At 37.9% G+C, this 288358-nt stretch overlaps 1 protein-coding gene and 1 pseudogene across 1 annotated transcript; both read right to left on the bottom strand.

Moving 5' to 3' along the window:
* Window positions 1–165462: 165462 nt before the first annotated feature.
* CD109 (CD109 molecule) lies at window positions 165463–287818 on the bottom strand. Its single transcript, XM_045843407.1, has 33 exons — window positions 287574–287818; window positions 286286–286458; window positions 263056–263084; window positions 258377–258607; window positions 252687–252812; window positions 229521–229560; window positions 226577–226661; window positions 218003–218099; window positions 217598–217739; window positions 216811–216920; window positions 214352–214576; window positions 213397–213498; window positions 213246–213308; window positions 211403–211579; window positions 210237–210389; window positions 205581–205655; window positions 205019–205079; window positions 200938–201079; window positions 199932–200049; window positions 198027–198140; window positions 196384–196602; window positions 195473–195617; window positions 193164–193340; window positions 186034–186115; window positions 184037–184265; window positions 182876–183041; window positions 181050–181240; window positions 180449–180604; window positions 179331–179396; window positions 176582–176724; window positions 174772–174919; window positions 172765–172867; window positions 165463–170384 (listed from the first exon to the last, which is right to left on the bottom strand). The coding sequence occupies exons 1-33, from the start codon at window positions 287645–287647 to the stop codon at window positions 170209–170211; spliced, it is 4338 nt and encodes a 1445-aa protein (XP_045699363.1). The 5' UTR covers window positions 287648–287818; the 3' UTR covers window positions 165463–170208.
* On the bottom strand, window positions 265139–265653 carry LOC123821716 (annotated as a pseudogene).
* Window positions 287819–288358: the final 540 nt, after the last annotated feature.

Here is a 288358-nt window from a genome sequence, read left to right as displayed (position 1 = left end):
ATGACCACCATATCTAAGTCAGATGTGCTATATAAACCATTCTCCTTCTCAAAGATATAATGAACTAAAACCTTTAGGTTATAGAGAAAGATTCTAAGAGTATGGATTGTATAGTACTAATGAACTTTTGTTAAAAGTGTAGTCAAGTTCTCTTTATTTGAAGTCATCAAGAAATGGTTCCTCTGGCTAAGCAAGTGTGAGGTTAAATCTTACACATGGTTGTGACATGTGATATATGTGCATTAGGCCTTTAGAATGGCAAAGCTGGGCCAGAAGAAGGGCTTCAGATATAGGTAAAAGCCATCTTATAGAATTGGGCAAGACTGCCTGAGTCCCTTGCCTATCTGGACCAAGGACTGGCCCATGCATTCTGCCTCCGTACTTTTCTTGCTTATAGTTCAGCATTTCTTAGTCACCATTCCTATCCTGATCTCTGACACTTAGACACCTTTTACCAAAGCTGCAACCCTCTCACTCAAGCTCCATTGGTTGTTTGACCTTCTAACTTGCATTTGTGACACCCCAACCATTTTCTACTTTGTTATCCCATAACAGGAGTGACAACTTTTACCACCACCCCCTGCCACTAGCTCTCAGACAGGAAAGAAGCTCTCTATGGAACATGTTTCTAGTCAATGTTTTAAACATTCTAAGTCAATGCATTTTTCAGCTAGCAATTCTTAAGAGTCTACTGTATGCCAGGCACTACAAATGAACAAGGAAATAGTAGGTAGGAACAGGTAACAAGATGAAAATGTTATTAGGTGATATAAGAATGTTAAAGAGTACTTCAGGTTGGGGGGCTGGGAAAAATCTCTCTGAGGTGGAGACATTTAAGCTAAATCCTGAATGATAGGAAGGAGGTAGCCACACAAAGGACTGGGGAGAGGGAAAGGGACATTCATGGCAAAGGGAACTGCTATGGCAAAGTCCTTAAGACAGGAAATGAGCTTGGTGAATTGAAGAACAGAAAGAGCAATGTGACCAGAACACAAGAAGCTGGTTGGAGAGAAGACAAGATAAAACTAGAAAGTTCAGGCAAGGTAAGGAAAGGAGATTGTTGTTGGCTGGAGTTAAGGATATTGGGTTTTACTCTAAGAGCCAGGGAGGGTTTTAAGCATTGAAGTGACATACGATCTACATTTCAAAACATTGTAGGGAGACAACAGTGGAATATAGAAGGTCTATTATAAGCCCATTGAAATGGTCCAAGCAAGATGTACAGGCAACTTAGACAAGAGCAGTTAACTGTGGAGATAGAAAAAAGTGGATGTGATTTGTTGGTAGATGTGGCAGGATTAGACAATTGATTAGATATAGGCCATAAGGGAAAGAGGAATCAAAGATGATCATTAGATTTTTAGCAACTGGATGCATACTACTTATTGAGATGGGAAAAATCTGTGAGAGCAGTGGTTATGCAGGTAAATGTTAACAATAAACTCTCAGGAAAATTCCTGATTTGTGTTTGACTTCAATATGTAAATACTGACATCATTTCCTAATTCATTCTACAGACATGACATCAGTGAGTGAGACATGGTCCCTCATTGACTTTCAGGAGCTGGGAGAAGTCAGCTCCAGCATGTCATTGTCAGTAACAAGTTCTGAAGAGGGGATTAAGTCAAGAATTTGACTGTGGACTGGACTGAAGTTAAAACCCCTATTAGATACCCAAGAGTTGGGAAATCAATTGTACTGATATATGAGAACTAAGCTGAATATTTGTAGTCAAGGTACCTGGACTGAATTATCTTAATTCCCTATAGAAATATTTTGACTGATCCCTTTGCACTTTATTCTCTCTCCTCTTCTGCTCTTCTCTGTTTTATTTGTGTGTATAAATTTCTGTTGGGAAAGGGTGGGGAGGATATTAGTTTTCTACTTCCATTAAAACAAATTACCACAAACTTAGTAGCTTCATACAAATTTATTCTTTTTCAGTTGAGCAGGTCAGAAGGCTAACACAGGTCTAAGGGGCTAAAATCAAGGTATTGGCAGGACTATGTTCCATTCTAGAAGTTCTAGGGAAGTTCCATTCCCTTGCCTGTCCCAGTTTCTAGAGACTGCCTGCATTCTTTGGCTCATGGTCACCTTTCTCCATCTTCAAAGCCACAACAGTGGATTGAGTCCTTCTCACATTTTATTTCTCTGGCCTCCTCTTCTGCCTCCCTCTTCTGTTTTTAAGGATCCTGGTTTTTACACAAGCCAATCCAGACAATCCAGGATAAAATCCTTATTCTAAAGTCAGATAATTAGCAACCTTAATTCTATCTGCAAAATCCTCCTAATCTAACGTTTTTACAAATTTCAGGGAATAACATGTGGACATCTTGGGCTAACCATTAGTCTGACTATTATGTTTTGTACATATGTGTGTGTGTGCACCCAGGGATTAATACATGTGTTTATGCTTGTGTATCTGTGTATGTGTATACATGAAAATGTGAATCTATTTCCTCATAAATTTCTATAACATACAAATTTACACATTTCTTCTACTAGAAGTTTGGTCCAAAAAGAATTCTCTTTTACAAGAACAGTTTGAATACTTCCTTTATTTCAGTTCAAAAAGACTGAAAATCCATCAGGTCATCCTTACATTGTTTACCAAGAAGCTCAAAGTTAAGTTTTAATCTCAAATGTAGTAATTTACTCATCCCAGATAATCACTGCATTTATTTATCACCATGTACTTAACTTCAGATCCATATTTGAATGCTTGTTTATAATTGTACTGTATTATGTTTATTGTATATTGGAAACCACCTCAAATACATTTTTGCAAATATAGTAAGTTAAAAAGTATAAACAATAGCAGTTCTGAAGAAAATCCCAGGAAAACAAAATGATAGCACTATATGTTCTTTAGCTTCATGTAGACCGTGACATTAAAAAGCAAATCACGGAAAGCAAAAACCATAGAGGAATATGACTCCAAATCCCTGAGAAAGGAAAGAACATTCACACTAGCTTTCCATTTTCCACCAATCTCTGAGGCATCCAAGAAAATCACAATGTGATAATCCCAGTCAGACAGTGTCCAAAAGGAAAAAAAAAGAAAACTTTCCAAAAAGAAATGGAGCCTGGGTTGCTGGATGTTCTCACTACAGGGATTGCTTTGAATTGCCCCAAGCCTCGCCACTCCCTAAACATTCATCCTTTTCTAACAGTTTACCTCAGAGACTCGCAGGAGTTTCAAAAGATTTTAGGTGAGCCATTGAACATGAAATACTTCACACTCATTAAAAGCTCCCTGCACTCTTGGAACAGGCCGACTCTCCTGCATGGGGGTGGGGATCCTGCTCTTCTGAATGACTTAGACAAGCATCAAGGAAAGGCTCTTAACCAGAGGTCAGGACAGCGGTTGAAAATGGTACAGGGAGAAGCTCCAACTGCCACACTGCCCACCTGAGAGACCAGCTCATCCCCTTGAAAATACCTCCTTTCAAACATGGAGGCAGAACTGAGCACAAAACCTGACACACAAGTTTACCAGAATGTGGCCTTGGGCAAGTCACATAGGTCTGAGAACCTTGATATCTTTGTTTCTAAAACAGAATTAATAATAGTCCTCACCTCACAGATGTGCTATGAGAATGAAATGCCACAGTGTGTGTAAGCTCCCTCACATACTGTCCGACATGGCAAATGCCCTACAAATGTTAGCTATAGGTACTGATGAAAATAATAATAAAAATTAACAATGCCCCATCTAGTATGCCAAAAACAATTTGATTATTGGGTAGGCAACAAGAGCTATCTGTACACATTCTCCAAACCAATACCCTAGAAAGAAATTCGGTTCATAGAAAACAAAATAGCAAGCATTCAGTCTGTGAATAATCTGCAATAATCACACCCATCATCTATTGCCAGTATACTGTGTACCTGTTACTGAACTAAGCAGTTTTTATAAAGAATTCAATATAATCTTTACAACTATCCCAGACTTATTCACTTTAAACCTGAAATTAATCAGTTATACAAAAGTAAGAGGCATAGAAAAGTCAAGTACTTTCCAAAGCCACATGCAACTAGTGAGTTGCATCTTTACCCCAGACCTGAGGCCAAAGCTGATAATACTGATTATATACTTTATATAAGTTTATGACATGAGAGAAAAATTGAGAACCCTGCCATTTCTCAATCTTCTAAATGCTTCTTCATATAGTGGCCACAGGGTCTCTCCCCAGGCTAGGCCTCCCCTCACTAAGGCCCATTCCCCTTACCTCGCTTCTCAAATTGTACAGCCTTTGCCAGATGTTCAACTGACTGCTCTGGGACCCAGCCCCAAAGGGTCTTCCTCTGCACGTTCTGTTCTCTTGATTTTCTGAGGTCAGTGTTGGCAAACGGCCCAACTTGTGAATGGTGGGAGCATAATCTTTTCAGTTCCTTCCCATGATGGCACAAGTTTTTGTTCTCCACCTCTCTCCTAGATACAAGAGCGCATACTTTAACATTGGCTAAGAACTTCGGGTTGGAGGTTAAGTAAACTTAGTTTCAAATCCTGGCTCCAACACTTATTAAATGTGTAACCTTGGGCAAGTTATTGTGTTAACACCCAATTTCTCATTGTGTAGAATGGAAGTGGTAACAATATTTATCACATTGGTTTATTGAAAATATTATAAATTTAAATGAAGATTAAATGTATAGCTTTAAACATAATACCTGGCACAAAGCTAGCAGTCAATATATGTGAGATATTACTAAATTATTCATCACAGTTTTGATGTCTGATGCCCACATTCCTGATAGACTATAAATTCATTCACTTTAAAAGCCCTAGTCCCTGTCACAGTGCCCAGTTCTTAGATGGGGCTTAGTGGACACTTGTTGATTGAATGAAAGAATCCCATGAATGAAGCTTTATCAGACATATCACTAACTACTCTCACATTCCTTCCCCTTCCCTCCTGTGGTGATCTAATGAGGTCCCCTACTTAAGGATTCCTGACATTTGCCTCAGATGAGATTCTTGAGGAAAGAGATGTAGACATTTTTTAGAAAGCTTTCTACACAAAGTGCTGTATGAAACCGCTGCACTACACTCTTTCAAAACACTCAAAGATCAACGCTGTTTGTCTTGGCTTCTAGAGTCAGGCTGCTGTTTTCTTCGACAGTGACATGACACAGACCCAATACTACACAATACTGTGTAGTATTTACACACAAATACTATATAAAGGTACCCTATTATTGTTATAACTGGGATTTTTCAGCCCATAGCTTAGTCTTCATGTGTTGGGATGAGCAATATTCCTTCTTCCCCCTGTTTTCTTGAAGATAATCTTACCTCAATTCAAAGGTACATGCTTTAAATAAAAATTCTTTAATGTCTCTAAAGTCATGGTGTATATTACAATAAGTAGAGTGTCCTACTTAAATTAGGTAGGATTTTTTCCTCTTACTGGCACATAAAATAATGATGTCTTAGAGTGGCAGTAGCATCAGAGATTTGATGAAATATGCTATGTGTTTTTCTCTCCTTCCCATAATCAATTTGACTACAAAATTGACACCTTAGGTAAAGTACTTCACTTCCCTTTGCCTTAGCATCTTCCTTTACTAAACAACATAATTCTTAGGAGTATTATTATGAAGAAAGTAAATAGTACAGAGCCTGGCATATGAGTATACTAATTGTAAATTCCATGGTTTCCTTTGGACCTCTAAGTTAAATTCAAAATTCTCTGGCTACATTTAAAACACTGGTCACATCATTACAAATCAAATACTCTGTCCTTCAGCCGACCAGTACCACCTGCTATTCCCCAATTCTGCCTTGTACTTCCCCAGACCTTTCCCCTCACCAATATGTATCTATCAAAATAAATAACACTCATCTCCATAGTAATACACACAGAATTTTATCTCACATTCTTGGTGCAGATGTGATCTCTTCCATCTTTAAGTCTACATAACACCTTATTGTTTGGTCACATTTTCTTTTATTTTTATCTTATCTTCCTGTTATTATTCCCCTTCCTGTTAAAAATTCCACCCAGAACAGATGAGTTCTTCTTCACCTGTGTACACCATACAACAGTAAATAATGTTTACATTAAATGAAACAACAACACTAATGTCTGTGGTTACAAGGCAATGCTCCCAAGAACAGTACCATTTTCAATATGTTAAAACTTACATAGTTTCAACTTGAACTTTTATTAGTCTGGAAATATATTTAAAAGTAGCTTATAGACAAATATTCTCTAAATTCCTTCAAAGACTAATTTTAGGAAAGTGATTTTTATACCCAGTTTATTTTATTTATTCTGAAAAACAAATACATAAGTTTTTCCACATGTAGAATGAGAAAAAGGGAAATCAATTCACCAGTTATAGTCAGTGCTTTGTCACTTTTCTGAAGACAAAGCTGCTTGAATAATCTCGGCTGTGGATCTCCATCTAATCTCATTGACACACAATTGACCAATGACCACAGATCTTGCCCTATTTAAACTAAAACCATGAATGTAACACCTAGAAACTACATATATTTTCTAGTTATTAAAAGTGGACACAAAGCCCACCAGCCTTCCTTATTTAGTACCATTCACTTTTTAATGGCTCTTTTTATAAATGATGACACACGCTCATCTTGCTAAAATTGTACAGAGGAACAGAGACCTCCAGTGGCTGACTTTACACAGAGAACTGCAAAATGTGAACAGCACAAAGCAGATGGAAAAGACATAATGGATTATTCACCCAAGGGCTCTTCAGTCTAGCCTTTCTTTCCTGCCATGTATTTTAGTACTTCATCAATTCCTGTCCAAATGTCTGAGAAGAACTATGTTCTCACCATCACACTAGGAAAATCACTTCCCCATCCAATAGAACTTATTGCTAGAAAGTTCACTTACTATTTACTTTTAATTATCTGTATTAAATTATTTATATAAGTTAATTTAAGTTGTTATGTTTCCCAAACATTTTCTATGACATTTACTAGTAAGTTTTGCTACTTACAAATATTGGTACTTAAATATATAAAAACAGTTTTCAATTGATTGCTGTTAAATAAACTAGACTGACTACATATATGTCAGAAGAAAAGTAAACATGTAGACGAATGCAAGAAAACAAAATTAAACCATGGAATATATTTTCTAAAACAAAATTTACTTATTTGATTATATCATTCCATTTAAGCTTGAAAAGTATTTCAAAAGGGTGGTTAATTATTTATGTGTATTAATAAAGTCAAAAGCATAAATATTGCTTGAATAAAAATGAAAGAGATTCTTTTTGAAAAGTCTGGAATCTTTAAAGGCAATAGATACTAACTAAAATGTTAAATGTTTCTCCTGAAGGATTAAAAAATATATTAGTTGATTAATCTTTGTCTTATTTATAATATTAGATGACCATATAGCTCCACTCATTTAATAAATAAGAGCTTTTCTAGATGTTGAAGATATAAAAATAAATTTATTAATTTTTTTAAATGTTCAGAATCAGTTTCACTAAATACTAAGTACAAATTGAGCTCCTTCAATTACTCAACAAAATGGACCACTATAGGACAAATGCATATTAAACCAAGTTCTAGCTGAAATGTTATCTATAAGCCTGACTTTTTAAAATAAGTTTAGAGAGAATGATAAAAAATGCATTCAAAAACACTTTCCTCACAAATATTCACACAATTTCCATTTCCCAAATCCCTATGTAATGGAGGTCTCCTCTCTCTCTAAATACAGCTCTGAGGCCAAATCCACAAGAAAAAATTAAGAGAAGCTTGGCTAATGTAAAATATTAACATGAGCACAGAATTACATATTCATTTGTATTTGTACTTAAGGTTAGCATACTAAGGTCAAAATTACTCAAGACAGGAGCCATGTCTTTAAATTCACAGTGACAGACAAATGGCAATCACTCAATAAATTTTCTGTCAGTGAGTGACTAGAATAAAATTGTATCACCCGTCTCTATCTCTTCCGAATTTATCAAAAGGATAAGTCTGTAATCCTACTCTCAAACAACAGAAACATAAGTTTTATCAAGTGAAAAATCACATAGTGTAAATCTGCATTGCAGATGGTGTCAACTCAATGAGATACTTGGTACAGGTGGACACTGTCAAAGCATTAGAACAGCCAATTCTTGAATCGATTCTGAAAAGGAGAGTGATTGAAAGTTTTTGAACCCTCTACTTGAAGGATAATGACCAAATCAAGATTGCTCTCCAACCTTCCAAAATTTTCCTCTTGGTTTTGTCCTCTGATACAAATGCTAAATGAAAGCACTGAAGAAAAGGGGAATCAGCATAGTAGAGAGAATGGGTGGGATAGAGATATGAGAGACCAGGATAATTCATATTCTGCATAATCTATTTCCAGATGGGTAATGAAATATGCCCAAATAACCAAACAATTCAGCAGACAAAATGGTCAAGTCCATTGTCACAGTGATAGGGAAGCAGATTTTTTTATAAATGAAAAACCATCGTAAGATTCAAATAACTCTCTATTCATAAGTGAGTTATCACTAAAGAGTCAATCAAAATGTACTATTTTCTAAAGATATTTTATTGCTTTTAAAGATAGGAAATTATTTATACTCTTATATTGCTTTCTACTTCATACTAAAGTTCTTCATGGCCATACACAACTGCCGTTTTCTTAGCTATTTTGAACTGAATATGAATATTTCTACCCTTTAATATGAGCCCACAGTGTCAGATTTCAGGGATTTCTAGATTATGAACAAGAACTTGATGTCACATTTCTGAAAGACCAAGGTAAGAACATTTGGTTCATATGACATGAATGAGGGAAAATGAAGGAAGGCTGAAAAAGAAGATACATTTATAAGAAAATACAGATAAAACATCATCAATGAAGGAATTCAACCTTCTAAAACACCTTGACAAAAATGCTCTGTCTACCAATGTCACAAATACACATTTTTCAAGTTGTTGGCACTTTTGTGTATGTGAAAGCACATGAAAATAGGGAAGTGAGTATAGTGGTTGAGGGTAAGCAGCAGGAGATGGAGAGACTGATTATGATCTTGGACTGTTTATTTAATCTTTCCAAGCTCATCTGTCTAATGGCAGAATCAAGTTACACACTTTGTTATGAAGATTAAATTAAGGTAATGCATACAAAGAGTTCAGTATCATGCTTTTCCATTAAGAATTAACATTTAGCCCTGGTCAGTGCAATTTAGTTGGTTGGAGCATCATCCTACATACAAAAATGCTGGGAGTTTGATCCCCAATCCAGGTACATACGTAGGTTATGGGTTCAAGTCCTAGTCAGGGCACATTTAGGAGGCAACCAATTGATGTGTTTCTCACATTGATGTGTCTCTCTCTCACTCTCCCTTCCTCTCTCTCTAAATGAATAAACATTTTAAAAGTTAACATTGTTATTATTTATTAATAAATAAATTGAAAATGAAGTTTTAGACATTAAACTGTGTCTTTTAGGGCAAATTTTTTTTGTTGTTTTTTGAAGTTCTATTTTATTTTATTGTTTATGCTTTTACAGTTGTCCCAATTTTGCCCTTCTGCCCATCCACCCAGACAACCCCTTTTAGGGCAAATTTTAAAGCAAGCTGCCTACTTTAAGACTAACCTAATGTACATTAAGAATAATTAGGGACTTCCAGTCAAGATGGTAGTATAGGCAGATATGACTCACCTCTTCACACAACCTCATCAAAATTACAACTAAAATATAGAAAACTGTCACTCAGAACCATCAGAAATTTGGTTGAATGAAAGTCTGACAAATACAAAATTAAAGAAACCACCTCCATTCAGACTGCTAGAAAGGGCGCAGACATGGAACAGGCTGGTCCCTCACCCATGTGCGGTGGATAAAAATTCAGGAGGAATATCTCAGGAGTGAGGAGTCTCAGTCCCATTCCAGACCCCTCAGCCCAGGGTTCCAGTGACAGGAATATAAGTCCCCACAACTTCTGGCTGCAAAAAACAGCAGGGATTGAGTCAGTGGAAGAAACTTCTGCAGTCCCAAGCAGTTCCTCTTAAAGATACCAAACACAGACTTACCTACTCAGACTCAATCCCTCTGAGCTCCAGCACCAGGGTACCAGCTAGAAAAGCACCAGTGGCATACAGTGAGGAACTGAATCGTCGGGCATCAAGATGACCAGAGGCTATTGTCCCTCTTCTAAATTTACCCACCACAGAGCCAGCAAGCTGGTGCCATATCTGAGACTCCATCAACCTAACACTATTTGACCAACCTTGGAGATCCCCAGAAACTCCACCCCACCCAATTTATGGGCCCACCCAATCTGCTTTTTCCATATGAATGGCTAGTCTTGGTTCATGCTTCACAACTTCCTAAATTCTCTCAGACAAGCAACAGCTGGCCTCAGTGAGCCCTAGGCCCAGCACTGGCACCAGCTAGCCTAGATTCACAACTTGTCTTCACCTTGGAATCTCCAAGCCCAGCCCAAGTAGCAGCCATCTCAGGTTGCTTTATAGAGCAGGCAGGGTAGCTCTGGGCAAAATGCTGGTGGGGGCTGAGTTTGGTCTGTACCACCTGGGAAACCCCAGGGCCAGTGCACCCAGTGGACAGCTACAGACCACACTGGAGCACCATCGTCCTACCCCTGCACAACTGATCCTCCACAGAGGGCAGAGGTTGGTGGTTAGTGGTTACAGTCAATCTTTCCAGCTGAATGGCCTGGATAAATCCCTCCCATTGATCTGCCAACAGCAACCAAGGCTAAACTACAAGAAGAGGGTGTACTTAGCCCACACAAAGAGCACACCTCGAGAATCCAGCTTGAGTGATAGGAGAAGCTGTGCCACTGGACCTCACAGGACACCTATTACATTAGGCCACACATATTCAAAGCAGCTCTACCTAATACATAGAAACAAACATAAGGAGGCTGCCAAAATGAGGAGACAAAGAAACATGGCCCAAATGAAACAACATATCAAAACTCCAGAATAAAAGCTAAACAAAATGGAGATAAGCAATCTATCAGATGCAGAGTTCAAAACACTGTTTATAATGATGCTCAAGGACCTTAGTGAGGACTTCAATGACATAAAAAAGATCCAGTCAAAAACAGAGGATACACTAATTGCAATGAAGAATAATTTACAGAGAAACAACAGTAGAGTGGATAAAGCCAAGATTCAAATCAATGATTTGGAACAAAAAGAAACAAAAAACAACCAATTAGAATAATAAGAAGAAAAAAAAATCTGTGAAAATTAGGATAGTATAAGCAACCTCTGGGACAACTTCAAGAAGTCCAACATTCACATCATAGGGATGCCAGGAGGAGAAGAGAAAGAGCAAGAAATTGGAAATCTATTTGAAAAAATAATGAAAGAAAACTTCCCTAATTTGCAGAAGAAAATAGACACGTAAGTCCAGGAAGCACAGAGAGTCCCAAACAAGATGGATGCAAAGAGGCCTACTCCAAGGCACATAATATTAAAACACCAAAAGTTAAAGATAAAGAGAAAATCCTAAAAGTAGAAAGAGAAAAGAAGTTAGTTATCTACAGGGTAGTTCCCATAAAACTATCAGCTGATTTCTCAAAATAAACTTAGCAAGCTGGAAAGGATTGGCAAGAAATATTCAAAGTCATGAAAAGCAGGGACCTACAGCCAAGACTGGTCTACCCAGCAAAGCTATCATTTAGAACTGAAGGGCAGATAAAGAGCTTCCCAGACAAGAAAAAACTAATGGAGTTCATCATCACCAGACAATTATTATATGAAATGTTAAAGGGATTTATTTAAGAAAAAGATCAAAGCTATGAACAATAAAATGATAAAAATATATATCTTTCAACAACTAAATCTAAAAAACAAATTACACAAACAAGAACAGAGACAGAATCATGGATACAGAGAGTGTTTTGATGGTTGCCAGATGAGGTATAGGGGAATGGGTGAAGAAGTGAGGGGATTAAGAAGTACAAATAGGTAGTTGCAGAATGGCCATGGGGATGTGAAGTACAGCATGTGAAATGGAGCAGCCAAAGAACTTATATACATGGCCCATGAACATGAACAAGGGTGGAGGTATTCCTGAGGGAGTGGGGAGTGCTGGGCAGAGGGATCAAAGGGGGAAAAATCAGGACAATTGTAATAGCATAATATATAAAATATAATAAAAATTAAAAAGGAATAATAAGGCCAAAAATTTTTTTTCAAATGAAAAATTTAAAAGACTTGAAACCTACAATGGACAAATACCACAATGCAATGGTCTTTTCTCCATTCTCCCATTCTTATCTATTGATCAGCTTCTTTTTGGTTTCTTTTCCCTTGGAGACCAAAGAGAGACCATTCTCTAGATCTCCTCCCACACCTCTGATGATTTCTCTCTTATTTCCTTCTTCAGCTCCTACAATATAGGCCTTTATGATCCAAGTTTTATTCCATTTTTACCTCTCTTTCGACGTCTTCCCCTTGAACAATTTATTCAATCCCCTTTCTTCAGTTAACACTTCTCTATATACCTTCCCCAAATCTGAAATCCAAGTCATGTTCTCTCTTCTAAGTTCTGTATTTCTGACTGCCTCCTGAAACTCTCTACCTGTCCCACCTGCACTTCCCACCCAGTCTGTTTGATCCCTTCTCCACCAAGCTAGTTCTTCCTTCTGATCTCTCTGTTCCTGCTAGTAGCATGGACATCTTCCCAGGCATCAGGATTTACAATTTTGGCATCATCTCTCACTCTTTTTTCTCTTATCCTTCATACCCAAGTTTTAGCTAAATTCTATAAATTCTACATTTGTAATATATTTCTAAATTATTCTCTCATCTCTGCTGGCACTTTCACTTTGTTAAATTAATCCTTATAGCCTATATTTTATGATATTGAAAGCCCTCCTACAAGTCTCTCAGCCCTGAGAATCTCTCCAAATTCTAATCCATTTTACAATATGCTCTTCCTGATCACAATTCTCATTAAGTTACTTACCTGTTCAAAACATTAAGTGGCTCACCATTATCTAGACCAGCCCACCTTCCCTGGTGTCCTCAGGCCCCAATGAAACAGCCCATATGTATGCTATGTTTCCAGCATTATTTCCCACCTGCTCTTCTTAATTACTACTTTCCTCCAGCCAAGATAGGCTATTTGTGCATTCTGATACACATTCTAGTATTTCTGTTATCATAATTTTTTCATATTTTCCTCTGCTTTGATTCCTTTCCTTTATCTCTAATGAAATCTTCACTTCCACCACACATGCCACTAATTTCTCACCTCTTCTGAACTCAAAGCATCCACAATATTTTTGCAATGCTTTTAATTTTATACATTAAAATCTAATCATTTGGAATCCATATGAACAGCAAGTGACTAAGGGCAGGATCTATAAACAATGCTATTTGTATCCACCATTACCCAGCTCATGGTTTTACATATGCTACTCATCATCAATAACTTATTGTAAGTGTCAAAGTAGTTGTGAAATGTCCTACTTGTCTTTGATCCTATAAGCATCACTTGAATTGCCAGTTCAGGATCTTCTTCACCTAGACAACAATGTAGCATTATTGGAATATTACAGTATCTTTGCACGGTCTACTGAAAATTTCTTAAAAATAAGTAGAGAGATGTTGCCAGCCAAATGCAGTCAACAAAACTAGCATACAAAAGCACAAACTCAGGAGCAGGACAACACAAGAATCAAAGAAATCCCAGATTATCTTGGCAAAAATCACCTTTTTCACAGCTCTCAGCTCTAAATGCAGCTTTCTTAATGGGTGGCATAAGCAAAAAGAATTTGGCAAAAGCCTATGAAACTTAGTTTCTTTTTAATTAAACTTATCAGGGTGACCATTTATGTTCTGTGCATTAAATTATTTTCATTTTTGTTTAACGTTCTGTTTACATAGGTTTTGTTCCACCACCACATCAAATTCTAGGGGGATCATAAAGCAGAGAATAAAGTAGATTATATTTTCTCTGCCTTTCCAGTTGCACTTGCAGAGTGTGAGGTCTATTTAAAAATTTCCAAATTGGGAAGTTAAAATGCAGTTCTTCCTGGACACCTCCCCATACCTGCAGAGCTGAACTCTCAGGTCTTGCATTCGGATACATTACCTTGCAAATTAGTCCGACCATCTCATCACCATGTTTGCAGGTTTAATTCCTTCTTTGGAACTTAGATTAAAAATAAATTTTAGTTTTTTCCAATATAGTTACCAAATTCACTGCTCTTCTTTCCTTCACATCTGACTCTAAACCAAGCCAAAGGCAGAGCACTCCCTCCCTGCTGATGTTCCCCATCATCCATCACGCTTTGCTGATGCAATCCAGTGCCATAAGCTGTCTTCAGGGAGCATGGGTGGCAAACAGACATGAGTCTATGAGTGAATGGAAGAATTGTGTAAGCCTGCATCTTGTGTAAGGAACGTGCAAGGGCATGTTTGCCAGATCTCCTGGATGCTTTATGTGGATGGTTTTAGTCTCCTCTTCAGGAAAAAGAATTCAAGTTCTGTTTTCACTCTTCCTTTCAACATTTATTTTGAAGGATTTTCTTTTTTGTGTGCACATAAGTTTAATTTACATGTGCTTTTTGAGATCATGGTTATAAGTCCCTCCAAAAAAGCTGTCTGTAGCAGGGAGAGAAATTATAGTCAACTGGGCTAACTTCTTTTCTCCAAATTCACAAAGACATTTTGTCCTTAGGAAAAAAAAATTAAGCAAAACTCAAAATAAGCTTCTGTTTGATTTACTTCAATAATTGTTCCATTTCTGTTTTAATTTTCCTAGTAAAAACTTAGCCCTAATGTGACTCTTCTTGAATTTCCTACATGCTAGCACATCTATGTTATTTGCTTACAAATCTCACTCCCAAATTTTACACTTCAATAACAAAAATTAAATGCTACTTATAAAGGGTATTTTATAATATAAGGTTTTATTTGCACATTTGGTATGTGTTAGTGTTATTTCAGTTGTGGGGTTACTTATAACAGGCTGTTAGCTACACAGCTAAGAGCCATATCAGGGTCACTTGTGTCCTTCATGGAAGGAACAGAGCAGCTAGATATTCTATGCAGGCATGCAAAAAGTCATTCAAAGCATGTGACCGCTATTCGTTTCACAGATTTTTGTCACACTGAACCTCATCCTTGGAAATAAGGAATAAGGGACTTTTGTTTTATTTATTAAAGCAATCATCCCTCTGTTATGCAGAGTTCTGGGAAGGAGTGGGCAAATTTGTGTAAAGAGCCAATGCTTTTCTGAAATAGAAAGGGCCACGGTTCCCTTCCCGGCCCCCAACTTCCTCTCCATAAAAGTCAAGGTAGATTTGGGTGACTTTGAGGAACAGTGATGAACAGATTTTTAGAACGGGGTTAAAACGAGGGTAGACAGTGAAGGGAGAGCAAGCGAGGCCAGGGCTGAATCACAGTCTCATCAGCACCTCTGAGCTGCAAGATGCAGTGGTCGTGAAAACGTGCCTGGTGGACACACTACACCTTCAGGAGTGTAATCAACTGAGGCCCCACCAACCCAGACTCTGAAACCCATCCCTGCATTTGTGCAAAGCCTACACCTTCACTGCTAGCTGCTAATTACCTGTTTCTGGGAAACAGCGGACTTCTTTTTTGGCTGATTTTGGCTCAAGCACTCCCCTCAATCTTTGCCAAACTTTCCTTAGAACATACAGCCATCTAGAGGACTTGAACCCAATCTTATTTCCTCTCTCCTGTTCTTGCTATCTGACTAGCCTCAAATTCTGGTGACTCTCCCAGCTCTCTCCCATTTCCCTTCCTACAGGCACTGCCCCCTAATAAAATCCCTGCATGTTTAATTCTATCTTGGCATCTGCCTCTTGAGAGACCCAGATTAACAACATAGAGGCCTAATCCCATCATGACCTACCCGTCTGGGAACCACTGTGTCCCAAGAGCTATTAGATTGAACTTTATGAAACAATTTGTGACCTACAAAAATGTCAATCTTATGTGATCCAACCTAACAGTAGTACAAAATGTTGATGGAGCTGAAACATTGGAGATTCAGCCTTCCCAAGCATAATGATTCTTCCAGCTTGAAATAGGGCTCAGCACTCCATTCTATTTGAGATGGCTGGAGCCAAGGAAGCTACCACAATCCTTGGGCTCAGGACAACTTTGTTCCTTCCTGTTGGCCATGTTTCCCTCAGAAAACAATGTGGCTGCTCTTAATCAGCCTTAGCCATTGGTCCATTTCCTTTGCAGGCCATCTTTCCATCATTGCTCGCCTGTAAGATGATGAGCACCAAAACTTGTTCTGATTCAGCTCCCCTGCTGCAGCCTTTACCCATGAAAATGCTCTGGCTCCAGAACTGATAGAATTTTGACCCTAAAGGCACCAGTAAGCTTGTGGAGAACTCTTTTATAAAATCAGAGATACCTTTGGAAGTGGGAGGTCTACCTTTCCAGAACCCAGCAGGACACCATTTTAGAACTTAGAATGATTGCTGCATAGGGAACTTTACCCCATCTTCTGCATTTCCAGTGCAGTCCACTGAGGCAGCTTCCACCCAGGAAGTAGGGATTCTCTAACAGAGTCAGCACGCTGAGCTAGGATTGAATCAGAGAACTTTCTTCTTCTCCTTATACCACTAAAAAATGGACAGGGGCTCTCAGAAGTAGAAAAGAGTAATAATGGGGCCTTGGAGGGGAATGAACTGGACTCCCTGCTCATATTGGTGATGGTAGACCACACTAGCCTAATAATGGCATGCAATTTGCCCCTCAAATTCAATACTCCAGCTATACACAATAAAAATGTTAATAAAAAATTGCTTTTGATGGAGAAGCTAATTTTCACAATGATTAAACATAACTCAAATTATATCTTAAAGTATGAAGACTTGAGAGAGAAAAGGAGAAAAATGGGATAACTGTAATAACATAATCAATAAAATATACTTAAAAATATATAAATTTTTTCTAAACTATATAGCAATATAACTTTTATTCTTAAATACTACAATAAGAGTCTTGTTTACCCCTAATAATTTTCCTTTTTATTAAAGAAGAAAATTAACTTTACATGCAATTGATTTGATAGCTTTAATATGAATAATATTCTCCTCTTATTGAGTACTTACACTATGTAAAAATAAAGTCAGGAACTATTGGATAGTAGAGTTCTGCCACTGATACTGACTCAAAGCTGTGGAATGGATGGAATAAAATCATTGTTGCTTTTTGTATAATGTGTTTTTCTATGCAATTTAAAAAGCTGATATCATAATATTTTATATTTCACTCTACATAACCATTTCTCTAATAATCATAAATATTTTATCAACATCATTTTGAATACTGTACAACTTTACATTGTATGGATATTATAATATATTTAAACCTTTCTAATTTTTTAACACAAATTGTTGCATAAGTTTTTCCCCTTTAAACATATAAGATTGTGTGTGTGCATATGTGTTTTGTTTAAATTTATTCTTAAGAGTAAAGCTACTGAATTAAAATTATTAACATTTTTAAACTTTCGATAGGCATTTTAAAATTTATTTTACTTTTCTAATAGCAATACATGAAAGTCCCCATTGCAAACCTTGAATAATATTGAAGAAAGATATGGAAGATCACAAGATATTCTTAGTTTAAACATCTTTTGACGTGAACTGAAAAATGTTATCACTTAAATTTGTATTCTCATACTAATGATATTAAACATTTTCATGAAGTTATTAAATAATCTGTATCTCTGTGCTTTAGTGTAACTTCAAAGTTCTTATTTTTAAAGCCTCAAAGTCATCTCTATAATCTTTCTAAAATTTTTCTTCAGTTACTTAAATGGACAGATTTTAAATAGGGCTTTTAACCATTCGATATTGCTCAACTCATTTGCTTCAGCCTAAGTTCTGTAATAAACTTTACATTAATATGTAAACAGATATATTTATATAGCTATATGTGTTTGTGTGTGTTTACATATTTATACATGTATTGTTGATGAACCTCAGCAAGCTAATCTTCAGTCTCAAATCATGAGAATAACTGATTTAACACAATCATAAACTAACTCATGACTAAATTCCTTTTTCTTCAAATTACTATTATTCTTGTTACATCTCACATTTTCCAGTTAGTTTCAAGAGTTTCTTACATCATTATTACCAACTATGGTAAAAAAAATATCCCTTAGTATAAGAATTAATAGACCATTTGATTCAAGTGGGTTTCTTAATATTTTCTCCATGATGATATATGTCTTGGTGTAGAGAATTTGATACAGTACTTCTTTTTCTTTTAGATTAACTAGCATAGTTCAGTCTCCCCAGACTGTGGATTGGAAGTTGGATGAAACACTATAAATTAGTGTGGAAAATAATTTTGCCAAATTTTATTCCCAATCAGTCTCCATCAAAACTTATCCTTTTGCTTTTTCAATATATTTATGTGACTTTTTTAAAGTTTTTAAAAGTTTATTTATTTTAAAGCTTCAATGGGTTTCTTGGATGCCAAATCACTTTTTAAAAATTTTGATATGAACTAAAATGAATTAAAAACACATGGAATCAATGTTCTCTAAAATATGTGTGTTTTTAAAGTTTGGAGAAAGGGGGTGAGAAGAGGTGCTTGGCAGATTGTTTGGGTTTTAGTAAATCCAAAATTTTTGAAAAATTGTTCCAGATGTTTGATGAACAGCCTGGTGCCCCTAAGTTTCACCCAAACCTGCCATAAATAAAGATAATTATAAACAGCAATAAACTAAGATTAAGGCAGCATGTAATGTGATGCCATAGGAATCAGAATTAACTGAACTGAATTAAATCACAGATAATAGTGGATGTGGATGTGTTGTAAACACCATAGAGAATAGTATTACTGTATGTCTACACAAAGGAATAGGAAAATAAAAACAGAACTATTTCACATACAAAAACCTGATGACATTCTGGCATTTTATCCTGGTGTTCAGAAGCTCTCATTATCTTCCCAATGGTTCTTAATGCAGAATGATAAATCACTCATCAAGGACATTTGGAAACTTGTGGGACAGTTTTTGTTGTCACATGACTGGAAAGAGCTACTGACTTTATTACCCAGTGGCCAAGGATAATTAATATCTTGTAACTTCCATAAAATAAGGACTGTTCACACAAGTAACCATCTTGTCCCTCCAGTATCACCCTCTGATCTCTGAGTTCCAGTCTCACTAACCTTCCTACACCCTCGCAAGTCACAGCCATCTTGCCTTTGTGTCTTTCTTCTACTGTTTCTCCACTTATGATTTGTTATCTCTCTTCCTCACTAACCCACATTTACTATTTTCTTCAAAAAAGATTCTTGTCTACCTCAGGTCTTTCCCTAAGGACCAACTTCCATGGTGAACTTTTATCTTTTCTTGATGAATTTTGATAGCTTCATTATTTTATATTTATTTCCCCAATTACATCTACTACAGCATAATTTGTATACACAGAAGCTAATTAATTAACCACTGCTGAACTTTTTTATTAAGATGTTTGTGGTCATGTAGACTCATCCATAGCTGAACTTCCTTAGTTGGCTCCATTGAGAGAATCTTGTCATGTGTGTATACATGCACATACATGTGTATGAACAATAACATGGCTACAAATTAGATGTGTGTGTGTGTGTGTGTGTGTGTGTGTATATATATATATATATATATATATATATATATATATATTAGATACATTCCTAATGTTTCTATCAACATACATAACATTGTCTTCTCATTTAAGGCTGACACTGTTTGGGTCCTTTGGCTGAAAAAAATTCGGTGAAAATTTGACCTGTTGATTCTGTTTCTTAATCACTCACCCACGATTCTGCTAGTTTCCCATTTTAGTTGCACTATAGCACTGAGGAATCATTAAAGGCTTAAAGTGTAGCCAGAAAGAGTCAACTTGGAAAAATATAATCTAATATTTCTGGGAGGAAATAATTCCCACAGACATTATTGGAAGATATAAACTATACATCTGGACTGTGGTAATGCCTCAAGATGACTAAGGAGAGTTTCATCTTTCAAGCCAGTGGGAAATGTATTCAGTGCTTCAGAATAGCCCTTCACTGGCTTCATATAAGAATACTTAGGGGCTCAGATTTTTTTAAAAAAAGAATAGCTTCTACTTTATTTAGAGTTGATATCACTTTATGGTGATATTTAACACAAGCAAACTTTGTCTTGTGAATGTATGACAGTAAACTGACCTTTTCCCAAGCCCTAGAGGCTTCCCTTCCCTCTGGATGCCTGCCAAAGTGTCTCCTGGACACTGTGGTAGCTGTCACCAAGAACAGCCCCCCAGTCCCTTGCATCTTCAACCCACCTATATATAGCCCTACAGTGGCACAGGATTAAGAGGTCAAAAGAGTCAAGGTTTAATTTCACAATGCAATGGGATGAAGGGTACATTTTGTGGACAAAAGAAAGTTTTACCACTAATACTTTCTCCATTCTCTGTGTGAAATAATCAACTATGGAAACTGGTAAAATAATCTTTTATTAACAAAAATTCCAAAAATGATGCCATTGCTTTTTCTTGACTATGAAAGCAGTATATCCAACAATACATTAAAAAGATAATACACCATGACCAAGTGGGATTGATTCCAGGGATGCAAGGATGGTACAATATTCGCAAATCAGTAAATGTAATACATCACATAAACAAAAGCGAAGAAAAAAACCACATGATCATATCAATAGATGCAGAAAAAGCATTTGATAAGGTACAGCACCCATTTATGATAAAAACACTCAGCAAAGTGGGAATAGAGGGAGCATTCCTCAACATAATAAAGGCCATATATGAGAGACCTACAGCCAACATCATTCTCAATGGGCAAAAATTAAAATCTTTTCCACTAAGATCAGGAACAAGACAAGGCTGCCCACTTTCACCACTTCTATTCAATATAGTACTGGAAGTTTTAGCCACAGCGATCAGACAAAAAAGAAATAAAAGGCATCCAAATTGGAAAGGAGGAAACAAAACTGTCACTGTTTGCAGATGACATGATAACATACATAGAAAACCCTATAGACTCCACCAAAAAACTGCTTGACCTAATAAATGAATTTGGCAAAACAGTGGGATACAAAGTCAATATCCAGAAATCAAAGACATTTCTGTACACCAACAATGAAACAGCAGAAGCAGAGATCAAGGAAAAAAATCCCATTTGAAATAGCAAAAAGAAAAATAAAATATCTAGGAATAAACCTAACCAAAGAGGTAAAAGACCTGTATTCAGAAAACTACATAACACTGAGGAAAGAAATCAAGGAAGACACAAACAAATGGAAACATATACTGTGTTCATGGATTGGAAGAATTAATATCATCAAAATGTCCATACTACCCAAAGCAATTTACACATTCAATGCAACTCCTATTAAAGTACCAATGGCATATTTCACAGACATAGAACAAACACTTCAAAAAATTTATATGGAATCATAACGACCCCAAATAGCTGCTGCAATTTTGAGAAAGAAGAGTAAAGTAGGAGGGATCACAATACCTGACACTAAACTATATACTACAAGGCCACTGTAATCAAAACAGCCTGGTACTGGCATAAAAACAGGCACATGGACCAATGGAACAGAACAGAGAGCCCAGAAATAAGCCCAAGTCTCTATGGTCAATTAATATTTGACAAAGGAGGCAGCAACATAAAATGGAGTAAAAATAGCCTCTTCAACAAATGGTGTTGGGAGAACTGGACAGCCACGTGCAAAAAAGTGAAACTTGAGCACCAACTTACACCTTATACAAAAATAAATTCAAGGTGGATAAAAGACTTAAATATAAAACGTGATGCCATTAAAATCCTAGAGGAGAACATAGGTAGGAAAATCTCGGATATTTCACACAGAAACTTTTTTACTGACTTGTCCCCTAAAGCAAGGGACATAAAGGAAAGAATAAACAAATGGGACCTCATCAAAATTAAAAGCTTCTGCACAGCTAAACAAAACAGTATCAAAATTAAAAGAGAACCAACTGTATGGGAAAACATATTTGCCAATGATACCTCAGACAAGGGTTTAATCTCCAAAATATATAAAGAACTTACATGACTACACTCTAAGAAGACAAGGAATCCAATTAAAAAATGGGCAAAGGACTTGAACAGACACTTCTCCAAGGAGGACATACAAAAAATCCAAAGACACATGAAATGATGTTCTATATCGCTAGCTATCAGAGAGATGCAAATTAAAACCACAATGAGATACCACTTCACACCAGTCAGAATGGCCATCATAAACAAAGCAACAAACAACAAGTGTTGGAGAGGTTGTGGAGAAAAGGGGACCCTAGTGCACTGTTGGTGGGACTGAAAACTCGTACAACCACTATGGAAAGCAGTATGGAACATCCTCAGAAAACTACAAATGGATCTGCCTTTTGACTGCGATTCCACTGCTGGGACTCTATCCTAAGAATACTAAAACACCAATTCAAAAGAACCTATGCATCCCAATGTTCATAGCAGCACAATTTACAATAGCTAGATGCTGGAAGCAACCAAGATGCCCATCAGTAAATGAATGGATCAAAAAACTATGGTACATTTACACAATGGAATTCTACTCAGCAGAAAGAAAGAAGGAGCCCCTACCCTTTGCAACAGCTTGGATGGAACTGGAAAACATTATGCTAAGCGAAACAAGCCAGGCAGTGAAAGGCAAATACCATATGATCTCACCTTTAACAGGAACCTAAACAACAAAACAAGCAAAATATAACCAAAGACACTGAAATAGAGGACTGGCTGACAGTGACCACAGGGGAGAGAAGAGGGAATTTCAGGGGACAATGGGAAGGGTTCACAGGAACAAATTTAAAGGACACATGGACAAAAACTAGGGGGAGGGTGGTAATGGGAGGGAAGAGGGGAGGGTTGGGAGAGGGGTGCTGGATTGAGAGTAAAAGGGAGAAAACTGTATTTAAACAATGATTAAAATAAAAGAAAAAAAGAAAAAAGAAAGCAGCACATTCATTATTTTAAAATAAGAACTGTGTAAAGATTAAAAACAACCAGAAAACTATTTCTAATTCTATCATGTAGAAATTACCAGTTAAATTTTGATGAACATTTGTCTAGATTTTATATTTGTATATATGCATACACATGGTCAGGTATGCTCCAAAGTGAGATTTTAAAACATACATACTGTCTTTAATACTGTTACTTAATATATTGACATGTTTCCATGCCAAACACAAAGAAGATATAACTATGTAAGTGTTTTTAAAGTTGCTACAATTCCCCTGTATTGACACATTGTGGTTTATGGAGCATTTCACTATTATGTGCAGCAGCATGATTAACATAGTTATACACACATTTTGAACATTTTTCTGATCACTTATTTTCAAAACATAAATTTTAGAAGTGGAATTGCTGAACCTTATTACAGTAGAGAAATAAGTTTAATTTACATTGCCAAATTCTCCACTTTCCCCAAAATACCATACCAATTTAGATTCTGAGTTTAAAATAAATAATTTATTTCTTTTGGATTATGACCCACTCCCAATTTTGAAGCTGCCCATACAACAATTTTAGTTGTTTAAAACTGCATGATTTTTCAATGGTGTTCTGATTTGTTGTCTCAAGTACCAAGGACCTCAAGAGGAGGTGGTGGGTGGGTGCAGGGATCACTTTTCTCTTTTTTAAGATTTGAACTAATACAGAGCTTTAGCTTTTACAGATTTACAAAAGATTGCTTCTGAGCAGAGCTTAATAAAAAAGTTCAAAGACCTTTGGTTAAAAACACCTTTTCTCACAGTGCCAAGGGGAAAAAGTAGTTATTGTTCTATATCACTGTCTGACAAAGAGCTCCCAAAAGAATAACACTTCACCATATTTTTAGGGTAAAAGAAAAATTGCTCTAAAGGTGTCTGTACATTTGAACTGTCAGTCTTTAATAAACAGTCACTTTTAGAGACAGTTGGATGTATTTAACTAAATTTTAACCCATAATTAAGTTGACTCAGGATATTAAGAGAAAAAAACTCATGGGGTTTATGCACTAAATGAGATAGGTTAGCCATTCTCATTAATGTAGTTTTAATAATATTAACAAGATAATGGAAATGTGAGATCCGATTGTTTCATTGCAAAACATTAAAAAGTCTATCATGCTGATGAATTTTAAAGTATAACTTTTCACAGAGATCAAGACAAGACAACAAGGGAAGCATACATTTGCTTTCCCAGCCACAGGGAACAGGACCGAGGCTTCTGAGTGGAACAGGAAAAGGGAGCAGAGCCAAATGCAAAGGAACCCAGGCCATAAGACATGAGGTCACTCCTAAGGTCTGATAGAAAAGCGGAGGCTCAGAGTATTTGACGCAGCACCAGGAACTGGAACAAAATCACACCACCACTCAGACTGCAATTTGCATGAGAGTCCAGCTGGGGGACAGTCTCCGGGGAGACTTAAGTGGGCACTCAAAAACATGTACCAGTAGGGCTAGGGAGAGCCATATGTTTAGGGTTCATAGGAAACACTCTGCTTCTCGTTCCAGCTCTACTTAATGTTTAGAGCCATGATGAATTTGGGAAAAGAAAAGAAGAAAGTACATGATCCCATTGTCGAGAAAGGAGTTGCTGAATAGCCTGTGGACTCTGGAATGAGAAAATAATCCTAGAAATATTTCATTTGCATTTCACAATAAAACATTCAACAAAGCATAAAACATAGTGTGATAATGTAACATAACATAGAACCAAAATCCCTATACTTCCCAAACTGACTCTCACTGAGTAAAATTATTCAAACATCAACAGAGACAAAATCATCACTCCTACAGCAAACCAGCTCCTTAGTCTGACAATTCCTCACCCTTTCTGGATGCTAATTTTCTCACCTCTGAAACTAGGGAGTTGAGTGTCTAAGGAATCTTTCAATTACATCATTGTCTAATTGTATAATTCTTAAAATTATTCAAATAAAATAAAATTGGAAAATTTTTTTCCTCACAAAATTACTTCAAATCCCGTAAGTGGAAATGTAATTCCCGTATAGCTTCTGGAACTAGAATCAGTCCCAGCTCCGCCCTCTGCCCCTAAGACTCAACCACCAACAGCTGTCAAAGCTATAGAAAGTGGCCTGGCTCCAAGGGGCTTTTTTTCTAGCACAGGAGTGAGAATATTTAAAAGCATCTGGTTAGTGTTGCAGTCACTTCCCAGAGTCTCGTGCCGCTTCCTCACAGCAGTTAATGATAGCAACAGAATAAGCATCCAGGATATTCCCCCCACACACACACTATCCCCCAAACCCCAACCCCAACCCCCCACCAATCTCCACTCCACCAGCCCCCATCACATCCTGGGCTTCACCAGCTCTAGTGGTCTGAGCAGGAAATCTTTGCTTCAGGACTCAGTGGCAGGTGACAAGTGGTGATGCTGTTTACCACATATACATTTTAATAACTAAAAGAATTTTTTTAGTCCCTGGCTGGCATAGCTCAGTGGATTGAGCATGGGCTGGGAACCAAAGTGTCCCAGGTTCAACTCCCAGCCAGGGTACATGCCTGGGTTGCAGGCCATAACCTCCAGCAACTGCACATTGATGTTTCTCTCTCTCTCTCTCTATCTCCCTCCCTTCCCTCTCTGAAAATAAATAAATAAAATCTTAAAAAAAAAGAATTTTTTTAATACTTAAGTCTAATCCAGGAAGAAATGTTCAATGTTAATACTTCAGGAAATCAGCAAATATTTGATTACCAGTTGAATTACGAATGTATCTCTCAGTCTGCATTCATGTGCTTAGCGACTTATGTCATTTAGTTAAAGTCAATATCATAATCTTTGTGTAGACTACTGAAGAGATTCATTTCCCTGGAAAATGAAAGTCATTGACTTAAAAATGATTTAGTCATTATACAGCCAAAGGGAATCAAAAAGCAAGACCCTGGAGTGTTTGAGAAACACATTTTACTGGTTTAGAAAGAAGTTAAATCAACACTGTCCCAAACGTTATTTAAAGAGACTTTAAATCTATCTGGAAAAATGAGGCCTAGGTTATATCCCGAAAGTTCTTCCTACTGACTTTCTCATTATGTCTGCAAAGCTGGCTATTAACACATATGATCATTTCTTCCCAAGGTTAGGAAGTAGAAGGACAATGTAATATAGCCCTTCTGTATCCTCCTTTCACTGGGTTCCCTCGCTCTCTCCACCAGACTCTACCCATGTCAGATCCATGTCCTTCTCTCATTTCTTTGAAGCCTAAGAAAGGGTACAATGGGGGAGTTTAGGGGAAGGCTGACCAAGGAGCATGTACAAAGGATACATGGACAAAGCCAAAGGGGGTAGGTTCGAGGGTGGGAGGTGGGGATAAGTTGGGGGGGGGGGGATGTGGTAGGGTGAAAATGGAGACAATTGTACTTTAACAACAATAAAAAAATAAATAAAAAAAGAAAAGTTCAAAGAAAATATGAAGTGAAAAATAGCCAAAAAGAGAGGGAGGTAACTTAAATTTTCAAGTGGAAAATAAATATAGAGAAATTTTTAAAAAAAAACATAAGAAAGGATTATATCAACTCATTCATAGTGAGGTAGAAATGATAAATGATGTACATGTGTTCTCTACTCCTTGTCTCTCAATAAGAAACCAAGTGATAACAATAGGGATGAAAGAGGAATGGTAGAATGGAAGGCATCAGCCAATCAAAAACAGAGGAAATCTGGGAAGAAGTGAACATTCTCCCAAGTCTACACATTTTAATCATATAAGTAATCAACTACCTGTCCTAAGTACAAAATATTCTTGTTTATGATATCAATAATGTTTTGTTTTTACCAACCTACAAGAAAAATCAGTGACAGTGGCAGAACCAACTTTGAAACCTATGAGTTACCATTTCACTGCTAATGTTCAAAAAGTTTTGACCACAATACATCTTAAAGCAAAAATGTTAAAAGGAAAAGAGAAATTTAAGTTCCCCCACTTTACCTACCAGCCATAGGGAAATCTACTGATTTTAGTAAATTTCCTTAAACATCCAAAGTAATAATAAAATATAAAGAATGTAGTGATAATTAAATTGCATTTGTCATCTATATGACTCATATAAGAATTTGTATTTTTATCAAAAATTTTAATTGAATACAAAGACCAAAAAGTTATTTTAGCACAAGAATTTTCAGAATGACTCAGGGAAGCAACTCCCATGTACCTCTCTATCACTCTGGTGTCAGATCTGGTCTCCACTGAGAAGCACATAAACAATATAAATAAACACGACTGCCTAGTCACATGTCAACATTTATTCTCTAAGGAAAATATTTAATTACATTGGACAGTCTTAAGCAGTAGCTTAAGTTTTTGTTACAGTTTTCCTTGAGTCATGTTTTTAATTATTCTCAAATATTTTAGAGTGCTTAATGATTTTTAGTGCATTGAAGTTAGAAAAATAATATAACTACTTAATAAAGAAATATAGAAAATACCAAATATAATCTTTTTCATTTATGCGTTTTATCTAAGTATTTTATCTTATTTTCATAACCACTTATACAACCATTTGCCCCTTTGCCAACTCTCACACAGCTGAATTTATTCTTTTCAAGCAGTGCTTTTATCACTTAAAATCTGTACAAGAAGGTGGCTTATCTTGATAGTATTTAATTTTGATTTTCCTTTTTAAAAAGTCATAAGAAGTTGACAACTTAATTTTTATATATTGATAGCATTGCTTCATCATATTAGAAATGCTTTCCCACAGGGGAAAGGAAACAACCTTGAACCCAAGTCACCTAAAATATTTTAGATCAAGAAACATATTTTCTAAAGAATGTGTCAAACCATTATTATTTCATAGAAAAACAAAACAATTTTTCTCACCTAATATTTTAATTCCAATACTGTACAGCAACTCATTTCAATAATGGAAATTGCAGTAATTGTCAAGGATGTTTGGGAAAAGAAAGGCTTAGTTTAAACAAAACAGAGGAATCTTGAGTGCTAAAAACACTTTTATACAGTTTCCAACAACTATCTTTTTTTACTCACTGGCCTCCTTCCATACAGCTTTACTACATATGGTGAGGCCATCAGGAAAATGCAGGGTTTGGGTTTTGCATTCATAAGAGAAACGTACCTAAGATAAGTTAAACCTTTTGGCTCTTCTGCTGTGTTACCCAAAGTGGTTTCATCTTGATATTATAGTTAATTCAAAAGTCCATAAGAGGGAGAAAAAAAGCCAAATATTTTAAAATGTAATAGAGTGGAATAGAAAAAAAATGAATAGAGAGGGAGATGCAACCGGCATGGCTGGTAGAAATGATGATCACCTGACTACTGACTAGCACATCTAACATCTAGTGTTACAAATTGAAATTTTTAATGTACAAGTCACATCCCAGATTGTAATTTTAACATGAAAAAACTGCTTATTTAACACATGATCTATACTGGACATAATTATTTGCATTTCCAAAAGAAATTTGAAATCGTACAAATTCTGGATGAATTAATTCATTTATTTAAAATATGAAATCAAGGGAAAAAATCAAAAGATACCTTGAAACAAATGCAAATGAGAACATGACAACCCAAAATCCATGAGATACAGCAAAAGCAGTCCTAAACAGGAAAATTCATAGCATTACAGGCCTACCTCAAGAAACAAAAAAAAAAATCTCAAATAAACAATCTAACTGTACACCTAATGGTACCAGAATATGAACAAACAAAACAAAACAAAAAGTAATAAGAAAAAAGGATATAATAAAGATGAGAGCACAAAGAAACAAAATAGAGTCTAAAAAAAAGGAATATAAAAGATCAATGAAACCAAGAGCTGCTTCTTTGGAAAGATAGCCAAGGTTGACAGACCCTCAACCAGATTCATTAAGAATAAAAGAGAGAGAACTCAAGTAAATAAAATCAGTATAAACAGGTAGCTACAGAACAGTCATGGGGATATACAGTACAGCATAGGGAATAGAGTAGCCAAAGAACATAAATGCATGATCCATGGACATGAACAATTGTGTGGGGATTGCCTGAGGGATTGGAGGAGGGGCTGAGTGGAGGGCAGCAAAGGGGGAAAATTTCAGATAACCGTAATAGAATAAAGAAAAAATATAATTTAAAAAAAAGAAATGAAAGAGGACAAGTAAAAACTGACACCAAAGAAACACAAAGGATTGTAAGAAAATATTATGAACAACTATATGCAAACAAATTGGACAATCTGGATGAAATGGATAAATTTTTAGAAATGTACCAACTTCCAAAACTGAATTAGGAAAGATCAGAGAATCTGAACAGACCAATTTCAACTAATGAAATTGAAGCAATAATCAAAACACTCCCAAGAAATGAGAGTCCTGGACTGGATGGCTACACAGGTGAATCTTGCCAAACATTGAAAGAAGATCTAATACCTATCCTTATCAAAATATTTCAAAAATATCAAGAAGAGGAAAGATTCGTAAGTTCATTTTATGAGGTCAGTATTATCCTAATTCCAAAAGCAGATAAAGGCACTACAAAGAAAATTATAGAAAAAAAAATCTCTGATAAACATAGATGCTTAAAACCTTAACAAACTATTAGCAAACCAGATCCAGCAATACATTAAAAAGATCATATACCACAAGCAAGTGAGATTTATATGGGGCATGTAAGATTGGTACAATATCTGCAAATCAATAAGCATGGTTCACCCCAGAAAATGAAGGATGAAAACCACATGATTATATTTATCAATAGATGCAAAAAAAGCATTTGATGAAATCCAGCATCCATTTATAATAAAACTCTCAGCAAAGTGGGAATAGAGGAATCATATGTCAACATAATAAAGGCCATATATGACAAAACCACAGCCAACATCATACCCAGGCAAAAACTACAAGCATTTCTCTTAAAATCAGGAACAAGTCAGGGATGCTCACTTTCACCACTTTTATTGAACATAGCACTGTAAGTCCTAAACACAGCAATCAGATAAGAAGAAGAAATAAAAGGCATCCAATTTAGAAAGTAAGAAGTGAAACTGTCATAATTTGCGGATGACATGATATGGTACATAGAGAACCCTAAAGGTGTCACCAAAAAACTACTAGAACTGATAAATAAATTCAGTAAAGTAGCAGGATAAAAAATACCCAGAAATCAGTTGTGATTTTATACACCAACAATAAACTATTAGAAGATAGTTCATTATTGGTAAATTGGTTAAGAAAATGATCCCATTTGTAATTGCATCAAAAAATACCTAGGAATAAATTTAATCAAGGATGTAAAAGACCTAAATTCAGGAAATTATAAAACACTGAAGAAACTGAAGAAGCCACAAATAAATGGAAGCATATACCATGTTCATGGATAGGAAGAATTAACATCATTAAAATGTTCATGCTACCCAAAGCAATCTACAGATTCAATAAAATTCCTAACAAGATATCAATGGCATATTTCATAGAAATAAAACAAACATTCCAAAAATTTATATGGAACCATAAAAGATCCCAAATAGCCACAGGCATCTTGAGAAAGAAGAATAAAGTTGGAGGGCATGTTACCTGATATCAAACTATACTACAAGACCATCGTAATCAAAACAGTATGGTACTGGCATAAAGACAAACATATGGATGAATAAAATAGAATAGAGAGACCAAAAATAAACCCATGTCTTTACAGTCATTTAACATTTGACAAATGAGGCAAGAACATACAATGAGGCAAAGCATGTCTAGTCAATAAATGGTATTAGGACAATTGATCAGATATGTGCAATGAAATGAAACTAGACCACTTCTTACACTATATACAGGAATTAATCCAAATGATTTAAAGGCATAAATGTTAGACTTGAAACCATAAATATCCTGGAAGAAAACACAGGCAGTAAAATCTCAAATGTTTCTTACAGTAATTTTTTAAATATGTTTTCTTGGGAAAGGGAAACTAAAGAAAAATTAAACAAATGGGACCACACCAAACTAAAAAGTTTTTGCACAGTAAAGGAAAACATCAACAAAATGAAAAGACAACCCACTGAATGTCAGAACATACTTTCCAGTGATACATCTAATAATGGATTAATTCCCAAAATCTATAAAGAACTCAGATAATGCAATACCAAGAGAAAAAAAATCCAATTTAGAAATGGCCAGATGACCTAAATAGACACTTCTCCAAAAAGGACATACAGATGGCCAATAGACATATGAAAAGATGCTCAGTGTCATGAATCATCAGAGAAATGCAAATTAAAACCACAATGAGATATCACCTCATATTTTTCAGAATGGTTGTCATCAATGAATCAACAAACAAGTGGTCAAGATGTGGAGAAAAAGAAATCCTTTTGCACTGTTGGTGGGAATGCAGATTGGTGCAGCTATTGTGGAATGCAGTATGGAGATAGCTCAAAAAATTAAATATGCAACTACTTTATGACCCAGTGGTTACACTTCTGAGAATATATCCAAAGAAACATAAAACATTAATTTGAAAGAATATATGCACCCCTATTTCATTGCAGCTGTTTACAATAGCCAAGATTTGGAAGCAGCCCAAGTGCCCATCAGTAGATGAGTGGATAAAAAACCTGTGGTACATTTACACAATGGAATACTAATAGAGCACAAAAAAGGATATCTTACCTTTTGCAACAGCATGGATGGATGTGAAAAGTATTACATGAAGTGAAATAAGTCAATCAGAGAAAGACAAATACTAAATAATTTCACATATATGTGGAATCTAATGAACAAAATAAACTAACAAAATAGAAACAGACTCATAGATACAGAGAACATACTGACAGCTATCAGAGGGGAGGGGGTAAAATAAGTAAAGGAATTAATTAAAAAACAATAAAAAATCTCATTGACACAGACAACAGTATGGCAATTACCACAGGGAAAAAGGAATTGGGGAGGTAGAATTGGATAGAGTGGCAGGCAAATGGTGACACAAGGAGACCTCATTTTGAGTGGTGAATACACAATACAATATACAGATGATGTATTATAGAATTGTATACCTTAAACTTATAATTTTACTAATCAGTGTTACCCCAATAAATTCAATGAAAACTTAAAAAGTTAAAATGAAACAGGTTAGGTATTGTAATAGACATTATACTGTTCACTGATCTCTAGTTCCCTCTACTTCTGTGGTTGTACTTCCTGCCCTTTTGAAGTTTAGCAGGTCATATGACTAGCTCTGTTGTTAATATAAGTAATTCTCCAGCTTTTCCAACCTGCGAAGATAGAAATTCCTTCAGTTGGAACTCTTGACTGACTCAAATAAGCCTCCCCTCCCTTAGCCTTCATTGGACATAGAGCATGAAGAAGAAATAAACCTTTGTTGTTTTAATATGCTCATGTTTGAAGGCTGTTTCTTACTATATTGTCATTTCACCTCTACTAATACAGAAAAGTAAAAACAAAATGAGAAAACTTGCTCTGTAACATATCAGTACCTCCTTCCTGAAACGTAGTAGTAATAATTGTTTTGCTATTGCTATCTGCTAAGACTAATTCTCTGTTAAAACTAATTGGTACTCACTATGCAAAGAAGTTTCTGTTACAGAATATTCAAGAATCAATAATCATTTTTAATAATAATTGGCTTGCATATAGTAGATACTCAGTAAGTATGTAGTAAGTGAATTTAGAAAGTTGTCTAACCAAAGAACAGATATTTATTTGGGCAAATATGTCCAGGTTCATGGGTACACTGAGTCTTTAATTATAACATAGAGTTTAACTTATATTCAAATTGACTTGATCTCTAAGAAAATCAATCATACATTTCTATTTTAGCTACAATAATTAAAGTAGATGTGAATTATTTTCTGCAGCAATAAATCAACTTTGGAAGTGGACTACCCTGATTTAAATCCTGATTTTACCTCTTACTCTGTGCATGTCCTTGGGCAATTACCTCATCAAGCTAAATCTCAGCTATTTTATGAAATCAGAGGGATATAAAAATAATACACTTTTAAATTATGTGTAAAGTATTGAGCCTATCACCTGACATATCATGTGCTCCTGATAATATTAGTTACATGCTCTTTTATGTGTCAAAGTGGAATCTGACATGGGACTTGCAGTTTAAAATTTATAAAAAATTATGTGAATCTTTATGATTATATTCACAATTGCCAAGTCCCAACTATTATTACCACTAATGAAATGCTCTCTAACTTCAGACAGTAAGTACAATTGATTACTTCTGGAATAATAAGAAATTCACTTTTTATTCTAATAAAATAATCTGTCATCCATAGTTGCATGATTATCAATAAAATAAATCTCTGTATTTGAATTCACCTACCAAAGAAAAAATATGGTCCAGTTTAACAAGGGAAAAGAAGACATAATTTCCTGGCTGGCGTAGCTCAGTGGATTGAGCACGGGCTGGGAACTAAAAGTGTCCCAGGTTCGATTCCTAGCCAGGGTACATTCCTGGTTTGCAGGCCATAACCCCCAGCAATCGCACATTGATGTTTCTCTCTCTTTCTCTCTCTCTCTCTCTCTCTCTCTCTCTCTCCCTCTCTTTCTCTCTCTCTCTCTATCCCCCTTCCCTCCCTAAAAATGGATGAATAAAATCTTTAAAAAAAATTTAAAAAAAAAGAAGACATAATTTAAAAAAAAAACTCATTTTTAAACACACTAAGAGACCATTTGGATGCAATATAATTCTTACAAAACAGAATTTTTGTAAGAAAATTGACATAGCCAAATGAGTCTAAAACATGTGAATTAAACTTCTCTTAAAAATACATATGATTAAAAAGTAAATAAATATCTCATTGTGGTTTTAATTTGCATCTCTCTGATGACTACTAATGTTGAGCATTTTTTCATATGTCTATGGGCCCTCTATATGTCCTCCTTGGAAAAGTATCTATTCAGATCCTTTGCCCATTTTTTAATTGGATTGTCTTCCTGGTGTTGAGTCACAGGAATTCTTTATATATTTTGCCAATGATATGTATCACTGGCAAGTATGTTCTCCCATACAGTCAGTTTCCTTTCATTTTGATGATGGTTTCTTTAGCTGTGCAGAAGCTTTTTAGTTTTACGTAGTCCCATTTGTTTATTTTTTCCTTTATTTCCCTTGCCCTAGGAGATTTTTTGGCAAAAATATTGCTATGTGGGATATCTGAAACTTTCCTGCCTATGTTTTCCTCTCTAGGACTTTTGTGGTGTTGTGACTTAAATAAGCCTTTCATCCATTTTGAGTGTATTCTGGTGTGTGGTGTAAGTTGGCGATCTAGTTTCATTTTTTCACATGTACCAGTCCAGTGGTTATAGTATATTGATACTCTTTAAATAGAAAGAACCGTTTTTCCTCTTTATTTAGCAATGTATTCTTTCAAATGAGAAAACATATTCTTACTAAGAAATGCAATGCCAAGTTTTATATGACATGTAGTCTAACATTTCTAAAACCTACAAGAGGAGTAAGTGAGGAAATGTATGCTTTCAGTCTTCAATCATGTTTCCATTGTAAAACTGTCAGTGCACTGTTTGTTAGTCAAGTATAATTTGTACCAAGCAGGATTTTTTCAAGCACTAATCATAGGAGGAATAATCCTGAAATTCAAACTCTTCTCATGATGTAATGAATGAATGTGATTTCAGACATTTTTTTAAAAAGTAAATAAATCAAGGGTAAAATACTGGATACAATGAACTCAAAGTTCATTAAATGTCAAATATTTTTAAATAATTTGTTACCTTTGTAAACTCAGAAGATTGTGTGCTCATTAAATATTACCCTGGTGTCCACATACATGTTTAAATTACTTTTGTTTACCTCAATCTCAATTTTATAAATTTATAGTTCACGGCTGTTTTCAAATTTGGTTGTACAGCTATGAAAGGAAATTTAAAGCTCTATTTTTTCTCAGTTTAGTAGTTAAAATTGAGAAAACTTATCATAGTAGAAAGTGCTACAAAATAAAACTAAATGACACCCAACAGAAAGAGTGCTTTGGCTTATGCAGTTTTGACTAAATCAAAGAATTCAAATACATAGCCTGGAATCATGGCTGATTTTATGGCATCAAGGTATTTCTTGTAGTTAACCTGAGCTTTACAATATGTCTATCCCCTACCCTCTGCCCTCAACAGTCTCATAGTAATTGGCAATTTTTCAAATATGAACAGTTTTAGCCACACAATACTGCTATTCCAAAACAATACGAACCAACTTGGGAAGTATTAGGCAGGATGTACACACAAGCCTTATATTCAAATAGCTTTCTGAAGATAGCATGATCTGTACAGAGTTAAGTTTCAATTATGATTTTGTTTCTTTAATTGGTTCTGAGAGGATAAACTCATTTATAATGTTTCATGTCATTAATATATAGAAGAGATTAGCATATTGCATAAATAGCTCTAATAACAATTGTTATTTCTTGGCTCAGAAATGGATATCAATCTCCCACCAGGGAACATAATACGATGCTGTAATTTTTCTTATTTTCCTGGGACAAAGGTCAAGCTGAGGACATAGCTAAGGACAGTAAGTACTGGCTATCCCCATTCAAGGATCTGCAAACCTCTGATCTCCCTATAGGGCTCACTAGGAGAAACTAATTCAGAAATACGTCTTTACAACAAATCCCTACTTCTCACACACACTTACCATGAAATATAAGAAGACAACTAAGAGGTAATGGACACCACCTTGGCAGGGAGCATGAAGACTAGAGAGGCCTATATTTTTTGGATACCATCCCTTCTGTCCTGTGACTGAGGGAAAACAAGTGTATCCCTCACCCAAAGGCAAAGCAAGGATTTCAGATGTACGGACAGGAGCCCCAGTTGAATGCTTGGCCAAAAATCTTGCCAAACAAGGGAAAGACAACATGAAAAGACAAAATGGGAGAAGAATGGGGATACCTCAACTCTCAGTTCCAAACAGGTATGTTCAAGGGATCCCCATATGCCCTCAAGCATGAACACTGGCCTAGAAGGGTAGGTAAGCTTGAAGGCTACAGTCCTGTCAAGACTATGGTGCTGTACAGGCAAAGAAAGATACCCATTACCATCTGCTGGGGGTAATCCAGAAGATGGGAACAAATCCCACTAGGAATCACCAATGCCTAGTGGTGTTTTCTCAAAGGGGCACACTGGAACCATCATGTAACTAGGTCAGGTCTTTGGGCAGTAAATCCAACAGTCAGGGGAGAGCTCAACCTCACCAAGTCAGAAGATATTTGCCTTTTCCTGTTTCTCCTCCAGCTCTCTTCCTTCCTAGCCCCACCTGAGCCTACAATGGGTTCAGGAACAGAAGATGTTTTAAGCAGGTAATCCATCCAAGTATTTAAATAAAAAGGTATAAACAGTAGACACCATGACAAGATCATTCTAATAGTGTCTAAAAGGGGCATGAGAGGTTACAGAACATGGCTTAAACTGTCTTAAGAGTTTCTAGTAGGTGGGAAGCAATCAACATATATGGGGAGAAGGATGCTTCGTTTTCTGAAGATTTGGGAACTACCTGTTGAGAAATAAACTGAACTGTATTCATGTGGCAGACTCCAGCCAGCAGAGTCCACCTGTTGTGACTGAAGACAAGAATAAATGCACAGGTTACAGAAATCCCATGGAGAAAAAGGGAGCAGCACAGCTACTCTCTCAAGGGGAGAGCACCTCTGAGTGCCTCTACCACTCTCTCAAGAGGAGAGCACCCCGACCCTTGCCTAGACAAGCTTTTATTATTTTTCTCGGGTCTTACATCAGAGAAGGATTTATTATCTATTATATAGAATTTTATTGTCTACATTTTAGGTACAATCAAGGAAATGAAAATAACATATGCAGAAGGGAAAGGCAGCGAGCTGATTAGCTCTGTCCTTGGGGAAATTCACACAGGCTTTGGAAATTACCTTGAATATAGACAATACACATTTGTTGTTTTACACCGGGGTGATGGAGTTTTAGCAAGAGCAAGCTATAAAAGTCTGTATGCATTTTCTAGGCCTGATACCCACAGAAAAACTCTGCTTGAAGGTCTGAGGTCTGGCTCCTGACTGCCACCTCACTTCTGTAGGTTTTCCACACAGAGCTGAGTCACATTGGCCAGACCAAAACAAGCCAGTCCCCGACATTATCATATATATACTTTCTCTTCCAGGGATGTAATATAGTTGAAAAAACACCAGAAGAAAGTCAATAGACATAAAAAATAGAAAGAATCTTATTTATTAGTCAATTAGAAAAATGCATTATTCATGGAATAAAGTGTTAAAATTGAACTTTTCCTTTTCTCAACTTCTGTGGAAGACCCAAAACTGAACATACAGCATGGAGATTAGTTAAACTATCTATAACAAGAATTGACAAATTTTTCTATAAAGGGACAGATAGAAAATATCTTAGGCTTTGCAAGTCACACACTGTCCCCATCTCTAATTATTATTATTATTTATTATTATTATTATTCCACAAATCTTTAAAAATGATACCTCAGCTCAAGGACCATATAAGAATAGTCTATAGGCCGACCTGTAGAACTCTTCTCGAATCTCAGAGCCCAGCAGACTTGAATCTGAAGTAAAGAACTGCCTCCTCCCATCTCCACCCCCACTTTGGATAACATGTTAGTGCATGTATCTGGCTGAGAGAAGAATTATCACAATTTCCCACTTGATCACCATTAGACACCTGGCTTTCTGCAGAGAGGGGCAAGAGAAGGTGAGGAGGCCCTCCCAGAGCATTCACCACCTGATTTATAAGACTGTTTATTGTTACTGACTATCTCCTATTCCAAGATAAAGGACACTCTGGGGTATACCAGTGGAGACAATATACAAAAGACAGGAAAATTTTAACAAGAAGTTTTACATCTGAGTGCCTATTTTCCAGAAATGACTGGTAAATTTAAGGGAAGTGGAATTATGGGAGCAGGGGAAAGAAATGTAACCTGGAGCTATAATGGATAATTTTATAAATATATATTGGTCATTGTGGTGTACTGATGGCAAAAGCTCCAGCGACATCTTAGACCATGGGGACAAGAGCCACACTGGAGATAGGTGACCCAAGAACCTGAAATGAACTTGGGTTTCAGAATTCAGAACATGGTGGAGCTGCAACAGCAATGGTCATTTTGCTGCCTCCGGGCCTGATTTTCTTAAATTCAAGACAAGATTGTTTTGCAATCTATGACACACACAGCTGAAACTAATCCTGAAAAATACAACTCTCAGAATCTATAGTATCCAGCCAAGGAACAAGCACAATATCTTCATTTCTACAAAAAAAAAAAAAGTTTGGAGGTATAACACAGTTGTTCACAAAATTTCTCAGTAATAACTTGCATTAATTATTTTATTTTATTGTTGTTCAAGTACAGTTGTCTGCCTTTTCTTCTCACCTCTTCCCCAAACCCAGCCATCCCCACCTCCCTCCTCTGATTCCACCCCACTTTGGCTTTGTCCATGTGTCCTTTATAGTTGTTCCTGAAAACCCTTCCCCCTCTTCTCCCCATTGTCCCCTCCCATCTCCCCTCTGGTTACTGTCCGTTTGTTCTTAATTTCAATGTCTCTGGTTATATTTTGCTTGCTTGTGCCTTAATTTTTTTAATATGTTTTATTGATTATGCTATTACAGCTATCCCAATTTTCCCCCTTTCTCCCCCTCTTCCCGATACCTGCTTCCTTCCAGCAATCTCCCTCTTAGTTCATGTCCATGGGTTGTACATATAAGTTATTTGGCTTCTCCATTTCCTATACTGTTCTTAACATCTCCCTATCTATTCTTTAAGTACCAATTTTTACTTCTTAATCCCTGCACCTTTTCCTCCATTCTCTCCCTTCCCCCTCTCCACTGATAACCCTCCGAATGATCTTCATATCTATGATTCTGTTCCTGTTGTAGTTGTTTTCTTAGTTTGATTTTGTTTTGTATTTTAGATTCAGTTGCTGATAGTTGTGAGTTTGTTTTCATTTACTGTTCATAGTTTTAATCTTCTTTTTCCTAAATAAGTCCCTTTAACATTTTGTATAATAATGGCTTGGTGATGATGAACTCCTTTAGCTTTACCTTGTCTGGGATTACTTTATCTGCCCTTTCATTCTAAATGACAGCTTTGCTGGATACAGTAATCTTTGTAGTAGGTCCTTGCCTTTCATCACTTTGAACACTTCTTGTCATTCCCTTCTTGTCTGCAAAGTGTCTTTTGAGAGATCAGCTGACAGTTTTATGGGAATGCTTTTGTAGGTAACTGTCTCCTTTTCTCTTGATGCTTTTAAGATTCTCTCTTCCTCTCTAATCGTTGGTATTTTAATTATGATGTGTCTTGGTGTGGTCCTCTTTGGGTCAAACTTGTTTGAGAATCTCTGTGCTTCCTGGCTCATATGTCTATTTCCTTCAGCAAATGAGGGAAGTTTTTTTTTCAAATAAGCTTTCAATTTCTTGCTCTTCCTCTTCTCCTTCTGGCATCACTATGATTCTGATGTTGGGAATTTTGGAGATGTCCTAGAGTCTTCTTATTCTCTCCTCATTTTTTTGAATTCTTATTTCTTCCTTCTGTTCTGGCTGACTGTTTATTTCTTCTTTATGTTCCAAATCATTGATCTGAATGAACCCTGGCTTCCTCCCCTTCACTGTTGGTTCCCTGTGGATTTTTCTTTATTTCACTTAGTGTAGCCTTCATTTCTTCCCTTATGCATTTGCCATACTCAAGTTGTTCTCTGAGCATCCCTATCACCAGTGTTTTCAACTCTGCACCTGATAGGTTGGCAATCTCCATTTCCTTTAGTTCTTTTTCTGCCGTTTTGTTCTGCTCTTTAATTTGGGCCATATTTCTTTGTCTCCTCAATTTGGTAGCCTCCCTATGTTTCTTTATGTGTATTAGGTAGAGCTCCTTTGACTCCCTTTCTTAGCATACCTGTTAAGTTTTATAGAGCAGGGCCTAAGGTATTTGCCAGAGCAGGACAAACTGCTTCACTGCTTTGTGGCTCTGTATGTGGAGGGAGGGTTGGAAGGGGGACAATGCCACTGCCTGGCTACTAAAGGCATACTCATAGCTCACCCTGCTTCTAGTCACTTGGCCCACTTCCTGTATGTGAGTGGAGCCTCTCTAGCTGTTGCCCTAGTGTTGATCCCCAGAGTGGGTAGGTTTGCATAAATTCTAAAATTTCTGTCCCGTTGTTTTTTACAGCCAGAATTTAGGCTTTATTTTCCTGGCACTGGAACCCTAGGCTGCCCATTCTGGCCTGGGACTGGGTTCACTCACTCCCAAGTATCCTTCCAGATTTTTATCCACCACACATAAATGTGGGATCACCCATTCCACCAGCTGCCACCATCTTGCTGCTGTCTCACCACATCCGCTTTGCCTCAGCTCCCCTTCTCCACCCCTCCTACCCATCTGAATGAATATGGCTTCTTTAAATCCTTTGTTGTCACACTTCTACACAGTTTGATTTTCTGGCAGTTCTGCATGTTTTTTGTTTTGAAGTTACTCATGATACTTCTTATGGTTGCACAAGGAAGCAAAGTGTGTCTACCTGTGTCTCCATCTTGACCAGAAGTCCATGCCTTAAAATTTTAACAAGTTTTTTTCTAGAAATATATTAGTGTTATTATTATATTTAGAGAATGTTGTAGTAAACATAGTGAGCTAAGAAGTCAAAAAACCTTGCCTTTAATTCAGCTCAGACTCTTAGTAGCTGTGTGAACTTTAACAGTTCTGTTTCTTCTATAATTGAGGCTGGTACACTAAATAGTCTGTCTTTGATGTGAATGATTGTGAGCATCTCATTTGATCATCACCAAAGACTTGAAAATAGAAGGACATGTAATACAGTAAAGCACAGAACAAACAGAAATGAGTGTTCTAAAACAATATTGTTGACAAGATGTCACTTTATCTGTGTCTTAATCTGAATATATACAATTTTACTACAGTGGTCAAATTGCTTTACAGAGTCCAGGAAATTATGAAAATGGCAAAAAAATTAAAAGAACTTAAGTGCAGCTGAACCTACTCTACAGAATATGAACTGTGCACATTGTATTATAAAATAGTTTATTCCTGATTACAAGCAAAAGATGTGAAGAGTATACAGCAGACTCTGACATCCACCTCCAAACTCCCTCTGAGGAAGAGGAAGGAGCTCCTCAGTGTGGGAAGGGTCTGACTTCTGTTCTGACCCAGCTGGATTCTTCCTTCAGGCTGTATCTAGCTGTTCCTCTAGGTTTGCTTTGTTCTCATTCCATGTGGCCTGCACTAATCAGGTCTTTTCTTAACTGCCTTGATTGATTACTATTTGCAAGTCTTTAGTGCACATCTGCAAATTCTTAACTTTCACTTTAAATACCAAGTGCCTATCAAGTAATTGTTTCCTTGAGTGTAATCTACATCATTCTGATACTGCTTTTCTTTAACTACCAATAGTCTCCTTTGTGTGTATCTCTGCCTCTCTCTCTTTCACCCCAAGTACTCTTCACCTCTGCATCTGCGACCACTAACACAATCAGTGGTCTTTCCACAGCATTTGCTCTTGAGTTTCCATGATGGGAAGAATTATAAAGTCCACTTGTTTGTGTGTGAGCAGTTACTGATAGTGGTGTGAACACACTGCATTCCCTTCACTGCCTTCCAACACAGCACTCTCTGTATAACCTCAGGGAGTGTTCGCCTAGGAGCAATGTTACAAAGGTATTACTAATTAACTGCTTGTGAGAATCATCATAGGACCCTATCAGCACTGGACAACCAAGGATCATACATTTGTATCCTAAGCCAAATCTCACCATTACCTTCTTTCCCTAGCTGAACGTCCAGGTGGGTCCCATTCACCTTCCTAGCTAAAGTAACGAAAGCCCCACTATGGCAGGAGAAAGGAGAAAAGTCAAGCCACTTGTGCTCCACACCTGCTGCCATTTTTCTCTGATTTCTCTAAGTAGATAAATTTCTTTCTAGCCTTATAGTATTAAAAAGTCAAAATTGATAAATTGAGAGTATATTCCACACTGTGGAACTCAAAATTGAATCATGATGGCCAAGGTTTTTTCCCCTGAATCGAACATGTAATTTATTCTAAGAACTCATTTCACAACAAGAAAATGATTAATCATCTCATTTTTAAAAAAAGGTAAATGATGTAATCATTTAAAGTGTGTTTCACTCATACAAAACAACAAATGTTAAATATGATCTTTCGGGATAAATAAATGTCACAAATATCCCTCTTTATTATTTGATGGCTATGGGAATTTCTGAAGTATAGAATACACTGTATTACTCTTAATCCAACATGTATGCTGAACTATCACCATTTGCCAAATGAACTATAGTTATTTATATTAAATGAGTTGCAATAATGCATTAAGTTTCAAAATGCAATTTTCTAAACACTATAAAAACTGTAAAATTAGACATAGTCTCTGTTTCACAGGGTGTGACTCCAGTTTCTTTTAATTTCTGCAAAGATAGAAGTATAAATATAAATAAGAGTAAAATAAAATTAAACTGGGTAGTTGTATTTCCTATGTAGCCTGCTGAGCTTAACACCCATCAGAAGAGAGTTAGTTTTACCTAAAAGATAGAAAGAAAATGAAAGGAGTAAAATTTTCTTTCATTTGTACTATTGAATTATCCTATTCACTGGGGACCCTTACTATAATTATCATGTAATGTGCAGTGCAATCAGGTTGACTGCACGTAAGAAACTGTGCAGATATTGCACAAAATATTGCATGCAGCAACATCTCCAGTTGCCTGAACACTTAAATTATTTATTGCCTTAAATTACCTGAAAACAAAGTAAAATCTTATATATTCAAATTTCAGTTAGTTGCATAATTAATAGAGTATATATACTATACCTGGATTCCTATTGTTCAAATACTGTTTCTCAAATGAATAGAATTCTAGAACTATATTTAACTTAATATTTGATGATGTTCCTAGTGGCAATTTGGAGTCCTAAAGCTGCTTCAACATCATCATTGTGAACATTGATTATTATTTGATAGTATTCCAGAAAACACTGTGATGCCCTCAACACTATGTTCAAAGTGTTAACCTGTATCTCTGATAAATGAAAGTTTACCATATCTCCTCATAAAGAGTAACCATTTATTCCAGTTAAGCATTGAAACCTAATTTTTTATTCTGCTTCAAACTAGGGAGTAGAAACCTGAAAAGAAGGGCACTCATTGCCTAACAGTGAAAAAAGAGCTACATAAACCACAGAATCACTTTATTTGACCCCATCAGAGAGCTGGCATTGCAGGACAACCAAGCAACCTAAAGTCCCAGGACAGAGAGGCCACCCCAAGGAGAGGTGGGAGCAAGGATGGTCTCACCTGTGGTCTCTATTCCATGGGGTACAGAGAAATCAGGCAGCCTGCAGTATGAAAACAATTTCTGGGGATCTGATGCACAGCATTGTGATTATAGTTAACAATACTATTATATGTACTTGAAAGTTGCTGAGGGTAGATCTTAAATGTTTTCACCACAGAAAAGAAATGGTAGTTATGAGACACATGGTAGGTATTAGCTAATGCTGTAGTGGTAATTATATTACAATATATAAACATAACAAATCAAGACATTGTAACACCTTACATTTTCACAATGTTATATGTTGATTATATTTTAATAAAGATGGAAAAATTTTTTAAAGCTTACATGAACAACATCAAAAAAAATCAGCCAACTATGAGTGTGAGCTATTATGATAACCCAGGGAACAGCAAACACAAGGGAGTTCATACACAACTCACAAGTGTTTCCTTTTTTTCTTTTTTTCCTTTCTTTCTTTTTTTTTCTTTCTTTTTTAACAGACATTCAATGGGTACTTATAAGAAGTATTGATAGAAGAGGCAGGGTAAGAGTGTGGAGAGTCTCCCTCTGTGAGGCATAGCAGGGAGAACCAGCCACCACTGTTGGAAGGCATGCAGTCCTGCTCCTCTGCTTGAACCTTTGTCTCAAAAGGCTTAAGTTTCTGAGCAGGGACAGTTAACACTATCACTTCCAGCAGAACAGACCTATTATTTTCTGAAATAAAAGAAGATACTTCAGTTGATAGGAGAGGACGAAGCAGAAAACATAACTGAGCCCAGGATCCTTTGCCAGTACTACCAGAGGTCTCCTGCCTCTGAACCAGAGCAAGAACATCTACACCCCTGCCACAGACAGGCAGAAAAGTGGCTGCTTGCCATAGGAAGTTGGATCACTGAGAAAACTCTACCCTCAGAGGTTCTGGCACAAGTGGCCTACCTAAGCTTCAGTTGGGCCAAAAGGATAGAGGATCCTCCTGCTCCTGCCAGTCTAGGAAAGCCACAGCACTCTACTACTTGTGAGAGGGCAGAACTGTGGAGAAAACCCTGTCTATGGTGCAGGGAGAGATGGACAGATAAAAGCTAAGGGTAGAAGGCAAACAATGAGATAAAGCTTCAGGCACTAGATCTTCACCCTAAGCATAAGACATCATTAGAGAAATTTGAAGACTGTGGCATGCTTAAGATAACCACACAACTATAAAATCCAAACCCAGTTTTTTGACATTAACACTTACAATGAAATTAATAGAAACTAATAACAAATATATATGGAAGATGCCTGAATACATGAAATTCAAACAACAAATTTCTAAATAACCCACAAGTCAAAAAGAGGGTTACAAAGAAAACCAGAGAGTACTTGGTATTGAATGAAAATGAAAATATGTGTAAAAATTTGTGAGGTCCGGCTAAAAAATATGAACAGTTGCCCTGGCTGGGTAGCTCAGTTGGTTGGAGCCTCATCCTGTACACCAAAATGTTGTGGGTTCAATTTCTAGTCAGGGTATATACCTTGGTTGCAGTTTCAATCCATGGTTGGCATGTATACAGGAGACAACCAATCAATCTCTCTCTCTCTCCTCCTCCTTCCCTCCCTTTCTCTCTCTCTAAAACCAATAAACATATCTTCAAGTGAGAATTAAAACAAAAAGATGTCCAGTCAAAAATCAACATTTAAGCTTCCACCTTTAAAAAAAATGTTAAGGACAAATGTAAGCTATAACAAGCATAAGGAATAAAATAATAAAAATAAAAGTGGATATCAATGAAATTAGGAACAGAAAAACCATAGAAAAAATAAATGAAATCAAAACTGTTTCCTTGAAAAAAAATCAATAAAATTTATAAACGTCTCACCAGAATGACCAGGTTAAAAGAGAGAAGGCCAATAACAAATATCATGAGTGAAAGACGACACATTATGACAGACTCCACAGACATTTAAAGGATAATAAGAAATATTATTTTTAAAACTCTCTGCTCATAAACTTAGCAACTTACACAAAATGGAGAAATTCCTTGGAAGACACAAACTGCCAAAATTTACTACAAAAGAACACAATACTTTGATTAGTGCTAGATCTACTAAAGAATTTGAGTTCATACATAAAAATCTTTAAACAAAGAAAACTCCTGGCCTAGATGCTTTCATTGTTAAATGCATTTGAGGAAGAAATATAGTTCTTTTTAAAAGCTATTCCAGATTAAAGAAGAGGAGGAACTATTTCTCAACTCATTTTATGAGGCTAACATTACCCCAATAATAACACTAGAAAAAAAATGTTACAAGAAAAGATGGCTATCTCTCATGAACATAGACAAAAGATTCTCAACAAAATACTAGCAAATCAAATCCAGCAAAATTTTTAAACAAAAAAAAATTATTATCAAGTGAACCTTTTCTAGCGATCGCAAGACTGGCTCAACATTCAAAACGTCAAATCAGCCAACATAATTCACCATATCAACAGACTAAAGAAGAAAAACTATACAGTCATCTAAATTGTTACAGAAAAGGTACTTGACAAAATCCAACTAGGAACAGAAACTTCCTTAACATGATAAAGAGCATATATAAAAATATCTACTATAATATCATACTTAATGGTAAAGGACAACATTTCCTTCCAAATATCAGGAACAAGGTAAAGATATCTGTTCTTAACAATTATATTCAATGTCACACTACAGGCACTAATCAATGCAAATAAGACAAGAAAAAAAATGAAAGTCCAATAAACAGGAAAGGAAGGAATAAAGTCATTTCTATTAATAGGCTACACATTGCCTTAATCAATTCAAGTGGCAATGGCAAAATACCACAGACTGGATGGCTAATAAATTTTTTAAAATACCACAGTTTTGGAGGCTGGAATTCCAAGATTGGGTGCCAGCGTGGTCAGGTGAGGTCCCTCTATGAATAGAGTAGTAGACTCCTCACTGTACCCTCAGAGGGTGAGAGGGGCTACAGATCTCTCTGGAGCCCCTTTTACAAAAGTAGTAATCTCATTAATGAGGATTCTTCCTTTGTGACTTAAGCACCTCCCAAAAGCCCCACATCCTAATACCATCAGCTTTGGGAGATAGGATTCCAACATATAAATTGGGGTGAGGGTGGCACAACCATTCAAATCATAACAATTATCAACAAAGAACATCCCAAAGAATCTCCAAAAACTACCAAAAGTAGTAAGTGAGTTTAGGAAAGTTATAGGATATAAGGCCAGTATACAAAAATTCAACTGTATTTTTATAAACTAGGAAAAAACAATTGGAAAGTAAAATTTTTAAAAAGTATCCTTTATAATAGCACCAAAAAAATAAGACATTGAGGTATAAACTAACAAAATAAGTTCAAGATCTATATGCTAAAGGCTGCAAACACTGATAAAGTTGAAGAAGACAAGTGACTAGAGAGAGATACTGGGTTCACAGTTCGCATGACTCAGTATTCTCCCTAAACTGATATAGAGTTTCAAAGCAATTCCAATCAAATCCACTAGGATATTTTTATACCAATTGACAATCTGATTTAAAAATGTATATGGAAAGGCAAATAGATGTAGGAAAGACTTACATATACAGTCAGGTTTTTCTTTTACATAGGCACAAAGGCAATTCAATGCAGAAAGTCCTTTCAACAAATAGTACTTGTACAAATAGAATATCCATATGCAAAGAAAAAATCTCTGACTCACACTTCACATCAAAAATATTAACTCAAGCCAGATCATAGACTTACATGTAAAACCTAAACTCATAAAACAATAGGAGAAAAATTTTGTGACATCAGGCAAAGTTTCCCTAGATATACCAAAAGCACAAGGAAAAGTTGATAAATCAGACTTCATCCAAATTAAAAATATCTGCTCTGCAAAGACACCATTAAAAAAATAAAATTGTAGAACAGTAAATAGACAATGCTCACCAAGGGCTGAGCTAGGGAGAAATATTGGCTACAAGGGCCTGAGGGGATTTTGAGGTGCTGGAAATGTTCTATATCTTATTTATGATGATGGATATATGGCTTCATGCATTTGTCAAAGTCATAGAACTTTACTGCTAAGAAGAGTGAATTTTACTATCTATAAATATACCTCAATAAGTGACAAATATAACATTAACACATTTTACTACCCTTGTGTTTTCCTCAAAGTGAATCCAGAAAAGCACTTTTTTCTTTTCAAGAAAATTAATAACAACAGCATTGTTTTGCCAAAGTTTTAACAAGTAAATCAAAACAGAATAGAGAGTTATGATAAAGACCCACACATATTTGTAAATGTAAGTAATGATAAAGCTGGCATTGTAGAGCAGTACATAAAGCGTTTTCAATGAATAATATAGTGGAAATCTGATATCCACAAGGAAATCACAGCATACACAATAATCATGCCTCAATAATACACAATAATCAATTCCAGATGCATTATGCATCTAAATGTGAAAGCAACAATAAAGTTTCTAAGAGATAACATAAGAGATTATTTTTGTGACCTGTGTGTCAGTAATTACCTCCTAAACAGGATATAAAATATAATAATCATGAAGGAAAAGATGGATTAATTGGGCAGTATTAAAATTAGTAAATTTTGTTTATCAAAAGACACCATAAAGAGAGTGAAATAGTATGCCACACCCTGTTAGAAAACCCTCACCACACAGACAAGCAACAAAGGGCTTGCTACCATAATATACAAAAATTTCTTATAAAGTAAATGATAAGACAGACAACCTAATAGAAAAATGGGCAAGAGATTTCAAAGACATTTCACAAAGAACATATCCAAATGTCCAAAAAGCTCAAAAAAATGCATTCAAGCTCACTAATCATCAAGAAATGCAACCATAGACACAGAGAACAAACTGATGGCTGTTAGGTTGGAGGCTTGCTGGGGGGTTGGGCATAAAAGGTAAAGGGATTAAGGAGTACAAATTGGAGTTTCAAAGTAGTCATGGGGATGTAAAGTACAGTATAGAGAATACAGTCAATAATAGTGTATTAACTATGTGTGGTGTCAAGGGATATTAGATTTATCGGCAATCACTTATAAGTTATATAAATGTCTAACCATTATGCGATACACCTGAAACTAATACTGAATGTCAACTAAATTAAAATTTTTTAAATATTTTTTAAAAGATAAAAGAAATTCAAGTTAAAATCACAATGAGACACTGTTTCACACCTACCTAAATGGCTAAAATAAAGTGAAAAAAAATCATGTTTTATCTAAATGGTGAAACATGAAGAGAACCTGGAGGCTGTTGTAACAATCTCCACAAGAGATGCAAGTTAAGGAGCAACTGGCCTAAACAGGCAACCGCAGTGGAGACAAAAAAAAAAGGAATGTATGTAAGAGAGCATGCAAGAGAATTGCCAGAAACTATTAACTGATTAAATGCAAGGGGAAAGAAAAAATAACTGAGACAACAATGTCTCAAACAAGTAAGGGAAGCTTAACCACCACATACTTCAGAGAATTTTTATCTTCTTTTGTAGTGAGAAAAAACACCGTTCATTATAATCAATAATTTGTTGCATCTTTTTTACACCTAGTATTTATATTGTACATGCCAGACATAATGCTAGAATGGAGCACATTAGAAATGCTGCATCCACATATACACCTATTATAGATTACAAAATTATATTGTATATGAGGTCGGTTCAGAAAGTATCCAGCCATATACTATGAAAAATAGAGACATTTATTTAAGAAGATACAAGATACAAGAAACATTGTACATAGGACAATGGCACCTCAGTTTCCTTCAAAGTAGGCAACTTGGGACCCCACACAGTTCTCCCAGCATCTCTTCCACTGTTCAAAACACTCTGTATAATCATTTGTTGGAATTGCCATCAGCTGACCCTTCACATTTTCCTGAATCTCAACCAACAGTCTAAAATCTCTTCCCTTTCACACTTTTGAAAGTGAAACTTTCCCTTGCCACACTTTTACTTGTGCTACACTCATTGTATCATCCCTGAAGCCTTCTGAATCATCTGAATAGTCTCCTCAGAAGAATGTTCAAGCTAACACAAAAGTTAATGGAGATTCATTCCTCTACTTGCTCAGTCATTTTGAATGCAACAGCCACACAGTACACATGCTCACTTAGCAGCATCTACCACCCCACTGACTAGTACAGTGAAGTCGTCATTGTTCATACATGCACATTTCAGTCCACTCTCCTTGGCTGCCAGGTTATATTAATGTTGTGCAAACTATTCTTGTTATATTAACAATGGCTGGACTTTTTCCAGACAACCTTTGGTATATAATTACATTATATTATATGTTGTTTTTTATCTCCATTTCTTCATAGTATTTCTGCATATAAATGCAAATACTGACATTGTTGTCTTGTAAATCTTTCAATTCTGCCACCAAAAAGTTCATGTTTTATAAAGTTTTCTAATTATGCAGATGAATAAACCACAATTATGAATAACTCATCTTCAGAGTACTTTTCTCTGTTGGACTGACATCAGTTGCCCAAGACCTTATGTCAGAGAGCTTATTAGAACCCATTCACTTAAATATTTTCCAGGCTAAATTACGCTGGATCTTATTTATTTTACAGTAAGCTCTGTTTAGCTGTTTATCATTTAAAATTCCCAGGCCACCAAGCTTCCAAACAGGAGACTCAGACACTTTATGCCATGAGTGGTCACTGGTCAATTGGCATGTTTTAGAGGTCAAAGGCTGAGTCCAAGTCAGGCTGAGTCTGCCCTGGGCAAAATTTGAAAGACAAAACATGCCTTTCATTACTCTGGTTCATTCTGATTTGTTTTGTTTTGAGGAATCCCTCTGTCCCACATACAAATTTTACCTCACTGTCCCAGTCTCCCAGTCTCCTTATGTTGCCCCCTAATCACCTTCCTTCCGGCTGTGCCTTCACATTTGTTCTGATGCCGAATGTTCTCATGTCTGAATCTCACTCTCTTCACAATTATCATTCCCCCATACTCCCGTCAGGTAACAAGTTAAATAATGCATAGGTGTCACTGGTGACAATATCATTGAACACTACTATTCAGAAAATATTTTGTTTTATTACATCTTAAACAAAAGTCATTGATGTAAAAAATCAGGGTAAAAGGTCTATTTTTCAGACAAAAATGTCCCTTTTAAAGTCCCTTTTAAACTCCCTTTTAAATAATGGAATGTAAACCTCTTTATTTAAACAATATCAGTGATTGGCAGTATTTGTTTTATGGAGAATTTCTAAGTTCAGTAATTACAATATACAAGGGATAAAGAAAAGAAAGAAAAGGGAATAAAATATATTTCAATAACAGGCATAAGAAAGATAACATACCAGATCATGCTTGAAATGGCAATAGGCTGAAGATAGTTGACTAAAGAATTATGAATCTAGAGAAATAAAGTAGAAAAGGGAAAAGAGAAGATCTTCAAAATTAAAGAACTAGGGCTGGGGGATGGGGGGCTGCGGAAACCTTAGAGCTACAAATTTATTATTTCTAACAAAGAACTCTAATTATATGTATACAGGAATGGAATTGTAAATGTAGACCTTCAGCTTTATATAAATAATAAAATTAATAAGACAGTAATTAGACATTAAATTTTCTAAGAAAGTAAATCACTTGGAAAGGTGTTATAAACCTCATCGATGACAGAAAAGTTAAGCAGACCTTCAAGAAAACTTATTTTGTCACAACTTTAGAAATTCCTCTGAATTATCTCAGACAATCAATAAGAGATAACATATTTCAACATCTTTTCTTGATGTTTATGTGATGGTTCATTTTCCTGAGTTCCCCTGATGAAACAGGACTCATATTAGAAAACATGAGTTCAGAGTACAAATTCTGTGTGCTCTTTAACAACACATGGATTTCAATTGAAAATTATAAGGGAAATTTTCTAAATTATCTATTACAAATAATTGCTCAAAACTTTCCTCAGCGCCCTGTCTGGCATAGCTCAGTGGATTTAGCACCAAAGCATCGCAGGTTCGATTCCCAGTCAGGTCACATTTCTGGGTTGCAGGCCACGGCCCCCAGCAACCACACATTGCTGTTTCTTTCTCTCTCTTTCTCCCTCCCTTCCCTCTCTAAAAATAAATAAATAAAATCTTAAAAAAAAACTTTTCTCCAAAAAAATAACCCAAGAACTGCATTCTGTAACACAAGTTGAATTTGAATTATAATACCAATATTTCTACAGAATTAACACATATGAATTACATTTATAGTTTGAACTTGGTATTCTTCAGTCCTCTGCTGTGGGGATAAGGGTATTCATAGGACAAACTAGCCATGGGTCCTCAAAGGGGAAGTCCAGCAGAGGAGACAGGGCTGAGGATTTCAGACTCAGAGTCCGGAGTTCCTGGACCCAACTCACTAAGGAAGCCAGCACTGACAAAGATGCACCAAAATCTCTGTTGAAATGAAATAAGTTAACACAACCTCACAGTTTCACTCCTTCAGTCCAGGCCCTGCAGGAAATGTGTGGCCCTTTCTAGGTCTTAAGAGTTTTACTGTCTCCTTGTAGCAATAGAAACATCAAATGGGGGGAGAGGGAGGGAGAATGTTTTTGGTTGTTGCTTTTTTTTTTGTTTGACCCATTAGGGGACACAAAATTACCAAAGCTTCATCTTTGAGTTTAGCAAAGGGTTTATAGGAGTGTCTCTTATTTGTTATTTATTAATGAGAAATTTGAGGATTAATTAATTGGTATTCTTAAAAATACTTTTGGACTAATTTTTTAAATCCTTCAGCTACCTCTTTGGAAACTTTTAGAGTTTTCCACAAATGAAGTCTCCTGTTTTCATCACTAATATTTTTTCAAAAAAAAAAAGGAGTGAAATAAGTTCAAATTACATCTTTACAATGGACAAATATCTTCAGCTCAGCCCTATTCATTCAATGAGACATTTATCATCTTTAAAGCAATCAATCCCTCAATAACAATCTTGTCATTGTTAAACTTAGAAAAGCAAATTCTGAAATGCTTTAATCCTCTTCCTATTTTTGTATGAGTTTATTAAATAATGTGATTTAAAATTTTTAACATGATTCTGAATTATGCATTGATGTATATACATAAAAATTTCTGGAGGCATACATTAGAAATTGTTGAAAACATTACCTCTGGTAAATGGAACTGTGGGTAAAGGGCCAAATATTCACTATTAGCGAGATATACTTTTCTATTATTTGAATTTTTTTACTATGTGTGTCCATCATTTCATAATATGAAAATAAAATTCGATTATTTACTTAACTACTTTTGAAGGTTTGTGTTTCTTCAGATCACATGCAAGTTACATCAACAAGGAATACAAAAATAAATTAAAATAAGGCTCAACCATGGGAAATTAATTCAAAATCCTGTCCTTAAACTGTCTCCTTTCCCTGCAAAGTCTCTGAGAGATGCATATATGCAGAAGGGAATCTATATACAGAAGGCAAAGACCATCAGGTAAATCCTTTATTGCTCTGAGTCAGTGGCCCTGAACAGAAAGTCATGGCAGACCACCTGAAGACTCCTCATACCTACATTATGTAAGCCCACATAACCGATAATTTGCACTTCCCTTCCCATGCCTTCAACCAAATCAGAGGTACTCCCACTCCAAAGCAAGAAAGGCTGATACAGAACACACCAGGAAGAAGAAAAGTCAAGGCAATAGGGCATTTGCCCATGCCCAGAACCATGAGAGATGGTCTGAAGCCAAATTACTGTTGGGAAATGGGTTATCAACCAGGTGGTTATCAGTGGGAAGCTACCAAGAGAGGTTAACCTTAGGACATGGGCAGACCATACCCAGTGCTATTGCCCTAGTCACCACCATTGACACTGTGGAGGGGCCTCCACTTTGAAGAGGGCTCAAGTGCACTGTCCTGAGTCATCCTTGGTCAAAAAATAAGAAAGATGATCTACTTATATTAGGAGCCAATTACAAGTTAAGTTTATATAGAGTATTTCTTCAATATCCAGCTATTGGCATGGAGACACCATCTGGTTAGTGAAGTCACTTTTGAAAATGTATTCTCAAATGGTCATCAATGTATTTACCTTTATTAAATGTGTCATCTTTCATTTCAGAATCAATTTGAATTAAATTTGGCTAGTATTCTAGAGGATGACAGATTATTTCAGTCTGGTAGAGACATTAACGTTAAGAAGCTAACTGACAAAAAGCATAACATCAAATAGAACTCTGAGGACTACTTCACTGAAATAACAACAACATCATCTTTAAGTGTTTTTCCACACAAGATAATACTTTAAGGTCCAACCCCCAACATCATCTCACCACCAAAACACACACACACACATACACACACACACATACACACACACACACACACACACACACACACACACACACGAGCCAGAGGTCCAGACTGTGGCAGATGTTTCAAATGTTCGTTGGACTAATTAATATGTGAAATCCTTGTAATAGGTATTTATTCATAATACCTTTAACATCCATACATTCCAGAATTTCCAACAGTGCCTAGAAAATAGCAGGCAAGCAATATATATTCATGAAATGAGTGACTGAGTACTCAAAAGTTAAAAAGTCTTAAACCGAGAGAATATTTTTCCTATTCTCTGAGCCCTGTTTATCAATATTTTAATTCAATTATGTCAGTCTTTTATTGTAACTCTGCTAATTACATGTGGTTTTAATCATCTTTAGAACTGAAAATGTCTCAGTAAAAATAGCATTAATAATACATATGTGCTATGTTATTCCAATTCTTTTAAATTTGTTGAGAAATTTAATGAATATGTCCAATAACTTAGAATTGAAAATGTGTGTGAAAACTATCAGTATGATCCTTCCACACAGCCTGTATATATGGATGTTTCACATGTCCATTTTCTGATAGCAATTAATTGATTAAACATAGGTATCTCTGGTTATTAAGATTGGGAATTAGGATTCAGACTTCACGGCAATACCTGTAGAACCAAAGACCTGATCCTAGGCCAGGGTCAGCCATAGCAGACATTAGTTGGAAGGACAAGAAAATCAGGCCCACTGAAGATTGCAAGCTCCTGTGTGGGTAGGTAACCCGCCCAAGTGATATACTGAAGGACTGTTTGGGATGCACGTAGTAAAAAACAATGGCAGAATGATAGACTGGGGACAGGTTATTAAGTGTACTGTATACCAGGCTACATATATCGAATTTTATTCTGTTGCAATGGGAAACTATGAAGAGATTTTAAGTAAATCATTGACACAATTAGGACCAAGAGTCAGCAAACAAACTGCCCAAGGCTTAATGAAACTGGGCCTGCTGCTTATTCTTCTAAATAAACTGTTATCGGCAGAACATAGCCACACCCATCCTTTATTAATTATCTATGGCTGCTTTTGATCTACAATGGGAGAATTGAGTAGTTGCAATAGACACAAAGACCATGTGACCCCTAAAATCTAAAATACTGACCCCTACTATAGACTAGTATTTTAGAAAGAATTCTAGTGGCAGATGAGAAAAGGTTAGACAGAGGGCAAGGAGACAACTTATGAAGTTTATCACTTATGAATGTTTTCAGCATTTTCAGTGAATGAAAGGTGGAACTAGGAAAAGAGTTCTTTGAGAATAAAACCTACATTCTCACTGAACACTGCCAGCACCTTGTAAAATCTAGGGTCAAAAGAACTCTGAGTAACCTTATAAATTATCTTCCCAAACTCTGTAGTCCTTAGACTATTAGAAGAATTAAAACTTCATCAAAATGACTAGTTTCAATGTAACATCATTAAAAATCCCCATGCTTCTTTCAAGTACTTATAATCAGGCCTATTTTTTAAAAATTTAATCTTTATTATATATTTTTTCCATTACCATTTAGTGCCCTTACACTTCCCCCCAGCATCCCCACACTACGGTCTCTGTACATGAGTCCTTTTTCCTTTTTGCTCAATCCCTCCACCCTTCAACCTCCCCACCTCCACTAGCTGTCATCCTGCTCTCCCTCCATGAGTCTATTCCCACTTCCCTTGGAAGTTCAGTTTGTTCATTAGATTCCACATATGAGTGAAATTGTGTGGTATTTGTCTTTCTCAAACTGGCTTATTTCACTTGGTATAATGTTCTCTATCCATACTGTCCCAAAGGGTAAGATTTTCTTCTTTATTATAGCCAAATAGTATTCCATTGTGTAAAAATCCCACAGTTGTTTTATCCACTCATCTGCTGATGGACGCTTGAGCTGTTTCCATATCTTGGTAACTGAAAATAATGCTGCAATGAACATAGATAGGGGTTTTATGTTCTTTCAAATTAGTGTTTTGGGTTCCTTCAGATATATTCTCAGAAGGGGGATTGCTGGGTCAAAAGGCAGATCAATTTTTCATTTTTTTGAAGTATTTAGATACTGCTTTCCACAGTGGCTGCACCAGTCTGCATTCCTACCAACAGTGCAATTGGGTTCCCCTTTCTCCACGTCCTCTCCAACATTTGTTGTTTGTTGATTTATTGATGATAGCCATTCTGACATATGTGAGATGGTATCTCACTGTGGTTTTAATTTATGTTTATCTAATGATTAGTGACATTGAGCATCTTTTCATATATCTATTGGCCATCTGTATATCCTTTTTGGAGAAGTGTCTATTCAGATTCTTTGCCCATTTTTTAATTGGGTTGTTTGTTTTTTTGGCATTGAGTTTTATAAATATTTTATAAATTTTGGATATTAACTCCTTATCAGATGAATCAGTGAGTATGTTCTCCCATTCTGTGGGTTGCCTTTTTATTTTGTTGTTGTTTTCCTTTTCTGTGCAAACACTTTTTAGTTTAATGTAGTCCCATTTGTTTATTTTTTTGTTTGTTTCCATTGCCTGGGGAGTTATATCTGATAAAATATTGCTACCAGCAATTTCCAAGACTTTGCTGCCTATGTTTTCTTCTATGATTTTTATGGTTTCAGGTCTAACATTTAAGTCTTTGACCCTATTTGAATTTATTCTTGTGTGTGGTATACAAAGATGGTCTAGTTTCATTTTTCTGCATGCATCTGTCCAGTTTTCCTAACACCATTTATTGAATAAATTATATTTAGCCCTTTGCATGTGCTTACTTCCTCTGTCAAATATTAATTGACTATAAAGGTGTAGGTTTATTTCTGTACTCTCTATTCTGTTCCATTGATCTACGTGTCTGTTTTTATGCCAGTACCATGCTGTTTTGGTTACTATGGCCTTATAGTACAGCTTCATATTGTGTAGCATGATTCCTCCAACCACAATGAAGCAGGATTTATTCCAGGAATGCAAGGTTAGCACAACATGCACTAATCAATAAATGTAATTCACCACATAAATAAACAAAATGAAGGATAAAAACCACATGACCATATCAATAGATGCAGAATAGCATTTGATAAAATCCAGCACCCACTTATGATGAAAACTCTCAACAACATGAATAGAAGCAACATACCTAAACATAATAAAGCCCATATGTGACAAACCCACTGCCAGCATCATACTCAATGGGCAAAGACTACAAGCATTCCCCTTAATATTGGGAACAAGACCAGAATGTCTGCTTTCACCTCTTTTATTCTACATAGTACTGGAAGTCTTAGCCACAGCAATCAGACAAGGAGAAGAAATAAAAGGCATCTAAACTGGAAAGGAAGAAGTAAAACTGTCATTATTTGCAGATGACATAATACTGTACACAGAGAACCCCAAAGATTTCACCAAGAAACTGACAACTGAATTTAGTAAAGTAGCAGGATACAAAATTAATGCCCAGAAATCTGCTGCATTTTTATATGCCAATAACAAACTAAAAGAAAGGGAAATTAAGAAAACAATCCCATTCACAATTGCTACAAAAAGAATAAAATAGCTAGGAATAAACCTAACCAAGGATATAGAAGACCTGTACTCCAAAAATTGTAAGATACTGAAGAAAGAAATAGCAGAAGATACAAATAAGTGGAAGCACATACCATGTTCATGGATAGGAAGAATTAATATCATTAAAATGTCCATACTACCCAAAACAATCTATAGATTCAATGCAATGGCTATCAAGATTACAATTTCACATATTTCACAGAACTAGAACAAATATTTCAAAAATTTATATGGGACCACAGAAGACCCAGCATAGCAGCAGCAATCCTGAGAAAGAAAAACAAAGTTGGAGGCCTTTTCTATTTTTTAATGATTTAAACCCTATGAAGTACAGATTCTGGGAGCATAATCATCAGTTACTATCCTTAAAGGATTTGAAATCTATTGGAATAAGTCATAAAAGTATATTCTCAGTTTCCAAGTAAAGTTATAACAGTGGCCTAAGAATCAAGGAAATTTTGATAATTTCTTTGTAGAAATATCAATTAGCCAACCTAATCTATTTCAACCCAAACTATGGGTCAAAACTACATTAGTATGTCCCAAACTGATTTATAAAGATATGGTTCAATTTCAAAAAAATTATGCAAGATTTCATTTATCTCAAAAGAATCCCAAAACACATTAGAAATGAAAAATTCTAGAAGATCTAAGAACTTAAAAAGAAATTCTTAGTCATTTATAAAACTCCATTGTCCATGAAAGATTTTTCTACCTTAACACCTATTAACACTCCAAGATTTCCCATGACTGGGAGATGATAATTACATAATTCCGAGCAGAAGAATTTAAATTTAACAATTATCTGCAGGTATTTATATGTCTGTCTGTCTGGGTGTTTGATACTTTGTAGCAGCTTGCTGGCCTGAATTTTTTACTGTTTGAGGGTGTCTAGGCCCAACTGTAATCCAATCACCCTCAGAAAGAAAGTAGGATTGGCCTTTGTTTAAAAAAACAGATAACCATATGCAAACAAGATTGGCTAAGTACAGCCAGTTTAAAGAATTGTTCAAGTGAGACATGTGGCTTTATCAAGAATCTATTTGTGAGTGCTGTTCTGTGCACTTTATTGATACCTATCATACAACCAGAAAAGTATACAAATTAAGTGTACAGGTGAATTGTCACAAAATGAACACACTTTCAGAAGACCCATGGAATGTGGACAATGGTATGTCCATTAACAGGTGAAGAAATGAAAACTTAGAAGCTCTCTGGACTCCAGAGAAGCTATTTGGGAACTTCCAGGTCCATTTGGAAAGTAAAGGACGCACACCTGGGGTGCTTTGCTGCTGGCACAAGTGCCCATCTCATGGCACTACTGACATTATCCTGACCTGACAGCACCGCAGATGATGACGTGTGAAGGGTTTTCCATGATCAACAATTTCTGACTCTTTTGAACATTGCTTTAAGACATTGGGCCTGAAACATTCAGTGACTTGTCCAGGAAAATAAAGGACAAGAGGACAACTTGTTTAGTTAAAAAAAGGACAAGAAGAAATTAAAGCTTACCGATATTCCTTGGGCACACAGCAGGTCAGTAAACGAGCAGGAATTTGGAACAGACCACATTGCTCTAGTCTCCTGGGGTTATTATATTTAGTGAAATAATACCCAGCCCAACCCTGCCAGACAAAGGAGTACAAAAGACCCTAAATGGCTTGTATATTTGCTGGTTTGATTCTTACATGTGTTCTGCTTGCTTGTGCTATTCCAGATCTGCAAGGTATCTGAACTTCTGAACCTCTGATTCTTCCACACTTCACCTTTTAGACTTCCCTGACCCTGTCTAATATCCTGGCTTCCTGCCCTCCATCTTGTTCTTGGCCACATTCAACTGCTGACTCCCTAGTCCTCATCTTCTGGCTCCTAAATCCCTGGCTTAATTCAGACCCTGACATCTGTCTGGCTGTCTCCCGACCCCCTGCCAGCCTACCCGAAGCCTGCTGTTTCCCACACAACTGCATCACAGACACCCAAGGGAGGGGCTGACATTTTTTTGTGAAACCATCTCAATCATCCAGAACATTTGCCAGTTAGGCAATTGTTCTGCCGCTGATTTTAAGAGCCATTCCAGGATTAAGCAACATATTATATTTGTTAATAGAGTAGGTTCACATGCCAGTTCTAACTTAGCCATGTCAGCAGTGACTACTTTCAACACAACCTATTTAATTTGCTTAATTTAAGACAAGATACAGGTGGGGTTTTTTGGGAGGAGGGGTGGATTGTGGTGTCATTTTCCTCTCTGTCTTCTCCTTTGAATTCTCAACTGTCTTTAATTAATGAAATGTGTTAATATCGTGAGTTTAGGTTCTGAAGCTACTTAAATTTCTTGAAGCAAAGTGAACTGAGCAAATCCTGATATCAATAATCTACAGAGCTGTGGAGGGCATGTGTTTTTGTGCCATTTGAATATTCTTAACCCTAACATCAAAAGTCAAATGAAAATGTACTCAGGGTCCTCTGCTCTGTCAGGACTGGCCACTTCTGAGACAAGGTCAACACTGACCTCAGTACACCCAGGGTGAGTCCCAGGATGGTGCAACTGCAGCCTAAGGACTAGTGGTTACTGAGTAAATCTGCTGCCATTCTCTTAGTCCAGGTTCATTTCCAATAGCTGTATGCAGTGAACCCAAAATCCAATGACCATTATTAGACACATTCAAAATAATCTCAAAATTTAAAACATAAGATATGCTAACGAGAAGAGAAACATATATTAAATATATGTTAAACACAGAAAAGGGGCAAAGAGATTTTAAGAACACACAGATTTTAGAGAGGAGAGTAAATCACAGGGAAATCACGATAAATATACACTAAACCTGTTTGTCTGGAAATTTTTAAAGGTTTACGAATCAGAGTGTCATGTTCCAAACTGATTCTTTCATCCTCATTGCCATTGGTGACCGTTATAACTTCTCTACAGTGTGTCTGCTTATTGTCCTAAGTGTCTGAGCACTTGGACTGCAAGTCTCCCCACTGAAGGCTCATTCGATTAAGCAGCGGCCATTTGTCCAGCTTCACTTTGGTTAGCCATTGTGCCAAGCACCTTACACTACTTCCCCCATGTTTTTCTCATAACTCTTATTTAGAAATACTTTTAAAAACTGAGACACAGAGAGGTTAAGTAACCTGCATACAATCATACAGAGGGTGAGCAAAAGAGAAAAGAGAAGAAGAAGAAAAGGAGAGGAATGGGAAGGACACCTAAGGAGGAAACTATAAAACCCAAGTAGGGCCTTCGTGATCAGTAGGGTGCACGAGCATGGCCTTGCGGCCCCTCACACAGGCTGTGGGTATAGGTAATGATAACTCATAGTTAGACAAGAGGGACGACAGATATGATGCCATAAGATATGATAGCATAAGGCATATAAATCAAGAAGGATAGATTCCAAACTAAATGGAATATGTAACTGTCTTTGTGTAGACTAGAGTATGAGGACATTTTAGGCTGGTTTTGGTTGTCTGTGTTTTTCAGCTTTTATGTAATGAGCATGTAAGACACTGAAGAACTTTTAAAACAAAAAGGATTTTCATTATAAAGGACACTTGTCCCATTCCCCTATTATCACAACCCAAGCCAGTGTTGACAGATACATTTTAAGAGATATATTTTCCATCTTCCAAGATAAATCAAAAGGTCCAGTATTTATCCTTACAACAAAGGCAGATTTACAAGCCGAATGTCATAAATACTTATCTAAACAACTCAGACTCATTTCTTCCCTAAGCCTATGTGTTAGATTTATTGGTTTGAAATCTCCCCACTACCACAGTAAAAAGTCAGTAAATAGTCTGAGAATAAGCTTCCTAGTCTGAGTTTTTCATTTCAAGTTAGACTTCTGAGTGTTTCAGTAAATTACAATCAGCAGTTCCCCCATAAATCTTGAGAGCAGAGCTTCACTGCTAAGAGAGTGCCAGCTTCTCGGGCATTACCATGAGGTTTTATTTCATGTCCTTTATTATGCAAAAAGAATTTGTTTATAAGAGGAAGGATTCAGGCCACCAGAGGCAATGAACAAATGCCCCGCATGGCTGAATCTAGCAGTTATCGATTCGATTCATGAATCATTTGGAAAATTTTGAAGATCCTCAGGCACCACAAATTTGGTTCAGTTCTGCTTTGCTTTTTGCACCAGCAATCATAGTTTCAAAAATGGAAAATGAAGAAAATGTTCTCTGGACTGTTTAAAACACATGCAATGAACCCATGTGGTGAGACTGACATAATAGGGGCCATGTTTTTGTGATGGGTTGAGAGCTCCAACTCTCTTTCTTAGGTTTATATATTTTATAATTGCCATAGCACAACACCACTGATTCAGAAGATGTTAAATAACATGAAACCATAACAACTAGCAGCTTTGTGTGAGAATGAAACCTCTAAAGAGACTGTAAGTGATAAAATTATTGCTTACATCTCCAACCATCTGGATTAGAATTTGTCATCAATTCTTCACTGAACAACTTCATATATTTTATGATGTGGCCTCTAATCACGATTCATTGGAGAATTCAAACTCTTTCCAAAGAAAGGTGAGCATGTGTGGTTTGGAACCATTTGAGATGTTTTCAACACATTTCAGGGAGAATGCTTTCATAGACATTTTTAACGTGCATCTCACTGGCTGAAGGCTGGTGTCTGGAACCCTCTCCAGCACTAGAGATAGCCCCCAGGGGGGCACAGTAAGGGTGGCCCAGGTCTCCACAACCCCTCCCCAGAGACCCATGGCAACTGGGGTAGAGTCATATTCAAATGGTGGGCTTCTTCCTGCTAGTAATCTAGCATTTCCTTCTGCTAAAGAAGGAAAAAAGAAAAACCCTTTTGATTATCAAGCAGAAAGAAAAAGGTTTTCAGTCTCATGATTTATTCACTCATAATTTGAAGTTATCAATTCAGTATATAGTATAAAACTTAATTTTTTTAAATTACAGAATCCATTGGATCTACTCACCCTTCTAGAATAAAAAGAAGCCTTCAAGTTATATGTGCCTCCCTAAAAGATCACCCTTCCACTAAAAATGAAAATTATGCCTACCAATTGGTGCCTATCAAAAACAAATTTAAGGTTTTCATGGTCTGGGTTTAAAAAGCCAACCTTTGCTGATTGTCATATGACAGATTTGTTGTCAACTTCTTTTCCTTACTCCTGTGTCCATCAGGATTTTAGTCCATCTGTTTCATCAAAGTCAATTTAAATTTCTAGTCCTCCTAGAGCCATTCTGTGAAGGGCTTCATCTCTGTAACCTGTTCCAATGCTCCCTGAATGTATGGATTCTTCCCTTACCAGCTTCTGAAATACACTCCAGAACCTTGTAAAGGTCTTCACTCTCTATTTTCTCCCCAGATTTCACCTCCCTTCCTGCTTCACTTCATAGAGTTACTCAATCATTCAATCATTCTTTTGCCACTATCTGCAAGCCCCTTAACCTGCTGCCCCAACCTCAAAGCAAAACACCAACCCTGGGAAACCCAACTGCCCATTTCCCTGCACTCACACATAGGCCACTCAGTACTTCCAGAGAAGAATGGGAGTACTTTCTCCCATTCATACCGAACTATTTAAAATTCTCTGTCATGTTTTCAGGCCTCTATAATTTGCTACACATCATTCCTCCTACCTCAGATGCATTTATCTTTCCTTATTCTCTGCTAATCTTACTCCTAAATCAATACTTGTTCAAGAATACAACCTCTTAGAACTGCTTTCTAAGAAGCAGTTCTTTACTCTGCTCCACCTACTAACTTCCTCACTTATGTGTTCTTCTTCTGTCCTTCAAACTACCCTGTGCATGACTCTAACACAGCATTTATGTAACTCAGTAATAATGACTGGTTTACCAATTTCCCCACTAGACTGGAAATTCCCGAGACAAAGAATCTTAGAGAAATAAATTTGAGCCTGATACATTATCATAATTTCCAGAGGTGTTTTTAAAGTACACACTCCCAGATATTACCTATGTTTCCTGTATCTGACTGCCTAGAGGTGAGACCCAAGAGTCTGTGTTTGTTAAATCTTCTTTGGATAATTTTGGTAATCAACAAGATTTTATTATACTTTCCTAGAGTACATTCTATAGCACCTAGTACAAAACAGTTTCTCAATATATATTGTATAATAGGACAAAAGGGAAAAGTGGACAGGAGTAGGTGGGAAAGATAGCTTTTAAGATGGTTTTCAATGATCTTCACCCCGTAGTACCCACATCCCCTGTGTAATCCCCTCTCCTCTATAGGTTGGACCTGGTGACTTCCTTCCAGTGACTACAGTAAAACAAAAATGATAAGATGAGATTTCTAAGATTAAGGTTTTTAATAAATCAACCATATGCATTAAATAAAGTATCCTTAAACAGAACCACACACACACAACAAGGTTATGTATGGATCAGGTAGTGAAAATATGACCAGAGGCTAACCTCCCCTAAATACAGGAATTAACCCTGAGAGCAACAATTCAGTATATGCTAATTGTGCAATGAATATATAGAACATGACTATCACAAATAACAAGGACAAACTGCACTAGAAATTTTGCTTTAAAACATCTGTTTATTTATTACAATACCATTTAAATGGGGAGATGGTAAGAGCTGTCTTAGTAGAATGTGGTATAAATGAAAGGATGGAGAAATGAGTGTGAACTATTCCTTCTATAAGCTCAGGTAAAGAGAAGGCAAGATAGGATGTTATGTTGAAAAAAGATGCAGTTCAGTTAGATTTTAAATACAGAGGAAAAAAGATAATCATGGCTCAAGTCCTAGACAACATGGGAAAAAGTAGGATCTATAGTTAGATGGTAGATTGTCTTTGAAATTAGGGATACTGCTACCTTGGAAATGGAGGGGAATTGGATAAGGGGAAATGAGTGCCTAGACAACATTGCAGCCCCTGCTAGTGTGGCTCAATTGGTTGGACATCGTCCTACAAAGCAAAATGTCACCAGTTCGGTTCCTCAACAGGGCACATACCTGGGTTGTGGGTTTGGTCCCCAGTTGGGGACTGTATGAAAGGCAACCAATCAATGTTTTGCTCTCTCATCACTGTCTCTTTTCCTCTCTTTCTCCCTTCTTTCCCCGCTCTCTAAAATAAATAATAAAATAATAACATGTAAAAAGAGAATAGAAAGTTGAGAAGTTGATGGCTGTTATACTTGATTTTATTGAATATTATTTCCTAGGGGAAAAAAAGGAGGAAGATTAGAGGAATGTATCAGATTGGCAAATTCTTAAATGATAAGAAGGAATTGTGTTTGGTCAAAGATAACATTATTTGCTGATCTTCCACAAGGCAGGGTATTTGCTTTTCCTAAATAAAGTTTGACTTCTAGTAACAGTTTCTTCTTTACAAAGTGCATCTCTTAAGTTTCTTTCCTATGGATTGGTTTATCTATTCTGCATGTATTCTCTAAGACTTACTGTGTCTGTGACAAATCTGTGAAGTCACATCTGCCTATACAAACAGAAGGAAGAGCAGAGCCCAGCAGCCCATTGTTAAAACTTCCAGTGGGTACCAATTATTTGGGAATTAATTTCTGTAGATATTCCCTTAACATAGTATCATTTTAAATAAACATATTAGCAATCATTCAATAGCAAGAATTATTCCAAATTTATAAACTGATTTTTAAAACTATGCCTTGGTATGATAACAAAATGAATTAATGAATACTTATTCAATAGCTATATATGCACGGCATATTTTAATAGCAACAATAATAGAAAATGCATAGACTATCTTTAGATCACAGTTTGTAGAGGAATTTTAATCCAGTTGAGGATGTAAGACATATACACACACAAAAGATAATCCACACTTCAAGAAGACATATGGACAATAAAAAAAATTGATGAATTTAATAATAATAGTCACAGGAACTTCAGAGGAGGGGCCATAGCTATGTATAGAGAAGTTGAGGAAGATGATATTCAAATGGGGTTTTGAAAGATGTAAATAATGTTCAACAGTAGAGGGGGAGAGCCTGTGGTATTCAAATCAAAGGAAATGGCTTTGGAAATGGCTTTAAAAATGCCCATAACTTGACCAACTGGGCTTCAATACAGGTCCATTCAATTTGTAAAAAGTGCCTTGGAGCACCTACAGCAGCGCCACCCTGAGGTGGTCACTGGAGTGTCACAGTGAAGAGGGCGTAGATGACAGAGGAGGCTTCACTCCGCAGGGAGCTCATAATCCACTGGCAAGAGGCAGACATAAGTAGGTAAACAAAAAAATAATAATTTCAGATAGTGATAAGCCTGCAAAAGTATAAACTAAGAAAATGGAATAGAAAGGGTACAGAACTCTAGTTTAGATTGGATGGTCTGGAAAGACCTCTCTGGAAAGACAGCATTTGAGCCAAAATCTATGACCAGGAGTCAGCCATGTGAAGCTCTGGGGAACCAACACCCTGGTCAGGAGTGACAGGAAAAGGAAGAACAAAGGCCATGGGGAGGGAACAGGCTGGCCTGCTAGGGATAAAAACATGACCAGTGTGATGGCACAGAGTGAGCAATGGGGAGAATGGTGGCAGAAATAGAAATCAAGTCATGCAGGACCTTCAGGCCAGAGCAACAGATGATACGGGGAGTAATTGAAGGGCTTTAGAAGGGGAGTTATAAAGCAGATATGTATGTTTTAAATATTCCTTTTTATGTGTGGAAGTTGAGATTTAAAAGGGAAAGTATGGAAACAGAAGAATATTTAGGAGCTATTAAAGTCATCTAGTAAGAGAAGATGGCAGTTCAGACTAGAGGAAAGCAGTGGGTGTGATAGGAAATAGTCCCACTTGGATTATCTAGCAGGTAATACAGATGGAACATGGCAATGGCTTGGCTGTGACGGGGTCATGAGGGAAGCGTAGGAATCCAGGATGATTTCTAACCTTCTGACCTGATGGTGGATGGTGATGCCAGATACTGAGATGGGGAAGCCTAGGAGAGGAACCGTGGAAGGAAATGGGAATCACAAGTCCTTGTTTTAGGCATATAACATATGAGATGTTTCTAAACTGAGGTGTCAAGTAGCCTGTTGGGTTTAAAAATTAAGTGTTAACATGGTTGGATTACAAATTAGTTAAGCAGTGTTATAATGTATAGGAAAGTTGATGTAAACCTTGAATAAATGTTAGGAATTTGGCCTTTAATTTTCAAGAATAAGAGTCTGTTAAGTGTTTCTGTGCAGATTGTGACATAGGTGTTTTATGAAAGTTTATAGGAATGCAGAGTGCAAGGTTGAGAGGTCCTAACAGTCCGGGGGTGAGACAGCCTGCCCACGAAGGGGTAACAGAGGCCATCCACACTCACAGTAGTTGAAGTTATTTTCCATAGAAACATAATTTAAACTGAGAACACTAGCAAAAGAATGAAAGACTTTTTTTCTATGACTTTTCAGAGACTATGAAGTTCAAATGTTTTCTCACAACTTTTGTGTCATATGCCACTGTTTTTCATCAAGTGAACTATAAAAATGACAGTTTCTGCATGCACAGCTGATTTTGCCATTATGGTGGTCAAAACCCCTATAAAACCTGCTAACTCTGTCAAACAACCCATCGTCTCCAATCTGTTTTACCTAATTTTTACAACTGACCTGAGCAGGGTAGTATTTCCATGTGCACCAGCCTGACCTTTGTAAAAGTGGATGGAGCAGTTAGCCCTCACCCAGCTGACCAGGACTGACACAGTGGCTTTTCCAGGGCAGTTAAACCCCGAGTGCACAGCTGGAAATCAGCATGTGGTTGCCCTGTGTTCTGTCTGCCCTGAACCTTTCATCCTTCCCTTCTACTTCCTTTCTTTCTGCCCATCTTCAAACCAGGGCCTCTATTCTCTCAGTTTCTAAAATGAGCAGAAAAAGAATACAGAAGATGCCTTTCTGATTGGATCAAAGAATCATGCCAGTGGAAAAAAAGGATCATAAAAATTTTTCAGTCATGTGCAAGTAGAAACAAGATCCAAGCTTGGTTATTTCCTAAACTTTCACAGTAGAAATATTCCCCAATCCTTTGCAACTCAACTCCAGGGCTAGTGTCATTAGGAAAGATTAAAGGCATTGAAAATAACACAATTCTGTTTCATTTTTTAGTTTTTGCATATACACATGTTGTTTGATGCTCACACAAATAAATGAGCAAAAATAGTAAAAAGAAAAATTAGCACTTTTTCCTTAAATGTGTACAGAATTTTTTGGACAAAATATTCCCCATAAGTTATGCATTAAAAATAATTTTGAAAGCCATGTTTAGAGTTGTATACTATGACAAAAGTCCACTTGTCTCTCTGAAGGACACCTCTAGCACCTGTCAAATTACTGTATTAATTCCTCCTTGACAGAGTTTTTGAAAATATTTCTGTGCGGAAAAGTGGTAAAATATTATGCAAATATCACTTAATATTATACCACGAAACAGTAAAGGAAAATAATTCAATAAGTATGGAATTTCCTATATATTTCCTCTGAGATAAACCACTTTTTAACAGGTAGTAACACAGTTCAAATTATTCAATTAAAACATAGTTAACCTAACAAAATCTATCATCAAGGTATGTGGTAAGCAGCCTCTAAAATGGCTCCCAGTGATGCCTATCTCCTGGTATTCCCATCCTGTGTAGCCCCTTCCCTTATAAGTGGGTTGGACCTGGTAACTCACTTTAACAACCAATATATGACAAAAGTGAGGGAATGTCACTTCCAAGATTAGGTTACAGAAAGATTCATTTCTGTGTTTACTTTCTCCTGTTCTCTCAAGTGCTGGCTCAGCTTCCATGTTGCAAATTGCCTATGGAGAGCTCCATGTGGAAAGGAACGAGGGAGGTCTGTGGCCAAAAGCCAGCAAAGAATTGAGTCTTGCCAATGGCCATGAGTGAGCTCATGGGTGAGCTTGGAGGTAGATCCTTCCACAGCCAGCACCTTGACTGCAGCCAGACAAGACCCTGAGTTGCACCCAGCTTCTTGATCCACCAAAGCTGAGATATAGTAAAAGTTTGTTGGTTTAAGCCATGAAGTTTTGGAGTAATTTGTTACACAGCTACAAGTAACTAATGCAATCCATAATTAGCTGTGTCCAAGGAATAAAACTGTGAGTAATTCAAAGGATTTTAATATTTGCAATTGATATTTTATAATTAATTATCAATTTCCAAGTGATTTTGATTGAGAGTCCATGTCCCCTAGAAGCACACAAGCAAACAGAGCATCATGGAATGGAAAATGGAAACAGACCCTAAAAGGGCTATTGTGCTCTTTTTTCTTTTGTAAACAATAAGAAGCCTTTTTTAAGCAAAAGAAGCTGTAGCCCAAGTAACACAGATTCAGTTAGTGACATAAACTGAGTTCCCTGAGCTATCCTGCTTTTGTCCAAGGAAATTTATCCCATCAATTTATTTTATACATGGCAATTCACAAATCTATGCCTAGTTTGTATAACAGTATCTAGAGGATCTTCTTAGAATACAGTCTTCTGCAAAACGTTGTCCAAGGCTCCTGCCAATCTAGTGTATGTAAGGCCTTCCCAGTAAACAAAGGCTGGTTACTTAATCCTCTCTGGATAAAATTGTATGCTTCCTTTTGCTAAAACAAAAAAAATTATAATCATGATATTTTCCTTTGCCTTTACTGCTAGGAAATTTAGATTCCAGTCTAGTATGGAAAAAATAATAAAACTTTACATTTCTGTAGAATTTTACTCTAATAGAATTTTACTTTAATAGAAAACTCTAATATAGAATAAGTAGTAGATGATCTATACCCTGTCTTGGGTTAATGAAAACCATTTTTAAACCACCTAGTCGGTTTTATCAAGAGGGCATGAAAACACTGTCCACCTTTATTCCCTCTTCTGATAATTAGATTACTGTTTGTTAAAAAAAATATTTTGACACAAGTATGTTTCCTATTTAGTGCCAAAAAGATATAATGCTAATCTTCTGTTCCCCAAATATAAGGAAAGAAACTTCCTGAAAACGTATCTCAAGATCAAAAGCAAAGTTGAGGAGTCAATTAAAACAAGAGAGATGGTGCACATGCCTGGGATTTGAATCTCCTGGCACGCTAACTTTAGTCTCCCATGTAAAAGTTATCTCGGCACTGAGTGACCAACACCCAATGGTGAACATAAGGACCCAAATAGTACAGAAAACAAAGAATGTAACTGAGAGAGTAAAGAGTCTGCTTCGGAGAGCATCGTAAAACACTGAACAATATAAAGGGTTATTAAATTTTAAAGAAAGATGAATTATATTACCCCTGCATGGGTGCATTCTTCCTTCTGAATTTATCACATGTCCCAAGTTATGCAAAAATTGTTGTCATTCTGAATAACGCAGTAATATTGACTTTGGTGGAGTACAATGCTGGAGGCAGGACTATCATTGTGATTTCCCAGCCATCCAGGAAACATCACATTCCACATATTCCAATGACTTTATTGAATTCCCATTCAGATTATGAGTTTGTTAGAGCTGCCATAACAAAGCACTACCAATGGAGCAGCTTAGACAACATAAGTTTACTGTCTCACAGTTCTGAGTCTGAAAGTCCAAGATCAAAGCATCAGCAGGACCATGCTCATGCTCAAGACACAAAGGAAGGATTTATTCCCAGTGTTTCCCTGGCCTCTGGTAGTTCTTTGGTTTATAGCAGCATAACTCTAATCTTCACATGGCATTTTCCCTGCATGCCTATCTATAACCACATTTCCCTCTTTTTTTTAAGGACACTTGGCATATGGGATTAGGAGTCCATTCTACTCCAGTGTGACTTCATCCTAACTTAACAAATTACATCTGAAACTTCCATATTTCTGAGTAAAGTCACATTCTGAGGTGCTCTGAGGAACTTCATATAAAGCGGGATGGGAGGGCACATTTCAATTTATAACAGGGGTCATTAAGCTTTTTTGCTAAAAAGCAGTTTCTATGAGTCTTGGTAGACCACAGTGGCTACTTTGGGAGGTGATACTGCAAGAAACATCCCTGGAAGAGAAGCCTGACCTTTTAGCCAAGACGGGTGAGATTGATGTCCCCAGATCACATCCTGATATCTCTGTAAAAGTCAGAGGTAAGCCCTGGGATAAAATTGAGTATTGCATGGGGCAGAAAAGAACCAGCTGACTCCTAGATTCTAAAGAAGAAATATTAGAATCACTTAATTTTTCAGATGAGGGAACTGAATTAATTAGCAATAGAACTAGGACTAGATCCCAGATCTGCTAATACTCTCAGTCTTGTGTCCTTTTCTCTGCACTTCAAAGATTAGAACTTCAAAATGAGTCCAGGATATCCAGGCTCGAAAAAAGTACCAAAACATAATGACTTATCCTTGCATGTCTAGAACTACAGAAAAAGCCAATGTCCAAGATATTCGGTACTGTTTATTTCATTTGGCCTCAGACATCCTAGGGTTTCAGCGCTGATTTGAAAGTTAACACTGCCCTCTAGAGGTCTGACACCAGTTGCTCCTTGCCTGTCTGCCATCATCAGGCCTCTAACGTAGCCTCAACTCAGTATCAAGGCCTGCGTTTCTCCCAGCAGCACATTCTGTGCATAATTAAATACACACAGTTCCCAGACAAAAAGGCAAAAGCACGTTTTCTCAACAAGTTATCCCTCACTTCACAGAAACTTTGCATAATTCATCTGAGATCATTTATCTGGTCTTAATTTCACACAGACAGAAAACAAAAGCCAACCCCCTACATCCACAGGAAAAAATCCATTTTAAGTACATACAAAATTAAAAGAAGTTCAAAGTATTAAACTCGGGAAGAAAACAGGTTGCCATAATAAGGGGGTTAAATGCTAATGGGAAAAATACAATAAAAACTTTTTTTAAAGAATACAAAACAAATAAAATAGAATCATTCAATTTAGGCATATTTAAAAAAAGAAGAAGAAAACAGGTTACAATAGACACATCACAGAGAAGAGAATAAGCTGAAATGGGCTGAGTAGAAACCCCTTTAAATGTTATACATCTCAGCTTCCTCACCAGAAAGCCATTAAAAACACTTAAAAAAGCAATATCTTAACTATTGTTTTTCTCATTTAGTTCAAATCCTCTTCAACACATGGAAAAGGAGAACTAGACCAGGAAGCAGGAGTCCTGGATTCTACATTTCTTCTGCTGGAAAGATGGGTAACCTTGATCACCTCCTTTCACATCCTGAGCCTGAATGCCTTCAACTTTAAAACAGGGGGCAGGTTTAAATGATCTCCAAGGACATCTGCAGCTTTAACCCCCTAGAAGTCCCTAACATCAGTTCTGCTGGTTACCAAGTCCTGAAGTCTAGCAAACCCCATCCATGGTCTGGAGCATTCCTACTTGCACACTAATATAGGGGACTCCATTACAAATGCAGTTGCCTTGTCTTGGCAGTGAGCCAAAAAGCTACAGCAATCATGAATAATGATGGCTAAATAATCATTTCTAATACCAAAAACATTTCTTTTTTTAAAATGTATACCATTTGGACCAAGAATCATTTCCCCAGGAATTGACAAACACTCACAAACACCTTGTGATGTTCCCAAACCTTTTGACCTGACAAATGCAGTTAGACAGCAACTTCTTCAACGTAGCAAACTTCCCACATTCACAGTGAACAGCTGTGACCACCAATGGGATCCAAAGTTCCTACTCATCAAACTCATAAATACTATCTCCCCCCCCCCAAAAAAAATCTGAGCTCATAAAGCAGAATCAAATGCCTTTATTTCCACTCAACTATTCCCAAGTTGTTTCTAAATTATTAAATTAGTGACCGCTTCCCACAGTAGCATCTGAAAGCTACAAAATTATAGGTAATAAATCTAATGTGCAATTCATCTTTGGGGTTAGTTTTGGACAAATGAATAGAGGCCACTCAGGAATGACTCCATGTGTTATAAACAAGCAATTAATTAAATTCTCCACTAGCTCTGGCAGGGCAATTTGCTATGTACTTATTACCTATTAAAAACAAGAAAAATATGTTGATGTGGTCAACTCCAGTTCTAAAATGCTTTGCTTCTAGAATGCTTATATTCTCAGATTTCCCGAGGAAATATATGCCAAACAAATAGAGCCCTTCAGAGACTTCACTCCACAACCCCAGAATGTCAGTAACATGAGAGCTCCTTCTCCTGTTTGTCAAACAACAGTTCCTCGTGGTTCACCTGGCAGAAAATCTAAGGTTACAATGGTTTTCCATAGGAAAAAGTGAGCTGAAGGATGGGGCTAGGAGCCTGAGTTACGGGTCAAAGGTGATTGGAGGTCCCAGTTGTGAAGAAAGGGACATATAAATCTTGTGCTCAGTCAAAACCGATGTCCAAATCCCAAGGATCATGGTGAGAAGGCTACAGTAGAAGCCCGTGGGGTACATCCCTACTTTCAGTGTGGTGAGTGGAAGCATCCTGGTCCATGAAAGCCCATTCCCTGGGAAGTCAGACATCACACAGTGATGTGGGAGCCTTAATCAGTATCTGTTGTAGATAGAGAAGTAGGGAGCTTATAGTAGCTAGGTTGTAGGTAAGTGGAAGCAGTCTGGCTTCCTCACCCAGGTGTCCGGGTAACTAAGGAGAGCAGAATTTCCATAGCCTTGAAGGGGCTGATAACCAGTGTTCTCATAGCCTTGAAACTAGGTCTGATAAACTGTTCCCATAACATGAGGTGGGCTGGCATGTTCAGAATTATGTTATGTTATGTAATGTTCTGGCAGTTTTCTGGCTTTGTTCCCCTCTAGTATTTAAACAGGGATGGACTCCCTGCTGGGGGCAATGATGATGACAGACATGCAAGGGGATAGGTGCCACGATGGGTGCCACACTTGGGAGCAGGGGCCATGACATGAGACATGCAGATAGACATGCAGCTTGCAGCATGCATGGCTCACGCACCCATGAATAAAGGCATGCCAGACATCCCAACGACTCCATGAATATTTTTCCATCTGCAGGAATAACATGAACCTGCCTGGCCTTGAAAGGTGGCAACACATAGGTCTGAGGTCAAGTTCTTTTTGTTCTAGGGAACTGGGGCATCCTCAAGAAATAGAGAAGCCTAGGAATTGACATTTGTATATCAGTAAATCCAGAGCCTTCCATAAGACCACAAGATTCTGGAATTTGGGAGAATAATGCAGAAACCTCTCACCCACATACCCACCCATCCTCACCCCCAGGATGGTGGGGATGGAGCTCTTGATAGGTTCAGGCTTCTACTGTCTCAAGAATTCCAACGAACTGATGCTAGAAGATAAATCTCTTGACACTAAAGCTCAAGGTGGTGCTGGAACAAGCAGGAACTGACACTGCTCATGAATAACCTATTAACAACTTCCTCCTTTCTCTCTAACCTGTCATCTGCCTTTTCCCCTCTGTCAAGTTCCTCTGATGAGGTAGGGGAAGAGCTCAAGTGAAGGACAGAGCAAGTAGAAACGAAATTCATAATTAACAGTCATTCAATAGCACTACTAAGATTCCTAGACCATTTAAGCTGAAAGGTTTTAAAATTAAAGTGTTCCATCCATTTGTTTCTAAATGAGGAAACCAAAGCACAGACAGGGACTTGTCTCACTCATAGCCACACAGCCTGTGGGTCACAGGACTATAATCAAGGTCTCCTGCCTCTTAATCCAATATACATCCAACCACAAGACATTGTCATCTTAGCAGATGGTACCAAAATAAAGTTCTGGGAAAGAAGCATCCCAGGGACCATGGTTATTAGTCTCACTTGACAACTAATTTATTTGGAGCCAACTGTATTGTTTTCTAATTATGGCTATGCCAGGATACTTATAATTTTTTAAAAAATATATATCAGTCTTAACACTGCATTTCTTGAAACCTAGAAACAAACAAAATAACAGATGGATTTGTATCTGATGCCTACAGACCACTCAGGAGGAAAATGACAGAATCCTCAAATGAAATGGCAGGCCATCAGCCTAAGAAGCCCCAGGGAGCCCAGACATATGTGTCAGACATAACATGCTGCCAGACACACCCTTAGAACATGTCAGGAGCTTGAAGGGGCCTATTTGAAACCCAGTCATCTAAATGCATTGTTCATGTAGAGCATTTATAAAGCTTGGTTCCTAGAGCAAGCTCACATTTTTCTAATTCCCAAATGTGACGCCAAGACTTGAGGGGAAAAAAAATAGATGGCAGTAACACATTTTGGAAGGGACATAGCATATTCAGGTCAAAGAAGTAGGATCCCAGATGATTCCTCTCACGAATCCTGACATAAGTGGTTAGATGAAGGAGAACTGGGTTTCCAGATAAAGCCCCAGTTTTAGAAGCGAAACTGATTCTATATCCCAGGTGGGATATGACGGGACACTGTAGGCAACGGGTGGGAAAGCGATCTGTTTCCCCTTCTCCTGCCAGGTCACTGTGGCCATGTCAGGGCGCCCACTGCATGTTCTCAGCCACCTCCTGCTGCCTTAGAGGAGTTTCTGTCTTGCATCAACTACTTGAGCAGGGCAGGACTTAAGCTAACCACTATGTGAAATATATACCAGTTATCGCCAACTAAAAGTTCTTGGCAAAGCACAGCAATGCTGAGTCTGTCCCCTGGATTAATGATAACCCATTGCTCCACAGAGATTATGGAAACACAGCATGTTAAGAATATTACTAGCTAGAAGGTAAATATTAGGTTGAAGCCCTAACATAGCAATGTTGTTGCTATTGTTGTTTTTTGAGAGAAGCTTCCCTGAGAAACCCGGTGCCCTTGCTTAGAGAAAAAAAATGGTAATACCAAGTAGCATTTTAACTGTTGGCTGTACATTCCTGAAATCCTGAGAAATGGCTTCCTGTGAATTCTTTTGATCTCCACTCTGGAACACAGAGCACCTGTAAGGCAGACCCAGCCACAAATGAAAGCCGCATAAATGAAAGGAAAATATGGATAGAATTAGTACTCACAACTTGCAACATATGTTTAGTAAAGGCCTCTCTGTGACTGGGGCCAGCTCTACACTCCATTCTAAGGAGTGCCCAACCCCTGTCCACTCATAGTTTTTGCTCAGATCTGGGGGGGAGGGGGAGAATTTTTTCTTTTTTTTCTTTTTTCCTGGCTGCAACTCAACAAGTTTAAGGGAAGTTTAATTTATTCACTAGTTCAAAGATTGTAATCTGCCTCCTTCAATTTACTTCATTCCTTCCAAATCTACTAGCAATGGAAAAATGATTAGTAGGCACACAGAAACAGAGGTAAAGTTTTAGTCATTACTATTTAATGTTCTACCTGTCAACATAGCACTTGATTGTTGAATACAATCAACTTTCTATATATTTTTCTAAAATGAAGATGATTCTCCTAAAACAGCAGTTCTCAAGCTTTAAAGTCTTCAGACTTCCATGAAGAGCTTGCTAAAACATGGATTGTTGGGGTGTAACACATGAATTTGCATTTCTAGTAAGTTCTCACATGAAGTTGTTGCTACTTACCCAAGGACCACGCTTGGAGATCTACTGTTCTAGAATATCATACCAGGTTCTGCATGTTGTATAAATAAGTTCGAAAAAGTTCACATCTAATATTAGACCATGTTCAACAATTACTTGTAATCTTTTTGTGCAAATTATGATTATGGCATAATAAGAACTATTCTGTTTTTAAATGCAGTGGGTGAACTTGGGCAGGATTTCTCTCCTATATATTGTATGTGCGAACACTTAAGCACATGTGCTAAGGGGCTGGCTTGATGAACTAGCACCCCAGATTTCAGACCAGAGCAGAACTAACACCTTGAACTGGGCATGTTAGTATAATCCAGTGGTACCCCAAGCTGTCCTTTGCCAGCAGTCTACACCTTTGCTGTGGATTTTATCTCAGATTAGGAACCAAGTTTAAGAGGAAGATCCTCAGCAAGGGAAGTTAAGTAAGAAAAAAAAAGAGTTGATATTTGCCTTAGACTGAGTAAGATATCCAAAGTAAATATTTTCCAGATGCTAAGAAAACATGATAAAACTCAGGGCTTCCCTATGAACAGACAGGGAACTTGGAAGGAAGCGGTTCAGATATAGGCAAACATATGGCAGCCTATCTGGAGTTAGAATATAGTGATTACCTTAGGATAAGGGAATGAGGGGATGAGAAGCACAGTCCAGTTTACTGCTGCTTTTCCTGAGACACAAAAAATGTATTTTGAAAACTTGCTTATTTTTATATTTACAATTTTTGTGGTTATTGCTAGTCCCTCCTGGCTTTTCCTTTTTTTGGATTTTTGTTGCTGTTTGTATTATTTATTAGAAAATAATTCTAGTCTCTTTCAGCTGATTATAATAGAAGTAAATAATTCTGTTTCATATTTAGGACAAAGAGAAAAACTGAACTCTGAAGATCAAGTACAGTAGGATTCAAAGTAATATATGCCACAAGGAAAGGCAAGAACTCAGCAGGATTGCTGTAGAACACTTAAGGCTTTCTCTTAGATATTTCTCCAGAGGGTTTTTTCACTCAATCTTTGGAGGGTGTTTGTATTTTTATATAAGCAATCCATTTATTTAGATCATAATGAGTGCTCTAGGTTTCATTGGTCCAGATCAGGGCATTTCCAGATTCTTCCAGTAAGAAAGGGTGCATTTTATTGCCTCAAAGTCATAATGTGCAAATGTGGTCAGTAAGTATTTGTTTAACTGCTACTTGTTCTAAGTGCTGGATATATTGGAGTAGAGAACATGAAATTCCCCAGCCTTCAAAGAGCTTACAGTCTAGTTGGGTAGATAGTTCAGCGAACAAATCATTATGATGGTCTGTTAAATGCTATAATGAAAGGATAATAGGAGGGCTAAAATACAAACACAGAATATTAAGTAGTTTCATAGGACAAGTTCAGTATAGGCTGACCCTGAAAGGCAAATTGGAGAAATAGGAACTAGCCAGCCAAAAGGGTAAGACAGGGAAAAGAGAGTGCCCAAAAGCCCAGAGGTAATTGATACCACAATGATAAAATGGAACTGGAAAAAAATGAGTAAAACCAGAGTACAAGTGAGGTCTTATAAGGACAGTGACCATATAAATTATCAATTAAGTCAAGACTCTTTGGAAACTGAATGGAGTTGCTATTAATAAACACATAGGAACAATAGTGGATTAAACTGAGATGTATAATATCTATAATTATGGTCCACATTAGGGAGTTTAGATTTTATTTTAAAAATACATCCTTTCAAGATTTCTAAACAAGGACATGGCATGATCACATTGTTGCTTTAAGAAGATAATTCTGTCATCTGAGTAGAGAATAAGTTGAAGGTGCCATAATGGACGAAGACAGAACAATTAGAAACTGTTCCCATATTTCAGCAGAAGAGGATAGTTATCTTAACAAGGGAAGTGTCCTAAGGAATGGATAGTAGTGGATGACTTTCATGGAGTCACCAAGGCTGACTGGGAGTCTCTCTGAGAGCCATAGAAATTGCTAATGGGGCCAGGGAGAGAGCACTCTTGAAGATGCTTTGAGTTGTTTTTCTTTCAAAATCTGGCAGGGCTTTCACAGTCATTGAGAAACTTTGATACAGCTTGTGTTTTAAATGAAAGAGAATCAGTCATGTTACATATTGAAAACAGATATAACTATATTACTGAATAAAATAATGTACTTTGGAGGATGATTAGATGTCTCTATTTATTAACACCAGCTTTTGTTTTCTTTAAATTCTGCCTGGCCAGTCTTGGTTAAAAATCAGCTACTCATCTTGGGTTAAGGATAGATTTATTTGACTTCTGGACAAGATGGAGGCATAGGTAGATACACTTTGCCTCCTCACACAACAAAAGAAGGACAACAACAAATTTAAAAACAAAAAATAACCAGAACTGCCAGAAAACTGAATTGTATGGAAGTCCAATAACCAAGGAGTTAAAGAATAAACATTCATCCACACTGGTAGGATGGGTGGAGATGGGCAGCTGGCATGAGAGGACTTGGGGCAAGGCAGCAGCTGACATACTGGGCAAGGTGGTGGCTAGCAGAACAAGTGGTCCCACATTTGTATGCAGATAAACCTGTAGTAACAACTTGGGAGTGAGACAGACTGCACAACCCAGGGTTCCAGGGCAGGGAATTAAAGCCTCAAAACCTCCAGCTGTAAAAACATGGGCATTGTATCAGCAGGAGAGACTCCTAACCTCACAGGAGAGTTTGTTGGAGAGACCCACAGGGTCCTAGAATGTACACAAATCCACCCACCTGAGAATCAACACCAGAAGGGCCCACTTTATTTGTGGGTAGTAGGGGAAGTGACTGGAAGCTGGCTGAAAGCTGAGCAAGTGGCATTGTTCACTCTCGGACCCCTCCCCTGCATACAGCACCACATGCAGTAAAGCTACTAGCCCTACCCTGGTGAATACCTAAGGCTTCACCCCTCACAACATAACAGACATGCTGAGACAAAGAAATATGGCCCAAATGAAAAAACAGACCAAAGCTCCAAAAATAGAACTAAGCAATGAAGAGATAGCCAACCTATCAGATGCAGCATTCAAAACACTGGTAATCAGGGTGTTCACAGAAATGGTTGAGTATGGTGACAAAATAGAGGAACAAGTGAAGTCTATGGGAAGTGATATAAAGAAAAATATACAGGGGACAAACAGTAAAGGGAAGGGAACCTGGGACTCAAATCAACGGTTTGGAACAGAAAGAAGAAATAAGCATTCAACAAGAAGAGAATGAAGAAACAAGAATTCAAAAATTGAGGACAGGCTTAGAAACCTCCAGGGCAACTTTAAATGTGCCAACATCTGAATCATAGGGGTGCCAGAAGGAGAAGAGGATGAGCAAGAAATTGAAAATTTATTTGAAAAAATAATGAAGCAAAACTTCCCTAATCTGGCAAAGGAAATAGACATGCTAGTCCAGAAAGCTCAGAGATTCCCAAAGAAGCTGGACCTAAGGAAGCCCACACCAAGGCACATCATAATTGCATTACCCAAGATTAAAGATAAGGATCTTCAAAGCAGCAAGAGAAAATGAGACAGTTACCTACAAAGGAGTTCCCTTAATACTATCAGCTGATTTCTCAAAAGAAACCTTGCAGGCAAGAAGGGGCTGATGAGAAGTATTCAAAGTCATGAAAGGCAAGGATCTGCATCCAAGATTACTCTATCCAGCAAAGCTATCATTTAGAATGGAAGGGCAGATAAGGTACTTCATAGATAAGGTCAAGTTAAAGGAGTCCATCATCACCAAGCCCTTATTAAATAAAATGTTAAAGGGACTTATCTAAGAAAAAGAAGATTAAAACTATGAAGAGTAAATGACAGCAAACTCACAACTATCAACAACTGAACCTAAGCAAAACAAAAACAAAAACAAACTAGACAAACAACAAGAACAGGAACAGAATCAGAGAAATGGAGATCACAAGTGGAGGATTATTCAGCAGGGAGCGGGAGGGGGAGAATGGGGGAAAAGGTACAGGGAATAAGAAGCATAATTGGTAGTTGCAAAATAGACAGGGGGAAGTTAAGAATAGTATAGGAAATGGAGAAGCCCAAGGACTTATATGTACCACCCATGGACGTAAACTAGGGGACCAAATGCTGAAGAGAGCGGAGATGCAGGGCAAATGGGAATAAAAGAAAGAGAAAAAATGGGACAACTGTAATATCTTAATTAATAAAATATATTTTAAACCAATAGATTTATTTGATACAATGTTTAAAAATTCATTAAAAAATTGGTGTGTTGGACTTCATCAAAATCAAGAACTTCTGCTCTTTAAACGACATTTTTAAGGAAATGACAAGAAAAACTACTGACTGCAAGAAATGTTTTATATGACTTATATGATTAAAGGCTTATGTTCCAAATATACATTTGTTTTAAACTCTTAAAACTCAATAATAGAAAAAAACAATAACATATAAACACTTTGAACAAAAGCTTCACTACAGATGATATATGGACAACAAAAAAGGATATGAAATGATGTTCATCATTAGTTGTCATGCAGATGCAAATTAAAACAACAAATTAAAATCACTACACATTTATTACAATGGCTAGAATTTAAAAAATAAAAAACTGACCATACCAAGTGTTGACAAGGATGTAAAGCAACTAGAACTCTCATATGCTGCCAATGGAAATGTAAACTGGTACAACTATTGGGTTGGCCAAAAAGTCTGTATGTCTTTTTTTTTCCATAAAATCAAAGACACATTTTTTGTTTTCACCAATAACCTTATTGATTTGGATATTCTGAGTATGCCAGCTGTCTTCTGTGTGGTATAATATTGATTATTCTCAATTAATATCTTCATTTGATTGCTATCAACTACAACTGGTTTACCTGACCATGGAACATCATCCAGTGAGAAATCTCATCATGAAACTTCACAAACCACTTTTGACACATTTGATTAGCTATGGCACCTTCTGCATACACTGCACAAATCATTTTTGTGTGTGTGTTTCAGTTGCATTTTTACCTTTCTTGAAATAATTAAGCATAATATGCAAAATATTTTCTTTTATCTGCAATGTTAAAATGGCTACATAAAATTTCACCTATTTTGATAAGTTTTTTAAATGCACAGTGATATGACAGCTGTCACAATACAGTCTAACAAAACTGTTTCAAATGAAGTTAAAAACAACTAAGTGCTACTAGAGCCACCTTACAGAAAAAAAGAAAACAAAATTTTTGGCTAACCCAATACTTAGGAAAACAGCTCTGCAGTTGTTGCTGTCATTGTTACTACTTTAATTTTTTGTACTCAATTCATTTAAATTAAAAAAAAATTATTCATTCTCTTACCCTTGACTTCCCACCTCTGGCAGCTACCAATTTATTCTGTGTCTATGAGCTCAGTTTTATTCACACACACACACACACACATATACATACATACATATTCTATAATATATATTAACCAATGTATTATATTCTACATACAAGAAAGATCATAAAGTATTGGTCTTTCTCAATCTGACTTATTTCACTTATGCCCTCAAGGTCCATCCATGCTGTCACAAATAGCAAGGTTCATTCTTTTTTATGGATAAATAATATTCAATTGTATGTATAAACCACAATTTCTTTATCCATTAATCTATCATTGGATACTTAGCTTTATTTTTATCTTGCTATTGCAAGTAATGCTGCAATGAACATGGCAGCACATGTAGCTTTTTGAATTAGTGCTTTTATTTTCTTCAGATAAATACTCAGAAGTGGAATTGCTGAATTCTTATAGTTCTATTTTTAATTTATTTGAATAACCTTCATACTGTTTTCCACAATGGTTGTGCTGACTTATAATCCCACCAAAATGGCGGTTTTTTAAAAGTTAAACATGAACTGTCCATATAATCAAAACTTTCCATTCCCGTATATATACCCAAGAAAAACAAAAGCATCATTTCATAAAGGATCAATATGCAATGTTCATGGCAGCTTTATTTGTAATTACTAAAAATTATAAACAATATAAATGGTCATCAGTAGGTGAACAGATAAACAAATTGTGAAATATCCATAAATGGACTACTACTCAAAGAAAAGAAGGGATGCAACAAACAACATGGAAGAATCTCCAAGAAGCCAGACCAAAAAATAAGATAATATACATTATGATTTCTTTTATTCAAAATTCTAGAAAATACAAAATAATCTATAGTGATAGAAAGTAGATCATTGATTGCCTGGGGATATGGGGGAGAGAGAAGAGGGAAGATTACCTTTAGGAGTGATGAATATATTCATTATCTTGATTGAGGTGATAATCTCACAGGAGTATACATATGTCAAACTTTATCAAATTGTACACTGCAAACATGTGCAGTTTTTGTATGAAAATTCTACCAAAAGTCACTCACAATGCCGAGACATTCTGATGAACTGATAAAAAGAATCAGAAAGTCTTTCAGGAGATCATCACATACATTGGAATTGATCATCTAAATTTATTTTACCCCAAATAGGAGCAGAAAGTACAAGAATAAGCCTGGCCAAAAATGGGTCATTAAGTAGGATGATCATATATCTCAGTTGGCCAAGGACAGTTCCAATTTACACCTATTGTCTGGCATAATAATTAGTTAAATGACTTTTCATTCTCAAAGGTGTCCTGATTTACAAACAACCAATTATAAGGTCACTGTACCCTTAGCAACCTAGGAAGATGTGATAATCTTCCCAGGTAGTTAAGACAGAAAATCAAACTGAAAAGTCACCCAAGTAACGATTTCTAAAAAGAATGTCAAATTAGGCTTCAGAGAGTCCAGGAAGAACTATTAACCAAAATTAAGTCTGATAGCTAAAATACAACCTAAAGAAAGCACAACAAAACTAGACTTTAATTGGAAAGTCAAAATGTGAACAAAAGGGTCAACGTTCATTTCAGGGACCAATAGCACTTTCATTCATTCATTTGGTGCCATAAACAGTCAGGAACTGTGCTGGGAACTGGAAATACACAGTTTGAATGAGTAGCATGAGTAAACAGGATGGCTGTAAAGCAGACAATCTTTAAAAGACATACAGAAAAAAAAATAAATAAAAGACATGCAGAAATTGAGCCAGCTAGTTTTAAAGTCTTGAGAAAAAAGGTAGAGATCTCTTACAAGAATTTTGAGCCTTCCATTTCTTTCAAAGAACTGCTTTGTTTTGCCCATACTGGGCACTAACCCAATCTTCACTCAATTAATGCTTGGCAATACTGGGCACTAAGTAAATATTTATTGAAACACTGACTGTAAATAGTTAATTAATTTTCTTCCAATGACTCTTTAGGCTAAATTAACAGCTTTATTCCAAAGGCAAGCACCAGCGGCTGCCAGGCCAAGGCCTCTTTATTAGGTCTATGTACAAACACGGTAATAGCTGTGATCACTTGTTTGTTTTCTTCTACTAGATATCGCATGATTTTGAGGAAAATTAATTGTGCATTGAAAAGATGGGTAATAAATGCACATAATATGATCAAATGGTGTTTGTTAATTTAACCAGAGGATTGGCCAAATCAATGATCCTGTGCCTACATTTCTTCATGTCCATCAAATATCTTTAACCATGGAGGGTGGTAAGATACAGATGCTGCCCAGGCACTTCACTCCTCACTCACTGCTCAATGCTCTGCCAGGAAGGGACCTGGCAGAGCATTGAGATCACAGAGTTACACAATGCATGTATTGTTCATTTCTGTACCTGTGATATTGAAAATATGCCTAAAGAGGGAAATTTAGTAATTATGTCAAATTTTCTTAATTCTGAAATTTCAAGAGACTTATTTACCTAGCTATTGTTTGAGATTTTCATTTTCAACTAACTAAACCAGATATGGTTGCTAATGTTGATGGCCACAGATATGAATCTTGTAATCAGCCCTTCTTTAATAATATCCGTTCAGTGCATGAGGTCTGTCCAGAAAAGATCCAGCCATGTGCTATGAAAAATAGAAACAACTATTTAAGAAGACACAAGAAACATTGTACATAGATCAATAACACCACAGTGCCCTTCAAAGCAGGCACCTTGTGACCTCATACAGTTCTCCCAGCATCTCCTCCACTTTTCAAAACCTTCTACACAATTTTTTGTTGGAATTGCCATCAGCTGCCCTGTTGTATTTTCCTGAATCTCATTAATGGTCTGAAATCTCTTCCCTAACAAAGATGATTTTAGTTTTGGAAAAGCCAGAAGTCACATGGTGCCAAATCTTGGCTGTAGGGGGACTGAGTCACCTGAGTGATTCACTGTTTCGCCAATAAACTCTGCACGAGACGTAATGCATGAGCAGGCGTGTTGTTATGATGAAGCTGCCAATCACAAGTTGCCCATAGCTGTGGCCTCCTGAATCATCTGAATAGGTTCCATGGAGGAATGTTCAAGCTTAATGTAAAATTGGATGCAGATTCATTGCTCTACTCACTCAAGCATTTTAATGCAACAACCACACAGTACATATGCTCACACAACAGTGTCTACTGCCCCCACTGACTAGTACAATGAAGTCATCATGTTCATTCATGTGCATTCCAGTCAAATCTCTTTGGCTGCCATGTTACATTGATGTTGCACAAATTGTTCTCATTATATTAACAATAGCTGGATTTTTTCCAGACAGACATCCCATATTTTAAAATATAACATATATAAATTCTAAGGGATACATCTGAATGCCATAAATTAATTAGTTAATTCACCTTGTCTCATTCATAACAATGGGGAGTTCTGTGATTCTAAAGAAACTACGAGAGTCCACACAGTTGAATTGGTTGCATTTATTTATCTTATTTTAAGGTTATAAGTAGAGCTTTTCAATTCTTCTCTGAATCTTACTAGCATCCCTAGATGATCACCCACATATGAAAAAAGAAATATACATATGTATAAGTAGAAAAGGAGCCTGAGCAGGCCAATGCAGATGCACGAACACTAGCACAGCACACTTTCTGACTCCTGTGGGGGGCGAGCACACTGGTGGAATGGAGAATTCTCCCGCAGGGTTTACGATCATCTCAAACACTCACAGTATGTATCCAGTGGAAGAGCTGACAAACTAGAGACAATGTTCCCCAAGCTCTCTCAAAGAGCCTTTGAAATTTGTGGACAAAATTGTATTTCACTCCATTGTTTTAAAAAATAATAATTCTTTAAAAAACTTTAAACTTCAGGTTTCATGTAAATAAGAACTTGAGTAATTTCTCCATTTCCCTGAATAATGCATTTCTGCTCATTATAATTTATTTTAATTCCCATGGTAGACTAAGACACCATTTATGGTTTAAGAAAATTGAGGGGAATGAAAGGTCAGTCTAGAGTTCGATGTGGTAGTGGAAAAATATCTGGCCAGTATATTTCATGGAATGTTTTGCAATCGCTTTTAAAATCTCTGGAAAGCTAATGCTGAAGAACTTTATAGAAATTAAGGAGTTATTGGCAAGGCTTGTTGACTGAGACAGCTCAGTGGAAACAGACCAATCCCCCCAAAAAATCATAATTCAGGTTCTGCTTCTTTCTCTAGCCATTGCCTGCCATCTAGTGGATGTAACGCAGTCTAATCATGAATTGTTCCCTTTACAGTCTGCAGTACTCATTGAATAATGTAATAATGTTTTCTAAATAAAAGCAGGGGCAGCAGCTTATATGACAACACACACTCCAAAATCAACCAAAGCTGGTAAAGACTTAAAAGAACCATAATGGAGTCCTTTTTCACCAAGACTTAAAAAACAGATCATTTTTGTGTTTAACTAATAAAAAAACAATTCCCATTGAATCCAAGCAATATCAAAGTAAGTTATAAGAGATACTCTCTTTGCATATCATTTTTGTGCTTTTTCAATAAATGAATTTATTTTGTATCATTATACTATAATTTTAGAATTTGTGCCAAAAAATCATACAATCAATAATTATATATTGAGCACAATGACAGCGTCTGACTATAGACACTGTGGAAAACACAAAAAAAGGAAGAGATGTAAGCACACTTTTAGACTTACAATCTAGTCAGGGAGAAAAAAGCAATCCAGTTGTGACAATAGGTAGCCATGCTAACTTATGAGGTCCAAAGGAAGGAGCAACCAGAGAGGGATTGAAAGAACTGAGGAGAGTTTAACAATGACACTTGAGGTGTATTTTAAATATAATTTTGAGACAAATTATAAGATCCCTGGACCTAGAGACAAAGAAGATTTTTTATGGGAATCGAGAATTTATATCTTTATGTAAAGGAGAGGAAAACTAGCCCTATAATGAAATAGACTCATGAGAGTGGCTAGACCATGTATGTATGAGCTGTAACATACACTAATCAAAATCACATAAGCAAAATTTGCAACATCACAAAGATCTTTACGGAAAAGTTAAATTATATTGCAACTACTATTTGAGAGAGTCATCAGACCCTTCCTTATTTTCTCACAGTTGAGCAACTACTGGCTAATTGTAAATGAACCCAAATTCCTATAATTGGACTCTCAATATACTCTTGTAAGCCTACCTATTAATCAAAGAGAAGCTCCTGATTGCTGGACTCTTAAAGTGTCTGGGAATGGAAATATGAGTTTATAGAGTCAGGTGCATTGGAGAACACCTCAGTCCTCCCTCCAGGTGTTCTCTCTGCCAAGGTGTTAGGACCATTCGGCCCTCTGGGGACCAAGGCTGCTCTCTGGAGGGTCAGGGTAAGCCTCTCACCCAAATCAAGGGCCAAAAACTCTTCCCTTCCATTCTCCTCAAAAAGGCTTTTATTACTTTTAACTATTCATCACATTTTAACATGAATCTTAACGTATTTATATTTTTAGCTTTTTTAACCTTATTTTTAGTTACAGTTTTCTTTCAATAGTATTTTGCATTAGTTTCAGGTATATAGTATAGTGGCTAGAAAAGCATATCCTTTACTAAGTGTTCCCTCGATATTTCCAGTACACACCTGGCATTATCCATAGTTATCACAATATTATTGACTATATTCTCTATGCTGTACTTTACATCCCTGTGACTGTTTTATAACTACCAATCCTTTCACATTTTTTACCCAGTACCCCAAGGACCTTTCTTTCTGGCAACCATCAGTTTGTTCTCTGTTATCTATGAATCTATTTCAATTTTTTTATTGTTGTTCAAGTATTTCCATTGATGGGACTATACACTGTTTCAGTTTTCGTTTGTTCATTCACATTGTTCTTTAGAGTCCACATATAAGTGAAATCATACGGTATTTGTCTTTCTCTGTCTGTCTTATTTCACTTAGCATAATATCCTGTAGGCTCATTCACGTTGTCACAAAAGGCAAGATTTTATTCTAATAGCCTAGTAATATTACACTGGGAATGATATATATATATATATATCACAACATTTTTATCCACTCATCTAGATGGGCAATTGCATTGCTTCCATAGCTTGTCTATTGTAAATAATGCTGCAATAGCATAAGTGTACACATATTCTTCAATTAGTGTTTTGGGTTCCTTTGAATATATACCCAGAAGTGGAATCACTGGGTCATAATGTAGTAGTTACATTTTTAATTTTTTGAGGAAATTCCATGCTGTTTCCCACAGTGGTTGCACCAGTCTGCATTCCCACCAACAGTGCACTAGTGTTTTCTTTTCTCCACATCCTCACCAGCACTTGTTGTTTGTTAATTTGTTGATGATAGCCATTCTGAGAGGTGTGAGGTGATATTTCATTGTGATTTCATTTTTCTAAAGGTTAGTGACACTGAGCATCATTTCATATGTCTATTGGCCATGAGCGTGTCCTCTTTGGAGAAGTGTCTATTAAGGTCCTTGGCCCATTTTTTAACTGAGTTGTTAGGTTTGTTTGTTTGTTTGTTTGTTTGTCTATTAATTTTGGTGTAGAGTTAACTGAGTTCTTTATAAATTTTGAATGTTAACCCTTTATTGAATGCATCATTGGTGAATATCTTTTATTCAGTAGGTTGTCTCTTCATTTTGTCTATGTTTGGGGCCAGGGGGCGGGGGGGGCTTGCTGTGCAAAAACTTTTTAGTTTGATGTAGTTCCATTTATTTATTCTTTCTTTTGTTTCCCTTGCCTGAGGAGATATGTCACAAAAATATTGCTGTGAGAAATGTCAGAGATATTTACTGCCTATTTTCTTCTGGGAGTTTTATGGTTTTGAGTCTTACATTTAAGTCTTCAATGCATTTTAATACGTTCTTGTGTATCGTGTAAGAAGGTGGTCTGGTTTCATTTTTTGCATGTATCTGTCCAATTTCCCAATAACATTTATTGAAGAGACTGTCTTTATACATCGTATGTTCTTGCCTCCTTTATCAACTATTAATTGACGATATAAGCATGGGTTTATGTATGGGCTCTCTATTCTGTTCCATTGATCTATATGTCTGTTTTATGCCAGTACCAGGCTGTTTTCATTACGTATAGCCTTGTAGTTTGTTTGATGTAAAGTAGCATGATACCTCCAACTTCATTCTTCTTTCCCACGGTAGCTTTTTGTGGTCTTTTTGAGTATCACATAAATATTTGGATTATTTGTTCTAGTTCTGTGAAAAACACTATTGGTATTTTGATATGAATTGCATTGAATCTGTAGATTGCTTTGGGCAGTATGGACATTTGAATGATATTTATTCTTCCTATCCATGAATATGGTATAAGCTTCCATTTATTTGTATCTTTTTTAATTTCTGTCTTCAGTTTCTTATAATTTTCCAAGTATAGGTATTTTACATCTTTGGTTAAACTTATTCCTATGTTTGTTTGTTTTTTGAGGCCACTGTAGATAGGATATGTGCCTTGTATTTAAAAAATTGATCTTAGAATTGCACTTTTTCTGTTTTCATGCACCTATTCTTTGACTTTGAAGCCCCTTTTTTATTTATGGGACCTAAGTTATAACTATAATTATCATTTGTTTTCCATATGCAATTTTTATACTTATATTTTCATTATTATGTTCTTTTATTTAATATTAATGAGAGCCCTATTAGGATACTATTATCTCACTTTTTAAATAAGAAAACTGATGTTCAGAGAGACTGCACATTGTAAAATATTTCACAGAGAGAAACAAGGTAGGGACTTGCTTTTAAATGTTTCTGACTTCAAATCTTATGTGTGTATATTATTTGTTTTACTGGATTCTCATGCTTTCTACTAAAGAATATGTGTTAAATGTATATTTGATCTTCCTTTGATGTTCCTCTGCTGAGCTGTAGTCTCTACATACATTACCTAGCAGTTCACAAACTTAGATTTAATCAGATGAATTAGATAAGAGAAAAGACATTTTAGGACAGGGAGTTCAGCTTCCTGCCAAACATGTAATTTTCCCTTATAATTTATTGCTCAAAACACACTTATAATAAACATCACATTTTCCTATTGCACAGCCCCAATGAAGCCATCTCCCCAGTATCCAAGATTACCATGTAAATACTGCCATCAATTTTCCATCTTCCATCTCAAGTCTCGTGCAGCTACATACAGTACCCCACTCTCCAACTTCACTGCTTACCAGATGGAAATACCCTGCCATTTCTATTTAGAAAAATTGTTTCTTCAGTGGATGAGCTGACATTGGACTCCAGTGGAGTAACAAAGTTAAAATGAACTTTCTGTCATGGTTAAAGGCTTGGACCAAGAACAAAGTGACCTGACTCCACACCTGAAGAGAGGCAATCACATTTCTGACAAGCACCTGCTTCAGGGAAGAGAGGTGGGGAAAGGGCCAATGGGAACCACTCTGGTCCTCATGGAATTACTGGATAGCCCACTGAAACAACATAAGTCAGTGAAGGGTTCCTAAAGAGAAGAAAGTTCTAGTTCCCTTTGGCTGTCTCTCACACATTAAAAGAACCATTTCACTGGGCCACAATCACACAAACTACATTGAGAACCAACTTGTACTCTATCCCAAGCAATTTCTTCTAGGATGAGGGTAGGTCAAGCTTCTGCTAGGAAATGAACTCAAAGTGAAAGTAGCAGAACCTTCCACTGGATCCTCTGAATTAAGCAAGACATTTACAAAAATGTATTGGAGATGTAGAAGACATTTTAATGTTAAATATACACTCTAATTTAGCTCACTAAACTTGTCAGGGATACTAGATGAACTTGGTGGAGGTTAATTACTTTGGTGATGCTGATCTGCATGGAGATAGTAGAAAAGATGACAGAAAGCAAAAGCCAGGATGGGAGCATAGAAGGCAAAGGTTGCTACCTCTCCATTAGTGCAATCAACAAAAGTTAAAAGTGAGGTGCTGAGAACATACACTTGAAAGCTGCCACACTGGGAGCTACTGAGACACTGTAAAGAAACAGCTTGATGGTAGCTAAGAGCACACAGAGTCAGACAGCCCTGAGTTCAAATTGCAAATCTGGTATTTACCACCTAGGACAAGAAACTTTACCTCTAAGGACCTCAGTTTCATCCTGAAAACTGGAATGTTGTGGATATTAAACAAAATAATGTCTGGAAGCACTTTGCACACCACCTGGTACACTTGGTACACTTGATACGTTCTACCTGCTCATAAATACAACTTGCAGAAATAAAGGGGGCTATTGGTATTGTGGTCTCACTAATTGCCCAGTGATCAAAACAGAAGCACTACCTAAAGAGTTTGAGCTAGTAGAGCAGAGCCTTGGTCCATCTTTACCAACCAAACAACCCCCTGCAGATCTTCCAGAAGGCTGCTTGATATCTTGCTCTGGGGGATTCCTATATCCCCCAGAATCACTTCAAAGAGCTCATTCCCATACACTTGTGAACAAAGTCAGCTTCAAATCTCTCAAAAGTGCTGCAGAGTCCATAAGACCTCATGCTTACAAAAGTTGCTAAAACCTCATCCTGCAAAGATCACCTGAGACAAACTCAGATTTATTGGCTGGATGCAGCAAGGGAGGGCACTCTGCAGCAGCCAAGGGTTGTGGCTCAGCATGGCAGGAGGGAGGAGACAAGGGTCTTATCTAAACTTTGACTTCTGTGAAAGATTCTGAGGAGGATCTAAGAAAAGTAAGGACCACTTCTATGTTGCTTGCTTTTTCCAGGGCAGGATTGGGAAAAATGGAGATTAACAGAAACTGAGCACTGTTACGAGGTAAGGTCTAGCAACAGGATAGTCCCAGTAATAAATGGGTATAAAAAGTCAACATGGGGGCATCATTCAGAAAAATGTTGTCACTTGAAGATGGGACCAGTACAGCATTTGACAGCTGTTGCATGACCTTGGGAGGAGTAGTGTCTCCTATAAATTGTGTGGCTTGTTTACTGGGTCTGTCCTCCCAGCCTGAAGAACAACAAGGTTGCTTTTTTCTTTTTCTCTGAGTCAGTGTTCATGTCTTCTGTCCTGGGTATATTTTTTCTCTTTCTAATTGGCACCCTAGAAATGGGGTGTAGTGATGATGGGAACTTTCTGTACTACCTCTGCAAATCTAAATTTTGTACTATTTGTAAAATCTGTACTATCTCTGAAAATCTAAATCTAGATTTTCCTGTAAATCTAGAACTATTCTAAAGTGAACTTTTTTTAAAGTGCTTTCCTACACAACCCCTGACACATGTTCATTCAGTCTTCCCATAAGCACTTCTTCACTCCATTCCATGCTTTAATGCCTCAAATTCTTAGTTCTTCTTCATTTTCAGCCAAAATCTGCTTTGTCCAAAGCTTCCCTTCAACTGTCCTACATAGATGTCTATAAGATACATAGAATAAGTTTACCCCTTTGTCAAAATATTTTATTATAATAATTGTATCTTTAAGACTCTTCTCCAATGTACTCTTCATGCCAATCTCCTACTCACCAATCTCTGGTTTCACATCAAGTTGCCAATGACCCCCTTTAAACAAGGCACCCTATTGGTCCAAGCACCCCTGGTTTGGAGTGTCCCTCTGTGGTGGTAAGGCCATGTCAACCATGCCCTTTCCACTTATAGGTTGTCTGTTGGTTCCTATTGCTTGTACAACAAAATAGAAGAAGACAAAGATTCAAACACTGCATGCAAATTTTAGCTCTCTGACTACTTGCATAACCATAAGTTACTCAGTTCTTCTGGGTCTCATTTCTTTGCTTGTAAAATAAGCATGTTGCTATTACATAGTCTCTAAAACCTCTTCATCTTTCTCCAGAAGTACTAGGAGTCAGTCTATTGTGCTATGTTGCATCTTCATTTTATTAATGAAGAAGCTGATTTAGGTTGGTCATTTAACTTGCCCAACATCATAGAGCTCCAGGATTCTAGCGAGCACTGTCAAGGTCTAAAGTGTGTGATTTTCCCCTAACTCAAAACAGCATCCCCTTGACCTTGTTCAGTCCTCTTGCATCATCAATCTCTTCTTCTCTCCTTCTGCACAGAAGGCTACTGAGCACCTCCTTGGCCTAGAAAATGTCTGCCCAAGCTAGTGCAGACCCCTTCATTAGCTACTTTGTCCTGTCCCTCCCCTTCCTTACACACCTGTTCAAGCGACCATTTGCACCTCTTTGCATCTCACCATTCGCTTGTTTCTCTGTCCCCTGAAATCATGCTTGATTTCCTAACATTGCTGAAACTCATCTCTCAGTCAGTAAACCCAGGGGCTTTATCTCACTCATTATCATCATTGACCTCTCTGACCCCATTTCCTTCTCCCCTGGGTTTACCTCAGGTTTTTGTTTGAATCCCCCTCTTTTTTAGAAAGTTTCAACTATCATCTCTACACAAATGGTTTCCAAATCTCATAATTTGCTCTGACCTTCAGACATATGTGACAGGATTATTCATTGTGATACTAACTTAGATAGACAATCTCTGCATTTTCTTCTTTCTTATATTCCAAACAGATATTCCAAAAGAGCTTGGCCCTTACAAATCCCACAGAGAATTTTGCTGTGTGGACATCTGAGGACCTTTCAGCGCCCTGCTCAATTCTAGCCTCATTTGCCAATACACCCTACTAGATATAAATTCTGCCCAAAGGCTGAACACAGTACTATTAATAGCTAAAAAGCTATAAAGCAGGTAAAAGTCCACAGTGATATTTAGCAGGAGGTCTGAGAGCTAACAGGCATTTTGCCAATCTCTCGTAAAAGTACAAAAAAATTCTTTTCATCTAGAAGAAGAACAAGTGATAAAGTTTAAAAGGAGTTCTGGTTACCTAGAGGTGTAAATAAATATAGTTTGTTTTAAGGCTGAGAACATTTTTTAAAACCCTTATCCAGTTACATGTTATGGAAACAGTCAAAACAGTCCATATGACAATTTTTTGCAAACAAGAGTGTGCTGTACACATTGCTGAAACAAAACAGAAACACACCAAGAATAAAAGGACAGGAGAACTCAACTGAGGACTCAGTGCAGTGAATAAAGAAGAAAAATCCTCCTCCTTCAAAGATGTACTGATAAACACCAATTAAACATCCAATGTTCTGTGAAACAGATGAAAACTTTATTTTGTGTGAAGATTTAGAAATAATTCAAAACTGAAAAATGAAGCTTAGAAATCCAGAAACTCCACCATTACTATTTATCCTAACCCCCAAAATATTGATAGTCAATAAAAACTAAATTTAGACAGATATTTTATAAGACTACATCAATTTGAGAGTATAATAAAAATTAAAGATTAATATATTTCTATAATTTGTGTATAAATTCTCATATAAATCTAGGAATATTTTCTGAAAATCTTCTCATTTATATTTTCTAGAATATCTATGCCTATGTGAAGTCAGAAGATTAGTTTAAAATCTGTACTGTGTGCTGCAATGCAATAGATTTTTTTTTCAGTTAGATCATGTATGGATTATTTAAGGTCAGTTTTATTTTTTATTTCTTTTGAATTCAATGGGGAGAGGACTGAATGTGGGAGGTGGGGGTGAGTAGAATGGAGGGAAAATAATGGGGAAAATGGGGGCAACTATAATTGAACAACAATAAAAAGTAAGTAAAATTTTTAAAAATCATTGCAAAAGAAATATATTCATGGTAACAATACCATATTAGTGAAGAACTTCCAGTGTTACCTGCTGGGTTGGAAATCATACTACCTGAGGTGGATCTGGTTTGTCAGTGTTGGGAGCATATTTCAAATGGGGGAGGAGAGAATGCAATGTACACGGAAATATCTTAAAACTAACCAAATAACATCAGACCTAGTGGAAATTACAAAATATGGATCTTGCCATTCTAGAGGGAGAAAACATGTAGAAAAAGTGGTAAATTTTGGTTGGGAAAGTGATGAAGAACTTGTACCATATTCAAGCAGAGAAACTAAGAAAGAAGGCAGGTGGGAACATTCAGAGAATTCAAGTGGTCCCTAATATCATCCTTCCCTTTCTTCTACAGTGTCTCCTTTTTAACTGTGTACATGGCCACAGAGAATACATATTTCATTTCCAAAGCTACAGGCAGCTAGCTACACATGATCTTTAAACTCTACGCAATGAGACTGAAGTGGAAGAGTCTGTGACAGCTTTCAGGAAACTATTGATATTAGCCCCATCCTGTTGTTGGAACAAGGATGTCATGGTGTGATCCCCGTGTCAGACTGTGAGGACAAGGTGCGCACCCTCGGGTCGGCAGAAAAAAAGGCAAGCAGTCTCTGTCACAAGGACTTCGTGCAGCAGAGCTGTCAGGCCAGCCCCAGATTGCTGCATTTCTTCCCTAGGACTGCCAAAGCAAATTGACACAAACTGAGAGGCTTACAACAACAGAAAGTTTTTCTCTCACAGTTGTGAGGCTACACACTCAAAACCAGTGTGTCGCCAGACCCATGTTCTCTCCAGAGCCTCTAGGTGAGGATCCTCCCTCGCCTCCTCCTAGTTTCCGGGGGCTGCTGGTACTGGGCAAATGTAAATAAAAACAAAGTCTTCTCCCAACCCAGAAAACCACTCGATAAAGGTAGAAGAGAAAGAAACAATTTCATTATTCAATAAGCATTAAACAAAAACATGATGCCCAACATAGACAATCCACTAAGAGATTGCAAAAACAGAAAGAAACCTCACCCTTTTATATAACCAAGCAGCTATATTCCATGGCATTCATGCTTTTTTATTGAATTTAATTGGGTGACACTCGTTAAGAAAATCATGCAGGTTTCAGGTACACAATTCTACAACTCATCATCTGTACACTGTATTTTGTGCTCACCACCCCAAGTCAAGTTTCCATCTATCATCATTTGCCCCCCCCCTTTATCCTCTTCTATCTTACCTCACCCTCTTTCCCTCTGGTAATCACCAGATTGTTTCTGTGTCTGAGGTTTTTTCATTTTGTTTTGTTTTGTTTTGTTTTGTTTTGTTTTGTTGTTTAAAGCTTTTGAGCTAAACAATGACTAGTCTGCAGGTTACAGGACTCAAAACTTCATTTGCCACACACAGTTCATCTAGATTCACCTGGTAACTAGAGTAGCCATCTGTATTTGCTAATTGGCTGTATCCAGAGGAAAAACAAACTTCTCATATCTTTATGACAGGAGGTAGTTTTGGAGCCTGCTGAAGCTCCTACCCTCCCAAAGAAACTGGCAGACATGAATGCTATCTTCCATAATGACTGCATTTCAAAGAGATGGCTCACAGTTCCTTGAGAAAGAAAGTCCTGGTGAGCAGAAGGCTGGCAAGAGGATTATTGAGCTTTTACAGATATTACATACATTTCAAAGAAATAGAAAAATAATTTATAATTCAAACTTTTCTAAAGTAAATGCTGTAAAAAAAGAAAGTAGAGGGAATCTCTTTCCTTATTTTCAGATGAAAACTCTTATTTTTTCAGATGAAAAAATAAGTGTATTCAGTGAAATATAAGTGTATAAGTGAAAAAATACGAGTATTCAGATGAAAACTCGTATTTGTGCTTATACCAGCAATCCTGGGCATTCCTTGGCTTGTAGATGATGCATTACTCCCAACTCTGCCTCCATCCTCACACAGCACTCTCTACCTATGGGTCCTTGTGATCAAAATTCCCTCTTCTTACAAGGACATCAGTCATTGGATTAGGGCACAATCTAATCCAGTATGACCTCATTTTAACTTTATTATGTCTGCAAAGACCCTATTTCCATGTAAGGATTTGTTTACAGGTGCCAGAGTGGGCTGAAGGGGCATTAGGACTTCAACAAACCTTTTGGGGAGACACAATTCAACCCACAATAATAGTCTACCTACAAGACTGTATGATGAAGCAAAAAACTCTTAGTTAAGGCACCATTACTTGAGTTCACAGCCAAGTAGTTCTAGGTTCTGAATTATGTGGTGACAAATTAAAGACTCTTAGCATCCTCCAGTACACCAGATGAGCTTCTCTCCCTTGGGGCACAGGAAACACTCCGGGACAATGCCCTGGGTGCTTTCTTGGGTCACTTATTCTTTACCATCCCAACCTCATCCCAGTTACCCTTAAAGCACCGAATTACTTGTAACCTTGATGTGTTGTCTACATTTTATCTCCTCATCTAGCTGATAACCTAAAATTACTTTAAGAGGAAAAATAAAACCTTTTAATTTCTTAATTAGAGTGAAAGTTGCAAAAGACATAAGCTAATTGTGGTAAAGCATGAAAGAGAATGTGTTTAAGTCAAAATGCAATCAGGCTATCAATCAACAGATATAAATTATTGAAGTTAAATCCTTGGCTCTTTTTCTAGAAGAAGCAAGTGTTGAAAGCAGGAAAGTTTTGTTTTTTTCAAAGGTCATATCCAGAATAATAAGATTAAAGTAAAAGCAATTTTTGAGAAGATAAAATGGAAAATAGACTCAAACTCCTAAAATATTTAAATATTTAGAATTTATTACTAGACCAACTACTGAAATCCCCAACCAAAACAACAAAACAAAAAGGTCCTTTGTTTTGTCCCTGTGGTGATTCCAAACTGCCTAAGGCAGACTTACTCTTCTCCATTGCTATAAGATTATAGAATAAAACGCATGCCAGGGTGGAAAAGAAAAGAACTCAAAGTGAAAGCAGATCTGCAGAGGTAAAATGTGCATGCAAGATGTCCAAACCGAGGTCATCTACTGCAAGCACTGAAAGGAGGAGCATCTGAGCTGAGCTCTCTGTTGCTTAAGGAAAGTCTTATTAAAGGCCCAAAGTTTTAAAGACAATCTCAGAATTCTAGAATTGGACTAAGTTGAGCATCACCTGAGTAAGACCCAAAGAAGTACAAGAAATAAAAATTAACTTTTCTTCTGGAAATCATAACATCCAAATAGACAGGGATGTTAGAGAGCAGATGGATGCTCAACAACCCGTGAGCAATGACACACAACATGCAAAGAATATGTATAAAGGCCCCAAAACAAAATGCTATCATCTAAATCTAAAGGTATTTTTTTTAAAATGGAATCAACTGAATGACCTTTATTTATGCCATTAAAATGCCTTCTGGCCTTTAATTTATGAAATAACATTATCAGAAATCATGTTTACTTAAAATGTCTCTAAAAATATGGATAATTATTTTGACAGAAAAAGTTATTAACATTCTATTGGAATCATCATGCTGTTTGTATTGTTACATTCTTTAAATGATAAAAAATAACTCCCATTATGAAAGACTACAAAAATAGTGGAAGCACTATAGAACACATTTTTATTTACAGAAAGAGCAGGCACTATTCAACATAGGACATAGCCAAACAAGCAAATACCTCATTAAACACCTTTCAGTCTGATTCTCCTTCCTGAACCACAATACCTTAACTATAAACTCAGATTTACCCATTTTACTCATCTTGGAACCTGTCCTGGATGTCCAAAGGTATACTTGTAATTCAAAGCCTTACGAAGAAAACAAAAAGATTGCTGGGGAATTACAAAGCCCACAGTACTGAATGCATTATGGATGCTTTCCAAATATTTAATATTTAAGTAAATACTGCAAAAAAACAACAAAAGCAGTAAAATTTATATACAGCTATTAAAGTCTGGTGTTACCACCAATGCTTTGTAACTGGAATATCAATAAAATCTTCATAATAAAACAAATAAAGTATCCTCTGAGCCTGTTCAGATCCTCTTCTCACATCATTCATGCCACTACAGTTCCCAAAGGATAGGTTATTGGAAACACATTTGCCAAAAAAGAATGAGCCTAATGTCAAACACTGATAAAGGAGCCAAGGGAATTACAAGCTATAGGAACTAATGCAAAGCAACACAAAATAGCAACAGGAGGTCAAGTGCAAAGGAAACCAAAAGTCAGAGAAAGTCAGGTCAGGATTGGAGATGAAGACTAATTGGTGGCAACTCTGGGAATGCCAATTGCATAATTAGAACATGTGGGTCAGCATATGGCACTGGAATAAAGCTTGACTAGTTAAGGAGTTAAAAGAGCCCCCACACCACCTTTACCCTCAGGCTTTCTACCGCCATCCAAACAGCCATACGGACAATAGGCATAGACTGTTTTCCCAATTTCATCTTTTACGAAGCCATCATATAGTCCAGGGCTCCTTTAGGTTCAGCCAGAGGATCCCAGATGTACCTCAGTCTACATCTCTGAAGGCCCACAAGTCCTACTGGACCAGTTCTCTGTAAGCTACAACTCCCAATGCGCTCTCTCATCTACTCCTGTGGGATCCTATGGCCCAGAGGCCACTCCTATCACTTCCTGTTCTGACGTCTCTACCCTGATGACTGGGAGTGGATGGGAGACTGGATAGGATCTTGCTCAATGGCCCTGGCTAAAAGCAGTGGACACGTGGATAAGGAAGCTGAAGATTATAGAACCAAGTGCAGAAATTATCCTCTCAACCACAAAGGGCTGGGGGAGACAGGTATGACACAGAAAAGCCCCTAGTCTGGCTCTCCTCCCAATTACTAACCTATGTTTTCATATCTTAATGACCAAGGTTAATACCAAAACTATTTCCTGGAAAATGTAAATTTTGCACAGGTTGGCTTAGTTTACAGTCATTTTTGTCATATGCTTAGGTACAGCAATCAATAATAGTGACAAGCACAAATATTTGAGGCCAGATCGCAAGCCTCTTCTGTAAAGGACCAATAAATGGGCTGGAAGAACACAAACTTCCTATCACCTCTAGGTCATTTATATTCAACTAAGATTTATCAAACACTAATAGCTCAGGTGATATACTGGGAACTGGATATTCAAAACATGAATAAGCCACAAACTTTTGTTTTGCTTGTCCAATACTTGGGGAATGGCTGTCTTTAACCTCTGGGCAACAAACAAGGCAGTATGGCATCCTGGTGGTTATTATGCTGAAGGAATTCAGTACCACGTGGCACATGGGCCCTCCCAACTGCTCTTTTCCATAACCTCTTCTTTTTTCATAACTTTCATTTCTACCCTCTTGCCCCTATTTCCTCCCTCATCACCAGCTGGCATCCTGTTCTCACCTAGCCATTCCTCAGCCCTGAGATGTTACATTTCAGTGCTCTGCTCTTTTATTCACCTTGCTCTCTCAGCCCCCTGTTCCCACTGTGCTTATTCTTCTGCCTAACTGAGTCCTCCATTGTGGTTTATTCTTCCACTTCCTATTTTTCTTCCCTCTTTGCTATAGCCATCACTTAAATGTACCTGTACTAAAAGCTAAACCTGCTTGCTATTTGCCATTTCAACTTGTCTTTCTGAATGTTCCAACTCTGGATCAGTCCAGCTGTTCATCTTTCTTTGCACCATTCACAAGTTGCTAAGTGTCATTGGATAAAAAGACTTCACAAATGAGCTATGAGATTATTGAAATTAATTACCTACATATTTATGATTTAGAAGCCTTGTTGGATTTTCAATGCTGACAGACAATTCTCTGTGTCCCTTAAAGGTTTCTTCCCTTTTCCATCTTGAGGCCATTCTATATGTTCACCAGTCTGTTCAAGTTTTCATTCCTGCTACTTCTCCCATCCTTTCCTCATTGAAGGATGGTCTTACTTACTTCATAAAGAAAACAGAAGTCACTGGCACAAGCTGCTGTGAGGGGTTTTCTCATTCTATCCAAATTGGTGCTTCTTCACACGCTAGAGCACATAGGAGGAACATTTTAGTCCCTGACCTTGCTCTGCCTGGCCAGTGTTTGTGGTGAGAAAGTTTAAACTCATCTCTTTACATCTATCCTTCCATTTTCCCCCCTTTGTCTCCATACAGCAATTGTCTTTCCTTTTGTTTGCAATGAACCCCTCTGCTCTACTCTGTATCCCAAACCCTTCCTCCTCTTCAGGAACCTGAAATCATGTTTTTATCTGCTGACCTTAAATAAATAGCCAGGTATTTCTCCAGCAAGTTGGGTTTATTCAGGCACAACAAGGAATTGCAACTGGGGACACATGGTCTAGTGGTGACTCTCATGCACATCCAGAGGAACACTTTTTTTATGGACTTAGAAGGATCTGTTGTAAATAAGACTCCATTGAAGGAAACTGGAAGGCCTAAGTACAGTGAGTTTTCATTGGCTGAGCTGTTACCAAGGAGGAGGATTTGGTTCCTCTTGCAAAGGCAGTAATGTAGCATCATTTCCTGGAGGAAATGTAAAGAAGTCTCTTCCTTTTTGAGCCAGTAGTGTATGTTCAGTGGCATATGTATGAGAGTTCTCTCTTTCAACCTCTCAACTTCATTTTAAATAGGGTTTATGTTTATTAACATTATATTAATGTATCTTAATAGAGAGGGTAATGTCTTCATTTTAGAATTTAAAAAAAGGAAAGTTACCAACAACTAATCACACAGGAAAAACTACTTTTAATATTTTGGTAGAGTCCTTCCCAGTCTTCTTTGCCAGGTGATCAATGGATAGTTAATGGAAAATTTAGTAAATAGATGAATAAATAAATTTATTATTATTAAAAGCAAGTAGTATAAATCTTTATTGTTTAAAACTCCTGGCAGTTTGCTACTCCTCCCAGGGTGAAATTCTTTCTCCAGAAGCATAGCCAAGGCCACCAGAGAAAATCCATTTCCCTCAGACCACAAGCTGGAGGGAGAGAAAGCAACCTGGACTTTGAGGGCAGTTGAAATTCTTCAGGGTAATAGAGATGGAGCTGTTTTGGGGATAGTACAATACTAATTTCCACAAAAACATCTAGAAGAGAGCCCTTGAAGCCCACTTGGTACTTATATTCTTGTCCACGATGGCCCTAAAGAAGTAGAGTGTGAAAGTCAGGAAATGAAGACAGAGAATTCCATGAAACAGGACATCATCAGGAACCTTGACTGTTACAGAATGGTGTTCATTCCCCTGAGGAGAGACACCTGTCTTGAATCTCTTGCCCTGCACTGTTCAGAATGTTTGAGCAGTCACCTGTCAAAGACTGAGCATTACAAAATTCAAATGGAATCGGATATGTGAGGAATTACTTTAAGTACACCAAACTTCATACCTAAAATGGCATCTTCTACTTTCCTTCCCAGTGACCACTTTGCCGCTAAGCTGCTGAGATGAAACACACTAAATTTTAAAATACTGGTTTTATAGGATAGAATGACAGGTGGGAGACAGGAAAAGCAACAGAAAAGTTATGCAAACCCATAAACTTGAGCACTCTTTTCTATTACTAAAAGAGATATAAAACAGATAGGGGGTTGAAACATAAAAAATAATTATGAGATAAAAGTAAAATAAAACAGGAGAAGAAGCAGGCAGGGAAATTTTAGAAAAGTATCAAAAGTGTGAAGAGTTTGTTCCTGTTACCACTGATCATCTTCAGTCTGTACTTCTGAAGCTGAATGGCAGGTGGGGGATTCAGAGAAGAAAGAACAAGTATGTCTCCTATGACTTGGGAGCTCCAAAGAGCCAGGGGAGGAATATTCTAAAACACACACCCAAAGGTTTCTCCCACCATCAAGTTTGGTATAAAGGAATTTATACATTTCTGTGAGCCCAAAATTAAGTGGGTCAACACACCAGCAATCCACTCAGCAGAGTGGTAGGTAGCCTGACTTTGAAGGCTGGTGGGATCAGGAATCCCATATCTCATGGATCCATCCTCATCAGGAAACCATGCAAGGGTCCCAGAGGAAACCACCAGGCCTCCTAATGACCACTGACAGAGCCTGCATTGAATACCACAGTCCACGTCAGGGACCCTAACAAATGGTGACTCACAGTGGACAACAGAAGAACAACTAACATAATACCACACAAAGATGAGAAGCCTGTCAGACCAAACAAAAGCAAGGCCTGTGCACCACCAGTGTGCGGCCAGTCATGGAGGTGATTCTTCACCAACCACACATTCACACATGTACCCACATAAGCACTTACCTACATACATACACACATACACAAAAATGCAACTATACACCAAACATGCATAGACACACACACACACACACACACACCTCCATCAGGCAGCAGACAGAACCAGGAAGAGGTAAAGAGTGAACAGCCTAATAGATACTGTGAATAAAAATGTAACTAAGAAAATAATCCTGAATATCAATGAAAAATACTGAATTGGATTGAATTTTCTCAGAAGAGTCTAAATAAGTTTTTCAAGATCAGTGGAAACTTACCTCAACAACTAAATAATTGCATTCTAAAATTTTTGTGCTCAAGTCATTAAGTTTATATCTATTAAGTAAGGAAATCATGTGTCAAATTAAATGTCTTACTGAGGAAACTGAGAAATTAAATTAGAACTTGTGACCTTACCAGAACGGGATTTCAAAACATGAAGTTATAAATCAAGTATTTTACTATAAATATAAGTGTATTAAATTAGTTAACAATTGTGTTACTAAAGATTTTTAACCCATAGTCATTTAAAAGTGATCAAATAGTAAGAAGAAAGCATAAAAAATAAAATAAAATAATTAGTTCACCAGACTTTCAGTCAAGATGGTGGCATAGGTAAACATGGCTTGCCTCCTCGTACAACCACAACAAAATTACAACTAAAATATAGAACAACCATCACTCAGAACCATCATAAATCAAGTTGAATGGAAGTCTGACATCTACAGAATTAAAGAAACCAAATTCATCTAGGCTGGTAGGAGGAGTAGAGACAGGGAAAGGGCTGGTCCTACATCCAAATGTGGTGGATAAAATTTCGGGAGGATATCTCAGGAGCAAGGAGCCCCAGCCCCACAACAGGCCCCCTAGCCCAGGGTTCCAGTGTCAGGAACATAAATCCCCATAACTTCTGGATGCAAAAACCAGCGGGGATTGAGTTGGTGAAAGAAACTTTTGGAGTCCCAAGCAGTTCCTCTTAAAGAACCCACACACAGACTTACTCATACTCACTCCTACTGAGCTCCAGAACTGGGATAGTAGCTTGAAAGGCACCAGCGGTGCACAGGGAGAAACTGAAGCGTCTGGCATTAAAGTGAGAGCTGGGGGACAAATTCCTCCCAGACAGAAAGGTGGGCACAGGCCATTGTCCCTTTTCTGAGCCCTCCTGACACAGAGCTATAGAGCCAGTAAGCTGATGCCATATCTACATCTCTATCAACCTGCCTAACAGTGTTTGCTCTTCCCTGAAGATTCCTAGATACTCCATCCCACCCAAGTTATGGGCCCACCCAAGCTGCTTTTCCACATGAATGGCTGGTCATGGCTTATGCTTCACAACTTCATAAATCCTATCAGAAAAGCAACAGCCAGCCTCAGTGAACCCCCAGCCCCTATAACTCTTGCTAAGTGGCCCCAGGCCCAGCACTAGCAACAACCAACCCAGAATCACAGATGGCTTCTCCTGGGAATCTCTAAACTCATTACAAGTACAAGCCATCTCAGATTGCTTTATACCTAGGTAGGGTGGCCCCAGGCAAAACACAGGTGGGGTCTGACCTTGGCCTGCACTAGCCAGAAAACATAAAAGCCTGCACACCCAGTGGAGAGTTACAGATCACATTGAAGCACCACCAGCCTGCCCCTGCACAGTTGATCCTCCATGGAGGACAGAGGTTCATCATCAGTGGTCCCTGCCAGTACTTGAAGCTGACTGGCCTGGGTAAATCCCTCCCATTGACCTGCCAACAGCAATCAAGTCTCAACTACAAGAGGAGGGTGTACTCAGCCCACACAAAGGGTGCACCTCAACTACCCAGCTTGGGTGATAAGAGTAGGCTATGCCACTGGACCCTACAGGACACCTACTATATTTGGTCATGCTACCAGGACAGAGTCATAGCAGCTCTACCTAATACATAGAAACAAACACAGGGAGGATGCCAAAATGAGGAGACAAAGAAATATAGCCCAAATGAAAGAACAGAGCAAAACTCCAGAAAAAGAACTAAAAAAAAAAAGGAAATAAGCAATATATCAGTTGTAGAGTTCAAAACACTGGGTATAAGGATGCTCAAAGAACTTAGTGAGGACCTCAACAGCATAAAAATGATCTATTCAGAAAGGAAGGATACAGTAATTTAAATAAAAAACAATATATGGAAAGCAACATCAGATTGCATGAAGACAAGAATCAAATCAGCAATTTGGAATACAAGGGAGATAAAAATTTCATCAGAACAGCGAGAAGAAAAAAGAATTTAAAAAAAAAACAAGGATAGTCTAAGCAGCCTCTGGGGTAACTGCAAGCATTCCAACATCCACATCATAGGAATTACAGAAGGAGAAGAGAAAGAGGAAGAAATTAGAAACTATTTGAAAAAATAATGAAAGAAAACTTCCCTAATTTGGTGAAGGAAATAGACATGCAAGTCCAAGAAGCACAGAGAATCCCAAACAAGATGGATGCAAAGAGGCCCACTCCAAGACACATCATAATTAAAATGCCAAAGGTTAAAGATAAAGACAGAACCTTAAAAGCAGCAAGAGAAAATAAGTTAATTACCTACAGGGGAGTTACCATAAAACTGTTAGCCGATTTCTCAAAAGAAACTTTGCAGGCTAGAAGGGGTTGGCAAAAAATATTCAAAGTAATGAAAGCAGGCACCTATAGCCAAGATTGGTCTACCCAGCAAAGCTATCAGTTAGTATTGAGGGGCAGATAAAGAGTTTCCCAGATAAGAAAAGACTAAAGGAATTCATCACCACCAAACCATTATTATTTGAAATGTTAAAGGGACTTATTTGAGAAAAAGAAGATCAAGATTATTAACAATAATATGGCAAAAATTACATATCTATCAACAATTGAATCTAAAAAACAAACTGAGCAAATAAGAACAGAGACAGAATCATAAATACAGAGAGCATTTTGATGGTTATTAGATATGAGAGCATATGGAGGAGTGGGTGAAGAGCTGAGGGGAGTAAGAAGTACAAATACGTAGTCACAGAATAGCCATGGGGATGTAAAATATAATATAGGAAATGGAGTAGCCAATGAACACATATGTATGACCCATGGGTAAAGATGTGGGTATTGCCTGAAGGAGTAGGGGGGTGCTGGATGGAGGGGAGCAAAGGGGAAGAAATTGGGACAACTATAAGAGCCTAATCAATAAAATATAATGAAAACAAAATTAATTCACCTACCCATCAGCCACATGGATTGGGTTGATTTACTGTATTTGCTCACTAACAGAGGCAAACATGACAAAGTCCCTAAATTCTAGTAGGTTATTTCCCACTTTATAGCACAAGCATGCATAACAATTTGTAAAAAGGAATACACACTGCCAAAGTTAGGAATGATGTAAGAAAGGGAAAGGTTAATAGCATCTAATAAGTAAGGCAAAACTTAATGAAGGACTCAGGACCCAAACGGTCTTGAATCTTGAAGGAGTGGCTTAGGATAGATCTGGAACAGCCAACACACTACAGAGAATAAAATCAAGGATCTCATCTCACTGCTTTTAACTTCATCATGTAGGGCAATTTTCATGAAAGTAAATGTAAACCAATAAATAGTAATGGATGTATTTGACATTTTAGCACCTACCACACTTCTACAGATGTTAAATAAAAACAAAAGAAAAACCAAGAAAGAAGGAAAAGCAGGGTAGTCACATGTGAGGTAGAAAAGCTCTAATTTTAAGAGAATTTATAGAAGAGAGTTTATTCCATTTGAAGTCCCAGAATATTAAAATTCTTAAAATAGGAACCAAGTCAAAATATTACTCATGTATATCTATTATTAAATTTTCTTGTGGAGGTTAACTACATCTATAATGGGAAGAGAAGAAAACTTCCCCAAATGAAGCCCCTTATTCTGTGTATCATACCTCAAGGGACTATGATAAATGCTAGTGCTTGAAACTTCTTAAATGAACCAAGATTATCACTGGCAAAAGCATTGCAGGAACAGCTCTGGTGCTAGGAGGGAGAACAAAGCCAGAAAATACAATGGTAGATCTTTTCTTTGTCTAAAAATGATGAGTCTGTAAAGTGGGTGAATTGTTTTTAAATGAACTTTTAAAAAATGAAGACAAGAAGAATAAAAATAACTTAGCTATTAGAATGCAGCTGAGTTTGAAGTATACACAAGGGAGAATTATATTCCAATAAAAGGCAAGAGGCCATAATTATTTTTTTCCCTTTTTGCCTGGGAAAGAGGAAATGGAAAAAAATGGAAATGTTCAAAAGCCTTTCTGGTTTACATGCTGTCTGCTAACATTTCAGCTAGGATGGAGCAGGAGGGATGCAGGTTTGGGAAAGATTAAATCACGAAGAATGTAAGAAACGAAAGAAACATTTGGGGATGTTTGTATTGTCAATAACTGCTTGGATAAGTGGATTTAACACAAAGTGAAAGTTCTAAAGCCTGTGCAAATGAATAAAGTTCAGTAAATATAAGTTAGCCTTTTGTATTTGAACCAGGTTCTTCTTAATATTTGTGGTTGAACTATGTATTCTAAAGATAACATTCTAGCAACAGAAGCAGTGTTAAGAGTGCATGGAACAAGGCTCAGGGGATATTGCAGCACTTAACCTCTAAATCACCTGAAGATCAAGGGGTTTTGTTTGATTTTCCACTATTTGCCTCTTTCTCAAAATGAAGAAAAAAAAGTATGTGTAGCAATGTGGCTTTTGAAGCCTAATTCACCTGGAATCTGTACTCTATCATGTATGATAATCCATTTCTTTTTTTATTACATGGCCCTGACTATTTTTTTTTAAGATTTTATCTATTTATTTTTAGAGAGGGAAGGGAGGGGAGGAGAGAGAGAGAGAGAGAGAGAGAGAGAGAGAGAGAGAGAGAGAGAGAGAGAAACATCAATGTGCGGTTGCTGGGGGTTATGGCCTGCAACCCAGGAATGTACTCTGGCTGGGAATCGAACCTGGGACACTTTGGTTCCCAGCCCGCACTCAATCCACTGAGCTATGCCAGCCAGGGCTTTTTTTTTTTTTTAAGAGCCCTGACTATTTAACACCCAGGCAAGGCTAGCTGTCCACTCCAGTGGAAGCAGCCTGCCCTCCCAGGTCTAAGGCAGCTAGACATGTCCTTCCTGAAACACATTTAAAGCCTCACCTACGGCAGATGTCTTGCAAAGGGTAGCCATTTTCATCAAGACCCAGACAAACTTCCATATTGTTATTGGTCCAGGGAAGGAAGGACAAAGTTTAATATAGAAAGAAATAGCTTATACACCAAAAATTGCAGTATTTTATATATAAACTTGAGACAAAAGAGAATAAGCTCAATAACCTTGAATCAGTCTAAATTTATTGATTTGGGTACACTAACTTGAGATTCAGGGCTAAATTTATTGATTTGCATAAACTAACCTGAGATTTTGGGTTTAATGCTTAGTCTATGCAGCTGGAAATGCTTCCAACAATTTACCTGGTTGTTGGCTAAAGCCCTCTTCTCCAACAATTACAATTAAAAGGTCAGTCAAGTCACAATTAAGTCTCAGGCTTCCTCATAGACAATGTCTAATGATTCAGAAGAATCATCACAGTTGGGCATAGCACAATGAGTGACTTCTCTTTATCACCCAAGCTGATGATGTTGACTTTGCAGCATCTTTATAGGATTCACAATAGAATCTCAATGCACATTGGAGATACTGACTTAATTCTGTGTTTATTTTTTCCTTAATTGATTTTCATATCAAGTGAAGCTAAACAACCTTTCCTGAAAGCTGGACAAGTTTTTCATAGAGAAGTGTTGCCTATCTGTGCAATAAGCTTTCATATAACACAGCATAGTAACCTCTTATCTTTGAAAATTCTATGATCTATTCTGAGATACTTGGCAATTGCTACTATTTCTCATTGCATTGCCTATACAATGACATTCATTCATTCCCAGAAACAACTTTTTTTTTACTACTACAAGATGGTATAATCTTTTCTTGAAGATGTTTTATGTGACAATTAAGGATCCAGATTTAAAACTCAACCATGTGTGGACATAACAATGGCATAATTATACTGAGGTGATAACCATAAGCAATGAAAACATCTGTGCACAGCATGGCTCTTGCATGTACAATGATGACTAGGTCATAAGTTTTTCCTACATCTGGCAGACAACTTTTTCCACATTGCAGTCCAGTTGCAGACACATATTTAGAAGAGAGAAATGTACATCTTAGAACTCTGAGAACTTGATATCAATATATACATTTAACCTAGATAAAATCACATTATAGCATCATCCTACATCCTGTAATTTCTTTCTTTCCTAAGATAGTCACCTTTATTTCAGTATATATAGATCTATAGTTTTTTCTGAAGGAGAATTTTAGAGTATTCATATTATATGTACTTAACAAGTTTCAAATGTAAGCACTTAGGAGAGGTTTCTTACACTGCTTGCTTTAATTACAAATAATGATAAAATAAACATCCTTGTACAAATGTTATAGGATAAATCTCTAGAAATGAAATTATAGGTTTCAATGGCATATCTGTTTTTAATATGAATTGGTACTGCCAATTGGCCCACCAAAGATGCTGTATTAATCTACTCACCATCCAGCAGTCTGAGAGTGTATGTTTCCCCCTATGTTCACCCCCTGCCAGTATTGTCATTCTTTAAAATGTTTACCAATTTTATGGGCAAAAATATTACCTCATTTTCCTTTATTTTACATGTATTTCAAGTTTTTTTGGCCATTGCATTTCATCTGACTTGCCTAATCATATCTTTTACTTCTTTTCCTATTATATGTTAAACTCTTTCTTTATTGATAACTATGACATCTTTATGTTTTTTTGCACATTAAGTCTTTGCATTATATGTTACAAATATGCAAAGTTGAATCTGTCAATTGTTTCTTGACATGATTGGAGTGTCATTTGCTATATCAAAATTTTAAATTTGGGCGGATTAAATCTCTCAATATTTTTCTCTGAGGCCTTCAATCATCTAGATTTCATAAGTTTCCCTTATCCCAAAACTATATTCATTTCCTAATGAATCCTTTTAAGGCTAAAATATTTATTTCTATTTAGGCAGTGTCTTACAAGCTTTTTGTGGTATTAAATTGTCTAATTTTTATTTATTCTTAATACATAACTATTTTTATTCTTATTTAACTCCTTAGTTAAAAAAAAAAGCCTTGAGAGAGATGTTTTCTAAATTTCCAAATGTACAGGTTGCATTTTTTATTAGTTCTTATTCTCCTCTCCTTCATGTATCCAGAAAATTTAGTATGTATTATTTTCACTTTGTGGAAATCACTGAGATTTTTGTGTGACTAACACATGGTCAAATCTGCTGTCTAACTTACCATTCTGCTTTTTCTCAGGGCATGAATTTTCAAAATACTTTTAAAATTTTCATTAAATTATTTTTGCAGTGCCTTCCATGGTCTCTGGGATCTGTCTCTTGATTCAATAGTGTTTGGATGGAGCAGACCTAGGGATGCCCCTTCTTCCTGCCTCCACCACCCTCTAACCTCTTTTCCAGTCACCATCTTCGGAACTATGTCAGCCATCCTCAGCCTCCAAGACCAGCCAACACCATTTTTTTTAGCTTAACTCCCTATTGCCAATAAACTAAGAACTCCCAAATTCATCAGAATTATTCCACCTAGGTGGAGGCCACTGTCAAAGGTCTGGTCAGCCTACAATTGCAGGCCTCCTACACCTACATCTCTCTGGCTCTCTATTTCTACCACAATGTTGTGGCTTTGAAGGGTGTGGGCTATTTGCTCCCCAAATTGGCTGAGGAGAAGCCAAGGGTGCTGAGCTCTCTTGAAGAGGCAAACTCAGCATAGCCTGCTCAAGCCTTCCCAAGATGAGTGAGTTAAAACTCAAGACACTGTGGAAGCTGCCATAGTCCTGGAGAAGAACCTGGGCTTTTTTGTATCTGTGTGTCTTGAGTTCCACCTGTACACACCCTCACCTCTCCAACTTCCTGGAGAAACACTTCCTGGATGAGGAGGTGAAACTCATCAGGAAGATGGAGAATAACCTGGTTAACTTCCGTAGGCTGGCTGGGCCCCAGGCTGGGCTGGTTTAGTATCTCTTAGAAAGGCTCATCCTCAAGCAACACTAGGAGCCTTTGGAGCCTACAGGCCTTTGAGGGGCCCCTCTACATGCCCCTGGTGTCTTGTTTCTACCTGAGCCCCTCCCTGAAACTACTAGGTAGCCTTTTAACCACCCTGGAGCTTTCTCCCATGCAGTAGACCAAATGGAAACAATAAAGCTTTTTGCAAAAAAAGAAAAAAGATCACATATAGTCTCCCTATGTTCCCATTTTAATAATTAATGACTGAAAGTCATATCAACCATTTTGTCTTAAGAAATAAGGTGAATGTGACAAAAAATATTTTGTCAATACTTTTTATAAAATCATTTATATTATCAAATTTTATCAAACCATTTAAAACCCCTCTCTTGCCATGCCTCAGGAGGTATTATGAAACCATGTGATGTCATTGAATAAGGTGAATATAGTCAGAAGAACAGGATTTGAGCCCTAGTTTGCCACAAATAATTGCATGATCTTGGCAAGTCATTTAATCCCTCTGAGCCTTGGTTTTCTCACCAGAAAATGAGGGAAATAGCTACCTAGAATGTCTGTGGTGATGATCAGTGAGAAATTATATTATTGTATTATTTAATGTACTGGTTAATAATGAAGACCACCCCCTTGACCATTAATCAAGAGTCTTACTTCTTTAAGTCAACCCAGAGAAGGCTTCTGGCTGATTCCTTCTGACTTTGACAAATTAACATCCTGTCACTCCCTTGATACATTATTTTACCAATTAATGAGCAAGACAGATGAGGAATAAATCATGGGTGACATATTATACCATTTTTCAGATTAATTTTATGTGGGTAAGAGTTCATCAAATTATCAGTCTTTACCTGGATATTGCTTTGTATGTGGTATTTGGTTCCTTGAGGTGTCACCAGATTTGTGATATGAGGAATCAGCACACTTCAATTTATGAATTTCTTAAAATATTTCTTCTAAAAATAGTCCACCATACAAAATAAACTAGTTTCTTGTACAATCTCCTCTTCTTGAATTCTTTTTCATCAACCTGCATAAACTCTACTGACTCCAATAAAATCCATTAAACTCAGGAACCATGTATCACTCATTTCTTTCCACACCTAAGCAGAATATTTAATACATCATAGAATTCAGTGGAGTGCAGCATTATAGCAGCATTTAACTTACATGAGTTTCTAGCATATGGTCTCTGGAAAAAGAGAAAGAATGAAAAGGAGAAGTATGAGGGTAGAATTAGCAATTATGTAATGTAAGTAATTCACCCATTCTACTATATATCTCTATCTATCTATCTATTTACCTATCTATTGAAAGAAAGAGAGAAACTTCTGAGTATGAAATGGAAATTGGAAAAATGCTTGTACCCCTGTTCTCCTCAGTTCCTGGCAACCTCTCAAAGTATGATCACGTCATTGACCTAAGTGATTTCAGCCCTGAAATATTCATATTTTTCATACAAGGTGACTCCAGAGCAAAGCCAAATATGTCATCTATTGCTCAAGGAAAAAGATTTTTCTGTCCCAGCATCAGAGGTAAAACCAGCTGAGCTAAACTTTATAAGGAATGTAGCCCATCTGCAAAGTGGCAATTTCATAAGGGCTTTTGACTCTTCTCAACCAAGCTTTTCCAGTTAGTTTTAGAATCTATGCCAGCTGGCTGCCTTTTTGTCCCTGTGTCCATCCCATCTCCATCTCCTACTGTGTTCTGTATTTCAGGGAACTACCATTCCCAAGCTCTCTTAGTCTCTGCCTTTAGAAGAGATAAATGCACTCTTCTGTCATCCAGGCAGGTCTGGCCCATGGGCAGTGCTGAGAGAAGACTGGAAAGTAGAGTAGCAAAGACCAAGTATTTCTCCCTTGCTCTCTATTTTTGATGGTGCTAATGGCAATAGCTGTGCCTCTCCTATGGTTCTAGCTCTCACTAGACATCCCCCATGAGGGTTCTAGATCCTTCCAGAAATCACCACATTTTAGGATCTAAACACCACTTCTCCCACTGTGCTTCTGACACAATGGAGGGAGCAGCATGCTGCTCTTGCTATTCTCTGGGTTGCTTCCCCATCCCATTTGGCTGCTGAGCTCCACCTGTGTGACCAATTAAATTCCCTCTGCTAAAAAGTCTAGAGTGATTGCATTGTTTCCTATCTGGATTCTGACTGATGCAGAACCTACTCCACACACAAATGAGACTACCCTGCATGACGAGACTACCTCATTGTGATTAGCTTTAAGTAGGAAAAAATAGATGCTGAGCAGAGGAATGAAGGGAAAAATATGAGCAATAACATAGCAGAGGAAGTAACGCTATCTTCTCACTTCTGAATATCTTACCAACAATTTTAAGGACCTCATCTGGAAATAAACAATCCCATATGGAACCCAGATTCTCTTCCAAATTTGAATAACCAAATATGGAGAAATATTATGTTTTTCAAATTTCTTCTTTAATGCGACAGTGATTTGAATTGGATTGAAAGAGTAGTACAGGCCTAACCTCTGCTTAAAAATGTAATATTTTATTATTAAATAAAGTCATTCAGGTTCTCAGAGACTCAACTCTGGAAAAAGAGAAAAAATAAAAAAGAGAAGTATGAGGGTAGAATTAGCAGTTCTATAATGTAGGCAATTCTTTCACACATTCTACTATATATCTCTATCTGTCTATCTATCTACTTGTCTGTTGAAAAAGAGAGACAGACTTCTGAGTGTGAAATTAAAACTGAGATTCAACTTTTAGTTTCTTCAACTCTGTAAAGCAGGAAAATTACACTAGATCAATAGTTCTTAACTTTCCAGGGTTTATCAAGTTATTTGAGAATCTGATGAGAGCTATGAATTCTCTTCCCAAAAAAATGAACTTAGTCACAAAATTTTTCGGACCATTTCAGGGATTCCCAGACCCATTCACACTCACCCATGGTCCTTCAAACAGTCCACAGACTGACTTTTGAGCCTGTGGACTAGATCCTTGACATCTCAAAAGGTCTATTTAATTGTTAACTCTTGTAAGTTTTCCTATATCAGGTCAGGAAAACGAAGCAGAAGGAAAATTATTTGAGAAGACTGCTGTTGTTATCTTTGATATTTCCCCCTAGAGCACTGACAAAGATTTTCCCAGTCGTAGGACACACATGCCTGAGATGAGATCAGCTTCTTGGAGTTATCAACTCTCTGGCAGGCACACCGAGCATGAGGGCCTCACTGGGACTGACAACGGAGCAAGGCTGCTTGCCATTGCCTCTCCAGTCTGTGAAAAAGCAAGGGTAAACCCCTAAGGGAAGTGCAGAATGCTAATATTTCCAAACTGCAAGACAGAAACGGGAAACTTTAATGAGGCTCAGGTTTGACTCAGCTGTTCCTACATCATTCATTTGGAAGGTTCTTTCTCCATCTCCCACTCCTCCACTCTCCTCACTCCCATCCATAGACCTTCTGGTCCCCATCTGTTTCTGAACTGCTTTCTGCATGGACAGATAATCGAAAATCTAACAGCAACACTTTACTGTCATGAAAAGCAGGCATAGTCCTGATCAAAAAGAAAATGCTAACAATTTTAGAGAGTGCTATATAGATAACAGAAAGAAGATAGAGCATCAGTTTTATATTTCATTTAAACTTGAAAAAATACAGGCTTAATTCCTTTGTTTTGACACAATAAAAATATGTGATTTTAAAAGCTCTGTGTTTTCAGTGTAGGTTGTACAAAATGGTTCACAATAACGATGTTGGACTTCAGAAGAGCTGAGCTTTGTGTCCCAGGTCTACCACTGTTTATTTGTGTACATTTGAATAACTTAAAGCCTCAAGATTGGGATAAATTTCCCCAACTATATTCCAACTCTAAAAATTTTATGGTTCTGCCAGCATTTCTCAAAGTATACTTTGGAGAACATTGGCCTTCAGGGTATTTCTTCAAAATAAAAAGTGTAAGTATGTAAATAACCTTGGGAGACCCTGCAAATCTCTCCCCATCTCTGTCCTGTACCTTAGAGTTTCCCTGTACATGTGAACATACTCAAGACCATAAGATATCCTATAAGGAGGGAAGGGAGAAAGGAACATGCTTATCTTTGTCTAATGAACCATTTCCTAAATGTATTTGGACTCTGAAGTCTTTCATTGAATTATACTTTTAAGAGTCAGTCCATCAAACAAACTTTGAGAAATACTTTTCAACAAACTTTGAGAAGTATTAGCAGAAATGTGTGAATAAATGGGAAAAGATCTAGAATGTTTTGACCCAAAAGCAATGCAAATCAAGTTAAAGGGTCTTAAGTAGATCCCTTGATGAAGTATTAAACTGTTAATCAGGGTCACACTCTCCTGAAACTGGAGGATTAGCTGAGGGGAGGGAGCATTTCCCAGAGATAACCCTGCCACCTTCCACTTTGCAGTTAGCAGTGAGCCAAGCTCTGTGGCATGACACCCTGCACAAATAGCTTCAGACCATGGAAAGCCAAATATAAGTGGGTCAGATTCTCTTAACTTGGGAAAAAAAGTCTAAGCAGGTACTTTAGTTTTCTAAATTTACTGTAACAAAAATTACACAGACTTTGAATTAAAACAACAGAAGTTTATTGTCCCACAGTCCCAAATGGTAGAAGTCTGAAATCAAGGAGTCAACAGGGGCATCCTCCCTCTGAAACCTGGAGCCATTCATGCCTCTCCCTAACTTCTGGTGGTTTGACAGCAATCTTTGAGGTTTCTTGGCTTGTAACTCTATCATTCCAATCCTCCAACTTCACATGGCATTCTCCCTGTGTTTAACACTTCACATGGCTATCTTATATTCATCCTACTCAAAATGTGACCTCATTTTAACTAATTATATTTACAACAACAGCTCTATTTTCAAGTGAGTTTGCATCCTAAGGTACTGGAGGTTGGGACTTTAACATATCTTTTGGGGGATACAATTCAATCTGTAACAGCCAGACTCGAGGACTTGCTCATAAAAGTCTTAGATCTTTTGATGGAAGGTTCTCCCATGACCTCTAGTCTTTCACTTGTGATATTTATTGTCTTCTCAGCCAATTTATATATAATGATATTGCAAGGTATTGTCTTTGGACTCTCATCTAGAATATTATACACCTAAAATTCTACTGACTGTGAGAGCAACTAAGTTTATCACCCTTTTGTTAACTTATCAATGAAGCATCTTAGATTTTCTATATCAACTTTCTTCATCTAGAAATTTTGAAGAGGCATGAGAAGTTGTAAAAAAAGAGGGGGGATTCATGGAATGACTTTACTTTTGCTAAGAGAACAGAAAGCTCTAAACAGCTTTCTAAACCTGTGTTTTTATGCTTAGTCACAGGACATAGACATCTAGCCAACAATAGCCAACATTACTGACATGAACCACACCAGCATCAGGATAGATATCACTACCACAGAACAAACACAGAACTGTCATTGCCTGTTTGTTGTGAATGCTCTTTTCAATTTATATTAGCTTTCTATTGCTGCATAATAAATTACTACAAACTTAAAACAACACAAATTTGATTATCTCACAGTTGCTGTAGGTAAGGAATTCAGGAATGGTATAGCTATACTCTTTGCCCAGGGTCTCACTAGCATGAAATCAAGGTGTCAGCTAGGGCTACAGTTTTCTGCTGTGCTCCAAGATCCCCTTCTAAGCTCATTGGTTTTGAGCATGATTCACTTCCTTTTAGTTGTAGGACTGAGGACCCAATTTCCTGATAGTTGTTAGTCAGGGACCATTCCTAGAGGCCACCCACAGTTCTTTGCCACGTGGCCACCACAGGCAGTTCACACCATAGATGATTGTTTCCTTCCGACCCAGCCAGAGCATGTCTCTCTGACTTCTTCTTTCTAGCCAGTGGGACATAAGAGGCCTCTGCTTTTAAGGGCCTCTCATGATTATGTAAGGCCCATTCAGGATAATCTTCCTTTTGCTGTACATTGTAACATTATCATGCAAGTGATAGCTCATTACAGTAATTAGTTTCTAATAACAAACAAAAAACACAAAATGAAAAATGGAAAATACAGAAACTTTGGAAATTTTAAAAATAAAATGTTATTAACAATTATATATTAATATTTTGAAACTAGATGAAAATTTTAAATGGCTAAAAAAATTAAATTTTCAAATAGGTGCAAGAAAAAAATAGAAAACTGTAACAAACCAAAGAGCATCAAAGAATCTGAAAGGGTAGTCAAAGATACCCCTCCACCACAGAAAGAAAAGAAAGAAAGAAAGGAAGGAAGGAAGGAAGGAAGGAAGGAAGGAAGGAAGGAAGGAAGGAAGGAAGGAAGGAAGGAAGGAAGAGAAAGAGAGAGAGAGAAAAAGAAAGAGGGAAGGAGGGAAATCACAAATAGCTTTGTATGTGAGTTATACCAAACTTTCAATGAATTGTTAAATTCTATTTGAATACAGGTTTTTGTAGAAAGTTCTAAAAGAATATTAGCCTATACAATCAGACAATTTTTTATCCAAAACAAGGTAAAAACCATGCAAAAAAGAAATATATAGCCTTGTCACTTAAAGCTAACAGAAATAACTAAAACAATATAGGGGGCAAAATATAATCCTAGAAATTTTAAAGACCCCAGAAAAGATGTTATTTAATGATTTTGTTTTGTTTTTCCAGCTGTATTGAAATATAATTGACATATATCATTGTGTGAATTTAAATGTACAGCATGATGCTTTGATCCATGTACATACTGTGAAATGACTACCACAATAAGGTTAACATACCATCACAGTTGCCTTTTGTGTTTGTTTAGAACAATTAAGATTTACTCCCTTAGCAACTTTCAAACATACAATACAGCATTGTTAATGATAGCCACCATGCTGTACCAATAACAGATTTCCAGAAATTATTTCTCTTATAAAGGGAACTATATACCCCTTGACTAATATCCCCCCATTTCCCTTATCCCCTGCCATCCACCCATCAACTCTCCATTTCCATGAATTAAACTTTTTTGCATGTAAGTAAGATCATACAGTGTTTCTCTTTCTCTAACTTATTCCACTTGGCATCATGCCCTCAAGATTCACCCATATTGCAACTGGCAGGGCTTCTTTCTGCCTTATGGTTAACTAGTATTTCATTGTGTATGTACCCTTGTATACTACATTTTCTTTGGTTATGTGTATTTTATTTGTTATGCTATTACAGTTTTAACATTTTTTCTCCCCTTTACATCCCTCCGCCCAGTATCCCCATTCACTCCAACATTTCCCCCATTTTGTTCATGTGCATGGGTCATACAGATAAGTTCTTTGGCTTCTCCACTTCCTCCCCCTGACAAATTTCTACCTGCCAATTATGCTTCTTATTCCCTGTACCTTTTCCCCCATTCTCCCCTCAGGAGATAGGTTGGCTATCTCCTCCCTGCCCACTGATAACCTTCCATGTGATCTCCATTTCTGTGATTCTGTCCTTGTTCTAGTTGTTTTCTTAGTTTGTTTTTGTATCTGTGTTTGCTTTTTCCAGGTTCAGTTGTTGATAGTTGTGAGTTTGTTTTCATTTTCCTGTTCATAGTTTTGATCTTTTTCTTAGATAAGTCCCCTTAATATTTCATATAATAAGGGTTTGGTGACAATGAACTCCTTTAACTTTACCTTGTCTGGGAAGCATTTTATCTGCCCTTCCATTCTAAATTATAGCTTTGCTGGGTAGATTCATCTAGGTTATATGTCCTTGCTTTTCATGACTTTAAATACTTCTTTCCAGCCCCTCCTTGCCTGCAAAGTTCTTTAGAGAAATCATCTGATAATATTATGGGAATTCCTTTGTAGGGAACTGTCTTCTTTTCTCTTGTTGCTTTTTAAGAGAAAAAGCAACAAGAGAAGCAATCTTCTCCTTATCTTTAGTCTTGGATAATGTAATGATGATGTCCCTTAGTGTGTGCTTCCTTGGATCCAACTTCTTTGAGAATTTCTAAGCTTCCTGGACTTGCATATCCATTTCCTTCATCAGATTGGGGAAGTTTTCCTTCATTATTTTTTCAATTAAGTTTTCAATTTCTTACTCTTCCTCTTCTCCTTCTGGCACCCCTATGATTCAGATGTTCGAACATTTAAAGTTGTCCCAAAGGTTCCTAAGCCTCCCCTCATTTTTTTTTGAACTCTTATTTCTTCATTCCATTCCAGTGGAATGTTTATTTCTTCCTTCTGTTCCAAATCAATGATTTGAATCTTGGTTTCCTTCCCTTCACTGTTGGTTCCTTGTATAATTTTCTTTATTTCACTTTGTATAGCCTTCACTTCTTCCTCTATTTTGCAACCATACTCAATCATTTTTGTGAGCATCCTGATTACCAGAGTTTTGAGCTCTGCACCTGATAGGTTGGCTATCTCCTCATTGCTTAGTTCTTTGTCTGGAGTTTTGATCTGTTCTTTCATTGGGATCATATTTCTTTGCCTCGGTGCACCTGTTATAAGGGGTGAAGGCTTAGGTATTCTCTAGGGCAGTGCAACTAACTTCTCTGCTTTGTGGCACTGTACATAGGGGAGAGGTCAGAGAAAGAACAATTATGCTTGCTCAGCTCTCGCCCCACTTTCAGTCACTTTCCTTACTATCCACAAGCAAATTGTGCCTTTCTGGTGCTGATTGCTGAGTGACTGGGCTTGTGTACATTCTAGGACCCTGTGGGTCTCTCCAACAGACTCTGTTGTGAGACTGGGAGTTCCTTCTTCCACTGCTACCCCCCACATGTTTTTACAACCAGAGGATTTGAGATTTTATTTTCCTGCCCTGGAACCCTGGGTTGCATGGTCTCTCTTGCTCCCCAGTTGTTCCTCCTGGTTTATCCGCATTTGAGCGTTGGACTGTCCAGTCCACCAGCCACCACCTTACCCTCTCAGTCCACCAACTGCAGCCTTGCCACATGTCCTCTCTTCCCCTGCTGCCTATTTCCACCCCTCCTATCAGTCTGGATAAAAGTTTCTTCTTTGACTCCTTGGTTGCCGGACTTCCATACAGTTCAACTTTCTGGCAGTTTCTTGTTTTTAAATTTGTTGTTATCCTTCTTTGCTGTGTGAGGAAGCAAAGTGTATCTACCTACACCTTCATCTTGGCCAGAAGCCTGAATCAGCTACATTTTCTTTATCCATTCGTTTATTGATAGACACTTGGGTTGTTTCCATGTCTTAGTTATTGTGAATAATGCTGCAGTTAACATAGGAATGTGGATATCTTTTTGATACCCTGGTTTCATTTCCTGTAGATATATACCCAGGAGTGGAATTTCTGAATCATATGGTAGTTGATTTTTAATTTTTTGAGGAAACACTATTTCATAGTAACTGTTCCAGTTTGCATTCCCACCAACACTGACAGGGATTTCCTTTTCTTCATTTCCTTGCCAGCACTTGTTTGTTGCTTTATTGATGCCAGCCAATCTGACAGGTGTGAAGTGAGATCTCATTGTGGTTTTGATTTCCATTTCCTTGATCATTAGTGATGTTGGGCACCTTTCCCTGTGTCTGTTGGCCATTTTGATGTTCTCTTCCGAGAAATTGTTTATTCAGTTCTTCAGCTCATTTTTAATCAGATTATTTGGAGTTTGTTTCTACTGACCTGCAGTTCCTTGTATATTTCATATATTAAGTATGTGGTTTGCAAATATTATCTCTCATTCTGCAGATTGCATTTTCATTTTTTATTGTTTGTTTTGCTGTGCAGAAGCATTTTAGTTGGATGTAGTCACACTTATTTTTGCTTTTGTTGTTCATGCTTTTGGTGTCACATCCAAAGAATCATTGCTAAGGTCAAATTCAAGTAAGTTCTTCCCATTTCTCCTGTAGGAGTTATACAGTATCAGGTTCTATGTTTAAATGTTTAATCTGCTTAAAGTTAATTTTTGTGAGTGATGCAAGATAGAGGTCCAACTTCATTTTTCTTCATGTGATTATCCAGTTTTTTCCAAAATCATTTATTAAAGAGACCATTCTTTCCCCATTGAGTGTCATTGGCTCCCTTGTCAAATACTAGTTGACTGTATGTTCAGCGGCTTGTTTCTATGTTCTATATTCTATTCCATTGGTTTATGTGTCTATTATATGCCAGTGCCATAATGTTTTAATTATTATGGCTTTGTAGTATAGTTTGAAATCAGCCACTGGCTGTGCTCCACTTTGGGTGAAGTTATTGGCCAGGCTCCTTGGTTGGACGAGGCCCCCAGCTGTATCCTGCAATTGCATGGGGCTGTATACTATGCTCCATGGTCAAGTAGAGTGTCCAGGCTCCCTGGTCACATAGCTACAGGCTATGCTCCATTGTCACTAGCTGGGCTCCACCTATGGGTTAGACTTCAGGCTATACTCAGCAGTCAGACAGGGGTATAGGTTGGATTCTGAAGCCAGGCAATACTATAGACTTAGTTCCAATGCTGCCCAGGTTATTGTTCAATTTCCCTGAACGGGCAGGGCCAGAGTCTCTGCTCTATAGTTTCATGCAGTTGCTGACATGGTTTTCTGCCTGAGTGGGGCTATAGAATGGTCTCCATGGCTTCCCAGAGTCTCTGGCCAGCCTTCCTGGTCAAGCAGGAATGGATACTATGTTCAGCTATAGGGTGGGGCTGCTGAGTTGCTTCCCTATCCAGGTGGGACCATAGAATCAGCTTCATAGCTCTTAAGCCCCATTAACTGGAGACTCAAAACAGACAGAACTGCCGATCAAGTTCCCTAGCCAGATAAGGCCACCAACTTGGCTTAGCATATCTGCAGAGCCACTGACTGGGATCTCTGCTCAGATACTACCACCAGTGGGTATGTGATCCGCCCAGATCCCTAGGCAGATGTGCTAAGCCCCTCCCCTTTCTTCATCTCTGATCCCAGTGGTCCAAACCTACCAATTCCCCCAAGGATCCCTGTGAGACAAGACCCAAATGGGCTTCCCAGGAAGTATGAAGAGAATCTAGATGTCCACTTTGATTTCACTTTTATCCATGGAGAAACCATAAGCCCAGAGCAGTCTTCTCAGTGTGGAGACTGTGCCACCCTAGAAAAGGGACAATACAGTAAAAGTGAAAACAGTCTGGTCACCTGTTGATGCAGTCCTTGTTAGTCTCTGAAGTCCTCAGGGGTGGGGGGGCTTCACTCTCACACCTGTGGGCTGGAGTTTCACAAAGGTGTCTTCTATACAGATAGTTGCTAGTTGTTTTTCTATAAGGGACACTGAAGTTGGGACAACCTATTCTAATATTTTGATGATGCCTTCTGTTTTATTAATTTAAAAAGAATGTCAGAAAATTGATGAAAATACCAATAGCTGTTCATATCTGTAGACAAAGCATACGACTATATTGCTTTGATTTAAGGGGCATTGAAACTCCCTTATGTAAGAAATATCTCCCCATCAACTGTGAAATTATAGATAAGTGCAATGACGTACAATATTTTATTACACAGAAGTTAACATACAGCTTACATACATGAATAAAAAGATTGGTTAATTACACTCATTCTGCTTGTCCCAGTACTATCCATTTCCCATGGGATAAGATCCAAGGGAATGAAATATGGAAGGGCACTGAGAGGTGCTGGCTTTGCTCCCAGCAGGACTGGATGCTGCCGTAAGGTCAGCAGTCCTGCGCAGGATCCCTGGAGTGACAACCCTGCTGACTATGCTGTACACTGACCCTGCTCACGTTCCAGAAATATTACACCACTTTAACACGTCCATCACCTTTTACCAAAATGGCTGCTGGGGACCAATAAGTGCTTAAATGCCATGACTGTTCTGTATTTTTTAGCCTCGTCTGCCTGAGTAATTCCAGTTTCTAAGGAGGAAAGAGAGCAATTTTCTAAAAAGTCATTCCACAAGAAAGAAGCATTATATGTCTTTTTCCTGTATCCAGAAAAAAGTGGAGCCTGTACTTAGATTAAATATCAGACCACATCCTGTGTCACGTGGAGTGGTATGGAGTCATGCCAGATCGCTGGCACCAAACGGTAACTCTTTGGAAAAGAGTCCTGTTCATTCATCCTTTTCAGGGGTAATTACTTTTAAAATTTAATGAAGCTAATCTTCTAGAAAGAAGGCCAAAATAAATCATCCTGCCAGGCAGACAAAGATGAATTCCTCAAACCACACACCCCCTACACATACAAGATACACACGCACAAACAAACGCACACCCCAGACCAGGGGGGCTGTACCAGAGCACTCTCCTGGCACAACCCCCAAGCCACACAGCACAGAGGAGACCAGAAGGCACCAAGGTATGAGCCTGCCAAACCACATCTCAGGATTTTGTCCTCTATTCTCCAGTTTCTTTCTGCCTTTCAGGTGGAGGCCAAGGGAAGAGGGATCTTTAGTTAAATGTTTCTAACCCGGAGTACCATTGCCAGGACAAATCAACTCTACCCTTCACCTGGGTAGAAAAACCTTTTTTTTCTTAAAGCTTAGGGAGTCTGTGTTCCCTTGAAAAAATAAATAAATAAGATAAGGCAAGAATAGAAATCCTAATAAAAAAATGGCAAGCTTAAGATCATTCAATATTAATTTCATTCTCATTTTGTCAAATTTGTTTTTATATAGCTCAATCCAATTTTTACATAAATCATAAAATCCGCAGGATTGTATGGCAGGAGTAAGTCCAAATTAGAATGATTTATAAATAAGGAAGCTGTAGGAAGGCTCAGAAAAATTTCCCTGTTGGGAGGAAGGGGGGCAGGCAGAGCCAGGACTTAAACCCACTTGTGCTGACCATTGATCCAGAATTGTCTTACTCTACTATGTTGCTTTTCTAATAAGGATGCATATACATATTCATATAGATATATTTTTAAAGGAAATCTCTTTGAAGTCATTATGTTTTAATTCACAACCAACTATTTTTGCTGAATGATTAGAAAGAACATTTCTATGTTTTCCTATAAAACTATCAATAGTAGTGTAGTTTTACTTAAATACACACAGCAATAATAAGTGATAATTACCTAATCAGAATTTCCTGCCTGAGATTTGTACTGTAAGCCAATTTTTTTCATTTCTTTACAGAAAAATCACCTTAATGCTTATTAGCATTTAGAAACATAGGATACAAATTACCTTTTTCATTGTTGGATATATGTTACAGAGAAAGTAAAAAGAATCTAGTCTTGGATAAAAGTGAATTACACATGTCCAGAGAGACCATCCAAGTTAAACATCACTTCACATCTTCGCTTGTCACTGCTGCCACAACCCACAACAATGGCACTGTAAATGCTCTTTCAACCACTGCATTCATTAAACATTGCTGTTATTTTGTTTATTTATTTGTGATAGATTTTAAAAGGGAAATTGCCTTCATCTGTAAATGAAGCATTAGCCTTGTGCTATCTTCTACTTCAAATTCTTCTGTTAGCACACTCATCAAACCCAGTGTCAGTGCCAGAATAATAATCAGATGAAACTGAGGGCAATGGCCGACGGCTGGAGCGGAAAGCAGCAGCAATGTATTTGACTTAGAGGTGAGAGTTCTGATTACAACAAGTGATAAAATCTTCAAATTTGGCTACGAGTTTCCAAGTTTGCTTGGACTAGCCAACTTAAGTCATCAACCAGGGTCTGAATTAAAGGAAAGCTCCTGTACTGACTAGACAGCTGTCTTTTCAACAAGAAAGCTGTTGGAATATTTTTCCTATCTCATATTCCCTCTAAGCTCTTCCTGTAAGACTGAGCCCTAATCAGTTCATCAACTGACATGCTTCACAATGGCTTAAAAGGATGCCGTATTTTCTTCTAATGAAGTGTTTTGACATGTTTGTTCACATGCACACATTAAACACATTCTGTTCCTGCTTATTTGCTCTTACAAAGAGCTCACAGAAGTAGAGAGGACCCTTGGAACCATCAGTACTCCAACTAGGCCTCCTGAGAGTAGAGAAAGCTGAGATCGATAGAGCCTTACACCTGGTCCACTGTTCATTCCTCAACATTATCTTACCTTTTCCCATTCTTATTTCCAACAACATTAATTTATGACTATCTGGTAATAACATACTACACTAAAAATAGCTCAAGTTTCACTACTTTACAAAAAATATATACTGAAGTAATTACCACTCTTTTCCAAATGATTCAATTTTTAAATATTTAATAATAAAATTTTAAGTCAAGAACATATTTGGTTGTCTCCTTATAGCTAATTGTGAATGCATGTAATTCATTTATGCATTCAACTTTATGAGTACCAGGCACTGTTGTAGGAGTTTAGCAATCCTACTGCAAACAAGAGAATAGATCACTAAGATGTTAGGTGAATTTATCAAGGAATTTGTGTTGCTTTAACTAATGACAAGGAATACTTAGAACTAAATTAACATTGCAACAGAAAATGATTGCTTCAGGGCTGTGGAAGACATAGTAAACTTAGATTGAGTGGACAGGGAAGGCCTTTCAGAGAAATGACATTTAAGCCCAACCTGAGTGACAAGGTGCAGGCATGACAACCATTTCAGCAGAGGCAACAGGGCAGGGTTTGACCTGTGTGATGGCACAAATGCCTTTCTCTCCAATTAGCACTTCTTCAGAGGGATGGACACAAGGCAACCTCTGCACCTCCAGGCCAAAACTAGATGTAGGTGACATATGTCCTACCAGTCTGAAGTCCTTTCACCCATCCTTTTCTTTCTTCTATACCCTTCATTGATGTCTAAGCTTATATCCTCAAATTATTCCTTATCTTCTTCTTTCTACCACCCATCTAACATGTAAGTTATACTACAACACAGTAATTTTCAGACTATTCCACTGAAAACCTATTGCCAAGGGGCTTGAACCCATGCACATGGGGCCTGATCTATGCTGTGTGCTCCAGGGCAAACTCGGAAGTGTAGTCTAATTATGAAGAATCACTGTACAAATAACTGTCAGGGAAAACTCAAGAAGGTATGCATTAACCATGTGGTGGAGACAAAACATATGGTTAGGTCACGTTAATAGGGGTTCCTAAAGAGGAAACATCACCATGGGCAGATAATGGCTATATCAACCTATACCCATTATTTTGACAATGTGTTTTTTCCATTTTCACCTTCCTCCCTTCCTTCCTCAAAGATGAAAATCAGAGCTAATAATTCTGTATAACTTTAAGCCCCTCTTAGCATTTTCAACGTCATGGAGGCTTTTATTTTTTATTAACTAAATAATTTTAAGTAAAACTCTGTCTTGCCATTAGAATAGGTTATCCAAAAGCTCCAGCAGTTTCACATAAGAGCCGTACTTGATCTTCAATGATGAGGAAGAAAAACAATAGCATTAGGGCATAATGTAGTCACAATGGCAGCATTGGCTTACAAGTACTATGTTATAATGACCACATTCATCCTTACAGAAACTCTTAAGTAGTCATTACCACCCCACTTTATGGAGAGAGGAACCAAAGCACAGAGAAATCCTGTGACTGCCCAAGATAAAGGCAAACTCAGGCCTTGAGTATGTTGTTCTCATGATTCTATTGAACCATGACTTATTGTAACCTATCTTTCTACATCCAATATGCGCAGAATTAGTGTAACATCAGATAAGCATAAAAAGCAGTTGTTAAGGGTAGAGAAAGAAAAATGCATTATAAGACATAACCAAGAAAAATTAGGATGAAACCTCAGAGGCAGAGAGGCAGAGCCACAAAGACTGGCAGATAGCACATACAGCTCAGAACACAGCCTGAAGAGGCAGAGTTTGTAATTTTCTAAGCTTACTTCAAAGTATCGTTGAAAAAAAATTCCCAACTGCCCAAACTGAAGTTACCAAGAACAGCTACAGAGAGTAGCATGTCCACCAGCAAGACACTTTACTGCCTCCAAAGAGTTTAATAACAGAATGAGGGAGGTGGATGGACCATTCACAGAATTCAATTTTAACTCCATAATGTCAATCATTGTGCAAATCTGATTGTAAGAATGTTCCCTTTGAAAAGGAAATAGGTGGAAACTGTCTTTCAAATGCATTAAATGTACCAGAAGTCAATAAATCAATGAGTGAGCCATAAGTACTTATGGATGCTGGAATTACACGGATCTACTTTTCCTTCTCTTTTTTCTTATTCTTTCTCTTCATAATTTTCTTCATTTTAATAACATGCATTTATTACTTTTATAATACAAAACCTTGAAATAAATCCTTTGTTGAGGTATATGAGTGGCAATAATGATAAGCCCCTCAAAGTTGCCTGTTCTTAGTGCCTCATAACCCCCAGAGTGTAGAGGGGCCTAGCTCTCCCAGGAAGGCTGTTCTCCTCAAGTCTAACTTTCACTCTGGCGTTTAAGACATGCCCACTACTTGCAGAATTTCTAAGCTATTTGAGGTATTTATGTTAAAATAAATATATTAAAATATACAATAAGTGATAAACATAGTGGTAAGCTATTTACACAGACAGCATTAAGTGGAACTATCATGAGTGGCTGGTTGGAAAGGGAGTTGAAGACAAGTAGCTGACTATTCCAATCTATTCCCACTAGAAGTGGTCAAGGGCTCTGGATCCTACCGGCCTGGATGCAAACCACTCACTCCAAGTGAGCATTTAAAACCTGTTTACAAATGCCTGGTCAGGAACTGAACTTTGAAAGAGCCTTTGATAAAACTTGGCTTGGCTTTCTCAGGTCTAAGAAAGTGGCATCTGGGGCTGTTTACACAGGTTGGGATAAGGAGCTATTTACATTTCAAATACATATTTGCTTTTGAAAGAATCAACTTCAGATGGTTTAGAGATTCTATTTGGCGATCCAGTCAAAAGAACAACACCATCCTCCAGCTTCACTTGCCACAGACAGTGGCACTTCCATGGACATCTAGTGTCCAGTTGCATACAACCAGGAATTGTCCCACCCAAAATGCCAATGGCCTAAGTAAAATAAGCCAATCAAAAAAAGACAAATTCTTATTATTCCACTTATGTGAGATAGCTAGACTAGTTAAATTTGTAGAGACAAAGTAGAATGATGGTTGCCAGTGGATGGGAATAGAGAAGAATCAGAAGTTACTATTTAATGGGTACAGAGTTTCAATTTTGCCAGATTAAGAGAGTTCTAGAGATAGCCAGGGGTGATGGTTGCACAAGAAGTGAATGTATTTAATACCACTAAACTGTGCACTTGGAAATAAAGATGATAAATTTAAGTTATGTGCAGTTTACAATAATTAAAAATAATTTTTTAAATGCAACAGTGCCTCTAATTGAGATACATTGAATCCCAGCCCAACACTGAGTCTGCCAAACTGAACATCAGAGACCAAGAACAGACTCCATTCTCTTGATCACTTAGCACTAAACAGGGGCAGAGTTCTAACAGTTAGCAGTCAGGCAAGCCCCAGTGCCAAACAGGCCAAAGTCCCATGAAACATAAACAATAACAAGCCAGAACAATTCAAATACTTGTGAGATATATGAAAAGACTTTAATTCTTTTGGTCTAAGAACTCAGAGAACACCTCATTTGGTTCCAAAAGTGTTTGTGGGAATAAAAAATCTTTTCAAATTGTAAAATGATATATACTAAGGTATTATACTTCTTATTCAATACAGATTCTACATTCTGTTCCTTCAAATTAAGACATTCTACCACAAGCAGAATTGGAAGGGCTTTATCTGGCCTAAGTTTCTCAGAACACAATAGTTACTATACATTAGGGAGGGAAAATGCATTAATTTTGCATGATAGCATGCACCATCTAATTTGGTGCTTAAGATTTTTACAGATGAGTAAGAAAAATATGACATGCCTAAGGGAAAATGGGAAGGGAGTCAGATAAGCAATTTTCTAAAGATATACAAATTTATAAAGAAGTGTTCAATTTCATTAGTAATCCAAAAAGTGATAATTAAATAATTAAGACATTTAGGCTTATTAATAAGATTAGAAGTGATGTGACTAGACTAGTGGCCCTCCTCTTACTTTTCTCCAGATGAAAACAGAGGGAAATAAACTCATTGACTAAGAAAAGTCCTTGTTAGAACCCTCATCTCACAGATCTCCTTTGTATACCCAAGAGGCAGAAAAGAGTTAGAGCCTTTCCTGTTACTGCAGACCTCGTGGTGCATAATCTGGAAACAGCTGTGAAGAGATTACTGTCCTGCACAGAAAGAGAGGACCAGCTTGCAAATTTTAAGACAAGAAAACAATTTCATCTTCTTTAGGAGTTTAGGCTATCCAGTGCCTGAAAATTAAAGCTTGACCTTGGGAGATCCAAGAGTTCTTGCTGTGTTTCACAGGAGTCATGGTAACAAAACAGGCCTGCAGCTCACTCCCCATCCACCACAAAGGACTGCCAGGTCCTCGAGCAAAGGGGCTCCTCACCCACCCTGGTCTCACTGAGAGACTTGTGCTCCAAACCCTCTAGAGAAGAAAAGGCTTAACTCCTTTCACTTGCCCTTTGGACTTAGCAGAAAACCTTAATAAATATGTTATTTTTCTCTCCCTTCCCTTATTTAAATTTCCGGGGAAGTGGATGGGGAAAACTGGGATGGGGAAAACACAATTTAAAAATAATGTAGAAAAATAAATAATTAAAAAAAAATAAACGGACTGGGCCCTTTACTAAAGAAAATTGAAAACACCTGAACAACCGGTGTGGTATTTTGGGGGAGCCTGAGGCACGGGATGTACATGAAGGGTCTCCCTGAAGCCCATGGGTTAAGGATGTTGGTCAGCAGCCCGTCAAAGGGATCACTACTGAAGGTTCCAGCCAGAGATCGACATTAGGGAGGCCCCACTTACATTGCAAATTTCCCATTGGCAGGAATTAAATCCCCACTTTTGTATCTTGTTCAGCATTAGACCCAATGCCTTTTCCATAAGCAATGGAAGGGGTCACTCCTTCTTCGGGCCCCTGTTGGTGGTAACTACCATATGCCATTTTCCTTTAAATAACACAAAAAACTGACTTGTTTTCCTCCAGATGTTTCCCTTCTAACTAGGAGTTTAGTAAATCATTTTACTAACAAAAATATCTCAGCGATGGCTTACAAATGGTCCTAGGGACAGAACTGGGAAAGTCCCCTGACACAAAAACATCCCATCCCCATTTCTTCTGGGTTAAATTTCATGGGGCCCAATTTTGGCCAGGACACCTTACACCACTTATGGATTGTAAGACTGCACCACTTATGGATTGTAAGACTGCATTTCATTAGGAGAGCTGGGAATTTATGTCAGTCTGGATTCTGGTCAGGTGCTGGAGCCAAGTGCTGACAGTGGGTGAGAAGCTTTATGCCCACCTCTCCTGGAATGAAAGAAAACAGCTGTGTCAGTAGAACGCAGGTAGACAGCATTAACATGATGGCCAAGTATTCAATGGATAAAAAATAATTGCTCTCCTGTCATGGGAGGCAACAAGATGAGGCTGTAAGGGAATTCTCTCTAAATTAGGACCCAGAAATGTGGAGAAATTGCAAAATTCTCTTCAATAGTACCACCTCCCTCAAGTCTACAGGGCTTAACAATGACACATCTAGTGGCTCCAATGCCATTTGGTTTTGAGAAATAATTGGAATCCCCTGATGTAATATTTTCCTTTATTTTTAAATGTTAGCCATTCGTCAAGGTCACTATCTTAGCACTGGATGTCTAGAACTATCTTCAGGGTGGATTGTAACTCAGGCCAGGAGGGCATCTTTCAACTACCCGAGAGAGAAAAACAGATGCACATTCCCATGCTGTACATCAGAGTAATTCAAAGCATTCGAAGAATCCTCCATGACATCTATTACAACCACACCATTGTTGCCAAATAAATGTTTTCCATTTGGACCCCTATTTGATGTGTTCTGGCCCCTTAAGAGCCTGTGAGGCAAAGAGAAAAGAATGGAAAATATTCTTAAGTCTACAGTCAGGACCCAGTCTGCAGGATTTTGCATCTCACTGACTATCACCTATCCATTCTAATTGTTGGATAAGTCTCAAAAAATATTCTCTTTGTCCTTGCCACCTTCCTGGCCCAGGAATAGTCTTCAAAAAGAAAAAAAACATAAACTCCAAATCAACCCTCTTAAATACTCCAGAACAACTCACATAACACATTTGCCTTTTAAAAAAAAAGGGTTATGCAGTTAGTTTTGACACTCCCCAATTCAATAATAATTTATTAATGGACTGATTAAATAAATAACAAAAGAACATTGCTTATAAAGCCCAAATACATCGCCACAACATCCAGTCTAGTGCTGCCTTTCCCATCCTAAAGGCCTGACCACAAGACATTAGGGTTGGATCACTAGACAGAACTCAGTGCAGTGCAGTGCAGTGCAGTTCGGCCTGGACAGCCTGAAGTGGGAATGGATCTTGTTAGGCATTGATGGACTAGCAAGATGAGGGTCTACAATAAGCCTAGCCCTAGTATTGAGATGTGGCTATGTGAAGGTGGGATCAGAACTGCTCTGTAAGACAGCAGATGGTCTCACTTGAAGGGAGTGACTATGCTCCCAGTTGACCTTGAGTTTAATGGTTAAGTCCAAAGATCAAGAGAGCCAAAGCAAGGGAAAATTGAGGGGAAAATTTCCTCCACACTTCTTTTTTTTCTTTCCAAGTGGAGGGAGCACCACTAGAGTGACACTTCTGACCTCTTCCTGCCACTTCCTTCTCTCAAAGCAGGTGAAATGCAGTGACTTCTATAATTAGCAAAATTAGGCAGCACACCCAGCTCAGCTCATTCGTTGATGCAGACCCCGGCTCATGGGGTCCGCGTCATTATGGATGAAATGAGACATTCACACAGATTACCAAATCCGGTGGGGGAAAAGGGATCACATGGCTTTTCTCTCAAGGGGAGCAAAAGTCTCTGCCCTTGCTCTAATGAGCTTTTATTGTCTTACTGTACACATTACCTAAGAAGGTCCTCCTTAACTATGCACAGGCTAGCTTCAGGTGGTTACCTTTCACAGAAAACAAAGAAGCCAATGCTGCTAATTACATCACAGGAGAGGGATATTTGCAAATGAAAAGGCAAAAGTGGTTGAACTGGTTACACTCATCCTTGGAAGGTTTAGCATGGATTTTAGGAAGTTGCTTTGCAGTAAATCTCCTCAATCAGGGTGAGGGAGTTTTAGCAAAAAGCAAGACTCAAAGCAGCCTAGATTCCCCATGGGAGAACCTATCCATGGGCGTAAGTCCTGTGCATCTTCGAGTAGGAGCTGGACCCATGCCACACAGAACAGTCTACTACAATTTGTCCTCTTATGAACAAGTCACCTGTGGACAGCATCCATCATGGTACTCCTTTAGGGTCAGTTAGCAGGCATTTCAGCTCTCACACTAAACTAGAATCTCAGGTTTAGGTTTTATCAGAACTAGACATGATACCTTGGTTTCTCACCTGCTACTCCTTTATTTTATTAGTTTGTTCATCACTGGGGGAGAAAGAGAACTGTTTATTGAGACTCCCACCACTCCTGTAACATTACTTGTCTGCTAGAGCCATGCCTATTATTGGTTCTAAGTCTTTTATTGGGTGATTGTACCTCCCTCTAAAGTATTTCCCTCTCATTTGCTCATTCCTCAAGACTTAGCAGCTCCGCAAATCCTTTCATAAACATTCCTACCTCCTGAACACCCCATCTAATTTCCACTATGGCATTCATATTAGTGCAGAGCTATTTTATATGGTTTTGTCTTATTTTCCCAAGATATCTAGCTCCTGAGCAACTGCAAACTTGCTTATATTTATTTGTAATTCTTCTATCTTTGCGGCATCCAATAAAATGTAATCATGTTGAGAGTACTTGATAACTTATTTTTAATAAATGAATGTTCTTTCTGCATTTCTCTGACATCTAAAAAAATGCTAAAAAAATCCTTTCTATCTAATACAATTATAATAATTTCATAAATCTGAATGTTTGGACCACAAAAGGCAAAATGTCTTAGGAGTATATCACTTTTTACAATATGTATAAATTCGGGGTGGGGGGGGAATCCAAGGAATTATATATTTCTACAAACTAAACTTCAGGAATTTTTTGGCATTTATTATGTATTTGCTCAGCACCTACTATCTGTCTAGTCTCATTCTCAGTAAAGGGCATAAAAGAATAAAATTAGAACCTGGTTCTCAGGGAGATCACCCTCCAGATGAATGAGGTCTCAAATTGTGGCCCAAAACTATCTCATCAAAATTACCAGCCATCAAACATTTTGACCCCCAGGTCCCAAGACCTACGGAATCAGAATCTCAGGGGGTGCCCCACTAATCTCTTATTAAATGGGTTCCCAGGTGTTCTTAGGCACATGAGAACCACTGCTGAAGAGCAAGATGGAGACAAGCAAGTGTTATGATCAAGTTATGAACCCGACACTGAAGAAGTGCAAGGAAGAGAACCTGACCTAGGCTTGTCTGGAGGGGAAGCAGAGAATCTTCTGGAAGGAAGACATGACTGAGCAGAGGTTGATGGTAGGTAAAGAGTTAGCAAAATGACAAAAGGGGGAAGGTAGTTCTAGCAAGCCATGGAGTTTTTATCTTTTTATTTTAATCTGTGATGTTTTTTACTCAAAATAAATTCACCCAGGATGTCGTTGTGGCAGTCGTTAACATTGCTACTGGAGTGATGCACCATTCCACTTAATTTCGACAATACCCCTCCAAGACAATGAGAGCTAATATTTTTTATAGATAAAAAAACTGAAGTGAATAGTTTGTCTGATGTCATCCATCTGGGAAATGCAAAGCCAGGACAAGAAGAACTAGTGTTCTCATCCCAGTACTGTAGCTTTTATTTCACCAGGACATGCTATTGCTTAAAGAATTTTTACAACTTTAAAGTACATTATACTACCTAAACCCCTCCCCTTCCAATTAAGGATTCAAAAAGGATTTATGCATGCAAGATTACCTTTGATGCCTACCCAAGTACTAAATTCCTACATATTCGTAAAAATTTCTAGCCTTCTTAAAATGAGTTAAGATCACACTAATAGAGTCATTCATGAGACATTGACCTTAGTTTTCAAGCATGTGTTTGTTTTCAGGCAAAAGCCATGGTCAAATTGGGAAACACCAGCTGGAAACAAAACATCAAAAATTAATGTTATAAGTCAAGCAAGAGTGCAAAGATAAAAGAAAAGGCCACCGTGACTGGATATAGTGACATGATGATGTCATATGAATATTATTCAAATACCAGTACATTTTTAAACAGAAAATGTTTAGCCACTCATAGAATTAGTTTTGGTTTTAGAATCACTCATTGGAATTAGGACACAGACTTCATCATTTTGACCTATTTCAATCTAACAAGTGAGTAGCATAGAAGACATGTATGTCCAAGTCTGCCTTTCAAAGAGCATTAGTATTCACTTAAGGTGTGACTATTTTTAATTTTTAATTTTCAGTAGTGTAATTTGTCTCAATAAACTAATCTTTAAGATGGGAGGAAAAAGCAAGATAAGACATATTGGTTAATAAGCTTTTTACTTAAGTAGCCAAAAACATTGGCCTAATTGATTCAATCAATAAGGAATTTATTATCTCACATAGTAAGAAGTCAAAATACAAAACAGTTCTAGGACTGATTGATTTAGCAGCTCACTGGCACCATTAAGGATCAGGTTTTTCCCCTGTTTTTGCTCAGCTGTCTTTAGCAAATTCATCTCATCTACAAGCAAATGGAAACCAGTTTCTAGACATCATATTTTTATTAGACACAGATGAAAAACTTTCTTCTCATTTTATCAATGGGTTAAACTTTTCCCAGGAGCATGTCAGCAGACTTTCTCTCTCATCTCATTGGCCAGAAGTGTGTCAGCTCCCGTGCCTACAGCATTCACTGGCAAGAGGTCTGAGGTCTCTGTGATCGCTCCAGACTGATGGTTGTCACATGGAACTAGGATTACGCAGCCCCTCAGCATGGTCTCTTGCATTCCTCCCCACTCCCCTGCTAACGTGGGACATCTAGAAATGTTTGAGAACATTTTTAATTGCCACAGCAATGGGACATGCTTTGGAATTTAGACAATAAAAATAAGGCACATTAAGTGTCCTGCCATGTATTATGAAACAGTCTCCCAAAACAAAGAATTGGCCGGCCAAAAATGCCTAAAGTATCTTCCTTCCAACTTCGAAAATTACCAGTATTAGCCCCTGGGGCTAGATACAGAGTCGGCCGCCCCTGAAACAGTCTTGTGGATGGCTGATTCTGGAAGGGAACTGGGGTTCTCCTGGGTGGGCAGCACCATCAGTGCCTGCTATGGAGTACAAGCCAGTGAGAACATTAAAAGCTTGAGAATTCTGGGAGCCAATTCAAGTTAGACTTTCTTCCTGAGCTCTTAGATTCATGTATTATGTCTTACACAGTTTTATATAATTTTATTATAACAATCAGTACATCATGATACATGATGAGAGTCAATGTTCTAATTGAGTGAAAGGATGGCCTTAATGACTGTCACAATTGGTCCATACTGTTTTGACAAGCATAATAATTATCAGGGCCCTGCTTAGTTGTGAAATGGCAAGCTATGCTCATCTTTAAATGTTATACTACAAGGAAAGTGTGTATTTTATTTACCCCACAAGCACCCACTTCTTTCCATTAGAAACAACAAAGTGCTGTGAGGGTCAGCTGTGGAATTCAGAGTCCGTCTACACTAGGCTGACTGACAGTAGGGGCCGTACAGAGGCTGTGGCGTGGGGAAGCTACACCTGGCCGGGAGAACAAGCAAATGTCGTTCTGATTTACAGCATTGGGGGAACAGGTCCTATATCCTGCTAGTTCTCTTTGTTTTCCTCTCTGCCTCAGTTCTGCCTCTTAGATTGAGCCCTTTCAGCTATACTGTCGAAAGATCCCAGTTTATGAAAATAAAATAATATTTTTTAAATATTTGAAGGTTGGTCGTGTGGAAGAGAAATAAGTCACTTTTCCATGGTTCCAATGAATCTGACCATATAAGCAGGTGAAAGCTATAAGAAGATCATGTTCTAGCAGTCAGAGTTTTCTAAAATGGAATGATAAGACCAGTAGAATGAGGATGTGGGTTGGGCGATGTCTGAAAGAGAAAGTTAAAGAATTTTGGACTAAATGATCTTTAAGATGAAAGGTGATTTCTAACCCAGACATTAATTGATCCTAATAAAAAACTTGCTGAGGGGAACCAATTCCCACTCCCCACAGCCTGGTTTCATATTCCACTGTGAATTTAATCATATTGCTTCAGTTCAAATACAGATGATAGTGCTAATTTATATCACTTTAAAGTACTAGTATATTGCAGTAGAACTGAAAAGTTTAGCTACTAAAGAGAAGGGGGTGGATAGAACGTCCATATTTAACTGGTGTTCAAGCAACCTTCACTGTTACATGACAAACACAGGATAGGACAAAAGGAGATTTAGAGTTGTAAAAAGGCAAAACACAGATTTTATTCTTGTATTATTATTTATTGATTATTATGTTGTTTTCCATATGAACAACTGTAAACCTAAGTGTGCCCCACTGTCCATAACTGTAAAATTTGTTAAGAACTTTTTTCACAAGTCAAATCCAAATTTGTTCAAACATTCTACCTAACACAGCTTGTGGAAACCCATCCAAAAATCTTCTGAATCACATGAAGTTCCAAAGTGTCCATCTTTTATAGCCTCCATTAATTTTTGGCTCCTCTGGTGAATTGTTAAAAGAATCACCTCATATATTTGAAATACCCTCTTAAAAGTTAGACATTTCACATTTCAATACATCTGTCTATCATACACATAGATATGCAGATATCTATATAATAGTTCTTTAAAAGTGATTAAGTGACTTTTGAGTGCTCCAGTTAGAAAAGCATAATGTTTCTAGGAGAGTTTTACTAGCTACTTATAAATTTATTAGTTCCTTTTCTTTTTAAGAGGTAAAGATCTTAAATACTGTTAAACTGTTTTCTAAGTACCCACACAATTCCAGAAGAAAAATATAAGTGTATTCAAGAAAAGTTGATGAGGTTTCTAAGATACTAAGTCCAATCATTTATTATTTAATAAACCTGACAAATACTTAATCAACATCTTCAAATATAAAAAATATACCTGAAAGTTTCATTTATTTCTAAAATGGCATTTGTCAAAAAAATGTTTATCAACTTTAATAAAAATCTATTACACAATGCTTCAGAAATACTCTTACTGAATTCATGGTTAAAGAAGAAATCTAAAGTAAAATAAGCCAGTCACAAAAAGACAAAAACTGTATGATTCCACTTATATGATTCCAGTCATCTTCGTAGAGACAGAAAGTAGAATGGTTGCCAGGGGTTAGGGGAACAGAAGAATGGAGGGATGTTTACTGGGTATAGAGTTCTAGTTCTGTTGCAAGATAAAGAGTTCTGGAGATTGGTTGCACAGCAATGTGAATGTACTTAGTACTACTCAACTGTACACTTAAAAATTAAGAGGATACTCTGTATGTATATTTTACCACAATTACTCATTTTAAATTTTTTAAGAAAGAAATTTATTTCTAACTCTATATACTGACAGAGCCTAGAAGCAAAGATACCCAATAGCACTGGCCAACAACTGAAACTCAGATCTTGTGTACTAATACTATTTCAAACTAAAAAGAGAGAAGCTAATAACAGGAAAAGTGTACGTTAAACCTAGAATATCTTATTGTGCCAGTAAACAAGGTGGGACTCAAAATTATGGGGGAACATAGCAAATGGACACAGGACCCAGCTTAACCGGGTTCCCAGAGCCCAAACATGCAGTAGTTTGAACATCAAAACAAATCATGAAAGCTATGGATTATAGCACACTGAATAAAAATAATCCATGAGCTCATACTGATACCAAAATAAAAGACAAACTGATTAAGAGAAAAATGTTCTTTAAAGTATAAAGCCAACTAATAAATGTAGAGGGAATGACAGAGCTAGAAAATTACTCTTTTGCAATCATTATAATAATCATTGGCTCAAGTAAGAACCACCTGTTAACATCATTGAAGGTAATTTTGTGTGGAACAGATTATTTCTGTATCTCCCTACATGCTAATTATGAGGGGGAAAATTATACTTTTATAGAGAGAAATCTGGAAGATACCACTTTAATCCCATGATCAAAGTTACCCCCAGTAATGGGACAAAATAACATGAGGTACCAGTGTACTGCAGTGAGAAGGACACAGCACCGCATATGTAGTAGCATCCCTGCCACAGATACATAACCTGAACAAAAATGCAGACCTGTCTGACAAATCCAAATTGAGGAATAGTCTTCAAAACAATTGGCCTGTCTTCTCCCAAAATATCAGTCATAAAGACAAAAAACTAAGTAAATATTCCAGGTTAAAGGAAATGAAAGAGATATGACATGCTACAAATGAAAATATTGGCACAGTTGGCAAATTTTGAATAAGGACTTTATTTACATAACATTGTATTGATTTAAAATTTCCTTCTTTCAATCACTTTACTTATTTGGGTAAGTAATTAGAAATTACTGTTGACATTTGAGAGGCAGATGTACAGAATGAGGACTAAGCTTTAGGAAGATTGATAAAGCTTCAAACTGCTGTCATTTACTTCAACAAATTCTACTTTGAATAATTGTAGCAATTTAACATCTGTTCCAATAATTTTCTCTCAGCATACTGAAATATGGTTGAAAATAAAAATTGTGTACATTTATGTATTTAAGGTAATCTTTTGATATACAAGGATATGTACACACTGTGAAATGATTACCACAGTCAAGATAATTAATACATCCATCACCTCATGTGGTGAAAATATTTCAGACCTACTCTCTTAGAAAATTTCAAGTCTACAGTACATTATGTTCTGGGAATTTATTTTTAAATCAAAATATTTAACAAGAAAAAAGAAAACAGTAGAAAATAGACAAATACTTGTCTTTTTTTTCTTTTTTTGTCCATCAGTGTACACCATTGGTTCTTGAATGGTGGTTATGGTTATATAAGAGATTTCTTGTCATTAGGAAGCAAAGAAAATAAACAAACATAGAACACATATATACATACACATTAAGAGGAAAGGGAAAGAAAATGGGACAAAATGTTAACAATTGGTATATTTAGGTGAAGGGTACACATGAATTCGTCATTTTATTCTTGCAAGGTTTGAAATTTTTTTCAAAATAACAAGTTTAAAAGTCTAAAATCTGATAAAGTTGCAGGACCCCTAAGCTTCTCCTTTCTAAAACTTGAATGACTTCAAAATCAAATACATCTTTATATGGACTTCCTAAGAACATTTTGAAAACATGATCACCATTTAATTAAAATGTTTAATTTACCTTTTAGATTATTAATAGTTTGTCTTGAAAAAATTACTATAAGATTATTGGTTGGAACAAATAATATATAACCTTTAGGCTGTCCTTCCATACAAAATTCAACCTTTTGTAGCTCTGGTTTTATGGGGCCTGTGTGATGTGAGCTAACTATTCACTAGTGACCTTACACTACATTCATGTATTATATTTTAGGAAATAAGACTAAAATAAACTTGTATCAAAATAAAGAGCTACTGTTCATACCCAAATGTTCTCAATGTCAAAGCACATTCTATATAGTAACTCACCTGATGTTATGTGTTAAGAGAAAATACAAATAATTATCCAAGTCCTTCAAAGAGGACTAAGTACTAAGAAGTCACAAGCTTAGCTCTGTGCTCTGCCCAGAGGTGCCCTCAATATGAGTACACCAAAGATCCTCCACCTCAGCGCTATGGATATTGTAGACCAGATAATTCTTTCTTGTGGATGACTGACCAATATGTTGTTCAGCAGCTAGCATCCCTGGCCTTTCTCACTCAGTGCCAGAAGCATATACCTTCTACCCTTTCCCAGTCATGATAACCAAAAATATATCCAGGTGCTGTCAAAAGCCCTCTGGGAAGGAAGACAAAGCCTCACCCTATTTGAGAACCAATGGTATGGACCAACTAACAAAAACAAAGAGAAAGATAGGTGTTTGTTAATTCTCTACTTTTTTTGTTTTTCCTGTTAAATATGCTGATTTTTTTATTTTAGAATACGATGTATTATTATAAGTATGAAATTTGCCTATAACTATGAAAGAAAGTAGGTTTCAACTGTTCTCACCACAAAACAATGGTAACTTATTATTTCACTTATATCTGGAATCTAAAAAACAAAATAAACAAATAAACAAAATAGAATCAAACTCATATGTAGAGAACAAATTGATGATTGCCAGAAGTTTGGGGGTTTAGGGGGGTGGGTGAAAAAGCTGAAAGTGATTAAGAAGTAAAAATTTCCAAGTATAAATATGGTCAAAATGATATGTACATAGCATAAGGAATATAGTCAATAATATTGTAATAACAATGTACGCTGTCAGAGGGTAATATTATTTCATAAGGTATATAATGTTTAATGATTATGTTTATACCTGAAACTAATATAATATTGTATATCAACTGTAAGTGGGAAATAAATTTTTTCATGGTAACTATGTGAGGTGATGGATATGTTAATTATCTTGATTGTGATCATCATTTCATAATGTATATGTTTACCAAAGCATCACATTAAATATATATAATTATATGCCTTAAGTATTTATACTTGTGCATCTTAAAAAGTATACAATTTTTATTTGTCAATAATACTTCAATAAAGCTGGGGGAAAATTTTTTTAAGTCATATCTCTCCAATTATTAAAAGTGGAATTTGTACACTAAAGTAAATAAAAATAATTGGGAGCTTTATTAACTTCACAAAGTCCAGCCCTCATTCTGAACTTCCCCTACTCACATGTCAGCAATAGTTCCTACCAAGATTAGTTCTCATTTCTAGTCTTGCATTTGACACTCAACACAGTTTTATACAATCTACCTTTCTAGGCTTATCCTGAAAACACCAGCATGTATGAAATCATCCTAAAAGGTGCACTTAGATGCCATATTCTATCCTCAAATCCCTAAACCAAAAAATTTGCAGTCTAAAATGATAATTCTTCTTTTGGTTGTGTAGTAGTCTTGCAACTCCAGCAAAAGATAAAGATAATTAGAGAAAGGATTTTAAAAAGTAATCAATCACATAGTATTAAATCAGAGGGGAGGAGGCTTAAGTACCAGTATTTATAAGTTTTGTGATCATTGTACTACTTTGTGTTTATTTTGTTTTCTAAGGTTTTTGAAAACACTAAACACAAGTTGATATATCAAGTATGTGAAGTTTACAAGCTAGATTTATAATATTTATGAGATACTTATAAACCTACTATAAATTTATAAGATAGATGGACATATCTTGCATATAAAAGTAGCATTATGTAAAAGCACACATGTGCTATATAATATGTGAAAAAGGAAATTTTTCATATTAAGCACTTAATAAATTTTTCTAATGACTACATAATTTTAACAGTACTTAGCAACAGTCATCTCATTATATTCACTTTCTTCTTTAAGTCACAACTCATATTTTTAGTATTAATTGTTATACTACAAACACAATGAAAATGTCAACTTGAATCAACTTTAAGAAATGCATCTAATCAATCTAAAAAGCTAGCAGGACTCATTTCTTAGAAATATATCAAACCCATTTTGTGGAAAGCAGATTGATTTGTACAAAGATATTTGCCAAGTTTCTCATTCAATCAGAACTCACAGTTTTTATTTTTCACCTGAGCTTACTTCTTTTATGTTCTAGTTTGGCAACCCCTAGACTCAGTTAGGACTTCTGAATCAGACTCCAAAATGGCCAAATTTAAACAATTAGGAAGAAGCTATCATTCTTAGATAAAACAGCTTGGAAAAATAATCTTTGCAGATTTTAAGTGGATATGAGAACTTTGACAATTCTACAATTCTGTTAGGTGAATGAAATAATAGGGATTCTATTTTTCCTCTAACAGGAAGAGCACTTAGTTAGAACTTCAGATTTTATCTCATATTGAACATTTGAAAAATTGAATAGAATTTGGGTTCATCATCAAACCATTGCAGTCCTGTGCTATTTAGAGATATCTCATTTGGGAAATAGGACTGAAATATTCCCTTTCCTATATAATAGAGATGGAAAATTTGTTCTAAAAGTAGGACAGACTCTTTAATTTTAGCTAAGTTTACCATAGAGTTTCTCATAAGTAAAATGTGTGTAGCCATCGATTCCTTCTTTCTCCACTGCTTCAGTGAATCTCTATGCACTCCCAGCCACTCCTCACCACTGCACTGTGATATTACTCATCAGTGCATCTTATGGAGCACTTTGTCCTAAATAATACTCCTGCAGGTGCCAATTATAAAGGAAACAAACACTTATCTAAGCTTCTCTCTCACACCACTGCCCTTAGGATGTCACTCTTTGGCCAGCCAAACACTATATGTACACATTTCTGATCTCCTAAAGGATATATAACCTTTCTTATTCACACCTGATTCTAATTTTTGCTCATATCCTAAATGTAAGGTATGACCATAAATTGTTTATTTCTTCCTTATAATTCCAGTTACTTTATAATTCCAGGTTTAATGTAAATGAAGACTAACTGTCCCCCTGTCACATTCACATTACCTTTAAAATACAGAAATCCACCCAGTCTGCTAAGCAGATACTTGTTGATTGGCAGTAGGTAGAAGAAAGAAAGGACAGTAGAGTCAATGGACTAGGCAAGTCCAAATAAAAGTCATAGGAAAGGATATGAAAAGCATTTGAGTCAGGATACTTAGAGATGGAAACACCAAATGACAATACTAGATTCAAAAACAAAATCTGAGAAATAAACATCAGCCTCATGCAGAGATCTCCAGAGCACCCTAAGTTTGTCTGTGAAGGGCAATGGCAGCTAATTCACATCTGTTCTGCATTCCAAATGCTGTCATTCAAGCAAATTATGCAGGTGTCTTTACTTAGCTAGAATTCACCATAAAGAAACTGTTTGGTATTCTGTTTTTATTAATTCTCCTCATATTTCTTGCTCATGAAAGTCAACTTTCTATTATTGTTCTTTCAACTAGCTAAAACTCTTGCCTCCCAGATTCACTGTTGGAAACTATAATACTAGTCTCTTCTTCAGGAAATCACCCAAAAACAATGAGGAGAATGAGAAACAGAAAGTTAAGCTCCACTTTTAATAAGATTCAGAGATTTTTAAATTCCAAAACATATGCATAAAGATGGGCTGCCAAATGCATTCAAGGTCAAATAGAGGTAGAAAGGACGCCCAAAGAGGACATAAATAGCTATAGATCTCAAACAAAGCTGTCAGAACACAGGACTTCACAGCACTCTAAGAGGTATGTAGGCTGTATCAAGAAAGAACAGGGAAAGAAAAAGTAAACCAGGAATCAATCATTCATATACACTGTATTTTTAGGAAGCTTTTTGGAAGTAAGGCAGAGTAGAATACATTATGGGCAGTGCTGTGGCTGACAATCTCAGGTGGCTGGAAAGAAAACAAATTGGAAGAATTTACCCATATAATGCAAGAATTTTACTTGTAACAGAAATTTTCTACAAGCTTGAAAAATTCCCTAACCCCTCTTTCATAAAAACCTCCTATAATAAATATGTCGTACAGAAAAGACTCTACTGGTTTAAGACTAAAGAAAAAATAAAGAGCCATCACTGAATAAACTTTAGCACAATACCACCAAAAGGTGTGTGTGTGTAAAGGAGGGAGAAGGGGGGGCAGCACAGGGAGAGATGGAAAACAAACAGAAAAGAATACACACACACACACACACACACAATACATATATATAGTATATATAATACACACACACACACATATATATAAATACATAGACACAGACAACAGTGTGGTGATGGCCATAGAGAAAGAGGGTGGGGGAGGTGGAAGAGGTCAAAGGGGAGATAAATGGGAATGAAAAGAGACTACTTTGGGTGGTGGGTATACAATGCAGCATGCATATGATGTTTTGAGTTGTGCAGTTGAAACCTGTATAATTTAGTTAACTGATGTCAACCCAATAAAGTCAACTTTTTAGATAACAAAGAATACTCAGAAGAAAAATATTTTCATGGAACAGATAAAAGCAAATTTTTAAACTTAACAAACTAACTGCTTTTATAAAACACAATCTCAAAGCAAAGATGCAAGAGTTCAAGCAAGACAATCCTTATCAAAATTCAGAGACCTTTTTGCAGAAATTGAAAAATCCATCCTAAAAACCATAAGAATTCTCAAGAAAACCTCAATAGCCACAGCCATTCTGAAAAAGAACAAAGTTGAAGGTCTCACACTCCCTGATTTCAAAACTTACTTCAAAGCTATGGTACTAGCATAGAGGCATACAGATCAATTTTAAAAAAATTAAAAAAAAAACAGAGAGCCTAGGAATAAACCCTCACATGTTTAATCAAATGGTTTCAACAAATGGGCCAAAGGCAACAATAAGGAAAGGTATCTTTTCAACAAATGGTATTGGGAAAACTGGGTATCCACATGCAAAAGAATAAAACTGGACATTTACCTTACACCACAACCCAAAATTAACTCAACATGAATCAAACGTTTAAATGTAAAAACTAAAATTCTTAGAAGGAAATGTAAGGGGAAAAGCTTTATAACACTGAATTTGGCAATAATTTCTTGGATATGACACCAAAAGCACAGGAACAAAAGTAAAAATAGATAATATGAACTACATCAAAATTTAAAATATTGTGAACTAAACAACACTATGAACAGTGTGAAAAGGCAACAGAGAGAATGGGAAAAAATATTTGCAAATCAAATATCTGATAAGAGATTGATGTCCAGATTGTAAGAAGAATACCTACAACTCAACAAGAGCAAAAACAAAAAAAACTTAAAAAGTCAATACTTGAATAGATGTTTCTCCAAAGAAGATATACAAATGGCCAATAAGCAAATGAAAAAATACTCAAAATTATTAATCACTAGGGAAGAACAAATCAAAATCACAATGTGATTCACTTCACATCCACATCTATTTGGATACTATTATCAAAATAACAGAAAATAACATATGTTGGCAAGGAAATAGAGAAATTGGAACCCTTGGATATTGCTGGTGGGAGTGAAAAGTGGCAAAGCCACAGTGGAAAATGCAGGGTGGGACAAAAATAGGTTTACAGTTGTTCATATGGAAAATAATACAATAATTGACTAATAATAATAATACAAGAATAAACTCCGTGTTCCACATTATCACAACTGTAAACCTACCTTTCCCACACTCTATATTATAGCAATTTCTCAAAAATTAAACATAGCATTCTCATATGATCCTGCAGTTCCACTTCAATTATATATAAAATGAATAGAAAGTGACTTCTAGCCAAGATGGAGGTGTAGGTAGATACTTCACTTCTGTGCAAAATCAAAAGGAAAACAACCAATTTAAAAACAAAAAACAATGAGAACTGCCAGAAAATCAAATTGCCTGGAAGTCCAACAACCAAGGAGTTAAAGAAGAAACATTCATCCAGACTGGTAGGAGGGGTGAAGATAGGCAGCCAGGACCAAAAGGACTCACAGCAAGGTAGAAGGTGATGGACTGGGCAGGCGAGGCAGCAGCTGGTGGGCTAGGTGGTCCCACATTCTCATGCAGATAAACCAGGAGGAATTACTGGGGAGCAAAACAGACTGCGCAGCCCAGAGTTCCAGTGCCAGGAAATAAAAGCTCAAAATTTCTGGCTGTAAAAACCTTCTGGGGGATGCAGCAGTGAGGAAACTCCCAGCCTCACTGGAGAGTCTATTACAGGGACCAAAAGTCACTGTAATGTCCTAGACCAAAATGTCCTACAACATGCACAAACCCACCCACCCACCCAGGAATCAATTTGCTTGCGGGTAGCAAGGGAAATAACAGATACTGGGGCGAGAGCAGAGAAAGTAGCACTGTTCCTCCTCTGAGCTCTCCCCCACATATAGTGACACAAGACAGAGAAGTGGGTTGCCCCACCCTAGGGATAATAGCTAAGGCTGCACCCCTTACAATATAACAGGAATTCTAAGACAAATAAATATGGCTGAAATGAAAGAAGAGATCAAAACTCTAGAAAAAGAACTAAGTGACAAGAAGATAGCCATCCTATCAGATGCAGAGTTCAAAACACTGGTGACCAGGATGCTCAGAGAAATTATTGAATATGACTACAAAATAAAGGAAGAAATGAAGACTACAAAGTGAAATAAAGGAAAATGTACAGGGAACCAACAGTGAAGGGAAGGAAACCAAGACTCAAACCAATGATTTAGAATAGAAGGAAGAAATAAACAATACAACCAGAATGGAATAAAGAAACAAGATTTCAAAAAAAAAAAAAACAAGGAGAGGCTTAGGAACCTTTGGGACAACTTTAAATGTTCCAACATCCTAATCATAGGGGTACCAGAAGAAGAAGAGGAAGAGCAAGAAATTGAAAACTTAATTGAAAAATTAATGAAGGAAAACTTCCCCAATCTGGTAAAGGAAATATACATGCTAGTTCAGGAAGCTCAGAGAGTCCCAAAGAAATTGGACCCAAAGAGAAACACACCAAGACACATCATAATTAAATTACCCAAGATTAAAGATAAGGAGAGAATCTTAAAAGCAATAAAAGAAAATAAGACAGTTACCTACAAAGGAATTCCTGTAGGACCATCAGCTGATTTCTCTAAAGAAATCTTACAGGCAAGAAGGGGCTGAAAAGAAATATTCCAAGTCATGAAAAGCAAGGACCTACAACCTAGATGAATCTATCCAGTAAAGCTATAATTTAGAATGGAAGGGCAGATAAAGTGCTTCCTAGGTAAGGTAAAGTTAAAGGAGTTCAGCATCACCAAGACCTTATTACATGAAATGTTGAATGGAAAAAGATCAAAACTATGAACAGTAAAATGATAACAAACTCACAACTCACAACAACTGAACATAAAAAAAAACAGAAATAAAAACAAACTAAGAGCACAATTAGAACAGGAACAGAATCACAAAAATGGAGATCACATGGAGGGTTATCAGCAGGGAGGAGGAGGAGGAAGAATGGGAGAAAAGGTACAGAGAATAAGAAGCATAACTGGTAGTTTACAAAATAGACAGGGGAAGATTAAGAATAGATTAGGAAATGGAGAAGCCAAAGAACTTATATGTATGACCCATGGACATGAACTAAGGGGGGGATGTGAAATGCTGGAGGAAGAGGGGGTGTATAGCAGAGGGGAATAAGGGGGGGGGAATGGGACAACTATAATAGCATAATCAGTAAAATATACTTAAAAATAAAAAATAAAGTGTATCAACATTTCCTAAAACATTTTTTAAAATAGAATAGAACCCTGACTGGTGTGGCTTGGTGGATTGAGTGCTGGCCTGTGAACCAAAAGGTCACTGGTTCGATTCCCAGTCAGGGCACATGCCTGGGTTGCAGTCCAGGTCCCCAGTAGGAGGCATGTGAGAGGTAACCACACATTGATGTTTCTCTCCATCCCTTTCTCTCTTCCTTCTTCTCTCTCTAAAAATAAAATAAATAAAATATTTTTTTAAAAAAAGAAAGGACTCAGAAAGATATTTGTAAACCCATATTCATAGTAGCATTATTCACAATAGCCAAAATGTGAAAGCAATTCAAGTGTTTATCAACAAATGAATGAATTACCAAGTGTGGTCCTCACATTCAGGAAAATAATATTCAGCCTTTAAAATTAAAGAAACTCTGACGCATGCTATGACATGGATAAACCTTGAAGACATAATGCTAGGTGAAATAAGCCAGTCACAAAAGGACAAATATGTTGATTACACTTCTATGAGTTATCTAGAGTCATTAAATTCATAGAGAAAGAAAGAATAGTGGTTGCCAGAGGCCAAGAGGAAGAAAGAATGGGGAGCTATGGCTTAATAGGTATATATAGTTTCCATTTAGAAAGATGAAAAAGTTCTGGATATGGATGATGAAGATGGTGACACTACAGTGTAAGTGTATTTAATACCACTGAACTGTATACTTTAAAAATGGTTAAAATGGTAAATTTTGTGTTATACATATTTTACACAATAAAAAGTGACTAGTTATAAATAAGATCAATAAATTAAGCAAAAAGGCAAAGGGATCTGTCAATGTCAAGGACAGAATTACATATGGTTCTAGAAAATGAATTAGAAAAGGCAGTGACTAGTACAATGGAAAAAACTAAGAATCTGTATTTCTCACCTCTGCCACTCTCTAGCATCTGCCTCATTCTTCTCTCTCAATGAAGTCCTGGTTTATATCTTCTCAGTTTGGGAGAAGAGCCAACTGTCTAGAATCTCTTTGTCTCAGAGATTTTAGAGGGACACATTGGCCCATATTTGCCCAATCGGCTATGAAGGCAAAGACATGTTGTATGAACTTGGCTACTCCTGTTTTGATCACTGGGAGGCGGAAAGCAGAGACAAGGGATAGAAAGTTACAAAGGGGAAATACTGTGAGCTGGCAGGCAACTGCATGACGTTCACTGCAAGCACAAACACATATTTAGCTTTTCCCACTTTTTTGAATTTCTGTTTTTTCTCTCCCTACCTCTTGCTCCTACTACCACCCTCTTTATTCAAAATTCTCACACTTTCCAAGCTTGCTGGCCCACTCATACCTGCCTAAAGTAAAATGCTCTGTACTGGTAACGAATTCACCTATCTGAGACCCCTTTCACTAAGCATTTTGTCCCACTCTCTGCAACTTGAAGCAACTCATTTGTCTAACACAGCACTCTTAAATTAATACATGGTCCTCAGGAGATGACCCTATTTGCATTTTCAGGGCACTATCTGGATATAATACTTTATTTCTCAGTGCCATTAACAAGTATTTTAAGGTAGGCACTTTTCCACGCCTCAAATCATTGCATGCAGAAAATGTGACATTGGCAAGTGAGTTTGGATCAGTTGTGTTTGAGAAACAATTCATAAGGATAATTATAGAGCCAAAAGTTTATAAATTTGAAATTATATATGCACATATACTTTTTGATGAAAAGTTATAATGTTTATGAATTCCATTACCATAGGGAAAGAATAAGACTTAAAGTAGTAAAATATATATTATTAAATTAACTACAAAAAATGGTTTCCATAGAAAAAGAAACTCAAACAATACAAATAGCATAGAGGAAAGAGTTTGAGCAAATCAAAGCCAGATGATAAAAGTTGAATACCAAAGAAAGAAAGAATGGTACACAGATGGTTGAAGAACATAATAGAATCAGCAAAACAAAATTTAGGAACACAGAGACCAAATTTTTACTGCTCACAGTTCTTCAGTAAACCAGCTAATTGAAAAGATGTCTGTCCTAAACTACAAAATGGCCAACTAGGAGACTGATACAACTCAATGGTTAAGAATGTGGATTTTGGAGTCATGGTGTTGGGTTCAAATAAGTACTTACCCCATTTGGTTGCTGGGTATATTAAGAGACTATACATGTAAAACATTGACATTACATTTAGTTAAGTACTATTTCAGCAAATAGTAGCTGTATATTTGAAATTAATATGAATGATTCAAATATGGGGAATGGCATACTATGTCACATTATTCTTGAGTTAATACCAGAGTAATTTGTTCATCAAACTTCAGTTTTTATTCTGGATGCTGTCCCCACACTTAAGTAATTTCCCTGTATGTTACTTACGCCCAATGAATTGTGGATACAATCTACAAGATTTAACCTGGGTCCACAGGATTCTATGGAAGTCAGGTGACTGTTAACAGGTGGTGGGGTACAACAGAAGATTGGAGCACACACTCAGGAACCAGACTGCTAGGATTTGAGTCCAGACTCCCTACCTACCATTATGTGATATATATTCTTAACTTCATTTCATCAGCATATTCATCTGTAATAGTACACCTATCTTACAGGCATTTGGAAGGGTTACCTGGCATAAAACACATGAACAACTTAGAACAATGCTGAGCACATAGGAGCCAAGCAATCAACATTAACTGCTTCCACAAAAAGATGCATGCAAGCCACAGAGAAAGGGCTAGATGGATGTTATGAAAGAGCCACTGACAATGCAATACAATGATTTTCTTTTTACACAGGCACACATGGAGTCAATAACCTGTGATCATTAAGTAATTGTCATCAACATCTTGGCATTCCTTTCCCACAAGATAAACTGCACTGAGGGGGAGAAAATGGAACGACTGCTCAATGACCCTTTGTTTGAAATTGAGATGGCTTGTTTCTTTCACATCTAATTAATAATAGAGAAGACTTAGCCCTTTGGTGTACTAGATAAAGGAAGAGGGTAATATCCTATGTTCCCTGGCCCACTATTTCTTTCCAAAAGAAGCAATAGAAGGAGTCTCTCTCTCTCTCTCTCTCTCTCTCTCTCTCTCTCATACACACACACACACACACACACACACACACACACACACACACATGTGCACCTCTAAAGCACCCATCTTGTCACAGCTAAGACAGGGCTTAGCTGAAGAGTACAAGAGACCCTTTTTGTGTCAACCCCTTTAACCAATGAGCCACACATTTGAGGTCTCAGATCCTTGAAACAATTCCACCTTCATCACTGGCCTGAAGACTATACAACTAATATCTAATATTGTTCAGTACTGTCTTGGTGGAAAATAAAGAGGGCAAAAGCTTATGTCTTGTCTGCCTAGGTAAACATAGCTCACCTCCTCACACAACCACATCAAAATAACAACTAAACTATAGAAAAACCATCATTCAGAACAACCAGAAATTGAGCTGAAAGACGTCCTACAACTATGGAATTAAAGATGAAACCACATTGAGACTGGTAGGGGGACAGATCTGTGGATCAGGCAAGTCCCATACCCATGTACAGTGGATAAAAATCAGGGGAGATATCTCAGGAGCAAGGGGCCCCAACCCCACACTAGTCTCCCCAGCCCAGAGTTCCAGTGCCAGGAAGATAAGTCCCCATTACTTTCAGCTATAAAAACCAGTGGTGTTTGAGGCTGTGAAAGACAGCAACAGTTGGAGTCTCAGACACTTCCCCTTAAACAGCCCATGCACAGACTTACTTGGACTCACTTCTTCCAAGCTCCAGCACAGGGGCGGCCCACTGAAGGCATCAGAGACACAGGAGAGAACTAAATTGTATGGCATCAGTGTGAGAGCTGGGGGGAAGCTTTTTCCCAGACAGAAGTGCTGGCAGAGGCCATTGTCCCTCCCCCAACAAAGCCACAGAACTGGTAGGTGGGGACCATATCTGAGACTCCATCAACCTGGTTCTCATTGTTTGCCCCACCCTGGTGATTCCCTAAAGCCCTGCCCAAGCCAACTTTTGGGCCCAACCAAGCTATTTCCAGTGGCTTTTCCATATGAATGGCTTGTCTTAGCCCATCCTTTAGATTTTCCTAAATTCTTTCAAACAAGCAGCTTCTGGCTTCAGTGAGACCCAAAGCTCTTGCTAAGTGGCACCAGGCCCAGCACTGGCAGAAGCCAGCCTTGGTTCACAGCTTGGCTTATCCTGGGCACCTCCAAGCCCAGCACAAGTAGTAGCCATCTGAAGACTGTTTTGAAGCTTATGCTATGTGACCCCACCAGAACACAGTCAGTGGCTGACTTTGATGTGCCAACAGCAATCAAGTCTCAACTACAACAGTTAGTGTACACAGCTCACACAGGGGTGCACCTTGAGTCCCCAGCTTGGGTGATAGGGGAGGCTGTGTCACTGGACTCTACAGGACACCAACTACATTGGGCCACTGTATCAAGCCTTGGAGATATACTAGCTCAACATAATACAAGGAAACAAACATAGGGATGCTGCCAAAATGAGACAAAGAAACATGGCCCAAATAAAAGAACATACCAAAACTCCAGGAAAAGAACTAAACAAAATAGAGAAAAGCAATCTATCAGATGCAGAGTTCAAAACACTGGTTATAAGGATACTCAAGGAACTTAGTGAGGACCTCAACAGCATAAAAACAATCTAGTCCAAAATGAAGAATATACTAATTGAAATAAAGAACAATTTCCAGGGAATCAACAGTGGAGTGGATGAAGCCAAGAATCAAATCAGCAAAAGACAATTAATCTGAATAGCAAAAAGAAAAAGAATTTTTAAAAAATGAGGACAGTGTGAGAATCCTCTGGGACAACTTCAAGCATACCAACATTTGCATCACGGGGGCGCCAGAAGAAGAAGAGAAAGAGCAAGAAATTGGAACTCTATTTTCAAAAAAATGACAGAAAACTTCCCTAATTTGGTGAAGGAAATATACATACAAGTCCAGGAAGCACAGAGAGTCCCAAACAAGATGAATCCAAAGAGGCCAACACAAAGACACATCATAATTAAAATGCCAAATGTTAAAGACAAAGAGAGAATCTCAAAAGCAGCAAGAGAAAAGCAGTTAGCTAATTACAAGGGAGCTCCTGTAAGACTGTCAGCTGATTTCTCAAAGAAACTTTGCAGGCTAAGGGATTGACAAGAAATATTCAATGTGATAAAAAGCAAGAACCTATAACCAGGATTTCTCTACCCAGCAAAGCTATCATTTAGTATCAAGGGCAGATAAAGAGCTTCCCAGACAAGAAAAAGCTAAAGGAATTCATCACCACTAAACCAGTATTATATGAAATGTTAAAGGATCTTTTTAAGAAGATAAAAAATATGAACAATAAAATGGCAATAAATACAGATCTATCAATCGATTCTAAAAATAAAAACAAAACAAACAAGCAGAACAGAAACTAACTCATAGATACAGAGAACATTTTGTTGGTTGCCAGAAAGGAGGGGAATGAGGAAAAAGGTGAAATGATTAAGAAATACAAATTGGTAGTTACTGAATAACTGTGGGGATATAAAGTACAGCATAGGTCATATAGTAGCCAAAGAACACATATGCATGACCTATGGACATTGGCAAAGATGTGGAAATTGTCTGAAGGAGTGGGGAGGGTTGGGTAGAGAGGGACAAGGGAGGAAAATTGTGACAACTGAAATAGTGTAAACAATAAAATATAATTTAAAAAGAGAAAAAGAAATTTAAAAACTTGCAGAAACTTTTTTTCTTATTTTTTATTGAATTTATTGGGGTGACATTGGTTCATAAAACTATATAGGTTTGAGGTATACAATTCTATAATACCTCATCTGTATGTTATAGTGTGTGTTCACTACCCAAATCAATTCTTCTATTACCATTTATCCTCCCTTTACCTTCTTCCGCATCCTCATACCCTCCATTCTCTCTGGTAATCACCATGCTATATAGTCTATGTCTATGAGTTGGGTTTTTTGGTTTGCTATTTTTTGCTTAATCCCTTCACCTTTTTCACCCAGCCCCATAGTCCCTTCCCCTCAAACAGCTGTTGGTCTGTTCTCTGTATCTATTTTGTTTATTAGTTTATTTTGTTCATTAGATTCCACATATGAGTGAAATTATATTGTACTTGTCTTTCTCTGACTGGCTTATTTCACTTAGCATAATAATCTCCAGGTCCATCCATGCTGTCACAAAAGGTAAGATTTCCTTCTTTTTTAGGCCAAGTAGTATTTCATTGTGTAAATATACCACAGCTCTTTTATCTACAACAAACTAAAAAGATTTTGCCCAGCAAAGGAAATTATCAACAAAATGAAAAGACAACACACTGAATGGGAGAACATAGTTGTCAATGATATATCTGATAAGGAGTTAGTATCCAGAATTTATAAAGAACTTATACAACTCAACACTAAACATACAAACAAGCAATCCAATTAAAAATGGGCAAAAAACTTGAACAGACACTTTTTCAAAAAGGACATACAGATGGCCAATAGACATATGAAAAGATGCTCAATGTAACTAATCATCAGAGAGATGCAAATTAAATCCAAAATAAGTTATCATCTCATACCTGTCAGAATGGCTATCATCAACAAATCAACAACAAGTCCTGGTGAGGATATGGAGAAAGGGAAACACTTTCAAGCTGTTGGTGGGAATGCAGACTGGTGCAGCCACCATGGAAAGTAGTATGGAGATATATCAAAAAATTAAAAGTGGATCTGCCTTTTGACCCAGCAATCCCACTTCTGAGAATATACCCAAAGGAATCCAAAACACTAATTTGAAAGAACATAAGCACCCCTATGTTCATTGTAGTGTTAGTTACAATTGCCAAGATCTAGAAGCCTCCCAAGTTCCCATCAGTCGATGAGTGGATAGAAACCTGTTGTTTTATTTTTGACTGGTCTCTGTCTCTTGGTGTCCTGAAACACCTATTTCCTTGCAGAGTAAGATCCTGGCCAAGAGCATCCCTAATTGAGGAAGTATCGAGCCACTTGAACACAGGAAACCTGAGTTTTATAGCTTCTCACTCCAACTTTAACCCTGTGACTTGGGGGAAGTCACTTAAGCTGTCACAGAACTAGTTTTCAGTTTCTGCACTTGAAAACAGTTGAGTAAAGGAATCAACTCTGAGTTGATCATAAATATAGGTAAGTCACTCATTTAATCTCTCATCTTAGTAATGTATAGATTTAAAAGAACCTTGTCAAGGGAAAAGCTTAGGGAGCAGCCCTGTGTAGCATTTTCTGAGGGAAGAAATCCCTACCATGCCTCTTTCCACGTGTCTTATTCTGGGTACCTGAGAATGCTCCATCCCTCTTCAAGGCAGCAATGAATGAGGGTCTCATGGAAAGAGGGGGCTGGGCCTTGTGATTCTGACATTCAAATTCCTGCTTTCAATGTCCCCTCTACTAAAGCTACCACTTTCACACTGGTCTCACAGGGCAGCATGGTTTTCATCTAATAATTTCAACTCTTCATGAAATTCTCTTCTGTAAAACTGCAAAGGGCCAAAACATTTAGAAATCACTAAAATCTAAGAGGGAAGAGAAAGAATAAGTGGGCAACTAGATGATCAATTATTGTGGTTCAATTCACTGATCTCACCCTCCTCCCTCTCTCCCAGTCTTCCTCAATAATGTCTAAATACCCCGAAGTTCAAACACACAAGAAACCATCCAGAGAAGGGCAAGAGTTCCCTCTTCCACCTCTTGATTTCCATTTTCCTGTCTAAGGATCCGCAATTTCCCCAGACTATCCATGCTCCCCCTTCCAAAATCACTACCACCTTCAGGGAAATGCATCCCCTGTCCGAGGATCTTCCTTATTAGCAAAACTATATCATAAATAAGCATTCACTTTAGGGAATGGAAAAAAAGAACAGGTGGGCCCCATGAGGGTAGGTTCCCTTCATAATGGTATCAAATGCAATAATGTACTTGTCTATTAGAAACTTTCTACACAGCCCTTCCATATGAGAGGAGTCTCCTGGATTCTCATAAAACATTTTTATTCAAATAATTTAGTTCACAATAAAAAGAACAGAGGGGAGGCTGGTGCTGTATGGTGAAGACAGTCTGAGAAACAAGCCAGGCTACCAAAGCACTAACAAGTACATTTTGCTACCTTTTCAGTTATATTTGTTCTTTTCAGGCAGTAATTATAAATTTAAAAATAAAAGCATTAGGAGGAAAGAAAGTACTTAAAGCACAAAAGTAGGGGTGGGGGAAGGTGGTAATAAAAACATGTTAGAGGATTTATGGAGACTCTTTGAATCCGTTAGGAGATTAAAATTCCATGAATTCTAGGTCAAATTTTACTTGCCTTAACTTATTCCCTAACCAAAACTGGCTAGAGAATGTCAGTAGAACATAGGAACAGGATCACTTTCTAAACCATACAAAGACTAATTAATGTCTTGGGTTTTGAAAATCAAGATTTACTTTTATAAAATTAAAAAGCAGCTCCCACTCTGGATATGTTTTTTACTCTAAAAATAACAAATTAATATGCATAAATTACATGCTGAAGATAAGAATGCATGCTAAAGAGCATATGGTAATAGGAGTAAGCAAAACACCTTATTATCTGTTTTCACAGAAAGGAGAAAAAGCTCAGATTTCATTTCATTTTTGGTACACAACAGGAATTTTAAAATCAGGCAATAATTTATGGGAAGTTTTTTGCTCTAATCCTCTTTTGCCCCCTAGTGGCAGATATTTTATGTGATTTTTTTCCAGTTTTATTGACGTATTGACAAATAAAAATTGCATATATTTAAGGTGTACAATGTAATGATCTGATCTAGGTATACATTATGAAATGATTATCACAATCAGGTAGATATATTCATCACTTCACATAGTTAACTTTCTTTTTTTTGGTGTTGTGAGAACACCTAAGATGTACTCTTTAAGCAAACTTCAATCATACATTGTCAACCATAGTCACGTGATGCCCAGAACTTATCTACCCTGTAACAGAAGGGTTGCACATCTGATGAGCATCCCCCAGGTTTCCCACCTCCAGCCCCTGGCAATCCCCACTCTACTCTCCGTTTCTCTAAACTGGACTTTTTTGCCATTAGAAATATTTGCTTGTTATATTCCCATCATAGAGTAACTCTATTACATGTTATGCCTACTATAAACCTTGAAATCAACTTAATAAATGATTGATTGTGTGATAAAATGTCAGGATTATTTTAGAACTTAACATTGCCTTTAATATGCAACAGCTTTACCCAAAATGTTTTCCCTGGAAAACTCTGAGAGAGAAATATTTTGAGAAAAAAAAAAAAAACAGGAATATACTGGGCTAAAGATTTGGAGAGCACGGAATAGCATATCCTCCTAAAATTCAATATATATATCACTATATTTAAGATAAATCCTCTAGTACTGACACTTTTGGTTGTGATAGTGATTATTCAAAATCTGTGTTTTATTCAATTTGGGCTACTCTACCAAAATAGCACAGATTGTGTGGTTTAGCAACAACAGATGCTTACTTTTCACAGCTGGGAAAGCTGGGAGTTCCATGCAGAGGTCTGGTGAGGGCTGGCTTCCTAGTTCATAGGCTGGCATTGTTGCTCCGTCATCTCACGCAGTTGAGGGAGCTCTCTTAGGCCTCTTTGGTAAGAGCACTGATCCAATTGACAAGGGCTTTGCCCACGTGATCTAATCACTTCCCAAAGACCCCGACTTTCTGATACATCACCTTAGAGGTTAGGTTTCAACATGTGAATTTGCTGGGGGCAGGGGGGGCACATTCAAACCATGGCACTATGAGAAAATATCCTAGAATTATACGCAAAGACATAAGAAAATGAATACATGAAAACAAAGTAAGGTCTGTGGCTCCCACAGTGCACTATAGTTTTTAAGTTCTTACCATTGGGAAAGCTGGTTGAAGGGCTTGGAGACCCCTGTGTACTATTTTACAACTTATTATGAGTCTATAAATATTAAAAAATAAAAAGTTTTTAAAATCACCCTAGCTGGCGTAGCTTAGTGAATTGAGCATGGGCTTCGAACCAAAGCATCGCAGGTTCGATTCCTAGTCAGGGTACATGCCTGGGTTGCAGGCCACATCCCCCAGCAACCGTATGTTAATGTTTCTCTCTCTCTCTCTTTCTCCCTCCCTTCCCTCTCTAAAAATAAATAAATAAATAATCTTTAAAAAAAGATTCTTAATTTTAAAAAGTTTTTAAAATCAAATCCTAAGGTTAACACCAATGATATTTTAGTATAAATGCCTTTGGGTTTTTTGAAATTCCTCTAGATTGCAAAATAAATAAATAAATAAATGCATTGGATAGGAATAATTAGGTAATATATTGTTATTTTTCACATTATCAGATTACTCGAGGGTCGAGGGTCGTAACTATATGCTATTCTTCACAAGGAATGAAATGAAATAAAATGCCCCAAATGGAATCCTTGTTAAATGCAAACACACACTTCCTCTTCCTCTAATCTTTCCTCTTCATCTCAATAAAAGTTTCTCCCCCATCACCTAGTTGCTAAGGCCAGACTTTTTGACTCTTCCTCAATTTCTCCATCTGATCTATTCTGTGGTCTTGCTGATTAATACCTGCAAAGTACCTCAAGTCTGCATTTTCAGTATAAATGAAGGGAAATGAGAATTCAGAGGAGACTGAAACAATACATCTGACAGGTGGGCAAAGGAAAACAGAGGTTTGGGAAAGAAGGTGGTCAAGAGTGTCGAAGACTACTGAAATGTCAAGGAAAGAAGGAAGAAAATTGCCCTTTGGCTGCAGAGAAAAAGAAGAGAGCTGATCACTGTCTTCAGAGTATCTTTTATAAAGTAAGTTCAGGCTTCAGTGGTCTCCAGAATAGATGAGAAGTGAAAAAACATGGATAATATAGAAAATCTTATTAAAAAGTTTGACTGTGAAAGGAGAAGAGGTAGTCATAACTGACAGGAATGGAGTTTTTAATATATGAAAGTTTTTAAGATTTTAAAAATCCTCCTACTAAGTAGTCATATTGTAGGAAGGTGCAGCCAGAGGGTCCCCAAAAGAAGGATTTGTAATGGGGTTCAGAACTCAAGGTGTCCAGGAAATATTAGAAAGATACGTAGGATGTCCTCACCCTCCACCACAAGTGTGAGTTGGGGGACGGGACACAAGGAGCAGGGCCATTGAGAGCTGTTTTGCATAGCAACAGCCTTGCAGCTAACCTCTGGCATGGTCATTTAACACATCTATAACCTTTAACTGGTTGTGTAGATATGTTAAATAGCTGTGGCCTGTGCTCTGAGCCAGGGGGATGGAAGGAACTTCCCCTCAAGATGTAACTGGGAGGCAACTCCCCCTAGTTACAGTGCCTGCATGAGAGCTTGGAGATGATTGGCTCCACGACATGGGGCCACACCTGTGCAAACTCATGATGGAGCCCAGTAAAGCTGGAAAGATATTTAAACCCAGACTCGGCAGCCATTGGAGAGAGGGAGCCACGCAGCGTGGCAGTAGAGAGAGAACCACACGGCTGCAGCCATGTAAGGAGGACCACGCGCCTTTGGCCAGACTGGTGGGGGGACCCCCCCACAGCCATGAGAAGAATCACCACATGGCTTTAGCTGGAGATCCTGGCAACACAGCTGATGGTGCTGGGAACCGAAGGAGGCCGACCAGCCAAACACAGATTACTAGGAAGAACTGGGGGCTGCCTGAGCCATGGACTTCTATTTCTTTTCCTGAGATATGGTACCCCAGACTGGGCAAAGGGGGGAAGGAAGGACTGTGTGTGTTTGTGGGTGTTTTAAGGGACTTTGGGATTTTGATGAAGACATTAAGTCATTACTTTTAGTCTATATAACTTGAATAAATAACTCCTTTCTTTTTCACCAATCTCTAACATGGAGAGCTATAATTCTCATGCAAAGGGAAAGGTGAACCTAGCACAGGGAGACCCCAGGAGAAGGAGTGGTAGCTTTAAAGTAACACAACTACTTGTACATACTCAGTAAAAGCCCACCAAAACTAGCCAGGAAGGATCTGCCCTATAAGAATAAAGTCCCTCCAGCCCATGAGGTCAATCTCTGCTTAGAGTTGGCCTGCTCCCATTTTCTCTGCTATAAACTCTGGGTATTCTGTTCAATTCTTTGTCCCGATCACTAAGAACCTGGTTACCTGTGCCCACCTGTGACAATATTACTATTGTTTCATGGTATCAGTTATTTTATAATTAATTTAATACTCCAAAAGTACATTCAGTAACCAAAAGTGTATTTATTACTAAAATTAGTTAAAACTAAGAAAAATCAAAATCTTCTTTCTCCTGCAGACTTAGGCAAGGGCAGCAAGAAATTAGAAAATGTAACAACATAGACAAGTGCCTTAACTTATAACTCTATGAAGTAAGATTAACTTTTTATTTAGCACTAAAAATACATGACTTAAATAGGTATAGTGTTTTGGAATCAGCTGAAATTCTCCAAATCTCCATAAGTGAAATTTAATAAATCACGTAATGTTGATGCTTAGAACTACTCCATATTTCTCTATCTTCTGCATTTTTTTCTTTCCACCCTTTTCCCCCTTCCTCTATTTCTAGTCATGTGTTTTTAAATTTATTCATGTGGAAATGTTCTTAACTGCAGGTACTTTAAATTCTATTATTTAGTTAAGTATTTCTGAATGTCTACAGTGTTAAAAGTACTGTTAGGTGCTGTGAAAGATTAAGCATTTGTGTGATATTAAGCATCTGTCCCTTGTAATTAATATTTGCAATACTGTCATTTATAAGAAAAAAGTATATTTAGTCATTCAGATAGCCAAACTGTATTTCTTTTCTTGATATTTTTACCTGTTTTTTATATGCAAGCTTTTTCTTTAACAAATATTTTTTTATTATTGCGCACATACACTTGCCTTGATTTTCTCCCCACCATGGCACCCCCCCCCCGCCCCACCCATTCCCACCCTCCACCCTCAAACCTACTGCCTTTGGCTTTGTCCATGGGTCCTTTATACATGTTCCTTGATGGTCATTCCCCTATTTCCCCCCATTTTCCCTTTCCCCCTCCCCTCTAGTTACTAAATATATTTCTTATTTATATTTGGTCTTCATCCATGGTTCCTGGCTCACAGCTCTCAAAACATTTGGAATTTCCTAATTGATGAGAGCAATAATGTGTCTTTTGTTATGTTAATGAGGCGACATTTGGAAAGCACCTGAAGAGGAGCAGCATTGCTAGTGGAGCCAACAACATGATTACAGGATTGGAAGTAAGAGCCCCACTAAGAAGAGGGACTGAAGACAGAGTTCAATCACCAATGGCCAATGATTTAATCAATCATGCCTATGTAATGAAGTCTCCGTCAAAACCCAAAAAGAGAGGGTTCAGAGAGGTTTCAGGTTGGCGACTCCATGGAGGTGCAGAAGTGGCTCACCTGGAGAGGGCATGGGAGCCCCACACACGTCCCCCATATCTTGACCTGCAACCCTCTTACATCTGACTGCTCCTGCTATTTCCTTTTATAATACATCAGTAATCTATAGTTTCCTGAGTTCTATGAGCTGCTCTAGCAAATTGGTCTAACCCAAGCAGGGGTCTTGAGAACCTCTGATTCATAGCCAGTCAGTCAGAAGTAATAGGTAATAGCCTGGGCTCCTCACTGGGGTCTGAAGTAAGATGGAAGTGAAGAGGGCATTCCTGTAGGACTGAACCCTTAACCTGTGGGATCTGATGCCATGTCCAGGTAGACTGTACCAAAACTGAAATGAATTGTGGGCACCCAGCTGGTGTTCGAGAATTACAAGGTGGTAGGGAACCAACAACAAATGTTGAGATTGGTGAGCAGACAGAATATTTAGCATCTAAATAAATTAACTGAAGCTCTGAAGGGAACCCAGCAATGGCCTTAAAAATAAATATTCCTTTCATTCCAAAAAACATTTAATTTGGGGGGGCTTTGGATCATGGTGCAACTTGGGGCAAAAGGGCTGCTGCTCAACTCGCAGAGCAGCAGGGGCATGAGGGTGAGTCCAGAAAGTGGTAGCTGAGCAGGCCAGGAGGAGCTCCAGTCCCAGAGGATTCCGAGGGTTCAGGGTAGGAGCTGGGAAGCACAGAGGAGCCAGGCCCTCCCCCAAGGAACATGTCCTGGGGCTGACCTGGCACATAGTGTAGCAGCACCTTCAGAATGTGAACTCCAAAACAGGTGAGAAGATGGAGGCATAGATAAATATGCTTCACTCCTTGCACAACTACAACAAAAATTACAACTAGACTACAAAACAAATATCACCCAGGTTCATCAGAAAATCAAGCTGTATGGAAGTCCAACAACCAAGCATTTAAAGAAGCCACATTCATCCAGACCAGTAGGAAGGGTAGAGAAACAGAGAGGCACAGAGACACGGAGTGGCATGGAGAGGCAGTGGAATGGGCAGTCTCACATTCATGTGAGGTGGATAAAAATTGGGAGAGATACCTTAGGAGTGAGGGATCCCAGCCCCAGATCAGAATACCAAGCCCAAGGTTCAAACAGCAGGAAGATAAGTCTCCATAACTTCTGCTATAAAAACCAGTGGGGGTTGGTACAGTGGAAGAAACTGCAAGGTTCTCAGGAGACTCCTCTTAAAAGGTCCACAAAGCTCTCTGGCCTTACACAGACCCACCCCCTCTGGGATTCATCACAAGGGCAGTAGCTGGAAAGGCACAGGTGGTATATACAGAGAAAGTGAAGTGACTGGCAACAGGGTGAGTGCCCAGAGACAGCTTCCTCCCAGGCAGATCTCCAGAGGCCAGGCAGCGACATTGTCCCATCTCCCACCTCTTCCCCACAGAGAGCCACAGAGCAGTGAAACAGGTTGCCTTTCCCTGGAGATTACCTAAGACCCCAACCCACACAATTTACAGGTGTACTTTGCTACAATAGACTATGCTACTAAGATAGGGAGTCAAAGCAGCTCTACCCAATACACAGAAATAAACACAGGGAGGCTGCCAAATTGAGGAGACAAAGAAATATGGCCCAAATGAAAGAATAGAATGAAAACTCCAGGAAAAGAACTAAATGAAATGGAGATAAGCAACCTATTAGATGCAGAGTTCAAAACACTGGTTATCAGGATGCTCAAAGAACTCACTAGGTACTACAATAGCATGAAAAAGACCCAGGCAAAAATGAAGGCTTCATTTAAATGAAATAAAGAAAAATCTACAGGAACCAACAGTGGAGGAGATGAAGCCAAGAATCAAATCAATGATATGGAACATAAGGAAGAAAAAAACATTCAATCAGAACAACAAGAAGAAAAAAGAATTTTTTAAAAAATGAGGATAGACTAAGGAGCTTCTGGGACATCTTCATCTGAATTATTAGAGTGCTAGAAGGAGAAGAGGAAGAGCAAGAAGTTGAAATTTTATTTGAAAAAAATAATGAAGAAAACTTCCCTTATTTGGTGAAGGAAATAGACATACAAGTCCAGGAAGAACAGAGTCTCAAACAAGTTGGGCCCAAAAGGGCCACACCAAGGCACATCATAATTAAAATATCAAAGGTTACTGACAAAGAGAGAATCTTAAGAGCAACAAGAAAAAAGCAGAGAGTTGCTTACAAGGGAGCTCCCATGAGACTGTCAGCTGACTTCTCAAAAGAAACTTTTCAGGCTAGAAGGGACTGGCAAAAAGTATTCAAAGTCATGAAAAGTAAGGACCTAGATTACTCTATCTAGCAAAGCTATCATTTAGAATGGAAGGGCAGATAAAATGCTTCCCAGAGAAGGCAAAACTGAGGGAGTTCACCATCACCAAGACATTATTATATGAAATGTTAAATGGAACTATGTAAGAAAAAGATCAAAACTATGAACAATGAAATGTCAACAAATGCACATCAATCAACTGAATCTACAAAACAAAGCAAACAAGCAGATGAGGAACAGAATCATAGATATGATGATCATTTGGAGGGTTATCACCTGGTAGGGGGAGGGGTTCTGGGATTAAGAAGTACAAACTGGAAGGTATCAAATAAACAGGGAGATGTTAAGAACAGTATAGGAAATGGAGAAGCCAAAGATCTTACATGCATGACCCATGGACATGAATTAAGGAAGGGCATATTGCTGGATGAAATGGGGTTACCCCAGGTGGGGAGGGGCAAAGAGGGAAAAATTGGGTCAACTGTAATAGCGTAATCAATAAAATATTTTTTAATCTACCAGATTGAGTATCTACTCTATGTCAAACTCTACAAATATTGAAAATGTAAAACTGAAGTATAATCCTGCCCTTCAGGAACCTGCTTCTCATTGCTTCTGATAAGCAAAGTATAGGAAAACTTAAGGAAGGGGCAATGTTAGAAGTGAGCATAGGACTCTCAGAAGCTAATGAGAAAAAAGGACACAAACCTAAATTGAATTTCCCAAGAACAGAAAAAATATCCTTTCCATTGTGTTTGTTTCAAATGAATGGGAAAAATAACCACCTTTAAACCATGAGCTTTTACTTACCAATTTACCAAATTATCTTATATGCCTTAAAAATTTCTCCTGTTCCTTCATATCTTTTCACCAGTTTCTAAGAAAACAAAGTATATGGAAACTTACAGGGAAAAAAAACCCACAACTGGAAAATCAAACCCTTTAAGAAAAAAAATTGCTTTCATTTGTTTAGACTGTCAGGACCTTTAATGCATTAATTTTATTAGTTTTTAATAATAAAGTTATTAAATATAATAATGTGTATAAATATATAGTTCAGAGCCTACATAATATACTAGGTACATTAGTCAGATAGCACTTATCATAAATATGGAGATAGATTTATATGAATGATAGGAATAGATGATATAGATATCAAATATAAAGAAAGAGAGTCTATGATATAAGGCAGAAAATTTTGTGACTGTAGGCTTACAATATGGTAAGTGAATCAGGACCGACAACAACAGCAGCAATTATTTCATAGTGCAAGCTAATATAAGAAAATACTAAATTGTGCATGGAAGACTCTAAGTCAGGCATGGCAAATTCCCTGCTCAAGCACCACCACGGGGCCCTGCCTCACCCATGTAGACATTCACAGTTGGTTCCAGCTTTGCTCCCACTGGGTCCAAAAAGTGGCCTCGAAAGCCCCAGCAGAACCCCATCAGGCAGTCGTTATCAGATGATTTCAGGAGGTATTCAAGAGGAACTCTATTTGCCATCACTTCCCCAACAGGGATTATTTTAAAACACACACACACTCAGAGTAAATTAGCCTACAATGGATGGCAACTCCAGTCCTCCCAGCTGTGTGGCGGAGGCATGGGGGCAGGAATGCTGAGAGTAGAGGGGAAATGTTGGGGGCTTAGCATTAGCACCGGGCACACAAGACAGGAAGCAGGAGCTGGGAAAGCCATCATGCTAGAATTCAAACTCCAGGTAAAGCAGTGAATTTATTCATTCTATGACGTTTATTGTGTGCCTGCTACCAACCAGGCAAAGGTCCCAATTTTGCTTTTAAGAAGTTGTGCAGGGGAAAAACCATTGTAGAACTTGTGCAAGGCATGCAATGTCTCTGGGTTTTAGTAACATGGCAGAGCTGTGTTAGTTTCTTACGGCTGCCACAACAAAGTACCACAAATCGGGTAGCTTAAAACAATAGAAATTCATTATCTTGCAGTTCTGTAGCCTACATGACTGAAATCAAGGTTTCAACAGGCCCATGCTCACCTCTGACACATATATAAGACCCCTTCCTTGCCTCTTTCCAGCTTCTGGTGCTTTGCTGGCAATCTTCGGCCTTCCTTGGCTGGCAGCTGCCTAAATCATCTCTGCATTTGTGGTCACATGGTATTCTCCCTGTGCATCTCTGTCATCACATGGACATCTTATAGTCTTATAAAGAAGCAATTCTTACTGGATTAGCAGCCCATCCTACCCTAGTGTGACCTCATTTAATTAATTACACCTGCAACAACCCTATTTCCAAATAAGGTCACATTCAGAGGTACTGAGGGCTGGTAGGACTTCAACAATCAGATCTGTAACAGGAGCTAAAGAAGAAAACCTTTTACCTCTACCATTTTTAACACTCAGTGTAAAAAAATTAATGGATAAGATACCAATTCAAAAAATGTCAGCCCCTAATGATCATCAGCCTCTGCTAAATAGTTTATGGACCATGTGGTCATCACCTTCTGAAATAGTTCTATCTGATTCCTTTTAATAGAATACCAATACTTCCCACCTGTAATGATTCTGCAACATGAGCTTATAGGTGGCAGGCTTTCAGATTCGAAGAAAACCGTTAGAGTCCACATTGTTTCACCAGCCGAACATCCCCACCTCCTTTCATCCTTCATTCATCCTAACACCACTCTATCCATGGGATAAAGTATAGCATGGAGTCAGGGAGAGAAAAACTCCCCACTTCAGAATGGACATCGATGCAGCTCCAGAGCAACGAGGACTCCAGAGAATGCAGCTCCTCCTTGGTGTGGTGACACAGTGGCAGCGGTGGAGGAGGCTGTGCTGGGCACCAGGGCTAATGCAAAAGTGTTCACAGGCCCCTCAGCTACAGAGAAGATGGCAACACCAGTTGTAATGAATAAATTAGCTGTGTATAACAAAATTAATTTTTTTAATTTGTGTATTAGTTTTCTCCAGCTGCGTAACAAATCACCACAAACTTAGTGGTTTAAAACAACACATGTTGATTAACTCATAGTTTTTGTGGGTTAACAGTCTGAGCATTTAGCTACAGTTTCTCAACTAAGCACTACCCATATCTTAGGCCAGATCACTCATTGCTGTGGGCTTTCCTGCAAACTGTAGGGTGTTTAGCAGCATCCTTGGCCTCAACTCACTAGATGCCACCTCCAGTTGTGACAACAAAAACAATCTCCAGACATTGCAAAAAGGTCACCTGGGGGTCAAAAATCATCCCCAACTGAGAACCATTACACTATCTTTAGTATTTTGCAGAAACCCAGAAAATCCATAGCAGAAAAAAGTGTTTAAAAAAAGAACACTGGGTAGAAATCAAAAAAATGTATCTGAAGTATTGGTATCACACTACAGATGCCGCAATCCATGTCTCCATTTTCCTTTGTACACAAGATGCGAATTCTTCATTTCCATATAATATACCAAAGTTGAATGAGTTGTCACTTCACATTTTTTATGTGTATATATGACTGTCTCTCCCCAGACCCCACTCCATCACCAAAAACAAAGACCAAGGAGGGAAGTGAAGGAGGTTCGTAACCAAGCTTCTCTCCCCTCACTCATGTCAAACCCACCTTACACAGTAACACCTACTCTAACCTACCAGCAGGCAGCCCATTTCTTACAACAAAACAGCTTTAGGTAGAGATGTGCTATAGGCATGATAGAAGCTAAAATAAAAAAACACTGATACTAAACAGATGGGAATTTTAATGTTTTATTGATAGACCATAATTCTTGCTGAATACATAATAGAGTACAATTAACAACACATTTAAAATTTAAACTTTCAGAATTACCTTGATCAATATGTAAAGCTTTAGTTTCTGAGAAAACAATGTTTCAACAATATCTGTCTCATATGCAAAACAGCTTCTCAAAATAGGAGATTTATAAGCACTATTTCATAAACCATCCTGTATACAAAAGATATTGACTCTACCACATCAACTGCACCCTACTAAAAATCTAAAACATAAAGGCTTGAAGGACCAGGATAGAGTCATATTTTATTGAAGCTATCCAAGATAAATCTCAAAGATCTACAAATGGAACATGGAACTGCCTTTTACCACTGATGCAATATGTTGGTCAGAAGAGTGGTAAATTGTGGCCTCGTGACTTGAGATAGAATTATTCTTAAACATGCAGTTACATATATCAGTATCACCCTATTACAGAGACACACACTCCCACTGTCAGCAGCCTTTCACATGAGAAACACAGAAATCACTTAAGAAATATCTACTTTCCTGTTAGAATAATAATCGGAGTCGAAATGGCAAGATTTTATGGAATGGTGCAATGGAGCACTGTCATTTGGTGAGACACCCGAAACACAACACACTGGCTAGCAACAATTTTGAAACAAGCCTACTCCCAATGATACATACTTAATTAAAAATGTATATTTACTATTTAGTTCCCTGAAGTCAGACAACAGACTTCTATTCGATGTCGTGATAAAAATAATTGCACCTCAAATCACTCCCAATGTGACTTATTTAATGTTAACATGAATATCATCTGAATAGAAGATAGGAAAATTTTAAGTTTTACAAATGCTATGTTTTACTAGAATTTGAAAGCAAAGAATAATGAGGAATACACTCTTCTATTTAGAGAAGCTTCTATTTAGAGAATATAAAAGTTCTGAAGCTTAACCAAGAGTGAGTCCACTTACTATAAGTGTCTCAGATTTACAATATGCAAGAAAAATGATGCACCCAATAATAAATATACAATGGCACCTGGACCTATAGTAGACACTTCACAAACTCAAAATACGTATTGTCCCTATGTTAAGAAACCTTGTCAAGGAGCTATTTTTATGGCATAGTTTTATTGAAATCAGTATTAAACTTCAATATATCAAATTATAAGAAATTGGAGCTATGATTTTATTTGTAAGGCTGTTACAAATAAGTCAAGATTATATGCCAACAGGTTAAAATAAGGTGGATTCTTTTAAAAGTGACAAAGAAAAATCATAGTTCCAATTTTTTAAGAATGTCATAGGACAGCCAGAAATGTCTAATGAAATAAATGAATTACATCAAAATAAAGATAATAGGTGTTATATTGCCAGAGTATTTATAACTATATTTAACAGAAATAGAATCTAATAGGGTTAAATATAACTTTAAAAAATAACTGTACCCAGGATGAAAAGAAAAGGAGCAGGGAAAATTATGCTATCTACAATTCTGAAAATTTTCACATGTAGGATACAGTATTGCATATAAGTAACAAACTGTTAGGTAATATTATAGTTATAAACCTGGATTTTATATTAGCACAATGCTCCTCAGATTTTACTATAATCAAGATACTAAACCAAAGATACTATTGTTAAAACATATGGAAAACATAAAGTATAATAGGACAATAAAATGAAATATTTCATTGACCCCGAATATTTTAATAAGCTTTCATTCTTTTTCAGAATTATATCTGAAGGTAGTAAGATGGTGAAACCAAATATAAAAGCATTGTTCTGTTCTTGAATGGTTTGGCCACTGGTTTTCCTAAAGTTCAGTCTCTGGAACCATTGTCCAGTCAAAACAAAGTGATGTATGCTGAGGTCTTAATAAGGTTCCCAGTCAGTGGGGAGAAAGAGGGGGACTTTAAATTAGTTCCTATCAATAAATGAAATTGATGGGATTCCAAATGGAAGAGTTTCAGCATAAGCAAACTTCCAGGTAAAATGAGTTTTATTATTCACAGCACGTGAAGAAAATAATCTATACCATCAATTTTTACTACTACATGTCCTCCTTTTCTCCTGTTTTGGTGGCTTTTTAGTGACTTTTCATCCAAACCCACGATGTGTAGCAGGCAAGTTCTCTAAGACATGGATGGAGGAGGAAGAGGACAAGGACTCTCCGCCACAGCCCCACAGTGCCATGGTGCAGAGCTAACTGACCCTTTCTCCTCTTTCTTCCCCACTGCCTCTCTTTTAATAAATTTATAATAAAAAGAGATGAGTTATGAGTTTTTCACCTGAAAATCTGAAGTACTTCACAAAAAAGTGATAAAGTCCTGGTTTTTAAATGAGGAAATATGGTCTAAAAAAAATTCCATTCCAGTGTTTCCTAGTACACTACAGTAAAAGTTCTGTACAAATTACTTACCAAAGAATATAAGGTACTGATGGTCAGTATAAGGCTCCCTGGGCAGGGCAGGTGAGGAGGCATCTTTGCGAACACCCCATCACCAGCTTCATTATAAGATACTTTCATTTCTCAGAAAGTTCTGGGGTGTGAAGGCCAAAAACACCACACAGAGGCCCAAACATAAGTGCTTATTTTAGATCAGAGTGGTTCAAAGGTGTGACAGAACTTTTCCTCACTTGAAAAAAAAAATGTAAGAAAATTATTTGTTTGATATTTTACTGCTTTCTCTCCACAGACCACTCTGTGAGAATCTTTTTTCCATACAGAGATTTTGAGCTCTAAAACACTGAATGCTGGTGATTTCTACTTTGGTATCCAAAATGTCCATAGCAATACATGAATATCCACTACACTATGATTTCTTAAAATCACTAAAAATTCTTTTTAAAAGATGTATTTGCATACTTTGGCAGATTCGTTTTTAAAAAGTTGAAAATATTGTAATGTAGGCTCCTTGGAGCCCACAGCAATCGCTTTTCCCATGTCCACTTGAGAGACATGCAGTGGAGTTAGGGAGTAAGATTAAAGTATTCTTAGATTTAGTAAAAGATCTTTGTCTTTGATATTTCTAGTATGTTTTAATCTACTTAGAAGGGAAAGTAGAAAGGAAGAAGGGAAGGGAAGTAAGAAAGAGGGAAGAAACAATAGAGGAAAATGAGAAAAGACAAAAGAAAGGAATTTTCCTTTACAATGTTCACCCAGATAAATGAATATTATCCTTCAGAATGCAGGTTAACCAATGATTCAGATGCTTAAAATTCAGGACCTTCTTAAAGACTCACAGTGAACATTAGACATCACTGGGCAGCTGATGGTCTGATGCCCACACATCTGAGCCCAGATGAGCTGCCCAGGACCCCAGGGCATGCCCTGTGGTGCTTCAGCCAGCCATCACGTCAAGACTCTGGTCCCTGTCAAACCTCAGCTTCTTTCTCAGACCAGAGAGGTCAATCTGCTGTGTCTTACATAAGATTTTGTCATCCCCCTGGCTTATCATCCCCATTACTAGCAAAGTTGTGCCTCCGGGTCCAAGATCTTCTCGTCTAAGTCACATAAGGCACGTAGTGCAATGAACTCCAACCCTCCCCCTGGAACAGAGCCTGAGTGTGGGGCTGAGGAAATGAGGAGAGCAGAGCATCCAGGGCCCCTTCGGCAGTTTTCTACATAGGCCTCGAGCTCCAACCCCACCAGCAAAGCACAGAAAAACACATTCCCTCTCTCATTCTTCTCTCCAGAAGAAAAATAGAGGAAAAGTAGAGGTATGTGGTATGTAGTTACATGTAGAGTGGAAAAACACCATTTTGCTTAAAAAAAAATTCACCACCTACCTTCTAAAGAGAGGGATGTGATATTCAATTACAAAGAGCATACTAAGCCCACTGGGGGGTGGGGCGGGTGGACAGTAAGGTTAAGGGGGATGTGGGAAGGGAACAGAGCAAGCTCCTCATTCTGGTTTCCTTCTCCCAGGTCCTAGGAAATCCAGCTTTAATACTTTAAAATGGAGTGAGAGCTGCCATTCCAGGGGACTGCAAGTCTGATGCCTCAAATCTTTGGGATGTTAAAACAGGGCAAAATGACCTTCAGACTGAGCCTAAAGCAACTTTGGATCTGCAAGGATAACCCGAAAGCAGCTCTTATGACTACCAGACTGATGGCTAGTGGACTGAAACTTAAAAACATTGTTTAGAATTAACATCACTATATTAGCTATCGGCATCAATAGAAGTGCCTTCTTTCTAGTGATGTCATTGTTTTCCTTCCCTTTCTCATAATATCTCTGGTCTCTGTCTCCTAATCCTATTTGGGCTTCTGCCTGAATCAGCACTTTCCAAATCACTATTCTTTTTTATCTCAAATAAATGCTGATGCCTCTCGCTGTGGCCTTTTATTTTTAAGTTATCAATATTAAAGGAAAGACTAATGTATAACAATGCTTAGGAACCTCATTTCTTCTGGAAATGAAAAGAATAACAGATCTAAACTAACACATTTATTCTAGAGAAACCAACACCTCCCCAAAAAATCCTAAAATATTTTAAGAGGGAAAACTAAAGCTATACAACTGCAATGATTCTGAATTTTGTTCCACACAGAAGTCAGGAGAAGAAATCTACCCAGCTATACATACTAGGACCTGTTGTACACCATCCCCATCAACCTCATAAAAATAAAAAAAAAAATTGTTTTTCAAAAGAGAAGCAATATTTGATTATGAAAATAAGACAATCACATGTGACTTCTGGAACTGTGTTACATGGAGTCCTTAAAAATGAATCACAGTGGATGCTGCAGAGAGAACAGAAGCACGAAACAGAAAACAAAAAGGACTGAAGAGTGATGAAGGGAGGCCGACGCTCCTTTCTCGCAATGGCCGCAGCCGTGGGAGTCTCCACAGAGGTCACAAGAGGACAGCTGCGCTTCGGAGTTGTAACTTCTCACCGCTTGTCTCCCTGTTCAGAGACGGACATCAGTTTACACATCTCCCTTGTTTAGAAACATTTACTTTGCCAAAACTTAAAAGCATTTCAGTACACTTTTCTGAGTTTTCCATTTTCCATATAATTTTATTTTTCTTTACAAGAAACAACTGAAATGCTCCAGAGGGGCCCCAACTGCTAACCAAATCCAAGAGAGAAACAATGCTTTCAGTCCAATGTATCTACCACCAGCAGTTGGCCGGCGCTGAAAGAGGGAAAATAGACTGCAGCTGCATGCTTCCATGGCAAGCACACCGAGATCGTGGAACGGGGAAGACTTTAAATTGAGGATTGTTTCACCTCCTCAAGGGTTTGTTTTAGGGTGACATTTTCTATGCATTCAAGTAAAGTTCTGATCATTAGAACTACTGAAAAGAGATAGTTGTATTATATTCTAACCATAATTGAAAAATAAATTAATTTCTTTTAAAAAAGAGATATTGACCATGGGCTTTACTTAAAAATACAAAAATATGAAGAAAACTCTGTTTATACAATGTGTTGTTTAGATGCTTTAAAATAGCAATTTTCAACTGTTGTGCCACAAGAATTTTTAAAGCATGCAATACCTACTATTTAGTCAGGGGCACTGACCTCTTTTCCCTTAGATAGTCAAATTAAAAAATGACAACAGCCAACACAGCAATAGCCATCCAATGTGAATGAAACAAAATTACCCCTATATTTTTGGTCAGATGAGCAAAAAGTATATTTTTGGTGTGCTGCAGAATTTTTGTAACTAGTTTATATGTGCCATGAGATGAAAAACATTGAAAATTGCTGCTTTAAAACACTGAGTACATATTATTAACTGTAAATAAATTTTAGAGAATATAAAAATTGAGCATATAATCTCTAAAAACTATTCAGTTTTGGTAAATTTTATTGGATAAGCCAATATGAAAAAATTATATGAAGCACTTATAACTCTATAATAAAATCACTATAAAACAAGTGATTTTAATTTTTACATTTTTAAAAATTCTATACTCAAATTTCTTCATGATTTTTCAACGCTGTAACGTTATAAATGTTTTTTAACTTTGGGATTTTAAAAAATGGGTTGTAGGTTTTCATTATTCTGATCTTCCTCAAATGTTCATTTTAAAATGTGTCCCTCATAAATAAGGTTTCCACACAAAAAAATTTATATACACTGAACCTTTTTTTTAAAAGATTTTATTTATTTATTTTTAGAGAGGGAAGGGAAGGAGACAGAGAGAGAGAGAGAGAAACATCAATGTGTTGCTGGGGGGTCATGGCCTGCAACCCAGGCATGTACCCTGACTGGGAATCGAACCTGCAACACTTTGGTTTGCAGCCCGCGCTCAATCCACTGAGCTACACCAGCCAGGGCTACACTGAACCTTTTTTGTTTCTTAAACATTTAAAATGTTCTCCATATACCTAAAATATCAATTGGAGGATTCTGCAACTAGGTTAAATAACAAGGTTGGATAACTAGGTACTCTCCTTGAGTCTCCACAGCACATCTCACCCTTTCAAAACAAGAAAACAAATATACTTCATGAGTGTTTCCCCCAAATGTCCCACAAGAAGCAGTCTGAATGCTCTTCCCAATTCCAACAGGAGACCAAAGGAGAGAGAAACTGGCTTGCTGATTTAGGAGAGGGAACTGGTGCTACAACTTAATTTTAAAGGAATACTCGGTTAGAAACTACTAATAATGTCAACAACATCCTATTTTAAAGGGCAGTTGTCTACAACTACCTAATACACACAAAAAAAGCTCATGATTCTCATGCATTCTGACTATTCTAAGCCACCAGGAGTGTTTTTTCTGGGTAAGTCTTATTACAGGTTGAAATATTAGCCTGGAGGTCACACAGCCACAAAAAGTTGCTGTGACTGAGTGCAGATTCACCCTCATTAATTAGGTGATCTCCAAACCAGATCTCTACTTTCATATCCTATACTTCCAACACTCCATAAAGTGAGAAGTTACTAGTAAAATTAGAGATGTTCATGTTCCGTCCTGAAGAACTCTCAGTTTAAAACAAATGCCAGGCAGAATGGGTGGAAACTAAACATAACTGGACTCTATGTCAATTTTTCTTTGTAAATTTTGGAATTGTGAGTTAAAAACCTAAAACATTATCAGCAAAAGCATGACTTTTTAAAAACCTATGCTAAATGCTATCATGTGACCTTTGTAAATAATCAGTTGTCTTCATTTAAATGGAAAGCTTACCTCCTGCTCTCCCACCTCCTAGACTTCCCCCAATAGTACACCCCCCAACACAAAAACCAATACAGTTGGTCACCTCTTTGAATGAATGAATGAATGCCTGGCTTAACTCCTAAAGTAATAAAAACTTCAAAACACACTTACTTGGTTCATAGTAATCCACTATGGACACAGAAGCATCTTGTGTATTTGAAACTTTGAAGTTTCTCACAGCAGGAATATCAACACAAAATTGGGTTTCATTCACCTTGAAAAATACAAAAGACCTTTAAGGAAGTGGCAGACTATGTGTTCATGAGAAACTAAAACTTATCATTTTAGGAAACAAATATAGAAACTAACATTTAGGTAGCACCTCTACATGCCTGATACTGTAGTAAGCACTTTATATAAATTATCTCATTTAACTCATAAAACTATCCTTACTGGATAGGCATTGTTCTTACTTCATTTTACTGAAAGGGACAGATACTGAGTGGTCAAGTAAGCAACAAGCCCATGGATGCACGCTCCTGGGCCTAGTGCCTCACCCGGACCCCCTGCCTCAGGCAGTGCACCCACTGCCATTGCTGTGGACAGCTCCCAGCATCCCCCTTCTCTAGAGAACTGCCCTCAGCTCATAGGAGGCACTTCTCCTGGTAAGTGAGGCAAACCCAGGGTGGGCAGGTGCAGCCCACAACCAATAACTGACTGATATGAAGCACAAAAGGCCGGCCTCCTTGCCTCTGGGAGAATAAGCTTATACCAATTTGGCAAAAAGACTGATTGAGGAATCTGAAATCGGTAAATTCCTTCAAGCATTCCATCATGCATCAACAAGCAGTAAATGAAAATACAAATAAATCTGTCAAAACATAATGGACATTCAAACTAAGATAACTGTTAACAAGAACAACACGGGTACAGGACAAACTCCAAAACCAATTACATTATTAAATAAAAAACCTTAAACTGGTTTTTCAAGTTCCAAATCAGTCCTGTGGCTTTCAAGCAGTATTTAATATATGAAAATTACTGACCAGCAAAAGAATTCTAGAGATCCTCAATTAATTTTAACAGGTTTTTAACCAGAGTGATTTTTGAAGCCTTAACACAATGAGAATATTCAGGAACTAGCTTTTTAAAAGTAGATAAATTCCTAAAGCAGCATTTCTGTTTCATACTTGGCAAAACTGGAATACAAAACATACATATTCCCCACATGGAACACGAAATCCTAAGAACACTTAGAACTCACTTTTTTTTAATTAAACTTACTTTTTCTTTAAGATTTTATTTATTTTTAGAGAGGGAAGGGAGAGAGAAAGAGAGAGAGAGAGAAACATCAATGTGTGGTTGCTGGCCTGCAACCCAGGCATGTACCCTGACTGGGAATTGAACCTGTGACACTTTGGTTCGCAGCCCGCGCTCAGAACTCACTTTTAATTCAATCTATGGATTTCATATAGATGTTAGAAGAAAAGAATAAACTTATACACCAGCAGGTTTGAGATATAACAAGTCTTGAATTCTTTGCTTACATTATTCTCACATATTTTATGCACCTTATTCTTAGGTCAGTAATTTTCATACAGCAATGGGAAGTATGTATGAAAATTATATAATAATTATGTGTAAAGACCAAAGGTCTAAAAATATTCTTTTATGATTTAAGCACATTAACTTCAATGCAGGAATATTAACCTACTTGGGATTTATTAAAAGCTTCATAAAAGCATTTTAAAACATGTAATTAAAGCTTTCATCATGAACATTTAAACAAATATGTTGAGCAAGTCCCTGAGACGGAGGAGGGTTTCTCCAATGGAAAACTGAACTTAATTTTTGAAACTCTAGGATGGCAGTTTCTATATATGTTATATCTGGCATAAAATAATAATTTGGTTACCAAGACTTTCATTGGGGTCATCATTAATAGCAATTCTTTTCAAACTAATTTTATAACGGGGTCATCATTAATAGCAATTCTTTTCAAACTAATTTTATAACGATGTCTTGTTAACAAGGACAAACACATGGATGCCATTCAGGGACATGAAAAGCTGAAGCAACGAATTAAAGAAAACATGCGTAAAGTCAAGGAGACTTTGGACACGGCAAACGGTAGCTTTGTCCACGGCCACCTACGTGCAGCTCAGGTTCACTACTTACAGAATCTAAGTACAGGCTGAGTTTCCCTCGGTCGTGCTCCACCTTCCTCACCATCTCACTCAGGGGGATTGCGTCTGAAGGCACGGTGAAGCCGCTGAGGAGGTTCACTTCCATGAGGGCCATGCCGCTTCTCTCTGGGCCCAGAAACCTAAACCAAAAGGACAGAATGGAAGAAAAAACGAAATCTGTTGGCAAATTATCTTCATAGAAAAATGAAAACTGCCAAGTGTTATTCCAAATATTACCATTTCTTTAAAATATGTAAAAGTGTCTATAGAAAACTGTAAAACAGGTAGTCCTTTCCTTCCAGGTGTGAAAGTCTTGTAACTGTCACCAGCATGAGGACTAATGATATTACAGTGCGCTCACCTGGGGGACAGAACAAAACGCCCGTGTGTAACGGGCTGTGCCTGTGGGCTGTGCCAGGCACACCCTGGGCACCCTTTCAGCAGGCAGTTCTGTTTCCTAGTGGTGGTTCCAAACTGAACTGCACATTTCCTTTTCTCAAAAGCTGACAGCCCCAAAGGTTCCAGCTGAAAGCCAGGAACTGAAGCAGAGGCATCACTTGACCACTAAACAGCAGACCCCGGCCAAGTCTTTAGCAACCTTTTCTTCATCTGGTTTTAGAAAAAGAGAGAAAGTCCTTCTCTTTGTTCTCCCGCATACTCAGAGCACATCTGGTGTTTTCTTTGGCCACCTCGAGACAATGACAAGCCTTGGAAAGTTTTATCACACTGCATCATTCTCTCACCCTGCTGTACACAATGTGAGCATCAAAGCACCTGGGCATCAACAGCATTTTGTCTCCTTTAAAATAAATATTTTGCTAAAATGAATAGCTGGCAAGAGCTTTCTGTTTGGAGCAGAAAGAGCCCAGCGTGGTCACGGAAAGGAGTATTACTCCAATGGGAAAGGATCAAGCCCTGGGAAGTTAGTTCCCACTGTCCTTTCACACAGCAAACCCAGCAGGGCTGCTGGCAAATCCTGCTTTTCAGAGCAGGGAACCCACACCTGCCGAACATGACCGATGGAAAAGCCACCCGGTGCAACTGCTGACTGCAGGTGGCTCAGTAATCCCAACCCTACAGTCTCTTGATTCGAGAACTGTCTAAAGAGTTGCTCGCAAACTTGCGTGTGTGAGAGAAGGACCAGGAAAGCTGAGGAAGGCAGCTTCGCAGGCCCCGCATCTGTCAGGTCAGCAGGCTTTTCCTTATGACTCAACAACACCCTCGGAGGCTTTAAACACAAACCAAATTTATCTCACTGAGTACTCCCAGCAGCTGTGAGTGCCCAATTACCCGAGGTGTGCATCTTCTAAACTGGAATATTTTCGCTACGTCTAAAAAAAACTACTCTCTTCATTGAACTTGCCTGTCCTTCCGAAGTTTTGAATTAAAAGTATAAACAGAAAGATAACTAGCAAAAAGAAATACCAATTTGGATGTATTAAACATGATTGGCTAATTTCCAGTTTTCATCAATTAGATCTGAGTTGTACTAAATTTTTCTATACAAATTTGTTATAAATACATAGAAAACTTGTAAATAATTTTGGACACAATGAGACATTCTTAAATATAATTAGCAGTTCATATATTTCTAGTCTGTAATCTATAGTGTAATGCAAGAGGGTATGAGGTAATAAATGGTAAAAACAAATAAAATAAAAATAAGGTATAATGCACAACTGAAATCACTGTTAAATGTAACTCTTCACATATTGATAGTTACATAACTAAAAACATTTAAATCTACAAATCTTATTTTTAAAGGAGAAAGAGGAGGAGGGGAGACTTAAATACATACCCACCTTGTACACACATTCAAATTCAAGTGATTGATATCATCTTTATTATCTTTTACAGCCACATCTAAATCAAAGGCCTCTTGATTTTGGACAGATCTTCGTCTTCTGGAAGACTCTGGATTTTTCACATTATAAATAACATTTAGCTGCAAAAATAACAAATTAGCATAAATAATAAATTAGTAATAAATTATTAGCAATAAATTACCATCATTATGTATTCTAAATGCTAAGTAAGGATTCTCAACTAGTTTCACAATCTGCAACCTAGAAAAATATTAGTTTTACTAGCTAACGAAGTATCATTATTAACAAATGGTGATATGAGAGTTTGTAAAAAATGATTTTTTAAACTGAGAAAATTGTTAGGTAACATTCCAAAACTGGTGTCATAGACTATCATGAATGATATTCATGGGTATGGTTTTTTTTCAAAAAACGTAAAACATTCCATGTAGGGGAAAAGTGAAACTACTGCCAACTTTCTTGAGAGTATCCACTAATTTTGAAGCCCTGCTGCCCATTTGAAGTAATTCTTCACAAACTGGAAACTTAAGAAACTCTAAGATAAATCAAAACAAAAACATCTAAGAGCCTCAGCTGAACAGAAACCTGTTCAACTGCTGAGGATTCTTTTTGATCACACAACGTTTTTCTTTTTTTCTTTTCTTTTTTTTAAGATTGCTTTCTTTCTTTATTTATTTATTTTTTGGGAAGGGGAGGGAGGGTGATAGAGAGGGAGAAAAAACGTCAATGTGTGGTTGACTCTCGAGCGCCCCCTACTGGGGACCTGCCATGCAAACCAAGCATGTGCCCTGACTTGGCATCGAACCAGCCACCCTTTGGTCAATCCACTGACCTACATCAGCCAGGGCTGATGATACAACATTTTTCAAAGATGATAAAATAAATGATGGTTATCAAGTCACCTGGATCTTTTTCAGCATAGACATTCTCTGTGCCCGTGAATGCCAATGGAGTGTGAGTACCGATGTTTTTCTCAAAGGGATCCTAGGATCAGAAGCTTGGGAATATACTCAAAATTTTCTAGGTGTACCTCATGTCAAGTTGAACTGGAATCTAAACTTTTTTACCTCTTCCATTTTTTTTGATGCAAAAGTTCACGAGCCTTCTTCCCATTGTGTATTTTTTTACTTATATTTAAATCATACACACACACACAACTAAACCTCTAGTACCCATTGTGAATTTACTCATGTTTTAAAAAATTCCTTTCTCAGCAGGCTGACAGCTTGAGGGTGGGGAGAGTTTTCTTTACCCTTCTTTTTTAAGGGCACTTACAAAAATACCAACTAAAGGAAATCTCCATACCTACTTCTGGGCAACCCACTTTTTGCAATGTTTTTCTCCATCACAAGAAGTGCCTCTGGTCTCTACCTTTTGTTTTCTGTGTGTTGATACTGACATTGGACTGACAAACATCCTGACCAGTATGTGCCATTTTTATTGCTGTGTGATTCAAACCTCAAGTAAAAATCATTTGGCTTCAGTAATTTATCTACATTTAGTTTGTCAAGAATGAATTTCAACCAATTTGGTGACTTAAGTATACGTATACAATTTTTCAATTTTATCTAAAATTATTGCGTGTTTTTTAGATTTACCATTTGCATTGAAATATAGTTTAGTGGAGACGACTGTACTTGAACAACAATAAAAAAGTGAAAAAAAGAAATATAGTTTAAGAATAAGAATTTTCACATGGTCTTTATCAGTAAAGACCAATACAACTTAGTTACTCTTTTCTCTTTTAATCTTTTTCATTGAATACCATTCCTTTTAACTGTTACCATTTTCCCTTGATTTAAAAAAAATCACTTGTTCTAAGTATCAGAAAAAATAATCTTAAAATTATTTGGACGTTCTCAAATTATACCTGACCTTCCACCCTACTTACTAAGTATACCTGTCCCCTTGTCTAGAATAGTTGTTCTGGTTTTTGAAAAAGTACCTCTTCTCTATAATAGCTACTTTTTATTGTCTCAGTAATTCTTTCAGGGTTTCTTTGGTTTGTTTTTTTCTAATCAAACACAGAACCATTTTTGGTCATATCACATATATTATGTTGAATTTCTACTAAGATGATTTTCAGTCCCTATGATTTTCATATGTTATTTAGTATAATAATTATTTCATTCAATATTTTAACTCTACTTCCATTTTATTCTAACCCCTATTGCACCATAAAAGATAGGTTTCTTTGGATTTTCTTCCTGTACCACAGCATAAAAAATACCCTGCTCTAATTGTTTCACTTGCTATTATAGAAGATTTTACATTAAAAGATACATTTCCTATATTAATATCAATGACTGGTAATACTACATTGACCTTTATATCACTAGATGAATATTAAGTTGTAAGTAAAATGCATATTTGTTTATCAACACATAATATTTTAATTCTAAGCTGTATTTTCATAACACAAAGTTGAAGTGCTCAAGAACTCACATTAATAATATTGGAGAATTTTAATCCTCACTTCAAAAAGCATATAATAGCCAAGAAATATTTTTCCAATAGATTATCCATCCACAGAGTCATTGTCCACTCACTAGCTAATCACATCTCTAATACCTTTTATTTAAAAGAGTGATTTCTTCTAAGTCATAGAAATAATTCATTAAGGATTTTATACATTGTCTAGCTTGAAGATTTAGCACCGCCCCAAACCAAAGAATTGTTATACCAAGTCATATTTAGTTAAACAAAATCTAACATTATTACATACCTGACAAACAGCAAATCCAAAACCATTTGCGGAAATATTAACTTCAATTGGCTCCACCGCAGCAAGCTGAATAAAGGTGGGAGGGAAAAGTGAATGAGGCTAATTTTCCACATCTAGGTCCCTCCAAGTAGCACAAGAAAACAGTGTCATCCCTCATCAGGAGCATAAGCGATCTGTGGAAAGCTATAAGAACTTTACATGGCCTTCCCTGCCAAAAGCTAGGGGTCAACCACATTACAGGTGAAGGCAGAGCAAGTGAGCACTCTCCACACACCTGGGCCTCTGCCCTTTAGGAGGGCAAGTCAGTGCCATGGACAGGACTGCCCTTCCACAGGGGCTGGCACATGAAAGACAGGAAACCAGTCATCTCTCTCTGCTAACCTCCCTTAGCTGGTGCCTAATTCCCCCAGACCTTGCCAAGAACACAGTGACACATCATCAGTGACTGTGACTAAGTTTACTCCTTCTTTTCTCCTTCCTCATAACTCCTCTTCCTCAGTTTCCAGCCTTGAAATTATCACTTTCATCCCTTACCCGCAAGCTCCCACCAGGTTACCCAGGGGGATAAAGTTAGGGTTCTAGCACAGGCCCTTTATTCCATTTCAAAGTAAGAACTCTACTACTGGTTTTATCAATTCTCCAAGGAAGGCATGTCATGAGCTGAAAAGACCATGGTCTTTGCAACCATGGATCAAATCATAGCTCTGCTGTTATCAGTAACATGATGTTGAGCAAGTTACTTAAACTCTCTCTCAGCCTCAGTTTTATCATGTGTACAATGGGGATAAAAGTACTTACTCCTTAGTGTTGGGTTTGAGAAATAAATGCAATAGCACATGTAAAGAAATTTAGGACAGTGCCTGCAAAGAACAGTAACTTAACCAGTGTTTGTTCTCCCAAATGACAGTGCACACATTTTCTCCTTTTGCAAAGTTCCCATCCCCTCCTCCCTTCCCCAGCTCAGCAAATTCAACTGGAGGCATGCACTCCTTCCTCCCAGTCTCTCCACTGGGCTCTGGCAACAAGTTTTTGTTGAGGTCAACAGAACAGAAATAAAGCAGTTTGCCAGCATTAGGAATGATCTACATCAATTTCAAATAACCACCCCTTGCCCACACCTCTGCCATCTGGAGGACAAAGCGGTTCTGTGTGTCAATCAGAAACTTTACAGGACTCTGTGAACTGGACCCTGTCACAGTTACTTGGATATTTGTCCTTTCTGTGTTCATTAAGGCTGCAAATTCAGACAGGGCCTTCAAGGCCACAATGGTATCCTGTTGAGGAAAGAAAAACATTTATGCATATGAGTATATACCAAGGATTGCAAAGAGTAAGTTCAGTAATGTGTAGGAGCCTACTATACATTCATCTACCTCCTTCAAAGCGGAACTCTCCTTTACTCGTATTTGAATCTCTTGGACATAGAGTATAGGAGAGGCTCAGAAATTATCTGCTGGATGGAACTGACCATCTGCAATATCAGCTACCACAGATGATGAAATGGCTAACATAGATGAGGAACAAATGTACTCCATATAAATATCAGATATGACATAAACATGTTGAGAAAAAAATTAAAATCAGTAACTTGAAACTTTGACTTAAGTTACTAAACTTTTACAATGGCAAGTAATTTTATAAAGTTATGGACAAAAGCAACCACATACTTCTTAAAACTACAGAGAAGTGGATAATAAATGTAAAACTATCATCACTCACCTGTGTAGATGCAAAACCTCCCAAGCTGTTTCTCTGCCTGCTTAGCCACCTCATAATTGGGATGCCCTCAGCAACCTGCCGCTGCAGGAAGTGGGAGAGCAACGCATAGGCTGCAACTTCGATATCCAGGGAGCTCGGCTGCCAAGACTCAGAGAGTCTGGACACTGATGACACCCAGTACTGCATGCCTCCTGCAAGAGGGAAATAACAACAGTCTGGGCAATTACAGAAAAATTACATTTTATACCATTAAATGTTCTTATGCTGGTCCAGGTTTTCCTTGACTAACATAAAAATAGGTATATTTCTATGTATGTATATATTTATGCCAAGCAAAAATATGTGTATGTCAACACACACATATAAACATGTACTTATATGTCACTTTTTAAACTATAAAGCTTACAATTTTTCATCCTTTTCCTATTGCTTATATGTGAAGATGTTTTGATGAAAATATTTCCCCAAAAGAAATTCCATATGTTTGGCTCAAGGCTAAACAGCTATAAATAAAAGAAAAAACATACTATATTCCAGAAGATAATGTACATAACTTTTCTGACCAGGCCATCCCCAAAATATTTTAGAATATATTTGAAAGAACCCTGTTCTGGGAATCTGCCATTAACCAGTGCCAATGTTCTGGGAAACCTCTCCTTTTTCATTATCTGAAAGTTGGTGTTACAAGTTCAAAATCGAAGCCCCCAAGAAAAAAATGAGGGACCCTGGCCAACTCAACCATCTTCCTGGAGATATTCCTATTTGCCTCCAGAGGAACATCTTATTTGGTGCCTTCCCCCCCTCAAACATTACTATTTAGATGATGATCACATGCAGTGGAATGTGTAATAACTACCACCTAGCCAAGTACAGAAGAAGAAAGGTCAAGGAGTGCTTCAGCTTCGATGCAGTAATTTTCCAGCCCCTAGCACAACAATAGGAAATAAGGATTTGATCTAACTTATTGCTAATAATATTAATAATACATTAGTTTTTATAGCCTCAGAAGTCTGCAGTTACCCCTTCCTGAATTAACAGGCTTTTGAATCAGTGGACATTACCCACAATTATTTCAGCCCATTCATCCCCATATCTATCTATCGATCGATCGATACACTATCTACTATAGGGTAGATACAGTCATCTATCTACACACACACACACACACACACACACACACACCCTGAATCCCTGACTACAGAGGCCGTTTGGGAAGTGACAATTCCTGTACATTTTGTCCTGCTGTAGCCCCTAAGCAGCCCCCAATCAAGAAAACATATCATACATATTAATTTACTAACAGCACTTTTGGCATTTGCATTTCTATTAATTGCCATTTTAGTCACATTTTTGAACACCTGCCATGCAGCAGGCACTGTGCATTATCATCTCCTTTAGTCCCCACAGCAACCCCAAAACTGGTGCTATTCCAATGTTACAGTTCAGGAAACTAAAGCTCATGAAGAAAAGTAAGCAGAGTCAGAATTTGAACCCAGGTCTCTCACAAACCAAGGTCCACTCAAGGCCACCAAACCATAACTGGTGGAGAGCACTCAAAGGATAATTGACATCTGGCAGAAAATATCTAAAAGAAGAAAATAGCCAAGTCCCCATCCCAAAATTCTCTAGAAAACTCCCGGGGGGAGGGGCGGTAGCGTGGCCACGTCATACCCATATGATCTCATCTGTGCCTCCTTTTTCATCCCGTTTAGAAGATGTAAATGTCATCAAGCTCCCAGCTGGCCTCCAGAGTTCCTCACCTAATTTACATATCTCACAGTGCACGACAATCTCATAGCCCCAGACGGGACTGGACCATGTGTTACCTTCTTGCTCTGCTCTCCCAGTCAGCAGGTTCAAAGCCTCCTTGGCTGTGGGGCTCCCCACGAGTGACAGTGCATAGGTTACAAGAGCTAGGGTATAGTTGTCTGAGATTCCTCTGTTGAATTCAGATTCCAAAAAGTTGACAGAATCTTGCACATCAAGATAAGGCTTAAAAGAAAAAAATATTTACCACTCAAAATAACCCCCCAAAATATTTTCAAGCACTTATTCAAAAAATAATTTCATCATCTGCTGTCCACCTGACCTTGTCTTAGGCAATGGGAATCAACAGTGATCATAGACATTTATAGATTTGCTGTTTGTTTTGAAAATAACACTGCTTTTTAGTTTCTACAAGTAAAAAGACACCATTTCTTATAGGGAATAAAAAGTAGAATTTTTGCCAGTGTTTCTCCCATTGAATATCACAAATTCAGGTGAAAGCATAAAATATAGCTTAAGAAAGATATTTCTCATATTTGATCCAGGTGCTGAAGCTCTAAATTCAGGGCAACATTTATGTTTCACGTGCCTAGTACTAGACTAGGAAAACAGTAGGAGTTTAATATAGACAATGGCTGGTTTGGATCATGTGAAATGCAGCCAGCATTAAGCAGTAAGGCATCAATCACCAAGACAGCTCTGGAGCAAAATTAAGCTCTTTAGCATAACTTTCCATGTATGTGCATTCTCATCCAGACATCCGTGCCCATGTAACATACTTCTTTAGAGTGTCGATGTACTTTGTACTAAATTAGCAGACAGGGTAATTGCTCAGTGATATTTTAGAAATCAAAAAAACTTTCACAACCTAAATTTACTAGAATGCACTCCCAAATTCTGAAGAATTGTCTGTCCCCCAAGAAATTAACCTTTCCAATGACAAAATACATATTGACTTATCTTACCAACAGCAAGTACAACGTTTTTTATTGGAAAGCATTTCTAGAATTCTCTTAGTTACTCTGAGACAGTGGGTCAATATTTTGATTTTCAGATTTTGGAATGTGGCCACAAATGTAAAGCAAATAAGAACCAAATTCAGACTTTGAATGTGATATAAAATTACAAAACTATTTGTTTCCAGATACATATTTGATCCATCAAGACCTACCTTTCTTGTGATTTCCCACCCATCATTTATGAAGTTAAAGATTAAATACCTGATACTTTTTATATTTCAGGAGAGAAGTCACAATATAAGCTGTAAGTGTTATAGGACTTTTATTGCCACCTTGAAGCTCAGTGTGGATCACTCTTCCTGGCTCCCAAAATTCACCATTGGATTTCTGACGGTATTTGAGCCATGTATACGTTCTGTGTAACACATTCTGATCAATATCTATATAAGGATCAGCTTCAAGGAAACATCTTAAAACAAAGGCTGACAACCTTGGTAAAAAAAAAAAAAGAGGAGGGATTGCATAAAATATAATTTATAAAGTCCTCCAAATAACTCTGAGCAAGAAAACACCAACGATAATAACACTTCTTTCCCCATCAGAAGAGTCACCAAAGAGAGTCACTGATGAAGAAACAGAGGGAAGAAAATGACAAAGAGGTGATACAAACAACTCTGGACCTCGTTTCCACTAGAGCGTGGCAAAGAAATTTTAGGTCAACTTATAAAATATCAAAATTAGGAAGAAATTTAGAAATAGTCTAATGCAGCCTCATTATTTTATAGATTGAGAATTTGATGCTCTGAGATAGTCAAATAAATTGTCCAAGATTATTCATCTTTGGACTGTTCTAGGTATTTACTAAGGATGAACTCATTACATTACTTCATTTAGCCCTTAAGTTGTGGATAATGTATATGAGATCAGAAACTGTCATACTGTTAAATAGAGGAAATTGATGTTTTCTTTCCTACAGGACAGGAGTCAGCAAATTATAGCCTGTGGGCCAAATCTGTGGGACCAGATCTGGTCCTTGGGCCAAATGCAGCCCAGAGTCTGTTTTTCATACCTCTCCCCCCTCCACCTCCCATTTAAAAATGGTTTTTAAAGGGAAAAAGAGAGGGATGAGAGGAGAGAGAAGAATGTGCAACACAAACACCATGTGGTCTGTAATGCCAAACATATTTACTATCTGAACCTTTACAGAAAAAGTTGGCTGATCACTAGATGTTGAGGCAAAAAGAATGCCAAGCAATAAAACACTGAAATTTCTCTATTTATGGATCTATACCCTGACTCATGCCAAAAGAAAATTTGAACCAGATCTGTTTCATCCTATAAAAGATTTAGTGTGGTAAACATTACTAATATTCAATAATATCCAGTTCTTTTACTTTGAGGATGCAGTGGAATTCACTTCCTTGCCTCCCTGAAGTTAAGCATGGCCACATGACCAGCAGTGATAATGATAAAGTGAAAAGAAATGTTACACCAAGGCTGAAGCATCCAGTTGCCAGTGCCACATACTCCAGCCTTCTCCCACTCAGAGAGAGGCAAACCTGGAGCTTCCAGGTGAGATGAGATGGTGGCAGCTGAAGCATAGACTGTACAGCCCTCTACTGGCCTGTAGTGGAAATGCAGCATATTTAAGAAAAAAAAACTTGTCAATAAGCTACTTAGATGGGTTATTTGTTACCACAGCATGCCCTGTCCAACCTGACTGATACAGTAAGTCTTTTTCTGAGTGAATTGAAAATAGTAAGGAGATAGCAAGGAGAGAGAGTAATCATCCAAAATCAGCCATGCAGATATTCCATTCTGGAGGAAACTCTAGATATTCATTATTTAATTCCATCACTGTTTGCACACACACAAAAAAAAAACCCTGAAGAAACTACACTGACTGCATTAACACAAAATTCATGTTGATCATATCAGATTAAAGGAAAAGCTATGTCACAATCACCTGGTATTTCTAATTGATTTTTCTTGACAGCTTTACCATCATTATGTGGTATTTTTATTTCTGCTTTTTCCACTAAAAGAGGATTTATGACCTATCTTTTCTAAACAAAAATACTTGCTTTGTTAGTGTTTTTAAATCATATTTAAAAAGGAGAATCTCTTCAAAAGACAAGCTATGAGAAATGCAGCCCAGGAGCCATTATGTATATGACACATCCATCAATTCAATGGCCATTGTGACCAGTGAGGGCCCATTCCATGACAAAGGTTTGTTCTGTCAGCAAAAAACTTACCAAGTGCTCCCAGATGGGTCATCATTTCCAAAAGCACTGAAAGAGCCATCTTCCCTTTGGTAGAGAAGTTCTCTCTGGTAACCTAAGGGCACCAAAATAGATCAGCAATGTAATCAACTTGCAATGAATGGAAGTTTCTGATCATGCATTCATACTGAGGAAACATGGGCAGAGAATGGGAAGGAAAAAGACATCAAATCAACAACTAATATTGACTACTTTCCATGGTAAGTGCTGTAGAAAATTTAACATACCAGAACTTTTCTAGCAGAATGCCTAAAATAACCCTATCATATTCCCAAAGTAAATTCAGAGGAATACTATAACATAGACAATTCCAGCCATTCAAAAGCAAGCAAATTAAAGGCAGAGTTTTATTTAGCTCTATAGTTTTCACTCCAATGGTTTCAATACCTAGTCATGTAAAATTGTTTGCTACCTAAGAAAAAACTAAAATAGTATTACTAAAGTTTAAAGCTAACACAGAAAGTAAAAATGCTTTCTACTTTTAGGCCAGCAACAGAGGGGGTTGGAGGAAGAGCAAATTGTTAAATAATCGAAGACAGTGCCTCTAAAATTTTTTGGCCATGGTCAGCCGAGGTAAACCAAAGACCAACTGGTCTGCCCACCACATCAATTCCAAGTTTTCACTTAAAAAAAGAAAAAAACCCTTCATGGTAGTAATGAAGTCTCATTATAGAAATAAATTGGGAAGGGGGTTAAGGTCCATGTATCTGCTTTAATAAAAGCAGATGTTTCATATTTGCAAATAAAGGATGGCAAATAAGAGGCAGATGTTTCATAGTTGCTCAGTGATGCATGTAGGTCTCAAAGTCCAGTGACTCAGAAATTATAGGCTGAACACTAAAGATTCACCAAAGAACCCACAACAGACTAACTTGCTAAAAATGAAATTAAAATAGCAATAATTTATCATTAAAAATCTAGCATAAGCAAGAGCCAAAACCATTTCAAACTCCAGGTATTCTCTGATGATTCTCTGATAACCAAGAATTCTTCCGAAAAGTACAGGATTCCATTACAGGCAGGTAGGGCACACGCCATGAGCCTTCAGCATGGCACATGGAGCCTGGCCACCGCGAACATTGGTTAACGTGTTGAATTTAATTCCTCATAAATTATTGTAATAAACATTTTTACTTTATGAATATCACACTTTAGAAGCATTAAAAATTATAATTATTCATATTTGATTAATAAAACATGAGTATTAATATTTTTAAATCACAGTTAATCTGGTCTTGCCATGTCCCCAACTTTTCCCAGTGAGCCTCTCCACAGGAAACCCCAGCTCTGTGGAGCTGATGTAAGCTACAGGGAGACATAACATTCAGAAAAACAAGACACTGCTTCATGGTGATCTGCAAGGCCCATGGTAAAAGAAATACACGTTAACATTTAAACGATGATAGAATTTTGCTTAAAGAAGGGGACGTTAGGTTATAATCTTTACATTTAAAACTAAAATATCATGGCGCAGTCATTAAATAGCCAACCTTTACCCAAACACTGACTACGTGTCAGGAACTGTTCAAAGCCCTCTCAGGACCCAGGTCATTCTCACAACCACCCTGTGATGTTGACGCCATTATTATCCTTTTTTAAAGATGATAAAAGTGGAACTCATGTGCAAGGTCACACAGCTGGTAAGTATTGAAACTAGGCCTTACCCAAGGCCTAGCTTTTGGCAAAACTGCTGTTTCCTATTAACTCAGAGGCTTCTTTCAATGATTACTGTATGAAAAGTCCTTAGCACAGTACTTTTTACATGGCAAGCTCTCAATAAGCAATAGGTATTATTTTGTAATATAGGTGGAAGGAAAGGCTTTCCAACCAATTTTTTTTAAGTTGACAAATTTGACTACAAAAATTTTGTTTTTACCTTTTCTGGCAAAATACACTATTAGCAAACTTAAAAGATCATGAATTAGAAGAAGATTTTTGTAACATATAAGAGAAACAAATGGCTAATATTCCTAATTTAATATATAAATATGTATATGTACATATATTATTATAATATATTTATACATATATATGAAGAACATTTTTAAACTTAGAGAAAAAAATATTTAAACCTATAGAAAAGAATGGATAAAAGAACAGACATTTTATAAAAAACAAAGAAAGATGGACCTTAATATATGAAAAATGTTCATTTTCATAATAAGCGAAATGCAAATTAAAACTAATTGAGATGCCATTCCTCATCCATCACCTTAGCAAAGATTCAAAAGCTTGACCATTCACCCCACTGGGGAGGCTGTAAGGCAACCAGTACCCACCACTGCTGGAGGGATTTCAAAACAGTAAACTCCTGTGTAGAAAAATGTCCAGGGGGGTTCAGCCCATGGCCTGTGGGCTGCATGTGGTCCAGGATGGCTATGAATGCGACCCAACACAAAATCGTAAATTTACTTAAAACATTGAGATTTTTGGGGGGATTACATGTCACAGTGTACTTAATGTGTGGCCCAAGACAATTCTTCTTCCAGTGTGTCCCAGAGATGCCAAAAGGTTGGACACCCCTGGGCCCCTTTGACCCAATAATCCCACTTCTAAGAATCTATCCTGAAGATACACCTCCAACAATACCAACATGCACATACAAAAGATTATTCACTGAAGCATTGTTTGCAATTGCAAGCATATTAGAAATAACCTAAATGTCCCAAAATTACACACTGGTTGAGTAAGTAAACTTTAGTGCACATACACAACATGGTACTATGCAGCTGTGAAAAAAGAATAAGGTCTGTTTCTCTGAACTGATGTGTAGTAATTTGCTGGAAATATTATTAAGTGAAAAGGACAAAGTCTAAAGTAGTATATGTAGATACTACCTTTTGGGTAAAAAAAAAAACAAGAAGACATGTGTATATGTTAAGTTCAGCAGAGATGGGGACAGAGGACCTAGAAACTGAAGAAGTTGTCTACAAGGGTAAGGAGAAGGGACACAGCAGGCGCAGACACCCTTTGCATATGCCTTTCAGAATAAGTTTGACTTTTTAAAGGATATTAATGATTGACATATTCAAAAAGCCAAATAAGAATGAAAAAAGTTAAAGGATAGGCATTATTCATATCACCTTAGTTCACTTTAACATGTTTTAGTTTCCCTATAATGTTAAAAAAAAAATGAAATCACTTCCTTTTTCAGAGCCAGCCAGGGATCGCAGAGAAGCAGAATAATTTTCTAACACTCACAAAGGAAATTAGCAAAAGAGTCCAAGGCATTCTCCCTCGATTTCTACTTCAACACTAAATCTACCAGGTAAAGTTGAACTATGAACCCAACCTGACAGAGGAGAGGAGGGGAAGGGAGGAGAGAAGAAAGCAGCAGAAAAGAAGAGAGGAGAAACGAAAAAAGGAAAGTCTCAGGGCCCATCATCGGCCCAGGCAGTGCTTCTGAGAAAGGAAGGACCAACTTCGAGAGGAAGACCATGTGCCTCCAAGTCCCGAGATCACATCAACAACTGCAGTTCCAAGTATGAGTTATGTAAAACCAGTCAGAGCGATGAGCTCATGGAGATGAGGTCAGTGCTTATGGAAATTACCCCCACGTGGCTGACCTCCAACAGTCCCCATTAATATCAACAACTAGCACCATTCTTCCACCAGGGGCAGCCAGCCCAGAGAGGGGAAAGGACTCACGGACAATCTCCCGCTGGGAGTGTATTTCTAGAGCTGGCTTAGATAAAACTGAGAATCTAAATCACCAGCCCTGCACCCATGGCAAAATAAAGGAGAGAAATAGAACCCAAAGAGAGGAGCTCATCTGGCTGTTCGGGTGGGAGTCTCCTGTGAGGCTCCGTTCCTCGTCCGACACCAGCCATGCATCATGAGAGAACCCTCAGCTGCTTGTCCTCCAAACCATCCACTCCACGTGCAGAAAAGCACATTGTTGACTCAGCTGTAATGTTTCTCGTTAATACCACAATTCAATGTTCCAATGTAGTCACCTAAGTTGGAGACTTTTCATCATGATGAGTGAGAAAGGCAAAAGTATGGTGTTTTCCAAGTGTTTATGAGGAAGTAAGAATATAGCCTTTAAGTTCATAGTTTTAGAATAGCTCTTGAGTTAAAAAATAATAGCTCTTGAGTCAGAAAGTAATAATAGTATAATCAGAATTAACAGACACCCTGAAGATTAAAATACAGAGGAAGTCCAGAGGCTGCTGCGATAATGCCACATGAACTGTCATTTATAAAAGGCCAGAAAAAACACAAACTTACTGGGTCATGACCTTCCTTTGAAATAGCCACAAATGTAAAAGTATTTAAAATTTATCATAGTGAATATGAAAGTGCTAGTCATGAAGACACATGAGAACAGCAGCGTTCCAACCCTAAGTTGATGTGGTTTACCTCAAGTGTCAAAATTGCACACGAATAAAAGAAGTAAAATCAGCTCCCTGTTATTATATCAATCACTTTCTCTGGTTAAAAAAAAAAGTTGATAAAAATATTCTCCGTAGTAAAAGATGAGTAATCCTTATCAACTCCCTTACTCTTTATGGCATGAAAAGGAAAGTGAGAACTTGACCACATTTCCTTATAACACCTTCATTGCTGCCTCCAGCCATCCCTGTGATGACCAAATGTAGCACCAGACTTCTGAAACCTGCTTTTTTCCTATTTTATTTCAACAAAGAAAATATAATATGTTTTCAACTAAGCCTGGTCTGAGTCCCACATGAAAAATTGAGCTGCAGGCACTATAATTTAAATATTTGAGGAAAACAAGTGTTTTAAATCTCTAATTAGCAGATTCAGGATTTCCAGTCCTTATCAAAAACAGCTTTCCTTTTACGGTTCTATTTTTCTTTTGACAGCAAAAGACACTTCATTCAATGATGTAGCTGTTGTTTTGACCAAAAAACAATGGGTTAGGTTACAGGGCTCCTGGGCCAAGCATGATTTAAGTAAAACAATGCGCTGTTCATAAATGACATTCAAATAATATAATCATGACTCATGCCAAAGCCACTTTAATTCCTTAAAAAATAAAAACAACTACGGTATATTTAAAGGATTTTGGCAAATGTGATGGCAAAAGAAAAAACAGAATCTCTGAAATAAGACACTGATTTCATAATGAAAATCATTATACCAAGAAGTTTTTGTGCACTACGTTGAAATGTGATTCAGTCCAGCGTGGGAGATGACGTGTTTAGGGGAGCGCCACTGGACTGCCCTCCATCAGCCAGTCCGCCAGCCCAAAAGGTGGAACACGGACACCACTGGCCACGTTTCCCAGCTGATAAGAACATGCAAGGGCCTAGTGTTTATAAATAATGACCACATTGTGGAAGCACTTGAGAGACCTTCTAGGTCCAATCACCACATTGAGATGATGAACCTAAGGCCCAGAGAAGTTAATATTGGTAGTAATGTGTTCATCCATTCTGTATTTATTGAGGTACAAATATATCCACTCTGTATTCATTGAAGTGTCAATACAGGGATACAATGGAGGAGATATTAAACATGGTCCCCACTGGCAGGGAGCTTATCTTCTAGTGCAGGAGACAGGTCATTACAATAAAAATAATTTTTAAGATAATTTGAAATAATCTTCTAAGTGTGGTAAATAAAATAAAATGAATATGAATGAGAGTTACTAAATGGGCAGGAAACACCAATCAGAAAAACACCACCTGAATGAGGAGAAGGAGCCAGCCACTGAAAGATCGGAGGCAAGAGCCTCCCAGGAGAAGAAGGCCACGTTTAAAGGTCCTGAAGCTCCAGGTGTGGCCAGACGGGGACCCAAACGCCGGCAGCATCAGACAAGGTGGAAGACGGAGGCCCGTCCAGCTCGCTCAGGACCTTGTAGGATGAGGCCAAGAACCCACTGGAGATTTTGAGCAAGGAGGTGACATGATTTTGAAATTACCAAAAGTTCTTTTTTATAACATGTGGAGACTGTGAGCCTAGAAGCAGAGTCTATTTAGGAAGCCACTGGAGCAGTCCACGTGAGCCATGACAGTGCTCAAATGGAACAGTCAGCCACGGGATGAAAACTGTGGAAGAATTTCCCACTCGTTTTCAGAGGTAGAAGGGACAAGATTCACTTGCTGATTTAGACCCTAACTCCCTAGTTAGATGCAACTAACTAGTGCTAAAATGTCTCACTTAATCTTCACAACAGTTTCGTTCCTACATGCTATCCTCTTGAAAGTAGCCAAATTAAATTTTCAATACAACTTTTCAAAAGATGCAGAGTTAAATTATGACAATTTCAAATATTTTTACTCACATCCTTACATATAATCATTATGGCAATGGGCAAAGATCTCATTTGTTTTTAGCATGGCACCCACTATTATACCAGAGAGCACTTGGAGTTCAAATACCAGCTCTGCCACTTACTTGGTGTATGCCCCTGAGCAACTTAGTTAACTTTTCTGTGACTCAGTTTCCTCATGTGTAAAAATAGAAGGATGACACTAACACTAAGTATGAGCATTAAATGACATATTAGTCATAAAGGTTTTAGAACACTGCCTACCATATAGTAAGCACTCAACCAATGTTAACCATTGGTATCAGCAGGTTGCAAACACAAAGTATCTGGTGTCCACAAACAGTATCAGCTTCTCAGGAAGTCACGATACAGTCACCACCGCTCTGGACTCTAACCTGAGGGTCCAGCAGGGCCTCCCCATACAAACATTTCTCTCCTAACCATCTGCTTGACATTTGGCATGCACAGAGAAGGTCCCCACCATGGGACACCACAAGTGCTTATGGACAGACTGCCTCCTCCACTGCACAGGGAATTCCTCTGTCACCTCAGTACTAGAAGGAACCCTGGCACTCAATGTTTAATCAATAAAAAACACTCATCCCTTTCAATTTTTTAGTAGTTTTAAATTTCAGGTCGCTTATAAAAATACAAACCCCTCCATAAACTAACCCCTTAACAAACACCTTAGCAGCAATTCGTAAACAGTGAGCACACACTCCTAGCACATTCCCACACAATCACATAGCAAAGTCCCACCACCACATAGCAAAGACAGAATCTGCCTGTTTTATAAAACGGTCTAGAGTGAACTCTGCCTTAAAAAAAATTACAAATTAAAGCATGTTTCTAAAATGCTTACCTTGTCTCATAAATGAAAGGGCTTTTTCTTTTAAATTCTCTGTCAGTTGTTTCTTTTTAGTCAGGTAATCCAAAACATAAATATTTGGAGCAAAATTTATCATGTTCTGTTCACCACAGCCGTAAGGCATCCGAATCAATGAGGCTAAGCCATTGATGGAAGAACCAAGAATATCTCCTGAAAGCACAAGATATTCAACACATTCAGCAAACGCTCAACACCTGTGCCCATTGGTGGAGAGGAGACCTCCACTGGGAACAGAAAGTATCCAGTGCTTAGGACAGAAGAGAAACTGTACATCAGGTTTTTAGGATGATTGCTCTAATAAACAGTAATATGGTGACACTGAACTTGCAGATTACATGACAAGTTAGGGCATTTCTTAGCTCAGGTAAAGATATAGGCATACATCAGACAAAAAATAAGTTTAAAAAATAAATCTTGAACAAAAATGTCAGGAATTAACCATTCACAAACCATTGTTCTTATATAGGAAAGAAATGTTTTTTTAAATTGGTATTCTTTGTACAAACAGAACTTCAATCTGATTTCTTACTAATATGCCACAAATACTTCAGATATAATTTTTTAAAAGATAGAAATTTTCAATGTGCTTTATATAGCAATAACAAAGTAGAACTAACAAATATAAACATTTCAATGACTTTCAGAATTAAAAAAGGATTAGGAATATTGTTCAAAGTTAGTAATATAAAATTAAACAAAACATGTTTGAAAGACTTCTCTACCCACATTGTAACATCATGAATCAGGAAAGTAAGTAAAAATTCAGAAATATGATGGTTGAGTTCTAATCCTGACTCCACTGAGGCTGAGCTGTATGGAGCATATTCTGTGTCGTTTAGAAACTTACTCCATTCCAACTCCAAATACGTAGTGAAAAATCTGATTTTAAAAAAAGTCCAAAAAGAGAGGAAGGATTCTTTCCTATGAGTAGGCTGCAGCCACTCTTCCATGATTTCAAACTTTAGATGTTAACACAAAGATATACATAAAAGCAGGAATATTACCACTGCAGGTTATGTTTCTAATATTCAGAGTGAATATAAACTTAGACCATCAAAATTCAAAGAAGCAAGCTAGTATTCATACATTCTGAGCTACCAAATAGTCTCCTTAAAATAAACACTATATAAAAATAAAACTTGATCATTCTTTATGTCAAGCTTAAAAAGTACACCTCAGAGTACTTCAACGACCCCAGACAGACTCATTCCATCATACGGCATGGTGGTACACATTTAAAAGTCAAGGCTTCTTCCCTTTGTGTGCACGTGTGTTCATGTGTGTGCGTGTGTGCGTGCATGGACTGAATCCTCCCAGCATCCCATAGCTGTGGGACATGCCTAGGCAGAATTTTTAATCCCCTAAATAAGGAGCTTATTTAATTCTTTTTAAGGAGTCATATCTAAGGCTCCAAAGAAAGCCCTCTATAGAGGAATCAGTTACTTGGGGTTATAATAAAAAGCATTCCACATGCAGATGAGATTGAACAAGAATACCTGAGAAGGTGTTTAAGGTCCTATTACCTTGAAAACACAACAATTTAGATGTCATCAACCTAAACATTTCCTTCAAGCTTTTTTAAAGCACAACTATATAAACAGACTGTGTGGGAGCTGCATTTAACAGCTGACCCAAAGGCCCTTTTAGGGGTGCAGAGGGGGAGGCTAGGGGAGGGTGCCAGGAGTCAGCGGGTATCTCCCTGCTGTAAAGGTGACTCGGGTCCTGTATGAACAACTGCTCTCAGCAGTAGTTCTCCACTTTTAGTTATCAGAAGTACTTTTGGAACCTTTTCAAAATACACATACCCTGGCCTTGGCCCAAGAGATTCTGATTGAGGAGTGCCACAGAAGACTCCAAGACTTACCAGACTTAAGAGCCACAGAAGCCAGTTCTGCTCTTAGAAATAACCTCCCCCTGCAGCCACATTATAGGAGGGCCTCACTACTCAAAAAGTGCTCTGCAGACCAGAAGCACCAGCATCACCTGGGAGTTTGTCTGAAATGCAGAACCCCAGGCCTTCCATGCCAGAATCTGCCTTTAAACAAGACCTCCAGGCAATTCATATGCACATTGAACATGGAGAAGAATTGGTTCAGGACACATATCTTTGCTAGTCTTTCTGCTATAATCCTGCTAGCCTTTCTATTTGATACCAACTAAAAACTTGTTGCGACCTCTTCTCATTCTGACCAAATAAAGTATGGTACATCTACAAATAGATGAAAATATATAACATCACACATAAATGAACCAGTAGTGATGGTGCTTTACTCCATTCTTACCAATTGCAGTGATCTGAACTCTTTCACTACCACTCACTGTATTGGGAGGAAAGGAGAAACTCAAAGTTTTCTGCATAGTCTGTGGCTTGTTGTCGGTCAAGTCCAATAAGATGGATTGTGAATATAATTTTTCTATTCCTTCAGCCTGTTGACACAAAAGTAACACAATTAATGTGGTCCCCCCTCCTCTGTTTACAGAGCACTGTGTGCAGACAATAGAACAAACATCCGGCCTGTTGTGCCTGCAGTGTGTGTGCGGTGAGGGAAGCACCTACCATTCCTTGACTCTTGCTTCAAACCTGTTAATAAGTGTTTACTCTCTAGTTAAATTAGACAAACCATTTCATGAAATGGCAATGGGAATGACAAAGGGGAAAATGAAAAGATGATGAGAAAAACACTCTGAGGCAGGTTCCATCATTACCCAGAGAGATTAAATACCTTGCCCAAAGTCACATTTGACAGAGCTGGAATTCGAACTCAGGACTGCCTCACCACAGGGCACAAGTGCTTATCATGCACTATGCCGAGTTGTCTTTTTGTGCACAATGTGTTCTCTAAAAAAAATCTACAAAATGTCTTCTATCTGTGCTGAGGAATTACAAAATTCAAAATCTACATGCCAACTTAACATGATTTAATAGGACCCCAAAGGAACATGATTTGTAAATATAACTGACTGCAAAAGAGACTCGCTTTACAGTCACACTATAAATGTAAAGAGGAAATTGGCAGCTATTTCCAAAACGTAATACATTTTTACATACAGATGAGAAAACAATTAGGCATTACCAGAAGGGTGGGGGAGATGACCCACTAGGTCTCGCCAACAAATCGAACTAAAAAAAAATCTTCTGTTTCTTTTCATTTACATGTTTCCAATTTGTTTATTGGAGACTCCAAATATTTACCTTCACTAACACCCTCTGGGTAACAGCATCAGAAGCAGTAGGTGAAAACGCTGAGACTGTGATAGGAATTTGCCCCACATGTGTTGGTTTGACCGGGAAAAGAACAGTTGCACCATCCTCACTGGGAACAACAATGGTCTGTTGGTGCCCTGTGGCATTTATTTCATTCGAAGCCATTAGAATATCAAATTTGTCACTTTTTTCAAGGACCACCTTGACCTGGAAGAAAAAATTATCATCAAAGGTCTTGTATAATAAATGCTTTGGTGTAAAGTGTTAACTTTATCACTACCTTCAGTCCTGTTAATCTGTGAGGCCCAAGACCAGAGAAAGATGAGACAGATTCAGCCAAAGAGAGGACAAAAGGGTATCAGGACATTTTCATTTCTTTCCTGTGCTTCCTTAGTCCACTTCTAAATTCCACTCCAACTAACATCAAATTCTCTTACTATCCAAAGCCTTTGAGTGGCTAAGGAGGTGCCCAGAAAAGTTATTTCATGTCATCATGTTGCCACCAACTGATTTAACTGTCATTCTGAGACACTGGTCTTATTAGAAAAACCTGGGACAAAAGGGAGACACATTATGACATCACTAAGAGTCTCTGCTAAAATTACTCCAAGGAAAGTGGGACTCAGACATTTGTCCCGAAGTGTACATCAGTTGTAAACTTTTATAAAGTGTTGCCAGTCTCATTAAGAACAGCATGTCCCTAGGCCTTACATCTCATGAATTGTTTTCCCATTTATTTTCTAGTCTGTTTCTCAAATTATTTTCTGTAGAGACAGTAATTATTATTCCCACTTACAGATGAAGAAACTACAAGTAAGTTCTTTACCGGGAGTGGTAGAGAGGGCACGCCCTCTGACTCCAGAGTTTTTGCCCTTCACACTGTACCATGTTGACTAGATTAAAAACTAAAATTTTAAAGGAAGAACCAATTCATTAAAGGACACAGTCCTTTAAGAAAGTATAGCATTTTCTTGTAGTAATTAACCTAATAGGGTAATTACAGCTCCCTACTTACCCTAGGGCGGTGGGGAGGAGGGCAGAGGTGGGAATCAATCATTTAGTAACACTGTTAGGAACACAACCCGAACAGTGAGCTGAACCCTGCCTTCCAGGGAGCTGACTGACTAAGGAGACACAGGTACACGACTCAAAAAACAAAGCCTTAAAGTAGAATGCACTGAATAAACACGGGGACAATAAACATAACAGAATGGGTGAGAAAAGGCATCTTACTTTCAAGCCAGATCTTGAATGAAATACATTTCTTGCCAACTACAGTGGGCACAGAATGACAGTGATAAGTGGCAACACATTCTAGATGTGAGTAAGACTAGGGAAAAACTGCAGCAGGCAGGAGAGAGAAAGACCGGCCTCAGAGACAACACGGAAGTTACGTGACTTAAGTGAGGAAACTGTGCTGGAGAGGATCGAGGGGAGAGAGAGAGAATGCTTAGATGTGAGAATAACACCCTTAGACATTAATAAGCATAAAAAAAATCACTGCCAAAGTCTGTTTATGTCCATTTCTCTAGAATGTACCCAGAACCCACACACTATCCAGCCCAGTCCCTGCACGTTTTCTCTATTTTTCCCTGAAGTATAAGTGATCAACCAAACCTTTCATATATTACCTCAGTGGTGTCTTTCAAATAATTGAATATGGTTACTTCCAAAGCAAATTCTTCACCTCTGATCACAGAGTAGGGAAGATTCAAAAAAATGAAAAATGGCTGAAAGGCTTGTAGCTGAAAAAAACACAATGAATACATGTTTTATTCAAATCAAAATGCTTCATATTTTATATGATTAAAAGAAAATCTCACAAAATCTATGAAACTTATAACTTCACATAGAAATGTCCACTTGCCTTATCAACACACAGCAAACATAGTAACTTACTGCAAATGCATATGGTAAACTGATTTGTTTTACATTAGTCAACATTACCTTTTATGAAGGGCCTACTCAGAACCAGGTAGTTTACACAAATTATTTCATCTAACCATCACAACCTTGAGGCAGGTGTTATGCTCATATTTTACAGGAATGAAATCTGAAGCTGAGAGGCCCCTGTACCTAGTATGAGGCAACACTGTCAGTAAGTGGAGGGGACAGAACTGGGTCCCAGTGTGTCTGACAACAATGCCAAGTTCCTCTACTACTGCACTGTACTGACACTGCCCATCTGCTTCAAAAGCAGCTAGCCAAATCAAAGAGCCCCTGTGTTAGACTCATGGGCAAAGTCTAAATGATGTTCTGCCTGCTGCCTTTCACACACGCAGACACACGGACTTCCTCATGGGCAACTCAACTCTGACACTGTTGACCACGACCTGCAGGGGAAGCAGAACCCCCTCCCCTGCCTCTGAAGACAAAGCTCGATCCCTGTAAGCCGGTGGTGCTCACCGGCAGCAGAAATCATCTCTGGAGGTTCGTCTGGACATTTGTGGAAGGGTCTTAGATCCCCACAGTGTTTGAAAGGTGCCATTGGCACTCAGCGGGTGAAAGTCTTCAATGCTCAGGGCAGTCCCAGACTATAGGGAAGTGGTCCATATCCCTCATGAGTCTTGAAGGTCTCTTCAGACATTTGTGTACCATAGATAAAGTACCTGCTTATGATAACCTGAGCTTACAGCATAAGTCCAATGTACAGGTAAACCCAAAGCATTTTTTAATACACGCTTGATTTTTCATGAATGCAACTATTTTGTTAATCAAAAGAAGACTGTGCTTATTTTTTTTGTAAATTTACTTAAATTTTTTCACAGTTTCAGAAATTTGCACCACTGCAGGCAGCACCACTCAAAGGTTTTGCATTGCTGAAACAATACAAATGTGTCAAAGTGCATTTCTGTACATGGTGTAAATATTTAAATATATTACTCTGCCTTCTAGTGTAGTTAGTTATGCCAGGTCATTTATATCCTGAAATATAATTATTTTATATTTACTGTCCTTTTATTCCTGCTTAATATTTCACTTAGGGCATCATATTGACTTTTAACTGAATATGTGGGTATATTATATATTCTATGAATTTCATTTTGATTGGTAAAGGAATAAAACAAAATATCTGTTATAAAAGGGGGGCTTCAGGCACAACAGAGGTAGGAGCTACTAGTCTAAGACCAATGATAGTTGTCATGTTCCTCTTGCCAGCAACTGGGTTAGGAAGTAAACCAGGTGATGTGATTAGACCATGAGATGCAAAGGAATGTCTGCTAGCGGACATCTTGACAAGTTATGTTTGATCTTGAAAGAGGGACACATGGAAATACTTTCTATCTTCTGACCTTTGGAAGTGGTGGGACTTGGTCAATAATAAACTTTCTGTCCAAATCTTAATTTGGATCTAGCACATTTAGCTGCTTTATACAGCTCACATTGTAAAATATAAAAAAGATGAAAAGCAAAAAGGAAAAACCTAGGAATCTCAAAACCATGATCAACATCATAAGCAATTATAATCTGTGGAGTTGACACTTTCTTCACTTTATGAAACTGTAACATTTATAAGCAGCACTTTAATACACTACCTCCACTGGAGTAGTTGTTAGTCCAAGACCTAAATCCTCAGAGATCACAAAAGCAGTAGCCACCCAAGAAGTGATAGAATCAGGTACAGTAACTTCAAATTCTTCGTAAGTCTTGGAACTGAAGTCAAGATAAACATAAAAATCACAAAACCAAGAACTGACACATTTCAAAATAAGTCATCATAACCTAAACCATTTTTTGGAAGACTATTAATTTTATAAATCATTTACATATCAATTTTTTTAAATTTATTCCTAAAACAGCCAGAAATAGGTCATTATAAGGTCATCATGATCCATATTAAAAGCTTTATAGTGTTCTTTACATATTAAAAATGAAAATTATTTTCATAACTTTGGATATAAAATAAATATATTTTTCAAATAACTCTAATTTTGTTTCTCATTTTGCATAAAAGTTTCCTTCTGTATCCAAACCAATGCTATTATTTGTTGGGAATTTTTTAGGTTTGACCTACATCTTATCCCAAGTTTCCACAAATGGCTGACTTTTTATAAAATAACATGTACATTTCATGACTTACTTCCTTAGTCACTGAGCAAGTAGCACTGGGCTTGTCAGCAAGCAGACTTCCTTATACCACCCACAGCCCTCTTCCCTGTGGCTCAGAGGGATGGATGTTTCAGGAGGAGCCACAAGGTAGAGGGAATGACTGTAAGTGCTCCCCACCCCAAGGCAATGAATACACTCTCAGCAATTTTTCTCCAATAAGAACCAAGAAACTTCCAGCAAGTTAAAATTACCCTTTACTAGAAAAAAAGCCTATCTTCTCCTTAATGATACTTTCATTGCCACAATTTGCAGGCGGCTTTAATAAATACTATATTTAGATACAATGAACATCATTTTGAAATAAAAACCTCTAGGTCTATTTAGTTCTTAATCACACTGTGTTTGTATTGAACCATTAGAAAGAGGACAAAACTTCTTTAAAACTAACACTACACAAAACATATATGGACAATCAACTTTATAAATTTTTACCCCATGTTGGTGTCTAGCCAAATCCAAGTCTCTGGAAAATTCTTTCTGACACGTGGATTGCCAACGGAAGAAAAATCATATGAGTTTACCAAGTATCTGTCATTTTCCTCCAAGTAGTCCTCAGCAAGCACTACACTGTCATCTAAAGATAAACATCGACAACTGTTAGGGGAAAGTCACTGGAGAGAATGATTATAAACGATCCACACAATCACAGTACCTCCCAGCTGAATGGGACTTCTGAGTTCATTTTGTCCAATCCTTTCATTTTGCAGATGAGAAATATGAGAAATTAAGTGACCAACTCAAGGCCACATGGCCAGTAACAGCTGAGAGAGAGCTGGGAAAAAAGTTTCCTGCCCCTATGGCCAATATCTGAAAAACTACTTAACAGTTCAGTTGCCAAAACATCAGTTAAATCACATTTTTAAAGCTACCTTCAATTTCGCAGTTCTCCTTTTTTAGCTTTCTAATGCTGATTGCCATTGGCTACAGTAGCCTTAAGATGCTACTAGCTTCATTCTTACTAAAAAGTCATAAGGCCATACAGACTCAGAATCACCTAGCTGCATGTCTGCAACTCATCTATGTCTAAAATTATTTCAAAATAAAATATAAAAATAACACTATAGCAGATACCAAGGATACAAAGATGAATGCAATGAGTTCCCCTCGCAGGTTATGCAGGATGCAAATAAAAAACTGTAGCAAACATGGTAAGAGTGATAGCAGACAGATGTAAAATGCCTATTATACAGAGAAGGGTTGATTTTACATAGAATCTGAATGATTAAAAGAGTAGGGCGAGGTCGGGGACATTTCACTGCTTCAGCCATTCCATTTTCCTTAAGTCTCCAGACTAAATGTATCCCATACAGGGGGGTAAAAAATTAAGCTAAGTACAAAGGCACATGCAGAGTATGAGTATTAGGTAAAAGCAGCAAACAATGTGAGGAAAAATATTGGTTGGGTCCAGATCTTAAAATATCAAATATCCCTTGCTGAAGGGTGTGGATGTCATCCTTTAAGCCACAGGTGGCAAACACAAGGCCCACAGGCCAAATCCAACCCTCCACCTTGTTTTATCCGGCCCAGCACCTTGTTTCTGCCCAGTGGCAGCACCAAGCTCATTGCCCCTATTTAAGGAGTAGTTACATTTATACAGTCCTGAAATTACATTTGGCCCTTTGAAGGCAACCACGAGGTTGATGTGGCCCCTGGTGAAAATGAGTTTCATCCCTGCTTTAAGCAATGATGACCTATTGAAGGTTTTTTAATAAATAAACATGCTCCAACCCATGTTTTTTATGCACAATCTCTGGCCTCAGACCAAACAGTAGTTTAGAGCTGGGGAAATGGAGGAGACAGCGCTGTTAGTTAGGAAGCTACAGCAATGCTCAGGGAAAAGCTGATAAGGCCCTGAAACTGAAGAGAGGAGAGGAAGGATAGTCTCGGGAGATAATTCCGCTCTATCTTTTGGCTGGATGGCCTCTGTGTGTGCCCATGCCGCACTGCACGTCCCCCACCAGCACACTCTTCCAACTGGGCTGCTTTGCCCCATGAGCCCAAGCTGGAAGCTCCACTGCCTCAGATATGCTAAGCAAACAATTAACATCACTGCCATCTTTTGAATAATGAATAAACAAACTGGATCTGAGGGATAATATAATAGGTAATTGCAGACTATAAGTGCCAAACACATGTTAAGCATTTCCATGCTTTTGAGTGTAACCTTGTATTACCTGTAATACAAGTAACAGTATTAGTCCTATACTTCAGGGAAAACTGAGGCTTAGAGAAGTTAATTGACCTCCTCAGTCATGAAGCCAGAATTCAAAGCCAGGAGTACTCAATGGCAAATTCCTTTCTTAACCACATAGGACAGAAAAAGAGGATAAGTTCTGAGTTTTTGATTTGGACATCTAGGTAAATAACAATTTCATTAACAGAGATATGAAATCATATCAATTCAAGGAATCATATATCAATCAAAATATATCAAGGAAGAGTGAAGTTCTAAGAAGAGACAAGACCAAAAACTTGTGTTTGTGACATACTGAATTTGAGGCATTTGCAGAGCATAACAGCACAGAAACAGAGGGGAGAGACAGACAGTCACGGGGTGACTGCAACAGGAGCTCTGCAACAGGGAGGATGTCATGGAAGGATGGTGGACCAGGGACAGTCCTACCAAACTGATCGACCATGTGGTCCATGCCAGGTATTGAAGGAAAATGGAGGGGAAAAAGCCAAAAGCCCAGAAAAATCAGAAGTCAAGACCAAAGAAGATGTTTCACAGATTTTTAGGGGAGTGAGGGAATACACAAAGTAGGAGGAGAGGCATTTGAAATGTTAGGAGCAGAGCAGTGCTCAGGTGACGATGTGCCCTTGAGTGATTACTGTTCACTACCACAGTGGTGATCACAGGACAGCATGCATTAGCTGTATCAACCACAAAGACATTCAAATCCCCCAGATGACAACAAAGTAAGATTTTAAGTCAACACATAGAGAGCATCAACACATAGAGAGGGAAGAGGAAAGTAGGTGACCTGAACTTTGACTAAAGGAGTTATAATTAAAATTTCTGAGCTACAAAAAGAGGCTCTTACCTGAGTAGCCACCAAAATACTCTATGCAGCTACTGACCTTGATTGGCTGGCCGGGGACAGGGTGCAGATAAATAAATGTTTCACTTGAGAAGGCTTCTGGGATATAATATGCTTGTAAGAGTATCTGGTTTCTTTTGTCAGAGTGAAAAGGTAGAAGAAAGTTCTCAGAAAAGCTGAAGGATACAGTAGGTATTACTAACAATAGAGTGAGTAGCGCAGTGGGCATCAGGGGCTACAAAGTACAGACGAACAAAGATGGGTGGAAGCCGAGACTGACAAAGAGAATGAAAACAGGTAGGCTGCACAGAAGGTTGTCTAGGATAGATAATTACATGAAGAAAGGTAAGCGTGCTACAGGTCTTTACTACACAGAGATCACAGTGACTCCATAAAATCTTTAAGACTACAAATTAGTCCTGGCGGGGTGGCTCAGTTAGCTGGAGCATCATTCTGTACACCAAGGGGTTGCGGGTTCCATCCCCAGTCAGGGGCACCTGATCGATATTTCTCTCACAATGATGTCTCTCTCTCTTCCCCATGCCCCTCTCAAATCAGTAAAAGTGTCCTCAGGTGAGGATTTTAAAAAAGACTATAAAATTATCCTTTTAACTTAAGGGCAGACGTTCAGGTATGTGGCAAGAACCAACACAGTGCCAAAGAACTTAGTGTGGAGAAACTGAGAACTCCTGAAAGAAATAGGGAATTTGGGGACCCAAACTGAGATAGTTCTGAAGCCTTTCAAGATGACATTAGTATAACTTTACCTGAAAGAAAAAAGGAAAAACTTCTAGAATTATCTATTCTCATTTGCACATTTTCATAGTCAAAACATTTTATGACTTCCTCTTAAAAATACACTTATTATTAGCTGAGTGGCTGACTGTATTTAGCGCTCCGGGAACTAAGACGTGCAGATGGGACCCTGCTGGGAAGAACTCAAGGCAAGGCAATCAGTGTGTGTGCGTGTCTGTGTCTGTGCACATCAACATGTTTTACAGCATCTGGGCATTGTTCTAGGTGAACATCAAAAAGCTGGAGAACAAAAATGTTTCAAAAACATGTTGCTCCTTTTATCTAATTCCAAAATAACCTCGCAGTTCGCAATACAAATTGGAAGCACAGAATCTTCCAGTATGGACAATCTTCCAGTATGTCCAAAAACATAACCACCTCAAAGGATTACAGAGAGCAAATGGAAAGCATTCACTGCAAAGATCTAGACAGAAACCCAGTGGAACATTCCGTGTCATGGCCCAGGTATAATTCCAAATACATTAAACTCCAAGCCTTTTAGGCTAGGAGAACAGAAAATAAATATCACAATACCCATGTTCAACCAGAAAATACTCACACCTACATAAGTAACTTTGAATGCCTGAGAGGAAATACTCACACCTATGTAAGTAACTTTAAATGCCTGAGAGGAAAGACATAAAGACTTTAAAAGCATACGGCCAGGTTTTACTTACAAACACCGTCGATGTAATCCTGCGTAAGTCTTGCATCCGTCAAGACCCAGAGGCCACATTCCTAGAAAGAATAATTAAAATTTTCTCTTAAAAATTTAATGCTCTCTAAGGTGTCACAGCAGTTTCCCATACTCCTAACTCACTCTTGCTCATTTGTTTTTATGCAAAATATTAAAGTCCCTTTTTTTTACTCTTGCCCATTTTTTAGTGTTTAGGTATGTACATGAGTATGCATTCTCTCTCTCTCTCTCTCCCTCCCTCTCTCCCTCTCTCTCTCTCAGACACTGATACACACACACATTTGTAACAAGCCAAGTAAAGTGATATAACAGCAATAATGACAATTCCATTAATGTCTCAATTGTGAATTTTTCCATTTGCTTTTAAAATTGGAAGGATGATTATCTTTCCATTTTAAATCACACTTGTATAGCACTCTGCACTTCAGCAATGCATTTAATAAAAGGTTTACATTTCATAATTCATATCATGAATTCCGAAAGTGTTTGCAACAGTAAAAGATATTAATATCTTTTCAAATTACATAGTAAACACAACATACCTGAAAGACTGCAAAAGAATTCACAAACATGCCTAAGTAATATCCTGTGTTATAAAGTTCCAACTCTTGAGCCACCTAGGCAGAAGATAAAGCATATGAAATGGATACATTCATACCAACCTGTTCTTTCCTCTGAAACATTTCTTACATGTAAGTTAGATAATACACAGCCCACATACTTATCAAATTTGAAAATGACACAAATAGAGAAATTTGTGAGTGTTTTGTTCATGATTTAATCAGCCAAAATTATATTTCTTTTTAAACTTATTTTTACTCTGTTCAGCAATGGAGAGTTCTTAGGAAGTATGGGCTTGAGTTTTGCCCAGGAGGAATTTAAATGTCACTGGTTGACAAAACCAACACACAGAGGTCAGCATTAAAAATGACCAATACTTTTGGCAAAGATAAACGAGCTAAATTCAATGGTTGAAATAAGTTCTGCAAAGTATCAGTAAAATGTTTTAAAATAACACAAAGAGAAAATCCACAAAAGATGAAATGTAAATTATTAATAAGCAGAAAAAATATTCAACCTCATTGATAATTAAAGCAATGTAAATTATAATATCCATGAGATAGTATTTTTCAATGAGATATTTGTATGTATCACATTAGCAATGTTATTTTTTAAGAGAAGAGCTCTTTGCTAGCAAGAGTAAGTACAATTGGCAGTTCCTAAAAAAGTTAAACACATAGTTACAATATGGCCAGCAATTCCACTCCTATACATATAACCAAAAAAAAAACCCTGAAAATATAGACTCAAAGAGATACTTGTATGCCAATGTTCATTGCAGCATTAGTCACAATAGCCAAAAGGTAGAAATAGGTTAAACATCTACCAACAGAAGAATGTATGAACAAGATGTGGTTTATACATACGATGGAATATTAAGAAATAGTTTTGATACAGGCTACAAATAGATGAACCTTGAAAACATTATGCTAAGTGAAATAAGGTAGAAACAGAGGGACAAATATTAAATGATTCTACCTATATGAAATAGCAAGAATAGACCCATTCATAGAGACCGAAGTAATTAGAGGTTACCAAGGGCTGTAGAAAGGGAAGAATGGGGAGTTATCCCTTTGTAGTTACAGAGCCTCTGTTTGGAGTGATTAAAAAGTTTTGGAAAGACATTGATGATGGTTGTACAACATTATGAATGCAACGGAGGCCACTGAATTGTGCTTTTAAAAATTTGTACTTTTATGTTACATATATTTTACTACAATAAAAAAGTTAAGATATTATACTCTTTCAGTAACTATTCTGATATATCTCTCATATCTATATTAGCATTAACCAGACAAATTAACACAAAGGCATGAATAAAAATCATAAAAGTTATACGTAGAAATTTAAAAAAAAAACAAAGTTTAAAATTAAACACCCACAACCACTGCTTCTGCTCTGCAAACAACCACTCTTGCATCCACGGTAAGCACACAAGCAAGCATGTGCTGGAACAGGCACCAAGAGTACAACACCGAACAAGAAAACAAACTTCCATACTATCTCAACAAGCAGACAAACAGTTAGTTGCCCACATACAGACAATGGAGACAGAGACAGAGACAGACATAACAAAGAGGAAAAGGTTCTGGTTCCATGACTCAAACTCTGCCACAGAACACAAATCCATGTGAGATCACCTTCTGCTGACACTCAGGCATGAAGAGATGAAGCTACCTAGGAAGAAGCATCTATCTCATGAAGCGATCCTTTTCTCCTCACTGACTCAATGAAAAGGCACTGCCAAAGCTGCAGCACAGGCTGATGAAAGGAAGGCTGGTGTCCGAAAATTATTCCTGGAAGACTGAGTATACTTAACTTATTCCAAGGCATTCAATAGTCTCTTGGCAGCACCTACAAATTTAACAAGAATGAAAGAAGCCAAAATAGTCCTTCATCACAGCCCATTGACTCCTTCCTCCTAAGCTAACTCTGGAGAACAACAAAAGCAGGCAGGAAACTTGGGTGTGCCTGGGAAGAGTGAAAGAGATCTTGAATTGTTGTGTTGGGAGGAAGTGGATGGCTGAAAGCCACTAGAGGCAGCAGTCAGGGAACAGGCTGGAGGAAAGGTTTTTGGTTCTGTTCTTGCTTCTCCCAGGTGATTGCCTCAGCAAGATCATTCCTTGCAATTTCACTGCCAAAGTCATCAGTGGCGGTGGCGGCCCAAACTGCCTGTGCAGGTGTCAGGAAGACAACACCAGGCAGGCACCTCTGCCCGTCTGGTGTAAGAAAGGGAGGAAAACAGGAGGAGCACAGACCCTGGCCCTCAAGCATTCTCTCTTCCTTGCCTCTCCTTCAGACCCTCAGCACTGCTGGATCATAATCTCAAGAGACTGCCTCTTCCTGGTGCTGCTTTTCCCTAAAAGCTTACAAAAGAAACACCGAATGGAATCAGGCAGCACACAGGGAGGATCGAGAGTAGCTCTCTAGTCCCTGCAGCTCACCCTACCCCTTGCTTTAAATTCACGAGACTTGTCCAGATTGAAACAGGCTGTCTAGCCTCCCCAACAGACATTATTGGAATAGGTGCAAACCAAATGGACATTCAAAGAGTGTAACTTCCATAAAAGACATCCAATGAGACAACAGCATGTGAAGCAGAATACTGAAAAAGTCAGCTCAACATTTAAAATATATGTAGTAAATATACATAATGAGAAAGGGAAAATATTAGCAATATAAAACAAGTACAAGAGATAACCAAAGGAAAATAATAGATATTATAAATATAATAGCTGATAAAGAACCCAATATAAGACATCAAAGTAGGACAGCTGCAGCTGACAAATGATCAGTGAGCTGAAAGTCAAACAAGGAACTCTCCCAGAGAAGTACAGAAAAGACCAAGAGATGGAAAACATACAACAAAAAGCTAAGCAATGCAGAGGAACTAGAAGTGTCAATCTCTAAATAATAGAAATCCCAGAAAAAGAGAAAAATTAAAATACAGAAGAGGAAATATATGAAGAAATAATGGATGTAAATTCCAGAGCTAAAAATAATGAAAGGAACACATAGATTTAAAAAGCAATCAATCATAACACAGAGCTGTAATTCTGTACAACATCAACATGATCTGACCAGAAGTGGGGAGAAGGTAGGGACAGGAGCAGAGACAAAAAAAAAAATAGACAAGAATATGAGAACACACCAAAACACTTGTCTTGTTGGACAAAGACACAAATGTTGATAACCTTAAGAAAGCAGTAAGAATAATAAATGAGTGTGGTTCCTGAGTTAAGGGCATCCATCATAGAAACAAAAATAGAATGTATAACCTGCAAAACTAGCAGAGCAAAATGTGACCTTGCCCATGGAAAGAAGTAAAAGATAGTCTAAATTTTAAAACATAAAATAACAACTATAATTGCAAATTTAAAAATTAAATACATATAAAATAAGCAGAAATATCCTGATTAGAACAAGAATTACTGTACATGTATCAATGAGTTAAATAAGCTTATTAAAAGATATTGACTATCAGATTAGATTAAACAAATGCAAAATACAGATATGTGCTGTCAGTAAGATATACTTAAACACTCACAAAGAGTTGAAAATAAAATGGTGGAAAATGCGCCAGGCAGGTATGAACCTAAAGAAAGCTGGGGTAGCAATTTTAATATCTGACATTTAATATAAATATGTAGAGAGATAAGGAGACAGAGAGACAGAGACAGAAAGAGACACACAGAGAACATGAGCATTGGGTCGAAGTGTATGTGTGTATGTGTGTGTACATGTATAGGAAATAAAAATAAAATACATTTATTAAGATATTTACAAATCTGTAAATTGAGGGATATTACCATATTCAGTTAAATCAAATGCAGGATGTTACACACTTTTTAGAATAATGTGAATTTTAGAAAAGTAAAGAGAAAAAAATATGACCAATGGGTTTTTAAGGAGTTTTTTTAAGGGACTGAGAAAAACGACCTGTATAGGCTAAAAAAAAGTATAATTTTTCTCAAGAAGATTAATTTTACAACATGATGACCAAGTTAGCTTAAACATACATATCTTTCTTCCTGGCATGTTGTTAATCTCTACTTAATCAATTAACGGGCATAAATTACACAATCTAGATTTCCACTGACAATGGCACCCAAGGATATATAAAGCTCTTACAAATAAAAATGAAAGAACTAATAAACAGGGGATTAGTTTGTGTAATACTAGATGTTCATATACTTCTTGCTTTGGGAATTTTCTGCAGACTCACATGATTTCATTCCCTCAATACACTACAAATTCCTGATTCAATGAAGACCGTAATTATTTATAACCATTATGTAGCCAAACAGAAGGCACTTCAAAACTATCAAAAAGCTTTCTTTTCCACTGTCATCCAGAATTGGGCAAGTCAATTCTGGGTGACAGTGGAGTCTTAAATTAAAATACAGTATGAAAATGAGGGGCAACTCCAGGTGGCATTTGTCAAGTAAAGACTCTGGGCATCAGCCTCTTTCCTACAGGACTGGAATGCAGATCCTTTTTTATTTGGAAGCTTTACTGGTTATTGGCTTACACTTGAAGAGGAACTAATGAAATTTCCTTTAGATATTTGAAGTAATACAACTGTTTCTTTTTTCTCTTTAATGTGTATTTTTATAATGAAAAATAGCTAAACTCACATTTTCCATTGTAATATCATTTGAGGCGTTCATCAGGTTCACACTTTTGTCAACAGCTACAATCCCCACCATCGAGTGGGGCTGCGTCACAGAGACCCTAAGAGAGACTTTCTCAGCTGGTTCAGCAGTAGCTTTACTCCAAAAGAGGTTTACCTAAGAAAGGGAGAAAACAGAATTGACTTATTTTACTAAAGCATTATTTACATGTTTACATGTATTAACAATAACAGATCAATGACTCAAAATCTAGCAAAAAAATTCTACATTTGCTATTGCTCAGGGATCATTCTAAAACCATACATAAGCCTTCTCTAGGGAAAGAAATTTAAAAAAAAAACTTTACTCCCACAGTGTTTGCAAGTGATGGAACTTCTCACAGTGGCATAAATCTGAATTACCCTTTACTTCGCTACCTTTCCTCTTCCCTTTCTCCATCCCTCACAACTCAGCTCCCAGCCAGTGCTGAAAAGAAAACAGCAGTGTCTGGCATACTTGGGGAAGGTAGCAGCTTTAATGAGAACAATGGCTCATTTTAATATGTATAAAATAATTTACTTCACCTTGGCTCTCTTGCAATCAGGTTAATTTTCAGAGTGAGGTCCAAGGGGGTTTCCTATGCAAGTTATACACCTTAGGCTATAATAATCACTGGTGTATTTGGAGACCAGACTCCACACAGAGATCTCCACATACAACATAGCCAAACGTTTTGTAAATTTGCCCTGGCTTTGTTTCCAGACTGATGGAATGGAAAAACCAAAGCCTGGCTCTGCTTTCACATATCATTGCAGACAGCCTCCCTCCAACCCCCTTCAGTTCGCTATCACACCAATACCAACCCCACGCTAATTCAGTACTGCCGCTGGAGTTCCATGCCAGAGCAACATTGACTCCATTTGAGAAATCCTAAAATAGCTGCATGGATTTGAGGTAAAATCTTAAAGTCAAGAATCATAACTTACAAATAAGACCTACAGAGCCCAATAATGCCACATTAAAAAATACAGATGTAATAACTAAATATGAAGAGGTTTAACTATAGTTCTAGAAATGAATATAAATTTGTAAACAGTTAAATTTAATGATACTTTTCTAAAAAATTATTACATTTCTCAGACTTCACTAATATAAAGCTTTCTTTTAAACATCATTACCTTAAATCTTACCTTATTTTTAAAAACAAGTTCAACAGGAATTTTTAGAATGTCATCTATAATTTCCCCATCATCTTCAATATAATACACAATGATACAGGCTGTTGGAGCCCAAGAATTTTCTGGTGTTAAAGAGAAGGTTGTTGCATTTTGCTTGCCTACAGCCACCAACTGTCCCCTGGATACTACCTGAAAAAAAAACAGTAGTCAAGTTTCATTTTTACGCTAAAGCTAGAGAGAATTTCAACTGCAGCTACATTCATCACAGTTTTAATTATACACACAAATTTTTTACTTAAACCAACTTCGAAGTCATTTTGAATGCCAGAAAGCCTCCCTGACCAACACAGACAGTAGAGGCTGGGAAACAGAAAGGCAATAATGGATGAAGGAATAGTAGTAGCTTCACAGTCAAGAATCTGTTTTTTGCATTACTTACAATAATCAGGATGTGGAAGCAACCTACTGAACATCAGTCAACAAATGTATAAAGAGGATATAGTACATACACACAATGAACTATTACTCAGCCATAAAACAAATGAAATCTTGCCACCTGTAACAACATGCATGGACCTAGAGGGCACAGTGCTAAATAAACAAGTCAGAGAAAGACTAATACTGCTTGATTTTATGTATATATAGAATTAAAAAGCAAAACAAATGAACAAACAAAACAAAACAGAAACTCATAGATACAAAGAACAAACTGATGGTTGCCAGGTGGGAGGAGGCTGGGGGACGGGCAAAAATGATGGAAGGGGTTAAGAAGTACAAACTGCCAGTTATAAAAACAGTCACAGGGATGTAAAGTACAGCACAGAAAATATAGTCAATAATATTGTAATAACTATGTATGGTGGCAGATGGGTACTAGACTTATGATGATCACTTCATAAGGTATATAAATGTCTAATCAAATCACTATGTTGTACACCTGAAACTATATAATATTGTATGCCAACTGTAATTTAAAATAAACAACTTTTAATTTAAAAAATCTATCTTTTATTTTTTTTCTTTTATTGATTCTAGACAGAGGGAAAGGGAGAGAGAAAGAGAAAGAGAGAAACATTGATGGGTTGCCTCTTGCACACGCCTTGCACTTGTACTGGGAACAAAACCTGCAACCCAGAATGCACCCTAACCACGGATCAAACTGGCAGCCTTTCAGTTTGCAGGACAATGCCCAACCAACTGAGCCACACTGGCCAGGGCAAAAAAAAAATAATCTATTTTGAGTGGAAGGAATACAGAGCACCATTGGGAGACCTAGATTATCAAAAGTACAAGGCTGAATATAGCAATTTTACTTTCTTTTTTGCTTTTCTTGTATTTTATAATTTCCTACAATGAAGATATGTGGCATATCTAATAAAATTTAAATTTTAAGCATTAAATTTTAAACACAATGCAACATTTAATTATCCCTCTTAAATTGGAAATGCAAATATAGGCAAAGAAAGAAGACAAGAGATTGTGATTACAATATAAACAGGGAAGGCTGAAAAGGTGTGGGGCTGAATTTTAAAAATTACTAAGTTTAGTCCTGACTGATGTGGCTCAGTTGGTTGGGTGAAGCAAAAGGTTGCCAGCTGGATTCCCCATTAGGCACATGCCTGGCCTGCAGGCTGTTCCCTGGTTGGGGCATGTGAGAGGCAACTGATCAATGTTTCTCTCACACATCAATGTTTCTCTCCCTCTCTTACTTCCTCCCTTCCCCTCTCTCTAAAAATAAATTAATTAATTAATCTTTTTTTAAATCTTATAAAAATTTAATTTAATCTAGACATGTTAGACACCATTTAAGATGATTCCATAATAGATCATAAATTTAGATTATATAACAGATTACCATGTAGCTTAACTCCTTCAATTGCTTGTTGCCTCTAACCACCAACTCAAAAGGTGATCCCACCTATTAAAAAAAATCTTAATTAATATATCCATATTAATGGCATAAAAGTATAATTATATTGTAATTATCAAGTGATTGTAAGCATTACCTTTATATTTTCGTCTCTTGTTTTGAGCTGGATGTATGTCTTACTAGGAGATTTAAATACACCATAAACTGCCATGCTACCCACACTATTAAGAAAAAAGGCCTATAACAAAAGAAAAGGGAACTATAAATTTTCATCTTTAGCAACACCTTGAGAAATGATGTCATCTGCTGAACAATTACTGAAAAGCAAATGCACTTTTACTTTTTTTCATGCAGGAAAAATACATCCCCCAGACATTGGATCTTCAACATTTATTGTATAGCTTATACTGTAAACCAAATGACATCTATAAAACACAGAAGACAGTCTTCACCATCATGATCTAAGAGGAAAAAAAGCAGTACTAACTTATTTCAGAAACAAAGATATATTATCAGAAAACACTTATAAGAGAAAATAATATTAAAAAATGATTCCATCTCTTCTCTCCATGACACAGGGCTCATTTACAAACAAGAAATCATATTAGCCCCCTTGACCCACCAACAGTTAGAGTAAAACTCAAAGAGGCCACACCTGTGGAAGGGTCAAGTCACCCTAAGAAAGGTAACAGGAATGATTGGGGAGTCTTAGACAAGCCACTCTGGGGAAAGAGCTCAACAAAGAGGTACAAATGTAAAACTTTACATACTCCTCTTTCATTTCAGCTCCTGTCAAAATACAATTTCAAATGATTGAAAATCAACCTAAACTGGGAGTTTAGGTAGCTTCTCCATCATATTTTCAGATTGCTATATTTTACTGTGCTTTACAAAATGAATGTACAAGGAAGGATTTAATCTAACCCTTAGCCACTGTTATTAAATTAATTTTAACACTTTCCCCCATTTTTAGATATAGAAACATGTCCACTTCTTGTGCACATTGACCTGCAACAGACTGAGTGTCTACTACAAGACTACAATTTTTATGATGTTATTGCAGTAACATAATGATGGAACACAAATGGTACCTTCAATTGTAGCTGAGTGGTATTGTCCAGGATTGGGAATTCAATCTTAAACATTCCATTTTGGGGAAGAGTATAATTTATGATCTGGACAGCTTCTACTTCCTGATTTCTTCTGTTCCATCTGCTCTCATGCTCTGTAGAGTTTCTCTGTGTCACCATTATGACAACATTATTTATTCTTTCTTCAAGAGTCAGTTGCTTGCCATCAGAACGAGTTACCTTCACCTAATCATCAAAATACAACATTTTAAAACCAGGTAACAAGAGACTCAAAGGATTTAAGTTCAGTTAAATCCAGTTTTCATCTATGCTATTCCTATAAAACCAAACTCTCAAAAATTATCAATGACACCCTAACTTCCAGATTAAGTGGTCTCTCTCGGAGATATCCGACACCACTGACCGCTCCCTTCATAACATTATGGCTTCTCTTGCCTTCAGTGGCTCCACAACCTCCTGCACTTCATGCCCTTCTTTCTGCATCCTCTCAGCTCCCTTTTTGGTTCCCTTTCCCTCCCCTTAACGTGGGGATTTGTCAAGGGCAAATTATCAATTATCTGTTCTTCTGTCTTCCTGTTGCTACCCACACCTCACTCTGGAGCTCATCCTCAACACTTCCAGTACCATGGAGGATATTTCTGCCTGTATCTCCCTGTCATCTCAAATTCGGTACATCTAAAACTGAGTAACCATCTCATCATTCCTATTTTTCCTAATACCACAAATCCACCAGATTTAACACCCCTGAATTTTCCCTCTCTCTACCCACCTCCCAAATCTAATGTACACCAAGTCTATACTTCTCTCTTTCACCCTCTCTACTCCCACATCCGCCTCCACAAGGCTGCTCATCACCTCCCACCCAAGCTGCGGCCAACCTCCCACACACAGTCCTGATCAGCCTCCCACACTCACAAGGCTCCTAGGCTCTTCACTGCCTGGAGCATAAAGTTCAAAAACATATGTGAGCCATTTAGGATCCTCTACAACTCTCCAAGCTTTACCCCGTTTTCTCTCCGACCACTCCTGGACACAAGCTCTCTGCCACAATGGTGCTGGTAAAGTTACTGTCACCCTGAGCTTGCCAGCCAGAGCTCTCACCTTGTGTCCCAAATCATCTTGCTCTCCACCTCCCACCCCTACACCCAAACACTTAAAATCCTACTGATCTTTCAAATTCTCCCCTTCCCTAAGGCATCCCTTTAATGACTCTCATCCTTATCCCAAAGCCAACTCTTCCTCTCTGAACTCTCACTGTTTCACTCTACCCTTTTGGAAGTTACCATTTTTTTTTTGGTTTTTGGTTTTTGGTATTATTTACTTACCTTTTCAAAGTGTCTAAATTATAAGATCACTGAAATCAGAAACTATCTAAATTTCTCTAGTCATTCAACAAGAAGTGACGCCTCCTTTCTTTAAACAAGGTGTCGACAAACTATGACAGGTAAGGAAACCAATCCAGTCTCCTTGTAAGTAAAGTTTTACTGGAACACAGCCACCCTTACTCAGTTACAAAGTGGCAGTGGCTGCTTTCACACTACGATGGCAGAGTTGAGTAGTTGTGACAGAGAGCACATGGCCCACATGGTTGAAAATATTTACTATCTAGCCCTTTGCAGAAAAAGGGTGCCAACCCCTATTTTAAATCCCTATAGAAATTTATTCATGACACTCATGTTATAGCCTGCCTTGAGTTTTAGTTGTGTATATTTTTCCTGCCATCATCACAAAGCCTGTGAACCCAGGGGAGGGACTGCATCTTTCTCAGCTCTCAAACCCAATCCATCACCAAGCCTTGCATATTGTCGAAATTCACTCAATAAGTGTTAGTTCAGCCCTGGCTGGTGTGGCTCAGTGATTGAGCACAGGTCTGTGAACTAAAGGGTCGCTGGTTTGATTCCCAGACAGAGCACATGCCTGGGTTGTGGGCCAGGTCCCTACTGGGTTGTGGGCCAGGTAACCACACACTGATATTTCTCTACCTCTCTTTCTCCTTCCCTTCCCTTCACCCTAAAAATAAATAAATAAAATATTTTTAAAATATATAAGTATTAGTTCAATATTCTCTCAAAAAGAGGTAGATTTGTTGATAATTTTTAATACTACCTCTTTGCTAGAACTAAAATTAGTCATTATAAAAATCAAATTAAAATTTAATAATTTTGACCAGCATCTACTTCCTTCAATTATGTCACAGAAGTTTCAATGTAGCAATCCAAATCTAGCTTAAATTGCTTATTAAACAAATTTTGAGGAAGATATTTTTGTTGAAACTACTTTTTCAGAAAAATTAGACAAAGATCATTTGAAAACAATTCTATATACTTCATATATCTAAATAGAAAAAATATCTACTTTTGGCTTAAATTTTTTTAGAAGCACTGAAAATATTATTTTGCATTTTGTTTCATTAAATTGAAGTTAATACTTTGAGATCACTAATAAATGAGCCAACTTACAGAGGCTGTGAAGTTGAGAGATGGCTTCAAGACAGTAGCATAATCAAAAAACTCAATGGTGTAATCATATTGCTTGAAAAATACATTGGCACTTGCATTTCTTGAGATACCTGTTTTGGAAAGTACATCGGTGAGAAAGCAAAAGTTATAGTTCACCAACAGCTTCTGTCCACCAAATATTCCCATCTGAGCTAATTCCCCAGGGGTTAAGATATCAGGGCACAGCAGCCACATTCCCACACGGGCTCCGTAGCCGCTGTGTCCTCTACGGATCCTTCTAATAAGCGTCATTACTGCCATGCCCATGACTGACATGTGCACGAGGAGATTAAGCCACTAACAGATTAGGCTTTTGCTCTTTTTGGGATTGGTGAAAACTGTTGAATAGCATAAGTAAGTAACCTTTATTTTATTATTAAGAGAGAAAACTGTCTAGGAGCAGGTGTGATTTCAGATGTTAAGTGATTAAAAAAAAAAAAGATGGTTAGTCAGCTAAAAAGGTAAGCCTTTCCATGTAGTTTTCAGGCTGAAATAAAGAACAGGAATGAAAAAAATTACAAATATCCCTCAAATGTGGCTTAAGTACAGACTTCCAGAGAAAATAAGTTCCCCCTTCACAATGAAAACATACTTCAAGCTAGACTACTGAACTGTCATGACAATTTCAGCATTAAACAGCATCTTTACCAAGGCAGTGATGTTCCCAAATAAACGTGCTAGTTATAATAAGAAAGATGATAGAGCTCACCATATAAATAGCTTTACCTTCACTTCAAAGTCCACAAACCTGTAAGTGATTCTGTCACTGTGGCTAAAATTTCTACTGGCCCAGGGGAAGATGGAGACATGTGTTCAGAAAGTCGATCTGAAAAATCCATTACCTTTTTCATCTCTTCATCATTAAAAGAGAAGTTTGCAGATCCATTTATCTGTTTTGTTAAAAATTTACAATTTTACCCTTCACTGTAGCAATTTAAATTTTAGAAATAAAATTCAAACTAAATCACCTCAAACACTCTGATGGCTCTGATTCTATTTTAACCACCATAAAAGGATAAGTTCTCATTTGTCTAATGCCAAAAGCTTTTTTCTTACATTTCTTACATTTTTTGTTAATTCAGTACAAATTTTATTTCTAGAAAAAGTACATTTAATAGTTTTCCCCATTAGAAGTTATATCTATAAAAGTTACCTTAAATTCTTTTGTAATATTTTTCTTCATGCCCCAAAAAGATAAAGGTAAAAATGTAAGTGTTACATCTCCTCTCACTGGCTTTCCATATGTATACCTGAAAAATAATAATTTTTTTTACATTTTCAACTTGACACTATCAAACTGACACAATGAATATATTACTTTCAATAGCATATATGTTGGCAACCCAATCAAAAGAATTATAGTAAAACATACTCTTACTACAAATTTTCAAAACTAAACATAACTAGGAATGTCCTTAAAAAATGGTGATCCTCGAAATTACATCCCCAAAATGGGAAGACTTTTAACTACAACACCTCAGAATAGTTCTTAGATAACACTTTACCCAGGCTCTAACCACTTCAGAGACCCCAGAGAAAATCTGATCATAATGGCAAGTGACAACATCTCACTCTAAGAATTTTTTTCATTTTTATTGAGTTTATCGGGGTGCCACTAGTTAACAAAGTTATAAGGTTCCAGGTGCACAATTCTACAGCTCATCATTCGTCCACTGTATTGTGTACTCACCACCCCAAGCCAAGTCTCCTTCCATCACCATCCATGCCCCCAATACCCTCCTGTACCTCCCGCCCAACCTCCCCCCAGCAATCACCACACTGTTGTCTGTGTTCAAAGATTTTTAAAAGATTATGAGAATCTTTTATTCCAAAACTCTGGGCTGGCCTGTTAATTTAATGCATGCCTATGAGACTTAATAGTTTTTGAACATTTTTTAATGTTAGTTGAAATTGTAATCACCATGGCCCATTGCTTCACGTTTAAATACTAACCAGGAGGTATTAGACCGAACACGCTAAGGCACCAAATGGGCTCATGGCTCTCAGAAATTATCTTGCAGGAAAGTTTAAAATAAGAGTACAGTATTTTTTTAAATCCATAGTGCCAAAATTATCTTTTTAAGTTAAATCTCACTTCTGCTGCTTTGCATTCTATGTATTAATTTTATCCCCTCTAATGGCAAGAAAGTCTCTTCATGTGAAGGAGAGGCAATCTTTGGTAAACCATTTTACTGCCAAGAAACGTTTTTTAAATGCGATTCCTGGGTTCCTTCCATGTCTATTGTGAAATGCTGAGCGAAGCATGGAAGTCAGCTCTGCTCAAGCACTCTAGAAACTAAACAGTAGTTCTGCTTCCTGAATCCATTAGTTGAACACAGAAACTGTCTGGATCAACTCAACTCAAAAGTCAACAGTAAAATATAGCTCACAATTAAGAACAAAATAAATCAATCTTCAAATGTACCACCCTTCCAAATGAAAACTGTAAAGTTAGTGGAAACCCTGGTTAGCAACTTCAGTATCAAACTCATTCATTCAAAGGAGTCCTCAAAATCTAACACTGCTATGTTTTGTTAAGGTTTAAATAAATGCACAACTAAAATACCACATCATTATATTTTAAGAGTTATATCACATGATAGTACAGGGAGCTTGAAAACCCAGACATAATTTAAAGTATTCACAGACACAAATATTTTTAATTTTTATTTAAATGTGAAGCAGATTTAGCTTCCCAAGCCCCAAGCTGATTATAATAATTTCAAAAACAAGGACACTGACAGATACCGTCCTAAACAGAATCTGGAAGCATTTGGGCTACACTAATTTTTCAGAAAGTTGTAGTTTGACAACATTTAAAAAAGCAAATCAGAGATATTCTTGGATAGTGTTATTAACAAGGATTTTTCTTTTTTCTTTTTTTTTTAAACAGTCATTGCACAAAAGGTTTTTAAAATGATACCTAAAAATTTGAAATTTTTAACATAATTGATGTTTCTTCCCACCTTTTTTCCATGTCATTTGCAAAATAAAAATGTCTCAATTCTTCAAGACATGTCTTTTATGTCTTCAAGACACAAAAATGTCTTAATTCTTCAATATTATATTCATATAATATAAATAATATTTATACTATTTATCAATACAGTATTATGTTTATAATAATTATCATAAATGTAGTTATAAATATATTATTTAATAATTAAATATACTATATAATAAATTTAATAATTTTAATGTAAGTCATATAAATTAATATTTATATTGATAAATATATTATTTATTAATATGATGTTTATACATATATTTTATATTTATAGTAAATAAATATATTCTATTTATACATAATATTTTATATTAAATATTTATTTAATATAAATATTTGCTTATATTAAATAAATATTTTTAAATAAATCTTCAGCTAAAAAATATTTTGAAATCTACAGGAGTTACAGAAGTAACTAGATATATGCTATTTTCTTTATAATTCTCTCAAATCCACTGTCATTGATGGGAAAGAATCTATTATTTATTTCAATAAGGATTGGAATAGTGAGCAGGCGTTCACATCAAAGCTAATAAACATGGGGTTTTTATTCATCTCAGTTAAAGATTTCAAAACTAAAAAGAGACTGTTAACCTTCTTTGGATAATTTCCAGCAATGTTTTGCACATTAACTATGCCTGGATGGGACAAATGGCTACTAGCAAAATAGTAACCTAAACTGTTTATCATTTGTTCACAGAGATGACTATAATAGTTATTATGAAACATTTTAAACCATCTGAGTAGTAAGACAACATAACTCATTTTCAAAATACAGCCAAGGAACAACTGGATTTCAAGCCTGACTCTCCACTCCCTTATTCTGTGAGAAGACCATACCCATTGCCCATATACAACTCAATTTGGTTCATTCCAAATAGCAGGCTTTTGATTGGATAGGAAGGCCTTTCCCATGCTACACAGAGCTCAGAACTAAAACCTTGGGGATATTGTTTATCCATTTGTTCTTTCAATATGTATTTGTTGGATGCCTACTCCATAACAACAATAGGCACCAAGATGCAGGAGTAAATAAGAAACAGACACACCTTCAAAGAGGTAGACTAGCAAACAGCAGCATGGTGTGACTAGAGCTATGAAAAGTATAAAGATAGAGCGTTGGGGGCAAGTAGCCTTCCTTGAAATAGCCCACATAAAGGCCTGCTGATCAGGAAAAAGTATTTTGCATTCTTGGAAATACAACTAACGTTTGGGAATAGTGTGTGAGAGGTTAGAGAAGGGATTAGGCAGGATGTTCCAAAAGACATGAAACCAGAAAAGAACACTATAAGATACACTAAAAAAATCTGAACTTCATCTTTAAGGAAATGGTCTAAAAATTTTCATGCAAAAGAGTCATAAAATTTATTTGTCTTTAAGCCAAAAATAAATGATAAAGAAGCAGAGGAGAAGGAGAGAGGAGAAGGCAAGGGTCAGGAAGAGGACAACAGCAAGAACTCTGAATGCAGTGTAGAGAAAAGATAGGAAAGGGTAAAACTGGAGTCAGGAAAAGCTTTTAAGAAACTATAACAGTAATTGAGGAGAGAAAGATGACGTTGGCTTGAATCAAAAAAAGTGGCAACAGAGATAGGCTTCAAAGATATTAAGGAGATGAAACCAACAGCATTGGATGTTGATTAGATGTGGGGACTGAAGGAGTAGGAAGAGTGCAGTTGACCTGGGCAACTAAATAGAGGGTGGTGCAGTCCATCAAAACAGGGACACGGAAAAGAATTAGATTTAGGGGAAGAGGACATATTTCATTTAAAGTATCTGTGGGGCTCTGGCTGGCATAGCTCAGTGGATTGAGCACGGGCTATGAACCAAAGTGTCGCAGGTTCGATTCCCAGCCAGGGTACATGCCTGGGTTGCAGGCCATAACCCCCAGCAACCGCACATTGATGTTTCTCTCTCTCTCTCTATCTCCCTCCCTTCCCTCTCTAAAAATAAATAAATAAAATGTTTTTAAAAAATCACATTCTTTATAAAAAATAAAAATAAAAAAAATAAAGTATCTGTGGGAAGAGGTAAAACCAGAGAGGCCAAAAGTAGATTAGTGGTTACTAGGAGTCAGGGACATGGGGAAAGAGGAGTGACTACAAATGGGTACAGAGTTTCTTTCGGGGATGATAAGAGTGTTCTAATATTGACTATGGTGGTGGTTGCATAACTCTGAATATACTAAAACCCATTTAATTATACATTTCAAGTGGGTAAACTATATTGCATGGGAATAAAACTCTCAATAAAACTATAAAAAAAATAAATAAAGTATCTGTGGGATACCCAATGGGAGAAGACATGAGGATCTGAATCTCAATGTAGAAATATGGACTAGAGATAGAGATTTAGGTGTCATCAACTGATAAAGAGGAGCAGGAGACCTGGCCATGGTGAAGGAAATTCAAATGTGTAAAGAAAGAGAGCCAAAAGTGGAACTCTGAGGAACAAGAACTTTTAAAAATAGACAGAAGGGAGTTGCCTGTAAAGAGTCTCAAAGGAGTAGCCAAAAGGAAAAGAAAAAACAAAAACAAATGGGAGAGGACAACAATGTCAAATGCTGGAAAGGGGGGAAGGTAAAATGGGTTTAGATGGCACAGGGTGAAAGACAGGTTGTAGGGAGCTGAAGAATGAATGGAATGTAAAGAAGTGAAAAATACAGCTCTAAGTGGGCTGAGAATAGGTGAAGATAGGGCAATAGCTGGAAAGAGACAGGAAGTTTAAGGGAAGATTTGTTTATTTTAGTGGCAGATGTGTTTAAACACATAGTGAAGATGCCACTGAAGAACACAATGGAAGAAATGCAAACACAGGTGAGAGAGGAAGTGGAACTGGGAGCTTCCTCTCAGGAGGCAGCATCCGCCACCTCTGCAGAGAGATTAGCCTGAAGGGAGAACAGATGTTGCTTTCATTCTGACAGATACAAGATCATCCTCTTCACCACCATTTCCATCTTTTCTGGGGCATAGTATTTGTAGAATAGGTGTATGCCAGTTTTTGAAGACTTAAAGAAGATTCTGCCAGTCCAAATATTTCATTAATCTTTTGCAAAGCTGTAAATTATATCCTCAGTCTGAATGAAAGCAGACCGCCCAGAAACTGCACTGACAGGCCCAGAACTCTTGACTGCTAGGGTGGAGGAAATGTGCACTCCTCCGGAGAAAGGGTTCCTAGGCCTCGTGGGTGGGACAGAGAAGGTTGCACTGCCCTGGGACAGAATCACTTTCCTTTGCCACAACCACAGATATCATCCCTAGACAACTGAAGCTTGGAGGGAGGAGACTTGGAACGACTATCATCAAAACTAGCCAGATCTGAGAACTTTAGATGGCAAAGAGGCTCACTATCTACAACAGAAAAAGTAAGCATACTGAGAAGGTCTTTTTGATGTATGAACTTCACTCAGATGAAGTCCCCAGTCTCTCGAACACTAGCCTAGGTGTTGAGGTGAAAGTATTTTATAGTTTTAAATTAAAGCTGGCTTTAAGTAAAAGAGATTATCCTGCACAGTCTGGGTGTGCCTGATTCAATCAGTTGAAACTCCTTGGGAGCAGAGCTGACTTCCTTAAAGAGGAAGAAATTCTGCCTGTGGACAGCAACTTCAGCCCATGCCTGAGAGTTCCAGCCTGCCTCTCCTGAGTGCCTGCTCCATGGATTTAGGATGTGCCTACCCTGTCCCAACCCTCCTCCTCCATCAAGCAAGTTAATTCCGTGCATCAAATCTTACTATGTATCTCCTGCTCATTCTACTTCTGTGATAGAAGCTTGACTGCTCCACATAGTAAGGGAAATGATAAGAGTACAACATGGTGAACACTAAAAAATGCCAGGGGCTGTCACAATTGTCATGTCACTATCAGCCATTTGTATTTCAAGAGGCTCGACAAATGAGAATCAGGATGAAACTACAAGGGTTCTTCCTGCGCTAGGGGAGGAAGGTGTCAGTGGTGTGGTTTTAGGGGATCCATATGCCCTAAAATTGTATATAAAATTTTCTGAAGTTACCAGAGTTTAGGAGGCACTGTTTTAACTAATTGTACTAAATCCCTGTCAAAGCCTTGAAAACAAAAAACAAAAGCTAAGATGATGTATTTCCACACTCAACTTAACCCATGCAAATGCTGATGGCCTGTGGGGATTTGCACTTAGAGTTTTATAAGCTTTAGTCATAGAACACAAAATAAAACCCAGACAGAGGCTTAACCTTCAGCTAAGATCAAGGGCAAGATAATTATGTAAAATGCAAGCATTTATATGTTTTCTATACCATAAATCCATCCACAGTACCCAAATTCACTTTGGAAGCTACCTCTTAGTGGAGCATGGGCCGCAAACTAACTTAGTACACAAATCACAGACATGTTTTTGTCTTTGTGTTGCATGGGTTTCACATGACTTTCTGATGAGATAGAATCTAAAGCAGGAGTCCTCAGAACGTTTTGGTTGTGGACTGCTTCCACCAGGAAACTCATGGCCCATTGCTGCCACTGCCACCAGGAGAGGAACAGGGTGCAGAGAGAGCAGCGAGAGGAGGTCGAGTTCTCAATAGCTATTACAAATGAATTCTGAAATTAATGAAATTTCAGAAGCCAAAGCACAGATATTGACACACCAAAAGTAAAAGCTTCAAGAGACCAGTCCTGGAGTTACTTGAGGACAACCCCAGCCTGTACTTTTGAGAAACTCTAATCTGAGCCTACACTTTCCTTTTTAATGTTAAGTCTAGATATTTCAGGTTCCTTGTTTCTTTTTTCTCCTTTTTATGTTGAACTTATTGGGGTGACACAGATTAATAAAATTATATAGGTTTCAAGTGTACAATTCTATGATAAGCCATCTGCATATTGTACTGTGTGTCCACCACCCCAAGTCAAGTCTCCTTCGGTCACCAAACACTCAACCCCCATCTGCCCCCACTTTCCCACCACCACTGTGGTAACCACCATAGTGTTGTCTGTGTCTGTGAGTCTGAGAACTGTTAGTCTGGAACTCAGGATGCTTTTTGCCTCGCAAAATCAAACACCATGCTATGCTGTTTGAGCCAGTAGATCAAAATCACAAGGGCCCTCTACATCTCTGTGTACATATGCTAACATGGCTGATGTATGTGAATTATTTATTCATATGCTAATTACAATAGGACAACCAAATCCCTCCCCCAAGAGTCAACCTCCATCATTAACAAAGTAAAAAAGAATTAGGATTTAAGAAAAGGTAAATTGCCTCAATCCATGCCAACTGAATGAGAAATACAGGTACATTTAAAAAAAAAATCTCTTCTTCTGGCCAAGATGGAGGCATAGGTAGACACACTGTGTCTCCTCACACAACCAAAATAAAGACAACAACAATTTAGAAATAAAGTAACAACCAGAACTGACAGAAAATTAAAGTGTATGGAAGTCGGCTACAATAAGTGAAATGAAGAAAAATGCACAGGGAACCAACAGTGATGGAATGAAAGCTGGGTCTCACATCAATGGAGTGGGCCAGAAGGAAGAAAGAAACATCCAACCAGAAAAGAATGAAGAGATAAGAATTTTTTTAAACAAGGGAGAGGCTTAGGAACCTCCAAGACATCTTTAAACATTCCAACATCTGAATTATAGGGATACCAGAAGGAGACGAGGAAGAGTAACAAGTGGAAAACTTATTTGAACAAATAATAAAGGAGAACTTCCCCATTCTGGCAAAGGAAATAGACTTCCAGGAAGTCCAGAAAGCTCAGAGAGTCCCAAAGAAGTTGGACCCAAGAAGGAACACACCAAGGCACATCATAATTACATTACCCAAGATAAAAATTAAGCAGAGAATCCTAGAAGCAGCAAGAGATAAGGAGGCAGTTACCTACAAAGCAGTTCCCATCAGACTGTCAGCTGATTTCTCAGAAGAGACCTTGTAGGCAAGAAGGGGCTGGAAAGAAGTATTCCAAGTCATGAAAGGCAAGGACCTACATCCCAGATTGCTCTATCCAGCAAAGCTTTCATTTAGAATGGAAGGACAGACAGAGTGCTTCTCAGATAAGGTCAAGTTAAAGGAGTTCATCATCACCAAGCCCTTATTTTATAAAATGTTAAAGGGACTTATCTAAGAAAAAGAAGATAAAAACATGTATAATAAAATGACAGCAAACTCATAATTATTAACAACCATACCTAAAACAAAAACAAAAACAAACTATGCAAACAACTAGAACAGGAACAGAACCACAGTGGGAGTGGGAGGAGGAGAGAGGGAGAAAAGGTACAAAAAATAAGTAACATAGATGGTAGGTAGAAAATTGGGGGAGGGCAAGAATAGTATGGGAAATGTAGAAGCTAAAGAACTTGTCACACATGGACATGAACTAAAGTGGGGGATGTGGGTGGGAGAGGGTGTGCAGGGTGGAAGGGAATGAAGGTGGGGGATGGAACAACTGTAATAGCATAATCAATAAAATATATTTTTTAAAAAATCTGGCATAACGGATTTAAATCCCTTGATGTGAATCCCTTGATTAAATTTGGAAAGACACAAATCTGTGGAAAATAGTTTAGGACTAGATCAACTCTGAAGCAAAAAGAAACGGGTTCCATGTTTAATTATTTATTATAGGTATTTATTTCCTGCCCATTGGGGTGTCTTAATAAGCAGAACACTGTGCTGACATTCTGAAATATACAGTGAGTTTTTTGTCATACAGTTTCATAACAGTTTGTAGTCATAAAAAATTATACTTACTTTGCTGTGACAGTACCATTTAAACTCTTAGAATTCAAAGAACAATATAATGGTGTCTGCAAAGCAACTTCAAATTTTGGTAATACTGGAAATAAACACAAGAGTAAGTATTTTAAAGAATCTATTTACTATCATTTACTTACAGCTTGACAAAATAACAAATAGAATTGTTTTACAGGAATTAATAATTGGTAGTTTGAAATCTGATTCATTGTAATCCAAATACACAGTAAGGCATAGATGAAAAGCACTACCTTTCACCCAAAATTAGAAACCCCTAAGAAGCTAGTAACTAGATAGTGACAGTAAGGACCGATTGCTGTGGACACTGTTTGAGTGGAAATTTCCCATTGGTAGAACCTAAATTGTATCCAGAACCCTAGATGCAAACACATCTGAGTGCTGAAAGACCAGGTTTTTATTTAACTGTCACCCATTTGTGCATCCTTATACATGCTAAAATACTCCTATATCACTTGGCAAACAGCTGCTTCTTGAGCAGCCCCTTCCCTAGGACCTTTCACCAATTCAGTTCTAAAAGAACATCCTGGAGCCCCTTCTTCTGCACGGTGCCACACATGCAGTCATAGAGCATCCCTGTCCTTTGAGACAAAGGCAAATCTCGTGACAGTCTAATGTAACAGACTGCTATAAGGAGAAAGTTGTGTAGTAGAAGTTCTAGTGAATAACTAAGATATGGCTACAAAATAATCATTCTTTTTCCTCGGGTGGAAAAAGGTACTGACAGGTAATTCCAAAATTAGAAGCCCTACTTTGGTCAGCTTTATGTAATTAAGATATAAAATATTTTATGAACATTAATAGTATTGATATAAAGAACTCATCCAGAATATAAAAATTTTTATTTCCTTTCAGTCTACAAAAATATTTTTTCTCTAACTTCAATGACCAAAGAAATAGGTCAGTCTCATAAAAGGCATCTCACCATTCAATTAACACAAGAGAAGTATCAAGAAGGTCAGTGGGTCAACAACACTGGCAGACAGACATCCAGCTCCAAAGCCGGCTAAAGACCCTGGTGTGGCAGGACACTCTTGGACTGACTCCACACCAGACTATGATTGGAGAGTCAAAAAAGCCATATGGCTTTTCAGGTCAACTGAAACCTTCAGGTCAACTGAAACCTTCCCCAGAGTCTCTCCACCAACACAGAAATTAGGGGACACTCAGAGGTAGAATTTCCTTAGAGCAAGGAAATTCAAATGTCCCTCTTCTCAAACATCCTAGGTTGGCAATCACTTCCCCACCTCAGCTATAGCTCATTCAGCAACATGCCACCACCCAGCACCATCTCTGTGCACAATGAAAATAGTCTATGAAAATCTTGGCCACCCCTGCTTTACTCTTCTAGATCAAGGCTGTCAAAAAGAAATAAAATGTGAGCTACAGAGTGTAATTTGAAATTTCTAGTAGCCACATTTTAAAAGTAAAGAAAAAAAGCTGGCAAAATTAATTTTTGTAATATTTTACTTAACCCTACATATATCCAAAATATTATCATTGCAACAAATAATCAATATAAAAATATTATTAATGAGCTATTTTTCTTTCTTATTTGTGAAATATGTCTTCAAAATCTTGTACACACTCGGTGCATATCTCCACTTGGACCAGCCACATTGCAAGTGCTCAACAGCCACACATGGTGAGTGACCCCAAATTGGACAACAGAGTCCCAGATCGGGGTCAGTAAATGATGACCAGCGGGAACTAAGAGTGGTTTTTGCATTTTAATTGTTTGAAAAATCCAAAAGAAAAATATTTGATAACACATGAAAAGTGCTGAAATGCAGAGATCTGTGTCCATAAACAAAATGTTATTGGACCACAGCCTCCTTCACCCTCCACAGAGTCTGTGGCTGCTCCGTGCTATAACAGCAAAGTGGGGCAGTTAGACAGAGGCACAAGGCCCACGGAGCCTAAAATATTACTCTCTGGCCCTTTATAAGGAAATTTTGCCGATCCCTGTTCAAGTTGACCATGAGACTTAGATGTGACAAGGCGGTAAGAGCTCTGTGGAGGCGGAACCACCAAGGTGTAAGCAAGCTACTTTCCAGAATTTCTAAACCTAAATGAAACCCAATCTCAAAAAGTGACACAAATCATATGAAAAAGCTTATATGATCAAATGAAAACTAATACTGGATCCTACTTTCATTCTCATCCCTCCTTCCTCTCCATCCACCAACAAAATAGTTAGGTCACACTGTTTTTATCTGTGTGTGCCTAACTGAGATATTATAAATGTGGCACCTGAAAGAAGAGAATTTATTTGAGTGAGACTGACTTCACCAGTGCCTACCAAATGAAAACTATGGGAAATAGTTAATGTTATGTTTTTAAAAACACCACCCAAAATTTTAAGTGTGTATGTTATAATCACAACAAGGTACAAAAACAGAACAATTGGGCATAAAAACTAGACAGGCAAAATGGAACTATAAGTGATCTTTTTCTCCTCCTTTATTCTTTTTTTAATTCATTTTTATTGTGTTTTTTCCATTACCATTTGTCCCCTTCCCCTCACAATCACCACACTGCTGTCCTTTTTCCTTTTTGCTAGGTCCCTCCATTCCCTGACCTCCTCCCCACCCCAAGAACTGTCAGTCTGCTCTCTATCTATGAGTCTGTCTCTATTTTGCTTATTATATCAGCTTATTCATTAGATTCCACATATGAGTGAAATTATATGGTATTTGTCTTTTTCTGGTATATGGTATTTAGCTTCTTCCTTTATTCTTTATAATGACCTTTCATAACTTTCACTTTTACAAAGGAAAAAACTACCAGGCCTATAAGAAATATCAAGATTTTACCTCCACTGGGATTTTTACTTTAAATAGCACATCTTTTGGAAATTTTTCCTATCTCTGTTGAAAGTAATAAATGTGTTTTCCTTCCAAATAAATTGAAAAACTCTTACCATATTCTGAAACCTGAAATAATTGATAATGTGTCTGGTCCTATTGGGAGGAAGAAAAATAAAAGAAAATATATGAGTTCTTAAGTAATTAGACTGCTTGCTTACTTACCTCACAGAACAATTGAGGAAAAAACTTAATTACATTTATAATGATTTAATAAAGAAAAGTTATTGTCATTTGTAGTTTATTTTTCATCATCTACCACATGAAGTCTGTGATATTTTGAGTTTTTCTTGCCAATGCACTAACATAAAAGGGTGACCTAACTCTAATTCACTATAGGTCATTTAAACAAACTGCTTCATCTAACTTCCATCATTTGTAACACACTAAGATTAGATTAAATTTGCTAATTCAGGAATTTGTGAGGCAAGGATAACACACATCAAAAATAGGAAAGGACTTAAAATTCATATTGAAAATCACTATCTTGATTTTTGTAAATAGTTAAGAATACAAAATCATCATGGACCAACACCCTCTACCTTCATAATTCCTAGAATTATTTTCTAGTGTAACCCTTAAATCACTACATTATACCTTATTTTAATAGATATTGTAAATTAGTTCCTTTTCCAAATCAACAAAAAATAGGTGGCCTTTTCCCTAACTCCTCATATTTCTATCTGTCCATTGTAAGTCATAGGTAACGCATTAAATAGAACCACTTCAAAACAGCTAAGTAATTCCACTAATAAAATTGGTATTCTAATTCTGATTCTCTAAGCTTATCAAATGAAATATCCAGATGCAGCTACAAAGTATTGGCTTTTTAAAACATCATCCTTGGTTAATCTGAAGCTACTGTACAAGTTATGTTTTTAATCCTAAAAGGATATAGTTCATTTCAAAGTATAAAACAAATATGACTACTTATACACTAACAAAATAGTTGTCTAAAATTTGGCTTCAAAGTTGTCATTTAAAGCAGATCCCAAAGAAATTGTGTTGATCAAAGTCTTAAAGAATTTCCACATTTGTGACTTCCATCTTAAGTTATATGTTACATATGTGATGCTATAACTTACATGTATTTAATTCATTTATAATTCTAATTTGTTATCCCCAAAAAATCAAATCACAGAGATAATCTAGCTGTATTACTCACTTTACTAGTAAACATAAGAATTCTAGTCTATCTTTTTTTTGGAACAACAGAACTTTATAATGGTATATTTCCATTTACACATCTTCTGTGTTATTGTTACTTAAAAATGTACTACTATACATTTTATAAGCCCTACAATACAGTGCTATTTTTGTATCATTGTTCCATTACAGTTGTCCCAATTTTTCCCCATTGTTCTCCCCTGCCCCCCCCACTCCCTCAGTCAATCCCCACCCTATTATAGTCCAGGTACATGGGTCATTCACACATGTTCCTTGACTACATCCTTCTCCTTCTTTCCCCCCTTCTCTCCTTTCCCACCCCTCTAGTCACTGTCAGTCTGTTCCTTGTTTCCATACCTCTGGTTCTGTTTTGCTTGTTTGTTTGTTTTGTTCATTAGGTTCCTCTTATAGTTGAGGTCATATCTTATCTGTCTCTCACAACCTGGCTTATTTCATTTAGCATAATGCTCGCCAGTTCCATCCATGTTGTTGACAAAGGTAGGAGTCCCTTCTTTCTTTCTGCTGTGTAGTATTCCATTGTGTAAATGTACCAGTTTCTTGATCTACTCATTTACTGATGGACACTTAGGCTGTTTCTAGCACTTGGCTATTGTAAATAACACTGTTATGGACATAACAATGTATAGGTTCTTTTGAATGGATGTTTCAAGATTCTTAGGGTATAATCCCAGCAGGGAACAAAAGGCAGTCTTGGCGAAGTGTTTGTTCAGGTCCTTTGCCCATTTTTTAATTGCATTGTTTGTTTTCCTGGTGTTGAGTTATATGAATTCTTCTATATTTCAGAGATCAAATCCTTGTCCAAGGTATCATTGACAAATACATTTTCTTATATGGTCAGTTCTCTTTTCATTTTCCTGATGTTTTCTTTAGCTGTGCAGAAGCTTTTTAGTTTGATGTAGTCCCATTTGTTTATTCTTTCCTTTTTTTCCCTTGCCCTAGCAGATATATTGGTGACAATATTGCTGTATGGAATATCTGAAATTTACTGCCTATGTTTTCTTCTAGGACTTTTATATATCACAGCTTATACTTAAGTCTTTTATCTATCTTAAGTTTATTCTGGTATATGGTATAAGTTGGTTGTCTAGAAAACTACAGGCCAATGTTCCTGATGAATACAGATGCTAAAATCTTTAACAAAATATTGGCAATCCAGATCCAACAATACATTAAAAAGATCATACACCATGATCAAGTGGGACTCATTCCAGGGATGCAAGGATGGTATAATATTCATAAATTAATAAATGTAATATGCCACATAACAAAATGAAAGACAAAAGTCACAACATCATAGCAATAGATGCTGAAAAAGCATTCAATAAAGTACAGCACCTATTTATGATAAAAACACTAAGCAGAGTGGGAGTAGAAGAAGCATACTTTAACATAATAAAGGCTATATACGATAAACCTACAGCCAACATCATACTCAATGGGCAAAAACTAAAAGCTTTCTCTCTAAGATCAGAAATCTGACAAGTGTGTTTCCTTTCACCACTTTTAATCAACATAGTATTGGAAGTTATAGCCACAGCTATAAGGCAAGAAAAAGAAATAAAAGGCATCCAAATTGGAAAAGAGGAAGTAAAACTGTCATTATTTGCAGATGACATGATATTGTACATAGAAAACCCTAAGGTTCCACCAAAAAACTACCCAAATTAATAAGTGAATTTGGAAAAATACAAAGTTAATATTCAGAAACCAAAGGCATTTTTGTACACCAACAATGAAATATCAGAAACAGAAACTAGGGGAAAATCCCATTTACTATAGCAACAAGAAAAATAAAATACTTAGGAATAAACTTAACCAAGGAGGTATAATAAGACTTGTACTCAGAAAACTACAGAACATTGAAGAAAGAAATTAAGGAAGAAGGAAATAAATAGAAGCTATACCATGTTCATGGACTGAAAGAATTAACATCATTAAAATTTCCATACTACCCAAAGCAATCTATAGATTCAATGTAATCCCTATTAAAATACCAATGACACATTTCACAGATATAGAACAAATATTCAAAAATTTATATGGAACCGTAGCTCAGTGGATTGAGCGTGGGCTGTGAACCAAAGTGTTGCAGGTTTGATTCCCAGTCAGGGTACATGCCTGGGTTGCAGGCCATGACCCCCAGCAACTGCACATTGATGTTTCTCTCTCTCTCTCTCTCTCTCTCTCTCTCTCTCTCTCTCTCTCCCTCCCTTCCCTCGCTAAAAATAAATAAATAAAAATCTTTAAAAAAATTATATGAAACCAAAAATGACTCAAAATAGCCTCAGCAATCTTGAAAAAGAAGAACAAAGTAGGAGGGATCACAATACCTGGTATCAAACTATACTACAAGGCCACTATAATCAAAACAGTCTGGTACTGGCATAAGAACAGATGCCTAGATCAATGGAACAGAATAGAGAGCCAAGAAACAATCCCAGATCTCTACAGTCAATTAATATATGACAGAGAGGACAAGAGCATAAAATAGAGTAAAAATAGCCTGTTCAATAAATGGTGTTGGTAAATCTTGACAGGCACATGCAAAAAAAGAATTCTAGTCTTTAAATTACTTTTTGCTTTACTACTATGGCCTGCACAGGTAAGGCTGTGGACTAAGTAATTTGACAATGATGATGTCTGTTTGTCAAGTTAAATTCATATAGCAAACACTGAATGAGCATTATATACAAAACCTTACATGAGGCTCTGTAAACATAAATTATAGTCATCAGCAGAGGGTCAGTCTAGAGATGGAGCCAGACACAGTCAAGAGCACTGATATGAGACTGACAGTGCTCCAGAGTCTCATGCACTATGCTTTACCCTGACTCTCCTCTATGACTGACTTATACACACTTCCATCTCCACCCATCTTCTAAGACTTAGTTCAAATATTACTGCTTCTTCAAATCCTTCATCTAAAATTAATCTTTCTTCTTCCATGGCATTTTAGTCCTTTTTTGTCACTTTGTACCATGTGTCATAAATATTTAGGTATATGGCTTATCTTGCTGCAAGTTCTTTGAGAGCCAGATCCATGATAGACCATTTTTTATCTCATAGCTTATCCCTTGCAATGCCAGCCTAACAGAGTGCCTGACACCAAAAAAGTGTTTAATGAGTATGTGTTAGATTATATAAAAATTACTAGCTTTGAAAAATTTAGGAAATCAACTTTGGGCTTACTTTAAACAGCCTTGAAACCAAGTTTTAAGTAATTATTTGTTCAACATTTAAGTAGTTACATTAGACTATATTTGAAATGAACTTGCCCTTTCTGCCACCTACATTACCAGTCATCCCTGATAACTCCTGGACTTTACATCTCTCTGTTTACTGTCTCCTTCCCTTCATTCAGCCCATAAACATTTTTAAGACTTCTTCCTTGTTTCCTTAATGGTCCTCTCTTTCTGATCCTGAAATGTTGACTCTTCCCATCCAGAGCCCAATGTTAATCCTACTCTCTTTACCCTTAATGAGCTCATCAGCTCCCATGGTTTGTATTGCCATCTCCATACAACCCTTAACTAATTAGCCCTAGCCCAGGGGTGTCAAACTCATTTCCACTGGGGGCCACATCAGCCTCACAGATGCCTTCAAAGGGCCAAAATAATTTTAGGACTGTATAAATGCAACTACTCCTTAACTGTTAAGGAGCTGAAATTACATTTGGCTATTTGAAGGCAACCCGGTGAAAATGAGTTTGACAACTCTGCTCTAGATTGTACCTCAACCCCGAGATTCTGACTCAACTCCACCTTCTCGACATCCCCACTGAATGTCCTATAGAATGTCCGGGACTTCTTTGTCTGGATTTAGCCTTCACCAGAACCATTCTTTGATTGCCTCTCCCCATGTTGTTAGATGCACCTTCTCTCCCATAATATCCTGTGTTAAGTTTGACTTAAAATAATATACTATAATTATCTGCTTTGTGTCCATCTCCTGTGAGAGAAAACAAAATCATTAAAGGCACAGCACCTCATTTCAGCATGCCTCCATTTGTTGAATGAATGCATGTATAAATGAATGAACAAATTGATTCCTGTCCCCAGGCTGGTTCTTACAGAGTTCAGCAGATTAGCCTCAGTTATACAGTATCCCCTGCAAGAAATTAAAATAGCCTTCTCATGAGTGGAATCAGACTACCCTGAAAAGGCACAGCCATCTGTCAAATGATCCACAGAATAATCTTAACTCTCTGCCCTCCATTAGGAAGTAATAGGAATGCCAAGGAGTGAAAGAAGCTAACCTTCATGGAAAACTGAAGAAAAAGCAGAAGGAACGTGCTTCTTTTCAATGTCATTTTAAATTGTTCCAATAAATCAAAAAAACATTTTGTAACTGAGTGCTGACAGTGCGCTTTGTACCAGACAAAGTTTCCCAGTCTGTTTGTAAGTGGTGAAATGCAACTCAAGAAATGAATTATTTTACTGTCCAAGGGGCTTAAAAAACAGAAATGGATTTTGTAATTTTCAACATATTGTCCGTTAAGCCATACCAACTTTCACAATGAGTTTAGTTATTTTTATAAAATATTTTTACAGCCCTGCCTGGTGGCTCAGTTGGTTGGAGCATCATCCCATACACCAGAAGGTTACAGGTTTGATTCCCAGTCAGGACACATACCTAGGTAGCAGGTTTAATCCCCTGGTGGGGTACATGCAGGAGGCAATGGATCAATGTTTCTCTCTCTCTCTCCCTTCCTCTCTCTCAAAATCAATAATAAATTATATATATATATATATACCTCCTCAGGTTAGAATTAAAAAGTAATTTAAAAATTTTTAAATATTTTTTACAAATAAGAATAGTAGGAGTTACTAGAAGGTTTAAATTAATAATATTTCTGCATGGGCTAGTGCAGCTCAGTGGATTGAACACTGGCCTGCGAACCAAAGAGTCATTGGTTTGATTCTCAGCCAGGCACATGCCTGGGTTGTGGGCCAGGTCCCTAGTAGCGGGCATGGGAGAGGCAACCACACATTGATGTTTTCTCTCCCTCTCTTTCTCCCTCCCTTCCCCTCTCTAAAAGTTAGTTAGTTAATTAATTAATTATATCTCCAAGAATTAGTAGCAATTTATGCCACATGTAACCACAAAGCCCCTGATACTAAGTACTTTCATTAGACCAGAACAAAAAACTGCAAACTTTTTCTATAAAGGACCAGACAGTAAATATTTAGACTTTGCAAGTGAAGGAGTTCAGAACAGGCCTCCTCAAGCTGTGCCACTTTGGCACATGAATTATTTTGAGTTGAAGACAATCAAGACCCTGTGGGCTCCTGAGAACCTTTTACCTTTCCCTTCAAGAATTTAAATTTGGGGCCTATCCATAGTAAGAGTTGTTACCAGAAATAACTTTTTATGGCCTATTTATAGGGCAAGGCAAACATCTAATTACTTAACATTGGCTCTTCATAGTGACCTGAGAGTGACCTTCCTCCCCTCTGTAGTTCCAGGATGCTTTACCTCTTAGCTCAGAATGTCACAGATACCTCATTTTAACTTTCTGTCTCTGGGTCTCTCATGTATGTGGGGTTCACATAGGTGCATATGCAATTAAAATTTGGTTATTTTCTCTTGTTAATCTTCCTCATGTCAATTTAATTGTTAGACCAACCAGAAGAAACCAGAAGGGTAGAGGAATGTTTCTTCCTCCCCACATAAGCTATATGGTCCCTGTCACAACTACTCAGCTCTGCCACTGGAGTGCAAACAACACGTAAACAAATGAGACTGACTATATTCCAATAAGGTTGTATTTGCAAAAACAGGTACTAGGCTGAGTTTGGACTGTAAAAAGTAAAATTTATTTCCAAATTATTCTATGTTAATTCTAGCTGAACTAAATTAAATTTGACTAAACATAACTAAAAGCATACAGCAAAATCAAACTAAGGCCTTTTGTAGGAAGTATGAGTTTCATTTACTGAACAATTTTCCTCCAGTTTCAAAGAAACAATCTGCTTCAGAATGAGTTTTATGTTTATTCTAGCTCATCAAATACAGCTTGTGCGCATTCACTCTGCCAACAACTGGAGAGAGAGACTGACCCAAAGGCGTAAATACTTGGGCAGCATGTTTTCTGAGCAAACACCTTTCCAGGAAAGAGACTACGTAACTCATCAATGTCTCCTCAGTTCTTTCCCCAATATGGTCACTGTCCCGAGGGGAAAGCACTCCCTTAGCAAACCAGCTCTTCAAACAGACTGAGGGTTGCCAGATGGGAGGGAGCAGGGGCTGGGTGAAAAAGATGAAAGAATTAAGAAGTATAGCTTGGTGGTTATAAAACAGTCACAGGGATGTAAAGTACAGCATAGGAAATACAGTCAATAATATTGTAGTAACTATGTACGGTGCCAGGTGGGCACCAGAATTATCAGGGGGACACTTTGTACATTATATAAATGTCTAATCACTATACTATGGTAAGCTTCTTTCAACTCTTCCTTCTAGAGTGGGAAAAAATGCCAGAAACAGAACTAAGGTGTGAGATGGATTATTTTTGTTTACACATCTAGAACATTTCAATTTCCCCAAAGTCTGTTTCAGCATTGATCCCCACTGTCTGGATTAAATTTTTATGTAAAGATGAAAAAAGGGACTAAATTTTTTACATCCACACATAACAGGATGTTAAAATAGAACTATTTCAGACTCAGGGTTGGCTTCGTCCCCCAAGACAACAGATGGCAACTAGACCCACATTCCAAAGTGAGATGTAAGACTAGCACGCAGGACTTGGAAAGGGGATTTCCAAATGCTGCTTTTGCAGCTCTCAACCAAGAGCATCACTAAAATACACTAAAAAGGAATTTTATGAGAAAGGTTTTGAATGAAGTAGGAGTCACATACACCCCACCCCAAGGGATCAGGCACACACTGCCTGCCCCTCATTTCAAGCCTAGGAAAGGGACTTTGACAGGACAATCCAGAAACCTGGGTATGTGTCTCTGTGAACATCCCCAAACTGTCAGTGAGTAGGCACTGACATGCCTGAACAACCTAAAGTGCAAATCCTGCTACTGACCAGCTGCAGGGACAGCTGAGCTAAGGGAGTGTGCTGAGTGTGGTGGTCTGCACCTGCTGAGTCTCAAAGAACAAAGAAAGCAGGCACATTTTCCCTCAATGAGACAGGCAAAAAAAGAGCACCAGCAGGTGACTGCCTACTATCGTGACCAAAACCAGTCTTTTGAAGGGTAAGGCAAGCTCAGGAGTGGAAGCTGCAGTGAAGTGTAGATGCCCAGGAGCATAAGAAGGAGCTATGAGCTGCCAGTTGTAGGAAGCAGATTCAAAGGCTTCCAAGACACTTCAGGTGAGAGACCTCTCAGCAATGATAGGGATGCTCCAAAGCACCCACAGAGTTCTAAGGAGAGGTGTTAGTTTTAAATGCCTGCAGACCTTGAGAGTTCCGATGCCAGATGACAGCAGTGTTACATTTTTGCCATTTCTGTAGTACAAATATTGGCAAATTCATATGGCTTGTTCTTATACATCAAGTAAGAATTTTCACCCCTCACCTGTCTTCTCTCCACAATTCAATCTTGAGGGAGTCAAACGCAGCCCAGTGCGTTGGGAATAAGCAGCCAGACCACAGAACCCAAGCTGAGAGAAGAGGGTACTTAATTTGATTGACTGGACATATTAGTTACTAAATGTAGACTGGTTTGTGTGTGCACATGTAACCAAAAATGACAGAATCTTTTAAGAACCAGAAAAATGGTGGGATTTGCTCTACATTTCATTCAAAGAATAGAGTAGAATTAGTCCCAAGGAACAGGACTAAATAGCAAAGAAAAATGTGGCTTTTTTAAAATCTGTCAAGTAATATATATTCCACCTCATAGTCACACAAAAATAACTGGCCACACCAAGCTGGGCAACTGCTCATGTTAAGAAAGGCCAGAGACACAGGAAGAATCCACATTTCTGATTTATAAGACATTTTCTCACTGCAATGGTTATGGCTTAGAGTTCTAGACTGATCCACAAAAGTTTATGTAATTCATAATATGAATGAAATTATATAGTATATTTTTGCTGCTGTCTTCGCCAGATATTATATTAATTCTCTCCTTCTTAGGAACAAGACTTTAAAATGATCAGTGTATGCTCTTATTGCCCCTATAATCTGAATTCTGCTCCACCGTTTCACCGGCATGGAAGGGTGTTCGTTAAGTGAGAGCCACCTGCCCACCACCCCTCTCAGGCCTTGTTCTCCTGGTGGCCTCTGAAGCAACGGACACTTGGCCACCCTCTCTGAATCCCTTCCCCTTCTGCTCCATGCCTGCACTCTCTTGGTTCTCTTTCCAAGCCTCCTGGTTCTTTCTCTGTTGCTTTGGGTGGCTCCTCCTCTTAGCTCCTGAATTAGCTCCCAAACTGAGCTTCCAGTCTGGACTTCCTTACAATTTATAATGGGCGATTCTCCCAAAGACCACACTTGAAATCCCAAAGTCACCTTTGTTAAAAGATAAACTGAAGCATATTAAAAATTTTACAAGTTTACTCAAGCAAAAATCATTGGAATCAGGCAGTCAAACCAGTAGTTGGGAGTGCTCACCCAACAAAAGCTCAGGGAGAGACTTTTATAGAGAAAATACGGAAGCTGAGTAAGGAAAATTTTTTACACATATTGTTTTCTTTTTTTGATATTTTTTTATTTTTAATGATATTTTATCAATTATGCTATTACAGTTGTCCTGATTTTTCACCCTTCACTCTCCCCACCCTGCCCCCCACCCACATTCTCCCACTTTAGTTCATGTCCATGTGTCATACTTATAAGTTCTTTAGCTTCTACATTTCCCATACTATTCTTGCCCTCCCCCTGTCTATTTTCTACCTACCATCTATGCTACTTATTCTCTGTACCTTTTCCCCCTCTCTCCTCCTCCCACTCCCCTGTTGATAACCCTCCATGTGACCTCCATTTCTCTGGTTCTGTTCCTGTTCTAGTTGTTTGCTTAGTTTGCTTTTGTTTTTGTTTTAGGTGTGCTTGTTAATAACTGTGAGTTTGCTGTCATTTTACTGTTCATATTTTTTATCTTCTTTTTCTTAGATAAGTCTCTTCATTTCATAGAATAAGGGCTTGGTGATGATGAAGTCCTTTAACTTGACCTTATCTGAGAAGCACTCTGTCTGTCCTTCCATTCTAAATGAAAGCTTTGCTGGATAGAGCAATCTGGGATGTAGGTCCTTGCCTTTCATGACTTGGAATACTTCTTTCCAGCCCCTTCTTGCCTACAAGGTCTCTTTTGAGAAATCAGCTGACAGTCTGATGGGAACTGCTTTGTAGGTAACTGCCTCCTTATCTCTTGCTGCTTCTAGGATTCTCTGCTTAATTTTTACCTTGGGTAATGTAATTATGATGTGCCTTGATGTGTTCCTTCTTGGGTCCAACTTCTTTGGGACTCTCTGAGCTTTCTGGACTTTCTGAAAATCTATCTCCTTTGCCAGAATGGGGAAGTTTTCCTTTATTATTTGTTCAAATAAGTTTTCCACTTGTTACTCTTCCTCGTCACCTTCTGGTATCCCTATAATTCAGATGTTGGAATGTTTAAAGATGTCCTGGAGGTTCCTAAGCCTCTCCTCATTTTTTTGAATTCATGTTTCTTCATTCTTTTCTGGTTGGATGTTTCTTTCTTCCTTCTGGTCCACTTCATTGATTTGAGTCCCAGTTTCCTTCTCATCACTATTGGTTCCCTGTGCATTTTCCTTTATTTCACTTAGCATAGCCTTCATTTGTTCATCTAACTTGTGACCAAGTTCAACCAATTCTATGAGCATCCTGATTACCAGCGCTTTGAACTGATAGGTTAGCTATCTCTTCATTGCTTAGTTGTATTTTTTTCTGGAGCTTTGATCTGTTCCTTTGTTTGGGCCATTTTTTGTCTTAACGAGCCTGTTACATAGTGAGGGGCAGAGCCTTAGGTGTTCACTAGGGCAAGGCAATCCAGTTGCTGGGTTGTGATGCTATATGTGGGGGAGAGGTCTGAGAGGGAACAATGGCGCTTGCTCTGCTCTCTGCTGGATTTCAGTCACTTCTGCCACTTCTCCCAAGCAAATTGGGCCCTTCTGGTGCTGATTCCCATGTGGGTGGGTTTATGTATGTTCTAGGACCCTGTGGGTCTCTGCAACAAACTCTCCTATGATGCTGGGAGTTTCTCACGGCACCTCAACCCCCACAGGTGTTTTCAATTGGTGTTTTGAGGCTTTATTTCCCCCCAGCTGGGACCCTGGGTTGAGCAGTCTGTCTCACTCCCCAATTTTGTCTGGTTTATCTGTGAGCAAATGTAGGACTGCCCAGTCCACCACCCTCCTTGTGCACCATGCCACTCCACAATCTGCTGCCTCGCTGGGTCCTCCAGCCACCACTTCGCCGTGACTCCTTTCCACCCAGCCGCCCAACTCTGCCCCTCCTACTGGTCTGGATAAATGTTTCTTCTTTAACTCCTTGGTTGTCAGTCTTCCATACAGTTCAATTTTCTGTCAGTATTTGTTGTTTTTTCTTTCTAAATTGTTGTCCTTATTTTTGTTGTGCAAGGAGGCACAGTGTGTCTACCTATACCTCCATCTTGGCCAGAAGTCCAGAAATTATTGATTGGCTATAGCTTAAAGCCTAGTTTGTTGTTTGTAGTCAGTTGTCTTTTACACTTTGATATCATTATCTTGAGCCATTCATAGGCTTAGGTTTGAGTTGCTGCTGACTTGGGCCACCACAGCATTAGAGCCTCCTGGGTCTAAATGGCCTCCTTGTTTAATTAACTTAACACCTTTTACTCCTCTTTCTCCTTTGCTCCAGTCACAATCCAATCAGTCACTAAACTTAGTGATGTATCCTTCAGAATGTCTCTTGAATTCATCCATTTGTCTTTAGTTTTTGCTGCTCCCTGAAGGCAACCCCCTATAACCCTCAGACTGAACTACTATAACCCAACATAGAAGGTGGTCATGCATTCATTAAACAGTGATACTAACTTCTGACTGCAGTTCCTCTCCCCACATGCTATAATCTTCCTAAAATACTACTTTAATCATTCCTACTATTGCCTCAAAGTTCCTACAAAAATTAAACAGGCAACAAATACTGGTGATTTCTTTCATTTGGGGGTTTATCATAAGTATGTCATTCTTCCTATTGAATAATGTTTGGGTGCTTTCACACTGAGCATGCATTACTTTTATAATCAGAGGGAAATAATAAAAATATAATCTTTATATGTGTTATAATCCCAGAGGCTCATGCATGCACATTTTTGCCTCTTTTGCCATCAAAAGTATTATATGAAATTTATAACATTGAAATTCAAAGAACAATAGAAGTTTGTAGAGCCCCCCACCTATAAAATGAAATCTAAGACTTTATAATACCCTATCTTTTTCCCTCTTTTATTTTTACCATAACATTAGCAAAGAACTTTAAAATTAACAAGAAATCATTCAGTAAAATTGCCAGTAGATATATATTGACCAACTTAGAGAAAGGATAGATGTGTGAAATGACTAAAAATGTTCATTAATATTTACATTGTCCTTTCCTTTCCTGTTGAGAATCTAAACATCTATGGCTTCAACTGCAGTTGCAACATAATTCTCTAAGAGTTTTCAACCCAAACGAACATCAGGATTGACTGTGGTAGGCTCAACAGATAGAGACAGATGCCCAGTTCCCACGCTAGAGCTACTGAATCAGAAGTAACAGGGCTGCACCCAAAATGTAACCAATGCATTCATTCATCCATTCCTTCCACAGAGAATTGTTGCACTGAAGTGCCCAGCATTGTGCTAGGTGATGGGATACACCTTTCTGTCATGGAACTTTTGAACTAGTGAAAAGAAAGATATTTATCAAATAAAAACACACACATAAATATATAAATACGAAAAAGTAATAGTGAATTAAGCTCACAGAAAGTTATGAAATTTGAAGATGAGGCTGGAAAAGTGGAGTCAGATAAGGCTGAGCCTTGTGTAGGTCCTAGTAAAACATCTGAATTTTTTCCCAAGGACAACAGTAACTCTTTGGAGAGGTTTAAGCTGAAGAATAATGTGATCCAATTTTAATGTTTAGATTACTTTTGCTGCTATGTAGAAAAATGATTACAAAGGGAAAGAATAGGTACTGCAAATGTCTAGGAAAATATGATGGTGGCTTACGAGGAAGGTAGAGGTGGAAATAAAGAGAATTTGGTGGATATGAAATATACTTACAGGTAAAATCTATGGGTATTGGTGAAGGCCTCAGTATGGGATGTGAGGGAGGATAAGAAGCCAAAGAAAACTCCATGTTTACCAGCTTGCACAACTGGATGGATGGTGGAGTAATTCAACAAAACAGGAAATTCTGGAGAAGAGCCAAGTGTATTAGGGGAAGACCAGAAGAATGATAGTGGACATGAGGAGCTTGGAATAGCTTTAAAACATCCAAATAGAGAAGACAGAGGACTAGGTAAAGATGGCTTGCCTCCTCACATACCCACAGCAAAAATTACAACTAACTACAAAACAGCTATCAGCCAGAACCATCAGAAAATTAAGCTGTATGGAAGTCCAATAACTAAGGAATTAAAGAAGTCATATTCATTCATATGAGTAAGAGGGGCAGAGACACATAATGGATCATCCTATACCCACATGCAGTAGATAAAAGTCAGGAAGGGTATCTTGGGAGCAAGGGATTCCATCCCCACACCAGACCACACAGCCCACAGTTCCAGTTCCAGAAAGGTAAGTCCCCATAACTTCTAAGTCCCCATAACTGGTTTGTAAAAACCAGTGGGGGTTGGGGCAGCAGAGAAACTGGGATTCTCAGACATCTCTTCTTAAAAGATCCATAATGTACTCAGAACTTACACAGACTCACTCCTCTGGGCTCTAGCACCAAGGCAGCAGCTTGAAGGGCACCAGTGACACACAGGGAGAAACAGAAGTGCCTGGCATCAGGGCAAGTGACAGGAGACAGCTTCCTCCCAAACAAAACTCCAGAGGCCAGGCAGTGCCCATTATCCCTTTTCTGAGTCCTCCCTTACACAGAGCCACAGAGCATGTGGCACCATATCTGAGACTCCATCAACCTGGTTCATATGGGTTTCCCCACATAGGCAATTACCTAAGGCTCCACCCCATCCAACTTATAGGTGTGCTTTTCTGCATTAGGCCATGCTACTAACACAGGGAGTCAAAGCAGCTCTACCTAATACATAAACAAACACAGGGAGGCTGCCAAAATGAGGAAACAGAGAAATATGGCTCAAATGAAAGAACAAAACTCCAGAAAAAGAATTAACAGAAATAGAGATAAGTAATCTATCAGATGCAAAGTTCAAAACATTGGTTATTAGGATGCTCAAGGAACTCATTGGGTACAGCATAAAAAGACCCAGGCAGAAATGAAGGTTACAGTAGGTAAAGCAAAGAAAAATTTATAGAAAATCAACTGGAGTGGATGAAGCTGAGAATTAAATCAATGATTTGGAACACAAGGAAGAAAAAATTCAATCAGAACTACAAGAAAGAAGAAAAATGAATCCAAAAAACAAGGATACAGTAAGGAGTCTCTGGGACAACTCCAAACATATCAGCATTCAAATCATAGGGGTGCAGGAAGGAAAAAATAAAGAGTAAGAAATTGAAAACTTATTTGAAAAATAATGAAAGAAAGCTTCCCTAATTTGGTGAAGGGAATAGACATACAAGTCCAAAAAGCACAAAGAATCCCAAACAAGATGGACCCAAAGAGGACCATACCAAGACACATCATAATTAAAATGCCAGAAGTTAAAGATAAAAAGAGCATCTTAAAAGCAGCAAGAGAAAAGCAGAGAGTTAGCTACAAAAGAGTTCCTATAAGACTGTCAGCCTATTTCTCAAAAGAAACTTTGCAAGCTAGAGGGGACTGGAAAGAAGTATTCAAAGTCATGAAAAGCAAGGACCTACAACCTATAATACTCTATCCAGCAAAGCTATCATTCAGAATTGAAGAGCAGATATAGTGCTTTCCAGACAAGGTAAAGCTAAAGGAGTTCACCATCACCAAGCCATTATTACATGAAATGTTAAAAGAAACTACATAAGAAAAAAGATCAAAACTATGAACATTTAAATGGCAATAAATTTATAACTATGAACAAATGAATCTAAAAGCCAAACTAAGCAAATAAGCAGAACAGAAATAGAATCATAGATATGGAGACCATTTGGAGGGTTATCATTTGGGAGGGAGGAGGGGGAGAATGGGAGAAAAGGCAGAGGGATTATGAAGCATAATTGGTAGGTACAAAATAGACATGGGGGATCTTAAAAATAGATTAGGAAATGGAGAAGCCAAAGAACTTACATGCATGAATAATGGACATGAACTAAGCAGGGGGTTACCAGAGGGAATGGGGAACACTGGATGGAAGGGGGAAACAGGGGAAAAATTGGGACAACTATAGTGGTATAATCAATAAAATACATAATAAATCAATAAAAATAAATAAATATATCATCCAAATAGAGGCATCAAGTGGGCAGGTATAGGTCTGGAACTCAGAGGTTCTCTCAGAGAGGCAAATTTGAGGGTCATTAGTGTATAGATAGAAAATGAAACCATGTCTATGGATAAACTTGCCTAGAATGAGAAATGAAAGAAACAGAAAACTATACTTTACAACATGCCCATATGTAAGAGAGAATAAACAACAAAAAGAGACCAAAGAGAAGCATCCAGACAAATAGAAAGAAATCTAGGGGCCAAACTGGAATGAGCTGGGAAAGTGGGAGGGAGAAAGACTACACAAGTTTTCTTTTTTGTCATTTTTTGTCTAAGAGTATCAGCTAAGAATTAGAGAGAGAAAGAAAATAAAGTCAGTGGAGGTGGCAGAAGGGTCCAAGTTCAGTAAATATCTCTCTCTCTCTCTCATTTCTCCCTCCCTCCCTCCTTTGCTGTCTCCCTCCCTCCCTCTCTCTTTTTTAATGTGAGAGGTCTGAGCATATTAGATTTTGTGGAAAGATCAGGAGAGAAAGAGAAATCCAGGTTGAAGATTCAGGAGAAAAAAGAGACATCAATACTGTAAGGTTTCTGGGAAAGTCGGAGAAGGAAGACGCTAGCAGAGGTAGAGGTTTTGGTCTTAGATGCAAAGAATTACACCTTTTCTATAAAAGAAGAAGATAAGCATGAGATGGGTGCTGATGCAGGTAGACATATAAATCTGACAAAGGGAGTTAAAAGAAAGTTCTGTCTGATAACTCATTTTCTTTATGAAATACAAAGGGAGGTCATCTATTGAGAGTGAAGAGGGAGGAACCAGAATTTCCCCATGAAACTCATGGTCCAGCATATAGCTCAGAAGGTCACAAATACCTCATTTTAACTGTCTGACTCCAAATCTGTCGTGTATATGAAGTCTCTGACTCTCTCATGTATATGGGATTCCTGTGTACACATATGTATTAAATTTTATTTTCTCTTGTTAACATGTTTCATGTCAAGTTGTTAGACCAAGTGGAAGAACCTAGTAGATAGAAAAGAAAGTTTCCTCCCCTCCCTCCATGAATAAGTAAGGCAGTCATATTTTTTTAAAACTACACTGATCTCAGTTTGGAAAGATGAACAACATTCTGGGAAATGATGGTGGTGATATTTGCACAACAATGTGAATATACTTGATGCTACTAGAATACACATTTTAAACAGGTTACAGTGGCAAACTCCATGTTATGTGCATCTTGCACAATAAAAAAAAAGGAAACAAACTAGAGTGGTCACTTAGTGCTGTAGGAGAGAAGTGTGTTTAAGGGCCCATGGAAGAACAGAGAATGAAGTGCTGACCTCTGCTGGCTGACACTCGAAGAAAAAAAAATCTAAAACTGATTCCTCCCTCCCTTTCTCACTGTACATGGAAGTAAGAACCTGAAGTATTCCCAAGAAGAGCAGTCTTTCAGGCAGAGGCTAAAAAAAGTATTCTGGAAGCCACATCTACATTCCAGAGAGGATGCCACTGTTTTCTGACCTGTCACAACTTGCTCCATGCTTTCTGTTAGGCTGTCATCGCGAGCCAGGGGGGCTGACCAGATGCTACTTGTAGAGTGCTTCCAAGACGAGCACTATCCAAACAAAGCTGTGCTCTTCTGCAAAGGACAAAGGGCCCCAGACAACCTGACAGCAAAAGCAAACTGACCCAGGCCACAGCTGAGCCATGGGGACAGAAAGATAAGGAATTGGAAACACTAAAAAAAAAGGCTTAGCTGCTGGCAATCTTTACCTAAACTTTCCAGAGCTCACTCAAGCAGATGCAACTGCTATACACAAAACAATTCAAATGAGACTGCTTCTGCATTACATAATAATGTGACACCCACTGTGTATTATGCAAGGCTCCAAAAGAGGGAGTTCAAGCCTAGGAGCTGTTGAGTTTTCTATCTTCTATTTCTGGCCCCCAACCCCAGCACTGGCTGGAGAGTGAGATAAGAACTGGGAAACTGCAGTCGGTTACAGCTAAAAGAGACCACAAGACTACCTACAGGTTCAATGTCTCCCAAGCTGGCTACATATCCGAATCACCAGAGAAGCTGTTGTAAAAATACAGATTATCCCCGAAAAACTGATTCAGTGAGTCTAGGGTGTCAAGGGCTTTATGGACCTACTCACCTGGAGAGGTCCGATAGCTTACAGTCTTACCACTAGAGAGTTCAAAGGGTAAATCAGGACCTGCCTTTCCCCACCCAACACTGCCTCTCAGCTGAATAGATGGAAACTGAGTTGCCTGACCATGGGCGTGTACTCAGCACTCGTCAGAGTGGGGTCCAGAAAACAAACAGAATTTCCTAGAATGCTTGTTTAACATGCACATTCCTAGGCCTCAGCCAGTAGTGCTCACTTGTGATCTGTGGGTGGGGCCCAGACTACGTATCTCGAAAAGCTCCCCAGTTGATTTCTAGGTACACTGTTGTTTGAGAACTACTAAGTTCTACCAGCTGGAGCCTCTGATGGTAAATTCCGCTACATGAGCCACTCTAAAAGGGAGGCAGGCTTCTATCTACCACTGAGGAAAGAGGGCACAGGGCTGCAGTTATCAAGTGGCAGGACTCTGAGTGAAGAGGACTCTCCCCTCAGGTTCTCAGAGGAACTTGAGCACCAAGGCTTGGGTCACCCAGAGCCAGGAACTCTGGGCCCTGGGCCGCCCACAGGGAGAGGGCTGGTGTGGCCAGATCCCACCAGGCCTCCAACATTAGCCTTTCTTTAAAAACAAACAAACAAAACAAACCCTCTCAAGTTTCCTTCTAATAACTTGGAATATACTTTTTTTATGATTTTACTTATTTATTTATTTTTAGAGAGAGGGGAAGGGAAGGAGAAAGAGAGGAAGAGAAACATCATTGTGTGGCTGCCTCTCACATGCCCCCTTTTGGGGACCAGGTCCATAACCCAGGCACGTGCCCTGGACTGAGAATCAAACCAGCGACCCTTTGGTCTGCAGGCCTGTGCTCAATCCACTGAGCTACACCAGCCAGGGCTGAAATACACTTTAAAGCATAGATTTAAGGACATCTGCAACTAAATCTGGTATGCCTGAGTGAATATTACTCAGCTTTAAAAAGGAAGGGAATTCTTGCACATGCTACAACATGGATGAACCATGATGACATCATGCTAAGTGAAATGAGCCAGTCACAAAAATACAAACACTGCATGATTTCACTATATGAGGTACCTGGAGTTGTCGAAATCATACAGACAGAAAGTAGAATGGTGGTGGTCAGAGGCTGGGGACGGGGGAAATGGGAAGTTTCTGTTTAGTACCCACTAAAGGGTTTCAGTTTTGCAAGGTGAAAAGAGTTCTGGCACTAGACTGTGGCGATGGCTGCATCACAATGCGGACATATTTAATAACACTGAGTTGTACACTTAAAAATAATTAATAGAATAAATTTATGTGTATTTACCATAATAAAATAATTGGGAAAAAAACATTTACAACTATTTGGGAGAGCCAAGGATACCAGTCAAGAGATAGGTACCTAGAGATAAGGCCCTCACAGAAGAACTGCAAAAAATGAAAATACAAGCAGTGTCTAACTTTGAAAACAAGTTATCTTCCCAAAGTGTATCTTCAAGATGATTATCAAATGGAAGTGCATTTCCCAGCTTGTCCTATAATGTACTTGAAGTACAACAGCTCTGCACAACACGTGTCTGTGGAGAGGTGGAAAATAAACCTCTTCCCTCTGAGAGCAGGGCTTGGCAGTCCAGGAGGTTAGGGGGCAAATGGTGGGAGGAGCTGGGAGAGGCAGAAGAATTAGTAGTACAATCCCCAATGCAGCAAAGAAGTATTCACATTCAATGCAAGTATGCAAATTAAGTATATGCACAAGTAGTATCCAAAAAAAAAAAAACCCTCAGTGTTCTCACTAAATTTTACTAATTTTAAGAGGGCTTAAAAATAATAAAGAGTTGCTTTGTAATTTAATTAGGCTAGCATTCTTAAAATACATGTCTATAAAGATAGAACTTACTATGTTCTACCATCAGACCCCACACAATAAAGGCGACACACAAAAAAAAAAAACAAGAAGAAAACCCTAGAAATTTTACTAGATTAAAATAATTATTCATCATTAAAAATCCTGAAGGTAAAATGCACTACTTGAAGGTCAAAAGCAATTTAAGTAATCCAGAAAGGTGAACAGTAAAATAAGTGATTCATTCACACTTACTGTGTAAAGGTACCTGTTACCCTGTAGAAACGCCAGAGAGCCCACCTAGTGGGAAGGGTATTTAAAAATGCCCATCTGATTATCTGCACAGTCACTACAAATCAAAGCTCTGATAATTCCTGTGTTTTTACTGCACTAGTACTGGTACACTAGTACACTGTCCTTCACTAGTAATAATAGGATTTCACTCCATGTTTTCTCTAGAAACAAAATGGGATTTCAAAACACTCTCCTAAGAATAAATATTTTCCCCTCCCTGAGATTAATACTGAGAATGGCCACTGCCTTTGGAAAACAAAAATAGAGGCTATAATGGTGAACTATTTAAATAATAAATATATTTCTACCATAGTCATTATTAACTGCTAAAAGAAAAGAATTTCAATAATAAGCAATATACAGTGCATGAATGCTGTGTAGGAGCCAAAGATAAAAACCAGAGACCAAAACTAAGTCATTTCTTTGATTATTCTGACCCCTGGTGGTCACTGAAGGACTTTATTTTTTAATAAAGGGCTGATTTTTTCCTTAATTGTGCGCACTAACATTTCCTGGGGGGGAAATCCTTTCACTATGTATACATAGCACATTGTACATTTTAAATATCCTACAGTTTTATTTGTTAATTATGCCTCAATAAAAACTGGGGGTAGGGAGTATTATATCACCAAAATAACTACTTAATCAACATGCTTGTCTTCAAAAGAGTAAGGATGCTTTAAAGAATGTGGAAAAGGGAACATTATATTTAGTATAAGACAAATGACTACTCTATTGCTTTGATACACTCATTTAATAAATATCGACTTCTATGCGCAAAGCACTAGGTCCCAGAGGTGAAGTACCACTGACTCAAAGAGGCATGAATGAACCAAGAGAAGTACAGAGTGCTAGGGAATGTCTGGCGGGGTTAATCCATTTCAGACAATGATGGGAGAGCAAAATCAAGTCACTTGAATAACAGCAGAAAAACAGTGTTCCAGGGAATACACGGGGAGGCTCTGGGGCAAGACAGGCTGGTAAGGAATGTATGCCTAAAGCATGGAGCTCAAGGGTAAGGGTAGCATTTAACTGAAGATGAAGGCTGAAGAGGTGGGCAAAGGTCAAATTTTTCAAGTGGTTTTAATTTTTTAGTACCTAAATTTCCTTATTTTTTTCCTATCAAGGCCATAGGATAGGTCAAGTCCACAAAGCACTACATAAGACATCCTGTGAATCTTCCCACCTATAATCTCACATCTTCCACAAGTCTTTCTCCACTATTTTATCCTCCTCTCTCCTCTGGTACTTACTCTGTTCATCACTCATTGAACAAATTAATATCTCAGAGGCCTCTACCCACCTGAGACTTCCCTGCCTGGTCATTATACAGGGTGTTTCTGAATGGACCAGCAATGAGCACTGGACCCAGGAAAAGCCCATTCACCCATGAAGAGTCTTGCATGTGGGGCTTTGAGGATAATGGTTATTTGGCTGAGCCAATGTGACCAGTCCATATCTGGACCACAGAACACCTTAGAGGTTGGCAGGAGTGTGAGAAGAAAATAGAGCAGACAAGAAATGGAGCAGCTGGTCACAAAAACATCAGTGCTCAACCTTACAATAAACCCTCTTCCCCCCAAGGTGGTCCCAATGAGACTCTGTCCTTGGAGGCACCTGGGGGGCCTCTTTGACTCAGCACCTTGCCATTCCATAGCCTCTTTCCTGTTTTCTGTCACCATTGTGTCATTTAACTTTTATGCTATTATTCATCTCACTGCAGCAATAGTGTTTGAAGACAGAGGTCACATGCTCAGCTTCCTGTGTTGATCACAGCACGACACGCCCTCAACACATATTAGATGAAGGATAGAGGGAGGGATGCATGGATGGATGAATGGACGGATGGATGGACAGACGGACAAACTAATTCCTGAAGACTCTATAGTGAAATCAAAAAGTGGGAACTGAGACTAAAACCTAACTCTTTAAAACTCACAACATGCTTCCTAAATCCTCAAAACCCATTATTCTCCATATGCTCCAAACTTCTCCCAAATCCCAGACGTGGGAGGCTCCCTGCCTCTACACGAATCCTTCTCTCTCCCACGTCTCACAGGCATCTACTCTTTCCTCTTTCCCTACGAGCTCAGCTATCTGCTCCCCCAGTGTCCATCCCCCCGCTTTAGGCTTTCATAGCTCCTGGACATGCCTCCACACGCTCTCACTTCCCATGTCTCCCCTGCTGTGGCACAGCCTCTCCACAAGCCCAGCATGCTCTTCATCTTTATGCAGATGCTCAAAAACACAGGTGCTGACTAAGGTGGGTTAGCTCTGTTTTAGGCATGTGGCTCCAGAAAATGTTAACCAAAGGGAAAAAATTTTTTTCATTTTTTTTTATTAAGTACTTGGTACTTCTATCTCACCTCAGGTCTAATGCTAATGAATGATTATTCATTCTAACACAGTTGGTCTCAATGGAGCAGGGAGAAGGTATTTTCCCCCAGGAGACATTTGGCAAAGTCAGGAGACATTTGGCAAAGTCTGGAGACAGCTCTGGTTGTCAAGACTTGGAGAGAAGGGAGAGCCACTACAGGTACCTGGTGAGTAGAGGCCAGCGATCCTGTTAACTGTCTTCCCATGCACAGGCACCCACAACAAAGAATTTTTGTCCAAAATGCCGATAGCAAGAAGCCTTGTTCTAATAGAATTATTTTTAAAGCTCTCAATCACAAATTTATCTTAATAAATTCCAATGGGAAAATATTCAACAAATCTTCAAACATCACACAGTGAGCCCCAGAACAGTAGAGGTGGAGCCATGGAGGGGGTTTGAATGCCCCTGCCTGCCCCCCTGCCTGCCAATCTCAGAGCCACAAGAGTCAGCAGCAAATAAAGGAGGGAGAGCTGGGGAGAAAGGAAGAGTGGGGAACAGAAGATCAATGTGGCTGTTTAAACTCATTGTGTTTTTTAAAACAAAGATAAAAGTAGGAGTTATTATTCTGAGAAAAAAAATGCCGAATAGCAGTTATGTATTCATTACTTAATTTTAAAATACTCGATGTATGAAATAAATAAACATCATTTAGTCAGTTTTATACTAAAATGTGAAATGTTTTAATCTCAAAAAATGACATTGTAGAAAAAGGCAACAATGATTAAAACTCTAATGTGTGATATAAGCTGGGCTAATGCACTGAAAAACACAGTAAGTTAAAAATAAACCACTTAAATTGCCTAGGTGTTCAGACTGATGTTTTTCTGTTCTTTGAGTAAATAACTTGGGATATATTTCCCCACCTGATCTATTTAAATCATTTTAACATTCCCCTTAAAGATATATTTATACTCACATTCACTTGAACTTGAATGGACCAGTCACCAAGTATTGGATGGGAAGATAATTGAAAAGTTTTGGAAACAACTCCAAGATCACTTTTTTCTGACAACCACTGTTGAATCAGATTTGACTTGGGGTCCTACAATGGAAACCACACGTTAACTGTATAAAACTGCCTGTGTACATTGCATCCTATCCAGTTATAAATGGTCCCATCATCACTCCCAGGCACACCCAAAATACAGCATAGAGATGTTTTTAATGTCAGCTCTAAAATAAATACAGAAATTTTATATATATATATATATATATATATATATATATATATATATATATATAGTCAGCTCTATACTACTAAAGAAGACAAACCAAAATTTCTTCTTTGCTCATATTTTCTGGAGACTATTTTGACTCTGCTGCATCATTTAGTTCCTGGCACCACATCTCCTCCCACATGAGACACTACAGCACGCACATTACCAAACGTGTGTTGTTGCTGTTGCTGCTGTTATTAAAAGGCAATTCCACTATAGAGAGGACAGGCTCCACGTATTAAAGGCCCACAATGCATCAGGCACTCTGCCTCATCATTATAATTCACACACTATTCAATCATTAAAACTTTCCTTCCAGGTAGGGTTATCCAACAGTACAGTTGAGAAAACTGATGCCTGGAGATGTTAGGTAACCACTCGACTGTAAGCAGTCAGCATGGTACCATGTTACAGCACCAACACACAGTGGAAGTTAGGATTCAAACCCATGTGTCTTTAATTCAAGAAAAGTGTCTCACAGAGATGTTTAGCCAAGGGGGTGCATGAAAAACACCTGTGTCTTCCTATACTCCCCCAGACAATAATCCTTTCATGCAGCATCCATCCTGCCCAAACCAGCAGTCATCCCAGAGTCTTCTCCCATCCTCAGCCCTATCATCTCTGTCTCTGCACTATCCCCCTAGTTTCTCTGCTTCCCACCCTCCCATATAGCCACCAGGTCCTGTTTTCTAACTATTGCAAGTAATCTCCCTCCTCCAGTCTTGTCCCTCCAATACAACTTCCCTGCTACTAACAGTGCTATCCTGAAACATAAATTTGGGACTGAGGCAAAGTACTTGAAATGGTTGGTACAATTCCTGGTATACAAGTAACAAGCAGTGAATAAACATTGGCTATGATAATTCTACTAGAGCACTGGAAATTACAGCTTTTGTTTACCTACAAAATGAGGTCTATACTCCTTTGCAGAGTTTACAAGCCTTGGTAAGCTGACCTCTTTTACATTTCTAGACTCATCTTCCCCCAAACATACATATTTCTTTGACTTTTACCCCCAAAACCCACGCACCTAGACCTCTACAATTGCTGCATGGAACACCCTCCCCGCCTTGTCCACCTGGTGAAATGAGCTGGTGTCCTGCCTCTATATATGCCTCCAACAGGCAGAAATGACACCCTCCTCGAGAGCCCCTAGGACATCTGAAGTTCATCCCTCTTGAATACATATTACTGTTTAAAGTATTCACTAGTTATCTGGGAGGGGGGCTTGGTGTCTTGTTTATTTATTTGTTCCCAAGTAGACTGTGAACTTCTGAGAGCAGGGACCAAACATTTTCCTTATTATTATTATTTATCCTTTGACTAGAAGTACTTGGGTTGGTCCAGTTATTAGAAGCCAGAAGAAATCTCTCTCCCCAAGTAGAGGAGAATGTGAAAGTCAGGAGTAAGCATGATGCTGAGAATAGAGTAGCCAGAAACTAACTGTTAAAACCAAAGACCAAAAGCAATCCAAGAATAAGCAGGTCTCCATCCATGGCAGGCTCCTGAGACAGGCGCTGTGATCGGCAGTGTGCTCTGCTGCACCTGCCACAGCGTGACACACGGGGGGGGCCTACGGGGTTTAGAGGCTTGAAAACAGAGGAAGAAACACACACAGCTAATAAATATATGCTAACAATTAAAAGAATACAAGTGAAAACAATGAAATATCATTTTTCTTCTGTCAGACTGACAAAGATAAAATAATCATAACAATATCTCCCAGTGTTACTGAAAGTGTAGGAAAAGGAGTGTTCGTCCTATGCTGATGTATTTATATTTTGGTGAGGGTGCACATTTTTCCCAAGTGGTCGCATAGCCCTACGAACAAAAGAAGTCCAAACTGAAGTCTTTGAGACTTTACACCTGGACAGTCTGGAGTGTTGGGAGTGAATGAAATAATCCCTGTCGTTTCCCAAGGTTGTCTTGAACATAGGCCTAACTGTCACCAACAGGAAGAGAGCGAATGTAGAAACACCAGAAGTCTTTACACAGCATGTCAGGATTTGAACAGGCCATGCATGGTGACATCACAGCAGAACCCACCATCTGCACGTGCTCACCACCTGGCGGGATACACATGGGACAGCCACATAAAATGTGCACAGTGCCCCTGTCACATCCAGAACAGCTGCACGAGGAGATGCTGGACAAGCAGCCCCTCGTGCCCTCGTGCCAGAGTTACCTCTGGCTAGCTCTGGATCACCGTCAGCTGCTTCAGTACAGCAAAATGCCTGCTGCCTGTGCCCGTCTATCTTGAGCAGTGAACACCGTGGTTGAAAAATGTGTCTGCAAGGAGTGTTTCTGCCACTCCTTGGAGTCCTGGATTATGCACACAGTGTCTGTCCAGCATGTAGAATTAGAGAAGTTGAGTCACTTAAACAAGGTGGCACCCTCACCTGGCCAGGGATGAGATTCTGGTTTAACAGCTGCATCCAGGCCAGAATGTCAGAACACAATCAATCAGGGTACATGCCCCTGCCGACACCTGTTCACACCTAAGGTCCTTCACCCGTATCAGCAGTAACAACCTCTTCAAGAACAGAGGTCAAAGTGGAAACCATCTGTGCCAGTGCCCATCACAGTGTTGGGGGCACTTATTTCCATGATGTTAGGCCCGATTGGCTGGAAGAGGCCAAAACTAGGGCAGAATTGAACATGGTTTTCCCGCTGCTGAAAGACCTCTGAAGCCCCTTTCCTTCCTGAGAAGATCAGTTATTGGGGCAGGAAAAATGAGTAAGATCCAATGGTGAAAGGAAGAGAGGGAGGAAGAGAGAGGAAGAGAGGGAGGAAAAAAGAAAGAAGGGAAGGAAGGAAAGGAAGGAGGGAGGAAAACCACTTAACTCCCCTGAATATGCTGTGGCATTCAATATAGCTACATCCTATGTGGGCTGGGCAAGATGGGCCCCCAAAAGTCAACCTCAGAGCCATCCAATGCACTTCCCCATGTTAGCCTGCAGATGGTGCTGTAGGGCAATATAACTGTCCAAGTCAAGGTGCTCTTGTTAAATTAAGTCCCACTTTTTTCTGGAGAGTTTTCCCAAGAAAACAACAATTCCACATTGAAAGACGTAGAAAACATTACCACCTGGTGAAGCCTGGCCCAAATGACTGTTTTCAGATGGAAGAGTACAGCAGTGTGGGCATTCGCATCAGTGCTGTGACCTGGCCTCTGCAGGTTACAGGAAGGAAGCAATAGACATGAGTTCATATCCCAGCCTCACTGCCTGGATGCAGACAGCAGAATATGGCTGCCCCCAGTCACTGTTCCTAAATACTCTGCATGCAGGTGAAATTTTAGTCTAAATTCCATTCTCCTGGCCAAGAGGGCCACAAGTGGGCCAAGCCAGTATCATTCCTCACAACCAGAGGTAGCAAGAGGAAGGTCTCTCTGTGTGTTTCTGGGAAAGCTGGCTGTGGCAGGCTAAGTTCAAAACTGTAGAGAAGAGTGCAAAGAATCCACAAGTCAAAGGTTTAAAGGCAGGTGCTAGAGCAGAACAGAGAGGCGCAATCATAACAATGCATAGAGCAGCTGTCCAGAATCAGCAGGGTTGGTTCTGGGTTAGTGCCACAAACAGGCATTTTATTCAAGGCTGACTTCTATTGATCTAAGGTAGAAGGAGCCAAAGTGGATACAAACAGCCAAAGATAAACAGACATTCCCTTCTAAATCCTCCATTTTGCCCATAGTTTCTGGCATGTAGTAAATTCTCAGAATATTGGATAAATGATAAAGGGTGGTATGAATGGAGTCCATAAGGCCCTGCTCAGAGAGTTACATGAATGTAGAAATGCTCTTCTCTGTGTCAACCTGCTTTAGAGACTCCAGCATCTAGCAGAGGCAGAATTCACAGAGCTGCCACCCCTGCAGTAATCCTAGTTGACTTCAATAAATACGCATTGAGCTCCATGACAACCAATGTGGGATTTGCTACAATACACCATGGCTTAAAATTACATGTGCCCATGTTTGTTTGCTAGATGTTTGTTTGTTTGTTTGTTTGTTTAATAACAAAGAAACTAAAAACAGGAAGATGCTGAATGAAAAGCCTGAATTTAGCTCCCCTTCTGTTATTCATCAGAACACTGATGGTAGACGATGTCCCAGACTAAGGGGTCCCTGGAGCCAGGACTTTGAGTTTTAAAATCAAGAGAGTCCCAGACAAACTGGGATGAGTTGGTTGCCTTGTTTCCAGGTTATGCTTTAATGTCTAGCATTCTCCTCAGCTTAAATGTGGAAACCACTTCCAGCTGGATCTCGATTGCCTTCAACGTGGTTCTCACAGGAAAGCACTCAGTCTGCTGACCACACTGCCTCCAGATCACCAGGGTATTTAAGCAGCAGAGGCCAAATGACTCCCCAAGGAGCTTCCTATAATAATAATGGCCAGTGTTCAGGGAGCATGTACTGTGGTGCCAGGCACAGTTCTAAATGCTTTACTTGCATTATCTCACTGAATCCTCCCAAGAAGTTTCTGAGATATTATTACACATTTTACAGATAAGGAAACTGAGGCTCAGAGAGGTTAATTAATTTCTTCAAGGTACCACAGCTAAATCTATTCTTAGAGCAGACAGTGATTCTTTTAAGATGTTACATCAGATCACATCATGCCTCTTCTCAGCATTCTCTAGTGAAGTCTCATTTCAATCGGAATAAAACCCAAAGGCCAACAAGACCCTGTATGACCCCTCCTCCAACCTGCCTACCTATATCTCCTAAAAGCTGTCCCCTCACTCCCTGGGGTCCAGCACACTGTCAGCCTGTGCTTGTCCCAACGCTCCTAACAGTGCCTTTGTGTGCGCTGTTCCCTCTGTGTTTATGAGCTCATTCTTTTATTTCCTTTAGGTCTCTGCTCAAACAGGATTTCCCTAATAACCCTACAGGAAATGGCAACCTCTTCTCTGCCTCTCTGTCTCACACACATACACACACAAAAATGTATACATATCTTTCCATCTATATGTATGTGTGGGTGTTTATTTATTGTTTGTCTCCCCACTCCTCACTGAAATAGAAGCTCGATGTAAACAGGGACCTAATCTGTTGTGTTCACTACCCTAACCCAGAACCTGGAACAGAAGTTCAATAAATGGTTCACAAATGAATAAATCGATATGAAGAATTCAGGACTGGAACCCAAGCAAGCTGATTTTAGAGCCTGGACTCTTTTCCTTCCTTCTTTCCTTTCCTTTCCTTTCCCTTTCCCTTTCTTCCTTTCTTCCTTTCTTCCTTTCTTTCTGAACCTAAATTCTTAACTCAAAGCTCTACCTTTCAAAGTTGGGAGAAAAACTGTCCACAATGAATTCTAAGATAATGTGCAAAACTTAAAAGAGAGCTTCAGTAAGATGGCTTAAACTCCTTGCTTCATTTCTGTCCAGCACTTACCTTAATTAGAATGTTTAAGGAGGTTTTGTAAGGTTTAAAATCTGAGAAGAGTGTAACAATACGAAACTTCACTTCTTCCTTTGGCTTGTATAGGGGTTTGTCTGTTTGAATGAAGACAGTTATACTCTTGGTTTCAAATGATAAGCGTGTACTGTTAGAGAATAAAATCTCATCCTCTGCACGTCCAATTACATGTAGCTCATAAATCTCATTTGCACTGTTCAGAGGTAGCTAGGAAAAAAAGAGATCAGACATATCAAAGTCTCATTATTTCACCTCAAAAATGTTCTTAATTATAAGGAGAATAGAACATGTAAACACATAGCATAATTAAAAGTAATTGCAATGTTGAAAATTTGCTCCTCCTAGGCCCCGAAGTGAAACAATTTGCTCTCCTTTTTTTAACATCCTGCAGTTTGCTCCCCAATTAAATCACAGGGTTTCTGGAATGTGAGACACACCTCCCACAGCTCGCTCTCAGCTGCAGTCACTTGTCATTTCCTATTCCAAGTGCAAAGTCTTCCTTATTAACAGTCATTGTGGGTCAGAATGTCTAACATCCTTCAGTGTTCTTTCCATGCCACACCTATCAGAGGCAGGCAGTGGACAAATGGCACATTTGCACAAGATCTGGGTTTTGCTCTATGCTCTCAAGCTCGTTCTACAATGTGCTCTCTTCCTGCACCTCGTGCGGTATATGTCACCATCCTGGGGTGCTACTTTCACTATTTCTATTAAGAGAAATCCCACCTACCAGCATTAACAGAACAGAAGCCATACTCCACAGTCTGAATGCGCTGTGTCATTTTACTTCACAATAATCCTTCTAATACAATTTTACAAACAAGGAAACTGAGGCTCGGAGGAGTTAAGAAAGTCGTTCCAGGTCAGCAGCTGAGATTCAAACCCAAGAGGAGCTATGCTACTCTTAAGATCCTTCACGTGGTGGTCTTAAAATATGTCCAGAAATTCTTTGATTCTCCTCCCTTGAAAAGATAGAGCCTAATTCCCCAGATTTAGTGGCTTCTCTAGAACAGAATGAGTCTGCATCATAAAAAGCATAGTTTCTGCCTGGTTCTCTCCTCCTCTGATTCCTCGCTCTGGAAGTAGTCAGACGCTATATGCTGAGGACACTCAACAAGCCTGTAGAGAAGCCCACATGGGGTCGAGCTGAGACCTCCTGCCAAGCCCCACTACCAACTTGCCAGGTGTGTGAACTACCTTACAGAAGATCCAGCATTAGTGAAGCCATCAGATGACTGCCGCTCTGGTTGACATCTAAATTGCATCCTCATAAGACCCCAAATCAGAACTGCCCAATTCTGTGGTCCCCAAATTCCTGACCCACAGAAACTATGAGTAATAAAAGTTTATTGTTGTATTAACCCAAACTTTTGGGATAATAAGTTACACAATAATAGATAACTAGCACACCCGACTTGTAGTTCATTTGCAGATTAATAAACTGAGGTTCTGAAACTACATTCTGACTCCCTTTGGCAAATAGGTTTTATCCACAGAAAGCTCAGAGGAGATTTTCCAGTAATAGCAGCTACCATAAAGCTAGGATTATGTTGGTAAGAATAAGAAGGAAATGTAACAAACCACCAATAAAATGGTCAGCAGGAAATACTTAGGGAGAAAAGTACAGATGTCTGCAATGTACTTGGAAATGCATTTAAAAAATAAGAGGGGCCCTGGCCAGGGAGCTCAGTTGGTAGAGCATTGTCCCAATGCACTCAGATGGAGGGTTTGAAGTCCGGTCAGGGCACGTGCAAGAAACCACCAATGAATGCATCAATAAGTGGGGCAACAAATCGATATTTCTCCCTGAGAGGTTAGTTGTCTTATGGAAGCTGAGAAAACGTGATAGTATTTCTCTTATTTTACTTCATTAATAACAGCAGTTACTAAAAGCAAATATGAAAATTTCAAATAATTTTCAAAATAAAATTGAGAAATTTAAGATGATAGTTACTATTAAAAATAATACTAGTAATTTTACTTAACATAAACATTAAAAACATTTCTAATTGTAAAAGTCACTCCTTTAAGTTATATTTATTTACAAATAAATGAAATTTTTCTAACACATTTCTACAAAAAATAATCTTTGTATTAAGCAGCAATTATGTTTTTATTTACTCTTTATTAAAGGCTCATTGTAGTGTATCAAAAGTAGAAACAATGAGTAACCAGATGTTAATAATACATTTGTTTTAAATAATTCAAATATTCATATATTATAACAAAAAAATTCATGAAGGTCTTAAAAAAATTTAAAGTACTACATTTAACCCTGGCCAGTGTGGCTCAATGGATGGAGCACCAGCCTAGGAACTGAAAGGTCACTGGTTCAATTCCCAGTCAGGGCACATGCTTGGGTTTTAGGCCAGGTCCCAGATGGGGGTGTGCCATCTGAGGCAACCGATTGACGTTTCTCTCTCTCTCTCTTTCTTCCCTCCCTTCTCTCCCCAAAAATAAATAAATAAAATCTTTTAAAAATGAAGTAAAATACTACATGTATAAATATCAGAATGCAAGTATGCTTTGAAAGTTGGGTCTATTTTAACTGAAAACTTATAAAAATACAGAAACTTCTATTTTTGCCAGTGTTCTCAAATTTCCCCAGACACTTTATGACTAAGTCTTTAAAACTGCTTTACTAAAAAGGGACAAGTCCTAAATATAATCTCTAGTAAAGATTTCAATAAATAATTGCTATGGCTACATATAAGAGAAATAGCATAATATTAAAGACACATATAGGATGTCGGGAGACACATATAGGAGTTAGTATTTCATATTGTTAAGACTTAAAAGAATAATAGTGGCCAAATTTCCAGCTAATGATAGTTTAGACAAGTACACTTTATTCTAGCATTATTGGAATAAGCCCAAATGCCCTTATTCCACCTATATGCCTTCTCTTTTCAGCCTTTCTGCACTTCTGGCCCATGCAACTGCCTGGGGTTTCTTTGAGGAAACCAGATAGTTATTGTGCTTTAAGCTATGATTTCTGAACTTACATCCCACCCTTTTCTGCTATAGAACAATTATATTACATAAAATTTATTTCAATCTTCTCATTTGAATGCTCCTTCAACAGTGTTATATACACAAGCACTGGTGGCCAGCATCTAATGTTATAGGTTACATCAATGCAATCTAATGTTTTATTGTCACCAAGATAGGCTCCCACCACCACTTTTGCCTGCTGTGCCCTTCCCCTACCCACCCTCACTTTATTTAATAATAGAAAAGCAGAATATTTCTTAGTAAGGAAAACACAAACACAATAACTAAGAAACTTAACAGCTATGGAGAATATAAGTAACTTTTATAAGGTGTTGTTTGGGAGCACTAGATTCTCTAGGAACCCCTCAAAATAAATGTGGTTTCTGAATGTGCTTGACCAGTAACCTTCAAGAGGCAATGGAGGAACCCAGCTCATCAAGTAATGCTGACCCCACATATGGAATGTGTCAGGGACAAAGTCATTAGGCATTTATTCTCAGAAAAGTACACCAAATTGTACCCCTTGTTGGATGCTGTGGTCTACTCTATTGTACATTAAACCATGAGAAGCTCCAAAATGAAGCATAGTAATAAAAGTACAAACTTGCAAATCAAAGCTATGGGAACTAGGGTTAGTTCACAAACAATATTTAATAATCACATTCTATTATTCAATACTCTCTCAACAAAGTAATAACCCCTTGGCACTTCTGTATCAAATTTCACAGCATTCTGACATCTCATTTCGCCTCCAGGTAGCCATCATGAAATAGGGACAGTGTCTTATCCCCTTTTCCAAGGCTGGGACTAGGGTGAGGTGAGTGAGACACTCACCTCAAGTACAAAATTTAAGGGGGTTCCAAAAAACTCAGTAATCAAACTAAATAATGTTATTTTAAGTAATTTAAAATATCAAAAATAATGCAAATAATTAAATCATGAAAAGAAAATTAAAATTTTAAACAAAGACAGGATCAGTATTACTGCTGCTTCCTTTTGTCTCAGGCTCCAACATGGTTCAGCATGACTTTGCCCTTTTCCAGCACAAGGAAACTACCATATTTTGTGTGTATAATGTGCACTATTTTTGCCCAAATTTTTGAGGGAAAAATAAGGATGTACATTATACATGGGTAGTACCTGAAATACCTTGTATCTGTTCTTGTGTTTTGTAATTATTTGTTCCATAAAATTTCTTGTACCATAACATGTTCAAAAATAAATGCTGAAATTCATTTATAATACAAAAAAAAGTATCTAAATATAAATAAATAAATAATTGAATTAAAAAATTAAAATGAAAGATTTTTTCCCTAAAAGTTTGGGCCAAAAATGTGGGTACACATTATACACAGCAAGGATGGAATGCTAATAACACACCCAGGACTGTAGGGTCCACTACGGCAGAAGCAAGATAAAACCAGCCCAGGTTCCTTATTAGTCTAGGCCAGTTTCCCTCAGTTAAGTTCTCTATTTTATAAGAGGAAAATCTCTGCTATTAGTTTAAAGGAATATTATTCTCAAATAGTCTGAAGTTGGAATGAAACTCAAGCCAAACTCACAAAAAATTTAAATTGATAGTAAAACCACTAAAATATTAATGTATTTAATTCACTGATGCAATGTATATTTCAAAAACCTAATTTTTAATGGATACTTACTGATGGAAGAATAAGTGTCTTGAAAGAGCCTAAAAGGAAAAGGAAAGGAAAAAAGAGTCATAATTTGAATCAGATGATACAACACTGAACTCGCAAGACTCCCCTGATACTCTTGAATATGGAGGGAATTGTAAACTAAAGGAATCATAAACTTATTTGGTTAAACCAAAACAATTTTATTAATGCACAGAACACCTGAAAGATCATTACATATTCTTGTGCCAAAGAATTAAGGAAAACTGAATGAGACTTAAAGGGCTATCAGTGGGTGAACACCCCAAAAATTTGTAAGTTCTACTTCTCTTTTTCCATTATCATTTTTGTTGTCATGGTCGCTGCTGTTCTTGTTGCTGTTTTAAGGTTATACACATCTGAGCAATACTTCAAACAGTGCACAGAAGGAATCTGAGGTTCATTACTTATGTTCTCATACCCTCAAGACAACAGAAGAAATGGAAGGCATTAGTCATGTCAGTGGTGAGCTGGGACTCATAACTGACTCATTAGTATTAGAGTGATGCAGACTTCTTTTTTCATGTAAAGTTTCTAAACATAGGACTGCTAATTCAACTCATGCTAGTTTCTCATCAGATCCATTTATTTCAAGAAAAAAAAGTGCTTCATGTTAAAAATAAAAGAGCACGTATCCACGGTTCCTATTTAAGTGACATGAATTCAGAGATGGTACGGACCCTCAGCTCCTTCGTTCATTTAAGAAGTATTTATCCAGGGTACCACAGTGAACAAGACAAACACAGTCCCCATCCTGGAGGCCACATGTCTATCCCACAAGTACAGGCAGCCCAGTGCAGAGCAAGGGTTGAGCAAGTAGGCTCTGGAATCATACCACACCACCTTTATCCTGAATCAGCTCCATACTACCCCGGTCCTTGACCATGTTACCTGATTCTCCAGAGTCAGGTTTTTCATCCTTAAATTGAAGGTGCTAACAATCATACCAATCTCACAAGGCAGTTGTAAGGAATAAGTACGTAGAAGCTTGTAAAGTATATAGAAAAATGCCTGGCCCATAGGAAACACTTGATAAGTGTAAGCCATTATAGCTTGAAAAGTTTGCGCACTGGGAATGTTAGTGTGCCTCTATACAAGTGATCTTCAAATGTTTGTGATGGAGTGTCCAATCAGTAAAATATCTAGTATTGTATACATTACCAATGTCAACTTAGATTTATAAAGATATACATGCACTTTCTCAAACAAAATATTAAATATTATAAAAGCTTCATTTCTTAGTTTTGCTCAGAATTATAGAATAAAAATTAGTAACTGTTCTACCTACATCCTTATAAATGGGCTTATGCACTCGCAGGTGTGTGCACACCCACTCTGGAGACCACTGCCCCAAAGGGCCTCAATGAAACACAAATACATTTTCAGGAAGAGATAAGTGATTCAGCAATATCACTTACCCCACTTAGCACATATCCATTTATCCAATAACTGCCACTATAGAAAGCAAAGAGCGGGAGCCTTAAGTAACAGGTCATTGGACAAAAAATGTGTTTGAAAAGGTGAAGGAGGACAATTACACATGGGCTGCAACTGAGGTAGGGGAGGGAGCACAAAGGAGAGGTCAAGGGGAAATTCCTAGAGAAAATGATGCCTGAGTCTTGGGTTGTAGGATAAAGAGAAATCAGCCAGGTAAGGAAGGAGAGGAAGAGTTTCCAGGCAGAATAGCAGGAAATGCAAAGGAGCAGAAGTCAACATGAGTCTACCAAAGTGAAGATTCAGGTGAGACAAGGTCAGAGGTAGGAAGAGGGCAGTGGGGATGAGCGGCCTTTCAGACATGGTGAGCCCTCTCCAGGACCGTTACACTGGTTACACTGCTATCCTAGCACCAAGACAGGGCATTTTTGCTGGATCTTTTTTTTCTTCAGCAAAATATTTATATGAGATGGCTTTAATTGGCACAAGACTTAACTTCAAAATTTTATAATCATGCTTTGGAAATATTTCAACTTAAAGGAAGAAACTTCTACTCATTCGTTCTTTTTTTTTCAGTAAACAAATTTTTTTATTCATTTTAATTATGTTTTCAGCTGCTTCTGTCTTTGGGAGCCTTTTAAAAAGAAAACCAAATTAGGCCCACTTCAATGTCCACTAATTTCTTTTTATGAAATTTGTATGATGCTGGCAGTTCATATCTCAGCTCTACAATAATGTCGATCTTGACTTTCCATTCTGCAGCTTTCTTTTGAATGTGTTCTCTAGTTAAACATTTGTGTAAAGACTATATTGCTGTTCTTGCCATTCCCAAAGCAGTCTTCAGAAATGCCTTATCTGTCCCTTTATTATTTTTGATCCCAGAGGGAGGATTCATAATTACCGTAAAAAACTACTTGGCCATCCTGTTCGATAATGAACACACATCACATTGAGCCATGTCAACATTTGTTAACTCAAACTCTCCCACACCCCCATTACATATTTCCAATGCATCTTCATCTATGTCAAATCCAACACACAACCTGCGATGTGAGGCCTGGTGGAATACTGTTCTAGAAGTGGAGTGGGTGTTCTGAATCCATCCACTTGTTCCAGGAGACTCTCCAGTTCCTTAAGCCTTAATTTCTTCATTTTTAAAAAACTGTGCATTCTCAGGGTTTACAGGCAGTGGATCTACAAAGAAACCTGTTTAACTTGAAATTCCCATACCCCCAAGCCCCCGCCCATTTTTCAGCACCACTGACCAGGGGGTCAGGCAGGGGAGGAAGAACCAGGGAACACTGCGGTCCAGGCCATTTCTTCTCTTCTCCTCACGCTAATGGCAGAGGGAGTCTTCTGCCAGCCTCTGGCCACCCTGCCTCCAGGGTATTCGTCCCCCCTCCGATCAGGATTCTTGGAGATCAACCAAGGCTCTAACCTGGATTTCACACACAGCGTCAGGATATTTCAAAAAGCTGCTTGCACAGCCACGGCAGAAGCCTAGTTCTTATTTTTAATGATAAACTGAGTTGACCAAAAAGTCCCTTTAGTTTTTTCTGTAAATCAAAAGACAAATTTTTTCACTTTCACCAAAAACTTTATTGATTTGGATATTTTGAGTATGTTGTCTATCTCCCACGTGGTATAACACTGATTGTTCTCAATTAATGTCTCGATTCAATCTCCATCCACTTCAACTGGTCCACCCAACCCTGAAGCATTGTCCAGCGATAAATCTCCACACTTGCTGCACAAAAGATCGTAAATCACTTTTGATACATTCCATCACTCAAAGAACCTTCTCCATACACTGTACAAATCTTTCTAGTTGCATTTTTACCTTTCTTGAAATAATAGAGCACAATATGCCAAAAATGTTGTCTTTTTTTCCATCTTCAATATTAAAATGACTATACAAAATTCACCAATTGTGATAAGTTCTTTTAAATGCACACTGATACAACAGCTGTCACAATACAATCTAACAAAAATGTTTTGAATGCAGTTAAGGACAAGTAAGTGCTACTAGAGCCATCTTATAGAAAAAAAAACAAACGAACTTTTTGGCCAACCCAATAGACATAATCCATACTGAACTGAAGTGAAACTGAGAAGCCCTATGATATTGCAGGAACTAAACTTGCTGAAACATTCAAAAGAACCACAGACAACTTACTTGACAAGTTCTGTCTTATAAAAATATTTATCAAAAAGAGATATGGTACTCTGCAGGCAAAGAGACAGACCATGTGAAATATGTGGGCTGAAACACTGAAACATTTCTATATGGAAATAATTTGAGAATATCTGCCACAGAGCAGAATTTGTTCTGATCTTACCAGGTGCCTCAGCACATGTAGAGAGAGTGTTTTCTCAATTAAAAATATTATGGCCACTAAAAATATTATGGCCATTAATCCCATAATGAACAACTGGGATTTGAAATTAAAAACAAGAAAATGAAATACTTAGGTATAAATCTAACAAAATATGTACAAGATCTAAATGAGGAAAACTATAAAACTCTGATAAACAAAATCAATTAAGACCTAAATAAATGAAAATGTATTCCAGTTTCACAGATAGGAAAACTCAATATTATCAAGTTGTCAGTTCTTCCCAACTTTAACTATACATTCAATACGATCACAATCAAAATCCTACCAAGTTAATTTATGGACATTGACAAACTATTCTAAAGTTTCTGTGGAGAGACAAAAGACCTAGCACAACCAATTCAACAGTGAAGGAAAAAATCAAAGTTGGAAGAATGACACTATCTAATCTGAAGACTTATTAGAGCTACCATAATAAAGAGAGTGTCGTATTAGGGAAAAAATAGACAAATAGATCAATGGAGGAGAATAGAAAGCCCAGGAAGAGACTGCCCTAAATAGAGCCAGTTGATCTTTAACAAAGCAGCAAAGGCAATAAAATGGAGCAGAGAAAGAGTCTCTTCAACAAATGGTACTGGAACAACTGGACATCCACATGCAACAAAAATGAATCTAGACACAGACTTTATACCCTTTACAAAATTTAACTCAAGATGGATCATACACTTAAAGGTAAAAGGCCATTAAAAGAAAAGAAGGAAACTTAAATGCATATTACTAAGTGAAAAAAAAGCCAATCTGAAAAGGCTTTTCAGATAGTATAATTTTCAGACTGTATAATTTCAGCTATTTGAAATTGTGGAAAAGGTACAATAATGAAGACAATAAAAAGATGAACAGGCAGAGCACAGACTTTTAGGGCAGTGAAAATTCCTTGTTTGATATTATAATGATGGATCCATTATTCTATGTTTGTCCAAATCCATAGAATGTACAACACCAAGAGTGAAACCTGAAGTAAACTATGGATTTGGGGTGATTATGATGTTATGATGTGTCAATATAGGTTCATCCTTGCTAAAGAAAAAAAAAACCATTCTGGGTGAGTGATGTTGATAACAGAAGAAGCTATGCATGTGTGGGGGCAGGCCTAATGCAGGAAATCTGTAAAAAATGAAACCATGTACATATATAACTGTATCTACATAGATATATAGTAGGCAACTTGAGCATTCAAACAACTAATGGATTACAACTTACTGAAAGAACAAGAGTCTGTGAGTTTATACTGCTATATAATTAAGTAGATGACTAACTAAGGGAGAAAAAAAAGTTCTTCTTTACCATAGAATTCCAGCTAATAAATGTAAAAGGAGCCAGGAATTAGAAAATGTTACAACCATCATGGTAATAAATGAGTCAGCCGATAATCATCCATCTTGTGTGCACAGACTGGGGGAGTGAGACTCCTGAGAAATAATGAACCACTGTTGTTTTAAGCCACTAAGTTTTGGAGTTGGTTCACTCACAGTAACAGATACCTGGAACACTTATGAATTTTTTCTTTAAAAAAGGTTAGCTAACAAACCTCTAAAGCTGCACAGTCCATTACAGTAGCCTCTAGCCACACGTGACTATCGAGCAGCTGGAATACATTGCATGTGTAAAATACACCCCATTTTCCAAGGCTTAAAACAACAAAAAATACAAAAAAAAATAATAATAATAAAAATAATAATTTAAAAAAACAAAAAAGTGTGTAAAGTAGCTCAATAATTTTTGTAGTCATTACATGTTGAACTGGTAATATTCATAAATTATTGGGTAAAATAAATATATTATTAACATTAATTTCATCTGTTTCTTTTTACTTTTTTAATGTGGTTACTAAAAAGATTACATTACATTGGACAGTGTTGGTCTAGAGGGTGGAAGACTTAGGGTGCTGCTCAGAAGCAATAAAACAACCAACAGCTCTGTGTATAAGACTTTTAATTTTGTGAATAAAACAACAATATAGATACTACTTAGAGTGTTCTACAACCATTACATGTATTGACTGGTTTAATCCTCACCATGATCTTATTAAGTACTATTATCCTTAATTTACAAATGAGAACCCTGTCACAGCAACATTAAGTGACTTGCCCAGGATCACACAGAAAAGAAGGGAGCCCAGATTCTAAGCCCCACGGCCTGGGTCCCACCTCTAGACCATCACTTTGTACTATCTCTCAGGCTGAAAACAGCAGTTGTACTTTCGTTCTTTTATTCTTACCTTTCATTACCATAGAAGTTCCACAGCCTAGAGAGCCTGCTGGTGTGCGTGGATATCCCCACTCTCAGTCACAGAGGCTCCAAATCATCTCAGATTCCTTTCTCCCCTCAACTGTCTGTCAGTCATCACCAGAACCTAAAGTTTCTTCCTCCCCAGTGTTTCTCCCAACCCTTAGAGTTATACTGTAAGCGCCACAGCAGTGAAATTAATTTTAAAATACCTCATGTTATACAACAACTTGTGAAACGGATATGTGAAAACTAGAAGAGCTCCCAACTCATATCAGTTCTTCACACTACACAGTTATGATACATTTTAAGTTAATTTCAAGATCTGAAATACCCCTCTTAAAAGCAAAGTAAAACAATAACCACATCTAAGGCTGAGTTCCAACTCTGAGGTGGTGAGTAAAGTGCAAAAGGTTTTGACGGGGTGCCTTGGGTTGGGCACCTGAAGAAGGGAAGGGAAGGAGACAGGACTAGGGAGAGGGATGGGGAGAGAGACAACTGCAGACTCAAGAGATGTCCACAAGGGGCACTCAGAGGCAGCCATGACCCTTGGAAGTTATCCTGAGTTGGCTGAACCTCCACCCAAGGACGGGTGCCCCTCAGAAAAGGCAACTCCTTTTAGCTGATGTAATCCCCAGGGGGTGCTGGCTCTGAGAGCAGCCCTCCCGGAGGCTAGGGCAATGAGTCGTTCATCCCTCAAGGACTGTGTCTGGGTAGTACAGCAAGGCATACACTGCAATGGAATAAAACAAAAAAACTTAAACTGCAGTGAGCTGAGCCCCAACAAACGTGCTCCCTCAATTACTGAGAGTTACTTATTTTTCATTACTTTAGGGTAAGCTATCGGGTTGGCTCTTTTGTCAGCCTGGTGACTAAGGAAACAATATGCTTCCTTTCTATCGTGGCCTGACACGCTGCCTACCTCCCACCACTGGCAAGTTTACAAAGACTAAAAGAGGGAGGTGGGGGGGGGGGCATAATTTGTTTATCTAAGTGACACAAAGCAAGGACAAAGTAAAAAACAGCTGTGAGTCTACAATCCAATTAAAATAGTTTTTTAGCAATCCAAAAACAGCTACCCAAATTTGAAGTGCAGAAGATCCCACTCATAGAACTTTTTAATGTAGTTTTTGAAGAATTTTTTCTATCTTTTTAAAATTATATTTTATTGATTATGTTATACTGTTATCCCAATTTTCCCCCTTTGCTCCCCTCCACCCAGCACCCCCTACTCCCTCAGGCCATCCCACACCATTGTTCATGTCCATGGTCATGCATATAAGTTCTTTGGCTGTCCAAGAACTTAAAGTACAGTCCATTTCCTAGACTGTACTTTACATCCCCATGGCTATTCTGTAACTACCTGTTTGTACTTCTTAATTGCCTCTCCTCTCCTACCATTGTCCCCCACGCCTCCCTACCATCTGGCAACCATCAAAACCCTCTCTGTATCTGTGATTCTGTCTCTGTTCTTCTTGTTTGCTTAGTTTGTTTTTAGATTCAATTGTTGATAGATATGTATTTATTGCCATATTATTGTTCATAGTTTTGCTCTTCTTTTTCTCAAATAAGTCCCTTAATATTTCATTGAATAATGGTTTGGTGATGATGAGCTCCTTTGGTTTTTTCTTGTCTGGGAAGCTCTTTATCTGCCCTTTGATTCTAAATGATAGCTTTGCTGAGTGGGGCAATCTTGGCTGTAGGGCCCTGCTTTACATGACTTTGAATATTTCTTGCCCATCCCTTCTAGCCTGCAAAGTTTCTTTTGGGAAATCAGCTGACAGTCTTATGTCTTATGGGAACTCCCCTGTAGGTAACTAACTGCTATTCGTTTGCTGCTTTTGAGATTCTCTCTTTATGTTTAAACTTTGGCATTTTAATTATGATGTATCTTGGAGTGGGCCTCTTTGCAACCATCTTGTTTGGGACCTCTGTGCTTCCTGGACTTGTATGTGTATTTCCTTCACCAAATTAGGGAAGTTTTCTTTCACTATCTTTTCCAATAGAATTCCAATTTCTTGCTCTTTCTATTTTCCTTCTGGCATCCCTAGAATACTGGACCTCTTGAAGTTGTCTCAGAGGCTTCTCACACTATCTTCATTTTTATTTTGGACTGTCTTTTCTTCTTGTTGTTCTGGTTAGTTGTTTTTTGCTTCCTTATGTTCCAAATCATTTATTTGATTCTTGGCTTCATCCACTCTACTGTTGTTTCCCTGTAAATTGTTCTTTATTTCAATTAGTGTATCCTTCATTTCTGACTGGACTTTTTATTGCTCTTGAGGTCCTCACTAAGTTCCTTGAGCATCCTTATAACCAGTGTTTTGAACTCCACATCTGATAGATTGCTTATCTCCCTTTTGTTTAGATCTTTTTCTGAAGTTTTGATCTGTCCTTTCATTTGGGCCATGTTTCTTGGTCACCTCATTTTGGCCTCCCTGTGTTTGTTTCTATGTATATAGGTAGAGCTGCTATGATTCCCTGTCTCCATAGCATGGCCTAAAATAGCAGGTATCCTCTAAGGTCCAGTGGTACAGCCTCCCCTGTCATGCAAGCTAGCGCACGTGAGGTGTTCTCTTTGTATGGACTGAGCACACCCTCCTGTTGTAGTTGAACCCTGACTGCTGTTGGCAGGTCATAGGAGGTATTTACCCAAGCCAGTCAGCTGCAAGAACTGACTGTGACCACCAGCTTCTGCCCTCTGTGGAGGATCAGCTATGCAGGTGCAGGACAGTGGTGCTCCACTGTGGTCTGCAGCTGTCCAATGAGTGCTCAGGCTCTAGGGTGTCCCAGGTAGTACAGACCAATGTCATCCCCCACCTGTATTCTCTCCAGGGCCACCCTACATGAGTTTTAAAGCAATCTAAGATGGCTGCTACTTGTGCAGCATTTAGGGATTTCCAAGCAAAGCCAAGCTGTGAATCTAGGCTGGCTGCTGCTAGTGCCACACTTGGGACCACTTAGCAAGAGGTATGGTGTCTGGGGGCCACTGAGGCTGGCTGTTGCTTGTTTGACAGGATGTAGGAAGTTGTGAAGCATGAGCCAAGACCAGTAATTCATACAGAAGAGTAAAGGTTAACAGTTCGGATGGGCCCATAAGTTTGGTGGGAGGGAGCCTCAGAGGATCTCCAGGGTGGGGTAAACAGTATGAGCCAGGTTGATGGAGTCTCAGAGATGGCACTTGCCTGCCTACTTTGTGGCTCTGTGGGGGTAGGGCTCAGCAAAAGGACAGTGGACTCTGCCCACTTTTCTGTCTGTGAGAAATCTGTCCCCCAGCTCCTGCCTTGATGCTAAACACTTCAGTTCCTCCCTGTATGCCACTGGTACCTTTCAAGTGGCTACCCTGGTGCTGGAGCTCAGAGGGAGTGAGTATGAGTAAGTCCATGTTTGGGTTCTTTAAGGAGAACGGCTTGGGACTCCAAAAGTTTCTTCCACTGACTTAATCTCTGCTGGTTTTTGCAGCCAGAAGTTACGGGGACTTATGTTCCTGGCACTGGAACCCTGGGTTGGGGGTCCTGTTGTGGGGCTGGGACTCCTCACTCGAAGATATCCCTCCTGAACTTTTATCCACCACACATGGATATGGGAGCAGTCTGTTCCACATCTCTGCCTCTCCTTTAATGTAGCTCTTACTAGAGTCAAACCTTTGGCAAGTTTTTGTCAAGAAATTGGAATGGGATTGACACATGCCTGAGTCCCACTGCTCTGACACATGAACCATGTCCTTTCACAGACTCAAGAAAGACACAGCCAGAAACAGAAGCTGCCTCCAAAAGCTGATTCTTGCTCAATTCAGAGAGTGACTCAAGGTTGGGTGATCTGATTTAAGGCCCACACACTGGTCTCATGTGTCCTTATTAAAGGTCAACTGTCAGTCCTTGACATTTTTTTTCTACTTTCTTTCCTCTAAATTTACAAATGCAGCCTGAAATCTCCTAGGCACTTATTAAGTTTTATTTGAAAATCCTAACATTCTAGCAAAAATTTATGCCACCAAAACATAAAACTGAGGGTGGTGTAGTAGGAGTGTAGATGAGGAATAGTAATGTCTTTCTCTCCTGTTGCTAGGCTAAGGATGAAATACTCAGTATTTACAAGTTATTGTGAACTTTTTTTCTCTTTTGGCAAGATTCCAGTCAGACATGGGAAATAGTCAGCACTTCATGAAACCCAGCGTGCACTCTTTTAAATCACTGAGCAAAGACATAGTCTGTTATGTAAAGTCCTTCTTGATCTTACTATAGGTAACTTTGTAAAACTCCTATCATTTTTGTGTATAACCAGAGAAAGTCAGTCTTAACACCCTTCAGACGCTTTCTCTCCCCAGCACTGCTAAACCACTCAAAAGAAACCTTGTGTTCAGGCTTCTCACTTGGCACAAGCCTGAGTGCTGGCCTTTTGATTTACAAATAGAGTTGATGCTATTTTTAAATTGTATAAATAGCATACACAAAAACTAACCTTTCCTTAACTTTTTAAACACACTCTGTAACACCATATGCTGCCTCTTCTGACATCTGTGCTCACAAAATAGCTCTGTGGAAGAACATTGAAAGGAAGGAGTACTATGTAACTGGAAATCCACTGGGTCCAGAAATATCCTCTATGGAAAAAAAAATACTTTCTACATAATATATGCCTGACTTAGTATTTACTGCTTAATTATTTCTTGCAGCTCTCTGCTATTCAATAATATACTGTTGTGGGTAAAAAAGAGCCACACACTAAACCTGACAAGTTCAGGGGAGGCTTGCATGGCAGCCTTACAAACTCAGAGTCCTGAAGTAACTACACAGTGATAGGGGAACTCAAGTGTTAAAAAAAATTAGCCTTAGTTGATCGGCTTAAGTGATTAATGCATGTGGAAATCTATTATTCCAGGAACTGGAATACATGACTCCAGGAGATGACAAGGAAGTCAACCTTTGTGCCCCAAGAGGTCTGCGATTGATGGAGATGGTATCCGAACCACTGTGCTCTAGGGAGGGAACACTCCTGATGCAGATGAAGAATTGTTGATCAACAGATAAAGGCGTACTAGGCCAATTGATGCCAGGCTGCAACTCTTACAGAGTTAACCTTTTTCCCAATCCCTTTACCTACCCTTTCTTCTCCTTATAAAAAGGTATACTTGAAATGAGATGTTAAGACAATTTTTGAGGGTACATAACCCTCCATCTTCTCAGATCACTGGTATGTGAATAAAGTTGCCCACAAAGACCCAATCTTTGTTTCTATGTATTGGTTCTGGTAGTGACAGGCAGCATGAATGCAAGCTTTTCTGGCTTCAGTAGAATGGTCTAAAATTAAAATTTCTTAGCTAAAAGCAAACCATGGCAGGTAGTCCTGTCCTAGGTGAGTATCTTCCTTGATGTTCTTTACCTTAACTGAGCCTGTCAATTGTGTTTTTGCATCTAAAATAGCATGCCTTTGGAATGTCTGAGGGTTAATCCATTTTCCCAGACCCCTTGGGGCACCATCTCCCACCAGAATCCCTCATTGTTATCTTGTTCCCCCACATACTATCTCTATGTGCTATAACTGTGAATTGTTAACTATCCTTTATCCACCAATGCAAAAGAAGTATTTGTCTCTTCATTTTACTCTTCATCCAATCCCAAAGATTTCCCCGCTTTACTTTCTCCCACCCCCCCTAATCTATCACCACTGAATTTCACGTAACTCCCTGTGTAACTGCCATTCTCTGGAGCATTTTCTCCATTTGTTGAGATTTTGCTTCCTAGCAATTATTGTCAGTTGGCTCAAATAAACTCATATGAATTATAGTCACAAATGTAAAAGAAGTATGCATCTGTTTCATTTTTTATCTAATCCCAGAGATTTCCCTGCTTTGCTCTCTCCCACCTTCCTAATACATCACCTAATGAGCCTCATGTAACCTCCTTACATCATTCCCTTTGACTCTAACATATAAAATAAGTGGTAGCCCTGGCTGGTGTGGCTCAGTTGACTGGAGCATTGTCCCATAAACCAAAAGGTTGTGGGTCTGATTCTCAGTCAGGGCACATGTATACATTGTGGTTAAAAGAGCCTACTGAGAGGCAACTAATTGATGTTTCTCTCTCACATCAATGTTTTTCTCTCTCTCCCCCTCCCTCTGTCTCTTTCTTTTTTTTTTAAGATTTTATTTATTTATTTTAGAGAGAGGGAAATGGAGGGAGAAAGAAAGGGAGAGAAACATTGATATGCAAAAGAAACATCGACTGGTTGACTCTCGCACACCCAAAACTGGGGACCTGGCCAGCAACCCAGGCATGCGCCCTGACCAGGAACTGAACTGGTAACCTTTCACTTTGCAGCCAACCAACTGAGCCACACCAGTCAGGGCTCTAAAAAAAGCAGTGAAAAAATGTCTTTGGGTGAGGATTTAAAGAAACTTAAGTGGTAAAACTGCCATTTTCCAGAGCATTTCCTCAATCCATTAAGGTTTTGCTTCCCAGCAATGGTCATCAGTTTGGCTCAAATAAGCTCACAAAAATGCTCTACAGGTCTGAACATTTCTTACATTGACAATAGGTGGGAAAATAAAAAGAACAATATTTTGTGACACGTGGAAATTAGATGAACTCCGAATTCAAGTTCCATAAATAAAGATCTGATGGTACACAAGCACACTCATCCACAGTGCACTGTGGATGGCTACACTCACCACAAAGGCAGAGCTGACCAGATGCCACAAAACCATAAGGCCACTCAAACCTACGATGTTTACTATCAAGATCTTTGCACAGATGGCCGTCTTTTCAGGGAGACTTCTTCATTCCCCAAGGGATACAGAATGAGACTGAAGGCCCACTCAAGTCAGAGTCAAACAGCCATCAGCACAGAGACCTGGCCACACGCCACAGGGCTGAGGGAGGCATCAGTGTGGACTAATACATAACACTGAGAAACGTGAGGTACAACATCTGACACTCCTGAGTGTTTATCACGTGCCAGGCACTATAATGAATGTTGTAAGGCAGTACACTAAGAAGAGGGAAAAAGAAATGGGTGAAATTATTTTAATAACATATTTATTTAACCCAATATACCTAAAATCTAACCACTGACCATGTAATCACTGTAAAAAAATGAGTTTCATTGCATTTTTGGTACTAAGTATACAAAATCTGGTGTGTATTTTACATGTGCAGTCCAACTCAACTTGTACGAGCCACATTTCAAAGTGCTCAAAAACTAAACACCTGTGGCTAGTGGCCACCCTACTGGACAGTGCAGTTTTAAAGCACTGTCTCATTTAATTCTCACAACAATTTCCTGAGGTAGGTACTGTTATTATTACCATTATAGAAATAAAAAAAACTGAGACCAAATGAGATGAAGTGACTTGCTCTAAGGCCACACAGGTAGTGCTAAGGGTTCAATTCCAGTGTGCCCACTGAGCCCCCATTCTGATCCACAGTGTCTCCCAAACTATACAGAACAGACCCGGCTATGTCTTCCAAAATGTTAGTCCAAACAAGATCTCATAATCTCTCCCTGTGCCTCCTCTGTAGCTTAGTGCACTCTGGTGTTAGTATTTGAACACATCCACTCGCCCATCTTTCCTCCCTTATTCCATATTATTACCACCTCTCTCCCCCACGTAGCCCTGGAAGCACTCATCCTTCTCCTGTGAATCTGTCTCACATCAATTTGATCATTAGTCCAGCCAGAAGAATTTAGAAAAACAAGAAGGAAAATTACTTTTCCTGCCCCACACTGCCACCATAAACAGCCCCTTTCTCCTCTCTTATGTGCTCCTTCCCCCCATACCAATGTAAGTATCATCTTCACGTTCCAACATTCCCCAGACCCGCAGGGACCCAGCTTAGGGCATCGCCAGGGAACATCCCCAGTGTGTGCTACTCTCTCCAACTGGCCACTACTTTTAACGTTTAGTCCCACTTCCAATAAAGAGACTTGTACAGTCTGTACAAGTTAGAGTCAGATAGATTCACTATGGCAAACTTTTCCTAAAACCATATTTCAATTGTAGCCTCTTTATCTCAAGTTCATACCTCAAAATATTTCTTTCCTTACTCATCCTCTTCTATTTCTTTCTTACATCACAGAAAAAGTACACTTTTTTTAAGAACAATCTACTCACCTGAGCTCCTGGTCCCAATCCCACCACCTCTTGCCATAAATTATCCACCCCTCCCTTTTGCATCAACAACTTTACCTCTCACTGGGCCTTTTAACAGACCTCTCTCCTTTCCACTGTCAAACTTCTGCAGAGTGATCTACACTTTCTGATTATATTTTCGCACCACCCACCTATCACTTAAAACTTGGCTTTTCCTCTCAACTTAAAACTATTCACTTGAGGATCACCAGTGTCCCTTCCTTTGCCCTTCTCTTTTCTTCTCTGACCTTCTGGGGCTCAGAACTATTAAAACCTCTGTAACTCCCTTGGTTTCCAAGACATCTCCCCATCTTCAATCCATCCCTGTCTCCAGCTGCTCAGTGTCTATCCACTGCATTGAGTTCTCCACCTCCTCCCAGCCTCCATCGTTAGTCTTGTTCTTTTCAGAAGTGTCGTCTCTCTTGTACCTCTCATGCATTCCCACTGAGACTTCAAATACTGCCTGCCTCTTTGAAAACAATGCCTTAAACTCTCTCCATCCCTATAGTTTCAAAGCTACCTGCTAAACATCTCCATCTGAATGTCTCTCAAATTTATACCTAAAGCAGAATGTAACATCTTTTCAGAAAACACACACATAAACCACTATCTCCTTCTCACGACCTCACTCTTAAACACTGCCTCTATGCTCTGGCACACCCTTCCCTTCTCTAGTATGAGAAGTGACTGTTCCCACTAAAATGCCAATATGTCAGCAGAGGTGGAACATTTATGAATGGATATTTGTATGGCTCTGGATGTAAAAGGTAAAACAGTACCATGTACAGGGTTATGCATAATAAGTACTATTTACAAACCACATTGAATTTTTTATACAAACAAAAATAAAAACTCTCCAGCCTTCTGCACTTTATTACATGTTATCCTTCCAAAACCTCTAAACTTCCTCTAATGCCTTTCTTCCTCTTATTCCCCACCCCTCATTTATTCACATTTCACAAAGAGCAAATAATAAATGAATGGGGAGAAATCCCCATTTTCACTGGCTAGTTGTCACTGGGGAACAACTAGTTTTAGCATTGCAAAGTCCTCTTAAAAACAAAGCAGTGATTTTCAACCAGTGTACTGCAAGAATTTTTAAAACACACAGTACCTGAGTATTTAGTCAGGGGCACTGACCTCTTCTCCCTTAGATTGTCAAATTAAAAAAAAAATTGACAACAGCCAGTACAACAACAGCCATCCGGTATGAACAAATCAAAATTATACCTATTTTTTGGTCAAATTGGCAAAAAATATCTTTTTAGTGTGCCACAGAATTTTAGTAATTAGCTTATGTGTGCATGAGATTAAAAAGGTTGAAAATCAGTCACAAAAAGGATCAAACAGCCACTCAGCCCAAATTCTTAGGATCTGATTTCTATTTCCACCACAACCCTCAGTGAGTCACTGGAAAGTGACTCATTACGTGTTAGAAGAGAAGCTGCAAAACGTTTACTGCAAACATTTATCTTGGACTTTAAAGAACCAGTATGTTCACTTTCAACTTTGCTCAATCACTGATTCATAATCAAACCCAAGTCTCTCCCCAGGTTAAAATTAACACCAATGCTGAGGGTTGGGGGCTGCTTAAAAGGCAAATACGGAAGTCTGGCAGGGGGCCTTCTCTCAGCTGTGGTGAATCACCATCAACTTGCAAAGACATGCCTCTCACTCAGGATTTCTGGTACTGGATCAAGAACAATTCCTTGGACACTAAAGGGCAGTTGTCCTCAGTTTAAAATGTCTAAGAATCACCTGTGGTGATTGCTTAAAACAAAGTTTAGATTCCTAGACCTTACCCTTGCCTTCAGGAGGTAGCCACAAAGCTATATTGTTTTAATAAGTACTACTTGACTTTGAGAAACACAGCCACAGAAATTAATTTGAGAAAGATCTAGGAGGCTCCTAGCCTTACCCCACCCTCACCCCAGTGCAGAGCCATTAGTACCTAACGAGCAACTCCACCTTGAGCTGAAATAAGAAACTTGCACAAAAATGCAGGTAAGCATTTTCAAACTCCTTAGTTAGCCTTGTTTCCTTCCATATCAAACAAACAAACAAACAAAAACCCATGCCCTGGCTGGTGTGACTCAGTGGACTGAGAGCCAGACAGCAAACCAAAGGGGCACTGGTTCAATTCCCTGTCAGGGCACATGCCTGGGTTGAAGAACCACATATTAATGTTTCCCCCTCTTTCTCCTTTCCTTCCCCTCTCTAAAAACAATAAATAAATAAATAAATAAATGTTTTTTTAAGAAAACCCAACATTTGCAAACATATCCCTGGTCTTATACATGGTTCTCCGTGTGTTATGAAAATTTCCCAGAGTAAAATGGAAATGGTATTGGTCTGCAAATTTGGGGACCTGCAATCTATTTCCACCAAGTGATTCCACCTTAGGCAAGTCACCAAACACCAAACCTCAGCCTCCTCAGCCATAAATTAGGTGATCAAATTGGCTTATCTCTGAGGTCCTGTCCAGCTCCAAAATTCTATGAAGCTCACAGTAAGTTAGAAGGAGAGTTAGCATTGTGTCTTGAGATTCTTCTTTCAGATTATGTTTCATTAGATCCAGGACTAAACTCCCACCAGCAAACATGAAAATAACTTTGTGATTTTTTAAAGTATATTTTTAAAGATTTTTATTTATTCTTTAGATAGTGGGGTCAGGAAGGAGAAAAGGAGGAAGAGAAACATCGATGTGTGAGAAAAATGTTGATCAGTTACCTCTCACATGCCCCAAACTGGGGACTTGGCCCACAACCCCGGCATGTGCCCTGACTGGGAATCAAACCAGCAACCTTTCAGTTCACAGGCTGGCACTCAATCCACTGAGCCACACCATCCAGGCTGAAGATGATTTCAGAAGAAAATGACTGATACAACTTTGCATTGATATTCCAAAATAAAGCAAATGAAAACTATTTCGTGCTTTTCCAGGCAGTAGAAAACCTTCAAATTCAGAAACAATAGAACCAAATTCAAATTCAAGCTTTATCATTTGCTACTGTATTAAGTCAAGAAAATTAATTGCTCTCTCTTAGTGTCAGTGTAGTGCCTTTTTCATGGGGTTATTGAAGTTAAATATGGTGCAGAAAGCCCCTTGCACTATGGGGAACTCAATAATTAACACGTTAAATCCTTTTCCATTCTCTCCCAGTGATGTGTCCTTTATAGAGTTCAAGATCATCCCAATAAGTGATTAATAGTTGCCTCTGACATGACTGTTGCAGTTCTCGCCTAATAACAACAGCTACCATTTTCCTGAATAATTCCCATGTGTTAAGTGCTTTAAACATGTTAGCTCACTTAATTCTTACAATAGGTATATAATTGTAAAAGGCAGAAACCACCATTCTTCAGATAATAAAACTGAAGTCTGTTGAGATCATGACTGTCCACAGCCACATAACCACAAATGAAGCACATTCAGGTAGACTGGCTTCAGAGCCCAAGTACATCATGGTTACCACACTATGGTCCCTTATCCTCAGGCACCACCTACCTATTTATACATACCACACACAATAGCAAAGACATGTGAATTAAGAGCCCACACCCTTTAATAATTCTCACATAACTGCAAGTTCAGACTGAGCTCCACTAGCAAAGCTGCCTGTGAAAACCTGCCCTGGGAGACCTGCCCACACACCACACTCATTAATCTACTTTCATAAAAACCATGGGACTGATTTTGAGCTACAAGCTATGAAACATATGATCAGGATCTTTGTTCCCACCAGTACTGAATGAATTTTTTTGAAGTTTTTGGTTAATATCCCAATTTAAGAACTGCTGATTTCCCAGCCTTACTTGATCTACATGGAAAATAACATACCATATAGTCAATGTGGAAAAGATAGAAAACCATAGAGGACAAAGAAGAATTTTTAATTCTTAAAAAAATAGAAGGTAAATGCCCCACTAACTCTACAAGATTTAGTGCAAAAAGAAAAAGCACATCATTAAAGAATTTAGACACACTCAGAGAGTTGGTCTCACCCCAATACCTCAGTATGAAGATGGAAGTGGTCTTGGCACTACGAATAAATGGTGCCTCCAGAGCAGCAGGCACTCACCAGGAGATGTCCTGCTCTTTAATACAATGGATGATAAGATTATGGACCTAGCTAGTTCTATCCACCAAAGAGACGTTGACAGTGAGACTGGTAATGATGGTGGTGGTGATGGTGGTGGTGGCAATAATGACCAGTACATTTGAATGTCTGAATCTCACCACTTAAAAGACATTAATACATCTTTAGACAACTGCACAGAATTTAGCAGAAACACTTTTTCTAAAGGGCTACAGTTCAGAAAAATATAAATGATCCCTAATAAATGTAGGATATGTTACAAACGAATAAGTTAACTACAATGCAATCGATGCTACTGGTCTCGAGGACATAAATGCAAACAGAATTTTCCCCATATCTCCAAACAAATGAACTCTTCCTTGAGAACAAGCTATAGTTTTTGCATTTATTAAGGTATAACCTACAATTCAAACCCTTTAGCTATTACTATTTCTGACAAAAAATTGAGCTACAAATGCATTCTGATTATGGTGAACACCGCCCTGTCCCCTAAATTTCCAAGAAGACCAGTAGAAACAGTCACTTAGAAACAGCCACTTAGAAACAGTCCCCATCCTTACCCAGCTGTGCTAGAAGATGAAGCTTTATTAAAATCAACCTTTCCTTGGAGGGCTTCATAAAAAAAGTGATGAAATAATCAGACATAAAATGTATTTACTTGTTTGTGTTTATGTGGTTTAAAATGGAATGTGGTTAAATTAGGAATAATAATGAGCTCTGGCTGGGTAGCTCAGTTGGTTAGAGCATTATTCCTATAGGCCAAGGTTGCAGGTTCTATCCCTGGTCAGGACACATACAAGAATCAATGAATGAATGCCTAAATATATGGAACAACAAATTGATGCTCCTTTCTCTCTCTCTTTCTTTCTTTCTTTCTCTCTCTCCTCCTCCCACTCTCTCAAATATCAATAAATAAAAAATTTTAATGAATAAAAATGAATCCTAGCAAGATCCAGACCCCACTGATTTAGAAGTTCTCTTTTATCTACATATAGTTACAACCGGAGAAGTCAGAAAAGCAAAGGATATGAAAACAAGAAGGGAGAAATGTCTTGATCCTAAGTCCTCACATTCCAGGAAGCATCTGCTCTGAGAACAATGACTCACAGCCTCTGGTAACAGAATAGCATTCTCCTTTCAAAGTGGAATCATGGTCCCAGCCATGGTATTTTCAATGAAACTGTGTATCAACAGTGTCAAAAACAGCCCCTAAAAGAAACACATTTTCAATCTTTCTTTTTCAAAGATCCATTCTGCTTCCAGGAGTGTTGTCTGACCTAGTCTTGAGTGCTTTAGCCTTCCCAGAAGCATGTGATGGACTCTCTTCCCAAAAGAAAAATCTAAGAATAAAGTTAAAAACCAAGCCACAATAACATGCACCCCCAATGTTGCTACTATTTGCAGAAAAGAGGAAAGGAGACAGAGAAAGGAAATTGCAAAAAAGACAATACAGTGAAAATTCTAGATTAAGAATATGCAAACATCCAAGCAAAGCCCCAACATGTATCAAAATCATCTAAATTTGGCTTACAGTAAAACTACCGCATTGTAGAACCAAAATAATAATTCTTAATAAATAATAGTGAATGTGGAACTACCTTAGGTATTGTCTGCTGTGACTTCATATTTCAATATTTTCTTCTTTAATGATAATTAGCCATTATCATAAGACCAGGATTCATTCATTTTCAGAAATAATGGTTCAGTAATGAAAGTAGAGGTCTGCCTCATGTAAAAAGGTAATGATGCTTCCTGCATCTTCTTCTTTAGGATTATTACACGATACATTCCTTATAATATTAACAGCTGTTGTTTTTTGAGGGCCTGGTAGGTATAGGATATTGATTTTAACTTGGTAACTATCCTGGAAATTAAATTTCATTAACCCCAGGTTACAGGTGAGAAAAACTGAGGCTCAGAGCAGTTAAGTAACCTGCCCAAGATCACACAACTTGTACTGCTGCTCAGTCTCAGATCTTAAGCACTAGTTGACATTTCCTCTTTCAGGGAAATGAGGCCTCCCTTTTTCCTGACCCAGTGCCCTGGCCCCTGCACACATTACCTCTTCCTGACTCTTGTCCCAAACTTATCCACCCAGTTAATCAGCTTCCAGTGAGGAAAGAATAGCAAATATCAAGCAACTTTGATTTTATCTCATTTCATGATTGTGTTAATTTCTCTATGCTGGTAGAGTATAAATATTTATACCACAATGAACTGTTGTGAAATTCCATCCATCCATTATGTGCCCTACATAATTTTTTTAATATAACTCTTAACATTATAGGAATTTGTGCCTCAATTTCTGGCTTCTGACTAAACATCTAAACATTCTTCTAGTTAACAGGGTTTACAGTTGGGTGATAGGATTATGGGTGATTTTCATTTATTTCCTTTACTCCCAGTGTTTAACAGATTGTAAGCACTGAACATATAGTACTCTTTCAAATAGGAAAAAAATACAATAAAGATTATTTTGCTGAAAAAAAGTTTATTTACCTGCCCCCCCACCAAAAAATTATTTTCCCCTTAGTATTAAAAAAGAAGATATTCATTGACCCAATAATCCTAGGCCAGGTTACAATACAAACTTGAAACAAGAGATTCTTTCATAAATGGTTCCCACTCCTACATTATTTTTTTGTTACTTTAAATATTAAAAAATATGTGCTGGCTGGTGTGGCTCAGTGAACTGAGTGCTGGCCTGCGAACCAAAGGGTCACCAGTTCAATTACCAGTCAGGGCATATGCCTGGGTTGCCGGCCAGATCCCCACTGGGGGGCTCACTAGAGGCAACAACACACTAATGTTTCTCTCCCTCTCTTTCTCCCTCCCTTCCCCTCTCTCTAAAAATAAATAAATAAAAACTAAAAATAAATAAATATTACGAAATATTTCAGTGGCTCTGCTTTGCCAACCTGCTGCCATCAGAGTTCCCCATAATGTAATTAATCATTTTCTATAAGAAAAGGGAGTTCTGGCCAATATGGAGGCATAGTAGATATGCTTTGCCTCCTCACACAACCAAGTTAAAAACAAAAGCCAATCAGAAGTGCTAGAAAATCAAACTGTAAGAAAGTCCGACAACCAAGGAGTTAAAGAAGAAACACTCATCCAGACTGGTGTGACTAGACAAAGAAATATGACACAAATGAAAACACAGATCAAAACTCCAAAAAAAGAACTAAGCAACAAGGAGATAGACAACCTATCAGATGTAGAATTCAAAACACTGGTAATCAGGATGCTCACAAAAATGGTTGAGCATGGTCACAAAATAGAGGAAAAAGTGAAGGCTATGCAATGCAATAGAGAAAAATACACAGGAAACCAACAGTGAAGGGAAGGAAACCAGGACTCAAATCAATGATTTGGAACCAAAGGAAGAAATATACACTCAACCAAATAGAATGAAGAAACAAGAATTCAAAAAAAAAATGAAGAGAGGCTTAGGAATCTCTGGGACAACTTTAAACGTTCCAACATCCAAATTATAGGGGTGCCAGAAGGAGAAGAGGAAGAGCAAGAAATTGAAAACTTATTTGAAAAAATAATGAAGGAAAACTTCCCCAATCTGGTGAAGGAAATATACATGCAAGTCCAGGAAGCTCAGAGAGTCCCAAAGAAGTTGGACCCAAAGAGACACACATCAAGACACATAGTAATTAAATTACCCAAGATTAAAGATAAGGAGAAAAGCTTAAAAGCAGCAAGAGAAGAGAGAGTTACCACAAAGGAGTTCCCACAAGACTACCAGCTAATTTTTCAGAAGAAACCTTACAGGCAACAAGGGGCTAGAAAGTAGTATTCAAAGTCATGAAAAGCAAGAACCTACATCCAAGATTATTCTCTCCAGCAAAACTATAATTCAGAATGGAAGGGCAGATAAAGTACTTCTCAGATAAGGTCAAGTTAAAGGAGTTCATCATCACCAAGCCCTTATTATATGAAATGTTAAAGGGCTTTATCTAAGAAAAAGAAGAATATCAAAACTACTCACAGTAAAATGACAACAAACTCACAACTATGAGTTTGAACCTCACAACTATCAACAATTGAACCTAAAAAAAGAAACAAAAACAAACTAAGCAAACAACTAAAACAGGAACGGAATCACAGAATTGGAGAGATCACATGAAAGGTTATCAGTGGGGAGGTGCAGGGAGGGGAGAAAGGGGGCAAAGGTACAGGGAATAAGTAGCATAAATGATAAGCACGAAATAGACAGGGGGAGGTTAAGAATAGTGTAGGAAATGGAGAAGCCAAAGAACTTGTATGTACAACCCCCATGGGCATGAACTAAGGGGGTGGGGGGAATGCTAGAGGGAAGAAGGATACAGGACAGAGGTGAATAAAGGGGAGAATAAAATGGGACAACTGTAATAGCATAATCAATAAAATATACTTAGAAAAAAATTTAATAAAATAAAAATTAAGAAATACTTCATAAAACTGGATTTTTAACTATTGTGTTGCTCTTCTTTTTTTCCCATAGGCCTATTTAGTAAAGTATACCTAATAAATACTGTTATGTGTGAGACTGTTAACTATACCCATTTCCTCTTTAGGACACACATTTGCCTACATTTCCCAGCCTCCTTTGCAACTAAATGTGGCCACTGAAAGAGAAATAAGAATGACACGAGCCATGTCTAGGTCTAGCTCCCCAAAAAAACTCCCACATGAGAAATTCATTGTTCTTTCCCTGCAGGATGATGCAGCCACAAAATGGAAGAACTTCGGCCTCTGAACTGCCACTTGGAAGAACAACCAAGAACATCATTTTGGACTTTACAGGAATATAAGAATTAAAAGTACATTACGTAAGTCATTCCAAATTTTGGGTTTCTCTGTTACCCTGCCTGACACATAGCTTTATTAACATGTTCCAATTATTACAGTAGAAGGGTAAAACTCTATGTTGTTTATCTTACCTTTTTCAAAGACTCCTTCTGCTTCCAGGACAGATGTGGTGAGGTTTGCAGCCACCTTGACCAGTTCTGCCTTCACGGTGACCTGTGAGGGGCTGTGTTCCAGGAGCTGTACCCCAATAGTCACATTTCCTCCAGGCCTGATGCTCCCTGGGGCTGTCACCAGAAACCTGGGCCTAAGAGTCCCCAACAAAGGGAAAACACTGTTTTTTATCTTCACATCTCCATTCTTTTGTGACCCTCAAATTCTACAGACAGTGAGATAGGCTCCCTATCTTGTGCCAATTGCAACTGTTCCAATTAATATTGCCCTGCTGCTCCATTTAGCAACTGCACTGAAATGTCATTGAAACAGTAACTCCCGCAAATCAATTTCAATACAGTAATTCATGTACCACAAGAGTAGGGTCTGTCTTATTACTTCCACCTTACAAACCACAAACAGCACAGGATGAGCCTCAGTGGAGACGGCTCGCCCTGTGGCTTGCAGAAGTTACTGACAATGTGCAAGCCTCTAAACTTCCCTTTCACAGAGGACCTCATCCCAGTGTGATTTTTTTTTTCTTGGCTTAAACACACACACACACACACACACACACACACACATAGATTTTGCCTGTTTCTTACTAAAACCTTTATATTTAGGTATTTGCCCAAGAAAAGATCTAACCAATACTACTGATTGAAATATACCATCAGACATTTCACTATCAGTGGTGAAATTTTCAGGTGTAGCAGAGAATAAAAATCGCTAAAACAGCATTTTCTTTGCCCGATCTAGGAGTTGGGGATCAACTGTAAAAACCTTTAGGAGTGGGGCACTTTCCATTACTTGGGTGCCTCAGTAGTTACCCTTTCTACTATGTCTGCACCTGAACTACACTTGAGTCACCTAAGCTACACTCTGCCAGTGCCAAAGTTGAGACACCTTGTTTAGAAAAACTAGTATCATCTGTCTTTGAGGGAAGAAGGCAGGCACATTGTTTGGGAGCAGCTTAGAAAAATGCAGAGGCACCGCGGACTAAAAATAAAATGACTCTCTTTAGAAAGTACTTATGGCCAGAGAGACGCTTAAACAACTTCATGGGTGAAGAAAATACCGGTAACTGTCTCCCGGAGAACCAAGCTGACACGACACATGGTCAAACCTTCTGGCCAGTGCCTGGCCAGTGCTACTACCGCCGCGGGGCCGGTTCCCACCCGCTGCTGAACAGCTACGGGCGCCACCCGCAGCCCCGGTCCGGGCGGACAGCGCGCAGGGCCCGCGTGCCCCGCGCCCCTGCGCTCCTACCCGGGCGCTGCGGCCAGCGCGGCGGTCCACACGCAGACGAGGTGGGCGGCGGTCAGAAGCCCTGGGTCCCGCATCTCGGCAGCGTCTGCCTAGGCGACCGTCGGCTCCCGGGGAAATTCGCGGGCACTGCGGGGTGTGGCTTTCCACCTCTTCCCTGACGTTTTTTTTCCCCTGACTCGAGTTCAGCAGTCTGAAATGGGCGCGCCTAAAAACTGAGGGAGAGAGAGAGATCTAAATTGAGACAGGACTTGGTGGCTCCACCCCTCCCACCGCACCAAATGGCGCTTCTCGCTGTTCTGGCTGCTCTGGTGAACAGCGTAAATCCAGGAGGGTCAGGAAGCTGTCTCTGACTGCAGTCTGCACAACCTGGTCCCAGCATCTCTGCTCCCCGCGGAGCACACGGGCGCCCACTTCCCCAGCCCACGGCTTTCTGGGTTTCTCCGGCTGTTTACAGTAGCGTTCTACTAAGGATGTCCAGAGAGAGTAAACAGTCTCATCCTTGTGAGGAGAAATTCATAGCAGCTTTGTGAAGTGGAAAAATATTCATCATTGTCCTCCAGACTGTGAGTCAGAATTTTAGAGAAATGGCATACACACAGATACGCACACACACACCCAAACAGGGTGCCTTTACCGGGTAGTTGTTTAATGTATATATGAATGTGCATGAGAGAAAACTTTATTACCTTAAAACAAAAATTGAGGTATATTGTTTACCTCACCAGGAAAACGTGGTTTCTCAGCTTACAAAAAAAAATTCTGGCACATGCAAAAGTTAGATGTTG

Source organism: Phyllostomus hastatus, unplaced genomic scaffold (assembly GCF_019186645.2).
Source record: "Phyllostomus hastatus isolate PE091 unplaced genomic scaffold, TTU_PhHast_1.1 phas_contig_40, whole genome shotgun sequence".
Lineage (NCBI taxonomy): Eukaryota > Metazoa > Chordata > Mammalia > Chiroptera > Phyllostomidae > Phyllostomus > Phyllostomus hastatus.
The sequence above is the reverse complement of the archived record's forward strand: the minus strand, read 5'-3'. Positions and strand labels throughout refer to the sequence as shown.

Bases quoted from the DNA above. Each gene is read 5' to 3' on its own strand.
- CD109 (XM_045843407.1), bottom strand. From the start codon at position 287,647: ATGCGGGACCCAGGGCTTCTGACCGCCGCCCACCTCGTCTGCGTGTGG. The intron at 211,580-213,245 runs GTAATCTGTTAT...TTTTTTTTTCAG, and splicing joins TGAAGGAGTTAAGCTACATG to GTAGTATCCAGGGGACAGTT. The intron at 198,141-199,931 runs GTAGTGTATTAA...TGTTTTTTTCAG, and splicing joins TAACAACTACTCCAGTGGAG to CTACAAGCCTTTCAGCCATT.